Source organism: Accipiter gentilis, chromosome 1 (assembly GCF_929443795.1).
Source record: "Accipiter gentilis chromosome 1, bAccGen1.1, whole genome shotgun sequence".
Taxonomy (NCBI): domain Eukaryota; kingdom Metazoa; phylum Chordata; class Aves; order Accipitriformes; family Accipitridae; genus Astur; species Astur gentilis.
Window position 1 is genome coordinate 33,592,776 of NC_064880.1, and position 288,358 is coordinate 33,881,133.

At 37.6% G+C, this 288,358-nt stretch overlaps 2 protein-coding genes and 1 long non-coding RNA gene across 7 annotated transcripts; 1 reads left to right on the plus strand and 2 right to left on the minus strand.

The window, feature by feature from the left end:
• Nucleotides 1-1,864: 1,864 nt before the first annotated feature.
• B3GALT1 (beta-1,3-galactosyltransferase 1) lies at nt 1,865-222,323 on the minus strand. 5 transcript variants are annotated; one of them, XM_049797949.1, is made up of 6 exons: nt 222,159-222,323; nt 174,858-174,921; nt 122,972-123,111; nt 65,244-65,348; nt 7,308-7,346; nt 1,865-6,729 (listed from the first exon to the last, which is right to left on the minus strand). In XM_049797949.1, the coding sequence occupies exon 6, from the start codon at nt 6,498-6,500 to the stop codon at nt 5,520-5,522; it is 981 nt and encodes a 326-aa protein (XP_049653906.1). In that variant the 5' UTR covers nt 6,501-6,729; nt 7,308-7,346; nt 65,244-65,348; nt 122,972-123,111; nt 174,858-174,921; nt 222,159-222,323; the 3' UTR covers nt 1,865-5,519. The 5 variants fall into 5 exon arrangements, with proteins under 5 accessions (XP_049653906.1, XP_049653888.1, XP_049653897.1 ...); XM_049797931.1 differs by lacking the exon at nt 174,858-174,921; XM_049797940.1 differs by lacking the exons at nt 122,972-123,111; nt 174,858-174,921.
• Nucleotides 89,912-91,433, plus strand: LOC126037577 (uncharacterized). Its single transcript, XR_007505756.1, has 2 exons — nt 89,912-90,171; nt 90,255-91,433. It is a non-coding gene; the product is annotated as an uncharacterized LOC126037577 (long non-coding RNA).
• Nucleotides 222,324-237,549: 15,226 nt separating the features above from the next.
• XIRP2 (xin actin binding repeat containing 2) lies at nt 237,550-267,415 on the minus strand. Its single transcript, XM_049803604.1, has 9 exons — nt 267,215-267,415; nt 263,179-263,332; nt 257,285-257,442; nt 254,361-254,492; nt 248,013-248,120; nt 247,613-247,685; nt 246,807-246,940; nt 239,641-239,774; nt 237,550-238,648 (listed from the first exon to the last, which is right to left on the minus strand). The coding sequence occupies exons 1-9, from the start codon at nt 267,413-267,415 to the stop codon at nt 237,730-237,732; spliced, it is 2,013 nt and encodes a 670-aa protein (XP_049659561.1). The 3' UTR covers nt 237,550-237,729.
• Between the last annotated feature and the right edge of the window lie 20,943 nt (nt 267,416-288,358).

Below are 288,358 nucleotides of genomic sequence, written 5' to 3' on the forward strand. Positions count from 1 at the left end.
AGCTTGATATGTAAGACTGCCTTTGCAGAATAAATGCTCAAAGATAAATCTTGCATGACGAATAAATCGCCTCTTGCTCTCCTTAGCTCTTTGAGGTGAGGCAGAGATATAATGTGGAGTCAGCTAACTTGCAGACCTAGCAGAAAAATGGATCTTTTTTCCTGTGTTAGGCATGTCATCAGAGGAGATACTTGAGACAACTCTATTACAGGTGCAGTTGAATCAATAAGGTATATTCTCTTTTTTTTTTTTTTTTCCCAGATGACTCCTTCCATTTCATAAGTTCCTATTTTTAACAAGAGAAAAGTAAGCAGGTATTATTCAGTACAATGTTTCATGTCATATGGATCTCCTTTTCTGGCACATTGCTGCTTGAATAGGCCTGCTTCAGCAGTTTTAAGAAGGTTTTTTTTACATATTGTTTTCACTTAGGGCAGTGCAAATTTCTTTGGAAATCTATGACAATCAATTAAGTAAATGAGAAAATAGAATGCTTGTAATTAAGATAATCAAGCTACATGAAATCCACCCTACTACTGCTAATATCTGTATATCTCCAAGCTGTATATTAATTAAACACCATGTAAGTGTTGCAATTAGACTCAGGCTGCTATGGTGAAAACAAGAGAAAAATGAAAATGAGTGGAGGGGTTTTTACTATGTGTGAAACTCTTAATTGTTTTAAAGCATCTTGTTACGATTTGTAAGGTTGCTGCATCGCTGCAGATGCTCCTGGGATTCCTGAGGACTCTGCAGCAGGCTTCAGCTGCTTCTGAAATAGGTGACACAAAGAAAATACACTTCGGTTTGCAAAAGCTATGCTTCTTCTCAGGAGTGTGTGTTATTTCCCCCTGAATTTCATGAATGAGTTTGGGTTACTGAGCTCTGAAACCAGTAGTCAAAGAGATTAGATGTTTCATTCTACATAGGAAACTGCAAAGGGGAGAATGGAGAGAGAGGAATTACTCTGGCTAGTTCTTACAATAAAAGGGACTTTGTCCTGCTTTTATGTTCTTTTGTTTTGTGGTGGGTTTTTTTTGATGTGAAGACCCTAAGGTCACCAAGGCCTTCCTACCGGACAAAACATCATCTTAATATATTTGTACTGGGAGACAAACACTACATGAGACTAACCGGATAATCTGGATGTATTCAGATTGTGCTGCTTCATTTATTTCCCGGTGCTTTTTGGTAGGCTTGGGGAAGCAAAAGCTCTGTCAGAGTCAGCATGTGTCTCTAAGAGGCCAGGAGAGGACCCCTTCCCTCTATATGGGTGCCCTCCCAGCGGTCACATAGCAACTTCAGGGTGAGTTTATTGTGGTTTTATGAGATATGGGTTTTGGGACATTAGTGCTTTCTCTTTTTTCCCCTGTGTGTACCTTTTGATGGCTGCAACCATACTCATCAAGGTACCATGGAGGTAGCGGAAGAGTCATGTTGCAGGCCAAGGGAGTCAAAGAGCTTCACCACCTTAGAACTGCCAGACTTCGGTCTTGTGAGCTGGGGATGCCAGAGCAGCGGAATAGGGCAAAGCAGCTGATGAACCCATCTGCCAATTTGCCAGATATTGCTATGGCTGTTTTAAGATTAAGTCTTTGGTGTCAAATGTAGTAGTACACCTGATCAGTGTGGACAGAAGCTTGATGAAGTTGTTGCACAAATATTAAATAAAAGTAATATTTTTGTTGTGTTTATTTTTTCCAATTATTTTTTTTTAAATCTGCTTTTACAGCACAATATTCTTCCTTATGAGAAATGAGCCTATTCACTGGTATTGTGTTTTCAGGTAATACCATTTACATTTCTAGAAAGAAGTGAAGAAGAGAACTTACAGGACACCTTCAATTTTTCATATGATTTTGTTCTTAATTTTTTTTATTATTTGACATTGATACAAAAAAATAGTATCTTGGTTAGCAGCTTTGCTGGCAATCCCACAAAACTGTAAATAATACTTTAATCTAAAAGAATGCACTCCTACAGACACTATAGATAAAACAATATATACAATTTAGACAAATAAATACATAAGTACAGCCAGTCATATATAATGATACACCTAAAGTTCGGTTACTGTTGACAAGTTTTTCTAGTTAATTACACTCTTCATTTACAAATTGCCATTGCCATCTACATTATAAAGACAAAAAAAATAATCCAATAAAGAGTCAAAATTGATACTTAACATTATTATTAGGAAAGATGGAAAATGAACCTTGAGACTTCTGTTTAAATACTCTCACAGTTTTAGCAACAAAAAAACTTTTGTGAAAAATTCCTCCTAAAGAGAGGCATTTCCCCCCTAGCTTCTTCCCTCAATGTGCTGTGTTCATGTACATATCGGAATCAAAATGTGACTATAGTCACACTTTTGAAGCGACTAGAAGCCAGCACGTCTTAACCAAGTTGTCATTTGTCCCATGCCCAGTGAAACAAAATGACCTGCAAGTAACAGAAGTATTTCTTTTGATTAAAGGAAGCTTAATGCAAACACTTTTTTGTTAACAGTACCCCATGTGGCACAAACACTACTGAGTGGAAGGGACAGTGAGCTGTCCCTATGAGTAGACATATTGCTCCCTTTCTGTCTCCAGGGTGCAATATGACAATTACTGAGCAAAGAGAAAATAATAAATCTGTTACCTAGGTGTAACAAGCTAGTGAAGTCTAGTATCAGAAAACTAATAGAAGTAGAAAACTAGGCTTTTGTTGTGTTCTTTTAAATGCGCTTGACAGTAAAAGAAAAAAAAATCTTGTACATTCAAAAGTTAGGGCACACATGCTTAAGGCTCTTGAAACACTGAACAAATATAATGCCTAACTCAGCTCCATGCATAACAGAATACTACATAGCAAGCAGACTACACATATATACAGCTGAATACAGAAGAAAATGCCTTAGAAATATGTACATCAGTTTCAAGATGAACATTTACATTTCTGTTGAAGATCTATCTCTTTATAAATGGCACGAAATATATTTTTTTCAGATACTATTTTCAAGGTGTACCTTCCAATCATTAATGCAGTCTACTTGTACTAGGGGAAATTCAAGGCTGCCGTGCTACTTAAGCCCTGAGGTATCTGGACTGGGAGCCCTGCTGTTCTCTTGGTTACTAACCAAAGGCCCCAGAAGCATCAGGAGGAGAAGTAAGGCCACCAAATCCATTAGGCTGTGGATTCAGAAACCCCAAATTACTGCACAGTGTAGAGGGATAGTAGAGGTGATTGCAGCCTGTGGGTTGAAATTACTACAAAGTGTGTTCCCAGTAGGATGGCATCCATGCTGCCTGATTTACCTAAGGGCTGGGGATGAACTTCACCCTTGTTTCCCTTCCTAAACAAGCATATTCTGGGGCTTGGGTAAGGAAAGCTGAACTTGTCCCAGTCGGTGTGTTCATCTTATATATTCGTCTATGCAATTAGTTGGACCTTGTTTAGCTAGAGTTCTGAGTTTGGTAGGAAGCAAAAGTAATTTAACAAGGACTAGGTCAACTAGGGAAGGATAAATCTTGATTATGCTGCAAGAGATTCTGTATTTTTATATAAAATTAGTGTTTTTCATTTATGAAGGGTGCACAAGCTTCTGTTGATTAGCAGTAACTCCTGGGCTATCTGTTGTGTAGCTTCACCTTTAGATCTGAAGTAGATTTGTTTCCGACAGCTACTGCTTGTGGCTTGAAGGCCAGGTACGCTTTACCTTACAAGTAGCTCCTTTCGAAACAGTAGTGCTACATCTGTGAATAAGACTAAAAATTTGTCATGAAACTACAAACCTTTTGGGGTAGCATCTTCATTCCTCTGTTAGCATCTTCATTACTTTATGTAAAGTGCTATGTACACCTATGGCAAAATCAGGTCAGAGTTTTCCTTTAAATTCTTATTCAGTAAATTTCTGATAACTTTAGACAACCTGAATAATGTACAGACTGAACAGTTTTTCATATGTTACACGTAACGCTGACTGAAATGAATGAGACTTTTGTGTGTGCTGTGGATGGTGTGAGTAATCTACGACCAATAATATATTTGGTGAGATTTGTGTCTTTGTAACTTGTCTGTGAATTCTTCGTTCCAAGTTATTTTCTGAGCAACGTCATATTTTAGCGCTTTTTTAGAAGGTGGTGCTGAATAGACATGGCTTGAATTTATCAAAGAATTTTCCAGGAAATAATTCTCTTGATATTTCATTAACTTTCATATTCAAAACACATAAGCACATTATGAAACTTGAATAAAATCTTGTGTATTTGATTTCTGTCACGTGCTCTGGGGATCTCTTGAGTGGGACCTTGGTGAGTGTTGGCTCTGTGATGAGTAACCTGGGAGCTGCAGATCTGTAAAAAAGGCTAGAATTTGTTTTTCTGTAATAAGTGATTCTTAAAAGCCCTCTATTTTGCTGTGAAAGTTGTACGTAACTGTTATGCACTCTGTTGCCCAATCAACAGAAAATTGATTGCATTCTTTTATTGGACAAAATTCTACTTTTCTACACCATTAAAAATCTGCTAGACTCTCATTCATATATGTACCATAGCAAAAACTAGAGCTTACCCTTAAAAAGCTGCTTCTGTGTTACTTTTTTGTAGGTAAATAGTGCACTGATTGATGTTGAAGAAATATACTGCTTATTGACACTTTTATTATTCAATATAATTATATATTGCTATGCAAGATGCTTAATGGAGAGATGCACTGATACTAATGAGAAACATTGCACTTGCTTTGAAATTAAAAGATATTAATACTTTTCTCATGTATTTTTAAGACAGTTTTTCATACATCTTCCCTGTCTTATTTCACCTACACATTCTACTTAATTATAAAATTGTGTTACATCTTTTAGGGGCTACTTTAGGCAGTGGAAAGAAATGGGGTATCTTCTGAAATAATTTAAAGGAATACCGTTTGATAAATAAAGATATACTTCAGCGTGTTGGTTTGTTTCCTAAGGCCTGTGAGACTTTAATGTTCTTACCTGTCTAAATTCTGATATTATACCATCAGTAAGCTGTTTGGGAATAGCACACATTGTACCATAAAATATACATGTCAAGATAGGTGTAACGTCAGTGCAAACGTATACCGCTCCATTTATTAACAAAGCTCTAAATAGAGATGGTTGTAGGGTGTCAAAAAAAGGAATAAAAGTATGTTTGTAATTCTTCATTCTAGGGCCCGAGTCTTATCTCAGAGGCTGGGGAATGAACTGTTAAGCAGCTCAAAATAGTTTATTACTGTCCTTTTACATACAGATGCAGGAGCTGATATGTGTGATAGAGGATAATATACAAAATCTGAGATTTGACTCTAGATCCTTTCGGTCGGTGTAATGTCCTTATGAAAAGAGCCTGAAGTCTGTAAACCAGTAGTCAAAATGAGAATGAAAAATCAGTCATTAAAAATCCTTTCACAGTTAATATCTCATAGTTTAACCTGTAAATCAGCAGATCGCTTTGTCAAAAAAGAACCAGACTAAACCAAAATTACTAAAAAAGGTATTTACATCTGTAAAAATCTTAACATCTAAGATGTTTCTTGCTGGACATGTCATTCCAAATTCTGTGCATTTCTTCTGGTGTTATCTGGTGCACTGTGATGACCCTGCGGTACCTGCACAAGCTGTAGGCCATTTTCCAGTGATTGAAGCCACTGTTTTGGAAGGGGTGAATGCCCAGCTTCCGAAGACAGAGTCCAACATACACGTCTTCAAGATGAAGAAGTCTGGTATGAAGGGAGGTTTTGTAAATCAGTTCCGCTACATCAGCTGAAAAAATGTAGCCGGTGCCCGAACAGAAGGGTGGGTAATTGCTGTCGGGATACAAATCTCTTGGCATGTACCACTTACTGCGAACATCTCTTATTGGTCCTCCGTTTATAACGTAACCAGTGAAGTACCTTCTCCTTGGCTTGGTGTTAGGTTTGAGCAGCTTATAAATAAGATTATCCATATTTACAAAAATATCACTGTCTGTCTTCATAACATACTTTGCTTTTGAACAAAACGTTGCTACCCACCTCATCCCCATCAACGTTTTCAGAGTGAGGTTATGATAAGAGTCAATAAAATCTTCCACAATAATGTCGTGAAAAATTTGGCTTTCTTGCTCTACCATTTGATTTAACACAGGATCTGCATTTTTTCCGAGAAGAAATAGTGTGGTGATTTTAATTCCTTTAAAGTTGTTTTCGTCTCCCCACGTTTCTCGAATGGCTTGCCTTGCATCAAACTCTTTGTGAGTTGTGCTGATAAGAATGACCAAAAAAGGGACGCTCTTCTCACATTTGTTGGGTTCATTGATAAGAAAGTCAAAGGAATGTGGATTTATAGGTCGAGTTCTTATGTTGCCAAAGGAAACATTTTTTCTGGCTATGGATATGCTACTGAGCTGTCTGTGGCCAGTGTAGGAAGAAGTAGGGCGAGTTATACTTAAGTACCAAAGAGCGCTTGCCCAACAAACTACTGTCAAAATGTATAAGCATGAGACCTTTGAAGCCATTGTTCCTCTAGCTCTTCTATTCCATGTGATGAATAAATAGCCTTTGTACCATGAGCGCACCTATGTCCCAAAGAGGCAGCATATTATTAATGAAAAGTGAAAGTTCGATATATAAAAGTAACTCTGTAATCATTCATGGATCTCACATAGGAGCTATTAACCCTGATGATACTCAGCTTTTCTTCTTTTACTAGCAGTGGCTTCCATTTCTTGGAATTTTCTGTTATTTCTGAAAAATATGAAGAAAAATTTTCCATTGCTCGATCATAAAAGCCTAGGGCAATAAAAACAAGCTTAAATATGACTGGCCTTTAATAAGCTAAGTGTCTTAATGCATTTCTCGGATATCCTTTTTTTTCTCATGAGATACCACAATGCAAGATAGTGTACGAGAATATCGCAGTATAACTGAAGTAATGCTTTTATGATTGATAATTTCTCATAGATGATAATATATAAAAAAAGTTAAGCATGCATAGCATGTTGGCTACTTAGGTAATTTTAAAGGTATATGAAAATAATTTTCTTGTTTCTAGCATTTTCTTGCTTCCTAGCATTTTTTTTTTCTGGACAATCTTTCAAAATATGCTATGGAGCATTTTAAAATTATTTAAAGAATGAAAAATAATTTATCTTAGGATGAATAGCATTGGTGGCAGCTATGTACATGAATACCTACAAATCTCATTTGATCTAAATGTCGTTAATATCTGTCCTGCTACCAAGAGCATTCTTTGGTGGAAATCAGACAGAATGGCACTGATTGGTAAAGGTACAGGAGAGAGAGAGATACGTATGCTGTCTTACCCATGTAAAGATCAGCGCCTGAGTAGACTCCATAAAAGTCTAGAAACAAATTAACACAGTTCAGTTATTTTTGTTGGCTTCCTTCTCTTCTCCCCCCAACCAGTATTTACTTTTCATGAGCAAACATCATTTGTATACTGTGTAAGATAAATCACGATGGCAGCCTATTAACGGTGTCACTTTGCCGGCCGGCATGCAGAACGCTTGCCTACCCGGCTGCGGTTCCTGCACCGGCAGCCCTTCCCTGCTGTTGTGCCAGTCCTGCCTCTGGCACTGGGGAGCTTTGAGGCTTCCCTCGATCCGGGGAATGTGCCAGCCCTGAAGCTGCCTTTGCTTTTAGCATGTTTCCTGGGAATGAGTTCTGTTTATCATCATTTCATGGAAATGAGCCAAGCCGCATTAAGCCTGCCGGATCAGTGCTGACTGCTCCGAGGCACACCAGTAGGTGAGGAGTGCCTGCAGGCTCCGCGTTCCTGGGTTTTGTCATTGCGTTGCTTCAGAGCTAAAGGATAGTAGAAGCATGCAACAAATGAGCTTTACGCAAGAGTCCTTGAAATAGTGAATATTTACTTTGGGTAGAAAAAACCATATATGGATTCAGATAACAAGATAGAAGCCCCGTCTTAGAAATGTCCTTTCTGTTTCCACACTACTTAATGCGTTGCTTGGATTACATCAAAATCCTTTTTAAGGAGCCCATGCCTCTCCTGTGTTGGATTTGTATCGTCTCCTTTTCCTTTCTCCAAAAGCAGATGAGAGTGTGGCCCTGGAGGTGGCCCCATGGCAGGGTCTCCTGACAGATGATCTGTCGCTTAGGGTTTGTGCGGACAGAGTCCCCCTCTAGGCAGGCTATCAGAGTTAAAGGACTGTTATCCTGTGTCACTACTTCACACTGAGGTGTAAAAACAGCAGAGAAACAATCTGAACGTTTGCTAAATATGTACAGATCATAATCTCCGTGTACGTTCTTAGGTAGTGCTGTCCTGCTTGTCTTCATTACGTGCACTTTTAGTTATTTAATGACCAGAACCCACATACCCCTCTCCCCTTCCACGAAACAGGAGAATGTGAATCTGTGACCTGTTTCAGAGCATCATCAGTTTCAATCGATTTTGTCCTATAGCCGGGGCAAGTTAATGAGGTAGAGGTTGACTCTGATGTCCTTCACTACTTATCACAAGGTTTGGGGGTTGTGATCTTTTACCACCAAACAGTAGCAGTAAATGCTTGGGAGCATTATATTTAAGTCAGGCCTTTAATTGCCCCATAGGGCTGCAGAACACAATGATCTTGGCGCGCACACATACATCCTTGTAAATTAATACATTTGTGATAAATCTATACGCAAATGTTACTGTAATGTCTGAAGAGGGGATCTGGCCTGCTGTAACAACCCACTGGGGTCACTGGGACACAGTTCTGAGAAAGGCGAAACACATCCCTGATCTGGTAGGTTGGTTTTCTTTCTGGCTTTGTTGTGAATCTCTAATAACCGCCCCCACTGGAAATCCCAGCGGGGAAAAACACCAGGTGTGAAATGCCGTAACATAATGAAAACATAAGAGCGTAAAGTCTAGAAGACTGTGTTAATAAAGAAATACAGCAGTCATGGACTGGAGATGTAGAGTAAGAGCTATGTAGGTCAGTGTATTTAATGGACTCCAGCATAAAGGTCTCACAAATACATCTAATATTCTGCATATGATGAATTATTTTTAGGAAACTATATATTGCATTCTCTAAACATGTATATTCTTCTACATCTTTTGTTTAATAAAGGCAGGTGCATTAGTTCCCATGAATACTGTGCAGATATCGGAGGGAAAGGAAAATTGTAACCAGTGCTTCTTACAAACTGCAAACTTACATGAAATAGCTTTTCAGTCCAGCAATCTCACAGCTGTGATGTCCAATCTTGTGTGCTGTGAAAGGATTAGGAGCAACAAAAGCCTTACACCATTTTGAAGAAAGATTCTAAGCAATGTTAGGGATTTTTTTGCTCAGTTATGAAATCTACAGATAACTGTCCAGGATGAATATTTCTTATATTGGCCCTTGGACTGCTGTCTCTTCAAATAAGTTTATCTTTTTCCTGTTTTGTGTTTGGTTTTTTTAGTTTGTTTGTTTTGCCCTTTTTAAAAGAAAAATAAGAGTTTAGATGGTGTTCTTTGGTTTGGAGTCTCTTACACCATCCCTGTGGTAATTTTTTAGCAAAGTGGAAGTGGTTAAGAGTGAACTGGCTGGAGTTTTCTTGACAAATGAAATTTTAGATTTAATTATTTTTTAGGAAAATTGAGGGGAAAAACAAAAAGAGAGCTCCCTGCTTTCCTGTGATGGGGTCTCTGCTATTCCTAGTCTGCTGTGAGGTGAAGGTGTGAAGATTAAAGTTCATGTTCCTGTTTTACCTGAGCGTTTTGCTATATATGGGAAACAGATTTGAAATAAAATAGCACAAACAACATTGGCAAATAGTGCAAATACAAAACAAAATTTGCTGAGGAGTCTTGGTCTGCTGATGATATTGTCACTTTCAGGACTGATCTCTCATTCTTTGTAGGATCGCAGAAGGGGTTAGATAAGTAGCTATGTCGTGTATTTTTTTGGCCATAGAGCAAATGCTCCTACAAGAAATAATTTTTTTCTTGTAACATTGTTCCTTCACAGTAATTCCAATAATGTTTAGCTTGCACAAGCAAGATAATACATAGCTTGATTAGGCAGGGAAACACGAACTAAGCAGTGAAATACATATTTTGTGATGATTTAGCAGTCAGGTATTTCAGAGGTTGCCAAATTCTGTTATAAAAGATGATGCTAATTCATCAAGGACCTAAACAAGTGCCTAGCTCAGGCTTTCCTAGACTTACTCCTGTGTTGAAGGTATCTTGCAAAATGATTCACAGTATCAAAGTCTGTGACAACAAACCTTTTCCTTGTCATGTGTTGTGACCTGAAACTAAACTCTGCAGCCATGCAGTATTTGGGAATTGTATATCAAAGATGTGAATTACAAGGAAGGAAATCAGAGTGTAAAATGAACATGCTCAAATTATAGTGCGTTAAAACTTCTGTGTTAGTTACTCATTTGGAAAAGGGGAGGAATGAAGTGTGTGAACTAAGGTCACTACTTTCATCTAAAGGACAACTGAAAGCACTTCAATGCCCACATATTATTGTGGTTCCTTTAGCAGTTTGCCCAGAACTTCTTCAGAACATTTTTAACTTGGTCAATAACACATATATCAAAAGCTGCCTTAAATAGTAAAATGTTTGGCAAAATCATTACTTTATTGTGTTTCTAGTCCTGACACTGGATTCACTATATTGTCACTATAAGGATGACTTTTTTTTTTTTTTTTCTTTTTAGTTTTGCCATGATGTTCTTGAATTTGGTGTTGAAATTTGAAGACCTTCTAACAGCAGGATATGGGTTGTCACAGGGAGAGCGGAAAGCTTTTATCAGCTTTAGATTTTGTCTGTTGGGATAGGGTATGTCGCATTGGGGGACATTGGCACAGGCAAAGGGAAGTGTCACCTCCTTTCCTTTGTTCTGTGGGGCGAAAGAAAGCTTTTTAGCAGGGCAGCAGCAACGTTAAGCACTTGGGTCCTTGACTTCAAACATGTTTTAATTCAATCTGTCCCTTACCCCAACCTGGCTGGCATACTGTAAGTAATCAAAGGCTCAAGCTTTGCTAGGGTAGACGATGGTAAAAAAGCAAATATTTAGCACCGTGTTTCCATATTGTGACTCAAAGTTGTGCACGAAATTGTGCTATTCACAGCTCACGCTGTGCGAGCCAGAGAAGCCACCCAGTTGGAGCACGGAAAGCGGTACTGTGTAACTTAAGTAATTGACCCGAAGGAGACTGTATTTGCAGCAAACACTTTACAAGCTGACTGCACATCAAGAATAATCCTCCAGATAATGAGCACATTTGAGAATCTTGCTAACTGTTCATGGGCAATTTTCAGGCAGACGTCAAATGAGTTCAGCAAATGTTACTTGCAAACTGCAATATTTTGCTAATATTTTGGAACGCTGCTGTCTCTGCTGAGAGGTTGTTGGTCTTTTTCTTTCAAGAAAGCCCATCCTATGTCAGTGCAGTTGCATTAACATAACTAGATCACAGTGGATGCACATGATAGAAACCACAGCTTTTGAAGACTGGCATGTTGCCATAATTGTAATCCATACCATGTCGCTACCTACTGCTGAGGCATAACGTAGGTGCTGAGTGGAGGCAGTCAGGATGCTGAGCCCTGGGGATGGCCCTGAGTGAGAAGCTGAGGGAGACCGCAGCTGCTCATCCTGACACCCAGGAGCCTGTTAGGCAGAGCACCACCGAATCAAATTAACACTGTGCATCTCTGCCAAAATGTACCTTTTCCTTTCCCTGAAAAAAAAAGAGGGAATGCAGCTGCTCAATTATTTAGTAAATGTAGCAAACTCTTCTCATTTCCCTGAAGAGAGATTTTTGTAAGAGTTTTCTATGATCGTGGCTTTCATCTGCATATAGACCAAGACACTGAAATGTCTTCATCATTTACGAAGTCCTTAAATTACCTAAGGAAAAGTCTGTGATTATTACCAAATCTTGTTGAGAAGATAATTATCCTGAACATTAAGAACACATCTACAAAGAAATTTGGAGATGATGTTGTGTTCTTGGCGGTATGTTTTCATAGTAATTTCTTGAGGAAATTCTGGACAGATGGCATCGGTGATTTAACAGGAGATTGCAAGCTCCTCTCTGGCAACTTCATTTGAAGGTTTCTTAAATATTCCAAATGCTTTTGCTGTGCTTGGGTGTAATGGACCTGAAACCAAATCAGTGCTTCAAAGGAAGACCTTCCCCTCTAGAATATAAGTGGTAAGGGACTGTAACAGATGTAGGAGCCACAGTCTTGGGTTGAGGGGAGGAAACTACAAGCGTTCATTTCAGGTCTGTGTTTTTTAGAAAAGTCAGTTCTTGCACTTTGGGGTGTCCCAGCTGTCATATGTTAACAGAGGCTGGCTTCCCTTCTCTTCCTTCAAAAGCAACAAGAACAAATATTTTCTGAAAATCAGGCTATGTTTTAAGATATGCTGTCTGTACATGGAGAGTCATTCCTTGTTCACAGAAATATTGATGATGGGCTTTACCCTAGACAGTAACAGAATGTGAAAGCAAGTATTTGCACAAGTGATTCTTTCATACTAACTCTTCTCTTTTTATGAATGGTGATTTGCAGACGGTTTATGCTGTATTTTATCACTGAATTGAAGAATTGAACTCTGGAAATAAATTTGGGATTTATAAATTATTTTTCAATATTTACTACCTGCTCTCCATGTGAACAAAAGGTAAGAATGACTGTTCATTAGGGAATTTTATGAAAAGCTTTTAAGTCTTATATAGGGAAAATGCAAGTTTTAGAATTTCTTGTAAATGTGCCCATGTTGGCAAAACTTCCCTAAGCTTTAAAGAGCTACTGTGTAGTCTTGTAAGAGTTAATAGTTAACTCTACATGAAAGCAAATCTGCACATGAGTGACTTTTCTGTATTTTCCACTTCATATTTTTTCAGTGAATGTACCTCTGTAAAAAAGGATTTTCTGTCCTTTTTCAAGAAGTGCCGAGACAGCCTACATAAAACAATTAAACTGCGTTTTCATTGCTTTCTTTCTCATGCTTAAGAATGAATTCTGCACCTATTTTTTTCTCAACAAAATAATTTGGAAGTTAAAAAGTAAACAGTTTCTACCGTGCCTAAGCTGTGAAGTGCGATTTTCAATTGCAGAAGATCAAACAGTTGAAAGAAATATTTAGGAATATTTTGACCAACTAACATCAGATTTACCATGACTGAGGGGAGTGGGATAAATTACTGGTTAGGAAACGTGAGCTTGGCATGAAGGACCATTCCTTGGCGGGCAACATATGGAGGTGGGATCTCAGTGTTGGTTTTAGCAGCTTTTCTCTCTGGCTTGGTTTGTACATCAGGAGCTTTGTAGCTGTAAATTCCCATCCAAGTTTTGCAGCTCAGGAAGTCTTTTCTATGCAGAAATTAGTTCCCTGCTTTCTCTGAGCAGAGGCTTGAGAGCTGCTAGGTTGGCCACGCACTGTTCAGTGTTTTTCATACACACAGAGCACTCCTCAGGGAGTCAGGTGATAGCCATCAGCTTCAGAATGACTGGGGAGAAGCTGCTTTCTCTGGTGGCGACTCTAGGAGCCTGGTCTGCACTAGATGTGGCTGCATGGGGCTTCTGTAGCTGTATTTTCTTCATGGTAAGAAGAAAATTCTGCCTTTGAATAAAACTGGCCTTGGAGAACCCCCTGCAATGGTGCTGGAAGACAACATGGTGATAGATCAAGATTCAAGCTTGTCCAAACTAGACACGGTGCCTGTCTGGGTTTGGGTATTTCATAAAAGCAGAACATGCACAGTTGGTTTGCTAACCAGAAAAAAAGTACGATTTAATAAAATCTGGTATTTGTAGGAAATGGGATTTTTTTTTTTTTTTTTTTCTCCCATCTGGCATATCTCTACATTTTCAGTAGCCCATTTAGTGTTTTGGTTGTTTTTTAAAAATGAGCCTCTTTGTCATAGTCATTGCATGTTTGTGACAACCTAGTCTTCTCCAAAGTCTCCAACAGTGGTATCACACAGCTGACTCCATGTGGAAAGAGATGATAGGAGAGACCAGACCCTGAGGACCGTCTGTGCAATGGACGGGTTTCTAAAGGTTTAGCAAACCAGCTGTGCTTGGTCAGATATTAATCTAGAATGGTTAATAGCTAGATTTTACTCAGCTCAAAATAATGTTAGAACCTGGGACATGCCAATCAGCAGTTCTGTCTTGCTATATTGCTGATTGCAAGTGATTTACCTGGAGCCAGTGTGTGCTGCTGTTAATGGGAGTTTTGCTGCTGACTTTAGTAGCAGGCATTTTAGGTGTACAGCCTTTGCACTAACTAAAGGGGAGAGAAAAGAAATGAAGAACAAAATGAAAGAGCGGAATAATTTTAAGCAGAAATATTTTTCTTTTCATTTTCTTTTTTTTTTTTTTCCCCCCTTTTAAAGTTGCCCAGGAGATGTCAAGTGTCAGATCTGTGCATTTTTTCCCATGGATGCTTTTCAGAAACAATTTTAAAAAACACTTTGTGACTTCATGTTGTGATAGGTCATTTGTGATTACATCAATCATGTCCTGTTATAGCAGCAACGTGTAAATTGCATCTCAGTATGGTTATAAACAGATGCAAATAACATATTTCACTTTGGGTTACCATAGCCACAACCATTATTTTCTTTAGCTATTGTGCTGCACTCTATTGTGAAATCTCACAGCAAGGTTCCTTAGCTCATGTCACCACCAAATTGGTTACAATATTTTGCATCTAATGAAAGTTTAGGACAAAAAAAAGAGGCTTTGAGTTCTTAAAAAAAAAAAAAAAAAAAAAAAATCAAGGGGAAAACCTTTAGAACTGCTTTAACAAAATCTTTATTACTCATAAAACAATTTTACATAATTTATTACCAGAGCCAAAAAGGTTAAATTACCTTCAAGTAATAGTGTTTGAAATCAAATATACTGCTGTTCTTGCCTTAACCTTCTTAAATTTCACTATTTCATTTCCTTTGTATTCACAGCGATGCCTGTGAAACGGTGGTCTGGGTTATGACACCAAGAATAGATGACAGTGGCCTTGATTCTGTAGATGCCTACCTTAGCGGCACTGCTGTTCTCAATTAATCTTTGTCACAAAAAGGATGAGTAACAATTATGTGAAGACTGGAACACCTGAAATCACACTTACAGTCTCTGTGGTGATGATAACTCATTGAACTGGATAATGAATCTACTTCCCATAATTTACATGCTATCAGGGGCATTGGAGGAAAAGTACAAACAATTAAAACTTTTGGATTTACTGGGAAAATTTCTAAAATAATTTTGAACCTGCCCATTAAGGTGTCAGTCATGATGCTTGGGGAACTTTGCTTGTAACCGCATCAAAACTGGGGGCACTTCAGGCCAGAAACATTGATTATTGCTATGTATAAATACATTTTTACAACCTCGGAGCACAGCTTTTATAGGCAGTTACTGGAGGGATTCTTCCATATCTCAGGTATATCTGTATGATACCTATATTTATTGTAATCGTTATATTTCTTTTACCTGTGAATGATGGAGAGATATATTTTTTAAAGGCTGAAGAATGCCTAGAATTCACATTATTTTCTCATTTCTTCCACAGCAAGGAGGCTGGAAAATTTTGTAAACAGTCAGTTTAGGTGACCATGTAATAGCATAGCTCCAACATTTTGTGATTAAGAAAAAACATTAGATATTATTAGATGTCCAAGGAAATTGTTGGATGTTGTGACGCTGTGGCTACATGGGCTTTTTTTTTCTTTCTTTTTCCTGGCAATAATCCCTATGTTGAAGAGGTCCCAGAGACTTGCTCTGTCCATCCAGGAATAGGTTGCAGTTCGGTTTCTTTCACGTTTGCATTACAGTAATTAATGTGAAGCTGTGTTGTGAAGCATTTGTCACCGTGAGCTATTTATATGTCAAGCTTCAAGTTTCTAATTCCCTTTGTGGAGTAGTTGTGATATGTTTAATGCAAGCTGTTGCTTTCAAAATTGCACCTGTCTCTCGCAGAACTGTAACATAAAAAAAAAAACCCCTACCGAACAAATTACTTTTGTCTTCAACTTGGAAAATATGGCCCGTACTTCAGCCAGATGACTTATTCTCAAATACATGGAAAACATTTCCTAGACATAATTTTTTTTTTTTTCTTTTTTTTCTTTTTTTCCGGCAATTGGTTAGTCACGATTGAGGTTCCCCAGTTTGCAGGAGCCTTTCTGGGCATGGTTTTCTGATAGCATGACCTTAAATGTGGCAGAGACAAATAGCTGCAGCTCTAACACAGCCAGGTGGTGGCTGCCTGCAGCCGGCCGTGCCCCCTCCCCTCCAGCTGGGAGGTGTTCCTGGGATGCTCCCCCAGCACCGCTCCGGCTGCAGCACCGAGTGCCTGCAGTGCCGGCCGGGCTTTCCAAACACGTTACTTTGCAGAGAAGGGGTAGTCCTCTTGGAAAAGTGGGATCTGCCTCCCCTTTGCACTGAAAGGAGCTGGAAAGACATTTTATCGGCTTGGCCGTTAGCCTTAAAGTAGATGGAGTGGTGCTTTCTTGCTTCGGAGCTGGCGTAAGCATCAGCTGGTGTATGGGCTCACAGGCCCACTGACCTCACGGCAGCTTAGTCCAGCTGAGGACCAGCACTTCTGGCTGTCAGCTCTTTATGATTGCCTTTGCAATGAAGACTGGAAACATGTTTCTTTTTACTTTATCATAACTAAATGGTAGATGGGGTTTTGCTCGAGCTTAAGTGAAAACCTACTTTTACTGGGGATTGAACACGAAAAATTTCAGCTGCAGAAGAGGGCATTTTCCGCAAAGCTATTAACATTTGAGAGCAAGGTAGTGTCAGGCTCCTTCAAATAGCACGTATGGAGCATTTCACAGACATGACCCCAGGCAATTTGTCAGCATTTAGTTTTCTGAAGCTTGTGGTTGAAAGGACCGTTGCACATACGCATTCATAGAACACGCACTCAACACGAGAGGCTGCATCTCTTGTGGCAAGGATTTAAAAATGGGCTCAGAGTAACTGGAGTTTTCTGGATGAATCCAATAAAGGAGTGCATGCTGTAGTATATTGGTAAATATATATCCTTGTGAATCCACAGGAGTAAATTTGTCCTCGTTCTTCTACGATCTTTCAAAAGTGCAGCAAATTGTGTCCTCAGCTGGGACACAAGTTTGAAAAATACAGTTTGGGATCGTAAATGGTTGCTGCCTCCTTAGCTAAACTGTAAATCCATTCTGGGTTATCAGCTATGCTGACGTAGTCCACCCTCTTTCCCAAAAGAATGTTTCTTTATTTTTCCACTTTATTCCCTTTACAAAAATTGTGAACATTGTCTATTAGTCTCAGTGAAAGAAACCTGGGTGTCTCTGGAGAAAGCAGCCAGTTAACAGCTTTTCCATTTGTGCTCAGATTAGAGTTTAACTTGAGCCCTATGAGAGTTGTTGTAGGCAAAAACTGAGGAAGTTTTCTCCCAAACGGTTATTGATGAACAATTCGTGAGAATTTCTCAGTTAATAACTCTTATCTCCCAGGTGGGCAGAATATGGCTGATAATCTTGGGTATCTAATAAAGCTGCAGGAAGAACTGCATTCTGGTAAAGAGTAAATCTGAATTCCTGTTTCAACTCACTTTTATCACTTATGTCGTTAGAGATGTCCTTCATGTGTACTTTTAAAGTTTTCACTAGGGAGCATAAATTTCAAATCCTGAAGAACTGTGTGAGGAGTCAGGAATACTAACTCTGATTTCTCACATATTTTGTCTGTGAGCCTTCCTAATTAGGGGTATTTGCAGTGACTGGTAAGTAGAAAAATAGCTAAGCAAACTTTTTCCTAACGTGCGTGCATGTGTGTTTGAGGTTCTTTCCCTAAACATAACAGGGCCCATTTCTGTGGACTCATTATGCTGCCAGCACATTTTGCTTTCTCTTTTTCCTATTGTGACTAGGGAAGCGTAACCATTGCAATTGCAACTTCTCAGAATAATTGGAAACTCTCCAGCTGGCTTCTCCACCTGTAATTGTGTTGTCCCTAGTGGGTTGATGTAGGTGTAAATGTAGGCTCATTGTCTATACTGAAGGATTTCTCAAAACATAGGCAAAGTAGTGTTATGTAAAGGATGGCTTCAAGCATATTCAGAGTTGAAAAGCAACGAAAGCAGTCTTTCTCCTCCTCCCAGCTTGACTTTTACTGAGACTCTACTGTGGCATGGGTAAAGCATGCCATTACAGTGCTGCTCCAGAGAAGATTATGCACCAACTTGTACGCAGTGTTGCTCAGTGCTTTCTGTTGCTCTGCTTTGGTGCGTTGTGCCATTAGCCGTCTTCGGTGTCAGTGATGCTGTAGCTCGACAGACAAAATTCTCTTTTTACCACCCACTTTTCTTTGGGATGTGTTGGCTTCTGCTTGGGTAGGAATATAATGCAATACTGATAGAAATCGTCTTTGTGAAGCAATAAACAGTAGATGTGTTCTGTCACTGTGCCCAAGGGGAATCATATCATACCTTAGTTATCCATGTATTCAAGGCCAAGCCTTAAGGAGAAAGAGGGTACATGAATCTACAGTGTAAAAATATAGATTGTGTCTCTTAGCTCTCCATCTGGGAACCTTCAAGAGCTTTATAAACACAAGCTCACTGAGCAGCTGCATACCCCAAGGAAGCAGGTAATATGGTAATAAAATAGGCCAAGCAAGTTAAGGGTCCAAATCTTAATACATACTTCGGGGTTGTAAGAATTAAAGCGGTTTCCCAGAGAGACGTTCTTCTGGGAGACTCTTTTTCTTATAGAAGCAACATAAGATCAACCCCCCTTTTTGATCATTTTCCAAACTCTGGGGGTGCTTGGTCTTTGCATAGAATCAGAAGAGATTGCTATATAAATAACATGAACTTAGACCTTCTCTGGAGGAAGGTGTTCGGCTCAGCGTGGCTGGAAACAACAGGGATTCTCCTGAGCACGTTTAAACTCTGTGCAGGTCTCCCTCAACATCCTAAACCCTTCTCTCGCTTTCGGCGGCCTCCTTTCAGCATTATTTTAATCTGAGAGATCTCTTGAACAAAAGAGATTTCAAAGCAGTCTGCAATCTGTGGTTCCGTTTATTTCCCAGCTATTCTGATATCAAAGGCAGCGCGAAGCAAAAGCGGTATGAAATGCGGTAAAGCAGCTGCCGGGCCAACTGTTGTGGGATCACAGAGGCCACGGGAGGAACGCTGCTTTGCTGTGTGACCGAATGCCTGACGCGGGAGTCCCTTAGATGACACAGCCAGTGTCTCCTCTGGCGCTTTCTATCTAGTCAGGAAGAATGTGTACTCTGACTCACCCTCCTCATATGAAAAAAAGCCAGAAAACATGAAGGTGGTGCAAACATCAGTAATGCTTTGTCCTGCAGCTCGGGAGAAAAGAATTGATTTCCTGGCACTCTCATGCAAAGCAAGGGCAAGAGCTGCTGGAGAGGCGGGGGGTCTGGCTAAACCCTGCCGGTGCACAAAGGAGGACAGGCAGTCCTGCCTAGGGCGTGTGGAGTGAAGCCTCCCCATGCCGTGTGGTTCAAGGTGAGGGGAAGACAATCTAAATGCAGAAAATTTCAGATTATTCTCTAAAAGTCTTTCTTGCTCCTGATACGATGAAGGGTAATGCCCCAAAGGAAAGGGATGTAAATAATTTCTTGAGGGTTTCTTTTGGCTACATTGTAACAACATAACCAAGAGTGGCCCCGGTACTTTTAAAGAGAACTTCAACATCTTATTATTCTTTCTGGTGCAAAGAAAAGCTCTCTCTTTCTCTGTCTTTTTCTTTGAACAAATTAATTTGCCAGTCTGTATAGCTCAGAGTGCACATGCTTTGCAAAGATGCTGCCATCTGCCATTTAGTTTCCTTTCTAAGCTGTGATCTTAGACATATATTTGAGGGAAAAGGAAGGCAAGTGGTTGAGTTTATTTTCCCTTTGTGTGAACAACAATGGGAATAATTCCAGAGCCAGGCAGTAAGGCTGCCTGAAATGCCAACTGCAAATCACCTTTTCAGCGAGGCATTAATTCATTCTGTGAAAAATATGCACAAACTGGGTAAAAGAGCTCCATTTCAATTCCTCCCCCTATCTGCTAGCGGGATCAACTAAACTCCAAATAGCAAGTTTTTGAGATGATTTATGTCAAATTATTTTTTTTTTACTTTTCCTAACCCTTATTCCTGATCGTCTTCCCTCCCTCTCAACTGCTTGCTACGCGTGCCTCCTGCAGAAGATGGGGGAGCAGTGGAGGGTGCTGCTGGGGGCATGGCAGGGCCAAGGCCGCCTGTCCACAGCCCTCCCAGCAGTCAGGAACCCCTTAATGGCTGAGGGAGATTAACAGTCCCTGCCCGAGGAGGAGAAAGGGGGTCTCTTTGCCCCTCCTCGGCTGTTTGTGCCTTGTCTTTCGAGACTGGAGCTTCAGGAGCTGAGAAATACTATGCGAGATCAAGACGGAAAATGTTTCTTTGCATCTGCACCTGGGAAATTAGAGCCACTGTGTGTGCGTGTGTGTGTGTGTGTAAGCCAGCTCTGCCACAAAAAATATCCATGTGTTCATTAATACTTCATGATTATTTTTAGCCAGATCAGTTCCCTAATCAGATCTGCCTCATGGTCACACAAAAGCCTGGATCAGAACAGCTAAGGGGCATCATCAGCCTGAAGTGAGAGGACAGGGCAAAATGGGGCAAACCTGTTTTCATGGCCCCACTCCTGCCTTAAATGATCATGAGAGAGCTGAGGGCTCCCCTTTTTCCTCTGAGGACTGTAGCAGTAGCCCCAAGGTTTCCTTGTACGAGAATAAGACCAAGCAAACAGCTCCTTTCTTCCTCTTGCGTTGATTGCAAACAAGTAATAAACCAAAAAGCCTTTGCTTGCCTATTAAATATTTAGCTTTAAATTTCAGTGACGACTGGAATGTTTGGAAATCAATTCAAGCACTTCTTGAGAATGAAAAAAATAACTCCCTTTTTTTCATTTTTTTCCCATTTGTTTTCACAATACCTAATGATTCTTTGTATCTTTTGACTCTCCTGAGATCACTCTGAACTTAAACTAGAAACCTAATTGGATTTTAACAGGAAACTTGTTCGTGCATATAGCAGCTTAAAGGGCATGAATAGTATAGTGTTTGAGAAGATTGATGTGATTTTCTGATTTTGACGTAAAATGAAAACATAGTGAGGGGCTGTCACAAGCCTCTGAATCAGCCAGATTCTTTTTAGAAGCCAAAGACAGCTCTTGGCTCAGGTAGGCTATTCTCCCACACATGCCTTTGCCAAAACAGAGTGTGTGTGTCAGGGTTTTTTTGCTGTTGTTTTTTTCTCCAGATGGTGTAACGAGGGATATACTGCTCATTGCTTGCCAAGGGTTGTATAATATTGTAGCAAAATGCAATCCCAAGCTGCAGTTTTGAAGATAGCGTATCAATCTCTTACTCATCAGGTTCCTACACTTCTTGCGTGTAGGGTCAAACCTCTGTCATCAGGCCAAACCTATTAACAACTTTCATCCAAATGTTTTGAGAGTGATGAAATTTGGTATGTTTTTACTCCAAATATTGGTTAAAGTGTCCACCGTTAGGATGGTAAGAGCCAATATGCAGCTGATCTTTTTTTTTCTTCTGTACCTCCAACTTAAGTCACTAAATCCCACAGGTCAGCTAAAAATAATGCTGCTTTGGGTTTGTCTGTGATTTTTCTGTATAGTTTATCTAAAATAAAAGCAAGAAGTATTTGCTGTCACAAATTACTTACTTCCATGATTGTGATTAAGTCATTTATTAGCTTTTGAAACACACTTCGAGTTTGGGATTTCCCAGGAAACTTTAAAAAATAACTTCTTGCATCTAAATGAAATTATAACTATAGATAAAAATGAGATAGAATAGTTTTCCAACTAAAGGGTGCGTAGTTTTTCACTGGATTGATATCTGAGTCTTCCTCCTGTTGACACTCATCTTCAAAATAAACCTGATAGGAATTGCACCTTCACTAGGTAACAAAATGGCAGAATGATCCACCTTCTGGCTCTCGGGTGTTTGGGAGAGATTAAACATATCTAGGAAAAAAGTCACCTCCTGAGAGTGGCATGTACACATAATTTAGTCACTGTAATCTAGAAAGCTTCCGATATAGAGAGGTTTAGAGACAAAAACAGTTGGGGGAAGTCAATCATATCTGTCATCTTTCAGCTTTAACTTCTTTATTTGTCATAAACACTTTGTGTTATAGGGACTGTGTTCGTTCAATCTCACAGCAATCCAAGATAGCCAAAGTGGTGGTGACTTAAAATTAGTGCACTGACATTTATGGTAATAAAAGCAATTTTAAGATGGTGATACACTGCCTTTTTAATAAACTACTGCAAATAGGCTCTGCCATGGAGCAGGAGAGAGCAGGATATTTTTTTAATACTTCAGTATGACAGCTTGTATGAAAAACACATGTAACAAGATTGCTTTGCCATGAGCTATAAAACATACGAAAAATCCTCCAAAAACGAAGAACTGTTTTTAAGAGTGATCTGACAAGCTAAATAAGAGTAGGCTTGCTAATTTAGGCTGTCTGGAAGGAGTGTAGATGAGATTGTCAACATCTTAGTGATACGACAACAGACAAAATCTACAAACATTCTTTAGCTGCCCCATACGCTGTATTTGGACGACCAGAAGGATTTTCTGCCTCAAGTGATACCAGATTATTATCCTGGCTGGCAGGAAACAACCTGTAAATTATAGCTATATCTGGCACATATGGAAGAAAAGCCATCAGACAGTATCATACATGAAAGATGGTTTCTCAGTTGCCTTGGTCAAGTAACTACAAGATTAGATGTACCATCTTTTAATTTGAGGAATGATGAAACCAGCAGTGACAAGAACAAAACTGCAAGTTTCTAAAAGTAGATATATTGAATTGAGAGGTAGGTCATTTGTCAGCCACCCCTGTAGATAAAATAAAATGGAAGACAAAAAAGTTTGCTTTGTATCACAAAGCCAGAGACTGCAGCACAAGATTATGTATTCTAAGGCATCTACCTCTCTCTGTGTACACCTCTAGAGACACTGAAGAGGGTCTTAAATTTCAACATGTTCCAGCATCTCAAGTTCTGGAGGGAGAGAGAGACTGCGGAGAGTTGTCTTTATACAGCCGACATCTGTAGCCTCGAATGCCATCCAGAAATTAGGCACCTATCAAATAACAGTGCCCCTAGGCATCTGCCGTTTAAAAACTGCCCTTCAGAGGGAATGTGCAATCTTCTGTAGAGTGGATTATGCATTTTACAGTCCTCATAAGAAACCAGTCTGAAAAATAGGTACCAAAACAATTAAATCATCTCTGTTGGCGGATCTCCTTTAAGTCTCTGAAAACCTGCCGAGAGAAGTGAAGTTATTTTTGCAGTACTTTTTAGACGTTGTTTAGCTGTAACTTTACCTGATACATGCAGAAAAGGAATATAGCAGGGCATTTCAATTCTGCCTTTCTTCTCCATTTGGCAGTTGATCTTGAGTGCCCACATAGCCTATTAAAGTCATTTCGCTATAGCGTTACTATTGACATTTGAGATTAAATGCCAGGGAATGAAAGAAATTTTTTTAAGGACTATGACTTTTCGTTTCAATACAACTTTGTCAGGACCACAAGACCATAGCAGCCTGCTGTAGTGTGTTATTTCAATCATTTCTTTCTACCTAGGAAAAATACCTCTGATTAGCAAAGCTACTATTCCTTTGTTGCAACGTTTATACAGAATTTGGCAGTGTTAATACAACTGAACTTAATGGGGAGCTGTGAATGCTTGGCAGTATCTTGTTCCTGTTTGCAGTGCTCGCTTATCTCCTTTCATCCGATAAGCTACAAAGCAGGAAAATTCCTTTACGAAAGCAGTAGTGGATCTTGGCACTACAGCACTACAGTAAAGGAATTTTTCAGTACTAAACCGATGCTTTATACGTGGCATTCTCACCCACCCTATCCTCATTCAGTCTCAGAAAGATGGAGGCCAGAGAGCTGGGATGCCTTAGAGGCTGGCATGAGAGCAGCCACCTGGACTGCCCTCCGCGTGGCCAGCAGTGGTGGGGAGCACAAACCCCTTGTGTGGGGAGGTCTGCTTCAGAGCCAGTGCCTAGGGGTTTTGCCTCTCGTGTTGGCTTTGGGGCAGCATCCCAGCAGATCTGTGTTAAGGCCTGGGAACTTAGTTCTGTAACTTTCGACCAAAAATGCAGGAGAGTCCGTGGAAAGCTCATACTGGATTTGGTAGCTATTTGCAAACTAGAGATGTCCCACACAGATCACTATTTTTCAATATTTTCAGCTGGCAGAAATGTAAAACCCTGTAAACTATTTTTAAGTCTCTGTAGGCAGATTATTCTGATCCAGTGCATCCCAGAATTGCCTTTAAACACTTGGTACTTTCTCTGAAATTATGATAGTAAAGGACAGAGCTGAAGTAATTTACAGATATTATGGATTAAGTGAAGACTACAGAGCGATTTGCATGCCTAGTGTTATTCTAACTAATTTAGAGCTCATTTCATCTAGACGAAAGAATTTTCATCAGAACTATTCTGGAGAAGACAAGAATCACTTAATTTTGATCACTTAAAACTGCTGCTGCGTGATCAGATGCTTTTGCAGACTTAATCAAACAAAGCATTTACAGAAAACAGCTTCTTTCTATCATCCTCAGCACTATCACATTTCTAATTGGACTTGAACGATTCTTACTCCAGAATAAACTACACCTTTTAGTGTTACCTGCTACATAATAGACCACTGCAGCTTGCATCAGTTTCACAGAATATGTCAGTCCGCTTTGTTAGACTGAAGATATCAGAGAACCACACACATGGCACTATTTGTTTCAGGTGTGTCACTGCAATTCTTTCCTCCTTGCTCTTTTTTTACCGTAACTTCTCCATTACTTCCAGACTGGTCCTGTGAAACTATTCTGGATTGGTATCTTTAAAGGTCCCCGTGAATGGCCATGTGCTTGATCTCAGTGGTGGATGAAGTGTTTAAATAATGATGGAAGCAGTTGTAGCACAGTAATTGTGCTAAGATTTCAGAAGTCAATAATGATTTTAGTTGCTGCAAGTTTAGGGTAGCATGAATGCGAATACAGATAGCGTTACGTTTTGGTGTGCTTCATGAAATAAAATCTTCCAGTTCTGTGTCTCACTTTCAGAAGTGCTAGGGCACACATATGTGTAAGTTAAACTTTTTCAGTATTTTTTCATGGTCTGAAACAATCCCAAACTTTCAAGGGCAATGAGCAGTAGAAGAGGTGCTCGTGAGGTGTTTATATTAATTGTGATTGCGTGCAGCCTAATAATACACTTTCTGCTCTCCTGCTTGATGGAAACTTTTCCTTGATGTCCACTGGATATTAAGCAATTTAATGACTTGATGAGCAAGAGCAAGGTGATTGCAGAAGTACTCTCAGCCAGCTAAAACTGAGCATGCAGCTCATTTTGCTGCTCCGCATTCTGTCTAAATGGGGCATTCAATTATAGGCATCACGTTTGGGAGGAGTTCTTTGGTTTATAGTGGATGCCTGATAATGTCATCTGCAGTTTTCTTCTTCCGCCCTGAACTGATGCATCTTGTATTGAATGTTATAGCAAAGACTTTGCCTGAGGGTTTGCCTGAACAATGTAGTTGGTTGTATCCCACTGCATAAGAAAAGACCTTCAGGGAGCAAAGCTAGCCCAGGGATCTATTGCTGAAGTCAGCTAGAAGGACCCACAACCTGCACGCAACTTGGGAGTGCGGTGCTTTCTCAGTGGCTAATGAAAGGGATTTTGGCCAAGGCTGTGGCTGTCTTTCCTCTTGCTTTTGTGAGGGTTATTACAGTCTGCCTGGGCCTCCCAGTGTAAATAGCATTTACACAACCAGTATAGTCAGAGGTTACTTGAGGAGAGATTCTTCCTTTCTGCTGCTCATACTTCTCTCCGCTCCAAGATGACGTGCACATGCGGATACAGTTTCCAGTTACAATTTTGACATTTAAATTTTATAAATGAGTCTTAAGCTGCTTCTTGTGCTACTGTCGTTGCTGTCATCTCTCTTTCTTCTCTACTGAGTTGGGTCTTGCAATGTTTGCAGGCTTTTTGCTGCTTAGTCCCTTCTTGAAGGGGACCCAAAATCATACGAAATACTTCTGAAATGGCTCCAGAGTATGTTTCTAGTGTGTTTTCAGGCCTGTTGTGATTTGGTTTTTTTAAAGTATTTTGAATAGAGCCTAGACTGGTACATTAGATACAGTTCTAAGAAGTAGAGCTCTTTACTATGACCCCTGTGTTGCCTCATGGAAGGCTAGTTAACTCCTGAACATCTGCAGCTTCCTACCAGGGATGTATAGCAGCATCCGATCAGCAGCAACTGCACTGCTGTAGACTCCAAACATGAGATACCTAGTATGTCTTCTGAGGAAAGGCTAATGTACCAAGGTCATCTGAAAGTCCTGCTGACACCTGGTTTTCTGTCTCCTGTGCCTGTGATTGGTCTGGGCAATGCATGCCTGTTTATATCTCACAACATACAATGCTTGTTTTCTCTGCTAAAGGTTATGCTGTTTAACTGATTAATTGTTCAATGCTGACAGACTAGATTTAGCAGGGGCATCTCTTGGAGTTTAAGAAAATGGAGCACATTGACTTTGTAAATGTAACATCTGGCTTTTCCTATTTTAACATGTGATAACATTTAAAGAGCCAGTCAGGCTTCTGGGATTTTAAATACCAGATGGGAATTTTATATTCCCTGTATACCGTATCATGTCTAGTAAATACTGCAAGAAGCAGTGGCTAACTCAAAGACCTGCACTTTTCAACTCACAACTGATTGTGCATTCATTTCTGTTGCTACTTTTAGAATTCTTGTTATCACCTCTGTCCTGTCACCACCCTAAGCCTCGTCCATGTCCAGCATGTCTGCTTATCTATCATGCTTTTTTTACGAGCAAGATGCTTCATTCTTCTTTTGTTGGCACTATCATAGGTGCTAAGCTTAACAACAAATGGCAGTAAGGAACTGGGCTGTGCCCAGATCAAGATATTCGTGGCTCAAGCATTTTAATATAAACACCATTATTTTCAAAATAAATAAGGCCTTTGGAGTCTTTACTCTGCATTAGATAAACAATATAAAAACCAAGCAGACTACAAGCCAAACAAAATTTTTTAAAATCCTGATGATGGACTTCTGATGCTCTCGCATACAAGTCCACTCTGTTTTGTGTTCTGTTATCTGTTATGCTTTACAGACAGAACAGAAATGAACCTAAAGTAGTCAAGATAAAGTAACTCTCATATTCTCCTAAATGACAACGAAGCTGCAGCAGCCACTGCACATAGAGCTCCTATGTGTCAACTGCTATATCTAGCCTGCAGTGGGAAGAGAAATAATCTGTTTCTGATGAAACAACTCTTTAAGATGGATGGTGTCAGTAGCAGAGATGCTGAGACATGCGTAAAAGTAAACATGTACAGTCCAATGTAGCAGTGCATTAGATACTTGCAATAGTTGTTGATCAGTGCAACTTTCATATTTTCAGGCTTTAGCTAAAGATCTGCATCTCCTTTAATGAGGATATTGCTTAAAGTGGTGGGAAAATTAATGATAAGAATATTGATATGGATGGAACCCCAAAAGTCATACTAATTTAGATTTGAACAGGGTTAGATGTGAAAATATTGTTTTATTTTTTAAAATCAAGCATTTTAAAAGCTTTGAAATACTGAAATATATCTTATTTTTGATTTCTTATCATGATTAGAAATGTAAACACTGAATGGCTGGAGAAAGATTGCCTGTTCACTTGAGATTTGCAGCTCACTATTGCAGTCTCAGAAATTAAGATGCTCATCTGAGCTCCAAACCTTTAAATATTTGCTTTTGTCTTCTAATGTATAAGGACATTCCTTTGAAAATACCAGATCACATAAACTGCATAATTAGCATTGGATTCTCTGTATAAAGAACAGTAATCTAGAATTGGCAGACTATAATCCCTGTTCCTCATGATAAATCTGCTGCATAGCCGTTAAGTTATTATAGTTTCATACAGTTAAGTGATTAAAATAAAAATGAAACTCGTGTTATCTGACATTTTCACATTGTGGTTTTGATGGACAATATGAAAACAGGAATAGTGAAATAAAAGTTTTATGTTCCTCCCATATCACTGACCTTCATCCTTATTTCTAGCTTTTCCACTCAAATATCAAAAGATCTAGTGTAATAAAGGATGACAGGAAGTACATCTGACAAAACTATCTCTTAAGTCTTGTTGAATAAAACATTTGGTGGAAATGCTTCTTAGCACCAGCAGGTTAGCATTAAAAGTGTAATGGTTTTAAAGGAAGCCTAAACACCCCTCTGACAAACGACAGCTCCAGGTTTTAAAATTAAGATTTGAGATAAAGATGCTGCTGAAGTTATCAAAAGAAACATACCCAGCAGTTGCCTAATGCACATGCTTATGATAATACTATTTGTCTGTTAGAAAATTGCCCGCATCGGTGATCTAACACTGGTGATGCTGGCACACATTGTGTAAAGTGGAAGCCTTGATCATATTGTCAGTCACACAGCCAGGGTTCTTGGCCTTCTCTTTTATACAAAAAGTTCCCCTTTCAAATTTCTCTAGCATAGTTGGAGGGACCAGTTTTCTAAGCTCTGAATTAACAGTTATTTCTATTTGGTTGAAAAATAAATCAGAAAAAACCAGCCTACAATAGCTGTTTTATTTTGCTTATTTGTTTTCAGTAATAACCATGCTAAATACTAAAAATACTGAAAGCTTATATTTTAGCTGAGCTATTCTGTACAAAATTCTCAAAACTACACATACGTGCTGAAGCCTGAACTAAGAGTGTGAATTCCAGGCAATTATTTAGACATATCTGCACATGCTTCCCACACGGGGTTTTTGCATACCAGGTTTGAAAAACCACAGACAACGTACAAGCTGAACTTGACTTTTGCTGTGAACTAGTCAGTGTGTTTGCACAACTTTTCTAGCATTCTCCAGCATCCCCAAAGCCACACCACCAGGGAACATTGTCTCCTTCAACCTCTGATGCCATCAGAAGACCTTGTTCTTTATGGGCAATTATGAATGCCGAATCCTTTTCCTGTGTTTTATTTAATATGTTCAATTACTTTGGATTGGTATTAGTGTTTTTTTCCAAACTGAAATGAGGAATACAAACACTTTTGCGCTATATCTAGATACTTAAAATGCAAGACTACTAATATGGGCTCCTCGCCATTATTTATTGCTCAGGCAGCATTCAAGGAGGGTCAGGGTCACCGGAATGAGAATGAAGTTCTTATCACTTCACTCATTTTACATTTCTCTTGGAAAAGGTATCTTTCTGGGAATCATTTTTCCTCCACTTTTCAGAAAGGGATATCCATAAAACTTGGAAATTTGAATGTAGAATTCAAAGATCTATGTTTAAAAACGTGAAATCAAGTTCAGTCATCAGGCAATGCTGACCAAAAGTGTCTTTGTTTGGTTTCTTGATAAGAAAGCTTCAAGATAAAATAAACGGAACATTGGTTAAGTTGATAGATACAGTTTTAGATTTAGAATTCTTTTAAGACTTCAGAAGAAAATGCTTCATTTTACTCTTAAAAGCTCTGGTATCAGGTAATTATCTAAAAGTTGGGCTATTTCTTATTCAAAGACATTTCTGGTCTCATTATCGTTATGCAGACACAACTCCCATTGGGATCATCCTGAACTTTGCTTCTGTGACTAGTATGGGTTTGAATGAGACACTGAGATTTCCAGGAGGCTCACTGTTACACTTTTTATGCTTTGCTGTATCTTCCATTCCACTCCTCCTTTATTGTGGCAAAACTACTGCCTAGTTTTCTTTTGATCCAAAAATCTATTCATTCTTTTTTAAGAGGACAAAAATAGAGGTGGGAAAAAAAAATATCTCTGTATCAAAGGAAATGAGTATTTGTGTCACAGGAAATACTTCCTTTTAAAAGTTCTGTGAAAAACCGCAATAAAATAAAACCTGAGATATTATATTCTGGGTGGACTGCAGTGTATAAATATCTGTATTTTGGCCCAATCTGTTTTAAGCAAGTCCATTAACAAGAATGTAATTCGTTTGACTTTTACATTGGTATAAAACAGCAGGCAAATTAACTAGATGCTGAGTATATTTAAATTATAATTTCTCCTGGCAGTAGATCATACAGTGAAATAATTTTTCCAGAGATCCCTCTCCCTGCCTTCTAACAACCTGCTGTTTCTTGCTACTGTTGTCATCAGAAAGTTCTTACAGACTAAAATATACTAAATTAAGCAGACATTAGCCAAGAAATAGATGCAAAAGGCGCTACAATAAATGCTCCCTATCATGGAATGGCCCATACATATAGGATTTCCAAGGTTCAACAGACTTCATCCAGTGCATCGGGCGTCCCTGGGAAAACTCTTTAGAGAAAATGAAACAACCCCTATGCACTGAGTGAATTCATTCAAATATGTGAGAACAGACAAAAGTGTATAGTTGGGAGAATACAGCTTCATCTCTAATGTCATCCTTGCACAGAAGATGAGCTTGGAAAAGAAATTTCTTAAGACTCTCATGTACAAATCGTGTATTCAAAAGATATTGTTTTTTATGGCACATTGCAGTTTTCTGTGTAAGACACCCTTGGTGTTCCAAGGACAATAATTAATGGGTTATCTGTCGAGCTTATCCCCCAGGACCTAATCACCTCCCTTTTGCTAACATTCACTTCTTCTCTAAAGGTGTTTTTTCTTTCAAATTTTATAAATGATTACCATAATTAATTTAAACATGGAGATTTGTTTGCAAGCTGCCCTTAGGCTGAAGTCTGTGGTTTCTTTTTCAGGCCTTGCTGGTGTTGCATACTTAAAATCATGTCTGTTCTTTTGTCTGCTATATAATATTGTCTCACAAAAAGTGCTACCTCTCCCTACAAACTGAGTCTTACTTAGAAAATTCATTAATTAGTTCCCATTGTCCTTCCTATGTTGCATATTTTCCTCTCTAATTATAGTTTTATGTAATTTGCTTTGCTTGGCTTTGGGTTTTTTTATTAGACTGTGAGCTTTTAAGTTCAGGGATATAGCTTAATTTAATAGGATCTCATTTGATAAGATGCTGGCAGGTAGTACAGGACATAAATAGTAGAAGTAATTGTCCATAAATGCTTATTAATGCAAATAGAGCTCCAGTACTTATTTAGAGCATTTTATTTCAAATTTTGTTTTGATCTAAAAGTTCTCTTTGTATTAGACTCCTGCTCATCTGGCCTGTGACGTTAAGCCCTGAAAGTTCTGCTGCTGCCAGGGGGTCAAGGGGAGATGTGTCACCAGCTAGAAGTCAAGCTGAGTGGTTTCAGTTGCTACGAGCTACTAATTTGATGAACCTCCGTATAGGACAGGTGTAATACAATGTTTGTTTAATGTTCCCTAGCTTCCAGATGTCCTTGCCATTTCTGATAGAACACTGACACTTCTGTCATCAAGTTTTAGTTTAGAATCTCAAACTTGAGGTAGTTTGAAAGAAATTATTTTGTGAACTTTCTGACAATGATTAAAGAGAAAAGAAGTTCTACCCTCTCCAGAACAATAATGAGCGACCAGATAACACATCTTCCATACAAGAAATAAGATCAAGCACTTTGAAAGCCAAAGCATTTCAACAGAAGCTTTTCAGAGCAGACTATCCAATCACCTCACATAGCAAGAAAATCATAGAAGCATAGAATGGTGTGGGTTGGAAAGGACCTTAAAGATCATCTAGTTCCAACCCCCTGCCATGGGCAGGGACACCTTCCACTAGACCAGGTTGCTCAAAGCCCCATCCAACCTGGCCTTGAACAATTCCAGGGACGGGACATCCACCACCTCTCTGGGCAACCTGTTCCAGTGCCGCACCACCCTCACAGTAAAGAACTGCTTCCTTATATCTAATCTAAATCTACCCTCTTTCAGTTTAAAGCCATTCATTACCCCTTGTCCTATCACTACACGCCCTTGTAAAAGTCCCTCTCCAGCTTTCCTGTAGGGCCCCTTCAGGTACTGGAAGGCTGCTATAGGGTGTCCCCGGAGCCTTCTCTTCTCCAGGGTGAATAACCCCAACTCTTTCAGCCTGTCTTCATAGGAGAGGTGCTCCAGCACTTGCTATAGAAATGACCCTATTAGGGACAGTTGTACAAGTGACAAATCTGCACATAGATTGCCAAATAAAGAAGTACAAATTCTGTGCAGTAGCTGTGCTTTTTAAACCTTTCAATTTTGTGAAATACACTTCTCTAATGAGAAGTGTTGTTATTCCAATAATAGATTACATCCAATCACTTCAGGATTTTAAAGCTAGTCTGGAAAAACACCAGAAAATTTAATTTATCATGCGGTTGTACTCAGCTGTTGTGAGTTGACAGACATTTCCTCCTACAATCTTCGGGATCACGTTTACCATTTGGTCATGAATTTGGGAAGAAAGATGCCAGTCCATTCTATACTCTTCCCACAGCTGTGCTGGCAATGTTTGCTATCTCTGTCAAAATGGGATAGAACAAGATTCATTTTCTCAATAATCAAAATTGGAGTCCTACTTTATCAAACTGCAACCTGTTTTCACACCTCAAGCCCATCAGAACTGTGCTGGAGCAAAATTCAGTGAGTAACTCTTACCAAGTGTTCTTTCCAAGCCACTAAGCCACAGGGTACCTGTTTCTTTTAAAATTTCTGATAAGTAATGACATTTCAGCATACAACATTATTTAAAGTCTAGGCTCGAGATGTAACTTTTCGTATTTTTAAAGTTTTCATATTTTTAAAATCTTTGTCTTCCTCTTCAGGGCCAGGCGATTCTGCAGGATGGAGAGAAAGGAGGGTATGGCGATGTAGTTAATTGTTTTTACTTTCTAACTTGCTAGTAAGAAAGTGTCATCACTTTTCAGAATATAAAACTACGCTTGTTTTTTGGTGAAGGCTGCAAAGTTGGAGACTTGCGGAAGCTGTGGAGTATGTTTATTTAGTGTTTCTCAGACAGACCTGGACTTCCTCTGTTTCCTTGTCGTGCCCAGCCACGACCCTGTGGCGGCAACACAGAGGGTGGGCAGGGAAAGCTTAACATCTGCCAGCAAAATGATCTTTTGCCCTAACCAGTTGATGTCGTGTCTGCCAGTTGTCTTGCATTTACTGTGACCTGCTTTATTCCTCTGATTTTGTCTGAGAAAAATGGGTCTAAATTCTGCACTTATAATCTAAAGCACTTTGAATGTTTGTTTCATGTTATCACTGGAGCCTTTCTTATCAGCTGTTTTTAATCCTCTGCAAACATGGTTTAATAGAAAGCATAGGGAAGAGAACGAAGTAATCTAAATGTCCATGTGGATTTGCATCGGTGATGTAGTATAGGCAAAGGACAAATCCCCCAAAGCTGTGGATTCCCAGTTACAGGACTTGCCTTGTGCATGCTGGAGCAGTAGGAGCTGTCAAGTCTGCAGCTGTCCTCTGCACTGCTGCCATTGGCTCACACAGCAGAAATTACTTTTGCTTTGAGCCCTTCCTAACGTTTGGTTCCCAAAGGGGTTTTCACCCTGCAGTGACTGAGAAGCATGGTGGGTGGAACAGCTCGTTCCTTGCTTCTCCTCACTCTCGGGCTGTGCTCTCCTGTGCCATTGTTGGAAAGCACCAGCTGAGTAGATGTCTGCATGGGGAAGGGAGAGGGATGTTCCCTGTGAGTGGGTTTTTTCAGATTTCCCATCACTGAAGCCTGACAGAGACTCCATTATTTATAATTACTGTAATTTTGTGTTGCCAAGTTGTAATGCAAAATGCCTATGCAGATATTTTTATACGTTTACAGTATTGTCTGGCAGTCGGGGACTTTGTAAAGATGGAACTTGTGAATTCTGGGTGATCTTATGAAACTGTTGTATCATGAATGCTTTGATATGGATGCAATCCATGATATGCTGTTAAGGCAGTGTCGTGCCTCTCTCAGAACAGGACTGAGGGCTGGGTAAGAAGGAGGTGAAATGGCTGCTGGGCATGCCCTTTAAAACATGGGTGCAGGGATGTGAAAATTCAACCTCTAAAGATTGCCTGAAGAGCTTGAAGCAGTTATATCCTTTCACTGGAGTTGCAGCAAGCCTAAATTTCACTCAATATTTAGTCTTCTAACATTTGCTTTGAAACGCTGCTTTATTGGTTAATTATATAGCATGCCTTTATACGTTCTCTCTCTCTAGAAAGTGTTTCCAAAAAAAGTTGTAAGATTTCCTCTTACATTACCTGATTTAAATTAAAGAGCAGAACAATAATATATTGTAGCCATCTTTTAACCTAAAGCACAGCACTATGGTAGCATAATATTATTATTTTTCATTAACTTGATAATTTGGTAAGTACCAAATGGAAATGTTAACAAATTAAATACACTAAAGTAGAACTCAGTTACATGCAATATATTATTCCTGCTCCTTTGACCAAATTTATCTTTATGCTCTAATGTAATAGGATCAGCCTTGACCTCTCACTTCAAAAGGTTGTCATTGTATCATAAATAGCAAATATAGTGTTCTATATACATACTATAATTGCAGCTAAGACTTGACTTTGTCTCATGCTGCCTTGTTTCACTGAAGTCAATGAGGTTACATAGCTAAGCGAGAGCAAAATGTACTCCTTCCATTTAGACTAAAATGGCACATTACAGCTCTGAGTGCTTCTGGGAACATAGTGAAAGTCACAATAAAATTAAATTCTAATTTATGCATTGATCTGAAATAGGAAGCTTTGAGCATTCAGGAATTTTACAGAAAATTGCAGCTACTAGTATTGAAATTTTGGGCTTGTTTCTCCATTGCATCTTCATCACCTCATTACAGCTTACTACAGAACTTGAGATCTGGTACTGCTTCTCACACAAAGGGAAAGCAGTTTTTGTCTAATGACCAAAGTAAAAGAGTGTCGGACTCATTTTTATCAGAGAGAATTAAAAAAAAATAGTTGAAAGGAGCAAAATTATTTTTGTAAGATTGTTTCTTTTTGAACATTTTGTAATAAAATGCCAGAACAGTGACATTATCACCACCATCATCACCATCATTTTAACTCAGAGTGAAGAGGGTTGTGATTTACACAAGTCAGTGCATATTCATCTGCATTAGATGATCACACAAAACTTGGTTTTTCCCCATCTCAGCTTTTTCTGTTCATACTATGGTACTCTCTGATGTCACACATTGAAAAAAATGAAAGATTGTATCCTCAGATTCTAACACCCTATCCAAGTGTGAAAAATCACCCACATGTACATATTAAAGACCAGCTTCTAGGGTATTTACTAGCTTTTTTCCCCAGAAGTACAGAACACCAGTAGCAGTTGTGATTTATCAGGCACTCCAAAGAAGGGACTAGTTTCTTAAACCCACTAGACCTGTCTGTCCTGGGTCAGAGCTGGATCTGGGCTATTGCTGAAGTTTTAATTTAGTGTGGTAGATGCTGCATCCTGCACTGCGGCAGTGAAGACTACGTTCTTATGATAAAGTGAAGAAGGCTTAGACAGCTTCTACGAGGTGGTGCTTGGCAGTAGTATGGAGTTGGCAGCCTCCAAGGGACAGATAATGCTCTGGGGCATGCGTGAGGTATAGCAAGTGAGGGAAGTGGTGAGACAAGGATTTTGTGCAGATCTCAGAAACTCAGAGAATTTGGTCTAAGGTATAACTTACAGTAAAATAAACTGAGATATGAAGATGGATTGGTGGCGTGCCAAAAGTTACTGGCATAAATGTTGATTCTTAATAGAAAGGCATGATTATCTCTTCTTCTTCATGAGTTTATTTTTATGTAGGAAAAAAAATTCTACTTTTAAATATCAGTGTAATATTTCTGCAGAAATGTAAATATTATGCATAGAAAAAAACTTGGGCAGATCATCCGCACTGACTCACCCCTCCATAAGCAACTACTACTAATACCACACTGTGGGACCTTTTAAGTGAGCGGGTGGGTGTGTGGCATTGCCCCAGGTTTGGCATATACAAAAAGCAGAACATGGCGCCCTTTGGCTCCAATCATTTTCTCCTGCACTCTCAGAAGCTGCGTGGGCCTTTCTGAATGTGTGCTAGAAAAATACAGTTTTATGCTGGCAACTTATTTTCTTTCAGAGACTCATAGAGCAAATAAATGCCCCCAGCTACGGCTCTGCTTTTCACCTCACGGAGAGCAAATGTAGGCTGGTTAAATGGATCAAAGGAAAAAAGTAGCTTGGCCACAAGAAAAATAAGTTCTATAATTGATTGGGTCAAGAGGAGTGCAGGGACACCTGCTTGGATGAAAATGGAATGGCATTTACAGCAGAGACAGGAAATCTGATCTAACACGGCTAAAACAACTCGGGAGCCTCAGAGATGCAAGTTGAAACTAAAGCGAGAGGCAAATGTGAATAGCTTAAGCTGTGGAGGGCCAACCTTTGTATGCTTGGGGGCCATGTTCATTCCCAGGCAGGTAGACAGGCCAAACCACTATAGTTACATTTCCCATGAATAGCAGCTTTCCTAGGAAACCCTGCTCAATGCAACCAAATTCTCTGTTTCTCTGGCTGGCTTTCTTATCTGACCCCTCCACCCAGTAGCCAAATCTGGCAGGCTTATACGTCAGATCAGGCTCCTGGACTGATGTGTTGGCCATCATTAGTTGAAATGAATGTGAATTTGTGAGGACATGTGAAGCAACAACAGTAAAACCAGCCACATCCTCCTATACATTAGAAATGCAGAAAATCATGCGTTAAAGTTGCAGTTTTCAGGGAAAGCTCTTAATTCTTTTGGCTGCATTCTGCAAAGGTAACTGAACAATATATTCTTTACACACTAAAAGCAGCCCAGAGCACTGTTGAAAATATAAGGAAAAAAATCTAAACTCACTTACTATGCCCGTAATACCAAGTATGTCCTTCATGTCCCTCCTCCCCAAACTAATGTTTATATCTTTTCCTACAAGTGGTCAGATTCAAGTCCCCGGTAGGATTCGCCTGGCAGGCAGAAGTCAACGCAGCTGCCTCTTGCAGTTGCTAGTAAACAAGTTGTTTTGGTCATGGTACACCAGCAGGTGAGCAGGGTGGTTATGTGTGTCCCTATTTCTGACCTTGTGGGAGGACCACAGCCACCTGGAACAAATTAGAGCAAATGGCTTTAATGGGTCAGAAAATGGGGGCCCACCCAACACTGATGTAGATAAACAGTAGTGATGCCAGCCGCCTCAAATTCCATCTAACAGGTAGCGGCTTTGCACAGCAATAAATTAGTAATGTAAGGGAGGGAAGCTATGCCGACCCCAGCTTGTAAGTTGCACAAGTATAAAAGACAGTAAAGGATTAGCCCATGCATGTTAATTACCTACATGTATGTGTGGGAGGACAACATGAGTCACTAAACCTATAGATAATTACTTGTATAACGTATTTTGAGTGTGAATGTGTATCTATGTACCTATATAGAGAACTCTGTACGTAAGTATATAAATATATATGGTTAGCTATGGCTCAATGTTACACTTTATTTTCAACTTTGATTTTTTTTTTTTTTTCCTAACTAGGATTTTAATGAGTCCGCAGAAAATTCTCACTTTTCAGAAAGTCTATGATTATTAAAACAGTTTTCTCTGAATTAATCTGCAGAAACTGATCTTGACCTCATTTTCTAGACCTTGGACAAAATGAAACTGAAGCAGTTGATAGCTACATATTAAATGACAACTTTGCACCATAATTTGTTAGTTAATTTTGCCTACTTGGTGGCGGTTGTCCTTGCACCTTAGGGTTATTTGTTTTTCTGTTATCTGCATTTTCCATATAATTGTTATAAACATGCTAATAGTGTTCTATACACTGCTCTAGTCATATAAAATTTAGACTTCATTTTATTTTTGTGAAGCTGTTAATTATTTTTCTATCCAGGTTTTTAGTGGGCCTGCAGGAAAGAATGGTTCTGATTTTGATTTATTTTGAAGTAAGATTCCTGAGGGCTGGATTCAATAATACAATCCATTTGTCTTAAGCACTGCAAAGGCTCGTGGTAAAGCCTTGAAAATCAATTTTTTGAGAGACAGAAGTTGTGTAGCTTTACTCAGGTTTTAGCAGTCCAGAACAGTGAGGATTTTTTTTCCTTCAACCAGTCTTTAAATGATTATAGATTTGTTTGTTTTAATAGCATGATAATCAAGTATTTAAGGCTCTAAATGTAGACCCTGTAGGTAGAAAAAAGTGGAAGATGTTCATAAGACCAAATAAGAATATACTTCTGAATTAAAAATAAAATCCCATCAAAGCAGATTGATTAGAATTTAAGGTCTCTCCGACAGAGCTGGAAATAAAACCAGAACTAGACTGTGACATTAACTAGAAATCATTTAATGCTGTGCTTCTCTGCTGACTAAATGCAAAATATGAGTGGCAGTGCTGCCAAAAAGTGAATTTGGAACTGAATTGAAGGATAATTTGAAAGGCTGATAGCACAGCACACACGCAAAGATGGGAGAGAGAAGGAAAAAGAAGATATTTGAGTCTTGATGGCATTGCCTTGAATTCAGGCAGCTCCCCAGTGGCGAGCTGCTCTCTGGAAAAGCTCCGCTAATGTCCCTCCACAGGGTCCCCGACAGGCGCGACCCTGCCAGCCAATCTGGTGGGAGCTTGGCCTCTACCCGCCAGCTGAAGAGCCAGTCGGAGCGCACCACTCGCCTCCCCGGAGGTCTGCATCAGGCCATTGGCCCGTGAGGAGGAAGGCGTGCCCTGAAGGGTGCTAGTGGCGGCAGCCATCTTGGGAGCCCAGCAAAGCGCTGATGCCTTGTGGTGTTGGGGCCGGGGCAGCCCTTGGTGCACAAGTGGCCTCGCTCGGTCCGAGTCCCATCTCAACAGGTTTAATCAAATTACAAAGGTTTATAAAATTACTCGTGTGTGAAATCGTTTCCAGATTTGTAATGCAAGTTTAGGAATGAAAATGAGGCTTGCGATCCTTTGAGTTATTCAGCCCTTTCCATCGCCAGGGAAATTGGTGTCCTGTGAGACACGTTGATTCTAGATTTGAGTGAGGCCTGACTGTAATAATATGAAAAGTAAACAGGGAAAGTGTTACGGATAATATTATGCAAAACACAATGAAGGCACTAAAGTATGTTTCTGATTTGCAATACAATGGGGAATATATCAAAGGATCCTGTTTCATTTTGCTTCTGTGAAACAAAGTCTGGGTGTTCAGTATGTGTGCTGTTTATATTCTAAATAAGTCCTTAAAATGTTAACATTGAAGTGGATTTGTTTGAACAGAATGGAGATACATTCAGTTCATTGGAAGATTTCACAATATTCAGTGACAACAAAGCTGAAAAATAATTTAAGTAGACTTCTATTAAACACGAGAGAACTAATCTGTGTTTTAAAATATATTAGTATGGGTTTGAGGGAACTTCTGTGATTGAAAGAATGTGAAAAAGAGGCTTAAAAGTAAAGAATTATAAGCAGTGAGACTTTAAAGAGACACTAGGAATTTAATCTTGTAGGAGTTACAGGGCAGGACTTCAGCTGATAAAAAGTTTTTGTTTCCCTATTGAAGTCATTCTCCTGTATTTACAGTGGAGGTCTGAAGACATGTATTTTCAAATTGCATTCCTATACAAAAAAAATCATCTCTGAATGGAAGTCTGTGATCAGGGCCTCGCATAAATGTAGGTTATATGACACTGCTGCCACCCCCTACCCACCCAGTTCTTTGGTGTATCACCCAGTGCCGAGGACGGGTGCTGTACAGAGCCAGTACTCGGGAGCAGGTGAGGTGATAGACCACAGTGCCATTTTAAGGCAAAGAAAACTTAGACTGCTCAGAAGAAATGGTGCAACACTTTCAAACCATAAATTTACATGCAGGAAAGCATGCTTCCCTATTTTCATCCCCCTGCTCAGCTTGTCAGCCCCGGCACAGCGAATCTGTTGCTGGACACGTGAGATGGAGGGAGAGATGTGAGCTGTGCCACCCTGCACATGGCTGTGTGCAGGGAGATCTGCCTGGCAGGTGTAGAAAGCCTTTTGTTGCCCACCCCCCACCCCCAAAAATGATATATTGGGCTTCCTATATACGTGTGTGTGGTATGCGCTTGCCTAAGGCCTCTTAAAGCCTATGACAACCCTTCGGCTTGTTGAAAAGTTAGCATTGCTGTGGCCTGTTTTTTCAAATGGATCTCTGTAACTGCCTTTCTTTTGTGAACCTGCTGACTGATATATATGAAACAACTTAAATGAACATTTAAGATCAAAAGTAAACCTATTTATGTACAGACTCTCTTGCTTCAAGGACTTTGTAACTAAGGTGAGAGACTTCTTTTGCTTCCATGACACTTTTTTTAAGTGAGGTGGATAACATGTAAAAGTTGACATTTAGCAATATATTATTTGCTAAATTATTAGTTGGTTTTCTCCCTGTTCTCTTAATTTTGGGGTGCTAAATGCTAACAAATTCTCCTTTTTTAGTAGTGGTGAGTGTACTTCTAATGTTATAAAGAGATGCGAGTTGTAGCGTTACATGGAATTACACATAAATACTAAAACCTGACATTTTAGCTTGCCTAAAAAGTAGGCAAATTTAAAAAGTAAAATTCATCAATATATATCATCCTAGTTGTGCCTATAGCTTGTAGAAGGAATAATTTATATGATTAATGTAGTCTTTTTCTGATTGTGCAATATCAATAATTAGATCATGATTTCTTAACAGTGTTCATGTTTATTTGGCAAAATGTCTTCTGAGCTTTTATCTCAAAGAAGGACTGTGAAGTTTAAAAAATTATGCTGTGCTACTTGGTTGTTCCTGATTAGATAAGAAAAACAGTAGAGCTTTACTTTCTTTATTCATTGGATAAGTTTGCAAGTGTTTCTAGAACAGGTTTGTGTGTGAATTTACCATTTCATTTCTATGAATTCTCATACATTCAGTTTTGAAATATGTTTTCTGCTTATGCCAACAAAACTCAAGTACCTGAATATTCTAAAAAGAAAATGCTAACAAATCTGGAGAAAATCAAGTAGGTCATTTAGAATCTAAAACAAAGAACTGGTACTTTTTTGTGAAATTATGTCCAAAAAAAAGGGGGGGGGGGGGGGCAATAAACATAATACTGGAGACTGAGCATTTATTTAGTCATCTCATAATTAGTATTAAAAGTAAAGACATTCTGGAGACCTAATACATAAAATGTGAATTGAAAAAAGAATTAATTACTGTAACCCTTACAAATTTGACAGTGTACTGAATGCATTTTATAAATTGATTATAAATTCTCTGTTGGGTACAAGGGTGATTCTCCTGCTCTTTCTGCCTTGTCTGGGGATTTTTCTTCTTTTTAGGAGAGGATGGTTTTGTTGTCTTCTTGTGTAATTTAGCAGTTGGGTGTCTGACACAACCCTGATAAACTTGAAGAACTTCACAATATGCTACCAATAATAATATATTTAACAGTTGCAGAAATAGAATGAGGTTGGTGTTTGGTTTCATTGTTGTTGTTGTTTGTTTTTTCTTAGTTTTGTTGTTGTTGTTTGGTTTTTGTTTGTTTGTTTTTAATTAGGAATCCTTAACTAAATTAGAGATTAAAAGAAAAAAAAGTCTATTACAACCTAGGCCCTGCAATACCTGTTATTACAGATAACAAGGTTAGGGTTTTTTTGCAGAGGGTCCACATTACAGTGGATCTTGCAGTGATGCTTGACAACAACTTAAAAATGGATCTGCTGGGACATTTTTGTACTGGAACTGTGCTGACTTATGGGTAGACCTACAGGTGGCTCTGCTTGTGGGATTTTACCCTGTGGTTTTAAGCCAAAACTCTTCTATCCATTTTAGAAATTTCTGATGCTTCTTGCATAAATATGTCATTAAAAATTTATTTGCCATGCAAAAATTCAAAGAATTTAACATTTTATTTTTCATTATCCACTCAGGTGTAATATGGATCAGCAATCCTGCATGTCTCGCATGGTGTCATGAGACACAATGATCATTGACCTCCTACTTTTCCTGTGAATGTCACCTAAAGGACATAGTGAAGGACACTTCACAGACTGGATGCCTTTAATTTCCTCAGGCCCTGCTTCATATGGGAAAATCTTAAGTATCAGGTGAGTCTGACTATTATACTATCAGAGATCTATATCACAATTAGGAAGCCCAGAACAAACGCAACTGTTCCCTGGTCAATGAAGCATGAGATTAAAGGCTGATGTCCAAATGTGCAAATCCAATTAGCAAGTGACTTATGTCTATGCTACAAAAGTAAAATACTGCTATTTATGTTGTATAATCTACCACAGCATGGTTCCTATCCATGTACAATATGGAAGAATTTATTATGAGTAATTAAATATGTATATGGAATAACAATATATGGTGTCATAAAGAAATGGCATATGAGAGATGCAGTATAGAAGTGGTGCTTTTTCTTCCGCTTCATTTTGTTTTCCACACGGAACAATATACACCAAGGCCTTTAGTGGTGTAAGTTACTATGGATACTGACTGCAGTTTCGTAACTTCTGATAAGTTTGGGGGATAAGCTGACTCAGTAGTTACACAATGAAAAAAGACAGACAATAGAAAAGTCAATTTATGTAAAGAATATAGGGTAGGAGAAGTATGTTCTTGAGAAGATGTTTGCAGTATCAGACTGCTGCATTTTGCAATTGTGACCAAGTCTCCACAGTCTAATGGTGCTTTGGACATTCCTGTGATATATTTTCTAGAACTAAGGCAAATAAAAGGGACATTGTACTGTTTCTTTGTGATATGTTCCTTGAGGAATAAACCTATGAAGCTTAAAGGTTGCTTTATAAGTGAGACGTGGTCCTGTTAAACACTGAAGAGATTTTGGTGGGGGAAAGACTTGAAGGTTATGGACTAATTTAGATTGAGGTTTATTTCACAGGTCATTTATTTGGATGACTGGGATTTTATAAGATGAGTCAGGGAAATGCATTAATTTCATTAAAGTGACTAAATGTGTATGGTTTTACGATTGTTCTCACTTTATTGGGTAATGCACCTTTCTGATTTCCTCTTGATGACTTCCCAGAATGTGTTTATAACTCATTAGGATCATGCCTAAGCTATACAGGTCAGTATCTGAACATGTGTGTCCATTGCCTGCATGTAATAATAAATGATAATGGAAGAAGAGGACTGTGCTGTTAGTTGTAGGGACTAGAGACCCCTTTTTGGCTGACCATGAAGAAATACAGCTGATGAAAAATAGTTGGATTCACTCATCTATCCATCGTAATAGAAACATGTGGCATACATTATGAGATGCACTTATGTGTAAAGAGGGGAAAATTGAGGGCCTATGCTGGCCTTTCAAATAATGTAGAGAAGGTGCATTTATATATACTTATCTTTAGGTCTACAAAGTTGACCTAGACACCAAAAAAAAAAATAAAAATAAAAAATCAACCAGGTGTGATCCAGAAGTCCTGCATGCCTAGTAAACCCTGCTGAATAATTGCTCTTATTATTTTGAACACAACGCCTTGCTAAATGTGATTACAGAGATCTTAAATCCACGTTGGTTCAGGGTAATGTGAAAAGAGGTCTGTCTAAAATGAGCAAGTAAAAATATCCTATGTTAGTAGAATCTACATCATCTAAGCTTGGTGTTGTAATTCCTTTTATCATGGTTGCCTTCATCTTAGAATCATATAATTAAAATGTTCCTAATTACTAGCTTATTAGAAGGGCCTTTGAATGAAGCTGTTGAGAAATTTGGAAGAGGAAAGAGTATAATTCTATGGTTTCATTGTTCTTTGTTCTTAGCAATGCTTGCTTCATCCTCACAATCTATCACTGTGTGCGGTCACTTCCCTTTGTTGCAAGACATTGTTCTCCTCTTGTCATGACATCTGCTCACAGTCTGTGTTATGGATGTCACTGCAGTGTCATTCTTCCAGACGCTGCCAAAGGCTATTATTCTGGGGGAAAAGTATCTTTTTAAAAATTAAATTCAGAAGGTGTAAATACGAAAGTGAGAGTTAGTGATCATAGTCTTTTTTTGTGAGTTCTGCTTTGCTAGACTCCCTGGTTTTATAGCATGAATCTGTTACTGTTGGTTACTGTTGACCTCTCCTCATTTGCTGTTTTCTAATATTGCTGCAAAATTTTACAGTGAATGAGAACTTCCTGAAAGTATTCACAGTGTCAGTACCAGTTGCCACAGTACTGTTGGCTCTATAAAACTGGCAGAGACCAAGTTCCATTTCTTTCTCTTCTGTTCCTTTCCTGCTGCAATTGCATTTCTTGCAATTAAAAAGACAAAATGTTCTAGGGAAAATTTAAGATTTCATGATAAGTTTTACACTACTTCCACTTTTCCTCTCATAACTTAGGAAAATATACTCAAGGGAAGAGATTGAGAAAGTGATTCAGATAAGGTGTTGGATGGGAATGAAATAAAAAAATTTTGGCTCCGAAGCCATCCACAGAGGAGAATGTCAACCTTTATAGATGGTCCCTTTTATATTGCTGGTACTACTTGTACTGTTCACTATGGCTTATGAAAAAGCGTAATACAGAGAATGACCTGATTTTTTTTTTAACCCTGTCTGTCTTTCACTTCTTTATCCCTGGTACTTCATGTTTTCAAAACCCTCCTGCTTAAACTTCAACTTCAGCTTTTAAAATTCCCTGTAGATATTTTTTTCTGCCAATTAATGCACCGAAAGCAGGTTTGTTTATGTCTTTGGATACAAGTTACATGGATACATGTCTATACAGAAAATTTCAGAAACTTCTTAAGATAAATAATAAAAAAAAAAAGACTGGGAAGGGAGTACAAAACCATAGGGGACACAGAGGACAGACTTTCTTGAGTTAACCACCCAAAGTGTAGAAGTCTTTGCAATATAGATATATTTTTTTTTCCCCCGAGATTCAGTTTGTTGTTCCAAAATGCCTAGTGTTGTAATATCTATGGTGGAGTCCATTTTCTTAATTTCCTAAGATTGCTGCTATTTCTTGAGATGCAGAAAAAAAAGGGTGCATTTTAAAATTTATATTCTCTTTTTATTGAATAAATCATCCTGACAGGAGAGGAAATGGCTGTCTTCCTGCTGTGGATATAAAAGATATACTCATCTTTGTGCTGAACCTCTAGATCTCATGCATGTTATTGTAATAGACTTTGTTACAACTGAGACATTGAATAAAGCTTTCAGCAAAGGTTTATTTTAAATGCACTGGTTTTTGAAGCCTAAAGTGAGTGTTAAAGTAATGAAGTGTTTTATATTCAGCTTTAACACTGGGCAATAATAACATAAAGGAATTATTGCTACATTCAACCAGGTATTTCGTATTTAGTAGTATTTATGCTAGGCAGGGAGAACAAGAGATACAAAGGTAGCTTAGAGATAGCTATGATTTTTAGAATTTTGCTTTTTTGGGTTGTTTATAGAAGCTAATGTGATTTTAAGATTATTTTTTTTTCAATATTGCAAACTGTCATTGTTCTGTAAAATATAAATTGTGAAGGTTCAACTCATTCCAGCTTCATTGTAACTTAGGGCCAGATTCCAAGCTCTGCATAAAGTGAACATCCTTCTATCAGACCAGACCATATCAGCCTTGAAAAGTCCTTAACATAAAAGTAGCTTCTATAAATAGTAGCATAAGTACTTTGAACTGACAGAAAATGTCTGCTATTCCCTGGAAGTTCACAGTAATTTCTTTCATTTATTGAGATGTTTTACCACTTCTCTGTCCTCTAGGAAAAGTGTGCCTCTGTTCAGTCCACTTGACATCTAAAGGGTGTGATATTGGACAGTTATAAATGAACCTTTGGCTTAAGGGGAGACATTAGGAAGACTGAGAAGGTCAGTCCCATTGAACCATCTGCTACATAAAAACAGAGCTGGATTAATGTAGATTTGAGTAGCTGGACTTGTGGAAAGCATGATTTATGAAAACTAAAATATGAACATTTCATTTTATGGGGTTTTTACCCCTGGAAGTATGCAGAATACCAGGAAATGACAGTGCCCAGAGGGACTGGTACCCAGTAAGGGTTGGAGATTCAATGCATCTATCACTTGTGTAACTTAGATTTTATTAAAATCAACAGCCATTTTACCACTCATATCCACTACACTGATATCCACTGTGCTGTAAAAGTACTCAGACAAGTACAGAGCACTTGCAAATCTCACCATAAATTGCACGTTTCTGTGAGCTTGTTGGGGTACGCAGTTTCTTCAAAATTTCAGTCATTCATAGCAAACCAAAGCATGTTATCAAGCTTGTTGTCAAATGAGTATGCAGTGATGCACAAAGTATGTATTTTAGATCCTGGATTGTTAGGAGATTATGTAGGCTTACATGGACTAATATGAAAGTAAGCTCTTTCGCATCTGTTCAAAAACTAATGTAATTTTAAAGTGACACTTCAGTATTCTTTTATGTTTTTTGCCTAAGAACATGATAGCAGAGCCTTTCCTACTCTGGCAGGTATTTATAATGCATTGTTTAGATGACTGCAGCCACTAACTACTGGAAAATCTGAAAAGAGATGTGTAAAAGAAATTAGGGTGTTCAGCTACAGTATAAAAGCAGCACAGGTTAGAATATTCTAAGTGTTAAATAAAAGGAAATAGAAGTTTAAAATTTCACGTGCCATTTTCCCCGAAAATGTCGCACTATAGACATAAATTGAAAAGACATAAAAAGATCAGAAGTCCAGCAACAAAGCCAAGAAAGAAGAGTCCTAAATGTTTAGATCCTGTAAGAGGAAAGTTGATTTTTATGTTGCAGACTATGTCAAAATATATTTTAAAATTCCTTGATAAATTCTCCTTTTGTAAGAAGCTCAAGGGCTTCTTCAGACTTAGCTTTAGCTGCAGTCCTAACGTTGACAAACAAGTAGATTCAGTAAAGGAATTTAGGCAGCTACAAATAAAGAATGTCTCAGTCTATTGCTGTGTGGTCTGGCACCCCAAATCACCATCACCCCAGGCACATGCACTGAATTCAGTGCTTCCCAGTGGTGGTCAGGGGCCTGTCTCAAACTGGTCAAGCAGGAGACACTCACAACAGGAAAGCTGCAGATCTCATATCTGTTCTATGCTTGAGCCCTTCCAACTTAAGTTACTCATCTGATCCTTGCTATGCTGAATACAAAAGAAAGAAATGGTCCTGAAAGTAAAATTTAGAGCTCCCCATTCTTAGATGAGAGAGCTATTAGGCTGCAAAACTCCTCCTTGCCTTTTTCCAGATCCATAAATCTCTCTGGAGAGTGCAAGTGCTTTAACTGTCCAGATGGAGCTTAGTGCACCATGACCATGGGATATTGGGTACGGGTCTGGGTTTAGGGTCCCTCCAACACATTTCACTATGGAAAATCACACTTCTGGACTTAATTCCCAGGCTGGTGGGCTGGAGAGAGCCATGGGGCCAGGGCAGTACACGGATCAGGGAGGTCAGGAGGGCAGGCGCAGCAGCATGTGTGCCTGACAGATGCTGGCCGCTCTGTGCCGGTGTGCGTACCCCTCTTCTGGCTTCTCTCAGGCACAGCACCTGGCCTTTCTCTCCTCTGAGGAGCGTGATCCTCACACTGCTAGTTAAGGTGAAAGACCTTAAGGCTGCGTTTGTGATGTGATGAGCAGTGAAGGTGCGGGAGTAGGAAGAGAAGAGATGAAGTTGTGAGTCCCATTAAAGGTGAGCTGTCTGCCAGCCTGGTACCAGGTTCTTGGGCTCTGGCCTCAGCATCTGAAATGCCATCCATGGCCTGTTGTTACTAGCTATTGAAGATTTTCTCTTAGTGGTTGAACCAGAACCCTGCTCGTTAGCACACACCTGTACTGTGCTTTCTCGGGGCAGACACAGCGTTATTTACAGTCCAGGTAGGTATTGCTCCAGCTAGTCTCATCAAAGCTCTTATTAAATAGTAAAATGAACCCTTGGTAACCAGAGTTGCCAATGTCTGTCAGAAATAAGGTTCACTTAAATTATTTAGAAAAAGGGAGGTAGTTGCTGCTTTAACAAATATTTTCCCCTGGTGAAACATTTCCTAGAAGTTAAAACAGGACTATATTTTAGGAGATATTAATTGTGCTGTAAGGTTTCCTGCTGATTTGGTCTACGATCTCTGCTGTTTAGCTGTTCTCTATCTACAAAACTTAGGTGGTCCTATATCATTCAATGTTTCAGTGATGCTTATGTTATTAATAATTCTCAGATGCTCTTCTGCAAAGTTGCGCAGTAGGATAAATCTTGAATGTATTACTGTACAGTTTGTCAATAGATAAAGAATTTAGGGTTTTAAAAAAAGTATTTCTCTATTAAAATGAAATTTAATCCATGCTGTGTCAGGAACACTGATTTTATGATGATGGATGCTGAATGAAAGTTTTAGAATAGGTAAAGAAGAATGTAAGTTATGGGTTATTATCAGTTTTCACTTGAGGTTTTTTTCCTCATAATTTCTGGATGGGTCTCTTTCTTTGGCAGGCTCCCAGAACAGCAAGTAACCATACTAGGCTGTCGGACATATGCTACTAAAACTGATTGTCCGTGTCCGTGTTCAGACAATTTATATATTCCCTAAAACTTATTTTAAAAGGTCTTTTTTGTTCACCTTCTATCTTGAAAGCCAGTTTCAACAAGCAGTACTGAGAGATTTTGATTTACTGTTATGAGTGATGGTTTTAAATGTGTTGGCACTTTCAAAGGAGGATGAAAAATATACTTGTGTTACCTTTTTTTTTGACCCTGCCTGGGATTTCAGGTACATAAGGCATATTGTGCTTTTGCTGTTCAAAGGCTTCTCTGACATTCCCAATGACATTTAGATATGGATTAATATTTTGTTGATTATTTTTGGGCTAAGCATTACTAAATACAAAGTTTGCGTATGTTGCAAATCTCTTAATAACAATGAATAATTCTCTGAACATCTGTAAAAAAATCTGTCATTCCATGATTTTATTACAATCAAGTAATCAGCAGTTATATACCTGACTGAGAGTATAAAATACTAAGAACCTATGAATGCTACGGCTTTGTTAGGAATAGGATTACTAAGATTTTGAGGATCCTGTCCATCAATTGTCCTACAGAAAACAGAAGAGGTGACAAATTTGGGGAATGATGAATCAGTGCTGAAATATTAGCACTAGGAAAATGCCAAACTAAGTGTACAAATATCCTGTATTCATTAAGACTAAGGATATGTGGGTATATATTAATACTAGGTATATAGAAAGATAATACCATTAACCAGTCACCATGCAATACCACCTCTCCATCCTTTTATTCAGGAAGGACCATTGTATATGTCTCCCACAGATTTAATCACTTTTATCTTGCTGAAAATACTACAATCTGAAACAGCTTTTTTTTCTTCTGAATAAATATTTCATTAAGAAGTTCTGTTTTATTTATGTATGGAACATGTATTTTTCTTAGAATGATTTGGCTTTGATTTAAAATTCTTCATATGTGATATTCTGGCTCCCAGGTTCAAAGTTGGTTCTTTTTGGTAAAAAATGAGCTTTTTATTGATCTTTAAAATTCAGTCCTCAGCATGAAAAGAGTAAATGCTCAAACTAAATATGTGGAATAACTTGAATTTTGACTTTTTTGTTAGTAGAAATATGCTAGGTTGAATTTTACTTAGGACAAGATTTTCAATTTCTCAAAAATAAACAACAGTTTCCTACACAGCTCTGTGCAAGTTCTATTTTACACTGAGCTGCTCCCAGCCATTCATAACCATTAGTGACATAGGCTTCTAGAAAATTAGAGTCTGACTTTTGGATGGCCTAATTTTGTGGTCACTATTATGAAAAACTTTAGAACAGCTTAATTGCAGAGTACCATGATTATTACTATCTTCAGTTGAGTGAATGGTGCTCCAGGCATCTAAAAATTAGAACCTCAGTTTTGCTTTTTACTATCATCAGTGGTATTCTAAAATCTGAGTTTAATCATGCAATGAGAACTCTAGTTGCTCTAAGACTGGGATGTCACAGAGGACATCTTTTTCTGGTTCAGTGATCCCAACAGATGTCCTTTACCTTTTTTTTTTCTACAAGTTGAAGTGAACTGAAAGATGCATTTGCTTTATTTCAAGCCTTAGCACTGCTTATGTTTAAGGAGTAGCATTGGTTACAGAAATATCTGCTTGTCAAATTTTACTTTGTGTATAGTTTGACTGACATGAGCTGTCTTTTCTTTCCACCCTACTACATATATATGGTTATGTCACGTGACAGAATTTCCCAGTTCCTTTTTAACTATATAGTAATTGTTTCAGATTACTGTCATAGGTGTGCTTGTGAGGTTTTTGGTGCTCTAGGGTGGGGAGTTCTCTGCAGGAAGTAAAAAATCTATTTCCATACCTTTTACCAGAGTCTTTCTATCTTTCTTGCAATTAGATGATTATTAGCTTTTGAATGCTATGGTTAGAGACAAACAGCTCTATATTTACATGAACTATCAGGCAACCATTAACTTGGAACTACTCTAATATCTAACAGACCTTTCTACTTATCGAAGATTTTCTGAGGTACTCATAATCTTCTACAAAATTGGACAGTTGGGCTACATTATGGTGATGTCCAGAAAACTCCATGTTTATCAGTTTCCGCATAGATATTTATATAAACATCTAAGACATCTCTTATCTTGGCATGCATAATTCTTCATGGTACACTCTTCAGACCAGTTTCTCATAGATGGAAAAGCACAATTCTAATGAAGCCATTTTATTCTTTGTGTTGTTAGAAACTTCCTGATGTTTTATTCTGTGAAGATTGAAGTCTGTATATAGGTATTTGCAAGGATCTGAGAAATGTTTAGCCATACATTTTGAGCAGGAGAGAATAGATGAGTAGTGTTTGGGTTTTTTATTTTTAAATTCCAGGTAAATAAACAATTGTGTTTGTAACTATAGCAACAGTAGCACTCCAGTATCTTAAGAGTGATGTCATAAAGACCATTTAAATGCTTGGACTTAATTAAGTAAATGGCTTTAAGTAAAAACCAAGAAGAGAAACAATAAAGGTAAATCAACATCTTACAGTGGATTGTAAAATGCTACAAAATTCCAGAAAGAATGTGGCCCAAACTGAAATAATTGAAGTCAGTAGAAATCTTCTGCAATCTAGTGTGGTTTGGCAGTAGGAGGAAAAAAGGAGGAAGCTGGGATACTTCTCGCTGTATATACACTGACTATGTATGCTGTCACAGAAATCAGAATTTAGAAGAATACTTTGCTCTGTTGCTTGAGGTCTCTCAATGCTTCCTTGAAAAAGCAACATGCATCCTGGATGGTCACCTACTATGGGTATGAAAGCCACACATGAAGAAAAGAAAGTGTGATGATAGTTTCATATTTCTTCTTGTACCCCAGAGTGTCCCAATATGCATTTTTGTTATGTTTATGGAGTGTCTTTTGGCTATGCAGTGTTAAAAATTGTCCATAGCCTTTTACTCCTCCTTCCTTTCTCATTTATGCACTATAAATCAGCTATGCCATTCATTCCTCTTGACAGTCTCAATTTATAGTTGATCTGGAGTTTCCCAGATGCAGCTAGTCATGGTTCTCAACTACAGCATGTGCGAGGCCAAATTGTACTTTTCATGGACTTCTTAAGGAGGTTAGACGCACCATTACTTTGTATTATGATCCATCCTGTTACATGGAGTTAAGACTGTCTTGACCAGCTACTGTGCAACCTCACTTTGCCTTTGCCATGTCTGCTAAGTCAACTAAAAGTCTCTTTCAAATACCTTCTGCATTCTTTGACAATGAAGCAAATGTTCTTGTGGTGCATTAGAGCAGATTTTTGTGTAATGAAATTTATAATCTGTGTGCATTTAAACAATCTTTATGACCTATAAGAGTAGAAAATACTATAAAATAAAAGCACATTGAATAGCCTAAACATCCAGGCACTTGCATGTGGGTACCTCTTATCGTATTGTATAATACTTTTGAACACTATGATCCTCCTGAAATATACACAGAACTCTGAAGTTCTGTGGTTTGCATTTTAATAGAATAGATGTATAATGACTGGTTCTTAGCACCTTGATTGACATAATCCTGACATGTAATGGGTGAAGTTTGATCCTTGGAACCATCTATCTGATTTGCACGACCTACTTATGCACAAATATGCAGCTAGAGGTATAATAAATGGGCTTTGTGTGACAATATAATACAGAGCTCCAGGTGGCCTCTTTAGACAAACAGAGCTTTCATATTAATACCTTGATGTTACATATGGAATGAAAAGAAAGACCTTTTCTCTAATAACATGTACAAAGACTTTCATGGATATTTTGTTATTCTAAATTGCACATGTGTGAAGTAAAATTGAAACCTAATATTGACATAGCTCTGAAGTAAATGAAAAGATGATTATTATCACCAGAAGTATTGGCTAGTGTGTGTTTAAGTAACTTGCAGATTACACTGCTCTGAACATATAATTCTAGTTGGTTTAAGTTCCTTTAGATTTACAAAGAATTTTCCCTCATCTCTTTTCCTAGTCTGTTTGTAAAAATCTAAATATATCTAAATATAAAAATTATAGCTTTGCCAATAAGCATGACTAAGCATATGTCAGAAGTTACTTGCCCTGAGGTAGAGCATATAAATTATGGTTAACCACATCAAGCTATTTTTAATCAATACTTTCATTCTGAGTCATTTTTCCATTAGTGACTTGTGTAATACTAACCCAACTTCTTGGGTTAAGGAGCTTGTGCAGACCTTAAAGTTCCAAATACCTTTCTGAACAATTAATAATCTGTGCAAAACAGGAATAGTGGCTCTTTGGAGACACTCTTTGGAGTGTCTTCTATGGAGACATGAAGTACCATTGCAAGTTTAAAATTACTAGAAAATACCTAACAAAAAAAAGAAATTATAACAAGGTAATCAGGCAGACCTTGGTGAATCCTTGTTAAAGTAGAGAATTAAAATACCTTTTGGTTTTTGTTGTTTTTTTTTTTTTTTCTTTTTTCTTTTCATTCTTGTTCCACTTGCTTTTTCTGTCTGAAACATACTGGGCAAGGTATACCGCTGGAATGCCAAGTGGAAATGAATTACAGCAGAACATGGAGGGGATAAAAAGAAAAAATCTTCCTAACAGAAATATGGTACCTTATATATGTGCAGTGTATGCTTTCTTGCGGTGACTGGCTGTTACTGGGGAAGAAAGATGAGAGATGTGTAATGCTTCCCATACCTAATCTCCCTCACAAAGGTCAGTGTCTCAGCAGCACCCTCAGCATGCTCAGTCACTATAGTGGGAAATGTTTCCCTTCCTTGCCTGTCCTGCCCTGATGGAATTTTAATTCTACAGTTGTAGCCTGTCCCTTTAAACCTAATATGTCAGATTCTGTTTTCTTCTTCAGAAATATTCAGAACTGGGATATGAGCTTAAACCATTTCCATATTTTGGCAAGAAGGGCTCATATGGTCCAACATATCTGCTTGGTAGCTTCAGTGCTTTGAATAGTGATTGCAACAACATAACTCTCATAGCAAACTGGGAATAGGCAAGGTTTGTGCTTTGAATGTTACTTAATCATTAATTAAAGGTAGCTTGAAACTGAGGGTATAATCGGTGAATGGTAGTACCCATCCTCGGCCACTGTATATATCAACTTCTTGCCTGGGTGGGAGTTTGAAGCAGGATTATGCTTTGGCTGTTCAGTGAGTTTGTCATTGTTCTGCCCTTTGGTTAGTTCATCCAGAGATGCTATATATAGGTTGTGCATTCAGAACGACACCAGATGCACAGAGCAGAAAAACAGAACTACTAAACACTTTTCTTTTACAAGACACTTTTCATTTCCCAGAGCGTTTGATGATATTCTGGGGGAGGGGATATCTTTTGGTGGTATTTCACAGAGTTTGTTGTGTAATTGGGCAGGTATTAATCCAAACTCAGTTTATTTTTATGTTTCAGGATCACTGTCTTGCACTGTCCAAAAAACTTAGGGTTCAGACTTCAGCTTTGAACTTAGATAGTAGGAGACATTCAGAACACTGTGATTAAGGTTCATTCCATACCTTTCACTAGAATTCATAAGCAATGGTTTCACCCATTTACAATGCATAGAAAATTATAGAATAAACCAGAACATACTAGTGATAGTTTAAACTGTTTTTGTGCTAGCTTTGCAGGAATAAAAATAACCATCTGCATAGAATTAAAAATATTAAATTGCACTCTTGTCTATAAAACTGAAAAGCTTGAAGGGCATGCACTTATTACTGCATTTAAAATGTGCCTTTGTTTGTCAATGTTGAATTGGTTTAAATTTCCACTCTTTTTTTTTTCTAGAATTTTTCTGTAAATAGGATTTTTGTCATGTATGGTAGGAAATAGTTGTTTTTTATGCAAAGTCCCTGTGTTTGGATTTGAGACTATTTAATGGCGGTGGTAGAAATGCTCATGCTTTGCTGAAAATTAATAGCAGAAGTAGTCCTATGCAATTTATTTCACCATAGTACTTTGTCCAAGATAAAGCTAAAGAAAAATTAGTCACGTGTCCAACTTTTCCTTCAATTACTTTTCTTCAGAGGCTTTTATCAGCTATTTCTGATGTATATTCTTCTAAGTGAAAACATTTAATAGTTCAACATATCTCAGTCTGAAAATATTCTACACGGAATGACAGATACACAAGACACCTGCAAGGAATGTCAGCTATTTTATATCTGAGCTGATGCATAGCTGATTTTAATTTTGGACCAGAATCTTTCTTTTGTGTCACTTTACTCTGGCCAAAATCACTTCTGTATGGAAATTGTTTTGCAGCTTGTGTGGAATGAGGTTGTGGTTTTCATTTGTTTCCTAATAGGATGGTCTAGCATAGTGACTGTGAAAACTGACTTTACTGGATGCCTTTTATGGTCCTTTTGTGAAGGTTAAAGAAATAAGAACAGCAAATCCTCAGGCAACTAAACATATGGTGGTTTCTAGATTGCCTGTGAGAAAGAAAGTGGGTAAGTTTGATCCTCATGATGTAGTGTCTGTTCTGTGAGCAAATACAAAACCCTCATTCACAGATGTTTGTTTGGACACTTTCCCCAAAAGCTGTTTTCATATATGAAAACCCCCAAAGTCTGAATGTATTTTGTAGCTTGGCAACCAGAAAACATGCAGACACTGTCAGAGAAATGCTGATCCCACATTTCATTAACCTGTGTGTCCTCTTTAATGTAGAGGACACAGTTATGCTATGTAGTATCTTTTATAGAGATATAAGGGTGCCCGTTATTACAATGTAGAAAGAAGAAATGGAAGATTCAGCAGGACAGGAACATTTCTATATTATAGCCAAAACAATAAAATCTGGCTTACAATTACTGCTTTCCAGCAGTGGTAATTCCAGCAAAGACATAAAAGTACTGTTGAGCAGCTTCTACATGAATAGAAAGGAATAATCACTGGTTGATATGTTACTAGGATTTTTTTTTTATTATTTCATCTGCTTCCTTAAGTTTGGTCTAAATGTGGAACTTTTTGAAAGCCACATATAAATGGTGTATACACTAATCCTTTTATTCATTAATAGGATTAATGAGTGTACCTCCTGTATAGAGCTTTGAAAACGTACCCTCTAGGTCCCAACCTTCCGCCTTTTTTTTTCTTTTTTTTTTTTTTTTTGGTGAATTGATTGTCAAGATAATCCACACATATGCAAGAACTTTCTAACATACAAATTATATATCTCTTCGTGGGTCTGAATTTTGGTCTGTGTTTATCACTAGTAAGCATTGTTACTAAACCTAGGGGCATTCTAGCAAAACAGTGAAAGTGAGTAATATGTTATACTGATGCTTTTAATGGTTATCAGTTCTGTTTAGGCAAGACATCTTAGATGAAAGAATTAAAGTTATTAAAAAAAAATATCATAAATTCATTCATCTGTAATTTCAAAAACAAATAGACAAATTAATGCATTATAAAGTTCAAAGAAACTGAAATACTTGTGCATTATTAAAGATGCAAGCAACTTTTGTAGCTCATGATGCCCTGGCTGCTGTTTTTTCCTAAGCTGAGTAGACACTGATCTGAAAGACAGACATCATGGGTCTCAGTTTAAAGATCCAAAGTTGTCTTGTAGGCAGGTACGTTTTCAGAAATATTACTGGTGTTCCTATAGAACTGAAGTTTTACAAAGGCAGGTTTTTCTGTCTATTTGAACACAAAAATCTGCTAGAATTGCTTCTTAACAAAACTCAAGAGCTCTCTTATCAATTAAAAAGAAACAAGACACTTCCTAGTATTATCATATGCTTTTCTTGTTGATATGTATTTGAAGCCACTTCATCATCTTCAGAGGCAAGGTGCTTATGTCTGCCATTCTGTGACTGAAAGCAGTTTTCAAGCTGGGATGTAGCTTAATTGGTGAGTTTGAGTTGTTTTGTTGTTTTTTTTTTAATTTCTTTTTCCCCAGAATGACTTTTGAGTCTTATCCATATCCCTTTGCTATGATCAGTGAACAAAAAAAAAAGAGAAAGACAGTAAATGAAGTTCTTAGCTGATATGTGGTCTAGTAAGAAATTGTAATAGCAGTATTATATATAGTGAGACCAAAAGCATACTGCTTTTGAACTCAGGAGCACCTTTTTTTTCTTTGGTACAAGAGATTCTGTTTTCGAATCTGATATCCTATCTATTGATCAGACATTACAACCTTAATTTGGCACAACTGAACCCCTTCTTAAATGTCTTTTATAAAAAAATTCTGAAGAGGAAGGACCTAAAGATGATTCAAGCCTCATCATGAGATAACTTTGGTTCATCCCTATTTTGTAAAAAAAACCCACTTGACTGATTTTTGTCATTCTAAAAGCAATTATAAGCAAAACTTCTGCTAAATACCCGTTGGAGAATGAATTTAATGATTCTTTCTCATCCATATGCTGGAGGAAAGGGTTTTGTTTCAAATATTTTTGTTACACAATTTTTGATTTTGTAAACAGACTTTTTTCCTACACAGAATTTAGTAAATTCAAATTCATCTGCATGATCATGTTAGAATTGTATTCAAGGTGGAAATGGAAATTTAAACTGCCTAAATATTGTTCTTCCCAAGATTTCCTTCAGGCTTTTCCACCCTTGGGTACTAAAATGTGTAGACATCTAGCTTGTTTTATATTGCTTAAAGCTGGAGCTGCTGCAAACTTTTTTCATCAAGAGCACAATGCTATAAGCTCTTCTTTATGAAAACTCATCAAATTCCTTGGGCTCTGGGTATACAAACATGTACAATGCTTAGTCCTGGCCCTTTGTTCAGACTAGTGTTAGAAAGACGGTTAGAAGTTGTATCCCACAAAAGACTTTTCTTGTTTTGTTTTGTGTCTTCTAGCTGTGACAAGTATATTTGTATGCTTTAGCTTTCTATTTCTAAAACAAAAACCAGTGTAATCAATGCTCTTCAACAGAGTTATCCAGATGGAGAAGGTAGGAAACCAGATGTTTTTGAAGATACGAGATGGAATTTGGGGTGCTGTGTTTTAGTCCGTAGACTCTGGAATATATGCTTAAATATGACTAAGGGTAAGATTCCAAAACAATCTATTTTTGGGCGACAAGTGTAATGCTATACTAGCCCTGTCTTGCAGCGCCCTGGGTAACTTGTCTGGGTACAAGTCAAAAATACTTCTTACAGAAGTCTCTGATGAAGAAGCTAGAGTTTTCAAGTGGAGATCTAAAGCCTGGAAGCTTACCAACTTTTGCCTTGTTAAGAAGAATATATTAATTAATTACAAGATTAGTCCCATTAAAATCAGTGACAAAACTCATTCTGCTCACTGTGATATTCAGCACAATATGGAAATTAAAGGTTAAAATTTGTTATTGGCTGCTACTTTTTAAAGTACGTGGTGGAAAAATGAGTTATTCGCCTATGACTACAAGTTCTTGGTTAAGATAATGATTATTCAGTAGCTGAAAATTTTTAGAATTTACTACTAATTGGGAAGTTAGATAATGACAAGATGACTAGAGGTTAAGCAACAGGATTTGGAAAGATTTATGGGCATATAAAAAATGGAGTTTAGAATGTCATGTTAAGGCAAATGGTGAGGATATGAGACTATCAGTGTGTGTGTATTAGTAGCAGAAAAATCATGGCAGTGAGAGAAACATCACTGGTATGTTGAATCTCCAGCATTAAAAATGTTCATACTTGTTTTGGTGTTTATGAATGGTCAAACTGTTACCATGTGATGAGGGAAGGCAGCACTTTTTGTGTACAATGATGCCTCATAATATCATTGCTACCCAAATTAAATTAATGTTATAGGAACCCCTGCAGTGCTTTCAGTGCAGAAGAACAACTAAGAGCCTGCTGAAGCAGAGAGTATGTTTTCATATCTCTCTGATGACCAGCCCTCTGGTCTCAGGTAAGAGGAGGTTGAGAGAATGGTTTTTTGGTCCATAATAATATCTGAGTAGCAGTGTCCATGTAGCTTTTAAATCAGCTATGATTACTAACTAAAAAAAAGTTATATGCAGGCTGTGTGCTCTTTATAGGTAGCAGAAAGATGCATTTCCCAAATTGTTTTTGAAGGAGGGGCAAATGTTATTTTTGGTTGATAAATGGGATTAGTGTTCTTTGAGAGACAGTGGTATCAGGTAAAATCTACATCTGCTTTGCTGTAATAGTAATATAATTTCAAAATGTAACTTTCCTTTCTCTTACTTCTTTCCCCCGATATTCTATACTGATATTGTGCCAGATGTGTTATCCAGTCAGCTTGTCTGCTTTGCCTCTCAAGAAGTCATGGGTATATAATATTTTACATAGGGGAGATTGTTTTTACTAGCATATTTTACTCTTCAAAGATTTAAATTCCTTTTGTGAAGAGCTTTTTACTCCTGGAGGAGAATAAATTGACAGAAGCATAAAACATTTGCTACCTCTTTCTCAACCTCTTTTTGCTTCAGTATTTTAATCATTCATCAAATGATTCTTCTCTGCAAAATTATGTCATTATAGAAGACAGTCAGGCCATCTGCAAGTTACATTCCGGAGTTCTTATATTGACTTAATGAAAATTCCAGTACTAGACATATCTGTTACCTTTTTTTTAATTTTGCAATCAATAATCTATTATTGATCTTTCCCTGAGCTTAACTCTTGGTGTATGAGCAAAGTCTAAGATTACATCTCTAATGCATTTCTAACAGAAAAATGGTTTTCAGTCTACCTGAAATATTTGTTATTCACTAATATGGCAGTTATTGCTAACTGAATAAGTTCAAGAACAGAATATATTTGTTTTTGCATGTATTTTCCTGATGTACTAGAACAGGCTTTTAGACAGAAAATTAGTATGACCTTATGTTAATAAAGTTAGTGAATCAAAAAAAATTTTGCAAAATACTTTATTTCACAGATGTGTATTTTCAGAGAGAAGGCAAGTACAAAACCCCCACAACTTCATATGGAAGTCAGTGAGAGTTCTGACCTACTTAGGCTTATGCAATTTTAACCATTGTATTTCTGTGTCAAACAATGTAATTTTTTTTTTTTTATTTGGGTTTGGTCTGCTTACGAAACACTGTTCAAGAGGATTTTTATCGTATATGTGAATCTAAACCAATCTTGTTTTATCAGTGCAGTGGATTAACTTACGTCTCTTAGGACAGGATTTAAAGTAAGAGTCATCTGCTTCTGTGCATGTCTTTTGTTAGTAACAGCTAAAATAAGCACGACTAATACTCCTGGCTACAGAACTGAATTTCAAACCTTTAAAACAAAGACTAATTAGATGACATGGTCTGTAGGAATCAAATAGAAGCAGAAGTGTAAATGAAATACTGATAAAAGTAGACAATGCACTCTAGACCTCTTCCATTCATGGTACTTTTTCTCTACACAAACTTGCCAGTTAAACACAAGTATTTTGTGACCTTGTAAAAGCCTGACATTTGTATTCTTTTTGTTCTAGCTCTTAGTAAATGCATTCAGTTTTCTGTTAATAACTGAAGAAAAAGAGGTGCAAAGAGGACAATAGAGGGATACATTGCTATTTTGCTACTAATTAAAATAACTGGGTATTTTGTGTGCATTGTGGGTTAACCCCAGTAGGCTGCTATTCATCCATTTCCAGAAAAGTAGGGCATCATTGTGCGTAACAGTTACTTGGGAAGACAAATGCCATAACTCTGAACATCCCCCCCTTCTTTTTTCTTTCCCCCCAGCTTTGTGGCTGAGCATGACGTAATATGGTATGGGATATCCCTCTGGTCATTTGGGGTCAGCTGTCTTGGCTGTGTCCCCTCCCAACTTCTCGTGCACCACCAGCCTCCTTGCTGGTGGAGCAGCATGAGAAACAGAGAATGCCTTGATGCTGAGCAAGCACTGTTCAGCAATAGCTCAAACATTGGTGTGTTATCAACACTGTTCTGGTCACAAGTCCAAACATGGCACCATACGAACTGCTATGAAGAAAACTAGCTCTATCCCAGCCAAAACCTGTACAGTGTCTGAAAGGAAGTGATACAGTGAACAGGCAAAGGATTAATGTGAGAAATAGAAAATAGGTGGAGGCAATAGCCTGACCAGAAGAGATCAAAAGTTCCTGTGTGAGCTACCAAGCAGTTGTGACCTGCCTATAAATGCTTTGGCACTTGCTTTATCAAGTAATAGACTGGCCACTAGCATGGTGTGTTTTGGCATACCTTCAGTGGTTATCATGGACAAATATGCAACCTTGATGTTATTGAGGACTGGGCCTATGTATAGTTCTGTGTCACATTTCTTCTGCAGTTCTCCTGTAGTGCATAAAAGAACTACACTCGGTGCCCCTTCTTGTATGTATGTATGTCAGTGTCCTTAAACTTGTATAAATAAAACAAGCAAATGCTATTTTTTTCTATGAGATATGATGCTTGATTCACCTCTTTGCTTTGCAACATAGATACCACCATTATGTTGAGCTGAACATCAGTGCAGTTTGTTCTTGTCTGCCTATCAAGATGACGAGCAATTTCATGCCAAGCCTGGGGTCCTCTACAGAGGACTAAACGCAGCATTATACATACATAATTAACTGTAATTTTAGTATAGCTTATCAGGTCACCATCATGACAACTCTTTTGGGATTATTCTTTAATACATTGAATATTGTAGATTATTCAGTAGCAGAGAGAACCAGGCACAACTTTTGCCATGCTCATGGCGTCAGGACTGCTGTTCATAACTTTATTTGACAAGGTAAGAAATGTTGCACTGGTAATGCTAAACTTCATGATGCAGCACGTGGGAGGGTAGAAAAGAAAAAGGCATACCCCTCCAACAGTTGATAAATCCTATTTAATATTTCCAATTTATTTCCCCCTTTCAAAAGGCTGTGTGAACACATTGTCAAAATTTTCCTTTTTTTCTTTAAATGAATGCAGATAGTTATTTTGTTGTATCTTTTGCCTTGAGGATTGTCTGCCTTTTTTTTTTTTTTCTTTTTTTTGCCAGGTTCGTCCAGTTACCATTCGCACAACTTGCTTTATGTCATCTGTGCTCTTTCTCACCTCCAAGATCCTATTCAGTTTGAGTTTGTGCAGGGAATTTTGCTTTCAGTAATACAAGCTAAGGTTGTTCCAGTGTGTTTCCTTCTTCCGCCCCCTTTCTCCCCCTCCAAAGTTTGTATGTTTTTGAAGTCAGCCTTCTGGAAGGACATGAAACACTACAGGCAATCATAATTTTGTGATGAAGTTATTTGTCAGTGAATTAAAATTCAGAAGTGAACTTTTCAGTTAATTAAATATGAAAAATTACCAAAAAGTGCAACAGGCCCTGTTAGTTTGATATTAAATCCCATTTATTTGAGACTGCACTTTCAGCTTTCAGTATTATGCAGATTTTCTGCATTAACAATAAAGTCTAAAAGCCGAGAATGAATGAAAGGCATGTTCTGATCAGTTAACCATGGAAAGCTAAAATCCTGTAGTTTAGCACTTGTCTACAAACCAGAAGTCATTGACTAAATTTTCAGGTTATGGTCTCGTGGTCTCAAGTAGCTGGAAATGGAATAATTGCTGCTGTAAGTATTTAAATGCATTCCCTGTGATCTAATTGCTTTTGCTTTAAATGATTATGCCCATTCCTCATTTAGCATGCCCATTGCATCCACTTAGACTTACATGATTCATTTTGTCCTCACTTTAGCATAGATTAAAATGTTGTTGCATTCTGAAACAGGAAGTTAGGACTAAGAATGTGTAATTTATTTGAAACTCAAGTAAATGCTGTTTAGGTTAATGTCCAGCTGATTTGAAACAACTCTCTGAAGGCACAGACTAGGACTGGTCTAAGCTACAAGTGCTGCCTCCTGCTGCTGTTGTGCGTTCCTTACATTTGTGCAAATATTCTGCACTTCAGGGTAGCAGTATATAGCAAATAGAGAGCATGTGCACTGGGCTGTGTATTTCACCCTAGACTGTGCTTTTTTGCACACTGATACATATCCAGTTGCTTTGGTTTATTTTCTTCACAGAAAATGTGTACACCACGACTGAAAGGATACAGAATAGTCCCTTTTAAGGTGAAAGGTGAGGGAAAGGAATAATGCTTAATGGCTGCTACTGGCTGGCAAAATGTTGTATGTAAATTAATGCATTTTGACTTTTTGTGTAGACAGATGGTAGGTTAAGGCAAACCTAAAGATATTTCCTCCCATGATGATTTTGTAAAGAGGCATAGCAGATTGCCAGTTTGTACACTGTTCTAATGGGACAATTTTTTTGACTGCTGGGTTGTTGCGTGGTGCTAGAACTATGTGAATTTTGGCTCAGTGCTGTATCCTGGTGAATCAATGTTTGCAAGTATCTGCAATCATACAGATAGGATTCCTGAGTGACTCTGCCTGTGAAGGATAATAATTTCTGGCATCTTAATCTCCCTTCTCTTAGTGCAAATGTCTAAAAATAAAGGCCATGGTTGTATTTAATTTTGTGAAATCCAGCATGCAACTTTTAACTTGACTGAGGTCTGAGGCTCCATCCAGCCACCTCCTCCCCCCAGCTCCCAAGGAAGATGACTTTCCCCACTTGGTTCTATTTCAGTCCCTCTAATGGTGCCCTCTGAGTGGCTGAAGTGCCTTCTGTTTTGTCCTTTGCCAGCCTCCTTTTGCCAATATATAAACAGGTTGCTATTTTGTCTAAAAAACAGCTTGATATGCAGTTCTGCAGTGAGTCTGGGAAATAGTACTGTCCAAAGACAGCAGGTGAGGTACTCTTTCAAACTGAGAAGCCCTAACACCCACCTTGACAAGACTGACTCAGCATATTAATTTGAATTTCAACCTCACTGCTGACCCACATGTTGTGCCAGCTTTTGGGTTTGGAATTTAGCCTTGGATCATGCTTGTTTCTGAGGTTATATTTATAATCAGAGCAGGAGAATAAAGTTTTTTTTTTTTTTAAAAAACTTATATCAAATTTCTGGGAAGGAATGGATTATTTTACTAAGCACTCACCAAGCCTCTGGTTTTTGATTATGAGTAAGAAAGCAATATGAACAGCAGCTGACCTGCTGATCTCTGCCTTCACTTAAAAGTCAGAGCTGAGCCATTCAGAGGACTGATAGAGCCTGTACAGTTCTTCTCACATTCACAGTTAATATTGATACTCTGTAGGCCAGAAAATATTACTAGAGAAAGAATGCATCAAGGCTGATTCTGCTTTGAATGGAGTTAGTGGAAGTTAAACCATTGCTTGTAAAAGGAGGAAGACTAGACTGAAAAAAATTTATAATTCAAGTGTGTTTAATGGTTGTGTATCCGTATGATAAAGATTTACTCACACTATTTTGAGTACATTTAAAACAGACAGTCTCTTTTATTTTCTAGGGCATTGTCTTGTTTTTAGTCTCTCCATAATTAGTTTCTATTTATAGAGCAGATCAAGAGAAGTAGCTTGCAGATGTCAAGAAGATGCATGTTTTCTCACATATAAGTGTTTTCTTGCTTTAACTTTATGCAAATACTTTGTTATTAATGCTTTTTAAAAGACCAGAGGAAGTATATAGACCTTAAATTTTTTTCTGTATGATTAATACCAGCAATTTGTTTTTTGTTGTCATTTGTAAGTACTTCAAACTCTGCCATAGAAAGGAAAAATTGTCTATATGTATTTAAATGTACACATAAAGATAAAAAGAATTGTAATCCTCTTTTTTTTTTTTTTTAGTCACCTACATCACTGTAATGGATCTCTAACATGAACGTTCTATTTTACAAAGTGTTATTACCAGCACTGGTTTCCATTTTTCATCTTGGAAAAACATGTAATTTCCAACTTAAGTTCTCACTACATATTTTTAAATACCCTTATATTATAAACACTCCTTTTATTTCTCAAGACGTCAGGTAATTTACAGCTTTTGACTCAGTAAAATTCTTACAGGCAGTTATGCTACTGAAATTTTGGTAAAATAACATGTGGGATAAAAAAAAAAAAGAAATGGTGAGTAGAGTTACTATCACCCTATTCACAGTTGTGTGTTTAAATGCATGTTCCTGTGAACTGCATGCTGGTATTCTTGTATGTTGTATTCTGTATAAATTCAATATCGGTCAAAGCCCTTTGTAGCTGCAAATAAGATGTAACTATTCCCTTTTAATATAATGTTAATAATGAAGTAGTAAATGCATAAAATAAAGTATTTAGGGCATGTAGGTATTCTAGATACTGTGTTAGTATAGAAAAGTAAGACACCATGAGTACTGAGAAACTTACATTTAAAGCGTGAGCCCTTATATAGAGCAACAGCAACTCCCTCCTTCTTGACCTTCAAATGACCTCCCTTATCACACTGCCTTAAAGATGAGATAATAATGGAAGTATCCTTTGTTTATAGTATCCCATAGAACAAATGTTTTCAGTAGTGGCTTTTGCACTGTGCAAAATTTCTAAAAATCTAATTTCAGCCTTTATATTGTATCTTCCATTTTGGATTATAAAGCGGGGAGGGCTTTCATAGGTTTTTTTTCCCTGTTAAACACATTGAGCATCAAGAGTCAAATCAAAATCTTTAATGGTTAACAGGCCAAAGAACTGTTAAAGAATAAAAAAAGTCAGTCAACACAGTTCAATAAAAGCTATACTATCCAATAAAATAATATAATATTGTGCATTTATACTGTTGTATTAGCTATAAAAATCTAAGCCAGTTTATAATATCATACAGTTATGTAGGTACTTACCACTTTAAAAGCAGCATCAAGTGGAATTGGTGGAAAGTCCCCAAAGGATAATCGGTAATTGATTAAAATGAGGAGCCTTTATGGTATTATTTTGAAGTGCACAATCTGAAATTAGAGGAAATTTACTGACAGTTGTATATTTTGTTGAAAGAAGGATTGCTCAGACATATTAACAACAAAATCAATGTCTGTTGCCTTCTACAGAGTACAAGGAGAGTGATTTATTTTGAAAATATCTTTCAGCTGGGTAACTAGGTAACTTACACTGTGCTACACGAAAGAGTTTGGATTCCATTTTGTGAAGCAGGATTCCAGTGCAATGAGTGAAGGAAACAGATGGAGTAAGAGGAGGACAGATGGGTACCAAAAAATTACAGCCACCGTTTTCAGTACCTGTGTGTTAACTGCCATAAATCAATATATGTTCATTTAATGAAACAGGAAAATCATAGATTATGAAGCCAAAGCATTACAGGGCCCAAAACCACTCCATGTTGAAAGCATATATTTGTAGTGGTTAATGAGAGTTCTAATGGGCTATATCTGGGAGTAAAATTTTCTGCGGGCAAGAACCTCGCCCCCAGTCATTCTGTTAGGGAGAATTAAATATATCTCCTATACGGTGGGGGGGAAGGTTAATTGGTTATCCTGCCATAATGGACAGCTGTAAAGCTTTCCTTGTAGACCAGAGTGGGGCAGTGATGCAGTGAGTGCTAGGGGGCTGCTCCACCAAGAAGGCTTCAAGCAGCCTGGGAAGGAGCGGAACCTGGAGAGCCCAAAATAAAGGCTGAGAGTACAGGAGGGCACTTTCTCTCCTGCAGTATCCTTGAATTGCAAGACGTGAATGGTGGATTAGAAAATTAAAACACATTTACTACATATATACCAGCAATCCTTATCTACTGCATGGCACAGCTGCTCTGTCACATACTTGACCTTGACTTAATTTGATCATTGCTGTGGTTAAATCAGAAGTTCAGCTGTGAGCCAAATAATTTCTTAACACTCCTCACCCCACCAGTAACTGCCAGCTTGTTGCTGATACTGTTGAATTTTTATATGAACACCTGTCCATTAGAAACTGGATGGCGCCCATCCAGACAAATTACATTTATTTTAGAATGTCTTGCAGTTAGTGGATTTTCAAAATTATAGAATACAAATAGAAATCACCCTTGTATTAAAATATTTGAGAAATGAAGCAATATAGGTCAGAATATGTAAGTGCTCTTATTGTTGAATTTATATCAGGAAGTTTTCTTGCGTAGAGGCACTGCATGAATAGCCACTATATTTTGGTGCAGCAAAGGCAAAAGTATGAAAAAGTCTGTAACTCAAGTATCTTGGAATTGGCTTTCTGTCAGATTTTATCCCAGTTCCTTTTAAATTTTCCTATGAATAGTTTGAATTAAAAATTCACGATTTTATTGAATTTTTCAAAGTAATTTTCTAATTAAAAATATTCATTTTAGTGGTTAGGCTCACTACTTTTGTAATAAAGCATAAATCAAATAAGGTGTTTTGTCTTCATATGAAGAAAGATTGGTTAGACTTTTTACCTCAATCTATTAAATGCAATTTAGAGCTCAGTGTGCCAAAATCTGAATTTTTTAACTTTGTTAGCTGATTGTAGATTACCTTCCCTATGTTATCTCATTCAAGGTAAGCATTGCAGTACTGGCTATCATGAGTGCTAGAGGCTGGGTCACAGTCTTCAGCCATAAACAAGTTCCGTTCAAAACTCATGATCTTCTCCCACCTTTAAACAAACCTCTGTTGGATTGGGATATAGCCTATGAATCAGGCAAATAGTTCAGAAGGGGTGTGGTGGGATAAATAGGAAGGAAGATGGTTTGGCTTGGTTTCATAACTGAAGTGGAAAAGAAATCATTGTTGAGTTTCCTTCAATTAGAAAGCATAAGCGATTTGAATCTGGTTTCAGAATGGGTCTATTTATGCAGATGCAAATATACTACTTTTTTTTTTTTAAATAAAATTTTTAAGTTGCAGAAACCATTAATACAATTGCCATTATTTTTTCTTCACTGGGCCTTCTTACAAAATTCGATATCTTCATAGTCATTGAGCTTCTTCCCCTCCCCCACTAATTTTTCTTTTTCTAGTCTGAGTTTGGAATAAAATAGACAAGAAATAATATTTTCTTTAAGCAGGTAGGAGATAAACTATGCTGCTTTCTTAAGCCATCTATCTGAAAGAGTTTAAAATCTTAACCAGGGTCAAAACAATGAGGAACTCCATCAAATTTTGTAGTTTAAAGATGGAAAGGAATTATAACTTAATCATTTTGAAAGCATAGAATTGCTGTGGAAATTAAAATTAGACTGGAATTTACTATTTACTACTACAATTCTTTTGAAAACAAAGCTTGCAACACACAAAGTAGGCTCTCTTAAATCCTTATTAAAAGTAATCACCCCTAATTAGTCTGCCCTAAGAGATAACCCTTCAGCCCATTGAAATCTGGCAGCATGTAGTGTCGGGAACATCTTGATACTAGTATTAAAAAGCAGTATAATTATTCTGATCTATCTAAGGTAGATTTGAAGAGAAGATGGTCCAAGGAAAGAGAAAAGGCCATGCTGCTGTCAATAGTTACTAGCAGTAAGTCTAAGTGATGTGCAACTTTGTATATTTGATTTGTATTCAGCCCAGACTGAGATTGCCCTTTCTCAAATTGCTTGATCACTTTTAATTCCCTAGAGGAGTGCTTTTAGGAAAGAGAGCAATGTTGTACAAGGCTCTTGCTGATCACTAAATTTGGGGCTTCTTGCCCCAATGTGGAGAGAGAAAGAACATGTGTGCACTGCAGAGAAGAGGGCTCTTTGTTAAACATCTCCTGGCAGTCCTCAGCTATTACACACTGAAGACTGTTACCCAAGTGCTAAGGCTAATCTTAAATTGCAGCAAAGAGGTAATCTCTCCAAAGTGGTCAAAACTCAAGTGCTTGGTCTTGTTTCTACCCACTGCAAAAGATGGTATACTAGTTTAAATGCTTCCTTGAACTATCTTCCCTGTGGTTTTGGTTGACTGTTCTGCCTGGGGAAAGAGTCCCTACATGTTCGCTTATTAAGGTAATATAAGATGACTGTGAAACAGCTGTGGGGCATACATGTCAAAAGAAAGGTCACAATCTTCTGTACAGGAACAAATAGGAATAAATGCCCAGCATATTTGCTGCTTTTGGAGCCTCTGTTGAGAGTTGAGTATCCAGCAAGATTCCCATATAGGAGATTACTCTTACCAAGGAATTGTTTCTGTATTTTTGTCAGCCAATCATTTGCAAATGACTTGAGCTTCACTATCTAAGCTGCAAGCTGAAACAAGTGTATTCTGTTCTCCATGTATATGCAATATGTATGAATTAGTCTAACAGATTAGTTCAGTTACTAAGATCAACCAAACAGCAGATTCCATTCTGTATATGAAATTAGAATCTTAAATTTAAGCTGTAGGTTTCATTATTTCAGGCAATGAAAAACTTTTCAATTAGTTACTTCAGTCTAGTTTCACTTCAACATTGTAGATTACTACAAATGAGAGAGTGGACTATGAAGACAATAGTATAACCTGTATAACTGGTAAAAGAATATGCCAGGAAGAGTTTGGGTGGCTTGGAAGTTCAGAATCCCCACTTCAACTTTATGTGCCTCAATCCAGGTGTGTCTGGCTACAGGGAGAGCACTGTGTGTGTTTCAGCCGTACTCCCCACCAGAACCATGTTAGCCAGCAGTCAGAAAGCCCTAAAACTTTTACTGGTGAAAGTAATTACAGAATACTAGGTATTGTAGTACAAAAAAAATGTTGTTATTTTTCTTTCCAGCACTGATGAATTGAATGGTCTGTAAATAACGCTTTCTTTTCACCTCACGTGTGTCCTTGCACAAAAACGCTGCCACTGAATTGTTCTGAGTATGTCTTTGCTTAATTTCAAACCTCAAATTGTGATTAGTAAGAACCCTGGTCTCTGCTTTGCTTTTTCACTGTTAAGTAGTAGATTAAAAAATGAAACTTACAGCTCTGTGTAACTGGTAGTGGTTAACAACATTTCTGCTTGTATCTTTGGAGTTTCTCACCTACTATTCTTAGTTACTTATTCCAAAATCTTTTAAAAAAATAAAAAAGGCCCTGGGCAATCACTTTTTCTACTGACACTGATTGTTCACATTGAAATTGCAATGTCTTCTTTGTGATGGGGAAGAAGGAAGTATAAAGGCTTGAGGCAGGTTTTAAAATTTTTAAGCCATGACTAAAGCCAGTTTAGATGAGTTGGCAAGGGCTTGAGCAAATGTAAGGACAAACTGAGAGGAGGTGGTTAGGACCATACAAAGAAAAATAAACAGACAAACAAGAAAAATATAGCAAGGAATATGATGAATAAAAGAGTGAATGAAGGTATGAAGGAACTTAAAGATTGAAGAAATAAAACTTCTAGGATAGCAAAAAACCAGAGGCGCACATAGCGAGAAAACAGAGAAAGTGCAAGTGTAAAAGGATTAGGACTAAGAAAGAGAAAGGTTTTCTGAAGATAACACATATCAGTTAATCTGTCTGACTTCTTTTGTTCCAGATTGATTCCATGATCCCCCCCACACCTCATATATCCTGTTGACTTGTAGGCTTCTTTTCCCAAGCAAACCAGCTAGATGCCTTCAGGAGAAATTGTGGTAAAATCAATAAGATTACACGTTTTAAATTGCTATATGAGATGCAGAGAGTTTTGATCCATATATCTGTGCAGTAAGAACATGGCAAATCTATTCCTGCTAGGTCTGAGCACTGTGGGTATGAGCTGCTTGCTCACTAACTGCCATAGGTATCCACACTGTTTTTTTCCATAGATCCTGAAACCAGTATTTATGTGGCTTTAGTTCTTCTAGTAGAGAGTTTATGTTACTGCATGTGTAACAAACTATGTATAGATGTCTGTAAAATGTTTAGATATGAACACGAATCTCATCTTCTATAAAGAAAATGGATGTTTTCAATATACTCGAAGGTCCTTATTTGCCCTTAATATTTAACTGTTCTTTCCACACTGGTAAATAAGCCTTTTTTTTTTTTTTTTTTTTTTTTTTTTTTTTTAACTAAAGTCGCATGAAAAATTGCTGTGATTAATCAGGAAACTTTCAGTAAAGTATGCCATGTCAAGCTTTTTAGGGGGAGAGGGGAAAGTGGGGGCAGCATCCAAAATGATTTCTAGAACACTGAAGAAGAAATAAGGATGGGGAGTCTGGAGACATTTTTTAGAATATTTAGCTCTAACAGTTGAGTATTAATACATTCAGGTGATAGAAACAGGAATCAAAGCATGATAATACTTTCTTCTGACTCTTGACAGCCATTTTAACACTATAATAATGTTGGTTTTCCTTGGATACTTTTAAAATTTTTGCATATAAAACTTCCTCAGACAGGTACAAATACAAAATACAGGGTACATTCACAAATAAGAAGGTGTTAAGCAGGCAAGCTTGTGTAAGGAACCTGATTTTGTGATGATGAATGTTCTGCACAATGGCTATCATTATATATTTTCCTACTTAGCAATAGGAGGGGGATGTGTAACTAAACTCACTAAAATGATGAAGTTGATGTTTAAGGCATGTTCATTTTCTTAGCACTCTTTTTTATCCCAGACATCTAGCTCGCTAAAGAATTTATCACTGCAAAGGGTGATGTCTGGTGACTTCTTTCATGCCAGCTGTCTTTCACAGGCATTTGTGCTACCTTATTCCTCTGACTTGATCTGAAAGGAAAGGTGTAGGGATCATATGTCATTGTATGCCCGTGCGTGGGAAAACAGGCATTCCAATGCTTGACTTTTGCCATACCATCAAGCCAGAGTAGTTCAGTAAGCTTCACTACTAATATTTTTAAGCAAACAGAAAACAATTATGACCCCTATCATGCTTGCTGTACTTTAAGCTAAATACTGGTGAATTGTTGGTGAAGAACTAGAAACCCTTGGCTATACTCAAAACTTTCAATTTTTAGAATAAAATGTTTTCTCATTCCTATTTTCTATAGCTGCTTTTGTAAACCTAGAATTGAGTCTTAAGAGTTGATTTGTTCTGATGGTATTTCCATTTGGAAATGTCAGATATTTCAGGAGAAATTTTATTCATGGAAGATCTTGAATTGCAGCTCTATTATGCAAATTTTATCCTTGCAAAGCTGAATGGAATTTACCCAATTGTAAACCTTAAACCTTTTGTGAAATGCCTCTATTAAAATATGGCCTCAGAGTTAGGGAAAAAAAATACCTGAAGCTAATCTAAACTAATCTAATAAAGAGTATTGAGTGTGTCTGTATACGACAATGTAAAGATGATAAATTCAATTATAATTATCCATTTCTTTTGTAATGACTGCTATATATTGTAAGTAGGGCATCTGTATGCTGCCTGAGACTAAGTGGTTGCTTCTTTAGTTAGTAGCAGCAGCAGCATTTTGACCTCATTGTTAAATAGCTGTTCATTGCAAAGGTCGTGCTACCCTGACAAAACTGAAGCTCTACTGTGTTTAGATTAAATAGTGACCAAGGTCCAGTACTGCAGCCTACAATTATTTGAGTTATTTTTTCTTAGTGCTGAAGTCAGCAGCACTTCTCATCGCAGGCCAGGTGCTCAGAACTGGCTCCTTGTGTTTGTTGGGCACCATAATTCCACGCCAGTTTGACTTCTAATTATGTTCCCTGACATCTTGCTAAGTTTTTATCTGCTTTATACTGTAGTGACAAAGTGCCGAGTTTATTTTAAACACAGGCTTATCATAATATTTTACAGTCTCATTAAAACTTCCGGCCAGTCCAGTCTAGAATTTCATCTTTTTTTAATGCATTTCCATTTTCTCTATATTGCTTACACATACTGAATTTAGTGGAGACTTTACTTCATAAAGCATCTGCTTTGGTTACAGTCATTTTACTTATTTCATCATTATTGCATGAGATTTGTATCGAGTATATAACTTAGCTTGCTGCTTGCTCTGTGTTTAACCAAAACATGAATACACTGCCATAGCACTTTCATTAAAAGAAAAAAAGAAAGCACTTAACCATAAGAAGAAAGGTAAAAATAATGCCTTGTCCTTTAGGAAAATGCTTTTTATTCTTTCTCTCAGCTGAAACAGTTCCTATTAGAAATAGTCTCAAGTTGTGGGTTTTCCAGCAAGTTCTTATTCTCTCATGCATCCAAGCTAAAACAACATTTTGCTGCTTTATGAAATTGAATCAAAAATTTTCAAAATTCAAAATAATTTAGCATTGTAAATAACACTCATCCTCCTATCAAGTACTGAGTAATAAACCATTACTGTTTCATAGTGCTGGAAATAAAAATAAGTACTGCTACGTGTTACAAAAAAGAAAGTTCTTAAGTCTCAATTATAAAAAATTTAGAAAAGTAATTAAAAACAGTTTGGGGAGTTTTTGAAGAGTTAGTGTTTGCTGTCTATCTTTATACATCTCAAATATATGAAAACAAATCACTGTTGCTGCTTCTGCAGTACCAGAAATTAAACTCGGAAGTTTACATGACTGATAGTTCATTCATTTCATATTAAAGGTAGAAACACAGTATTTTTATCTGTAATGAACTGAGAAGGTTCGTTAACTTCAAAGCATTGCTACAGTGACTTACCTCATATGAATGGAGTTTATACATACAATACAATACATACAATACAATACATGTATCCATTACCCTTATACAAGCCTTTTGCTCTTTTTACAGAAAAACAAAGTAAACAAGTAATGGTGCTATAATTAACTTTACAGAAAACTAATCAGATTCCTTCTGTTGCTTCAAACTTCACAGAACTCACTTTCTCCAAAGAAGATCATAGGTGGTGGCAGCCCAAATGGCCCTTGCTGGTGGGTAATAATAACGATTACAATGCACTCATTTTTGGGTCTGAATGTGAGAAACTGGTGCTAGCTAAGCATTATTCTAGATTTAGCTCTCAATCAGCCCCTTCAATTGCTCTTGAATCTTCGAATCCTCCCATTCACTTCCCTTTTAGAATTCAGGTATTAATGAAGTAAATAAAGTAATGCATCAATCAGAACAATTAGGTGTGTACAAATATGAAAGATGTATTCTGAGACTATATTTATGGACTCTGATACCTTTATTGTGTATTTTGGGAGCAGAAGTTAACTGGCGCTTCTTCTGGACTTCACAAGCAGTTCTGTTTGTGTTGTATCTTTTCTGCAGTTTGTAGAAAAGGTTGGTCTTTGAGGGGTTATTCAGGAATTATTCAGGGAATAATTTCTGCTTAGGATATCAGACCTCTTCTTTGGATATGTCTGTGTGTGGTGCTTTTGTTATTATGTATTTTGTAGTCTTACACCTTTTTTTTACCAAAGGCTTACCTGCTTATCAATAGTTCCTGTCTGAGCACCCTACATTCTACAAGGACACCCTAGGCCTCATTAGCAAGATAGTTACTATTTCTTCAGAATAATTCATTGCATATTTATTGCAATGACCAGAGGATAAAGTAGTTCCTATTCCCCAATAATTTAGTTCATTCTAACATTCTCTTCATACCAGTTCTGATTTCACATCTCTACTTCTTGAGCTATCTGCATCAATTTAATTTTGGTATGACAAAGCACTATATGCATCTGTGCAGGTCTATAAATAAAAAGCAATAAACTGACATCTTTCACCTGTATCAAATGTATTTCATACCCTTTCTTCTGGTATACTTGCTATTAAACTTCTGTCTCTTTATGTCTATTGCCTGTCTGTATTCCCATGTCCCTCTTCCCCTTTTCTGGCAATTGACACGAGTTTTCAGCCGCACATGAACTGTAATACACCATTACTCTTTTCACTATGTCTATCTCTGTACTGATGGGTTCACACAGGCATTGCAGATACTTTTTCTACTGTGGCATATAAAAAAACTGTCTACAGCCCTGTACATTTGCTTTCGCACATATGAAGTACTGCTTATTTCCAGCTATATATCTACCTATAAGGAGAAAGTTGTGGATCTCATTAAAATCTGTCTCTGAAATGAAGGCAAGGCTGAAAAACAGAAAGCAGCAATGGGCTGAGATTATTGGCAACTCAAAGCTCTCAGTGGTCTAATCAGGCCACTTATGACATACTGTCTGTAGCAGTATCTAATATATTTTAAGTGTTCATGTTATACCTGTGCATGGAAATTGTTCTATGTTTATAAAATTCAGCTAGAAATCTCTGTTGTCTTTTTTTCAAGACTCAACTGTAGCCAGCCACCTGGCTGTAACTGGTCTACCAGGATTGAAGACTGGTCTCTTAGCCTGACCCATAGCTGCCTAACCATCTGGCATGGGAGCGAATTGCACTAATTGCTCTAGGACGCTCAGCAGGTTGCTTTTGTTTTTACTCATGCTGCATATTACTGTACCTCATCCTCATCTTGTGGCTTGCTCATCAGCCCTGCTCTTATTCCTGCTCTTATTCCTAGATCTCCCACCTGCAGTATAATCCCCCTCTGGGTTTTGTTTACTTAGCTTCCTTACTGGCAATACTGGCATTTCTCAAGCTCTTGCATTCCGTGATTTCTCCAGTTCTTGACTTAGGATCATCTTAACTAGATCTTTCACCTATTAAACAAAATGGGAAGTTGAGCAGAGACTTTGATGACAACTTCAATGTGAGGCTAGACTTAACACTTAGGTTACTGCTGCCAAGTGGTCTGTCAATCTCTGATGCTTCCTGTTAATGTTGTTTATTCATGCAGGGGTTTTTTTGTAATTTTAGGTATTTGAGGCTTAAAAAAAATATAATCTTTAAGCCCTGTAACACCTAAAAGTACAGTCTTAATTGACAACAAAAAGAAAATAAGACTTCATTGTAAACACTTTTGATTGAAGGACCTGAAAACCTAAGAAAAATACGTCATAAAATATTGTGAGATTTTTAACAGAATCACAAATTATGGTGACAATACAGTCTGTTACACCAAACAAACTACATGATTTATAAACCCAAGTAAAGAGTTATGGAGAAGTCAGGGAAAGGAATAGACAGATACCTTGGGTGTCAGCAGAAATAGTTGATACATTTCAGTTTGAATTTTGTTCACATTTAGCAAGATGTACAAGTAAACCTGGGTCTATGGATTATTTTAAAATGTAAATGCACCAACATTAAAAATAGATGGTGTCATATGAGAGGATGGAGAAAAAGCCAACAAACAAATCCCCATCAGGAAGGTAAATCAGCATGTCCTTAAGTGGTGACAATCAGATCTTTAAGGGCACTAGATCACTTCTTGTGTATTCATCCTTTATAATTTCCTTTTCTGGAATATTAGGCAAAATGCTATGGAATTTTGTCTTACAACAGTATCACTGATATATCTTGTAGTTATGATCTGTTCACAGAACCAATGAAATGATGCAGGGCTTTTAATTGAACTGCAGTGCTCACTGATTTTCTGGTTGTAAATTAATAAAATAGTCAATGGATAACTAAATTAAAACCCAAAATTCTGACTGAGAAGCCCTGAAGAGGAAGATGTCCTATGTAAAGAACAACTCAGTCTAATCTCATATTCAGTTCTAACACACAGGAGCGTACTCCTGTCAGCAAAGAGAGTTATTTAGATAGATGAAAATAAAAGGCCTTTGTGTACATAGGCTACGTCAAGATTTTCGTATCACTGAGTTGTGCTGAGATTTTTGTGCTAGAGTTGCATGTGAAGAGGTTAGCTTTTGGTGTTTAAGTCCATAAGCTGAACTAATTTTCCACCTTTGTTTAATCTTCCTACCTGTCACTATAAATCCTTTTCACATTGTTCCATACATGCAGCAGTAACCTTAGTCCCATTAAAAAGCTGAAACCTGTCTGGAACATATAATTTCACATATATTTTACTCCAGAACATGGTTTAGTGGGCATGGATGATGGTTGGACTTGATGATCTTGAAGGTCTTTTCCAACCTACATGATTCTATGATTTCAGTATAAGGCTTTCATACTCATGTGCATTTGTCACTTACCTTTTTACACTCGCTTTTGAAACTACACCAGGTTTAGCAGCTGATGCTTTTAGAACTAGGAAGTGCTGGTCAACAGAAGGACCCTTGCCAATGTGTTTATTTCTGTGCATGACGATTGTTTATAATACACTTTAATAAGTTAATATAACATCCTTCCCTACCAAACTGTTCCTTCCCATTTGGCATCCTGTACCTCTGTCTCACTCTATCACAATTGTTTCTGTTGCTTACAGAACTGATCCCATAGTTTTTCCTCAAATTCCTTCACAATGATTATGCACAACGGCAGAATTCAGCCTTCAGTTTTTATCTACCCTTTCCAAGAAATGAGTCTTACCCAGTCACGTCACCTATCTCTTTTTAACTTTTAATTGCATGCTTAAAAAATATTTAACCATGGTTTTTGGCTAGTAAATTCAGGCAAACTTGAAAGAATGATATGTTTCCTAAAGCTCCCCTGCACACTTTGTGAAAATCATCAGCATGAATAGAGGAGAGAGACCAAAATTACTTTCCCTGCTAAGAGAATGAGAAGAACAACTCCGTGTCAGTTTGATAGCAGCTAGCTGGTAAATTTTAATATACATACTGAACACTGCAGTGGCATAGATGGGGAGAGTCTCTTGGGGCAGTGGGACAGCTAAGGATGTTGCTTTTGAAGATATTTCTGTGATATTCCTGTGGGGTGCAGGAGCACTACCTATTATATCGGTGTATCTCTGGGAATGTTGGCCTTTCTTTTTAGTTATCTTTACTACAATGTGGTTCAAGTTATTATTTCAGTTAACAAACTATATTTTAAAGGAAATTTAGCTTAAAGCAGAATTTTAAATGAGAAGAAATCGAGCAGGTTTTACTATGCATTATTCATACTTTTTTTTTTTTTTTTTTCCTTTTACTGGTCCCTGTGTTGTCAAAACAAACTATTTGGAGGAACTGGGGAGAGATTTTTGAAATCTGGAAAAATATATGTTTGTTAAGTTGGAGGTAGGAATAACTCAACTGCAGTATTGCTTTTTAATTGCAAACATCACTGTCCCTGTCTTTAATACCAATTGAATCCATGGTATTCTTCAATTTTACAAATGGAGGCAATAACACTGTAGTATCACAAAGCCTGACAACGTACAGTATAGTGTATAGCAGTATATCGCGTACAGCATCAGTATGGATGCAGTGCTCAGGTTTATCCTTAGGATATATATCCAAAGGTTCTGATTCTTTCTATTTATTTGTGATATTAGGGTCTCCACCTAATTAGGGCACCACCACACAAGTTTGTAATCTATATGACTGAAATGTAAGATTGGAACCTAAACAAAGAGAAAACACAAAATACCACGGGAGAAAGAAGATAAAACCTTAGTTTAGGGCCTTCTTTTGCTTTAATACTTCGATAATGATTTGGTGATTAATTTTTTTTTTTTTTTTTGCATGTGATCTAGGATTTATTGTATGCTTGTTTTGTGTAACAGGATGCTGTATTGCTGTTTGTTTTTCATATTAGGTTTTTCACTTCCTATTTTTTGGAAGCTGTTTGAATCCAAAATAGTAGCAGTCATCAGTCAGATAATAGATAGGAATCTGGGATTATAATTAAATGTAGCTACAGCGCATGTACTTAAATACTAATTAAATGGTACTAACTCTTGAGATCATAATGTGAGTGATTATAACTAGACTCAATCCATGAACAGATCCTGTCCAAATAAGATTTTGTTGCATTCCTAATTCTTGTCTTGCATAAAAATAGCTAAGAAACTCACTCCTTCCAAAGATAATTTCTGTCTTAAAGTTCTTAAAACAAAACCTTTTGAAAGATTTGATCTTCCAGCATTGGAATGCTATTCCAAATTGTTCTTGTGTTAGTTTGCCAAGTGTTTCATTAGTTTCATGAGGACTTTGCTAATAAGTGTATGTTAGATGTGACACAGGAAACAGGACTATATTTAAGCTTCCCAGAACTTCTCATTATAACAGGTTGCATTCAGTTGCTAGGATCTCAGCCAAACTTCTAAAGTATTTGGGCTGAAATGTGGGTTCGCATTATGATACAGCCTTTAATTACATGAGAGCATACTATTCTCCAACTCATTCCCTGACTGCCTCATTCAGGTCACAAGATGGATAGTACTTATTTAACGGGCAGTATTCCAATACGTCATTTTAAAATGTGCTTCATTCAGTTTGCGGCCCCCTTGTCTGCTGCAACATTCAAATCTTTCTTTGAATACAACACTATTGATTTCCTCATAAGAGTGATGGGCTCCATTGAAACTACAATATCTCAGAGTTCACAAACGTTAGTGTTTCCATTTTATAATACTCTTGTGAAATGAGTGGTTATTATTATCTCCATTTTACAATGTGGTACTATGGCACACTAATATACTCTCAAAGCATAGACTAGTTTGGGTGTCTAATGTGAAATGATTGTTACTTTATTTCTCAAAGTACATATTTTTTAATATTTGTCCACAGCTGGAGTTTTTAAAACTAGCAAGTCAATTTATTTCACTTGTAGCTATGAATTCTTAAAACTTCTGCAAGCCTAATCCTTTGTGTGTCAGGCTGAGTGCTCAGAATACACAGCAGCTGCTTGTGAAAGTTTTGACTGAAGCAATTTGCCTGGGATCATGCAGGAATCAGTGGCAGAACCAAGAAGAAAATTCAGTTCTCCACTCTACTTTCTTTAGCATAAGACCTGGGCCTCCTTTCAATTTCTGTAACAAAGGAAAGTGGGTTTACAAACATCAAGGTCATTCTCTACACAGCTGTCTCATCCTCTGAATGTCATCTTTCCTGCGCACTGCAGTGACAAGATTTTCTTTTTAAATTAAAAACAATGCTGATGCTTAATATTTCACAGATAAGTAGGAGTTAGCAAGACATATGTTAAATTATGTTTCATTTTCCCTCTTGTGCCCAAAAAAGAAGTCATCTTATTTAAGTAATATTTAAATCTCTCTCACAATCTTTGTTCTTGAGCTTAGCTTAAAACCCCCATTGGCATTTTTACTCCTGTCACTTGCAAAATGCACATGTTTGGGATCTACATGATGCAGCCCATGTCATTGTTTATTTTAAAATTATATCAGTATTTCAGGTTCACAGTGAGATACACTGGATTGACCTAATGACACATTTCAGAATTCTTCTCTGGTGATATCTTCAACACATCTTTTCTGAAAAAGTGGTTTGATAGTAGAACCTGGGGATTCCTGAGTAAATTGACCTTTTTTGTGCTATTCTTTTAAGGCCAGATTTTCAAATGCACATCTTCTTTAATGTCATTATATTAGAAGTTGTTTTCAGAGATAACAACCTACAGAGATTGCTGGGAAGAGGGTGGAGATTGTAAATAGATCTGTTGTGGAAAAAAAAAAAAAATGAAAAAAAAAATGAGAGAAGCCCACTTTTGAAAATTTGGAAATACAGAGCCAAGAGCTTCTCTTGCAAGGTAGACAAGCCTGCTCTGGGAGCTGAAAGTCAGGACAAAGGTGGCTTGGGTGCTGTGGCTAGTTTAACCACCCCTAACCATGTGGTCTTGCCCTCATGTGGTGAAAGATAGCTCTCTCAGCTGTATTGGTTGAAGAATATATTATTATGGCATAGGCATACTAACTTGGGGAAAGTCTTTCCTGGAGAGTTATTTTTAACCCATACCAGTTCATGGCATTTAAAGCAGAATTTCACAAGAAGTAATGGTGCTAGAAAGGAAAGTAAGGAACTTCTTAAGCCTACTTTTCACTGAAGTCCATTGATTGTGGAATTGTGAGTTAAAGCATTGCAGTATGACACCTAATTAACATCCTAAATCCTGTCTATCTGTGTGGTTAGTGATAAATGCTGTCAGCTCAGGTCAGGATTAACACTTTGTCCACTTTGTCTTATCCAAATCCACTTAGATGGAATCTGTGTTTATGGCAGAAAACCCGAGCTATCTTGCTCAACTTTTATGTATAGAATGGAAGAAGATGGAGATCAGGCATTGAATAAATTCACAGGCAGTATGCTGCTGTTAGTGGTTTTTTTTCCAGCTGAGCAGTGTTTTAGGTTAAGGACATGTACATTTAGGGACATAAAACCATATACCCAAGATATTACATTAACCTAAACTAAGCTCCAGAAGAATGAGTGTGAAGAACAGAATGAAGAATTTTTTATATACTGTCATTGAGACCATATGTAGATGTGGTCAGCTGTGATCAAACTGAAGAGAAATCTTATCTAGGAGATAGAAGTGAGCAAACTAGTTTGTGCATGCTTTGTTTTTTTAGAAATCTCCATAATGTACATCTAATTCATCTTTGAAAGTGCCCCACAAGAGTCAGGAAGATAAGGCTGCATCCTACACTTGCTTCATTATGAACTGCAATACCACAGGGAGGCATGACCATGGTCATGAACAGATTGTTCATTCAGTACTCTGGATAAATTGAGCCATATCTTCTTAGAACCTGACATTTCATTATTAATAGGTGGGCACAGTGGATGGATGGAAACACTTCAGAGTTACCTTTTTTTTAAGAAAAAAAAATCAATTATTTTGGGAAATCTCAGCAGGTAATTTGTTTTGTTCATTTGTACCTCATATGGCCTTTGCCATCTTCTAGGCCTGATTGATTCACCTCTAGGTTACTGGGGGAAGGGAGCTCATGAAATAAATACAAAGAATGTTCTGAACACTAAATATCAGTAGGAAGCAATGATTGGAGAAACCTCAACTGTTAGGCAGAATTAACAGTTTTCCCTTATTCTTTAAATAGCAGAATTATAATTTGTGGTTTATTACAGCTAAATGGAGACAGTGCTATAGAAAATAAATCAGAAAATCATATCAAACTGCACCCTCAAGCAACTATTTTACTAACATTGTCTTTCAGTCCATCATTCAAAATTTCTACTATTTTTCAATTTTATGCAACTCCTTAGTTTTGTAAAATTTTGCCTTTTTGTTTTGTATTCATCCTTAGTTAGCTTTTACATGAATATAACCACAGTCTCAATAAACATATATGTAAATTTTAAAAAAATTAAAAGGAAACCTACTTGCACATTTAGATATACCCATAACTGAAGGTGAAAAAGAGGAAGAACTCTAATGACTTTCTCAGTAACAACCTTCATGAGAGTGCCTCAAGAGTCTAATCAAATGAAGAGATTTTGTCCTGCTGAGCAGCTGTCAGAAAGAGTGTTCTAAATTAATATTAAATACCTTTCAGCAAATGTTGTCTACATCTGAATAAGAAATTTTATTTTCTGTATGATATTTTAATAAGAAATATTTGTGTAGAAGTAATCCTTCATCAGCAGTGTTTGGAATTATTCAGTAGATTGCTGAAAGGAAAAAGAAATCATTTAGACAATGTACTGTTGCAAGGTGACATGCAATTACAGACCTGCAGCAATGTCAGCTAGTTAGATATTATTAAATTTTGTTAAGTTCATGGAAGCTTGTTTTAATGTTGAGGAAAGAAGACTGCAAAATTGAAAACATATAACCGGCAAAATTATTCTGTATTTTGATAACCCAAGGAAAAATAACTCTGGCAAGATTAAAATCCCAAATTGTCTTTGAGATTCTTAATAAATAAAATATAATTCTTCTTTCTTCCAGTGAAGCATGCACATGCATTCTGTGTGTATTCTTCACCAGCAATTAGAAGTAAGCTCAGCAGAATTTTCTTTCTATAATCAGTGTCACTTATCTACGTCTCTATGGCAGTGTTATTGCAGGCTTGTTAAATGGTTTTTGAAGGTCTAGTGACAGATTTAGATTGTCTTGATGAACCTATCCTCGCAACACAAAGAAAAATGCACCTCAAGGAGGTTCAATTCACAGGACCTCTAGAATTTATTTTGAAGATATTAGTGTCAGTTTTCACACTAAATCCTATATTTCTAAAGGGAACCATAAATGGAAACAAAGGAAAGAATCCCAGAGTATGTATTTAGTTTTCAGTATGCTTTTATCTCCAGTGCCTGATGACATGAAGTGGCCAGCAAATGCACCTGAAGAAATCTGGGGTAGCAGGCCATCAGGTACACATAGTGTATAATTTATTTGGGAAGGAGATGCAAATCCTGACATCTTGTGACCGAACAACTATATTTACCCTAGAAGTCTGGTTTTGTTTTTTTTTTTTTACTTTTACTTTAAAGGGTAACCACACTAGAGTACTTTAAGAAAAATTTTCTTGACCTTACACAGGAACTCACTAAACCTTTTTCTTGCTTAAATAATGAAACAGTGATATGCCTCTTCAAAGCATTTCAGAAATTTCTTACAGAATTCATTAGCATTCAATGTCTTAAAAAAATATGGTACGAACACTAAAACCGATGGTAGAATCTAGAGCTCATTTGCTGTGGTCAGTTCTAGCTGTGGTACCTTGCGATGACTTGGGAGCTAACATTAAAGCTGAGGTAAACACACTCATGTTAGACAAGCAAGCTTCCTTGATGGGGCTGTAAAAATTTTGAGTTTTCAGAAAATGCAGCAACTAATGCCTGGAATGGTTTATAATGTAGCTGGTAGCATATAGTTCAACTGTGGCTGGTCCTGAGACCTGACATGTATTACACTTCCCTATAGGGAGTGCTGTATGTGGTATTGTCTGTGGAGTCATCCACACCAAGACACTTCGTAATAAAGGGAAAATCTCAGCTCCTAACCTGGAAGGAGAAAGACCCACAATTGTCTACATGCAGTATACCTCCGAAGAGATAATCGGCAATGTAAACAGTGAAAAGATTTCCAGCTGGACAAAGGCATTAACCTTTAGGAGACTGGTGAGGAGCGATGATCCTAGAATAATTATCCATATTATTGGGGGCAATAAATTGGAGAGATAATAGCTAAAGAATATGTAAAATTTCTAAAAAGAATATAAAAAGATCTTAAAATTGAGGTTTTGACAAGTCAAGAAAAAAAATCCAACCCTTCCCTCCTGATATTTTTTCTGATTAAAATACATCCTAATTACTGTATTATTCCACTATTCTGGATCAGTCTTGTCCTCCAAATTCTTTCCCATTCTAAAGCACTCTTCCCATTGCACCACACCCATTTTGTAAACAAAAGCAGCATCAGCACAAAGATCAAAGCACACTGGTAAGAGAATGTAAGTAGCAATTCCATGAGTAAAATGCGAGATCTTTCTTTGAAAGAAAGATATGCCTGAATTGTCTTAATACCACTAGTGGAAATGGAGCAGAATTTTAAAATTTGTTTTGCAGTTGTACCATTTTCTAGAGTTGTTTCCCAAAGAGTCAAATTCTAAATGATTTAATTAGAATCCAGTGGAACTATTCATTCTAGCAATCACTGAATGTTGAATCAAATCGTTGCTAGTATTAATATTACTAATGCCTCTGAGTTCAGATGAAATTAATAACTATTGATGGGTAAGTTAGTGTAAAATTCATCCCTCTGCAGAAAGGCCTTTGTGAATTTGTGTCTCATTTAAATCTTATTTCAGTTCTAATTCTTAACGCTACCGCGTTGAGCAGTAGTTTGATATGTGTTACTGAGTAGCTGTGTGAAGTTGGGCAAGTATTTTACCTCTCTAAAATGTGTAAAGGCACTCTGCAATGCTAGTGCATTTCAACAATGCCAGGTCTCTCAGATTTATTACGTATCTTACAATAGTTGGTGTTTTCCTTAAAGTCCCAGCTGCTAAATCAGTCTCAAAAAACTGTTTGGGTCCTAATGGTTACTGAAAGAAGTCTGAAAACATGAGCAAGTGTATGCCAAGTCTCAAAAATCTGAAATCAAATAAAACCAGAAAAACAAAGCAAAACAAGCTTTAAGTTCTTGGTATGTGACGGGGATCTCTACAAACACTTGGAGGTCAGTTATGTGAATTTTTGAGGGCTATAGGAGAGGTGTGTGCACTTTCATTTTGTGTATTTCCCTTTTACTCTTCTCCTCCCCGGTAAAACCCTAGCAGTTTTAGAGTCGCCCTGCAATGATGTAGCACTTAGATCATTACTATATTGCTTTGGAATACTTGAAAAAACTAGGTACAAGAAACGTGCAAACAAAAAGGGATCTACTTTTGATGCTAAAATGTTCCTTGTTTTCATTATGAGGAGAAGAATGGGATATTCATGTTTGGTCATTTGAGTAACAGCTCAATAACTGAGATTGTACTATCTTTTATTGGTAGACTTAGTTGGTCCTGAAGAAAAAATGTTCCCCAATATTTGTACAGATTTTAAAATTCAATTGTTTCATGGTGTTTGCTTTTTATGAACATCCTGGCAAATAAACTTTACAGAAGGAGTGTTCACAGAAGAATAGAATTTAAGTTTATACTGGAGGAGAGGGTTTTTGGAAAACACATACTGGTTATAAGAACAATGTTCAGGCAAACACTGAACTAAATCTAATATATGGCTTAGATAATTAGTTTCACAGACTAAATTTTGAATAATAAACATTCACAATGGGAGTGAGCTACAAAAGAGGAACTGTTTGCAGAAATTTTTCAGCAAATAGTTGTAATGAATAATAAATATGAGAAAATTGTGATCCACTCATAGGCATTTCATTAGTAAGTAAAAAAGGCAAAAATTGTCAACTAAATTATGAATGGCAAGTAAATTATTAATAATTTCCACTGCTGAGAGATCATGTGCTGACTTTGAAAAGACTCAGAGTAGGTATGTGATTTCTTCTCACTGGTTTTGTGTTATTTTAACATGACAGGTTCTGAGTTCAAAATACAGATACCGCTCACAAGAGTAATAAACCCTAGTAAATCATAAATCCTAAACACCATATTGCTCTACTAAAGGCAACTATATGTAAAGGCATTTATCTAATATAAATGAATGGGCATGTTTGCCTTCAAGTCTATAAAAGTGCTGGTTAACTGTGCTGGACTATTTATGTATCTGAAGGTAAGCATATCACCATGTGTTTGCTGGATCCTAGGTTAGACCATAGATATGTAGTTGGGACAGGCTGGCTAGTCACAGCTAGTGAATGGGAAAAGCATGCCCTGGGTTCTTATTTTTGAAGTACCACATAGCATGATATATTAATTTCTGGTAATAATAGTCTGTGTAGCTGCATATTTCAGTGTGCTTTAACAACATGGGCTTACAGCTCCCATTTTCACAAAATCACAGAATGGTTGAGATTGGAAGGGACCTCTGGAGGTCATCTGGTCCAACTTCCTTTCTCAAGCAGGGCCACCTAGAGATGCTTGCCCAGGACCATGTCCAGATGTATCTCCAAAGATGGAGATTCTACTTCAAAAGCAGTTGGGCTTTCATGCTAGAGGGATAAATGCTGCTGCAGGATCACCATGCTGATAATAGGGATCCTTGGTGGATCCCTAACCATCCTAGGTGGTTATATCCTATTTACATGCTACAGACTAAATATGGTGATATTTATTGGTTGAAGGTCATGGGCAATCAGAACTCTTGTGTTATAAGGAAATTGCTTTAGGCCTTCTGGGCTTTTACTTAGATATCTGTAAACGCAGTGAGTACGTATCTGTTTTGTAATGATTTCTCGTTGTTTATAAAGTTTTTGTAAGAAATCATTCTGGAAATTAGGAAGATATGTATTAGTATTTATTACACAAAACCACACTTTTAAGCAGACATTATTTGAGTCACACATAATGAATGTAAGCTTACTGAGGCAGAAATCCCATCTACCTGATTGCAATTTTTCCAGTATCTTACATAGCATCCTGATTAGGGTACCAGATCCAAGTTAGGGTTTGAAAACCACTGCACATACATAACTAAAAATAATATTTTTTCCATTACCATGTTTATTAGTAGAAAATTTTTGCAAAATGTCTTATTGGAATAAAGTATCCAGGAATTGGAGCTTTAAAAAAATGAGTAAATAGTAAAATAACGTACTTTTGGAAAATTACAGAATATTTAGTTTGTACAAGAGTGCATAAATTTGTCCATGCTTATCAACAACTGGCAGATTTTAGGGGTTTTCTCACAGTCTTATATCCAATAAAGCAAAAATGCAGTTTTGAGAGGATATTCCTTCCCGCATATCACAAGAACATATGCTGTTTTTACAAATTACTATATTACTTTCAGACCTTAGTTCATACACTATTGAGAGTAAAATGTGAGCATCATTAACGGTACATCTGTATCACACATTTAGAGAGAGTGATAAAGGATAGTTTACCACATGTCCTTGAGAACTATTTTTTTCTCAACTTCCAGAAGCATTTATTATATTTCAGTCCCCAAAAGGCTTTTTGGAAAGGTTTCCTTTCTTATGCTTTTTATTTTTATATCTTCCCATTTTTAAGATACAAATACTTTTGCTTCCTAGATGAATGTGTTCCATGTCTAATGCTTTAGGTTTCATGTCTCTACACTGTTTAAGAAGGAAATAGCAGTGTTCCTTGAGATCTTACTGTACATTCTTCCTGTGGTTATGCCAGGGAGCGTTAGATTAGGGCTGGTTGAATTTGGTGTTTAATAGGAAGGATACACGTTATTATTAGCAAGCTAAAATTCTATCCCTGAAAAACTGTTCAATTATTTTTCACCTGTTGCAACAGACTGTGATCAAAATTCCTTTCTTCTAATGGAAAAGCTTGTGCATGAAAACATAGTACATGTAATTTTCATTACAAGAACAGGTTCTGCAATATACATAGAATAGATGAACGGGCAACTCTAAACTCTTTGCTTTTAAATATGCATGGCCAGGAAAAAAAGGGCTCCAAGTTAATGTATTTTTAACTAATTCCTGGAGCCACTGCAAAGTTAGTGAACAGGAGAAGCAACCACCTCTTTGACTGCAACACAGAATGAGATAAAACTTTGCAGCTCTGTGTAACAGCAACTGATGTCTGGAGTACCTGGCAAGTTTTCACTTCTTATCTGATAATTCCTAAATGCTGATCTTTTCATTGTTGAACCATAACATTCCTACACTGAACAGAGAGAAGGCAGTTGAACTTTGCACCTTTTTTGCCTCAGTCACCAAACAAACAATAGATGTAAAGTTAAATACATATCTGTTGGTGGTTTGTCAGAAAATCTTGAGACAACATCTTACATTTCTGGTACTGATCTTGGCAGTTAGAGAACTGTTTCAATTCCTGCTTTGAGATAGTCATCTTTGCTTTTGATTAAATTAAACAGTTTACCCACCTTTGCAGATAATAGTAAACATCATTTTAGACCAGGAGTAACACAATTTCCAATATGGAAGCTCAAAATTCCAATTTACATTGAACTGTAAAGTTATAGAAAACTATATGATCTCTTCATTCTGGATATTGGTAATTACCTAGTTTCCATTATTACGTCTCTGTACATAAGGCCCAGCTACCTAATTAGCAGTTACTTGCCAAGTGATGCCACCTCCAATGTTACCACTGACATTTAGCCGTTGTACCCAATGAAACTGTAAGAACGTATGATGATTTTAATTTTGGAAATGGGTTTCCAGTAGCCTAACTCAACTTAAATCTAGCCTGATGGACAATGTGAGAAATCTGAAGAACTTCCTTCATTTTGGAAATATTATACTTGGGGCGTTTTTAATTGCAATACTGCGAGAATTAAGTTATTTGGGCTTATGCTTGATAAACTGTGTGACGAGATGGTAAATGTAACAACTGCATGTTTCAGACTGTGCTAGTTTCTACATTTTAGCCTTCAGCAAGTTGCTGGCTAAGTAGATAAATGTGCTGACAGACAACCAGGCAGACTTCCTTTTGAGAGGCTGGTTTTCTTAGCTTCCACTGGAGATCTGCTTTTGAAAGCATTCAGTTCTCTACATAATGGTTTGATTTTGACAAATTGGCAAATTCTCATGAAAAAAATTATTAAAATTCTTTTCAGTGGTCTTTCTCTTTGCTTTCTTTGATGCACTTTTATGGGACAGCATGGTTGTGGCATTCTGCAATTGTGCATCCCATTGCCTCTACTGTATGCAGGAGTAAATATACAGGTGGTACTTGTTTTCATCAGTGCACAACTGACAAGACCTTTTTTTTAAAAAACAAAAATTATCAGAAATGGGGTAAGAATATTTCCAGGTTTACAGTTTCTGTCTGAAAAGTATAAAATCATCAGCCAGCCAAGGTGTCAATTGGATGAATAAGATATGGGGATATAATTGACACGTTTTCAAGATTCCATTAAGAGGAAAATGCTGTGACTTGACTTCATAGGATGTGGTATTTAATGTTATAGCTATGTCCTTATATATTTAATCTAATAATTTAATAACATATCTAATGGAAGTCCTCATGAATGTTTTTCTATTCTAACATAATCACTTTCCAGTCTAGCTCTTCATGTTCATAAATGACTGAATTACATTCCTGCCGTTCAGACTATGAGAACAGCCAGAAAAGGGATTGTCTCAATATCTAGCCTTTAATTCTGAATGCTGTACACAGGACGAGACTGGAGGATGAGGGTTTACTTATCCTTTGTGAATAGTTTTGCAATGCAGACATGATCTCAAAAAGTTAGTGTTATGAGATCTCACTGTTGCATCTCTCTGTTTTAATTTAAGGCATTTCCACTGGGAATGCAGCAGTCAGCTTTTCTCTTTTGATATTTACTTTATTTCCTCTGTGATTTAAACCTGCTAATATGTCATTTTCCTCACCTTTTTAGAAACTTCAGTGATGGCTTTTCCCCTTCCACTAAAACTTCTTGTTTCTAGGATTTTTTATTTTTTTTTTGTATAAGTTGGCATGTTTCTAGTGAACTTCTTGGAAGATTCATTGCTTCTTTACTCATTAAAATCTCCTCAAAATTTAAGTGCAAGACTGACTTGTCACAGTTCTTGTGTGCTGAAAGAATCATCAATGCTGGAACGACATTCACTCTCAACTCCCAGATTTCTTTGTTAATACATATCTCGAGAATGTTAGATGAATGAGAGACATTATTGTTGCAGTACATCATATACAGCAGCAGCAAAATAACTTAAAATGACATATATCCCTCTTCTGTACAGGAAGCTCAGGCTACAATATTATCCTTTCAGCTTGCTGTAAGAGACATTGTGAGCTATTCTAAGCTTCCTATAAAACGGTTAAAATAATAATGTTGTTAATGAAAAGGTGTATTTTGAATACTTTACTGTCTTAAACAGAGCTACATGCACTGGTTGTGGTTTTAAATGAGTTTTGCTGTTGCCTTCAGGGTTGGTGCATTGCAGTTGCTGACAGTTACTCAATGTCTAAGAGATGGCTTATGATACTTTTTTTTTCTTGCTTTGCTTAAGTTGTCTAATTTGCATTCTTTTCAAACTGACATCTCTCCATTTTGCTGTTTCAAACGGCACAAAAAATTTCCAGTTGATAAAGAAGTGCTGAAAGAAGTGTAGGTGACCAAACTGCTGAGTTCTGGATGCTTTTGCCTTCTAGCCTTTACATTTATCAATGCACCTAAGTGATTTTTAAGACCTTAGGTTGATTACACACTGGTTGGTATTGAGAAGGAAAATAGGTTAAAAAGTACTGCCATGGCTAGTGGAGCTTAATATAAGTACTAGTTTTGTTTTGCTGCTGCTGTTATGCTCTTCAACTGGCAGCATGTGATAATTTCACATCCGATTTTTATATTTCCTTCCTCTCCCATTATGGGTATGTTTCATACATGGGATTTGGGCAGATCTGTGTTCTGACTTTCGCAACCTTCTGGACTGGACATTTTCTCTCTGAAATGGTGTTATGAAGTTAGAACCTCTGCACTCAGAGAGAAGGGCATGCAGGAAAACCATTCTGGACATGCACAACTGCCCAAGAGATCACTTGGGCTGTGAAGTCACTTTGCTGACCAAAATGTACCGTCACCAATGCTTCAACTAGTAGGCTGCTGATCAAGTTCAACAGGTTAATTATTATCAGTGGAAGAGACAGGTTACTGGTAAGCCTTATCAGTAACCAAACTTGGAAGGAGTTTGGGGATATGATGTTGTAACATGACTGTTGATAACATTTTACTTTTAGGCAATGCAAGTACCTTTTTATTGTGAATAGCATCAAGGTGAGTGTCCCTCTTCTACCTTAGCCCTGTGTGATTTGACAGGATGCAGCCCATTCCCCTCCTGTCACAGCTGAAGTGAAAGCTCCAAGGCTGTGGAGATGAGGCTTTCTTCTCTGCTTCTTGCCGAAGGATAAGCCATAACAAGCATCAGGGGTTTTTTAGGGGCGAGGGTTTGGTTTTGGTTTGGTTTTTTGTTGTTGTTTTTTGGTGGTTTTTTTTTTGTTGTTGTTAATCTCAACAACTGCATATCCATCAAAACAGTTTTATGTATTAAGATGGTCACAAAAATAATTCATGCCAATTCTCTGTGGGCTTCTGCCCCTCCTGTAGTTTTTGCCTCCCCCACATCTAGGTCCTTGCCTTATTTATTATTGCCTAAGTAATTAAAACTACCTTTACTTCAGTTGTACATCAATACTTCATTGTTGCAAACTGCTACGTCATAGTGATGGATTGGCAAACAAATGTTTTCAATCATGTAGCAATAATTTTAAAAAATAAAAATGGGCATTAAATGAATAGCTAGCAAAGTTAAAGGATCGTACAGTCAAAGGTCAGAATAATTGTGGTGCTGTTGAGTACTTCTCAAAAGGTTAACTCATCCATTTTAACTTCAGTGGCATTTTGGTGGCCTTTTAGAGAAGCAAGCAAGTCATACTGGTGCAACATTAAAATACACTTGACTTGGATTTTAGAATCCTTTGGAAGAAGGTGATGAAGGAGTTTGTATATTCAGACTTCCATGTAATTTAACAGCAGTGTCTCTACATATTTCTGAAATTCATTGGACTTTTTTTGGCAAGCTTTTTGTAGAAAAGGGAGAAATTATCATTTTCATGATTGCAACTTGAGATTTATTTTTCAGTCAGGGTCCGGCCTTATGTTCTTTGGGAAACAGGTTTTGGTCCAGCAGATACTAAATCCTTTAAAACTATGAAAAATCATTAACTGGTTACACAACCAGGCCCCAAAATCCTTAAGAAAACTACTGATATTTATTTTTTAAAATAAAGTCACATGCATAACTGTAGGTCATTTCAAGCTGGATCATTGTAAGTGATTGTAGATGCTTCTGTTTTGGGCTTTTCAGAAGAAAAGCATCAATTAAATTATAAGCAAATGATCCTATTAAAAAATCTATTCATCCTAAGGGATCTTAAAAAGTGTACATGCATAACTGTTTATAAAGAACAAATGAAGCAACAGGACCAAACAAGGTCAAAAAGTCCTTTAAAAATATTTATGTTCTCCTTTCCTTGAGAACAATTGAATTAGGCTTTTACAGTCACACAAGTCCTGGTCTGGACTGTAGGCAGAAATAAAGAATCTTTACTGTTAAGATTTAAAGAATTATAGCAGTTGTGTTGACACATATTTCCCCATATTGACATTTTGTTAAAAGGAACATACACTGCACCAAGCTGCAGAGATCTCAATTAGGCCTGAAGGAGAACAAGACAGAAAAGAAGTAAGACTGACAGTTTTCTGAGGTCACAGAATTTCTTGTAATCTTACTGTTGTCTTGAATGATATTTAGAGGACCTTTCTAAACTCTTTTTCTGAGCTGTCCTCATTATTTGTGTAATTCCAGTTGTGGTCTGCCTTAAATGTTGCTGATATTGCAAGGCTTGGAATGGATTAGCACTGATTACACATTAAATCCTGTATGCATGTCATAATACCAGTGGCAAACAAATTTCAATGCTTGCTGAGACATTTTAATTAGAATTTTGTGTATCATTAAGACCATCTTTGCTTTTGCTCCTTTTTTTTCCTAGCTGATATTATCTCTGCCTTACATGTCACTAAGGACCCAAAATTTGAATCATTTTCCTGGATAAATGTTGCACGTATATATATATATTTTTTTATGGCACTTTTTGAAAGGCTGTTGATTCTAATTTCTTGGATGAATGCTGTAGCTACACTCACTGCATGGCAGAAAAAGGCAGTGAGTACCTGCAGCCTGTATAAATCTGCAGTATTAGGTGCTCTCTGATCTTATTGGGCACCCTTCCCAGCCTGATGATGGGTGCGGTTACAGACCACTGTGAAGCTGAGAATGATATAAGCTCTTCTATGTGTTTGATGGCCTCCCCCCATATTTAGCTAGGGTTTCAGGGAGTTGAGTTTGCTTGGGGTAGAAGCACGAGTGCAGCATATGGAGGCACAGAAGCCTGCGTGCAACCTCAGCAAACAGAAAAAAGTAAATTTTCCTGCTAAACTAACAGATAAATGAAAAGCCTGTATAAGCACCAGGGAAAAGAAGTGGGAGAAGCCTCTTGACTTAGGGTGTCTTGGTCTTCCTAGCTGGGGGGGATCTCTTCTATCTAAGTAGCTGTAGTTTACCAAGTTCATTCCCATGAGAGTATGCTGATGGTGTCCAAATCAGCAAATGGAGAGGCAACTCTGTTTATCCTGCGCAGGAACAAACTGCAAGAAATCTGATTCTTGAATTTCATATGGTAATGGGGAACTCTCTCTATACTTGTCAGCAAGCAAAGTCTAGTTTGAAAGTGAAGCTTATTTGCTGTCTTTTCTGTCTTGTACTTCATATTCAATTAGTGTGTTCCTGAGTTTAACCTAATGTTGAACTCAGATAATCCATTAAAATGCATGTCCAAATAGACATGGCTACCTATAGCATAATTCAGCTTTCCTGTGAATTGCAGTTATGGTAGCAGAACAAGAGATGACTTGTTGAAGGACACCAGTTGACTGAGAAACGGGATTTGAGAGGGGGGACTATCAGAAGTGACTAGGATTACAAGAACAGTTGCTTCAGTAAATGAAAGATATTGATTGCATAGTGTGCAGTAGGTTCTATTTGTGTGGTGTACAGTGCAAAGCATCCGCACAACCCTGGCAGGATATCATGTCCAGCTCAGCTTTAGAAAACACTGCCTCATCCCACATGAGATTGACATCTTAGTTACAATGTTGCAATGAAGAGTGATAACATTGGGCTCCCCAACACTTCATCATTCATCCCTCACTTAGGTTCAGTATCCAGTTATTTTCCCTGCACGTTTTTCCTCGATGTCCTACCATCATCACAAAACCAGTATATTGCAAAGCAAACTTCATTTTCCCTTCCTCATGCTTCACTGCCAGTTCTTATTTCCAGGTCTGCTGCTGGCTGTCCTGTCCTTTCTTCTGACCCGTCATGACAGGGCAGTTTCCATAATGTTTACTTTTTTTTTCTCCTATTACTGAAACTTCCTTTTCTTATTGTTCTCACTTATGTCCTCTCTGACTTCTTGAAGACCAAGCTCTATTCTAACTCCTTCCTGTCACCACACCATACCTGCGTTGAACAGTTTTATTTGCCTTTAGTTTTCCTCTCCTGACCTTCTCACTGCTTGTCAGTCCTCCCTCCTTCCTCCTTCCTTGATTTTTCTATTTTCTTTCATTTTGGACTAGACTAGACTAGACTATTTCAGTTGGAAGGGACCTACAACAATCATCTAGTCCAACCGCCTGACCAATTCAGGGCTGACCAAAAGTTAAAGCATGTTATGAAGGGCATTGTTCAAATGCCTCTTAAACACTGACAGGCTTGGGGCATCGACCACCTCTCTAGGAAGCCTATTCCACTGTTTGACCACCCTCTCGGTAAAGAAATGCTTCCTAATGTCCAGTCTAAACCTCCCCTGGCACAGCTGTGAACCATTCCCACGTGTCCTATCACTGGATACCAGGGAGAAGAGAACAGCATCTCCCTCTCCACTTCCCCTCCTCAGGAAGCTGTAGAGAGCAATGAGGTCACCCCTCAGCTTCCTTTTCTCCAAACCAGACAAATTATGTCTTCATTAATTCTTCTCCTTACAACTTGTCAGAATTAAATTTCCTGTCTACTAACTACACATACTTATCTCTTGTGCCCCTTTTTTCTTTCTATCCTAAAATAATATTCTGTGAGTTCTTCCTCTGTTCCCCTCTCAATATTTTCTTTTTTTGCCTTGTTCTTTTTCTATGTCATTAGACTGTGAGATATTGTGTCTCTTACATTTTTTTAAAGTCTTTGTTACTCAACACCAGAATATACAAAATACTTTTGCTATTACAATTAAATAAAAATGCTTTGTAGTAGTTAGTATCAACACAGAAATGCAACATTTTGGTGATAAAGCTGTATTTCTCATGTATGTAGCTACTGTTTATTTAGAAAACACTTGCAAAAAAGTTGCTGGATAATAGATTATTTTTTTTCTTCTCCAAGAGTAGAATTTTGGAACCCTCAATATTATCATAAAAGCATATTTATATAAAATATTTTAGATTTTGTTTATCCTGCATCATTTTAGAATCTAAATGTAGAATTTATATACTACACCTTTAAATACTATTAAAATGTCTTCCCATCAGCTAAAATAAATCATGTTTTAAAAGTGTCGCCGAAAGAAGACAACATATGTATTCCTCTTTACATATCTGGGGGAAATTTAGATATCGCTGTGTGCTGTTTGCACTCCATTTGTATATGCATCGTAAAGTACTGTATAGCAAGTCCTAACATAACCCACAGAGGCCTGTAATTAATATTTTAGTCAGGACAGTAAAATTTGCCTCTCGTGAGGTACAACAATGAATTATAACACCTCAGTCCAGTGCAACAAAAAACAATAAAATACCAAGAAAAGACGGTGGAGCTGGTGGGATGCAGTGCCTTGCACAACCTGTTGCAGTGTAGCTTGGACTAAGCCTTATGGTAGCATGGCTAATTTACCCTGTTACTCTTGCATTTGCTCAGAAAAGGCTGGCTCATGGAACAGCCACAACTTTCAAAGTGTTCCTCAATATAGGGCAAAAAAAATTTCCATGCATTCAAATGACTTTTCAGTCTCTTAAAACAGACGTTCCTGGATCACGGGGGGAGTGGAACTAGTCGATGCTAATCTAAAGGGCCTGTGCTCAAGCTAATAGCAAGGTGTGGTAAGAGCAGAGTGTTGCCTAAGCAAGGTAGACTTACATCCAGCTAGCTTAGAGCACAGGCAGAATGAGCCCAAGGCTGCCTGTGGGAGACCCAGCCATCTGATTCTGTGTATTACCTTCACTTCATAACATGCTCAGGTCATGACTCTACCTCAGGTCAGATGGGCCTCAGCAGGAGGGAGAAAAGGGAAAAGCAAGTTTCTTAATTAGTGTCTTGGATGCATGGCCACACTGATACAACTGTAATGCTTCTGGTCTCTGAGGCAGCGGCAATTACTTTGCATCTTTCTGCAACAGCACTATGCTATATTAACACACCTGCATTCCACACAGCATTCAGCCTGATTTGGTACTTGGCGCTCTAGGTACTGCTAGCTCAAGGTAGTGACCAGCTGTGACACATCTATTTTGTATCTTGTTAGGGGTCATGGGCTATCATATTGGAACATAATTTCACCTCACAGTGCAAATTAGTCTGTGATAGAAGTAGTAGTGTCATTGCCCTTCCTCAAATGGCAGTTATGAACATTTTCTATGTCATTCAAGTACGAGTCACTTTTTACATTAGCGGTCTCAGCTACCTCACAGTAGTACTTTTCTATTTGATAATTTTTCATTTTTTTTTCAAAGAGATAATGGAAAGGGTGGTTCTGTGACAATGTGATTCTTGACACGCTTTGAAGGGAGGAATGGAAATGCTAATGTTTAGTGTAGATGAAGATGTGCCTGAGTCTTAGTCTCAGTGCAAGACAAAGAGTTTTGTGTTTGCCACAGAATACTTGAATATAGCATGCCCTGGCAATTGCTTCATTGAAAGATCATCTCTAAAGAAACTGATATAAAACAAAGAATGGGTCAGGTTCTTTACCTGATAAACTTATGCCTCATTCTGTGTATTTGAAATGCAGAGGACAAATGGATACACCCTTTCTTGTTGTGAGCTAAAAAAACCGCACCCAGTGAAACATCTGAAAAATAAAGCTATGTGAAAAATTAATTTTTCACAGCTGTAAGTGGAGATCTGAAGGAGAGAACAACTTGGTTTAGATTAAATGCTTTTATTCCCAACAAAATAGAAAGCAAAACTTTTGATACAAAACTGGTATTTATTAGAAAATTGTAGACATGACAGACTGCATTTTAATGATACTTGCAATAAGATTTTGGAAGGGACAGAGCAGCAGAGATCATTTCAACCCCTCTTTTACATTTTACTTTGTTTGAAATACTTGCACAGTCACAGAGGGCAGGAGACAGAGGATGACTGCCAAGCCTGGGAACTGGAATAGGGAGTGGGCATGAAATTACCCTTTCAAAGTGAAATGAGTATTAACAGACAAAAAAGAGGGATACTGCTTTAAAATAGCCAGTAGCATGGTGGCTAAGGTGATGTCTTGGAGGGAAAGAGAAGAAGTAAAATTAAGGTAGTGGAGAGAACGGAACATTTTTTTTCTGTAGTTTGGCTGACATCTAATGAGTTGGCTAGTTCAAAGACATACAGGTGTTTCTTCGGGGGAGGTTGGGCCAGCGGGTTGACAATCATGAAGCTGACATGTCAGTAGTTCTGTTTTCCTTGCAGAAACAATGAGATGATTTTTAGGTTGCAATTCAGATGTGGTCAGAGAATCTAGAATGAAGTTTCTAATTTGTCTGAAACTTCTTAGCCAGCTTTACTGAGGATCACGGAATATGTATCACGTCAGTGTTTTTTATAGTTTGTCTGTATAGATCCTTTCAAAATTTTCCTCTTCACCTTGATGTGGTTTTTTGACTTTTTTAATGAACTAATCCATCAGATATATGCCATGTTTTTCCTTTCTGAATGTAAATATTTTTCCCCCATATTAATAATGTGTTTCAGCCTTGGCTCCTTGGTTAAATCTGTTTGTTGAAAAAGCACTAGCATTAAATCTTATTAGAGCATATCATTAAACTGGAGCTTAGTGAAATTAGACGGTGTTTTGAATGTGTTACATCTTTTCAGAAATCCTTTCTAGTTGGCCTAACAGCATATGTTATGCTACTGATTAATTATAGTCATGGAACTGATGCTACAGTTATCATTGAGAAGGTATTTTGTGTTAAAAGATCATCTCCTTTCAGGCACTTAAAATCTTTCTCTCTCTAAAATGTCACTCTGAAATTTTTAATTTTACCTCTTTCAGCACACAAGCAGGGTTCTTTATGTTTTTGGGTGGCTTAAGGCTTCTGAACTCCATCTCTTCCCCTCAGATAGCACAGGAATAGCCCAAATCCATTTCTCCTCATTCTGTTCACTACATACACTTCCAGATATTTTAATTGGTATTCAGATAAAAGAAAACAGATTTTACAGAAGAACAAGGGTTTTTTATGAGTCTGAAGAAATGTATTTTAGAATAAAACCTGCAAAATTCAGCATGGCACTTGGAGAGGTAGGTTAGGCCAATTATTCAATGGATAGACAGTCATAGTGACAGAATGGGCTTTCTGTAATCACGTGGCTCTGTTAAATTGAATGTTTGGAATATAGCTTCACATAAGTATGTACCTGCTACAGGCTGATTTAGGAGATGTAAAAAGTCATACATCTTGAGCTTAATGCAGGTTTCCAGGAAATGAGCAAATGGAGATGATTTATAGAGACAAATTATTTCTCCAGCTCCCAACTCCTAACTGTCCAGTTAGAAAAGCCAAGATACTGCTACGGCTGCATCCTGAAAAAGGTTTATTCTTGAGATACTCTGCAGGGCCAGCCTGTTCAGTCTTTCCTCTGGAGGACGCTTGAGTGCAAAGGAATCCTAAGATAGTTATTTTTAGTCAGTACAAGGTCTTACTTACACTGCTGGAGCACATAAAGGAGGCCAACATGTCATTAGCTACTGACTTATTTATGATCTACAAAGTAGCTTCTATAGGTGTACTGCTACATTTCTCTAAAGTCTTATTGATTTAGTTCTTGGTCAAGTTCTACCAGGATCTTCCAGCTGACTGAGTTGTTGGATTTTTAGGAGTTGGAGTTGTTAATTCTATCTTTGTAGAGACAAAAATTTAATCCTTTTCTAAAGTATAGAACTGCTCTATGATTACCATTTTCATACTGAAGTAGTTAGCCTGCATCTCTTGCCTCCCTTCTTCCCAGATCCAGCTAATCAGTCCCATATAACTTACAGTTCACCGGTCCTTCCATTCCTCTACCCATTAAGCACAAGAAACTCTTGTAAAGATGAAGAGTCCTTGTGCTTCATTTGCACAAATTACCTGCAGTGATGTTAAATGGACAATGTGGGCATTTAGGAGCTCAGCGGAGTCAGTCCCTCTGGGCTGAAGGATGTACATGCCTGTTGAGAGACCCTCTCATCACATGAGAGGCTGCTGGGAGGGATATGATTCACCCTCAGAAGTGGTGGCAGTTTTTGAGGTTAATTGTGTTTAATTGAATCTGACTCTGCATTTTCAGATAAACCATGTAGTATGCTCATTTGAATTTGCTATCAAACTTATAATTCTTGGTTTTAAAAAGCCAGAGAAATTGCATGAGAGAAAGTCCTGCATTGTAATTACTGCTGGCATTAAAATAGAGTAAGGAAATTAAAATCCTATTTCAAAGATAAGGGGTTTTTTTTAACAGAAACTTGGCCATAATGTAAATATATAAATTTAACCCATAGCAGAAATAGAAGAGCTTCAAGATATTATTACTAGTGTGGTTTTAGACATAAAAGAAAGCTTATGGGAAACATCAAGACACAATACTAAAATATATCATAAGAATGTAAGAACATAAAATTAGACAAAGGACAGAGCTGAGGGTTTTTTTCCAAGTACCTTGACTTTGAAAAAAAGGAATGTACTGAGCTATAATATCTGTATGCATATGTATAAGCATTCATGCAGTCATACTTATGAATTACTTCTGCCTTCCCCAGTAAATGCATTTTTATGAACTGCTACCATGGAAGCTAGGGGTAAAATTCCCATCAATTTTAATGGCAGTGGAATCAGACCTTAGCTGTACTTTGCCATAAATACTTTCCAACTTCAGGCATTAAGATCAGGGATGTATGTTTATAGTGAATTATTTCTGCATTGTCATAGCCTCAGAACTCTGTTTAGCTTTATCTTGAAGCATTTGATAATTATTATCACTGTTGCTTCATTTGAAGCTTTAAGGAACATGTTTTCAAAGGATAGTCTGTGTGACTCCAAACACTTGCAGCTGCCTGCCTGTTCCACACCAACAGGTCCTCCTGCATGTGACAAATAACTGTTTGCTTGCACAGCTGAAGGCTATTGAAAAGGAATCACTTGCACTTTCCTTTGTATATGAAAAGAAAACACTTATCAATGGAAACAGTAAGCCTATGGCAAGTTCTACTGATGTAGGAAGGGAGATGGTAAACCTACAGGAAAGGGCTACAGAAAGTTGTACTGCAGTACTTTCGGGAGTGTGTCTTACTCTCTAGGAAATAAAGCTACTCAAAGGAAATTACCAATTAAAATAAAGGCTCGAAATGTATACCCTTTCTATTATTCTAGTTGCTATATACTAGTCTAGCCATTTAAAGTCCATTTCCTTGTATTCTTCACATCACCCTCACAGAGGGAAGTCTCATACTATGTTCATCATCTAGGATTAGAGTAGTTCAATGGGGGCAAAGTGGGTTTGTTTTCTGTAAGCACCTGACAGCACTTAGTGTCCCTTGTTTCCTAATTTTCCTGTATGGTGAATAAAATCTAATTTTCTTTGTGTTAAACAAGAGAGAGAACTTTAATTAAAATTTTTAAATATAAAATCATAAAATTTTAAAAGGGAGGGACTTGAGCAGGGGACTAGTATTTGCAGGAACTGTTTTTCTTGTGGAATACTCTCTCTTAACCCTCCCAGTAGATGTATGTTGCCTCAATACAGGCAAAAATTAATATTTATGCATGTTACCATGGCATCATCATTACTTGAAAATGTTTGTAGTAGTTGTGTTTTATCTGTGATAATCCAACAAGGCAAGGTTGTGGGAAGAGAGAGTGTATTTTGCTAAAACCAGCTGATATTGGCTGGGTAAAATAGATGTGCTTTTTTTGGAACAGAAAATTTTCTAGGTTTGTTGATTTTTTTTTTTTTTTTTTTTTTTCCCCCAGCTATGTCAGTTGGTGCAATAAAATAAATTCTCTCTGCCTACAAACTTTGCCTTACTTGTAACAATTATGTCACTCGCAACTCAGTGTTTGATAAGGGGAAGTCCCAGCGGTATACATTAATTTATAGCAAAGGGTAGTGTTTTGACTCTCTGAGCTTGCCTTATGTCGTGTTATTAGATTGATAATAATAGGGATATATTAAAAGGTACTGTGCTAGATATCAAGAGGAAAATTTTCTAGGGATTAGAATTTAAATGAAAGCTGACAAGCTGCCATAGACTTTGTAAGAAGCAAAATCAGACCCATAATGTCCATTAAAGTAATTCAGCTACAATGAGGAGAAAATGGACTTACTTCAAGTTATTTATCAGTAATTAGGTTTTAGTGAACAGAAGAGTAATGCAAGGCTACTCAAAATAATTACAATTATTTTCTTATCAAGACCTGTAATTTTACTTTACAATATGCACGCCAGAATTATGGGGGTTTTTTTGAGGTTTTATGGCACCCACCTTAAAGGTTACCATTCTTCAGCTCCAGCACAAACTACAAAAAAATTTACATTTGCAGTTTGGTACATGGTAGAGATGGAATTTCTTTTTTATCCACAGGAAATCATCATCCCCTTCAAAAATTGCATTGTTGATGGTGACATATTGAGAAAGTTTTATTACTATCTCCCAGTCATGTTCATGGTTAAAGCAATTCATCAACACTGTGTTTATTCGCTCTTTCAAATTAAAAAATCTGTTACATTAATTTCCATGCAGAACAGGAAAAATAACAGATTTTATTTTCTGGATTTGCAAATGATTCTATACTGCTGGTGTAAAAAACACTTATGATCACAGTGGAAGAATAGCTTTTCGAAAGAAAGCAGAATTTAACAAAATGTTGCATCTGGAGAGTTCTGTTATAATTCTGGAATACAATTCATGAACCAGTTTGGACATGTAGAAGCTAAAATAGAAATCAGAGCTATATTTGCAAAACATAAAAATTGTAGGGAAATTTCCCAGGGGCTTATGTAAAGGTAGAATCAAATCTTGAATTCTCATCTTAATTGAATACTTGCTCAATATGCATTCAAAAATGAAAATATTTTTCTGCCCTTGTTCAAAGACCACAGCAACAACAGCCCACAAACTGAAGCCCTTCGATGTGAGCACTGGTATTTCTCAAAAAAGGTTGCTGTTATCTGGCAGAGACTCAAATATGCTATGCCAAGGCTCCAAACTATTTCTACTTATTTTCTGAATTGAAATGATAAAAAACTTATCTTTTCAGGGTGGAGATTCTGTTGCACCTCTAGATGCATAAACAAGAAGTAGCTAATCCTTATGCCCTATGTAACAGGAGAAAGGTTGGTGATGTAAAGCGGTGTATACATGATTTTTTTATCATCTCTAACTTCTAGTGTAATTACTGAAGGAGCAATAGTGCACAAGAGAAAAAAAAAAAGCAACAAACCGAAACCCCAAACCAACTGGTTTTCATTTGTAGCTGATGCAGTTCTAAGAATAGTTTTCTAATGTGCACATATGGTTAGAAAACCTGAGGCCCTTCAGCAATGGAGAAAAGCAGTCTGCTGTCTTGGAATGGCAAAGGTCAGTTTTGCAACACTGCAAGTCAGTCAGTGAGGAGAGAGGGGAAGGCTTGGAAGGGACGCAAAGATTTGGGGAATTGGCTAGGAGAGGTCAGTGCGTGTCAGGACAAGTGAAAGGGAGCTCATCGGTATGGCTTCCCCTTCTCCCTTTCTCTATACAGAGACTGCAGCCTGTCCAGTTTCTGAGAACCTCTTCTTCCTTCATCCCAGGCAGGCTGGATCTCATCCTGCAGCAGTTAGCATGAGTCAGGCTTAGTTACTACAGCTGTTAGCATGAGCCCAAGAACTTTAATCAGCTTTCTGTTGTAGCAGAAGATGATGAAATGCCACGATGAAATCCATTGCTATGGACTCCATTTTCTGTGTCCAGGCTGCCCCTATGGGGTGCAGGGATGAAAGGACCACAGAGCATGGTGAGAAGGCCCCAGGAAGCTGGGCTTTCTGCTTCTGCCACCAACCCCAAAAGGAGAGGGAGGTAGGGACAGTACCTGTGTGCCACCACCACAGGTGACTCTGGCTCCTCCTTGCTGAAAGGACACGAGGGCCCAGAATGTCATCAGAGGAGGGTTGTGGAAGTAGGGAGCAAGTGTTCAAAGTCAGCATCCATTTCACCCAGTACATGCAAAGGCAACAGGCTTTCCAGCGAGCAGCTGGCTGCTCTGTGCCAACAGCTAGCCCTGTCCCTGTGGCTTTTTTACACTGGGAAAGTTTGTAAATCTATTCATCCTGCCATTAAATGCTCACAAGTGTTAGCTATGTATTTGGTTTCTAAAGAAATTAGAGCTGTGTCAAAGAAATTTTGGTGGCATTTAGCTTCAGTACTCTATGTGCAGTAAAATCTGACTCTTCCTATAAACATAAATTTATCCCAAAGAAATGGAAAAGAGAAAAATGGGCTTGAGGTTTGGAATATTTATCTTTCTTCTTTCTTGTCCTTAGAACTACCACAATTAAGAAGCAGACCTTAGCTTAATTGTTTTGGTCCTGTCTCGTGTGTCCCATCCCCCCCCCCCCCCCCCCAGTTTTTATTTGGTTAGTGTGTTTTGCTGGCTATGGTTTTATCTACTCCTGCCACAAATGTAAACACTTTGGCTTCTCTGCATTAGGTGTGAATGCTTCATGGAGATACTACATGAAAAGGTGCATGAAATCTGATACTCGCATGAAGTCCTTGCCAGGGGCATCTTCAGTGAAAGCACTGTGTTTTCTGTAATGCATATTTTCAGAGGATTTTGTACAGTGCTTATTCCTGCACAGGCATTTTCTAAAAAAACAAAACAAAACCAACAAACTTTTTATAACTTTGTACCAAAAATAACTATGATTTTCAAATAAGGATGAAGGTCATGGCTCAATGATTCATTCATTTACCCATCCTGCACAGCAGTTTGTGGCATGCCCCAAAATTGGAGCAGCTGGATTAACTTTTGCCAATAACACGAAAGCACACACTGTTCTCTCCACCCACAAATGTGTAAAAACGTTATTTTCATAGTACGGAGTAGTTAAAATTTAGCTGCTTTTTTGTTATCCTTTGAAAAGATTGACAAGATTAAGCTTTTAATTTTGCTGTTTGTTATTTGATTTTCCTATGCTTTATGTTGTCACAACATCACAGAAAAACTGCAAAATAGCCATTGCTGGGCAGAATAGAGCCACAGAAAAAAACATTTCCACCATGAGCATGAACCTGAATTAGTTTACCTAGTCTTAATCAAGCAGGATGCAATCCTTTAGTCCTTGTGACTTTCACAGAGGTTTTACCTGCAGCAAACAGCCTGCTCTTCAATGCTTGGATATTTGATTTGAAACACCTGTCCTACCTAAACAATAGACCAGATGTGCCCTGTCACCATAGAATTCTATTTCATAATGGAGTAAAATAAATTGCTGTCAGTACTCGGACTCTTTTTGAAAGCCAAGCCATTTACTGTAGTGTGTGACTCCATAGTTATCTGAAAACATGAAAATTATGGTCTTAAATACATCTGACTTAATGTACTTGTAACTTTTACAGATAGAAATTAGTTGAAATGGTTTGAGCATTGTTTTACACCACCACACAGTGCAACTTGCTGCAAAAATCCTCAAGATAACTACAGAGCCAGCTGATCCACTCATATATTGTTGCTTGGTGCTGCATGGAGATTCAGCTCAAATCCTGAAGCCAGTTGCCTATCAGCAAGGCTAGTTATTTCAGATGCAGACCAAGCTATACATCTTCTGGTTTTGGAGCCAGATGAGCAGCTAGCTGAGACTTCTTTGCTTATAATCTATGACAAGGGGTGTGTATGCTTGTTGTCCTGGAAAGAATTTTGAGCTGGTCCTAAAGGTTGTCACTCAGTTCTGCCTTGAGGAAGACAACACTAGGTTTACTCCAGTGGCTTATTTAATGGTGTCATTAAAAGTTTTGTTTAACAGCAGTTTTTTAATAAAAATTTGAAGTTATTTAAATCGGTGAATTCATATTCACAAATGTGAAACACTTTAAAGAAATGAGAGATATCCACATGTAAATACTTTGTTATTTTGCACCCTAGATCGTTCTTATTTTAGTCCAACAATACTATTGCAATTGCAAAAAGAATTATGCCAGCATGGTTAATTCCTCTTTCTGTAGTCAAAGGCATCAGGTAATTGTAAGACGAACAGTTATATATTTTGCTGCATCCTATTTAATTTACGTGGGCAGTTAGACATATCAGCATGTGAGAAAGCTGCCTTCTTTTAGAATAGTTTCTTAAAAGGGAACACTGTTGCATAAATTGTCAGCAGTTGAGGCAGCCATGGGTGAAATGGCCTTTCTTATTAAATGTCACAAGATTTAATGTCACAGTATAATTGGGATGGAAGGATAATTGAGCTAAGCTCAACATGTCTTTTTCTGCTAACACATTATTAATCTACAGGAGCGTTAAAATACGTTTTATAAAGGCCCTATTCACTTGAAAATTGTTGGCTCATACAACCCCCCCCCTATTTTATTGTAGAGCTCATGAACAACAATTTTGGATTTCCTTCACAGAGAATTTAACTTGTAAGTACAGTATACAGCAGAATGGAGCACAACAAGTAATTTCTGAAACACAGCTTTAAAATTTGGGTTGTTTTTTGTTTTTTTTTTTTTTTTTTTTTTTAAATCAGCAAAACCCTACATATATAGCACCCAAACAGCATAACACTGGTAGTAACTGAGAACTAATTCCTGTTTGAAGGCCCAGCATTTAGCCCACATTTGAAAATTTTCTTTCAGTAATTTGACTTGATTTAATTTAACAATTAATTTATTGATATAATAATTTCATATAGAGTTACTAAATACAACTAACCAAGTCGTTGAAGAAGGCCTGTCTTAGTAAAAGACCAGTGTAGGACATTAAATATACTGTTGTATCTTGAATTTTTAGATTTTTTCCATTACATTTCAAGTAAAATACAATAGCAGTAGAGAAGCCTTTTGCAGATATCATTACATTTCTGACAGTTTCTTTTTGAAATATGAAAGCATTTTTTTATGGCAAAGGTTATATCGTAGAATCATAGAATCATTTAGGTTGGAAAAGTTGAGTCCAACTGTAAACTGAACACTGCCAAGTCCACCACTAAACCATGTCCTGAAGTGCCACATCTGCACGTTTTTTGAACACCTCCAGGGATGGTGACTCTACCGCTTCCCTGGGCAGCCCGTTTCAATGCTTGACAACCCTTTCAGTAAAGAAATTTTTCCTAATATCCAATCTAAACCTCCCCTGGTGCAACTGAGGCCATTTCCTCTTGTCCTATCACTCGTTACATGGGAGAAGAGACCAACACCCACCTGGCTACAACCCCCTTTCAGGTAGTTGCAGAGAGCGATAAGGTCTCCCCTCAGTCTCCTTTTCTCCAGACTAAACAGCCCCAGCTCCCTCAGCTGCTCCTCATCAGACTTGTGCTCCAGGCCCCTCACCAACTTGGTTGCCCTTCTCTGGACACGCTCCAGCACCTCAATGTCTTTCCTGTAGTGAGGGGCCCAAAACTGAACACAGGACTCGAGGTGCAGCCTCACCAGTGCCGAGTACAGGGGGACAATCACCTCCCTGCTCCTGCTGCCCATGAATCTCATACAATTAGCCTTGGCCCATTGATCCAGCCTGTCCAGATCCTTCTGCAGAGCCTTCCTACCCCCAAGCAGATCAACACTCCTGCCCAGCTTGGGGTCATCTGCAATATATTCATGTCATTTTTGGTAAGGAGGGGATTCACATGAGAAGGGTGACCAGAAGCCTGAATTAGTGTTCCAAATGTATCTATTTTGAAGTTATATTTTTCATTGGTTTTTTTCCAAATATTTTTAACTGGTTTTCCAATTGGAAGATGTAAAATGAGTAAGTAAGGCTATAATACACACACACAAAATATACTGTAAGCATTCAGCTCCACCTTGACATTTTCTGTGGAAGCATTCTGTCTTTCATCACACAGGTTGTCTACCGGCTTTTGCCAGTAAGAATCAATTACAAAGAAAGGTGAAAAAAATATACCCATAGCTCTTCGTTACTGTTTCTCTTTTGAAAAAAATGTTGGGAAACAGTTAAAACACATTTTTCTTGTACTTTATGTCAGCTTACTTATTTCCAAATGGAAAACAATTACTGTATTTGTCATCTTTTAAAGTGATGGTGTCTTTTTGCTCAGGAAGCCTTCTTACCAAAGAATGATTTCCAACACAAATGCTACAGCTTCTACACTTAAAAAGTCAGAAATGTTTCTAACCAGAAGTATTTTCTAATGAAATTATACTCTCAAAACAAAAAACCCTACTTTCACTGAAAATTTAAGATGAGTGCCACCTTGCTGTGATTCACAGGGTTACAAAGTCTGCATAAGTTGGGCCCCAGAGTTGTGACTGTTTTCTTCATCAGTATGAATATATGAAGTTTTTTACAGCAAATAACTTGAAGTATTTAGGAAGATAAATCTTTATAAATGTTCTAGAAAATGAAGTCTTACAATTTAAGAGTACTGACTCTAAATGTAAGATAAGGTTATCCAAGCAATATATGCTTTGTCTTCTTCCCTCTCAAAGAAACAAAATAAACAAAAGGCGCTTATCTAATTAATCAAAATAACAATAGACAGTGGAAATGTTTAGAATGTGGTGCAAAATCACTCAGTTTCCAGATCTTTTTGCCCATTTAACCATTTCTTCATCAATTGTGTTCTGCATAATTTATCACATTACCTTAATCTATATTCAAGCTCTGAGTTTACAAAATGTCTTAGTAGTGCAGAATGGCTGAAATAAATTGCAAAGAACTTCAGAATACTGCCCCTTCTAAAGCTGCCACAGTAGAAATATATGAAAAAATATGTCTATCTGATAGTATTTGCAGGAGAGGTTTTGCATGAAGAAATTCATCTTTCAAAGTAAAAATTTAGTATTAAGGTTAAAGGGTTTCTTTTCTGACTCTTGCTTCCAAGAAGAGGTAATCAAAGACAATCAGCCAGTTTGACAGCACTTAATTCTACGCTTTTTTTATACAGTATCAGTTCAAATGTGTTCAGGCCCCCAAGGAAGTGGGATGCCACTCTGAGCAGGTAGTTAGGAGAACTGTACAACAAAAAAGCTAAGTGTTATTCTGTTGAACTGTAGTGCAGCCTCCCCATCTGTCAGCATTGTAAGCTCAGCTCAGTTGTTTATAGGCTGAAAGAACTGAATGCAGCCAACCTTATTCTCAAATTACTAATTTAAGGGTGGTGATTCTGAGAAATACATATTTAAGAGGAATTCTCTCTTTCTTGTTGAGCTGCCAGACCATAGCCCAAAGTTTACACATACTTTGTCTAGGATGCTCAGTGCTACTTAAATGAGCTGAGGGGAAATCTCAGATAGCACTGTAATGTAAATTGATGTAGTTCACTCTGAAATGTTGCATAGCTGAAACTCAGAACTGTAACTGTCTACAGAAGAACCATATGGCAAACTCAGGTCTTTCCAGGCAGTGATAAATTACTATGTAGTTCTCCTCCTGGTACTTGCAACCTAGCATTAGAGAAGATAAAGAGCTTTGCTTCAAAGAAATGGAAAAATATTAGAAGTCAGCTCCTTTACTACAGCTGGCTAAAAAATTCCTTTAAAATTTCAGAACTTGTCTATTTCCCTCAAACATATTCCTCTTCTTAATTGGAAAAAAAAAAAAAAAAAAAAAAAAAGGTCCTTTGATTCCTCCCCACCCATCTTTGAGGGTTGCTGTTTGCTTGCTTTTATACGGGAAGTAAGTTTTGGGCCAGCTTGTATCCTTGTGAATTCAAGAGGAAGAGCTCTCATCAAAGTCAAATCCAAATGAATTATAGACAAGGGATTTTGGTTTGGTTTTTTTGTGTGTTTTTTTGTTTGTTTGTTTTTTTTTAACCTCAGAACGATATAAATACTTCATACAAATTATTTGTACTGAAAAAGAGAGGAGGAAGAGGTCAAGGTGCATTTGTCCTATAGGAAGGAAAAAGATGGCAAAATATCTCAGCAATAGCTCTTCTATGAAATAAGGGAGACGAAGTGAGACTTGCTCTCAGAATTAAATTAATGCTAATTAAGCTCCCTATCTAGCATGAGAAAAAAAGCCTTTTATTCTGCTGGTTTTTATCATTACTGAGAGTCATACAAATCATAAGATAAAGCCCACTCTCTAGTAGAAACAATTTGTAACTGACATAGGCATATCAGGTAAACTTACCAAAGCGGACAAAAAACTGGCAAAAATTATTTCTTGAAACTCACACTAGTTCTGTATCTGAAAAAGCATCTGGGACTTCTTTTGTTTGGGGTTTGGTTTTTTTTTTTTTGTGTTTGGGTTTTTTTTGGGGGGGGTTGTATGCTGGCATAACTGCAGTTGCCTGCAGTATTATAAAGGCTTTAAGTGGCCATCATCAGTTTTGGAAATTTAAAGTACCTCTTAAGGGTCATTCTCTAAGTTACTTTGGGAACCAGATATGAAAAGAGAAGAAAATATGCCTTAAAAAGCTTATTAAAAGAGGATTTCCATTTTACAAGAATTGATCCCAGTTTTTCCCAGAACATCATATTTGCTCAGAACTAAAAAAATCCAAAACATTTCTGGATCTTTTGGGACAACTTGTCAGGAGTCCAGATAAGGGGATCCTATGAATCTGATTTCCATTCAGCGATGATTCATAAAATCCAAAATGCTGCAAGAAAATACTTCTGATTTATGAAAACAGATCTTCTTGAGAAAACTGTTTCACTGGAATATTTCCAAACAGTTCTGTTAATCATGTTTTCCAAGATATCTGGGCATAATTTACACAATGCATATAGGGATCAGCAATATTTCTAGTAAAAATGGGCAAACTACAATTGTTCTCTTCAGTGCATGCACTTAAATACTAGCTATCCAATTAACTCTGGGCAAAAGATGACAATGCACTCCTTAACTTCCCAGGATGAATGAATTCAAGTGTTACATTCCTAGCACTGACAGTGGTCCAAGGCTGGTTAGTTGTCTCTTGCCAAGACTGTTAGTTTCCGGCAAATGTAAGCAAAATTCAGATAGAATGAATATTTCTTGAATTACTAAATCATTTAGTTACAGTGGTATGTACAGCCTCTTGCAGGAGTGGATAAAAACAGTCTTTCATTGAGAGGAAAGGGTGTCCTTGCCAGTGGTAGGTGCAAAGAAGTAGTTCTGGCCATTGGAGCGATCAATGGACATCAAGCCAAGTGCCACCTGGAATAAAAGTCAGGCCTGCAACATCCTGTCCTGTGTGCCAAGGAACTGCTTTGACTAGTGTTCAGAAAAACTTTTAAGTGTATGTGTTTTGAGTCTATGTTCTCCTAGGCTAAAACCACAAAATTTAATTTCACTCCTCAGGAGACTGAACTGCAAGTGCACAAAGTAATTAACCATTAGCAACTGATGTATGTTATAGTGTTGGAGAGGAAACTGCAGAGAGTATAGAACAATTATCTCCTGCTAGTAAAGCTCAGAGGAGCTTTTGCCTGCTTATTAAACATAAGTTATAGAAGGTAAGAAGGACAAGTCAGAGAAGGCAAATGCCTGAAATCCATGCACCTGATAAGCATAACAATGACACAAATATAGAAGCTGATATAGACCTCTGTAGGAAACTTCTTAGTATAATTGTGTGGTCTTTCCTGATGTGAAATTATAGCAAGTACTGATAAGCCTCCTATTGAAAATTGTAGCCAAATTCTTCTTTGAGTTTATTTTTTTGTGTATAAGGCAGGAGTAGAAGAGAGAGAATTTTTAACAAAGGCAGTGTAGACTAAAACAATTCTGCTTCTCCTGAAGTTCAGGAATGAAGTCACAAAGTGCAAGACTAAACATAGCAGTAGTAAAATGTTAAGTTTTTTATTTCCTCTATTAATCAGATTAAAGTCTCCAGCACTACAGTCATAACATACACATATAGTTAGTAAATAAGCAGAAAATTCCCAAACTCTGAAAAGCCATAGCTTTTAGAGTAAAGGTAAAAGATGATCTTCATCTCTGATGTTAAAAATAGTCTTCCTGGCCACAGTACAGCATGTTGGGGGAGATTATTCCCACATAACTCTGTAATAATACAAGTAGTTTTCTGGACAGAGATACTGGAATACATAACATCCCCTGAAAAGATGGAGTAGCTAATGCTTTAGTGAGAGCTTGTCCAGCAGAAGTTTTGGCTGAGTTTAGAAAACATACTCAGACAACCTCAGTTTCATTCTAACAAAAGAGTATTTGTGTGGCCTATTCCTCCTTTCTGCTTATAGATTATGATCTGCTTGGCTTTGCTGTTCTCAATACTTGCAGGTGCTACTCATAGGAAAGAGAAGAAACAATTCTTCAAAGCAATAAACAGCTGGGTTTCGGCTTCTAAATTTTTGCATGTGTGTTCTGATGAGTTTTATGCTATTGAATGTATGCATATTTTAATTATCTGATGAACCATGGCACACTAAAACTGCTGGGTACTTGAGAACTAGAAAGGCATGCAGAAGCTGGAATCTGCACCCAGAAGACAGATAATGAGGCTCTGACATTCCCTGTTCTGCCAGATGTACTGGCTTTCCCATTCCCTTGGAGTTTTCTTACAGGAAATGTCTGGTTCCCCTAAGTGTTTTGTAAAATACTGTATTTTGAAAACAGTAACTGAATTACCAATGTGGATTTTGCAGCACACTGTTAAAAACCATTTGTACCTAAGACATATGAACTAATTAAGAAAGTGTTCCTATGCATCATCATTCAGAAATTCTAAGTCTTTGAAATGGCTCTGTATCCAACATTTGAGGCTCTATGAGAAAAGGATGACAATGAAAAAGTAACTTCTGCTCACAACAATTTTAAGACTATCAGAAGGTGAGGATGGAGTATTTCAAAAGACTCCTGTCCAACAACAGAATCATTTAACAATAATTTAAAACTTTGATGACTCACTAACATAGGTTTTCCAATATTTCCCCCTGCACCCCAAACACATACATTAAATACCATAATTGCAGCCAGGAGAAAAATTCCAAATTTAATATGGAAGATGAAATATAATCCCAGTTTCACATCACACCACCACATGAACAACCTTACTATGGTTAACAGCTAGACAGAATACAAAGTCTGAACTTCAGTCCATATATACCGATTTTAAATGAGCACGCAAAACTGAATTTTCAAGGTGAAACTTTCACTAGTAATGAAAAGTACCCTTCTAATGCACCAAGTTGTAGTAATAACATCTCTTTTAAAGAGACGCCTTTAAAGTCACACAACTATAAAGGTGTCGTCCATGCCACTGAATAGCCATTAACATACTGTCTCAGACACTGAAAGCAAACTGACATTGTCATTTGGAAACCAAGGTGTGCTCAGGTGGAGATCACAGCTCTGAAGCAGTATTAAGGAAGAAGATCCGCAGTTATATGTTTCCAGAAAACTCTGGATAAACTTCTTTACCAGTTGCATTTAACTGCAAATGATTGCAATGAATGTAGTTGAAATAACACTGCACAAAACTGCGATACTAAACTCTAGTAAAATTATTATTGCAGGTTTATCATGTGTAAGAGTAGGGGGTTGGTAAGGAATCCTCAACTGAAATAGCCTGCATTTCTTAAGGAAGAACATTTTTAGGACCATGGCAGAAGTTCCGGCCTCATTTATGTCAATGGCAAAATTTCAGTTGACTTCAAGGCACTGGATTTTACTCAGGATACTTATTTCAAGTCCCTCTTTACTGTGTGGGTTCATTATCAGATGCACTGAATGGCTGGAAGAAGCATAAAATAAGAGGAAGTACCATTTAATAAAATCACCTGGATTTCTATCCAGTGGCCAGGAGATTATAGTCTGTGTGATATGGAAGTATGCATGTGTGTGCTGGGAGGCCAGCTTCCTCACTGGAACAACTCAGGGAGGTGGTGTATGGCCCAAACCATTCCTTAAGCATGGCTTCATATCCATCCTTTTGACATGGGATGGGTAGAAGGACCGGAGACCTGGAGGTATGATGGCATGCAGTCATATAGCACGCCTAGCTATCCTGCAGCAATTGCTTAAGTTTATCTAGTGGCACTACTCATTGTCCATCACTGTAAAAGAGAAGGAATGCACCTTTCATTTGTGGTGGGGCAGTTACCAGGGAGGAGAGGTTCCCTCTGGTCCTTGTTTGGGTCCCTGTCCTACATAGCGCACTGCTGTGGCACCAAAGCAGAGCACTCTGCATGTCCACTGCATTTCTCTTTCTGCGCAGGTGGCCATGAGGATGTAGGAAGCAGCAAGAACAAGACTACCAGCATCAGGATTGTGGAAATTGTGAATGAATCACTTCCTCCACAAAACAATATGCTGCCCCTTGCTGATTGCAGAGCATAAATTTTACAGTCTACTTTCATCTATTAAGGAAGAACACTGTAATGAAAGGTTATTCATGTTGCTCTTTTTTGGGCCAAACACAAGTTTAGTCAGAGCCCTGAAGTGGCTATGGCCGGTGTGTGCGTCGCATAAGAAATGTCCCTTTGTTTATCACTCAGAATTGACTGAGTTAAGAAACATGCTTGTATAACCTGAAGCAAATAGAATATAAGCTTTCTCCCATTAGAGAAACTCAAGGTTGACATTTTTGTTCTTGGAGCTCTTTCTTGCTATACATTTTTTGAGGGTCACCATTCAGAAGTGACTGGATTTATTAAGAAGCTTATAAATACTTCATACACACATAATGGTAATCCTATGCTGAGAAAATGAGGATACAGCCATTTCTTAGGATCTTAACTTATATTTAACTGACCTTGAGATCTTTGGCTGGAGAATCTTGGCAATATCTAGTCTTCTCAGGTGCCGAGTAACCACTGCCCTTACTGAATTCAAGTAACATTACCTTTACATACATAAAGAAAGAGAATCCTATTCTTGACTTTATGGTTTATTGCTCAATTGTCCTGTACTGTAGCTGAACAGAATTAAAAACAGAGTGAAAGTGAAAAGGTCTCTCTTCCAGGGAAGGCTGAATATCATTGTGGCTTCAAGACACTGAGCAGCATAATGTATTTTACCATTGCTGTTAAAAAATTACTAAGAATGTCACAGAAGGAATGAGAAGTATATATTTTTGGGAAAAGGAATAAAAGTTCAATGTTTAAGCATTCAGAAAATAAAGAAGAAAAATTTTCATTTTTCTTTTGCAAAATAAATTCTTCAATCATAAAATAAGTAACCCCCAATCGATGAATTCAGTGCTGGATATGGAACATACATTGTGGGACTCTTTTTGTTGGTATCACCAAACCTGAGAGTTACTGAGGAGTGAAAAGGATTTGTCTGAATAAGAGATTAGAATTGGATCTACAGGCATTGCAATGCCTGAATTTGTGTTCGACAATAGAAGGATTAAAGGTTTATTAGATTAGATCAAAGAATAGAACTGAATTGCATTTTTGAACTCTGTTGTCCTTTTGTATCAGATTCCTGACACACATACTGTATACTTTGTTCTCTTTAATCATGATGTTTTACATCATAATTGTGAATTTATTCAATGGCTTTTTTTGGGTGGTGTTTGGTGGGGTTTTTTTAATTTTCCAAATAAACATTGGGAATTGAAAAGAAATTATAAGAAAAATAATTGTTAAAAAATAACACCTAACCCAGTTTTAGTCAAAATTTACTTTGGGAATTGCAAAGCTAGTTATTTTTTGTACTTAGTCCCATTTTATTCTGCATGTAGTTTTACCATGGTCTATACAGCACCTGCCACAGTAGAACAAATACTAATTAAGGCCATTAGGTGCTAATATACAACAAATAACTAACAGCAGTATCGTGAAACTGCAAGAAAAAAATATTTCTGAACAGATGGTCTGAAGGACAGGATTAAAATAAATCAAAAAGGTTTACATATCTCTGTATAATCATCCCAACTTCCGCATTATGATTTTTCCAATGAAATGAACAAGTACATCTTTTGAGGTTCCCCTATCACCAGCAGTAATTTTCTGCTTTTGCAAACTTGCACAAACTAATCAAATGATAATAAGAAAGGTCCTGGTCCTGTTCTCATTGACTTCAACCAGAGTTTGGCATTAACTTGGAAATTATCATTACTGGGTGGAGAATTATTATATTAAATAGAATGTGCAATGGGCTGCAGTTTTCACTTCGAATTTCATTAGAATGATCAGTCATTTTTATTGTTGACTTTTTCCTTAACCTAGTTTTCTAAAATAATTCAGTACTTCACAGGACAGATTCTCATCTTACCTTGTTTTACACTAGGATAACTTCATTGTCTGGAAGGATATTACAATATCATTAGATAATTTGTGTAAGTAAGATTAAATTAGAACAATAATCAAAATTATCAGTAAATTTTAAGAGCATATTAAAATAAAAGACAAAGCATAAGAAGCATTTATTTAGAGTAGTCTCATAGAAATTGTATTCTCTGCATCAAAAAACTGAAGTCAAGGAGAGTCCCAGGCAAAAGCACTTATGCAAGTGAAATCAGCATGTGTCTTGCTAATTAAGAAGTTAACTTTATAAAGCTTTCTTCATGTTGTTCCCTTTTCCACTTTGTTGAACTTTATTAAATGTTCTATGACTCAGATCCTGATAATATAGATGTCAATGTTAGAAATGCACTGAATTCCCGAGAGCCAGAATTTTTATTAGTATACTTACATTTTCAAGATTTATCTTACAAGCATGTTAAACTTCAGAGCCTGCTGGTTTCTTAGTTAAGAAACTTAAAAATTTGCTCCAAGTTTAATGCTGTCACAGAAAAGAACTATACCCTTTCCAGTCTCTCACATCAAACTATGCACTGTTTTGTCCTGATTCAGATGATGTTTTCAATCAGCTTCTTTCCTGTGGTTTTTTGTTAGTTTGTTTGTTTATTTTTTTTCCTTCTGACTGCAGGAGATTATTTACTGGAGAAAAGGCTAAAGGTGAGGATGCTTCTCAGTGACTCTTCAAAATCAGTATCTTTCCCTTTATTGAATATTTCCACTCATCTCTTCCTACAGTTCTGGAAATGATCAGATGAGACAGTTACTGCCTTATATCTACAGCCCAGCCAACTGTAGGCAGGAGACTTGCAACTGGGTGGCTGTGCCACATGCCATACCAGCTGTGCTTGATGCTGAGGAACTTACACTTTTTTTGCATCCCTTAACCATTGCATCTTCCCTATCAAATACTGGGACAAAACCTATGTAACTGACATTCAAAATCAGCTTTACTGATAAAGACCAAAACACTTTATACCTTTAAAGAAACAGTAAAATGCAATTGATTATTTTTAATACGACACCTATAAAAATTGCAATTCTCCAGATAAACATACGTGTAATGAGAATGATTACCATACAACAATAAACCATCTCTGCTATTATAAAACCATAAACTGTTATTCAATATACTATATAATTCAAAATCTAATTGAAAGTGCTAGTTTATCATAATTCCCACAAGCCATCATTCTTTAATATTGTGAAATGAATGGGGGTTTTGTGGAGCTATTAATTGTTACTGACAAGCAATAACCACTGGAATGAAACTCCAATTATCCACAGCCATTAATCACATTTACTGTCATCTGTGATGTCAAAAAAAAATTCAATAATATTCTAAACAGCAAAAAGGAATTTATACCTCTTATGTTTTAACCCACTTCATAGAAATCAGATGGTCCTTTGGTGGGGTAACCAAGGAATTACAAAAGGCTATTTTCATTCTAAGCACAATGTTCAGTCTTGTATTTTCCAGCTTTTAAAAGGCTCTCCCACTTTATTCAGTTTTGATGGAGACTTATATACCTTGCAGTTTTATTTCTATACAGTTACATACACTTCATAACATAATTTGTTGCTAGTATGATGTTATTGCAGTCATATGGCTTTAAAAATAAGAAATTATAGAGATCGTCTGAGCATGTAGTTCACTAGTCAGTTCCAGGAAAGCACTTAATGTTACTTTTAGGATGCAGGCTTTAGCAGGAGATTAAGTGTTCTTGGAGATGAGGGTGTAAATAAGGGTGGCAGAGCTTTTATTGTGGTACCTGAGCATTCAAATAAAATGAACTCACTCGCAACATGTTGTTCTATACTTTTAATCTTGTTAATTTTTCAGATTCTGTTGTTCACTTCAAATAATTAGTTTGGGTTTTTTGAACCTACACAGTATATCAAAAACATACATGTACATCTCTGGGAACAAGAGGATAGGAAACTGTTCAGTACTTTACTAGTGACTGACTGGATTGGCCAAACGTGCCATGAGGGCATCACAGTTAAAAAGCCATGCTTGCAAAATGTGATCTGCTTACTATACCCCTGAAAATTCCTGATATTACAAATAACGTTGTTGGACTATTACAGACTGTGGTGGGTTGATCCTGGCTGGGCGCCCGGTGCCCACCAAAGCCACTCTATCACTCGCCCTTGTCAGCTGGACAGGGGGGAGAAAATGTAACAAAAAGCTCGTCGGTCGAGATAAGGACAGTTTAACAAAGTGAAAGCAAAGAAAAAATAAATGATGTTATTCTCTACTTCCCATCAGCAGGCGATGTCTAGCCACTTGCTGGGAAGCAGGGCTTCAGTACACCTAGCGGTTGCTCTGGAAGATGAAAATGCCCCCCTTCCGTCTCCCTTTACTTAGCTTTTATATCTGAGCTGACATCATATGGTATGGAATATCTGTTTGGCTAGCTTAGGTCAGCTGTCCTGGTTATGTCCGCTCCCAAGATCTTGCCCAGCCCCAGCCTGCCGCTGAGGGGGGCAAAAATGTTGGAGAGACAGCCTCCATGCTGTGCCAGCGCTGCTCAGCAGTAGCCAAAACACTGGTGTGTTATCAACACCTTTCTGGCTACTGATGCAGAGCATAGCACTACGAGGGCTGCTATGGGGAGAATTAACTCCATCTCAGCCAGACCCAATACACGGACATGTTGTGGTCCTTACTCTCAAATGATGTTGATGTTTCTTCTGGACTACAGCAAATACAGATCATGCTGGGTGATCAGGATGTGAGACTTTGCCATTCATTTACCTTGAGAGTCTGTCAGCTTTTGATGGCATAACAAGACTTAGATTTAGAACGGTGTGGAAGCACTGGTCTATAATCTGCTGTGAATAAATTCATTTAGAAAAAGCAGTGAAATCCTAAATATTTTGTTTACTATACTGTGTTGTTCACTTATGGCTTCATCCACTCTTCATAATCCATCAAAGATACAAGCCCTCTAACGTGAATCAGCAGAGCAGGAATAACATCTGTTCTTAATATACTCCAAATATCCAGCAGAGTATCTTTTTGGAAGAAGCATATGAGAATTGACAGTTGAATACATACCAAAAGAAGCCTTAAAATAGATACAGAAATTGTATTTAGCTAAGTCTCAGGCACCTCCAAAGCACAGGGCAGTTGCTTGTTTTTCAAGTTTTCAAGTAGAGGTGTATTTATAAAATTGAATATATTAGTGCCTCTGGAAGTGAAATTCAGAGGTTGACCATACTAACAATTTTATTTTTCCAGTTTATATAACCAGTGCTTCAGATTTTAAAATACTGCATTTTGACTAAAATCGGGGTGCGTATGGTTTTATATTGCACAATGTACTACTTAAATAGATCATGTCTTTAAGATTCTGTCCCCTCTGAAATTCTCTTAAGATATTGTCACCGTTCACCTCTTGGTTACTTAAAAACTGCGTTTAGACAAAAAAACTTTACTTGTGATTTTCCTGCAAAATGTAATTGAACGTTCTTCCTCTGAAGCACAGAAAATTTTTAGCCTATCTGCTTTTTCTTAAACTAATTGAAGACTTTAAAGTGTACACATCTAATATAGTCAATATTATGCTATAATGCTGTCATGATCAATTAATCAAAAAAATTAACTGCCTAAATGAATTGAACTAGCAGAAAAAACTTTGTCTGTCATGAGAAAACTTTGGAACATGATTCTTTCCTGGAGTTCAATTCCTAAACTCTTCTGTGTGTTATTTTCTTGGTGTTTTCCTGAGTTGTTCAATGTGAAACTTGAATAGTTTGTAAATTTATTAAAAAATAATAGTAGTAATAATTACCATGTTATGATAAGATTTTAGGTTGAAAAATTCATACTGACACTCCATTTCTGAGATTTAATTAAACATTTTTATCTTTTCAGAAGAAAGTACTAAATATTTTAAAAAAGCTAATTTCCATTACCCATTTAAAACTGCTGCACTGAAAATTTATCATGAAATAATGCATTTATTCTTGTTGTCAAGGTAACAGAGTTTATCAGAATAACAGAAATCAAAGTATTTAAAATTGTCCTGGTTTCAGCTGGGATAGAGTTCATTTTCTTCCTAATATAGCTGGTATAGTGTTATGTTTTGGATTCGGTTGTTGATAACACACTGATGTTTTCAGTTGTTGCTAAGTAGTGTAAGTCAAGGGGTTTTCAGCTTCTCATCCCCAGCCAGCAAGAAGGCTGGAGGGGCACAAGAAGTTGGGAGGGGACACAGCCGGGACAGCTGAGCCAAACTGGCTAAAGGGATATTCCATACCATGTGACGTCATGCCCAGTATATAAACTGGGGGGAGTTGGGCAGGAAGGGATCCCTGCTCGGGAACTAACTGGGCATTGGTCGCCGAGTGGTGAGCAATTGCATTGTACATCACTTGTTTTGTATATTCCAATCCTTTTTATTATTATTGTCATTTTATTATTGTTATTATTATCTTTATTAGTTTCTTCTTTTCTGTTCTATTAAACAGTTCTTATCTCAACCCACGAATTTTGCTTTTTTTTCCTGATTCTCTCCCCCATCCTACTGGGTGGCAGGGGGGAGTGAGCGAGTGGCTGCATGGTGCTTAGTGGCCAGCTGGGGTTAAACTGTGACAAAAACGTAGTTGTAAATTCTCAATTTATTAGGGTAAGGTAAACACTAATTCTGTCAAACACTAGTTATCTTTCATTAGTATGGAATTGAATACATTCTTAGAAGGAAAAAATAATCAAATATTACTCTCTTGTAATAATACATAGCTTTCCTTTGAAGAAGATAATAATAGACAAATATTTGTTAATTCAGCAAGTATGTTTACAACATGGAGTCTTTAAACTTGAGCTGTCAGTTAACACATACTCAAGATTCCCGCTAACTTTAAAGGGAAGAACACCATTGAGTACAACAGCGAGAACTGGCTTTTTCCCTCCCTTCCTGCCCGTTCTTATGTCTCACTGAATAATAACCCTCATTTAGTTACATCAGTCATTTTTGCATCAGCCTTTTTTTATGGCTGGAACAGAAGATTACTTGTGGAATAAGCATGAGCGGCATTTAGACGGAAATGTGTGAAAACTTCATAGATTTTGATAATACAGTAGAAAACTTGTCATGAGTTGGTGTTAACATTAGCTGAGAAATGGAAAAAGATGCAGTAATTTGCACAGCAATTGCAGTTAAGCCCCTCCTGCCATCACTGGGCTGCAAGTATTTACAAATGCAAACCAGTGCAGTGTCAAAACTTGAGACTGGTAAACTGTACCCAGTGGGTTTTGGTAGTGAGTGCAAGGAGAGCAAAGCTTACAAGGGCCGTACAACCATGATCCTCTACTCATTTTACTGTGAGGATCTGTTATCTTTAATTGGTATTGAGTCACTTGGATGACTTACAAAAAAAAATAAAAAATTATCTTCCTAATAGCTGGTAAAAACTAACAGGAAAGCAAAATGCATAACCCATAATAGGAAATATTGAGAGTTACTAGAATTTCTCTGATTTATTCCTGGTACAGATCTGGCTAAAGGGAACTTTTTGGCTGCTCAAACTGAACACTTGAATAGATGATAGTTTTGAAGATGTCATCTGAAGTATTGCACAATTAGCATGAATGATTTTAAAATATTCTGTTCCTGTAACAGATCTTGAAATGCTTCATCTAATGGACTATGGTGTTTAGAGCCAAACTATTCCAAAAACTAGCAAGCCTGTACATTTCCATTATTTAGTATCACAAAATTTGTCATTTAAAATTTAAGTGGTGACTGAATAATAGCTCCCAAAGAATGATCTAACCTTGGTTGGATTTTGCTTCAGAGTCAGACTACACCTCCAAAGATGACACTGCAGGATAGGAGGGGTGAAGCTCAATTTACTGGCATGAGAAGAATTTCATTTGCAGGCAGAAACTGCCACATGAAATATAAAGTATTTTTTCATTGCACCTACTTTCCCAAAATCTTGGCTAACTTTCAGCCACATTAATAGCAATCTACTTGTCAATTCTGATACATTGTAAAAGGGAAGGCTTTTTAAATTTGGAGATGTTGATTTGTTGTTGATTAATTTAGGATTCTTTAATTGCTTTCAGCAAATAATCCCCCCCCCCCCCCGCTTTATTGTTTTAATCATTCATTTGATGATTTTATTATAGCTGTGCATAGGGACTCTCATTTTTAGAGACTACTGGTTTAATATTTTCTCCAGACTGCCCCATGTAAAACTCTATTTTTGATGTAAAACCATATTATGGTAATGTGTGTAGTATTGCACATAGCATTTGCTGAGTTTTGAGTCAACCTGCCTTGAGGTTGTCTGTAGGCTTTTGCATATGGTGGCTGGCAATTTCTTCCAGTTTAAATATTCCTGATAGGAGTTTATTACTTTTCAGTAGCTGGAGAGTAGTATACCAGACATTCGACTCTCATATTTAGTTCCATCTCCATTTCAGTTATAGATCTTATTGCTATAATTAAGAACGATATAATTTGTGCTTATTATTCTATATACCTTGAGTGTGTTCTATTCTCCTTTCGCTTTTAGCACACTCCCCAAAGTAATACAAAATAATAACATGCCATATGGCAAATGGAATCAGCTGTAACACCACACAGCATCTTTTATCACATAGCTTTTACAATATGACATTCCCAAGTTTGTAACTGATGAATATTGCATGTCCTAGAGAAACTCTAGCTGTATTATGCTGCTTCTCCCATTAGAGGCATCCTTGCTGATAATTGTGAGCCTTTTTTTAACATAAATGCAGCAGCTGTCATTTTACAAGAATCAACAATGTACAAAGGAACAGGCAGAATGTCTCAATGTGTGGTAATCTTACCAAGTTGCAAAAAGTTAGCATGAATTGCATGCATAATATTGCATTATCACAAATTGTGCAACATATAATTGATATGATGTATCAGTAATAATGAGTTTTACGTAGTTTAGGAGGCTTGACTGGGGATTTTGGTTTGTTTTTAATGTCTGCAGAGCTCCTGGGAATTCACAGAATGTGCTTTTTCAATAGTGAATTTCCATAGGTTTGTAGTCAGTCATCTGAAACATGCTGTCTGCAAGACTTAGAGGCCATTCTATGAAAGTTAAATATAAGCATAACATAGGCATTTTGTTGAAGGATTAAAGCACTTCTACAAGGCCAAACTCTAAGGGGAATTCTATTTTGTGGATATATTAAATGGATGCAATAAGCTGATGAAGTTACTCAGGAATGCAAAACCCTGTAAGTAACCATTTCTTAATAGTTGATGTGTGTTGGTATACCAGCATCTCACGTTAGCTTTAGTTTTGTGAGTGGAAGGGAGAGGTAAGGATTAAGCAGGTAGATAAGCAAATGATGGATATGTAAAGTTGAGTTATGAGTATTTCTTTGCATCTTCTGCTTGTGGCAAAAATGTAATTCCAATTTATTCTAAAAGTAAGTATATCTAAGAAATTAAAAGAATGTTTCTGTCACAAACAATTGCATCATGTAACATGCAGTTAGCTTAGCTTCCCAGCTTGTTTTAGGCTGTAGAGAGAGTACAGTCTCCACCACATTTATTGCTCCCACTGTGATAACTACGAGTAGCACAGCAACTTTTCTCCAAAGAAGGCAGCCAGAGGAGCAAAGGATGAATTGTTGCTCACTGTTCCTCCAGCTTTGCTCTCTGGTAAATATATATTTACTCCTCTCTAGTCAGGTTTAGGAAATAGAAGTGTGCTCAAGCTCTAAATGAACTTCCCACCTGTCACCAGTGTAAGAAGGGAGAGGTAGGTCATAACATGTTGCTTTTCTGCAGCGCACAAGTAATGCCCCGAGAGATCAGTACTAGGATAGGATAATGTAAGGTTTGAGAACTTTGAATTGATTTGTTGAGAAAGAACAGTAACACACATAGCACAACTCTTGTTTGCTCCTTTGTAAAAATATTAATATTTTGGCTTTCTGTAGGAAATAGTACAATGTTTTATTTAAACAAAATGAAATGCAGAAAATTGATTTCGTTAAAAGAAATGTCAAATACCAGTATAGTAAATATTTGCACTGAGGGTAATGGCAATTTTGCTCAAAAAGGAAACTCGTTGTGTGAGTGGGTGTAAGTAGGGTGTATGTGTGTGTGTGGGTACATATGTCCATAGACACGTATAGCAGTAATTCTCAGAAATACTAGGAAGGGCAAGATAAGCACAAACTATTTTATATGATTCCTTGTACAATTTACACTTTATACAGAATCACCTGAATTCCTTACCTGAGTTTTTAGAAACTGCACTGTCTTTTTGTCCTTAATTTTTCGTTCCTGCTTATCTGCATCGTATCTACTGCCGTTCTCCACTGTTTGCTTGCTTCCTTGTCACATATGAAACGAGAGTGGACTGTATATTGATAAACCTGCATTGACAAATATTCATGAGTTACATATGGTAAATGAAAGACTTTTTTTTTATTACTCTTTTTTTCTGTCTTTCATGAAAACAGAGATAGAATGGTGAGAGACTTGAGGTCAAGTTCTGATCTAGTAAGGTTGCACATGTGAATACTGCCATATTTTTATATTGCTAACAACTTAAATCCATGGACAAAACCTATTTATATATTTTTTTCTGAAAAAAAAAAAAGTGGCAATACAAACACATAGAAATAATATAAGTGTCTTACAGCACGAAACGTGTGGACATATGAGAAACAGAATCTACTAGTGTTTGGCAAGTTGCCCTTTGGGAGCCTAAGCAACACCTTCAGAGTGACCATCACATTTCGAAGTGCCACAGACAAGTTTAGTTGCACCATTCTTCTGTTTTCTTTCAGGCCTTGAAGTTCACAAGAAGGTGCCTATCCGAGACACCTCTGCAGAGTTCAGTGATTTTCACAGAATTCTGATCAGGCTTGCAAGAATTATCCTTATATTGTAAACAGCAACTTTCTAAATTGCAATTCAAAGGAGGTTTGTCTGTTTCCTTTTCTGTTTTATCACTCTCTGGTGTTGTGGTTTTTTTTGCCAGAACTTATTTCCTGGCTTTCCCCCAATTCCTAACAACCCCTCCTCCATCTCTTCTGCCTCTTTTCCCCACCTTTGCTTTTGAGCAGTGATGCCTTTAGGCAAGAGTTTGTAAATTAAAATTGTATTGTCCTGTTTTATGAACTTAGCTATTCCCAGCATTCTCATTTCTAATCTTCTGACTTCCTTAATTAAGTGCAAGATAGTTATAAATGCCTGTGTGGGGAATTTGATCATGATTATTTGAAATGACATATTTTTGTCATACAAGCAGGTATGAAAAATAATTAAAGTTTGGGAACACATAATGGTGTAAAGGAATTTTAATTGAATTAAACTGTAGACTCTTGGGACATCTTTTCTAAAATAAAAAGCGTATCCTTAAAATATTTTCTATATTCATGGGGAACTTATTTTCTTGAGGACAACAGCCATATTTGTTGGCCCTTTTCCAGTAGGATTTATGTCAGAATGAAGACAAAAAGCATAGAAATACTTTAAATGGCTTCTTTTAAATGACAAAAATGGTTCAACCCTTTAATGCATGGAGTCCTTGCGTGTTCAGTCTCAAGGACTGCACAAGCCTCTGCATAAGCCTGCCTGTCACTGAGCCTAGACTGGCAGCCTTCTGTGGCTCACAGACACACAACTACAATACGGTGGACAGAGCCCTGAATCAAAGATGAACTTAGCCTAAAAAGAGCAGAATTTGGCTCCATGTGTCCCCTTTTCTCACTGCCAAAAAGCTTTACATATAATAAACACAGTCGTCAAAATTCACTTATGACAAGTAACAGTTAGCTTGCGCATCATTTATTGCAGAGTTTTGATACTTCAACATAAAATACGTGTATCCTTAGAGCATGCCACATTTTATTAAGGTGTCCAGCTTTTCACAGGGAGGATATTAAATGAAAAGCATTCTTATTTGCCTGGAAATTCATGCCATACACCAAATACCATGTTTTCTGTGATTAGTTAGCAGGAACCATCTGTCATGTCCCCACCCCCACAGTGCTGAGGAAGGCAGAGACTGAAGGTGAGAAGTGTATTTACTTTTGACAACAAAACCAGCTGTTGCCATTACTTTTAGCTGTAAGGCAAACATGCTGGAAAAGGTGACTATCTATTGTGATTCTAGTGCACTGGGACCAACTACGACTGTTGATGACAGCTAACCTCTTAAAATCTGGATGAAAATTGCTTTATGGCTTATGTTAGGAGGGCATGTACAAACACAGCTCCAGCTGAGAGCTGGAACCAAGAAGCAGAAACTTCAGGCTAGAAAAGTATCAGGATGAGTACAAGTAAGAATCTCCCGCTTCTCACACCCTTCTTTTGGTAGAAAATTATATTGGAAAAGAGAACTATTTTTCTCTAATGATAACACAAGATCTGGATTAAGCACAGCAGGTAGAAACATCCGGCACAGATTTAAAAAGGTATTGCATATTCATATGCTGAAATGTTTTCCAGTGCTGACAGCTAACTATTCCAAGTGGAAAAGGTACACACTCTGCTGTTGTTCATTCTCTGCCAATTTCCCTTCTTAAAACTCTGGCACCGTATTTTGGTGACTGTGTACTCTAATCCCTGTTATTCTTACCATCATCCATCAGACTAAGAAGGATATTTTGAAAGCCAAATCCTTTTTACTTTGAATATGATTGCAGCAAATAGGTATACTTTTAAAAATTTTGAGAAAGGGAAAAGGGGTATTATTTCTTCACTAAGAACACTTTATTCCCTTGTTACCTTCTTTCATATTGTACAGGGAGAGCACTGTGCTATGGTGTGAACGTACCTAGAGCATATTTCAGGAGCAAAACATAAACATTGGCAGCAAAGGGCACTTTATGCAAATGCATTTCCTGAGTGATGGCTCTTCCTCCCTGATGATTCTGGCAAGACATAATAATTTGGGAAAATAAGTGGAGTTCCCTGCCCTTCAGCTCTTTTCTCCAGAGCACGTATATCCCCTTGCAAATACGATTATGACAAAATAAAAGGTTCATTTGGGTGGGAGCTTCTTTTAAAATATGTTCAATATATCACTGTAGAAAATAGTAGAGATAAAGCAGAACTATAAAAGACACACTTTTAGGAAGAGAAAACAGACCATCATGCCTAACTCTATATTGCACTCATTTCCTTTTACAGCCCACCTGTCAGTCCTGTTATCCTCGTCTAGAAAAAAATTTACAGTAAGTCTCTGCTTCAATCAGTTTCCATGGTAACTTGGTTCTGTTTTAAAACCTTTATATAAAAATGGCTTGGTTAAAATGATAATGAGCTGGAGTGCTTGCCCATACCTGAACTACACTCTTCCCATTGCTCAAAAATAATCAGAGAGGGGCGTCACTCAGGGGTGTCACTCCATCTGCTCTAGTCCCTTTAGCTTCTACAACACTGTCTCACTAACCAAGTCAGATCAGTTTCTTTGCCATCTGGAAATCTCATTTTTCAGAGACATATAGGGTTCAGGGTACTGACTAGTGTTTACATATTACGTGCTATGGAGTAAAGCATGTTAGGGTCTGGAGTCTTGAGTTCACTGGGGAAGGATCCTTCTGTGTGTACAGTACCTACAGTGGGGCTGAAAACTCCCAGGACATTAGCATATTTTAAAAAATGAATCAGAAGAGGCAGACTGTCTCCCTTCTAGAAAACCCTTTTCACAAAGGTAGGAAAAAAATTTCCTTTCAGGCCAGATCGAGGGGAAATAAAAGTTGAGAAAAAAACAAATGCAAGTTTTAATTGATTCTAAGGATCTTGTGATACTGTCCCATCACAGTGTATATGTATGTTTTATCCAACCTTTAGTTACCGCTTATGCTAGTTTCAAGATCATCTCTTGCACTCCTAATTTCTGATTCTCTGGCCGAGTTTGACTTTGTCTTTGACAGTCTTTTTCATAATTCTGATTAATTCTTTATACCGTCTCAAATCTCTTCTAGGAAAAAAATCAATATTCTTTTTTATGTAACTTAAATACTTCAGTGATAACACAAGTTTCAGTTACAGGGAAATCTTAAAAGAACTTTTAATGTAGATCTGATAGAGCTCTTCATCAATTACTCTGAAAACTTGCTGCATTTTATAGAAGATGACACCTTCCCTGTGATATCAAAAACTCTTAAAATTCTGTACTGGATCTGCTCTTCTTAGTTGTATTAGGTAGGTTAATACTTGTATAGGAAGTTTTTTGTTCCATAGAAGGCACTGATAGAATTTATGAAAAATAATTTTACAGTGCTAAATCTTCCAAAAAGCTGCTGAATGTAGATATATACCAGTTAATTTACAAATATGTTTGTCCAAACAAAGACTTGGTAAAGATCTCATGTTTCGGCATGGGAGAAAGCAATATTATTTTCCCATGATAAGTGGTTGCCCAGCTGGTCTCTATTACGTGTCTAAAATATCAGAAACAAGTCCATGTTCGTATTGTGTTTCATAGTTTGGATACTATGAGATACTTAGCAATAGAAAGAAGGGCACTGCTCAGGGATTTTTCACACCACCTCATTTCTGAATGGCACTAATATGTAAGGTATATGCATGCTATATCCTTTATATGGATTTACTTTTGTGTAGGCTAAACTTTTGTCATCTACTGACTAATCTAGATAACATGTTCACCTTGAAATTCAGTTGCAATTTAAAAGGAAAGAATCAGCATCCTTGTCCCAAACCAAATAATATGGGTGAACCAGAAGTTCAGTTTAGACCCACATAATTCCTTCCAAAACCACATGAAAAAACAAGCTTTCAAATGCATTTTTTTCCACCTCTTATTTTTAACTAGCAGTTTCATTTACCCCCTATGTCCTAACACTGTCCTATAGACATTAATTTCTGAGGACAGGGCGTTGTCAAATCAGGGTATCATAAATCTACTGAATTCCTTTCATCAGTCATGGCAATAACATCTTCACAGTACTCCTGCGTGTCAGTAAAGTATGACCTTCTCTGACTGATCTGTGCAAACTACGCTTAATTGAACTATGCTTTTCCACTGGGCATTTTAACTTTCACACAATGATTTTTTCAATAGCTGACGTCCAACCAACTGGTCTCGAATTTCCAGATGAAAGAATAAATAACATCTGATGCTTTGTCAATTGAAAAAAGGTAGTTATTTATTTTTAATCCTTTTAACCTCTTTTAACCAAATTGAACAATTAAATATCCTTACACTTTCCATGGTTTTTTATTCCTTTCATAATACTTTATATAAAAAGGAGGACTGATTCTGTGCCTCTTTTTACCATTGTAGCATTATTGATTCCATCCTGATGCTAATCTGCTCTCCAGAAATCTGTGCTCCAGTAGTTTGATGTGAAAACTTATCATACCAGTTGTCCGCTTGAGATGGGAAATTTCTTGTTAGGTATGGTCTTTAATACAGTTCTTATTGTATTTAATTAATCTGCTAATTACAGTGTAGTGCCAACAGACTATTGTTCATATGTACGGCAGATCAACTGTTAGCTGCAAAACTCTCTCAAATGTATCATTTGATATTTCTGCCTCTTTTAAAGTAGATTAAAAATTACTGCTAAATTAAGAGGGTCTTATTTCTTAATTTTTAGCTCATTATGCTAACTTACACTTTTTTAAACAGTACTTTCTTGATTCCTTTTTATTTTGAAATGTCTTTTATCATCTTATATTAATTATTATCAAGTATTTGAGAAACACCAGTATCTATTACTAATTTAGTTGCTTCCTGGTAGGAATTCCAAATAGTTGATTTCTGTGCCTTAAATAATTATGTGGGGTTTTTTCCCTTTATAACTATGACTACCCTCATGTGCTGCTCTAGATGAATTTTTTTTCATTTTGCATACAATTAATAATATTTTATTTAGTACCTATTTTACTCCCTCACTGTGCTTTCTAAAGACATATATCATATTTTGAAAGCTAGTTATATTGCGATTAAAGTAGAACAAACCTGTTTGGATAAAATAATAAAAGCTCCAATATTCATGCATCCGTGAACCCTCACATTGCAAAACTCAGACACCTCTGCTGATGAAGGCTGAACGGGCAATGTATAAACAAGTATGTAAAATGAGAATCAGTAGTTTGTAAGAAGTTAACTGTGCCTGCATTACCAGTTTGTTGCCATCTGTGGTATACGTTTTTAAGTTGGATGAACTTTGCAATGGTAACCTGAACCTCAATCTCCCTCTTTCCTGGTCCCCCTGGTCCTGGTATCTCCTACATGATGCATCCTCCAAATTTCCACATTATGTCCTAAACTTACTTTCAAGATATCTCTCTCTCTATGCGAAGTATTCCCTCACCCTGATTACATGCAATAAACCATGTTTCGAAGTGTGCTACACAGAAAGAGATCAACAGAAGGGATACCATTGTGGAAGTTACAGGAGAGGAACTGAAGCTGCAAACAGAGAGAGTCTGGAAAGTGGGAAGGAAGGAAAGAGCAGTGCTTTGTTTCTTCTCTCTGCCTGCTCCTCCTGTGAGTAGCACAGCCACGATAGGAGTTTGAAAGCAAGTTTATCAGGATCATTAATTTGCCTGCTGACCAAATTAACAAGGTAGAAAAGCTCAGAAAACTGAATCAGACATTTTTTCTCTGGTGTATGTGGTTTGTTTGAGTCAGAACCACAGCACGTGAATAGTCTTACACTCTTTCACTTCTGCTGTTCTTTTGCCTCCAGCCCTCCTCCTGACAGGGGCACTGGCCTATCTGGCAGTAAAACTTGTCGCACTAAACATTCCCGATCTTTATTGTGGTGAGTAGTAAATGAGAATTATTTTATAATGGTGCAGGATAGGAAAGAGCAAAGAGATGCAATGGGTAGCAGAGTTAAGAGCTCAAACCAAGCCTTCAGGCACGCTTCAGAGACCACCAAACTCTGTTCTGTTATGGAAGGCCAAAAGGTTGTGAAGCAGTTAATTTCAAACTAAGATCATAGCCACTCAATTTAATTAAGAGATTATTTTCTCTAGAAACTCTTGTGATCACAATTGACACATGGGACTAATCTGATCAATAAAGTTTTTTTAGCAGAACTGTTTAAAAACACACACATTCAGGTCACGCTGAAATGAATTTTAAAAGTTCCACCTTACTGGGAAGATAACCAGTGTCAGTGAAAATAATGAGCAGAAACAATGTTTTCATGTCACCTAGTAGCACTGAATAAGTAGGTATGTGTATTTTCAAAATGAGTTTGCTGTTTCAAAGTGACAAAGACATGGTTAGCCATTAGGGCTGAATTATAACAGAATTGGGCTAGTGAGTAGGACTCAAGGAAATTCAGGTTCCTTGCATGGCTTCTGGGCCATGGAGACCAGGAGACTTACTTAATTTGTGCAATATTAAGAAATACATTCCAGGCTCTGTGATTTCCAACTATTATAAGGAAGAATGAGAGAGTTGCAATGTATGTAAGTACCTAAACAGAAAACAGAAAATAAATCATGTCTATTTTCTGGTTAACTGTCATAATTTTACCTTGATTTACTCAAAGATTTGCATCTTCCAATGTGAAGGTTTTCAATGACATTATATAAATTAATCTAGCTCAATGTATCATTCTTAGAAAATTTATATCAGTTCCCTGATCACTCCATTTCTAGAAAGAAATGCAAGCTTCCTGTATGACTTTTAGAAGTATTGTATAAACAATTCATCTTTATCTGTGTGCTTAGAATCTGGGGTTTGAGGGTTTATTCATAAAATCCAAACTAGCTTGTTTGATTTTCCACCTTACTTCTTTAAAAAAAGTACAATTTGAAGGAAGCACAAAATCGGATGGAAGAACTCAATTTGGGCTCTTGAGAATATATGGCAATTACATTTCCTTTTACAAAGGGAAAAGAGTTAATGTTTTCTAAATTACAGGTGTAAAAAGAATCAGCTATGGAGGTGTATGTCTTAAATAAGCTTTATATATACATCTGCATTTGATTTCTAAAGATAATGCAAGGAATAGGGTACTTATAACAACAAAAAGTAGGGTCAATCAACAAGGTAACATCATCAGTCTGGGCCTGGCATTTGTTCTAGAAAATGGGGCAAATATTAATCTAACATAGACAATATTGTGAATTCCAAGATTACGCATGCCACAGATACATGGCTGATTCACCAGCTTTGAAGTCCAGAATGCCTTATATATTAATGTGTTTTTAAACTACAACTAAAGCTGAATGGGAAATGGGTTGGTTAATTTTTGCTAAGATGTCAGTTTAGTCAGTCAGAACATCTCTTAGAAAAACAGTATTAGGATGAAACACAAAGATTTTCACAAATCTTCCAAGAAAAACTTGCAAGCTTCCCTAGCCACCTGTATTTCCTCCCGCCACCCCAAACACACAAGTATAAAATCAAGACATATTTAAGACTGTGTAACCTGTAACATTTAAAGCTGTCCAGCTTTAAAAAGTAGAAAAAGAAAAAAATTAAATAAATGCCTGTGTGGAAGTTACGGTAAGGCTCTCCAGAAAAGCAGAATACAAAACACAGGCTGAGGAGGCTGATCTGATCTAAGTTTAGGAAAAACACTAAAAAAAGGGAAAAAACCTCTAAAGCAAGTAACAGTCATTTGTATAGGTGATGTTCTCATCTTCGTGATGTTCAGATGTTTTCCTATCAGAATTTTTCAACCCTCCCCCTCCCCGCCCCAAATCTCGAACACTGCCTTTAGTATGTATAATAGTATCTTTCTAGCATCTCTTTTATACTGTTAAGCTGCCCAGTCCTTTATTCTCCATATTCATTAGCTTCAACAGCTAAGTGACTTCTTTATGTGTGATTTTCATTACGAAGACACTCTAGTTAGTAGATCAAAAGCCCTCTGAATTTCTACCCCAACTTAATCGATGGAGCAATTTAAGTCTGTGGATTTATTTTTTTAATTTTTTTTTGCAAATTTCTTTCAATATTGGCATAGTAGTGGGACTCTTTGTTCAATTATGATTCCATTTTTTGTCATTTTTGTTGAGCTTGATTTTGAGGAACAGAAGTTGCAAGACATATTTTGGCTCAAGGAGCTTAGTCACTCATGTGAATTCAGTACATTCTTTACTACTATAAAATTTATAAACCCAGTCATTTTTGAAGCCATGAAAATTAAGCAAAATCAGCCATGCTGGACTTACAAGCAACTAAAATAATATTTTTTTAATAAATAGGCTCTTTTTCCTTTCCAAATGAAGGACGTCACATTCTCTGCAATGCAAAAGTTAAATTTTTGAAAGTAAAGAGTGCTGGGGAGGGGGAGTTGAGAGAGAACATTCACCCATCCTACAAATGTAATGCAAAGGCTCTGTATTTTTAAGGTCACTTCTCATTGTTATGAATATCCCTGATGGCTGCCTAATATCAATTAGATTTAATGTAGTCTATTATTCCTCACTAAACTTCAGCTCCTCAGTCCTACAGTACTACATTTTATTAACAATTGTGAGAGGAAAAACTGAGGTTTGGAATTTTTAAAATCTAGAAGCAAAAAGAAAAAACATGAAAACAAACGCTGCTATTCTAGACACATGGTCATGGGTTGAATTACGGGGTTTTTTTCTTCTTAGGTTTGCTTTCATGTCTATGAATATTACATTGGGAAATAATTTTGTAGCTCTTTTTTTGTGTCAGATGCCCAGATGGTATAAATTAGCTACATTGTAGTATGGATTTATATCCCCATGGAATGGAGAGCATATATACGTAACATAGCATAACATAAAAGCTTTCTCATTTAGCAAAGGTTGTCTATCTGCATAAGAATTTCAAAATGCTTCGTATCTTGGACCAAGGACTCAGAATTTGGTGGCACTTTTCCACTGCCTTCTCTGGAGCTAATGGGGAATATTCACACTAACCAGTTTTAGGCTACTAGCTCAGATCAGATGATTACACAGAAATTTAGAAAAGGTAAAGTTGATTTCTTTATGGTCCAAATCCTTATTTAACAGAAAAGAAAGAACTATGTTCTGTTAAGCTCTTTTTTGAAATTCAAATTGTGTTTATACCTTAGGGAAAAGACTAACTGAGGCTAACATGGCTTGCATGAGCTTCAGATGATTAACCTACTTTCTATTGCTCTCACCACACTGCATTGCTTAATCATTATTTTTTAGCAGTGTCTTTAACAATTAGATAAAACAACATTTATCTCTTTTCTATATTTAGAAGACCTTACACAAACTAATCTTATTCTTTCTTTATTTTCCATTATACTTGCCATATGGAAAGTGTATAGTAGAATTAACGTAAGAAAAAATTCAATCTCTATCCTTGACTAGATTCAGATGAGTTAATTCTTTCTTATCTTTATTCTCCCTCTAGGCTCAGTGTCCATTACTGTTGATGAGCTACTATGGGTTTCTCACTGGCAATGAACAGACTTCAACATTCAGTCAGGCGTTTTCCCACTCAGAATCTGTTTTCCTGAAGCATTAGACAACTGATTGGGAAGTCCAGTAAAGAGAAGACACTCTTGAATATTCTGTCCAGAATGAAACAGTCAGTTATTATGGTAGTTTTGTGAGACAATCCTGAGTATGTATGTATGATGATTACATGGTGTGTTTCAGCTCGTAGAACTATTATACTAAGGTGGGAGAACTATTGGTTCATCGGTTATTATACATTGGCTTTCTAATGGTGGATATTTTGGGGGAAAAAAATAGGAGTGTTTCAGGTTCATTTCCAGACCTACAAGCTGCAACCCTGCAGCCACAGCACAATTAGAAATATTTAATCTATCTACTCTTCCTTTCATGTATTTCAGGGACATAAACTTTAGTCTTCAGCTTTTCAAGATAATATTTCAGAGATGTTTTTACTAACTGGTGTTAGAATGATTTTTCAAATGACATGGGAATTTGCAATGGCCGGTTCTGCTATATGGACAATATATCTGCAATTAACAGAGTAATCTCACAGAGGGACTTTTAGTGTTTCCCTATAAGGTTTTCTTTCATATCCTCAAATTGTCTTATAAAGCTTCTAGTATTTTTCTAAGAAAAATACACTAGCTGACTCTCACAACACAGTGCACACTCAAACTGCAATGTCATAAGTGCTATTTTTCTTTTTCTATTTTATAAGTTGCTAAACTAAGAGAGAATTTAAAAGTCTGTTCTTCAATACTTATGCAAAAAAGCTATATGCAAGACAGGAACATACAGCTGTGCTTATTAGTATGTCTCACTGTACCAAGTTTTTCTGGTAGAAACCTAAGTTGACTTATTATTAAGTAAAAAATATTATTAAGTGGAAATACATTTAGACATCCCTGAGAAAACATTTTGGAGCAAAATAAATATAAGCAACTTATAAAGCTGTTTATATATAACTCAAAAATTGCAAAGAAGTTTTCTTCTCAAGGAATGCCATCACAATACCAGTCCATGTCATTTCCTTTGAGAGAAGGTACTTATCTATGCACAATATTGGGGCAGAGTCAGCCTTTAGTGCCTCAGATTAAGGAACCAATAATAACTGAATACAGAAAATGGAATAGCAAAGAAAAAAATTAGGTTTAGGCCCATGTACAATGCTAGTTCAAACAGTAGATCTGACTTCCATTCAACTGTGTGGTGAATTCTACAAGAATACCTAACTATTGTAATTCATGGGACCATCAGGGTAAAGAAAATAATTTTCCCTGGACTTCAGGCAATTACCTTATGACATCGTCAAGAGTAATCCACAGGAATAGTTGCTCTTTGTTTAGCATCTTCCTGTACACCATTACACAATTTTTTCTCTCTCTCCCTGGAGAGACTTAGTTACTCACAAACTTAAATACTTACTGAAAACACACAAATCCTTGAAAACTGTTATGTGGCACAGGAAGAGAGCAAAAGGCATCATGTGACATCAACATGTCCTACATCTAGAATAGAAGGAAGGTTACCTGGTAGAAGTGCTCAAGTGACTAAGAGACTGTACCACATGCTATATAAGGAGGGACATGAAAATCAAGAGCTCCTGCCTGTCTGATTCTGTGGCAACAACAACTTCACTTAACTGATTATTGATTAACTTTGAGCATGTAACCACGATGCTCTCATTGCAGGCCATAAGGTGCCTCTTAACCACTCCAAGCATCACTGCACTGCACTCAGCTTCCTGCCTGTGCATTTCAGCCCTGCACATAGCCCTATCAGACCTATCTGTGCTTGAATATCTGCTTAACTTACACTGCCTCTAGATGTCCAGTGCTAGAAGTAGAAATGTCAACTGAGTAACTAAGACAAGGGTATATCTGTGATGGCAAAGACTGGCTAGTTTTGGAGAGCTTTTTGCTTATGAGAATCCCACCACATCTAAGAAATGAATTATATCTTGGGAGCATTGAGGAAAAAAAGAAAAAAATCCCACATGCAGAATTCATGTGTAATATTCTTTTTTAATACTGCTTCTCCTAATTCAAAGAATTCAGTGCCACCTTTTTAACATTTCCCAAGGCCATACGTTTCAGAAACTTTGTATTTAAATATCTCTTTCCCAGAACTGTAATAATAGAGGATTTCATTAGCAACATTTAGGAGTTTTAAATTACTGCTGCAGAAACAGATATATTATCGTGCACAAAGGAAAAGTGAGAATAGTTTTCCCCACAGCAGATTCTCAGTGTATATTATATGATTCATAGGGAGAACGGTCATGTAAATGCACTGTGTTTTTCTGTTTGAAAAGATTTAAAGCTAGATTTATTTCCAAATTAAGAAAGTTATCAAAGAAAAAATTCTCACCAGCAAAACCCCTACATGAATACTAAGCACATACTGTATATTATACATGTAAGCAACTTGCATTTGAAAAGGTAAAAACGTGGGGTTTTTTCGAAAGAAATTGTGAGGAGTTGCTGTAAATTCTTGAAGAGAAAAGAATGTGACATAATAAATACCTAATGATCCTATGGTTTTATTATTTCTACACAAACTATGTACTAAGAAAAACTATCTATCAACTTGCTTTTTAATCCATCCATTCTACTTCATTTTACTTTGATTCAATTTCACATGCCTGCTAGGTCTCATTCATTTAGTACAGACTCACTCTTCCACCTCCCACCCAGTTTCATGCTCTTTGGCCATGGTGGTAGCATGTCATGTATTTGCTGGGCAGCTCCTCTCCTGATCCTGGACCACACGTGGTGGAGGTAGCACATCAGCAGATGTGTCAACTAGTTTTGCCTGCAGTGTATCCTCCTGGAACAGGAGAGAGGCACCAACATTGCATTTCAATGGGAAAACTGTTGCTAGCTGTGGAGAGGTTGGTTTGTGCCACCTCCCATCTAGCTGTGGATCTTCTCCATGCAGAGGGATGTTATTCCCCTGCCGTCACTAACTTCATTGGTCAGATTTGTGAAACAAAGGAGATCGCTGTGCTGGATTTGAGTCTAGGCTTTTGAGCTGTGCCAATATTACTTTAAAATTACAAGCTTACTATTTAACAGTGAAAATAATGTAAAGCAATCTACTCATTAGCTACTCCATTTTTATCCTGCTCATGATCTCTCATGTCCTCCTGTCTACTGTGATTGCAGTTGGAGTAACTTTGTTTGACAACTCAAACACTGACTGTGCATCTGCTGCAGAAAAGAACTTTATGTGGGATGCACAGTCGATGTGGGAGCCCATAATGCAGGTGGTCAGCTCACACTGAACTCTGTGTGACCTTGCCTAAACTACTGCCTATGCCTTGGCAAACTGATGCTTTGCTCGGGTATGTTTATGCAAGCTGCAAGCCTACTTTTAACCACCTGGTAGACATGGCCTCAATAGTAAACCTTTCATAACAAAACAACTCAAAATTTCAAAATCTGAATAGTAATGTTTCTCTTGTGCCTCAAATGCTACCATGACTTTATCCTATAGGGATAAAAAGTACATTCACTGGTAAAGTAGTTTTCAGCTGTAAAATGTGGTAGTAATGCCTTTTGGAAGAAACTACATTTCAGGTCAGTACTAGTCCACAGAATCCTGCGTATTTTTTTTGTCTTTATATACAGTGTGTAATGTAGCTCGCTCTCTCAGTACTTTTGATGTATTTATCATATGTGATTGATGACTAGAAAAGTTTCCAGCTCAGTTCTCAGGTGGAAGAGACAACCCAAACAAGCATACTCTAAAGCTGGAAGTGGCCACAGTATAAATCTCTATTGGCAAAAGTGAGGTATATTTAGCTAGCTAAGATGGTGTACTGACGTTGCAACTATGTTTGTTTTAATCCTCCTTGTCGAAGAACAGTCAGAAATTCCCTCTTCTGTTGAGAAGCATCTAGTTTCTGTGTCCCACTGCCAGGCGTCTGTTGATCAGATCCAGTGGAAAGTACATGTTGACTTTTTGATATTTCATTCCTTTCTATGAAACAAAGATACCATTTTACAAAGGTAAGAGATTTTAGCAGTGAATCCAGAGTATGCTGTATGGGTTCTGTAGGCATTATGTGTAAAAAGCCAAAGGTTAGTAAATGCTCGTTGTAATTGTCAGTTAATGTAGTATGTGACCCAAGACTCTAGGCGTGATCTGTTGAGTGTAACCAGTCCTTCAAGCCAAAGAAGTTAAAAAAAAAAGTTAATATCACATTTGGGATAGCTCTGGAGACCTAACTCTTGGCGTGGCCATACCCTCATACTCTCTAATCATACAGCAGTTTTCCCACCATTTCAAGCCAAAAGACAAGTTCTATAGGGAATTTTCAACCTCTTAATATTTTTCTTTTGAATTTTATGACAATATAATATCATCATGGTGAAATTGAGCTATGACATTCCCCAGAATGGCCTGAGTCTATCAAACCTTGCCCTCCCTGAACTTGTCTGTACTGAGAATGAGACACAAGGTATATATTGCCAGAATCTGAGAACTGCTTGTATGGCATCTGCTTCCACCTGATATAATTTCATCTCTTGCAAGTATTTGGGTATCACCATGCTACAATCGCGGAATTTAAGCTTACATAGTCTGGGAAGGCTTCTGCATGCTCTTTTTCCCCTAACTTCCCTGGCATAGTTCTCTGCTGGTGTGTATCTTTATGTTCTCCCAAGTGCAAGTTTATTAGTGAACTTCAAGATTTCACATCCTGTCCATAAAATTATTGCAGCAGCAAACTAACAACAGTGTATACAGCTTGCCAGCTCTTTGTTACTACAAACGTTTAATTGGCTTGATATAAATATATTTTTAAAACAAATAGAAAAAGCAAACCAAGAATTTGACTTAAAACATAAACTTATTATTGGACTGATTCTGACATGGTTTATTATTGAGAAAGAAATGTCAACAGACATATTTACTCTGTATTACTAAATATTCAAATAGAGAACATGCTGTAGCATCATTCTTAATGTACTGCATAATGAGTGGAAGGAGTAATTGGCACTGGCTGTGACTTCAGTTCATTCCTAGCCTCAGCCGTTACTGTCCGAAGTTGCATTTTAGGCTGAACGGTGAGTCTTCTGTCTGTGGAGAAACTTTCTGTTCATTCTAATTAAACTGGATAATGCAATTCATGAACTGTTTCTGGATCAGTGCTCTTCTTACTTTAATGGAAATCAATGAAAAATAAGTAGGCTTCCACAGGAGGAAATAAAAGTACAAACTCAATCTCAGAAAAACAGCCCATGAAGATTTGTCAAAAGTAGAGCATGCTGGTGACCTGCAGCCTTTCCTGGGACTAATGCACAATACTTGCCTTGGAAATGCTAATGGCCAGATGGTACTATTTCACGCTTCTCTGAAATGAGTTACCAAATCCTGCTGCTAGTACACAGCCAAATAAGCCAGAGTTTTAAAATAAGTTATCAAATCTTGGCACCAGCGCACCGCCAAACAACCAGAGGTTTTACGATAGAGCACTGTGGAGTGACCAAAACAAATCTCAGTAGAAAGGGAAACCAGAACAGTTCGTGACTGCAATTACAACAAAAAAGGCTGCAGCTTGCCCACTGCAACAAATTCACTGTCTCTAGCAACCTCTTTTCCGACATGTTTTGCTATTTAGACTTCCCTTGCAAACTGGAAGATAAAAAAAGTGCCTACTGAGACACAGAAATGCAGCACCAACTTACAGTTCTCCTAGCCCTTCTCCAGTGTCTGCCTTTACCTGTGCAGAGGGACCTTTAAATGATTTGTGTTTCTTCTGTGGCCTAAAGCATTCTTCCTTTAACACTGTGAATAGCTCCCTGTATTAATCTGCAGAAGCATCACGTGTGTAGTAGTGCATGATGTGTTGCTGCTAGAGGAAACCAAGTGGGATTTTGGACCATAAAGCAGAAATTGGGTTGCTTTCCTAGTTTTCATTATGTTCCTGTTTAGACATAAGGCCATTTCTTATTTGGTGGCAGAGGATCTGTACATTTTTTTTTTAACTATTGTCACATGATGCACTAAAGGTGGTTTCCACTTTCCAACATGTGATGTAATTTAGAGTAAAATATTAATAGGTTTTATTTGAATTAACATTTCCACAATCCTGTAGTTGCTATGATAAGACACTTTTGTTGTCTGGAAAGCTGGTAGAGCCCAAACTTTGTGACTGAGTTCCAAACCTGTACTGAAAAAACTCCGCCCAAATTCTAGTCTTAAAATTCTGCAAGAATCTTTCATAAACAGACTCTGAGTATTTCTATCTCTGTGACTCATTTAATGTGTGCACTTCATAACTCTCTAGAATGTTTAATGATAATGCTTAGGTTTATATGGAGACCAGCAAATTGTAGACGAGCAGCAAAATCCTTTCAGTCCTGCAGGGGCAGCAAGGTGGATAATGACAACAGTCGCGTCAACTGCACAAGAACTATATGCATCATTGTGAGAGGCTGGCAGGGAAGAAGGGCAGGCCCCTATCTTTAGCTGCAAAGCCCAAGCAGAAGACATCTTTAAAAAACTACTAATCACCAGGTCTCAGATTCTCAAGTCAAACTCTCTATCCCTCGCTGCCTTTGTCAGTTCCAACTATTTTCCCCAAACTATTTCTCCTCTGTGCACTTCTTCCTGCCTCCAAAGTCTCAGTGAAATTAAAATGTTTCAAGACATTAATTGCAAAGGCATAATTGGTCTTCCATGATGTGAAATTAATTCTACCAAAACATGAAATGTTTAGAGGACAAATAAAACAGTCAAAATTACCTGTTAAGACTTTAAAACCAGTAAGTTGATCTTAATATTTTATGACACATGCTTCCTCAATAGTTTTGAAATTTTCATTTCTTAATAACTGAGATTTCATCAGCTTGAGTTAGCTCATATCTCTTCTGATGGTAGTATTATTTATTGCCGTCTCAGACACCCCCTGACAAGAGGAAGGAACTACTGTTTACTGTTGAATAATGGGGAATTAATAGTGGGGAATTCAGAAATTCCCATGAAAAGCTTTTTTAATTATGATGACAGCATACAGGTGAAACAATGACAAAAGAATTTCTTTTATGAGGATAAGACTTGCCTTGCATGAAGAACTGCATTGGAGTATGCCCGAAATAGATGTCTATGATTCTGTATCTGCCTGAAGTTACCAGCAGTTCACCTGAAATAAGAGGCTTCCTGGCATTTCTTTTAGCACGTATCTAACAATTTAGTCAGTCTCCACTTTAGTTGTGTCACCTACAAATGATCCTTTAAATATTTATAACGTAAAACGTTTTAACATGACAAATGCAAGCAAAATCCTGTGAAATTTTTTTTTTTAAAAAAAGATGTTAGAGCTAGACTACAGATTCCTTAACCATGTGTTACTGATTTTCCCAAGATGAAGTGTGGGAGTACTTAGTATACCTAAACATCAGACTTGAGATAAAGTTTCCTTTAGTTATTCACCTTTGAGTGGAAAAAAAAATAGCATTTGAATTCTGAAGTAGCTGCTCCTTAAAAATTTGGCTTTATTCCACTGCAATAAATTCCAGAAGTCATGCAGAATAGAGATCCCTGAACTCTTACTTATCTCTGTCCTTATATTTGTCATCTTCCTACCAGAAATAATGACAGCCATCTCAAATTCTGCATCTTAATCTAAATAATTTGCCTGTAGGTTTTACCTCCCAGAATTCTGTTTATGATCTTCAAAGCTATTTCAGCTTGTCTTAAGAAATCCTGTATCTTTGACCATATTGTTTCAAAATATATCCTATTGTAGCAGTAAAAGGAAAATAACATTTAGAGGACACATTCAGGTAATTCAGAATCCTAAAACAATATAAGCATAATTACTTGGAGAAATACAGATCAAAACAGGGAGCCAGTCCTCTTGTTTCTCTGTCAAGGGAAGATGTGCAAAGGCAAGAGCCCTTTGTGACATTTCACTTGTATCAATTAACCATGTGGTGTCATCTTTCTGTGCCGCCACACAGAGACTGTAGATTTTGGAGAATCAGAGAGAAATCAAGGACACTCTTGCAGAGATTCTAAGCTCAAGTTTCAGAAGTTCCTAAGTTTCTAAATTCAAGTCCCAGAATATCTTGAGTTTGGTCTAGAAGTCATCCTGCCAAAGGCTATTTCTTCTTTGTGCAATATCTGTAGCTGATTCCTCTGGTACCTTCTAACATTAAAAATATGAGACACTTCTGAAATATATTCAAACTTGATGCCTAAGTGATTTATGCAATTATTCTGATATAAGCAAGTACTAAAAAAATCTCTGGTTTGCAATGTTGATTCTTGGGAATGCTAAAAAGTTCCATCTCTTTCTAAACTCAGTTAATCAAAATTATACTATCTATATATACATTTAGATAGGAGTGAAAGGAATGGGAGGAATACCTGTTCTCTTCATTCCTTTACTGCTGGACAGTATGAGTTCTACAGTTCTACACTGATGCTAGCAAAGGCAAAGAGACTTGAAGTACTCTTCTGCAAATCAAATTTATTTCTCCCTACCTTAACATTTGATCCAGTACATTTTTATCTCAACTATTCATTTTGTTTCTATGATACACTGAAAACAAAGACTCAATTTTAACCAGTAACAAAGTTTTTGTGTGAACTAAAACCAAATGCTACAAATATTTTTACAAAATCAGGTGATAGGAAAGGACGTCAACATGTAGACAGGAGTAGTGGAAGGTCTTTCTGATAAGATTCTAAATTGAAATGACTCCCAATGGAATGACTATTCATAGATAAATAATGAGTATCCACATAGTTCTTTGTAGGATTTCAAAAATATTTCATGCCTTTTGGTGAGTAAATAATAATTCAAAGAAAACAAACAGTCAGATAGCTTGGTTTTTATGCATACTTTTTGGATAAGGAATTCTAAGGATACTACTTTTTAAAATACTATATGCATGTGCCAAAGAATCCATTTGACAGCACTGCTCCTAGTGATTTTACACCTCCAGTAAGACAGCAATTTAAACTCTCTCACTCTGTCAAATATGCCAGTTGTCTCAGAGATTACACAGCACTGCCTTTTAAGCCTGTTAGTACTAAGTATCTTTCAGCAGTTTGGGGATGGTATTTAGCACTTTCCCTTTTACCATGAATGAAAACCAATGGGGATTCTTTCATCACCAGCAAACCTCCACCACTCACTCAAAAGGGAATCACTTTGTTACAGACAATTCATAATAGGTCCACATACCTTAATTTAAAAATATAGTAATTTGCAGCACAGAATAATCAGTACCATCAAATATTTCCTGGAAGGATAACTATGATGTTTGACTTAAGATTGTATATTTGCTAACAACTCAACAAACTTATATTTGGAAGTCAAGATTAATTAGAAGAAGCTATCCTTTTATCATGGTTCAATGAGAGGAATAAGAAATTTCCTTTAATGTACAATAAGAAATGAAAATCAAACGTGAAAGTGCAACTGTGAAGTCTGCAAACAAGCACTGCTAGAAAGGTGTTTCTAGAGATTTCCAGCAACTCACCTCATCTCCTTTCCCAAACTTGGCAATGAATCACTTTGATAGACATTCTTTTTTAATTTTTTCTTTGTCAAAGACTCCCAAAATCTACTTTGAATTTTCTCTTAAAATGAAAGAAAAAAACCCACACTTCTTTTTCCTGATACAAACAGTACAAAAAAAAGTATACTTTACAAATATTATAAGTTCTAGACTTAGAATTTCTTCAGCTTTGTCACTTGACAGTGAATCCTACCCTTAGAAGCAGCTGCTGAGCAGAACACAGTTGCATGCGAAAGGAGTAGAGTCTGAGAAATGAAAGTGCCTCCCAAAAAACTGGCTAAGAGTTGTCCATCTCGGCACATATACTAGTGTTGTACAGATACTCACCGAGTATTTATTAACAGACAAAAGCTAATTTATTGCAGTCTTTTGAATAGGGTCCTAGGTGACCATTCCAGCCTACCCATATGTTTCCGTCAATTATCTTAAACTGTGTACAAACCATCTCCTAATAGCTTAAATACATGCAAAACACTGTCTTATGTTACCATTCCTGCAGCTGCAGGAAAACGATGCAGAAATTGTTTTGGGGACTCCTTCGGACTGACAGAACCTCTATCCAGGGTGTTAATTAGCAAATTTAAGCATTAATACAGTGTCTATCAAGTGCCTTATGCACAGCAGAGGCTGCTTTTGGTAGTCTCCAGGACAGTCTGAAATTCCCACCTGTAGGCCTCCTGCAACAAGTAGTCAAATGTTTTGCTGTGAAGCCAGTCAGATGTCCAGTCAATTACCTTGTCTTTCGCTGGGCTCATCTCTACAGAGACTAGCTGGGAAGTTCCTGGACCAATGCTGGAATTCGGTGACTGTGTGCCAAGTTGTCATGCAGGCATGGCCCTGATACACAGCTACACAACTATAACCACAGTACAATTTCACTCTTGTATCACAATTATAACTTAAATTCCATATATCTTGCACTACAAGACAGTATGCAAAAAACTTTTGGAAAAAAGTTTTGGCAAATAAATGCAGTGAGAAAAACATACAATAGATACTCCATCAAACAGTCAGAATTCTAATTCAGGTGTCTGACCTGGACATACTTACTGAAAATTAGGGATGATAGGGTTGCATGTACACTAGGATTTTGGTAATATAAATCAAGTACAAGGCTTAAAAAGGGCCATAATGTTTGCTGCCCCTATAGGGAAGAAAGGCAAACAGAGAACTGATGTTTTCTACTGAGAGGCTGCCATGAAACTGGCCCAAGAATTTGAGTCCGTGGTAGTCATTTCAGGTATCTAAGTCATCTTGCTGTGGCTTTCCTGATTCCTGTGGTAGCAGTTTAATACCCTTTGAAAGCCTTACCTCTGTATTCTGTCTTGGGAGCACACAGTACAGTCTGCAGCTAATGCTGATAAGGATTCTATTAGAGGAGTCCGCAAGTTCACAAAACTAATAATATAGCAAGGAAGACAATGAACTTTCTTTTCCCCCCCAGCACATTTGGTAGCTTATACTCCACAGAACACACACAGAGAATATTTTTATTCCCCATCTCATGTTGGTAAATGTAGGAGAAAACTTAAGAGCTTGATCCAGTATCAGATGAAATTGAGGGTGTCCTTCGCGGTCTTCCTTTTTATTTTACTCTGTATTCTCAAGTAGGCAAAATGCTTGCAACCAAAAATCAAATTGGAACTGTGAAATGTAGCTTTATAGTGAATCATATTAGAAAGATAAAGGTTATGAACAGGTCATTGTAATCTTGTTATCCAGGCACTTATTTCCTTACTCTTTGGTCCCAAGTATTTGATGTAGCTATCTTGTCTACTTTTTTCATAGTTTTTCCTTTTGTCTGTTTACCTGCAATAGTGAGAATAATCATTGTCTTTTGTTCAGAATGCATTTTTGGTGAGGTAATTCTGTTTAGTCTTGCTAGATATGAGTTGTTTTTCTTCATGCTTTTGATGGGCAAATATGTTTCTGTTTGACATTCTTATTAATTCAACACTGTCTTCTCGAGATGAAATGATGCCTATCAACAGTAGCTTGCCTGCTCGTCCTGTACTGCAGTTTACCCTTCAGGCATATTAGCAGCCTAGTACATGCTAGGTTCTCTTATGTGCTTTCCTTACCAGTTTGCTCCTCTGCTACATTGGTACATTAACTTATGAGTATGTGTTAGTCTTTAGTTGTCTCTACCTATTGTTTTTTAATGCATACTACTGCTTTAACGGCTGCAGGTCTGTTAGAATACTAACTTGAGCCCCTGTCAAACTGAAATGGGCCAAAAATTTCTCTAAAATATCTTCCTGTTGGTGCAAGTTAAAGGCATTATCTTTTAAACCTAGCAAGGAAAACTGGCTCTTTCTGGGAACAAACCATAGCTTTATATAATGCACTGACTGAATCCATTTTCACAGGCCTTAGCAGAGCATTATCTTTTCTAAGATTTCTTGCATCTCAGCATGTTTTTCTATTAAGAAAAAACCCATCACTAAAGCAACTAAATTCCAAATACTAACATTTTAGCTAAGAGGTTTTTTATTGCTCTGAGTTCCAATTGTGTTGTATTCTATTTATATTGGACAGGAAGGAGAATGACTAGATGATAATTACATCCTTTTCTTTTGACACACCATCCCTATTGTTTTCGAAATTTGTGGGCAAGTTAAATAGCAGAGAAGTGGACATATCTTATGGAAGAAAAAAATTAAAAGGTTGAAGGGAAAAAAACCCATCCCCAAATTAAAAAAGGAGTGAAAGAATAAAGAAAATCAAGTACAGGAAAATAGCAGGTACTGCTCTTTTCTTGAGACTTTTATATGAAATCTCACAGACAGAGCATGAGCATCTCCCCTTCCCATATCACACCTTCTGCAGTGAGTTACGAATACCATACATTTGTAGCACAGCTTGAGTCCTGCATCAGGAGCCCATATGCCTGAGCCAGCAGTTTCATCTGTGATCTGTCAACCACACCAGCTTCCAGGTTGAAAGAGCCAGTGCAACTCTGCAGCCACGGATACTCCCCCAAACCTGCCCTGCTGAAAGGCACACTCCTAATGATGCTAGCACTTCTTCCTCACATGAGAAGGCAGATTCACAGTACTTCTGATTCACATGATCGAATGCCTGCATCCAACATGTGGTGAAAGCTAACAGATAACCCACTCTGTTGTGAGAGCCAGTGTTGAAGGTCAATGCATTAAAGAAAGCTGAGAATTTCTTTTTGTAAGGTCACAAAATCCCCAAGTAGGGATTATGCCTCACTGCATGTTTGGGGCAGGAGTTTCACAGGCACTATTGGTTCAATGTCATTACCATATGGGGTCAGCCTCCTACTGCTTTCATTTGCAGCAGAACATGTCTGATATAGAACATTTTAGGAATCTGACTGGAAAAGATGTCCTCATATTCATTCTAATATATGAAATTAAATGCAGGCCGCATTGCATGCTTCTAAAGATGACTGTGCTGGCTGAAATGCAGAGCATTTCACCTCCTGGTAATTAGACTTTCAGTGCATTGAGAAGAGAAGAATAGCTAGGCAGCTAATAGTACTTTTTTTCACTGTGTTGCTTATCTTTGCCACATTCCTAGCTGGGCAAGGACTTCAGTATTCAGGGAAACTGAACTACCCTTATTTGCATTAGAACCGATTCCTCCAGCTCAAGATTTTAGGCATGCTGGTAGAGTGTGAGGGTGCATTCAGTGTATAAACAGCATAATGCTATCAGATTAGTGCCTTCTCAAGAACATAAAATTCACTAGGGAGAAAAAGAAAACATAGATGTTTTTAAGTTTCCACAGACACTCAGCTCATAATTCCCATAGATTTGGGGGACTTTTAAAATTACAAAATACAGTAATTTCTATGTTCTACAAATGGCCATGGGAGACATGTTATGGAATGCTTGAAACTTCTTCAAACGATACGAACAAATTCTGAGGCTTTGCTTCTGTAGTGACGTCAAACCTGTTTGTATATTCCAGTGTTTTGAATCTTTCTGCAGATTCTTTGCATAATTTGTTTTCCGCCATTATACTGGTGTGATACTTAGCTCTCTGTTCACTTTCATTTCTTCAGTTGTACATGTAGCTCAGTGTGCTGCCTCTCTTTTCTTTGGTCTTTCGTATTTATTTTCTGTCTTGTGATTTATGTTGCACAGTATTCTGGTAGAGATATGAATTTCCATTTGTTCTGTCATGTGAAGACTGACTGTACTACCTTTCTTTGTTCAGTCCTCCTACTGATTCATCCCCAAATTGCAGAAACAGTGGGTTTGATATGTATTCAGATATCTTCTTGTCTAAAGTATCAATACAAATGCATTATATTTAGCTGATAAAGACAGCAATTAATTCTAGTTTGAACTGCAACTTAACTACATTTAACACTGAGCTAAATTTTAAATAAAGAGCAACCAGATTTTCTATTTCATTAGAAATCCTCCTACTTCAGTTTTTCAAGTCCAAAATGGAAAACAAAGCATTCTGAAATTTTTGATGGAATGAATCCTTATCCCTACCAAAATCAGTTGGGTTTAATCAAAGCATTTTCTATCAGTAAAGTCAAAAGGATTTTTGACTCTCTTTATGACTTATTTAATTTACAAATTTCATTCTAAAAAGAATTTGTTTGTCCTTTTTTAAAATGTCAAACTAGGACATATTCCTAGCTGAAGTAGTTCAATCCTAAACTGAAATTTCAAGAAGCATCAGGGTTTTTTTATAAACAATATTTTGCAAGTATTTATTGTTTGAGATTTTGATAATGATGAGCATATAATTTCTTCCTGAAAGAACATTTTGACAAAAAGCTTTAATCAGCTCTGTTGAGAGCCGAAATGATTAAGATGTTGCTTAACACACAGCTAAGCTAGACGAGCACTCACAGGTTCATAGTCTGTATCAAGAGGACAGAAAACATCCTTACTGAGACAAGGACAATTTCTTTAGCATTCTTATTTATTTTTTCTCTAGCATTCAGGCTATGCAAGTAACTGTGCCAAAAAGAAACTTCAGAGATATTTTTTGGAATTACACTGTAGAAGAGGTGATAGTCACACTGTGCCACGACCTTCTAACCAGGTTGCCTTTCTGGCTGCTCACATCAGGCTGTCAGCTGACAGAGCTGTTTTTCTCCTGTTGCCTCCAGGAAACAAAAATTGGAACAGTTTTTTTTTCTTTCCTAATAATTTTACAAAAAATGAAGGCTCTTGAATCCCATGCAGATATATATATATAAAAATTTTTTAAGTTATTACTTGGTAGTTTTCCTTTTATGATGTTTTTCAATTTTATACTGTAAATAATACCACCTCTCTCTATGATGATTAAGTAAATTATAGTGTTCAGGTACTTTTGGAACAAGTTATAAATTGTGTAAGGGCTGTGTACACTGTTGATGCTTATTTCAAGTACTGAATTGGCAGAAGGGTTGTGTTTTACCATTGGGCTTATATTTTCAGGAGACGCTACCATAGCAAGAAATGTCACCATAGTCTTAATGTTATGGTACTCTTACTTACTTAGTAGTATTGTGAACTCTGTAAAGGAATTGAATATGTATGTGACTTTACAATGCTGGGTCATGGCTTCACCAAGACAATGCAGTATTGAACTGTATTCCCAGCTACCTCTCCAAAATTTGACATTTCCTTCAACAGAGTATAGCTCAGCTAAGGGGAAAAGCAGCTCATCTGTAGTATATCAGGAAGCTTAGACACAATCATAATGATGCCAGCAGAGATATCTGTATCTGCCCAGACATTTTCTGTCCTTACAGTCATAGTTTAAATCTAGTTTGAATCAAACGAAAACAGCACACTACTGTGACTAGTGCCTTGAAATTATTTTGATATGAAGACAGAATAAGCCACCTATTAGAATTTACTCTTCCTTAAAAAAGTAGGAAGTATTTTCATGTTGGACTGCTTGGCAAGCGAGGACCCATGTTTCAGTGAATGGCTGCACCCTCTACAGCCTCTCATCACAGAATCATAAAAAAATGATGACAATTGTGTTCCAAGTTATGAGCTCACAGTATTTTAAACTCTGCACAGCATGTTTTAAAGTTTTTCTCTTTCATCCAGTCCTCCAGGTTTTGATATATTATTTATTGAGAAAATTCTCATTTCAGTAATGTTGGAATTCAGAGTGTGTTTTCTACCCGGTTCTTGCACCTGCAGCATCATAATAAAAGAGGGACTCAAGCTTTTAAGGAAGTTGAACTGAAATTGTAGAGTTAATAGACATAAGTTCTGCACAAGCAGCAAATAGTCTCCCATAAATAACAGGATTCTGCTACTGCTTCAGATTTTGTCTCTCACCTCCAAGTGGTCAGGTTATGGAAAAAATGGAATTTTGTATGTCACAGCCAAGATTTGCAACTTTTCTAAATATTAATAGCCTTACTCTCCTCTTTTGGTCGTGTTATTCATCTACCAATCTTGCAAATGTTGTCTCCATTTGTGGAGAGGTTAAGAAATGTCACCCTAGGATTTATCTGTAATATGGGTAAGGGCCAACAGCAGGAGTTCTGCAAAGGCATACTGGATCACAGGTGTGAAGAAGAGCACCAGGGTTAGGAGTTGGCTAAAAAAGGAACAAAACCAGAAGGCTTATTGGTGTCTCACTTCTGCTCATCTCTACTGGAGTACTCTATCAAGTTACATAGGCTGTGTTCACAAGCCCCTGTACCTTACAAAAGATAAATGTTACCAAAACAATGACAAAAGCTCAGCACTTCTGCAAATCATGTTGGATATATGCTGTACATATGAAATCAATTACTTATAATTACACTGAAACACTCATATTACAAAACAGTCATAGAATCATAGAATGGGTTGAGTCGGAAGGGACCTTAAAGATCATCTAGGTCTAACCCCCCTGCCATGGGCAGGGGCACCTTCCACTAGACCAGGTTGCTCAAAGCCCCATGAACCTGGCCTCGAACACTTCCAGGGACGGGGCATCCACAGCTTCTCTGGGCAACCTGTTCCAGTGCCTCACCACACTCACAGTGAAGAACTTCTTCCTTACATCTTATCTAAATCTACCCATTTTTCAGTTTAAAGCCATTACCCCTTGTGATATCATATTTATGTATTATCTAACTTTAAAATATCATTTACTCTACCATTTTTCTAATACTCTGAATATTTTTAAGGCCTTTTGAAATAGTTAATAGATAACAGAAATAGATGAAACAATCGTGGTGGATTTAAATCACAGATGCTTGCAGAATGTAATAAGTTATTAGTTTAAAAAAATAAATTGACAAAGATTCGTATCTTTGTCTCAGTGGCTGCCACAGTAATATTTTTAATGTGCCCTATTTGTTCTTTAGCTTTTAGTAGTGGCATTATACTCTATAACTTACACTAGTAATTTACAACAGAGATTAACCCACAACAATATGGATTTACTTTGGGACTATTCCCCATGTGATTACTTTAATGCTCTTTTGCCCATGCCTGATTGTACTTTTTTTTCTCAGTTTGTTGTTCTTTTCCACCATCCCTTTTGATTTCTGTATTCCTTTTGATGCTTTTTTTGTGCACTTAAAAAGTTCATAGAGAGACAGATTATAAGAACTCTATCACCTGCAGTTTACTAGAAAGCCTGACCTGAAATACTGAGTATCTGTTAGCTGAGTACTTGCTCTGCCTAGAGGATACATTAGGACCTCTGCATGAATAAAAATGTTTTCATCTGATCCATATACTGCATACTCATTTGGAAGTTATTTATAGACATGCTGTGCTGTTTCCATTTTCTACCCCTTTAAATATATTTCCCTCTCTCTCAATATTGCTTTCTGACTCTTTCTGAATGTGAGCATTTCTGTCATCGTAATCCTTTGTTCTACCTCCTTCATTTAACAAAAGTCATTAATTAAACTTCATACATTTGGGCAAAAGGGAAAAACATGACACAAATGGATTCAGTTGCTGTCACATCAGAAACAGGACAGATAGCGTGTTACAGTTCTACCCAGGCCAGTAAGAAGTTGAATTCAATTGCACACATCCCATGTGTTTGGTGAAAATATGGGATAGCTTTCAGGGTCAGTTAACAGCAGATCATCACATCCTCCCTTCTTCCTTTTCTTTGTCAAGGCAAGATGCTGTAATTCAGCTGTAGCTGTACAATCACCTTTATATCATTTGAGGGCAGCCCCTCACTGGAGGTGTGCTTCCCATTGCTCCTTCTACTCACGGCCAACCCTGCATCACCAGGCTAGCACTTGCACAGCCAGGCAATGAATTGGATCATGGGCTAATCTGGCTAAAAACTAATCTAGCAAAAAAAAAAAAAAAGATTAGTTTTCAGTTGGCTCAGTCAGACTTACTGCACTGCCATGCAAATTGGGGAAGAGAAGGTGCAATCACCCTTTCCGCAGCTGCCCGTACAAATCTTGCATTAAAGCAGCCATGGAGTTGTAGTGTCAATCAGGCAGTAGCCCTGCTCAACCTGGAAGCCAATGGGAGGAAAAAAACACCTGCTGAGTGTTTGAACTAGAGGATCAGGGCCCCCCCTTTTCTCTAGTTGAGGTGTCTCCATGTTAACTCAGGATGGCATCAAGAAACATGCGACTTGCATGAAAGAGTTATTTGGATTACACTCATCAAAAAACAATTTCCAACACAACACTGCGAAGATCCCAATTTTTTTTCACTTAGGGAAAAGTCATCAGCACCCCTTACTCAGGTCAACAGAGAAATGAATACCAGCATAAGATAAAAGAAAATCTGTCCCAAAGGATTTAATAAGAGAAAGGGGAGAGACATACTACTAAGTTCATCTTAGTTTACAATAACACAAATGGTTTCAGCAGTACTACATGGGGGAAGGAATTTGGTTCCGAGTTCTTGAAACAGTGGGAGGGGAAATGAGCTGCTGGAGGTTGAAACAAATTGGTTTCTGGAGCTCTCAAGATGTCATGCCAGCCCTGTGAGCAGTATGCTGTGCATTGCTTTTGATACTAGATAGTCTGTTTTTAAAGTGAATAAAACACCCACTGACTGCATCTACTCATTTCCTTCCTAACAATAAATAATCCTTGCTAGACCCCAAATTTTCCATAGGGCTTGGAAGTGATGACAATATGCAGTGCATTAGTTTAATCAAATAATAATAAATAAAACATTTTATGATTTGCAGCTGTATGCTTTCAAAAAAAGCTGTACACAACTTTTCCAATACTCTGTTTTCAGAAATAAAAAGAAACTCACTTGAACTTGGCCAGTTCAAAAGTACTGTTGGCAATGGAAACTTTGAAAGATGCAGCATATTTGGCATCATTTGTATCTGTTGGCTTATGGAATGTTTATGTAGGTATAACATAAGCATTTCAAACAAAGACAGTATGTTTTCTTAGCTCTCTTGGAATGTTGATGTTAAATCATCCATACTACAAGGATCCTTGTCTAAGGATTGCACAGCCTATTATGCACTTCTTTTGGAGAAAGAACAAAGATAACACTAAATCTCGTGGTAAAACAGTGTAAGTTAGGAGCAGCAGCACCAGACTAATTCTCTTCTTTGGAACCAAAAAGCAATTGGTAGTCAGAACAAAAGATTAATATCTAGGTAACTAGAAGGGAAAAAGGACCTGGAGAAATAAGGAATATTAAGGAATGGTAATGCATTATTACCCTTTGGGGAATGATTTCAGAATGGGGTCCTATGGAATATTTCTGGATATCAATCTGATTAGCAGGAATAGAAACATGCGAATTTTTAACCTTGTGAAATATTTGAGCATTTTAGTTAATTATTTACATTTTATAGTATTATTTTCTAGTTATTTATATAAGCCAAGCCCATATCATGAATCTTAAAAACTATGATTAATAATGTTTTTATTTGATTAATAGTATTTTTTAAATTCTTCTGTGCATTGAAATGCTTCATTAATTACACTAATGTTCACAGAAGCACAAGTGCCAGATTTTGCTATCAGTCATGCTGGAATCGTGCAGTTCACTTGATTGAGTTATTCCAATTGCAACAGGGTTGCTAAAAGTAAAGCTACATCATGCTTTCTTACCATATTAAAAATTAATTCAAATATTACATAGACAGTGTGGATTCTTTTTCACCACAACAAAGATTAAGATTTCATATAAGTACTTAGGTTCCAGGGCAGAAAAACATTCAAAATCATGTAAAATTTTCACCAAGGAGAAAAATTACATAAACATTCCCTACCATAAATAACTTCCCCCCCCCCCCCCCCCACTATTTATACATTATAACTTAGCCATGCTAGAACTCTACAATTAAAGAAATTTCAGGATTTGCTCACACATGTTTTGAAATTAATTAGTAATTCTATTCTTTTTAGCACATGTTGTCAAAATTATTTACAGAAACTGCATTAACAAGAACTATGTATTAAAATTCACAGGATTGACTAAAGGATTTCCCATGCTAGTGTCTTAAATATCATATTACCACGTTATTTATAAATAAGAATGATTTTTTCTTTAATACTGGAATATATGCAGTTTGTATCAATTAGAGGGCTGATTCAGTCCCAAATTACTGACTATTCTGAAGCACAGAAAAATTAACTGTTGTAGCCCTTTTCATGATGTTGCATTCTTCAGCTTGGATTCCTAAGACGTCCTACAAGGATTTCTTAATGGATTTCCTGTCCCAATGAACGTTAATAGGTGTTGTCATTTTAGGGGGAGAAGAGGGGAAAAAAGCATTGATAGCATAGAAATTGTAGGAAGATTTATAGTAGAAAATTTAAGACTCTATCATCTACCCCATTGAAAAGAGGAAGAGACAAATGCAGACAATGACAACCAGTAGAAACCCACACTGATGTTCTAAGCTGCTGTATACTAATAAGCTTTTTACACGAGCAGATGTAGACATGCCAGCTAGACACAGATGGCAGGCTATCTTAATTTGCATAATATCTAGCTAAAATATATAGATACAGAGGAAGGAAGACAGGCTAAAGCTGAACCATAACAAGGTCAGGACAGTGAGAATAACAGACTTAGAAGGAAACAAAAATTCACAATATCTTAATTAGCGAATGCAGTGGTGTGGGGCTTAGGTGAATTTTGTAGCCTTGAAACTGTCTATGATTCTTCACACTCAAACCTAAAACCAGGTTATGAAATGTGCTCAGCTGCAGCTGCCCAGAAGAATGTATGACATCATATGAGACGTAGACCTACATTTATCCAGACAGACTTGGGTAATTCCCCTTGCAACAGAAATGGAATAAAGCAATCTGGAAAAAAAAAGGCTATCACAAAATGTAGCATCATTTAAAAACACTGAAGGATTTGTGCAAGATACAGGCATTTGAAAAAAGTCTCACCTCTGTTCTTGGTGTGATTTACTTAGATTGAAATGTCAGGTTAAAACTTCACAAAAAAAAACCCCAAGCAACGGCTATATAAGCAGGAAGAGGCAGGGCCTGCTTCACACCTCTAGCTAGCAGCCTCATTCTCAAGATAAATGGGGAGAAAGTAACCTAAAGCTAACACTTCCACAGGAATCTCCTACATTTTTTGCTCTACATGCTTTTGCACAGGTTTTCATACTCAGAAATGCAAATTTCTGTTCAGAATATGTTTAAGCACCTTTAATGATGGTACTTTTGGTTTTGATGCATGCAAGGTTTCCATTATTGAAATAATTTGAAATGGTTTTCAAATTACAAGCTTGTAGTGTTATATATTTCTTAACAACATAACTGGAAGATTATAGAAATGTAGAGGGCTCTTTCCAGTGTGACAGAATATGGGTGCACTTCTTCAGTTAATGTTTACAAGACTCCCTTGTTTCCTAATATATTTATGCATATATTTATATTTTTAAAATTATTACTGTATTTTGTTTTGACATAATGAATAATTTTCTCTATAAACACATTACTTAGGATGAAACAGTGCATCCAACTCATTTTTGCTCTTTGTCTTTTTTCAGTATTTTGGTAACATGTCTAGGATTGTTCTCACAGTTTTCCTAGAAGTATTGCATTCTGTTCATTTTAATAATGATTTAAGAGGAGCCTTCAGTGAAATCCATAGAGTAAGAATGTTTTGAGAGTAGGCAATATTCTGTCTTCCTGTGTGAAGAGCTTTGGGATTCCTTGTCTTACCATTTATCTCCCAAACCTAAAATATTAGTTTTCATGGGCTAAGACTTGTTGTTTCCTCAGCTTTGTCAATAATATCCTGTGAAAAAAACAATTTTACTTCTAACTGTTGCTTTACATTCACCAAAGAAAAAAATATTCCCTACCTTTATACAGTGGCACAACAATTACAGTAATTTCCAGTAGCTTGCATAGTAACAAGATTGTCCATAAATGGCACAAAACCACATTTCTGTAATATCTGGAAAATTGGAATAGTGGTAGACTTTATCCCTAAGTTTACTTCCTCCGGTGTTTTTGCGTTTGCTCTGTAAAGCTGATTTACTGATCTGTCTTCTGCTGCTGATGCTAATGTTTCAAGATGTCTAGCAAAAGGAGCAAAAAGAGAAAACTTAGAAAGACAGAGAATCTACAACCAAACCTCAATAAATCCACTACTCTGACCCTAAATATAAGGGGGTTTACACATTGAGCCTACCTAGAAAAGTTAAATTGTGTCAGCACCTTGATTTTGTAAGTCATCCTGTGTTGTGTCTGTGCACTTGCATTTAAATTTGAGAATCTTTGCATAACTTACTGCAATAACTTGCTGCCTATTAAAAAAAAAAAAGCTCCATCTATAAATGTTTTCTAAGTAACACTACCCTTCCCAGCCTCTCTATGTATGGAACTGGCATAAACTTTTCCAGAAAGAAAGTAGTCATAACATGAAAAATTAACATTTGTCTTAAAAAAAATCCTATTGGAATGTCTGTTCACTTAAAATGTTCCTCTGTGAGTTCATCCTGTGAGTTCATCCTCCTCCTTTTCCTTTTTCTTCTTTTCTCTAAAATCTCCCTATTGAAACTGAAAGCAGTGCATTTATCATTTTGAAAGATCAGTAGCACGAATGAGTTTTCAAAAAGATATTTTTTCATACACCTTATACCTGTAAACTTTCCTATAACTTTGAACAGACCGGCATAATCTGGGATTACTGTTGTCCAGAAAACATCCTTGTGCCTTTCCATTTTAGTTTTGCCTGGAGTGGCCTTGACCACAGATTTGATCAGACTTAACATACAATTTGCTTCACACTAACACGCTGCCTTTACAGTCACAGAAATATTGTAACTGTAGTTTTAATCTCCTTCCACTTGAAGTTAATTTTAAAAAAGAAAATATAAATAATTCAATGTACAATGGAGTTAGTAATTTCCTAAGAGAGCTTAATGTTGTCATTTTTTTCTGAAAGTGGCACCTCATTTGTTCATAGACATCTATATGAAAACAAATGTTTCAGTACTAAATATGGGCTTAGACACACTTTGCATATTAAAAGAATTTTTTTCCAAAGTGTGGATATTATTCTTCTCTATTTTTTATCTGTATTTTAATATTACGCTATCATGCAAACATCATCAGATCTATCATTGCACCACCCTTCAGAGGATATTTGCTGCATCAGGTCTTTGCTATTCAGGATGTCTCTGGCAAAGCAAATAAAATCTGAAATCTATTCAGTTTTTCTCTATACTTGGGTTCCCTCAGTAATAACTGGTCAAATACAGAATGAAGTTTGCAGGTGCATCATTGCCTTCTCCTAATGGTAAATGAATAGATGCTGTGTTTGCCTTAGCTATTGTAGATGATTTCTAGTATCCCATTTCCCTCTTGAAAATATGTTGCCTCATGCTCCACCTTTTTTATCATCATTTACATTACAAAAGCTATAGTAGTTGAAGATCTTGCTGCCAATACAGGACCTTTGTCCCTCATCTGAGCAAGCATGGAGATACCTGAACAGCAGTTCAGGCACCCAAAAGTACTCTGTGCCAGTTTCTGTTTCCATGTAAAGATATAGAAGCCTGGAAAGCTAAAATCTTCTGGTTTTCCCTTACTGTCTACATCCTAATGAATGGGGGGAGCAGATTCTAGAATTCATTCTAAACATAACATCTCAAAGAACAATTACTGTTGGGAGGAAGTATCTTTTATCTCCTCTTTTCCCATGTGCTACTGAATCCTCCTGCAAGTAACTGACGAGCAGAGAACTTACTTCCTCGTCAGAGAGTGTGTTCTGGCTGTATGTGTCAAACTGTGATTATAGGACTGCTCCAAAACGTGTCATCAAAATTGACTTTGGAGTCCAAGGCATCTTTGTGTACAAAAATTGTTCTCCTTCTGGATTCCTCACATATTCTGATGAAACCTTCTGCTTTTACTGGGTCTTGCAGTGTCACCTGGTAGAAAAGACTACACAAAGTCACCCCAAAGCTTACGAGGCCTCTTCTAACAGAGTGTACTCTAGATATCACATCTGCTAGACAGCTGACATTTAAATGACTGCAGTATTACCGTAGAATCTTAGGGGAGTAAAGTTATCTTTTCAGTTGCTAATAATTCAATATTCGTGCTATTTTTTACTTCTTTTGGAATGTCAGGTGCTTGAAGCAACACAACAGGCCTCCAGTGCTAATATAGGATACGAGGCTGCTCCCTCCTTCAGAGGTTCTGCTGTGCGTGCGTCCTGCCTCCTGAAGCAAGGGAGGACCCAAATGTTTTTTCTCTGGAGACTTGCTGTTAGCTCCTTCCTTTCAAGAATTATCTGGAATTATGTTTGGAGATGTGTCTATATTCTGTGTAGTTCTTTTTCTTAGTATTGATCTTCAGGATCAAGCTTGTCAGTGCTGGGGTCAGTGGGAGGTGGCTGCTGCTGCCTTTTTCCATCATCTTTTCACTCTTGGGTTCTGGCTGTGCATGTTTACCTGATAAAACTTTGTTCAAATGTCATCACATAGAGCGATGGCACAGTACAATTTGAGAGATCTCTGGACATAGGATTGAGAAAAAATTGAGCATCTATATGAAAGGAGTCTATTCCCCAACCTGAATAAGTAACAAAAATAACTGTTTGTTTACAAGATAGGCATAGATCAAATCTAAACTGTTCAGCATTACTTGCAGCAGTCAGAGCAAATTAACTGCTTTATAGTATTTCAAGTCTTCTGTTAGTGCAAGCCATTTTATAACTAGTATTACTGCATAAGTTTTAATTGTCAGCAAGATTAGACACGCATTCAGTGGAGTTGTGGGTTACATATTAGAATCATAGAATCATTTAGGTTGGAAAAGACCTTCAAGTTCATCAAGTCCAACCATCAACCATGCCCACTAAACCATGTTCAGGAGTGCCTTGTCTATGTGCTTTTTTAATACCTCCAGGATGGTGACTCAACCACTTCCCTGGGCAGCCTGTTCCAATACCTGACAACCCTTTCAGTAAAGAAATTTTTCCTAATATCCAATCTAAACCTCCCCTGCCGCAACTTGCGGCCACTTCCTCTCATCCTATCGCTAGCTACTTGACAGAAGAGACCAGCACCCACCTGGCTACAACCCCCTTTCAGGTAGTTGCAGAGATCGATAAGGTCTCCCCTCAGCCTCCTCTTCTCCAGACTAAACAGCCCCAACTCCCTCAGCCGCTCCTCATCAGACTTGTGCTCCAGGCCCCTCACCAACTTGGTTGCCCTTCTCTGGACACGCTCCAGCATCTCAATGTTTTTCCTGTAGTGAGGGGCCCAAAACTGAACACAGGACTCGAGATGCAGCCTCACCAGTGAGGAGTACAGGGGAACAATCCCTTCCCTGCTCCTGCTGGCCACACTATTTCTGATACAGGCCAAGATGCCACTGGCCTTCTTGGCCACCTGGGCACACTGCTGGCTCATATTCAGCTGGCTCTCAACCAGCACCGCCAGGCCTTTCTCTGCCGGGCAGCTTTCCAGCCACTCTTGCCCAAGCCTGTAGCGCTGCATGGGGTTGCAGGACCCGGCACTTGGCCTTGTTGAACCTCATACGATCGGCCTCGGCCCATCGATCCAGCCTGTCCAGATCTCTCTGTAGAGCCTTCCCACCCTCGAGCAGATCAACCCTCCCTCCCAACTTGGTGTCATCCGCAAACTTACTGAGGGTGATCTCAATCCCCTCATCCAGATCATTGATAAAGATATATATTACTGGGTTCCATCAAACTACATTTGGTGGTAGACAATTTACTTAAAATATTGTGACCTTGTATTCATGAAAACCACTAACATCATCATCACCAGACTGATGCATGACCTTGGAGCTAATTTTATTTGGTATTAGATGTGCCCTGAATGTCCAAAAAATGTGTATTTACAAATATCTCAGCTCTTGTATTTCTGGCATTTGTAACTGCTAAACCCTGTTCTGATTCTAGTCAATCAACCACAATAATCTCTGATTTTATCCTCAACTAGCACCTCAGATGAGCAGCCGTATAGGAAAAATATGCTTCCAGAGATCGTAGATCCTTGGTATATCATATGACTAGTTTATATTCTATTTCTCTATCCCAGAAATGATTCCTTCAGCCACAAAAAAAAAAAAATAAAATACGTCCATACATCTGTCATATTTGATTCTCAGTTTTGAGCTGCATTGATCTGATAACTCAGTTTTGTGCAACTGATGTTTTCATATTTCTTACTGGCAAGTTTCAAATACACACTTTGAATCTGATATATAGCAGCTGTAAACCTTTTTCATATTTTATTTCATTGTTTTAGCACTCTAGTAATTTTCAGGTTTAGAAATCACCCCTGCCAAAGTTATGCCATATTGCCGTATTTGGCACAGGTCAAAACTACAGTTTGTGTCACTTCTGAAGATTTCTTCCCCACACCCAAAGCTATCCTATTAAGTGGGCAAGAAAATAGTAAGGATTAAGGTGAAGACTTAACAGAAGACTGTAAATCTTAAACCACCCGCCTTTCTTTAATTCCCATCCTCTGTTGCCCTGACATTACTGATATGCTCTGTGGAACACTGCCCTCTTCCTGGGTCTTCCGATGAGCCACAGCATTGCAGTGGGAATGTGAATGTCCCTTAGTGGGAGCAGCAAATGGAAATGGATGGTGGAGCTTAAGCCTCTTCCCACCAAAATCCTTGTACCTACACACTATCCCCTGCCTATGTGAGAGTATAGGAAACCATATGTGCGTGCCTATTACCTTGGATAAACAAAGCCATTTGTTTACCATCCTGATGTACACCAGGAATTGTGGAACAGCTGACCCCTACCTTGTTCTCTCTAAAGCCAACTTTGCCCAATCCAGCAGTCGATAAGTAACAAACTGATTTAGTGTGTAGGAGCATGTAAACTTAAAGCTATGCCATTGCCAGTGACTATCAGGCTCCTTTTGTTTGACAGCTTTCTTGATCAAGGTTCCAGGCATTTTGAAGAAGGCTAGGCCTCATTATATTAAATACTGTGCTAATGTACTTAAATTTGCATTAATAATCTGAAGCTAATGGTATGCTGGGCCAGCAACTTAAGTCTACAAGATAAAGACTTCACTATTCTAAAACACTGAAGTCACTCACTGGATACGGAACTAATCTAATTCTCTTAGATCAGAATTTACATGATATTAAATATATTCTGACAGCACAGTGATAAAGAAGATTAAGGGAAAAGAGCAGACAGAACTGTACAGGTTGCATCCATCTTCACACTACTTCAGGAGGGTTTTTTCTTTCCCCACTGAAGCCTTGAGTTTAAAGACCCTCCCACAAAATGCAAGTGGAGGACAGGGGTTCAAATCTAATAGCTGATGTTTGTTACTATTAAGAAGGCCCTGATGTCATCAGTCATAACAAATGGGTTGGATCTGTTAATGCATCATCAGTTAAGAATGTGGGCAGATTATATCAAAGAAACAGCTGCTAAATTAGTAGCTGGAATGATATTAACCATGATATGGTTTTAAGTTTTTTTGGTACGGTAGATCTCCATACAGCATAATTTTGGCTCATTAATATGAATAAAATACCTGCTGTGATCCCAAAACTGTACAGCAAGTTTAGCCAAGTGCCCTTATGAACAGCAGAGATGTCAAATGCTAGTGTAAATAGCACTGCCCAATCCCTGGGTTTCTTGTATCTTTGGTTTTTGACTGTGCGCTGTTATTGCACAGGCCAAGGACAGATAGGTGTGATTTGTGCTTCTTCACAGCTACCCACAGCTTCCTGGACTGGAAAACTGCTGACTGGATGGCATCCAGCAGCTGCCCAGGGCAGTGTTAGAATGGCCAGAAACTGGACAAGGTAATCATTAATCTGTGCCTGTGCTGCTTGGGCAGCTATCAGACTCGCTCATGACCTGCCTAGGGCATTGAAGAAGCAGGATTTCTGACAGAGAGGCTCAGTGTTGCTCCCTCACAGATTTGGATGTGCTGGCACGGCTTATGCCAAGCACTCAACCATCAGTAAGGGGCATGGTAAGGAAACCTGAATAGAAGTGAATATATGAACACAAGAAAAGGAGTCATTGTTTAGGCCTGATAGGTTTGTTTCTCTGCCCCAGCTTCTGATGTACAATACTTTCTTTTAACCCGTAGCATGCTTTTGAATGCTTTTACTGTGTATATTGTCAGTGTTACAAAGGTTCCTTTTATGTATTGCTGTCCCTGTTGTTCCTGTTCCAGCCTACTACAGGGAACACTGAGATTTCTTCCTAAAGTCTTTGGGCTAGAGAAGGCTGCAGATGCCTCAAATGCAGTGTCCTCAGCCCTCCTAGTAAGTACACTCTTGTGCTTCTCTGTAGCAGCCAGGTAAGAGCAGATCAAGGGATTTAGGACAAGTGAAAAGGCACAGCAAGCTGAAATTCAAAGATGTCTTTTGAGGCTGAACCACTGCCACCTCATCAACTTGTACTGATGCTTGTATTATACCTTGAAACATGTACGAGCATGCACTAGTATGCTGCATCTGACCAACTGATTAAATGGATTCCAAAGAGAAAATCTGGAGATTCAGGTGCTCTGTGCTTGAAGCAATCTTATGTGTACAGCAAGAATTGTAATTCCTTTTCTTGGGTCAAAGTTTTGAAAATAACTTTCCACAAAATGGAGCATACAAAGGGGAACTCAGGATTTTTGTTTCTTTTTTTTTCTTGAATGTATTAAATTTTTTTTAAAAAGCAGCTGTAGTAATAAAGGATCTCCGGAGACATTCACTGTCTCTAAATCTTTGTCTTTAGGAAACTGTTCAGCTGATCTTTTAAAACATTAATGATTACTTGTGATCATTGATCACTATTTTTTAATAAAGCAGCTCAACCCTTCTTTCCTCTCTCCCCCACTCCCCCACCCTTGGAATTGTTTTTTTAGTTCACCTTCTCTTCTAGTAATATATTCTTTATATAAATAATTTACATTGTCCAAGTTCATGGAGTTTTGTCATCCAGTTTGACTTTCCCAGGAAATTACATTCCATATTAAATATGGAATAAACTCGGTTCATTCAACAATCTCAATATGGCAGAATATGTAAAAGTGCAGCCAGGCTAAAGTCTTCCTGGTATTATCTCTCCAAGTAAAGTTGTACTTTACAACTGAGTTGCAGTGTTTGATTCTCAACACATGGGTCCTTGCCTGCACACAGACCCTCACAGTAAGGACTAAGCTTTCCCTGGAAAACTTGGGTTAATATAAAACCTATAAAACCTATGTGTTTGACCAGGAGATAAACGTGAGTTCAAACTCAAGTAAAATTTTTTTTCACAATCCTCTAATAAACAATTTAAATTGATTTAAATCAAATTTAATTAGATTAATTTTTTAACTGTAAATTCTGATTCCTGTTCCTTGACTTTTCCCCTTGCAAAAAGGTATACACATGAACAAATCTGGCAGATTTTTTCCGTTCTATCAATTCAGAAATTAGGTTTTACTTTCAAGATTTATACACTGAGCATTACTAGCAATAAGATACAGTTCCTTATTTATACAAAAAAATTACTGCAAAAAAATTGCTTTTTAAAAATTTTATTTTAGCTTTCCTAGTGTAGTTAATTGTGAGTAAATTTATCTTTAAAAGTATCATTTGAGCTGATACTGTTATACTCATACTGTGTAACAGCAGTGTTTAGACAATTGTATGATATAAAGCAGTATAATAAAGTAAACCCCGTAGGGTAGATTATTCTATTGGAAGTACTCAGAACCCTGAGTTCAACATGCATGAAAAGATGAATGCCTCCATTTTTAAAAATTATCTTATTGCTTCAGAACAAGTATTGCATTAAGTCACAGTTAAGGCTTCTGAGGCAAGACCCATGAAAAATAATGTTTAAAAACAAACACAGCCCCAAACTTACAAGCATCAGTAAATCTATGTTAAAAAAAAAACCACTTATATACACTATCCTGACAATGGCATGGGGTACTTTCAGAATCCTTTAACACATGAAGACCAGTAAGCGGAAAATTTAATCATATGATTACGTGTATTTAATCACTTCATGCAGCAAAATGACAGAACTTTACTGAACTATTATTACAGCTTTTAATTTTAAATTGCTTATTGAACGGTCTAATTTTGACCTTTAGCCAAAGATAAAATTATCCATAAAAGCAAAGGGATAAGATCTTCAGGTACTGCAATTTGTGATAGCTACTACAAGGTCAGCAGAGCTTTCAAAGTTTATCACTCCTGTCTACTCAAATTAATTCAAGACATCTGTTTGGATTCTAGATGCTCCAAGAGACATAGTGTAAATGAAGTAATAATTTTACAGAGTTAATAATTTTTATCATTTTTCTAAACACTGAAGTTAATCCTGAGTTTTCTGTTACAAATACATTATCTGCTATTCTTAAATTTTGTCTATACAGTAAACCAATTATAGCTAAAATTTTTAATTTATTATATTTTGCATATATCACTTCACTAGAAACAATGTACAGAGAACTGCAAAATATTCTTACTTTATCATTTTAAAATATCCTGCCAGAATGGCCAATAGGCCATTTTGTTTCTGGTTTTTTTGTTTTAGAAAAGCTATCTCAGGACTCACTTTTGTGGGGGTTCAGTGTCATTCAGTAAATGCAGTTAATAAAGGTAATAGTACTATGAAACTATAGATATTATTAGCCATAACAAGTCAGTTATGTTGGTGATAGTGTCCTTTAGATGTGCATATTAATCCTTTGAGATTTACAGCTGAGACTTAGTACAGAAGAGGACCAGTTCTTTGTTAATCAGCAAATTTAAGAGCATGTAACACACAAACATGAGAAGCGTACTCTGTCTCTTCTCAGTGGAGGTGCACCCAATTTGATTTATGCTTGCTACCCAAGAGAATGACTTAACATAACATTTCTCTTCATGCTTTAATTTTGTAGTGACTTTGTGATGATACCAGGTACTTGTGATGGCTATTTTTCTCAATTTATTCACACAATAAACACAAAATAGCCACAGCACAGCAGTTTTCACTAACTGATCTAAACTCCATGCCTAATCTCTAGGATTAAAACCTGTTCCATTCCCTGTAATTTCCAAACTCTGCTGTTGAGGCTGAAACTCCCAATGATGGTCCCAGTCTGTGCAAATCCAGATAATTTTCCTGAAGGACTGCCCAGCTGATGATTACATATTCCTGCCTTCTATAGTTTACAAGAAACTATTAGATAAACCCATAGATGCCATTTTCTTTACAATTTTTCATATAGTGAAGAACAGCCTGCATGGTTCTGTCCATTTGTTCTTCAGAATTATGGTTCTTTAATCATATCTGTGCTTCTAATGAAGCACGTTTCATTACAAAGACGAAAAAATGTGTTCCATGTATGGAATAACACAATTAATTTCATTTTTACAATTTCTACTTAATAGTTATTTTGTATACAGAAAAACTTGACAAAATGCCTATCTATAAATGCTTAGTTAGGCAGGTGATACCTGCTTATAAAACAGTATTACTTGTGCATAATATCTCTATATTTAGTCCTATGAAGTCTTTCATCAATGCTAACCTAATCAGTTTAAAAATGAATAGCTGTGTCTCACTGCAGACCATAATGAATTTCATATCTAAGCACCATTTCTGTCTTTCAAAGAAAGGTCAAAAATACATAGGTATTCTTAACTATAACAAACTCTCATCTATATATAATGAGTCTCAAAAAGTTACATCTTTACGTTCATTATGCTGTCATTCCAATCTGTGTATTCTTCCTCTAGCTCCCAACACCTATACATTCTCCTGAGGCAGTCAGTATTCATTTGTTAGTTAGAAAATAATTTAAATTCCTCCCGTGTTTAACAAATAATACAACCCACAGGGGTTAAAAACCCACTGTCTTTTGCCTCTCAGTTACATTTGTCTGTAGTATACAGGCAGTATGCACAGGTACTCTGTTCCTAGTAGAGGAAAACATTCCTAGATTTAGAAACCATCAAGATGAAATTCTGAGATGAGGATGTACCTTTGTGCTCCTATTCATTTATCACCTTTGTCACCTAAATAATATTCAAAGGCAAATTCAGATTTATTTCTAGTTCTAACCATAACTTCTGTCGTAGTTCAGAGACAAGCTGCACTTGTGATCTCTTTACCTTTCAAGTTTCCCTCTCCATTAAAATTTACACTCTCTGATCCAGCTGAAATTCATAATTTGTGAGGCATCCTATCCTCGCTGTACTGTTGTGCTGACAGAGACTTCTTATTGCAATCTAGTTGGAGTGCATATAATTCTTGTAATAGTACTTCTGCCTTCCCTCTATATGCCAAGATAGACTGTATTGACCAGCCTACGTACCTGAGCTAGATCTTCTGTGTTACCTAGCTCTCACAAGAGACAGATCTTGTAGCTTGCTCTAGGACATTTGTTTTCCCTGTGTTTATGTGAATCCCACATTACCATGCAACCTCTGTACAATTAGGATAGCTCTTTTCACATGCACTATTTTTTGCCCTGCCAACTCAAGTATCTGCATGCTGGCTAGTCAGGCTGTAAGTAGATGTTCACTAAAATTAATGTTTATTTCCAATTCTTGATATTTCCTTCTACCTGCCCAGTCATTATTGTCTTAATATCACAAAGTCACAAAACATTTTCCTGCCTCCCAACCACTGATTTGTTTCCAGATTACTTTTCCTAACACCCTCTTTTTTAATTTAGCTCTGCATAGTCAAACAGAGTAATGTCAACCAAATAAATCAATGTAAATATGCTTTAGTTACATCTTATACTACATTGTATAGCTGTATCTTTGCGGGTAAAATGAATAAAAACTGTATTTTGAGGAAAATAATATATTCACAGACAATTGTGAGCAAAGAGATTAAAAGCTATTAAATTATTCACTTTTGTGAAGTATTTGCTCAGCTGTGCTAAATGTCTACAAGAAATATTTCTAGTCTTGTACTTAGCAATTTCATATAACAGATATTAGAAGGTGACGAACAGACACCAGGAAAATCTGGCAAGCAAAATATCCTTTGAAAAATGCAGAGAAATTAAATATAGACTTTTTTTGGTATTACTAAAACATAGACTAAATTGCAGGGAGCACATATTCATTAGTTCCGTGATCCCTAGTGGAAATCACAGTCCTGAAATAGGTACCAAATTTTTTCTGTGGTATCCACAGAGATTGCAAGATATGCTTACTTGCTACAGTAACCAGTCTGTAGGCAGTCACTTGCATTAACAGGATAGAAATGGAGGCCTAAGCCCATCCTGTCTTAGACATGTTGATACTTAATTCTGGGCTGGAGAAAGGTGCTCAATTTCACGGAGGATTCAGTATTGAGCATTCACCCCAAGCTGGGTCTAAGCCAGATATTGTACGCTCTCATAAAACCCCTGAGAAGCTTCATATCGATTAATCCAATGATCGGAACCATTAAAGAGTTAGAAAAAAATAAGTCCAAATTTAGGATTTAGCTCCCTGTCTAATCTCAAGGAGGCTTGAAATGTGTATTTTTTATCTGCCAGAATATCAGATTGTTACCAGGGTACTGCAGCATTAGTATTCTGAAACAGACCTGTGGAAGCTGGTGGACTTTGTGTTAGTAATGAAATATCAACTGAAGCCAGAGTTAGAACTTGGTTGTTTCCATGTGAATCCCCCAAACTTCAGGGTATTTAGTATTCTCATCTTCCCTCTGAAAAATACTCAAGCACTTAAGGATTTTATTAGTAGACAGTAGGGCAGAGAAACATTTTAAATGTCAGCCTAGCAGGGACACTAGTGAATCCAACACCTCTCTGAGTCTAATGCTGAGGCTGTGATATGTACCCTCAACTGCAGACTTCAGTACTATTCGGAACTGTCATTTGCTTTCGAATAGCCTCCTCTGCCATCGAAAAGCCACCTTGTATCAAACTGCCTTGGTGATGCATATTCAAGCAATGTACAAGTGTGGATGATTTTGGTACTTAAACAAACCTGACACACAATTTACATCCACGGACTCCATCATGAAATTGTAGCCTAAATCGGTACCATTTTTGGTGTCTCTCGTAACGCGTCTCTAAACATGAAAATCCACTGAACTTTGATTATCTTACAAGAACATCAAAATTTGGGTTTAGAATTGGGACTGGTGCAATGGCTAAAGTAACAGTTAAAACTCAGGGTGGAAGCAATGAAGACTTTGGATAATTTCTCTTGAGAGGTAAAAGTACAATAACGGCTAGTAAAAAGAAACAGAAGGCGGCATGTAGTTATAAAGACAGAGCTTAACAGGTAGATGTTTGAGGATTTTGGTCTTGTTTTTCAGCTAGCACCACGGAGTATTTCCATATGGGAAATACACTGCAGTCTATTTTTTGGATGGAAGATGTTAAAAGTAGACTAGTAGCAAAGCTGCCAGTATTACTTCTGCAGGTGAATCTTGAGGTTGCAGGCTTTCTAAAGTGACATTTGCTCATTCTTTTTCATTCCACAGACAAAGCATCCCTGTGCTAAATGAAATAAGGTATAATTACATGAAAAATTAAAATGTATCAGGACACTCTGACATACACATGCTACAAAATGTGGGTATCATCAGAAAATTACCACTCACCTAAAGAAAACCTTTATGGATTATGTGCATGAGTTCTTATTTTACTGGCAAAGATTCTTTTGGCATTCTCACTACTTTTAAATCTAATGCTTATTACAAAATATGTAGTCACCAGGTTAATATAAGGGATTACAGTAATCAGTTATATTTAACTAGCATGTTAGTGTTCTAAGTAGCAGTTTATCATGAATTACTTTTAGAAAATGTGATTTAAATAAGTAATCTCTCTCTTTTATGTCAAAAAGGAATTCAGACTGATTCCATTTTTGCCTTTTATATTCTTCGGATAACTAATTTTGTGAAGAAAACCTCAGCCCCCTACAACCCAGTTATCAAAAGCCAGCATTTATTGTTTAGATCTTCATGTACATTGTCTAATACTTGAGCATTAGCAAAATATCTAAAAATAGTAGATTTTATGTCCTATATCTCTCCCAAGATGAATAAAACAGGCAAATATTTCAGACTTTAGACTGGCCAGTAAGAAGTTACTTGCAACTATTACTAACTCTTCTGCCTGAGGTTAATCTTCCCTCTATGGCCTTATTGAACTGTTCTGTTCCAAAATGCTCCAGCTTATTTCCCAATAATACTCTTGTTAGGCATTTATTGAATGAAATCATGACACACTGATGCCTGCAACAGTTTTGCTAGATGAGCCAAGTTTAAATCAAGACATCTGGGCAACTACCATGATTTTTTCTTCACTGCTGTCTTGAAATCCATGTATCAGAGTTCTCAAACCAGTTTTCATTTTTCAAGCAACTAAATTCATACCACATTACGTAGCTTATCACCTAGCTTTCTTGCTGCCGAACGAGCAGTTCTCCAGAGTTAGCAACAATCTTGTACCTCGCTGGCATATATGGTGCTGTATTATGTCTGGCCAGCCAATGCTGTCTCAGTTGAGAAACAGGAAAAGTCTTCATAGCTTCTATACTCCATCACTTTTTCCAGTGACTTCAAATTATTCTCTTTTAATTAAGTAAATTCCCATCCTGATATGAATGTGTATCATTATCTCATGTTCAGTGCTACATGCATCACTACTTTTTATACAACCTTTGACAAAATCACTGCCAAGTGTATCATAGGGTTCCTCTTCCTCTAACCAACCTGCCAGCCAATTCTAACCTTCCATTGTCACCCTCAACAGCTTTATGTGCTAGTGCAATGAAAATGAAAGAAACTGTTCACCATCAGAGTCCTGATGATTCTCTACATAGGTAGGAACCTTTCATTTTTAGGCTATGTTTTAGAATAAATGAATGACGCAAAAGTAATTGTCAATAGCGTAAAGGCAGACCCCAAAACAATCCACAGGAAGGCCTCTGAAGAGAGACAGTTCGGGTCATATACAACGTTAGACAAGACAGAGGGGAGATATTTGGATTCCACGAATCATGCTCACATGAAAACAACATAATTACAGAGCCCAATTTCCCAATAGGCCAAGCTCAGCTAGATCTAGAAATTCTAAAGAGTAGATGCAAAGATTACTAAGGCATTTTTGGAGTCTGAGAAGTATTACAAGCTCTAGTGGCAGACGTAGCCATTGGACAGCACTGCAAACTTCCAAAAGTAAGCAGAGAAAGCCAGAATTACCTTTCCTTCTGGTAGAGGCTGATGAATGTCAGCTTGAGGCTTCTGTATTAAGCCACTTTGTCTAATGCTGTTTGTTTTCTAAAAATAACTTTTTTCTAAAAACAACTTATTTTAGACTGGTGGATATAAATATGATATAAAAAATTGCTTTACTTCTTGTCTCCTGGTATTGTATAATGCAGTAGCATTTGCCACATGCTAGAAGAAAATGTGAAACCTGAATCAATACCTTTTGTTGTTAGCAATTCTCCAGTATTTTGGTTGCTTACTGTGAGACCCAGGAGGAGTATGAAAAATTAAATCTTGCTTTTAATTAAGTGATATTTGATGCTAAATGCTTTCATATTGTTGCAGTATCAGTCATAGGAATATTTTAATATTTGATTAACTAAATTAGGTAAATGAGGAACGTAATTAAAACGCTATTCTCAAACTCTAAAATAATTTAAGAAATTAGACGAGTGATGGATCGGTTCACATACTTTACAGGAAACATTGAAAAAAATAATGTTCCTACCTTCCACTTGAATAGTAAGTCAGCTGATTTCAACATGATTTAACCCTTTATAGTTGTTGTGAGTACAACACTTCTTTCTTGGGGGGGGCATTGTAGGTTAATGTTTAGTGTCTTTAAACCAAGCTAAAACAAGACAGTGTTTCAATCAGTTCAAATGACATACAGCTGAAGTTCTCAACTTTGTCTCTATTGAGACCTCCTTTTTCAGGTTGAGAGAACTTGTCTCAGCAGTCAAGCAAAGAACTCCACTCTCCTTTGAAATATGAAAAGTATAAAACCACCCTAATGCCCTGACACTCATTTACCACTCCATCGAGCATTATGACTCTTGGGACTAAAAGCCTTTGAGACATGATGGGGTTTTTTTGTTGTTTCCAGTTAGCCAATTAGCCTCTAGTGTAGATTAAAACACAGTTGAGTGCACACCCAACAACTAGAGTGAGCTCAACTCTTTCAAATACCTCTTCTTTCAGCCTGACTTACAGCCGTTCAAGAATTCAGTTTTGCTGATTATTAGGTGGAGTCATAAAATCCACGGTAAACAGAATTGTTACACTTAGTGCCAAACAGAGGACATAGAAGTGTAAGTTATTTTTTCATTTCCCTGCTAATTTACCTTAAGAAATAATTCTGATAACCAGGAGTTGGCAGTGTTACACTCAGTAGCCACTCTCAGAGCTATATACTACCTTGGAAATGTATGTAGAAAAGTGATTTACCCACCATAGCGCTCCACTCTCCGTTATAAAATAAAGTAACATGTAATAGACTTTTTCTTTTAAATTGACATTATTTTGTTAGTTTGCAGAAATCGCGGTCTCTTTCAAGATTGTAGACTTTTTCTTTTAAATTGACATTATTTTGTTAGTTTGCAGAAATCGCGGTCTCTTTCAAGATTGTAAAATATATCACCTCTGTAGTATTTGAAATTGCTATTATGAGAACATATGAATCATAAAGAACATAACATAAATAACAATCACATTAAATATATACTAATGTATTATAACATAAAATAGTATATAATTAGTATGTCAATTCCAGCAATATGTTTTAGACTTTTATTTGCATTGTTTTCAGAATAACATTTACAAAGTACAAACTTTTATTTAGCTCTATGTTACCCTAAAACTGCCAGCATGCATACATACATAGCAGTTGCTACCTGTTATTTGTTATCTAGACTTTGTCTTAAAAAATAGGCCCTGAAACAGGGCAATAGTCCCAGGCAACAATGCAGCATTCTAAAACGGTGCAAGTTAATAAAAGTGAGAATATTGGTGGTTTTTATACATATATGCATATACCCATTACATATATAAATTATATACAAGTATACGTATATATGCAAGTCTTATGAAGAGTGGCTGAGGGAACTGGGGTTGTTTAGCCTGGAGAAAAGGAGGCTGAGGGGAGACCTTATCGCTCTTTACCTGAAAGGAGGTTGTAGCAAGGTGGGTGCTGGTCTCTTCTCCCAAGTAAGAAGCAATAGGACAAGAGGAAACGGCCTCAAGTTGTGGCAGGGGAGGTTTAGATTGGATATTAGGAAAAATTTCTTCACCGAAAGGGTTATCAAGCACTGGAACAGGCTGCCCGGGGAAGTGGTGGAGTCACCTTCCCTGGGGGTATTGAAAAGACGTGTAGATGTGGTGCTTCAGGACATGGTTTAGTGGTGGACTTGGCAGTGCCAGGTTTGCGGCTGGACTTGATTATCTTAAAGGTCTTTTCCAACCGAAATGATTCTATGATTCCATACACATATACATATAGTATATGTGTGTGTATATATATATGCATACATATATGTAATATATAAAAAATTACAAAAAATACACTATTTAAATATTCTCTTTAATGGAAAACTTAGCTACTTCCTGCAAAAACTTCTCTATCCTACTCACAGGGAAGGTAGAGCAGCATAGGATGTGACCTATATGAATAGACAGGAATAAAAGGATAACCTCTATAGCAGGTATCTACATTTCATTGAAAATTGAGAATGTCAGTCATTACCACCTTGTTACCTCACTATTTCTTCTTGAGTCTTCCCACTGACCATGCTTTACTTGAGAGCTCCTTATTGCTTCCCCTCATTCTCCTTCCTCCTTTTTTCCCCCTTTGAACTTTTCTGCCTGCTTCTTCTCTTTGACTTCAGTTTTCCTTACGGGGTTCAGAACAGTAGCAGTGAACTTTTAACCACTGACATTCAAATAGGATCAGAATGATGTCAAAGGACTTCACACCTCCCTACCAGTACGTGTTTGTAGAAAATGACTTGACTTCTGGCTTCTCAAAATGTAAATGCTTGCTACAGAGGGAGAAATATGTCATAAAAAGGAGATACTAAAGAAAACAAGCAGCTTTACCCCCTACACCCCCCCCCCCCCCCCCCGCCTTACTTCTCATGCAGTTCACAGAAGGTGCCACATTTCATTACACTCTAAAACCTGCTCAGACTTTGGTTCAAAAAGATCTGGAATATAAAATCTGGTGTGTCCTGTCCTCTTTGGGTCATTCAGGAGTGATGTGGGATTTTCACAGATGTTATCTGTGGAATAACTAAGGAACACTGAGCACGGTATATTAAATGAGTATTAGTGTAAAAATAAGAAAAAAGAAAAAACAAAATAAAAACCCACCAGATTCCCTCCTTACCCAATTGTTCTATCAAGTAAAAAGCAATGATTGCCTGCTTGGTAATGCATCTTATGTCATTCATTATCAGTTGTCAGACCTTTCCAAATGAATTAAATAGGACCTTGAGAAGCAAAACATAAAAACTGTGTACATATGTAACCTAACCTTACTATTCATACAATTGCCTTAAGGAACAAAAGAGAAAAAAAATCACATTTCTCTGTGCAAAATGATGATGAAGTTATCCAACACAAGAAAGTTCCTAAAGAGTCAAAGGGCGTACATAATTTGGCTTCCTTCTGACATTTTAATAGGTGACGTTTCTGTCATCAACCAATTCCAAGGCATCTGAGCTCCTCATATACTACCGTAGGCTGTTGGGGTGTGGATTTAAGATAGCATTGCTGTCACCATTGTATTCAGGTACCATTAACAACCACATTTTCAGGCAACTGTGAGATTTTTAAAGAAACGCTAATAAAAAGATAAATAAAAACTCTCCTTCTTGTCAGGATGTGAGAATGATCAAATTTCATTTCATTCACCCTCTCAGAGGTTTTGATTGCCTTTTCTACAGCTTGACCTCACCTTGCTCTTTTCCTCACAAATATATTTTCTCACATAGACACTATAAAACATAGCCATATTGGTAACATTACCCCAAATTTATAGTTAATTTGCATGTAACAGAATATCTGTGAATATTCAGTCAGACCACTTATTTCACTAATTAATGAATTATTTATCCATTCACAAACATGATGTTGCATTAATCATGGCTGGACCTATTTTTGCAGTGTATGAGTGATTTTTTTTCAACTCTTACATGTTTCTTAAATTAAAATATATTTAATTGTTATAATTCAATTAAGGTAGTTACAACTTATAAACACAGAACTCGAGATCTACTTCAATAATTATGGAATAGCAGGTAGACCGCTTCTGATCTTTTTATGATATGTGTCATGTGCTCATCATTCAGCCAAAACTATTCAAATGAGGGATATTTTTCTGTTGTTGACCTGAACAGATTTAAAGCATTTTCTAGTAAGACCTTAAAGGATGAAAACAAAGAATAAAAAAGACTAAAACAAAAAGAAGGAGCCAAAATGACAAATGTTCTTGTCTACTGACATGATGCCCACGAACTGGACTCTTAGGAGATGATAACTAGTAAAGAACAATGAGTAGAAATACAATGAATAATAAACACAGGAGACTGGGGTACACAGATGTGAAGAACTTCCCAACCAAGCACTCTAAGTAACTTTCTTGTAAATCACAATTTAAAAGTTCCAAATAGTTGCCAGCACTTTCTGCCTTTGTGTATGTAGCAGACACTTGTGGAAACAACACTGTTCTAATTCAACACAGAAAAAAAATCATCTATTTGCTCAGTTGACACCCCTGGCATAACACAGAGTTAACTGATTACATATGCCATCCTTCCCCTAGATTCATAGTGGGAAACTACAAGAGAAGTAACAATCTCTTTGACATGCACAGTTTTTGAGTGTGCTCTGTGTATGAATCATAATGCAAGTCTGAACAATACTGCCAGCTGGTGCAAATGTATGGACAACGGCAGGTAGCAGTAAATTGTTCAGGTTTAAAATTTAGAAGAAAGATTGATGATGCTGCTTTCATATTCTCTTACTCTCATTTTTCAGAGATTTCACAGAATTATGTTCATGCCTTTACAAAACTAATTCTCAGAAGTTCAGGAATTTCATTAATGATTTATTTTGGCATCTTAAAATGAGCGCGAATGTTGACAATATATTGAATATTAAAATTTCTCAAGCATTTCTTTATTTGTATTATTTCATTAGCTGTTTTACAGGTTCTACATTATATTCTGATCCTTCTATCCTTTGGAAGACAGCATGTTTTCTTAAGTTTATTCAGCATGTCAACTATTTAAAAATTGATTAATTTAATCCACTCTTCATTAATTTGTATAAATATTTTCTCCTTGTATTTCTTTCCCCCTGCAATCCATTTACAAGAGCTTTTATTCCCATACTGCCAACTAGGAAAACCTTTAATGAGTTGAAAGCTGTAGTAAGAGGTTTCCTATTTCGTATCAATATCTGCTAGAATGTTCTTTGATGAGTACAAGGACAGACCTAAAGAACAGCGACCTAAGTCTGTGGCACTAAACTTCCAGGTTTTACAACTGGTTTCTACAAAATCCAGTACCACCTACTAGCCTTGAATGATGCTGCAGCTTTCTCTCTGAGAAATACAGAGTTGATACATAGGATTTTAGATAATAAAGATCAGACACATATTCTCCAAATATTTGTAAGAAAGACACTGTAACTCAGTAACCTTCAAGAGCTACCACTGGATTTCCAGATGCTACTGGTCTCTGGTCTAGAGTCCAGCCCAGTACTACAGCACCACAAAATCAAATTGAAGGAAGAATTTATTTGAGAGAACTAGCCTGCATAAGGGAATTCAGCACTCCTTCTTAGTAAGTCTAACAATTCGTTCTACCTGACCTTTGCCTTTTGTTGCTTAGTTTCTCTTTCACGTGCCTTCCCCCATCACCAAGTCTTCTGCAACCTGAAATAACAAACAGCTTAAATTAATCTAGACTTGAAAAAGTTATATGAAACAGAAATTACCTAAGGAGGGCATTTCTTTTCACTTTATAAATTCCCATAGTTTTCTAGTAGCAGAAAAATCTTTATTTTCTAGTAGTGTCTACTTCTCCATGGAGGAATTTGATAGCTCAAACTCCAGCAGAGTCAAACCATCTCTGCTCTGATGGTACCAGTTTTACACCTGAATTCTTATCAATCATCCTAAGAGCCATCCTGCAATTATCTCATAAAGATTAAATTACTAACTCTAATGAAAGACTAATTAAAATCACTTCTGTTACACTTGAAGACAGAGAAAAAAACCCTGTGGATGGCAAAGAAAATGCCAGCTGGTCAATGAAGTCTTGTAAACCCTATTTTAAATATTATCCCACCAGAGGAAAATCAATCTAACACTGGTTACATATTACAAATGAGGGTTGGGTTTTTTTAAACATAATTTTTGTGTTTACCATGAACAGTGATTATGATCACAAAGCTGCTACATACAGTTCATTTGCACTGAAATCTTCATAGCATAATGGTCAAATAATGATGAACTTTTATTATTTCTTTTATAGAAAAATAAGTTTGTTGAACAATTTTTGCAAGGTACGTGCAATAGTAGGAGAAGTTATGGCTAGATACACCATACAAACTCTTCAGGACTGAAATGAAAATTAAAACTGATAGGAAACTAACATTTTGAAAAAATATCTTGTTCCTTCTCTTTTTGGAGCATTGGCTATTCAAAGACAGAAAAAGGCCATTTTCAGTACTGAAACTAGAAATATATTGACCTACTCTTTGTACTAAAAAAATCAGTAATATTGAGAAGCAACATAAATCTCATTATTGATTTTTAAATAATTTTATTAATGGCTCTATAAAATGCATAGTGAAACTTTCCTTTAAATCACACAGTTTAGTCAGAGGACTCACTTTTATCTTTACCTGAAACACAGGACCAGTATTTCATTTATACTACAGTAGTTTTAAATAGAGGCAAACAGGAATGATGAAATATTTAACCTGAATGTTATTAAAATGAATTATTACTAGTGAATGATAACAGTTATGTTCTTTCTAGAGATATGAGGCTGAAACTTTCATGCCTGACCTAATTTAGTAGTATTTCATGAAATGAATTTAAAAAAAGAAACCATTTTTGTAAATTCACTGCTCATGTTAGAAATCTCAGGAGTTCTCATTAACAGAAAATTACATTCATGCGATCAAGAAAGCTTTTGTCATCCCGCAAATGAAATAAGTCAGTGTGGAGTCATGAACTAATTTGAAACTGTTTGAAAAAGCAGCTAAAACAAAAAGGGGCTTTCTTCTGATGAGTTCTTACTTAAAAAAAGGAATATCACTAAGGAAACTGATTATTCACGTGAACAGATAGTTTCTGTGAAAAAACTGCAGCTATCAAAAAGTTCCAGACTTGTCACTCAATGCGGTTCACAGGTGCCTGAAGCAGAACTAGTCCCCTTGCAGCATGGTATTCATTTGACACACTTGCAACTAGCTCTCATAGCAGTCACCTGAATGCTTCCAGATGCAGTGAAGTCCTCTTAATTTGTACACCTCAGTGGAAATCTGCATTTTTTTTCTATTATTAAAAGCAGGTTGTAATATCGTGAGGTGCTGTACAGTCAAGTTGATTTCCTAAACTGCTTAAAAGTTAACTACTATTAGTAATATATACAAATGTATATAATTGTTCATATATTTTTTGTTTATGTATATACCTTTGGAAATATATACTTTTTATATACACACATTGTTTATGTATCTATAAAAAATAGACAAGACAGACTTCTGCATACACAGCCATAACTGTATCTACTCGTTGATCAAGGTCGTTCAGAAAGTGGTTAAGACTGTAAACTGCTGGTGAAGTCCGTTACACACTTGTTATTTCAAGTTAAAAGAAGGGCAGGGAGAGGGAGAGGAGATGTTTTTGTGGCTGATTGGTTTTAATTTTGTGATGTTTCTAAAAAGTAAATCCTTCCAACTGTATCACAAGCTACTACTTGTCAGCAAAAAATAGTTTTAAATCATACATCAAACCCCAAACTGCTATCTTCTCAAACAAGTAATAGTTTTATATAATAAAGATATATCAATCAATTCACTTCCCATCACCTTATTTGCACAAAGAATAGATTAGTCATTGTCTCCCTTATGGACACTTGCTGCAAAAATATGTCCAGTACATCCTAAATCAGTGGTATTACTGCTACCTTCCCAGCAGGCTTTGCGCAAATTTATTCTACCATAATCTGTTAAATGTTAAGCATTCCTTCAGCATGTGTATTTTACTGATACTGTTAAATCTGCTTGTTACGGAAAGCTGCATACTGGCATCAGCCATTTAATTCTTTTTCAGATCGTTCTGTTCATCTATTCTTCCAAGATATTAAAGACAAATCCTGTTGTAACTTTTAAGGAAAAACATCTATAGTCTTTATTCAGTTAAGAACTGCAGAGTCAAACCTCGTATTTGATTAACTGGAAGCACTTTGGCATGCCCACTCTGCTGAACATCCCTGTCCAAATTATACATCTGTAAATATTTCATTATTGCTTACCGTTATGTCTAATGTCCCTCCTACAGTTGATGCCAGTTGATTTCAAGAACAACAAAATGCCCCAGGGTTGCAGGGAGTAATAGTGGTGGTTCAGGAGGTGGTACTCCTCACTGGCTCCGTGCTCAGCTAAGGTCTTTGCTCAGCAGGGGACACTGGGTTCTTACAGGTGCATGCTCCTAAATACAAAATTAGTGTCCTATCTACTTCACACAAAATATGCAGCTGCTGTAACAGATGGTGACCTAGTAAAAAGGTTAGAAGAAAAAATCCAAAATAATTATGCTGGTTGCAAAATACACTACTCAAGTCAGGAGAAGGTGGACCTGCCTTGCAAGGGCAGTTCTGAGCTTCTGAGTAACTACTGATAATCAGAAATACCAGCAGAACTCGAGGCAAATGACTAATGTTTCTAAGTACAGCCAAATTAAAATCTGTGTATTTATGAAGTTTATTTTTAGAAAACATTGGTGCTAGTCTAGCCTAATCTAGATTGTGATGTAGCCAGTTTACATCCATCTAACAAGGATGTCATTAAGAAAACAAATTTTCCTCCCCTTTCTTTTTTCTCCAGTACATGGTATCTGCTGATTCATTACAGGTAGATGAGGCGCCCATCGCTGCAGTGACTGGAGGCAGCAGACGTGCCCAATAAATAGATGTAAACCAAGAATATGCTCTCTCTGACAGAAAACAAAGCAGTTCTGCAACCTGCAAATCTTATATTTGCCCTACTATATTCTGGGTTTTCATTTATAGTATCTCTCCCTTGCATGGACTCCCTGGCAATATAGTTAAATTCATACTGCATCTTTTCAGCCAGTGGTGATCCTTTACCAAAATGCTTCTTTCCCTGAAATTTGAGGTCTGTTGTCATGTAGTCATGTGTTGTGCTTCTCTCATCCTACCTTTAGGTTTAGCTGAAATTGAAGGGATCAAAAGGCAAGGTCAACTGAAGACAAATTCTCCTTTTACTACCACAATTTTTAATGACATAGCAATTAACAATACTCTTATGTACAAAAAGACAGGCAATATTATCTATGTGTGCCTTGTGACGCCAGCAAATGATAAAGCTAACAAAAACAGAATTAAGAGTTGACTTAAGAAATTTTTGGTTCTATCTATATGTTTAGTTTTTGTAAAGTTTTCTTTTTCACATGCCTCATTGAAAACAGCTGGAGAAAAGTATTATGCCTTACTTCCTAGGCCTGTTCTGCTTGTCACTTAAGACTAATACATTGGCACAAAGGAGCTAAACCTTTGAGACAAGATTCCAGCTACTCTGACATGCAATGGTTGCCCAGTGGTTATTCTCAGGTGTTGCTTCCTGGCATAATTCCCTTTTCTGTTTATGCAGAACAGGACTTTTTTCTTTTTGCAAGTTCTGAAGCTTACTTCAATGATAAATGAATAAGCTCTTCCTTATTTCAGAGGAACTAAATACTTGAGACAATACTCCTGAAGTCCCTTCCTAAAAATTTCTGTAAGTAAGAAAGAATTGTGCATGCATGGTGTGCAGCCTGGTTTTGTACGTAAGTGCCTGGGTTATGGGTACCATGAGCAGAGAAAAAAAAAAAAAAGGATATAGACCAGACCAGCTCAGGTCCTGCAAGGTGATACCAGCTCTGGAGTGCTGCCAGAATGTGGCTTCTGGAGAAGCCAAACAGGACATAACTTGTCTGGCAATGTGCTGAAGTGAAGCCAGTTTGAGCATGCCTGCCATGCCCTGCCAGCACTTCTGGTTCAGAAGTGTCTTACAGGGTCAGGTGGACCCAGATGCAGCACCTGATCTGGCTCCATGTGTTTGCGCAGTGTGTGCATGGAGCAGTTCTGGGGAAGTCGGTCACAGGTGGCACACCAAGGTTCAGAAGCAGTGGAATTAAATTCTTCCTCAGTCTGGGAAAGTGAGCTTCTTCCAGTCTGTTTTCAATGCAGATAACGGAGCGTTGACTTGATTTTAATTCTTCAGAAAATCTTTTCCCCCCTTACTGGAAACACTATAAATGATATTATATTGTACAGTGTTTGGCATTCTTGGATTTACAAACCCTGCCAGTTCCAAAATGAGAATAGCTAGCACACAATGAACATCAAGGACTCTTCCAAAAGTTTCCACAACAGGCAATTTAATAATGTAGACATCCGTGACTTTCTTTGAGAAATAGGTTCATCTTCCAAAATGATACTGTACTACTTAATGTCTGTCTCTGTGCAACTGAGAAGCACTTTAGACAAATGTTCTCTTCTATTCTTTCTTTAGATTGACATGGGCTTTACAGGAACAACGTTTGTTTTGTAAGACTGATGTGAAACTCTGAAAGGTCTCCTGAATTGCCTGTACTACATTTAACCTCATAGTGAATACTCATGGTTTTACCTTTTAACATTTTCTTTCCCTCACCTGCATTAAAAATACTTGTTATTTGTATTAGGTATAAAAAATACTTGGCTACATCACCTTCACACCTGTGTTTCTTAAAAGACAAAAGACTTGCAGTCTCTTTCTACATTTTGTTGTGTTTATTTTGAGAGACAACATGATTTATCTTTAAATGGGGGTTGACTCCAGGTTACTGAAAGCTCTGTATGGGCACTATGGAAAAGATGCGTCCCTCATGTTTAGAAAAAAACCACATATTCCATATGCATAGTTTACATTCTTACTCAGCTGCTCCTCTTCACCGTCATTCATTCTTCCTGTGTTAAAGATCTGATGATCTCATTACTTAGTCTTCCAACTCGTCTTTTAAAATAATCTTTTATTAACTTTAGCATCAGTGACAGACATGTATTTCTTGTCTTGTGCACTTACTTGAATTTATTCAGCTTTTTACCTACTTATTCATGTTTTTCTCTTCAGAAAATGCCATCGATTATCCAAAAAATGAAATTACATGAATTACACATTCTGTTTCTAGAAATGTGTAGGTATCACAGAGTAATTAACATGTAGCTATTCTAGCCTGTAAAACTTTTTCATACTATAAAAAGTCCAGGTGCTACAGAAATCAATGGGGAAACTCACATTAACAAGCTAGGATTTCACTGTTACCTTGTTCTAAAAGAGAAATGCCAGTTTAGCAGTTCACTGATGATGGGCTACTGTACGGTGCAGTGACCAAAGATCAATATGCCAAGCTACTAGAAGAAAAAGTCATTGTAAATCTATGTAGTGCATTGCTGAGATAATGGTTTTTATAGAACAAACAAGTTTTCCCACACTTTCTCTCAAAAGTTAATTCAGTGTTTATGAAGAATGAATTGTAGTGGTTCAAAATGTCTGCAGGCTGTCCTGATCAGCCTTGTTAAGTTCAGACTTCCAGATTTCATCAGTCTTTATTGCTACAAATTTTGCCCAGACATTGAAACACTTCATATTGAGTACATCTCTCCTGTACGACATAAAGACATATCAAACTTTTCTGTTAGAAAAAATACAATCAAATGGAGTCAGTGCATTGGTCCAGCTAAATTGAGTGTTCATTTAAAACTCCAAAGAGTCACATTTTCTCAAGATTTTATTAAAAGCATGTCCCTGAAAGTCTTTCCCCCCCATAGTTTTTATTTTCACCCAAAGCACAGTGAGTTACAGCTTTATAGATCTCCTCTAATGCACTCTGGTCTATGCCCGAGTAGTAATATCCTTCTATACTACCACTGTGGGTGGTCTTTTAACAAGTAGGCAGAACAAAGTATAATAAAGAATGTTTCATACAAAAGAAGATAGAGTCATTTATTTGTAAATTTTTATAAAACCTTAATTAGACTAGCTAATTAATGCTTCTAGAGCATGTCACTTCTGCATTTCTCAAGCAGAAGAAATCAGAGATCCTCTAGGTCACTTTGAAAATCTTGGCCATTACTCAAATTACTTTAATTCCAATGAGATTTCAGCTTGAAATCACACAGATTCCCCCCACCCCCGCCCACAAATCCTGCAGTGAGGCCCATAAGGTAGGTACACAGAATAATACGAAAGCATTTAAACAAACTAGCTTTGATTTTTCAGTGCTCAGAACCCAGAAAGTCACGGTTAAATGGAGATGCAGATATTGTACAGTTCTCAGTATCAAGCTATTTCACTGTGGCACCAGAGCTGACCAGTTTTGAAATATTATCTAGCATTCTTGCATTTGCAAGAAATGGGGGTGGGTGGGGGGGGGGGGGGTGGGGGTGCGTGTTTTTCTTTGAGCATTTATTTTCTATATAGGTTTGCTAATCTACAGAAAAACACATGTACATTAGTCTTCACTACAGCTAGTAAAACAAATAAAACTTCTGGACACAGGTTATGGAACATGCAAATAAACAGTTCTGAGGTTTCTGCAATTGTGTGTTTATATAGTGAGTAGAAAAGGAAGTAGTAAACAAGGAAGCTTGTTTCCAGTAGGGGCTGTATGACCAATTCTATACAATTCTAGCATTTTAAAGGCAACTGCAATATAGAAAAATGAACAAATGTGGAAGGAGTTTACCTGTTTCATCTGTTGAGTGCCATTTCAAAAAGGCAGGTTTCTACCTTTCTTTCAGTAGGTGGGAAGAGTGTTTTCATGCCAACAGTAGACTTGCAAGTTTCAGTGCCAAAAAACTTTAGTAAAATATCAGCCTTTGCTACAAACAATATGCAAGCAAAATACACTTTCCATTTGTAGATTAAATTGCCCATCAAATACAAAGGAAAACCAAAACAACCTAGTCTTGTAACAGATGCAAAAGGCTGCTAGGTAGACTTCATACAATTTTTACAAGCATGAAGAATGAATGGCTATCCACATATAACCAAGTATTTGCAAAAAAAACTTCCTGAAATAAAGCCTTTACTAAAAAATAAAAATATTGTACAAATCAGCTGTGAAGAAATTCAGAAGGGGGTTCTGTGGATGAAAGCATAATGGTTTATTTTCAGACTATCATCTTCCATAAATTTAAGTGCTCAATATTGTACCAGCCAGGTGTCAGAAATGAATAGTGAACCTGCCAGGAGAGATGTTTTCCATTTCTTAACCACCATCCTGGTCCATGACAGAATTGATTGGCTTTTTCACATATACTGCTACTACTGGCAGAGATAAAATATGATCTCTCTTTAAATAACTATCTTTACACCGAATTTGTTCAATTCAAGCGAGTTTAGTATGATATTTTGATTTTGAAAAAGATAAATGAAATAATCTAAATCCACAGTACTATTAAATTCTTATTGTTTGAGAATACTAGAATACACTTTTGACAAAGGGCGTGCTTTATAATTTAAGCAAAATTTAAGCGCAATATGCAGTAGATTTTTCTCTTGTCTCAGTGGTGCTTGACCTTTACTTCATTGAATGGGTATCTTAATCTACTAGGTACTCTATGCTGTTTCCTATGATAAGAATTTGAGTTCTCAGTCTGGCGTGATTGCCTTAAACTATGGTTTAAGGTGTGAGCAGACTCAACAAGATTGTTCCGCTGTCAAAACACTGATATAAAAAGAACTCATCAGTGACTGGTCATTCTTTAGTAGTCTGCTGTATAGTGTAGCATTTCCTATGATCTGTGAATTATGAGATCAATTTGCATCAGAAAAGTATAACAGAGTTACAGGAAAGTATTGTTACCAAAACTGATTTTTTGCATCCCCTTCTTAAAACTTTAAATACCATTCAACTATTGCAAAGGAAGGCAAAAGTTTTGCTTTTAATCACATTCCAGTTATTTTTTTCTTTTGTTGTGTTTCTCCCTGCTGGCCAGCCCATGCTGATCCCAGAATGAGACTCTCATACAAAGGTCAGAATTGCAAGGTGAGGGATCTGCCATTAGGCAGATGAAGACTTAATTGAACACTCATCCAGGTCTTTTTTCATCATTTTAATAGATCTTAGGTAAGGTTCTTAATTGGGAATAGGTTGCCTCGAGTTCTCAGAAGTGAGACAAACTTCTCAAATCTCCTTTGTCATATGTTCTGGTTTTTAATTAATTCATTTCGAATGTGTCTGCATAATTTGGTTATATGTTGGCACTGAGAGGTTGTGATTTTCCTCCTGCTCTATCACTACAATAATAATATACAAAAAGTGTATCACTGATCCAAAGTCATCCATCTCTGTGTCTTTAGCCTTGCAATGAGTAGGCAATTTTGCAGCTTCCATTGCAAAAAGCCACATTTTGATAAAGAAGCCTTTGGAAATCCTTCCGAACTCAAGTTCATAAAATGCATGTTCTTAACACTGCATGTTGCATTTGAACCAAAGATAGCTCAGTGAATAATAGAGGAAAACACTGCTACTATGATACCCAAGTTTGCTATGGTTGTGTTTCCTTCTTTCATGACCTCACTGTTCTTTTAAGGTCATAATTGTACATGAACATGAAAGAAGTGTTATCCTGATTGTAATAAAATTAAAATGACAAGTTACAAGAGGATTTTTCTATATGTCTTGACAGACATTTTAAAACAATAGCAGAGGGCTACCAATGATTTTTCTGGATAAAAAGACTTCCATCACCCTTAAAACATTTTCTCATCTTCCATTATGATGCTTTCCACAGTAAGCTGGCAAGATGAAGGTATAATTATGCAAATTTCTCAGAGAAGGGGAAGAGCGTCTTCAGTCATAGGCTTGCCAAGCTGGTGAAGAGGGCTTTAAATTAAAGTTGCCAGGGGGAGGGGAACCTCAATCCATCCCACTCCTAACAGTTTGATGCCAGTGCCAGCAATAGATGCCCACAGCCTGGAGAGAGATCACACGTCAGCAGGAAAGCACCTGAAGAGCAGCACAGAAGAATTCCAGCCACTCCAGCCAGAAAGTCAGCTTCACTGGGGGCCCAACTTAAATGCCTCTATGCAAACACATGTAGCATGGGGAATAAACAAGAAGAGTTAGAGACGTGTGCACGCCTGCAGGGCTGTGATCTTACTGGCATCACGGAGACATGGTGGGATGGCTCCTATGACTGCAGTGTTGGAATGGAAGGATACAGGCTCTTTAGGAAGGACAGGCAGGGGAAACAAGGAGGGGGTGTTGCTCTCTATGTCGATGACCAGCTGGAGGGCATGGAGCTCCATCTGGGGATGGATGAGAAGCTGACAGAGAGCTTATGGGTCAGGAGTAAAGGGAGAGCAGGGGCAGGTGACATTACACTGGGGGTCTGCTACAGGCCACCTGACCAGGAAGAGCAAGCAGATGAGGCCTTCTATAGACAGATGGGAGCAGCCTCTTGTTCACAAACCCTCATCCTCATGGGGGACTTCAACCACCCTGTTATCTGTTGGAGGGACAACACAGCAGGGAATAAGCAATCCAGGAGGTTCCTGGAATGCATCCTTGTCCAAGTGATGGAGGAGCCAACGAAGAGAGGTGCTATGCTGGACCTTGTCCTCATCAACAAGGAGGGGCTGGTGGGGAGTGTGAAGCTTAAGGGCAGCCTTGGCTGCAGGGACCATGAAATGGTGGAGTTCAAGATCCTTAAGGCAGCAAGGAGGGCACACAGCAAGCTCACTACCCTGGACTTCAGGAGAGCAGACTTTGGCCTCTTCAGGGATCTGCCTGGTAGAGTATCATGGGATAAAGCTGTGGAGGGAAGAGGGGCCCAAGAAAGCTGGTTAATATTCAGGGATCACCTCCTCCAAGCTCAGGAGCGATGCATCCCATCAAAGAAGAAGTCAGGCAAAAATGCCAGGAGGCCTGCATGGATGAACAAGGAGCTCCTGGAAAAACTCAAACGCAAACCAGAAGCCTATGGAGGGTGGAAGCAAGGACAGGTAGCCTGAGAGGAATATGTCCAAGCAGCCAGGAATCAGGTTAGGAAAGCCAAAGTCCTGATAGAATAAAATCTGCCCAGGGACGTCAAGGGCAACAAGAAAAGCTTCTGTAGGTACGTTGGTGATAAAAGGAAGACTAGGGAAAATGTGGGCCCTTTCTGGAAGGAAATGAGAGACCTGGTTACCTGGGATATGGGGAAGGCTGAGGTACTCAATGACTTTTCTGCCTCAGTCTTCACCAGCAAGTGCTCCAGCCACACTGCCCATGTCGCAGAAAGCAAAGGCAGGGACTGGGAGAATGAAGAACCGCCCACTGTAGAAGATCAGGTTCAAGACCATCTAAGGAACCTGAAGGTGCATGAGTCCATAGAACCTGATGAGATGCATCCATGGGTCCTGAGGGAACTGGCAGATGAAGTGGCTAAGTCACTATCCATCATATTTGAGAAGTCGTGGCAGTCTGGGGAAGTTCCTACCGACTGGAAAAGGGGAAACATAACCCCCATTTTTAAAAAGGGAAAAAGGAAGACCCAGGGTACTACAGGCCAGTCAGTCTCACCTCTGTGCCCAGCAAGATCATGGAGTGGATCCTCCTGGAAACTATGCTAGGGCACACAGAAAATAAGGAGGCGATTGGTGACAGCCAACACAGCTTATGTATTGGTTTTGTGTGGCAAGGTTTTGGTAGCAGGTGGCGGTTACAGGGGTGGCTTCTGTAAGAAGCTGCTGGAAGCTTCCCCTGTGTTTGAGAGAGAGCGAGCCCATACCAGCCGGCTGTAAGACAGACCCGCCACTGGCCAAGGCCGAGCCCATCAGTGATAGTGGTAACGCCTCTGTGATAACATTTTTAAGAAGGGAAAAAAAAGGTTGGGACAGAAAGAAACAGCCGCCGGAGTGAGAAGTGAGAACATGTAAGAGAAACAAGCCTATGGACACCAAGGTCAGCAAAGAAGGAGGGGGAGGAGATGCTCCAGGAGCCGGAGTGAAGATTCCCCTGCAGCCCGTGGTGAAGACCCTGGTGAGGCAGGCTGTCCCCCTGCAGTCCAGGGAGGTCCACGGTGGAGCAGATATCCACCTGCAGCCCGTGGAGGACCCCACGCCGGAGCAGGTGGGTTCCCGAAGGAGGCTGTGACCCTGTGGGAACCCCGCGCTAGAGCAGGTTCCTGGCAGGACCTGCGGATCTGTGGAGAGAGGAGCCCACGGAGCAGGTTTTCTGGCAGGACTTGTGACCCTGGGGGGGACTCACGCTGGAGCAGTGTGGTCCTGAAGGACTGCACACCGTGGAAAGGACCCATGCTGGAGCAGTTTGTGAAGAACTGCAGCCCATGGGAATGGCCCACGTTGGAGGAGTTCGTGGAGGACTGTCTCCCGTGGGTGGGACCCCACGCTGGAGCAGGGGAAGAGTGTGATGAGCCCTCGCCCTGAGGAGGTGAAGCGGCAGAAAATAACGTGTGATGACCATAAACCCCATCCCTGTCCCCCTGTGCCGCTGGGGGAGCTTGGTGGTAAAATCCGGGAGTGAAGTTGTGCCCAGGAAGAAGGGAGGGGTGGTGGGAAGGTGTTCTGAGATTTTGTTTTATTTCTCATTACCTTGCTCTGGTTGATTTGTAATAAATTGAGTTAATTTTCCCCAAATTGAGTCTGGTTTGCCCGTGACGGTAATTAGTGAATGATCTCTCCTGTCCTTATCTCGACCCGCAAGCTTTTTGTTATATTTTTTTCTCTCCCCTGTCCAGCTGAGGATGGGGGAGTGCTAGAACAGCTTTGGTGGGTACCTGGCGTTCAGCCAGGGTCAACCCATCTCAGCTTACTAAAGGCAAATTGTGCCTGACAAATTTGGTGGCCTTCTACAACGGGGTTACAGCATTAGTGTGTAAGGGAAGAGCAACAGACATCATCTACCTGGACTTATGCAAAGCATTTGACACTGTCCTGCACAACATCCTTGTCTCCAAATTGGAGACACGTGGATTTGATGGCAGCCTTCCAGTACCTAAAGGGGGCCTACAGGAAAGCTGGAGAGGGACTTTTTACAAGGGCATGTAGTGATAGGACATGGGGTAATGGCTTTAAACTGAAAGAGGGTAGATTTAGATTAGATGTAAGGAAGAAGTTCTTCACTATGATGGTGGTGAGGTACCGGAACAGGTTGCCCAGGGAGGTTGTGGATGCCCCATCCCTGGAAGTGTTCAAGGCCAGGCTGGATGGGGCTTTGAGCAGCCTGGTCTAGTGGAAGGTGTCCCTGCCCATGGCAGGGGGTTGGAACTAGATGATCTTTAAGGTGCCTTCCAACCCAAAACATTCTATGATTCTATGAAACCTGAGAAACTGTATGGTTCTGTTTAAACAGTACTTATCTTCTTCGTAGCAAAAAGGATTCAAAATCTGATTCCAAAAGCATATCACTCCTGGGGAAAACTGTATTTCCATAATTACTCTCAACAGCTCCTTCTCAGGATTTTCAGCACATAAAATAGTTTATATTTGGAGAATACCTATGAAAAGCCAGCTGCAATTCTACAAATGTTGCATTGTGTCAGATTATATAAATTTAACTCTGTAAGTTCTCCTGACGCATATAGAAATTCATGGGTTCTGTATGCCTTCAAATTCACAGATGAGGATTTAGTGATACACTCATTTGTTTTAATACACTGCTGTGTGATCTTTATATTCTGTACAGCTTCAATTATTTCTATGGGTTTCATACAGTCTTGATGCAAGTAACAGTCCAACCCCAGAATGAGAAGTGAAAGGCACAAATGTGGATGGCACAGAGCCAGCTCAGGTTTGGTGGCAATACAGCAGTGGTAGCACAAGGCAGCCGAGACGGGTGATGACTCAGAGCCCCGCGCTGCACTCCCTGTCACGGGATGCTTTGGGGTCCCATCACTCCCTCTAGCAGTGCACATGCACAGTGTCCTACATCAGCTTGTGCTAAGCTTCTGTATTAATGAATTGCAGTTATTTAGTCTGCCTAAAAAATAATAAATTGTGTTTTCATGTTGCGGTGCAAAGCAAGCCATCAAAAGGGGTGAGTGGCCATTTTCAAATTATTTCTCTGGCAAACGTGCTATAGACTTCATCCTTAGCAGGTTTTACTATACTGTTACTAAAGAAACAAAACCTAAAAAGTACAGAATATGTCGTCAGTGTTTGCATCAGTTCTAGCCAACAAAACTACTATCCCAGAAGCATATGTCTACTATGAATAGTGTTAAGACCATAAAGAGCGATTAATAACAGTATGCAAGTATAAAATGTTTGTATTGTGAAAGCCAAATGAATTGCTTACATGTCTGTTGGATCCACTTGGCTTAGCTGAAATGTTGATTATAAAATAAACCTTTAAAAGTTTGAGTTATTGGTTATATTGATATAACAGGAAAGTTAAAACCTTAATGTCAGGTTCCAAGGAGCTTTAGAAGCATATATTTAGGTAAGTGATAATGCTGACTCAGCTCGCAAATCTGACTTTTGTCCTTTTCAAAAATAACCCACTTTTGTGGGCTATCTGCCTACTTCTGCTTTGTTTCCTCCTTTGTCTCACTCCCATCTTTTCATTGCAGTCGCACAGCTCTCGCCTGTACAGTAGCAGCAGTCTGCTTAGGAAACATCCCAACTCCTCCAAGTTTCATTCTTAACCTCCTTGCCGAGTTATTCTTAATTCTATTTTCTAGAGACTTGTACTCCATCAGTCTTTTAATGAGCTCTTGCCACCCTCTCCTGTTTCATTTCTGTCCTCCCTTCAGAGTATGTGCACACACACACATTTCATTTCCTGGAATTGTCAACCTCCTTTGTACCCTCCTGCCCTCCACTCCTCTGGCTCCCGCCTTCTTTACCACGATCCTCATTTTTATTGCTTTTTACTTATAATTTTGAAGGGAAGATGATATGGTTCTGTACTAAGAATGAAACATGTATTAAAGAAAAGTTGAAAAATAGAAGAATTTAATTTTCCTTTTGTACTTTTATTTCCATGTGTTTTGATTTACATTATGCAAAATTCAGTTGATAATCAGACATAACTCAGAATGAGCTTAGAGGTTCCATTTCCAGCTATGTCAATTTATGTTTAATAATTTTCCCACTCTTTCTAGCAATCTATTCCCTATTTTAAAAGATTAGAAGCCTGAAAGTATGCTGTCCTTTCCACCAAAATTCATCATAGCCTCATGGAAGTCAACTTGATAAGAATAAATAAGTTAAGTAGAAGGAGAAAGAGCACAACAAACAATGAAAACTGAAAATGAATTTATTTTAATTCACTATTATAGCAGGTATGACACAGATGAGGGTTGAGTGCCAGGAGAGTGCACTGGAAAATCACTGCGCTTTCCTTTTGTTTCATAGTGCAATATGTTATATAGTTATTACAATATGATATGCAATTTTTAATATTTTTTTTTATGGATTGATTTCTTCTTTAGTGTCTCCTACTTTCTAGTCAGGCGTTTTATTCAAACTCTACTTGACAAAGGTACAGCAGGGATGCTTTGACAAAAACTCAAAATCCTAGATTAGTGTAGAAACTGAATTGTGTTAAAAGTGCATGGTTAGATTAGTTCCCATAAAATGAATGGATATGAAGTTATTTTTAAAAGAACATATTAAATACATTCTTTTCTTACCCCTATCCCTAAAAACTCTGCTTTCATTGTTATCATTTGAGGAGTATGGTAAGAGCACCTGGATTGAAGCTCATTCTTTCACATATATTATTAATAAGAAAAGGATTCTTCTAGTAGATTAAAGGTACAGTAAGAACCTGCACTGTCTCCCTGCATTCTCTGCATGCTCACTAGTGCTTTTAGAGAGGAAAAAAAAGGTGACACTGAATTAAACCTCTGCCATGCTTCATTCTTCAGAGTATAATTGGAATTAAAACGTGTAAAAATATTTCTTTCACATGAGTATCAGGGGATAGGTTTGGTAAGAGTGGAATAAAAAAGTCACCACTCTGATGTAATTAATATAGAGAGTTGGGTTGTTACATACCCAAAGAGGTTATGACATTTCACTACAGATCTGGAGTGGATCACCTCGAGTGATTTTGGAGAGGGTTCAAACAGCACCATGCTTCTTTAGCTAGCCAATTCAAGGCTGAAAAGGATCATCAAAACTTCACATCTTTGTTAGAAATTAATGCCAAGAAATCCATGAGCCTCTTCCATGCCTCCTCTGAGAGGGATTATCCTTGAGGTGTGCATAACAGAAGCAGTTGTCTTCCCTACTCAATGTAACACAGCCTTTCCCCTGGGGATCAATGACCTTTGGTACATCCGTGCATGTGTAGATGCAGACCACAGAGGGGATGATTCAGGAATAGCACAAAGGTAAAACCAAGAATAAATACTGCAGGGTGAGATACTTATACAAGTCTTTTATATCTTAATGTAGAACCTTCCTTGGCAAAACGGCTATGAATACCATCAAGAATAAGGTATTTACTTACCAGAATATCTTATGGAACAAACTAAGGAACTGGCTCCTTTGTTTAGGTATTTAAATGTTTGTTTAGATAACGGAAGCTCACATTTCTTCCCTTTACCTTCTTTGCCCAGGATGCACATGTGTATAGTTAGCATACAGGTTTCAAGAATAAAAAGGTCAGATTTTTATCAGGGAAAAATAGTAAAGGCAGGTGTGGATGACAAGGTCGATTGCCTAGGGGTGATGTAGCAACATTTTTTGTGGCTGATAATAATTTGGATAGGAAACATCCTCTGTCTGACCTTATCTGCTAACTGCAAGTCATTCCCACTGCAAAGAAGGATTTGCCACGTCAGACTGTCAATGCCATCTCTCTCATCGTTATTACAAATTCCCTGTGTTTTCACATTTGTGCTGGTTTTGGTTGGGACTCTCACACCTCATTGTAAGAAGGTAGCTGAATGGTGGGCTCTGTGTTTCCAATTCTAAATGTCAGCAGGCCTGGGGTGGGGGCTGATGAGGAAGATGATGTAACAGGTGTCCACCCATAAATAATGTTAGGAAGGTTGCTATGGCAATGTTTTCTGTCACACCTGGTTCCAAGCTCAGTAAGTTGAACCTTCCGTCCACACTGGGGTTTTAGGATATCTAAAAAGTATGAGCCTCGTGACAGACTGACTCTCTCTCAGCTGAGTGAGAGGGAAAAAAGAGATCTTGTTAGAAGATGCTGTAGATTTTCTAATGGTAGAAGGGTCCCGATCTTTCTGTTTATTGTTAACATACAAGTAATTCCATTTACATGGGAACTACAATAGAATGAAGCAAATGTGGTATCGGGGAACGCACGTGCAATACCGCTTTCCTCAATTCTCTGCACCAATATTATAATTTGGTGAAGAATGAAGTATGATTATTTTTTAAAAATATATTACAGTATTTACTTTATCATCCAGATGACAAAGCAAAAAAATTAGTTTCACTTTTTCCATAGGCTTTCAAAACAGAAAGCTGTATATGTTTTCCTGGTAGCTTTTCCTTTTTCCAATGTAGGCAAACCATTTTTCAGAAAGCTAAAGAACTAGGGAATCTTTATCCTGAGAAGCTAGCTAGAACCACACAGAGCCTCAGCTTGGTGTCCTGAATCTACCCAAACACACCACAATGTTACATGGTATTATTTCCAGAGGTGCTGGAACGCTATTTGTTCCCAACAGTAAGTTCATTGCCATACAATTAGCTACCGTCAATAAAAGTCAAAGACTTTCAGTGACAAAAATGGCTTTCAAATGAAAACAACTATTTACAGAAAAGATACATTCTGAACACAGACTGGTAATTTGCAGGTGTGTGTGAGGACAGGAGTCACTTCTGCTGCTCTGTAAGGCAGGGACAGTGATTCAGTCATAGACTGCAGGGAGGCCGCATGCTAGCAGGTAAGCAAGCCAAAACCAAGTAAGCTTCAGCTTGAGTGGAAAAAAAGGCCAGTGATGGACTCTCTTAGCACACTGAAACTGGTTTTCTGAGTGGAACCACAAAAAATGCTGTACTTTATTCCCAGTGCCCGTAAAAATCTCACTTAGTAGAGGAAAATAAATCCTACTGCCAGACAAGCAAAAACAACTGGGAAAAAAGTTCTCAGGACTTTCAGGTTCTTCCTTTTATTTCTGTATTTCCCTTAGTGAAAACTATTTTTCATCTGTAGCATAAAGAGAGAGCTGACGCAAAGCAAACACCCAAACAGCCTGTTCCACACACTGGGCAGAATTTTTAGCAGTTATCTCCTTGTTAATGCTACTTAGAAATATAAGCTTCAATATACTTCTAGTTATTGAATAAGATGTTACTAAATATATCAGAATATAATGTCCTTCTTGATGTTCAGCTATAAGATAAGAAAATGTAATTGTCAGAAATACATGAATGTTATACCAATTTTTTTAATTTAGTGAATGGGCTCAATTCTAACACATAGACCTGAGATTACTTCTGGGTCTTATCTGATTATGATTTCTTTGAATTTCATCTTCTCTTGGAGGTATTTTTATATCTCTTTTTTTGATCCAAGTAAATTTAACCATGTGATTTATCTTCAAGATAGGGGGATGATAATTTTTTCCCATTGAAAATGTGCCCCATAACCCTTTAAAGTATTAGGAGTACTAATATTCCAATCCAGAAACCTATGAGCACTCAAGCAGCCCGGTTTAAACAAAACAAAAATGCCCAACAAAAAAAAACCAAATTCAAGCATGTTTTTTAGTTGCATAAACATGAACAAAATACACTCTTTCCTTCCTATATTACATTTTTTTGAGCAAACACATGTGTTAGTGAACATGAGCTCTCCAACATATCAATTTGTTAAAATTCCATATGGATATTTTTCTGGTTTTTGTAATACTTTGATTACATTTGAGATTCATCTCAAAGTGTGGTGGTTCATCTCAGAGGAGGGTTGAAGCAATAGGGTCTGAATAGATACTTCCTCAAAGATGTGCACAGGCTTCTCTGAAGAGGAGGATGGGAACAGAAAGTGATACAATTCACTCTGTACACAGAATACAGAGCAAATGGACAATTAATCATATAGCGTCAATCTATGAAAGGTCCCAGAATCTTTTTAAGGATGTTTACAGTAAAGTTATCAAGACTCCATTGATTCCGTGAAGAGCTAAATGCTTCAGTTTGCACCAAGAGCAAGCTGTAGGAACTTCTTTGAGGTAGAGAGCTCTAGAGGCCACTGGAAAAGATCAGAAAGAAGGGGAATGCATCAAATGATTAATATCCTAAAAGTGAACAGAAAGCAGGCTGACTACTTCAGTAATTTTCAGACCAGAACTGCAATACTGTAGACTATAGATGTCACTGACCAGAAATAGAGTGACACAAAGAATTCCAGGAGGTTTAATTTTATACAGCCATGACACCAGTAAAGTTTATGTAATCTGTTAAAGAATCTTCAGCTTTGATACACTGGATCTTCTTAGATTTCTTAGATGGAAAAGCAAGAGCTTTTCATTAGAAGACTTAGCTCGAACATAACCATTTAAACGAGAGCCCAAAGACATAAAAGTCTTCAAAAGTTTAGGTTGTTCAGAGACCAATTAAATTTTTCTCTGCTATAAGATAGCAGAATTGGGTTTCAATTTGTTCCAGATAAGTATTTGGATAACTAAACTGAGCTTATCAAGAAAATATTTCAGAACAAGAGAAGGTGCTGGAAGGAGGTAGAAAAGACATTCGCGCTGCCTGGCAGCTTACGTGGACTTTAGATTATTTGCACACAGAACCCTTTGCCTCCATGACTGGACTGCTCATATTCCTGCTCTGCCATCTGAACAACACTGCATCAAAGTATTTAAGATGTAAATACTAATGAAGGTTAACTTGGGTTTTCTTAATTCTTGACAGTTTGATACTTCAAACTAAACCACAGCTGGGTACTGACTGACAAAGACAACATTATTAGGTGTATTATGATACACCTTAATGCAGCAAAATCCTATACAATATAGTAACTGGTCTTGTGATGTTTACTTGATGATGAACTGCAGCTTCAGAAAGTGAGAATAAGGTTTTACTATAACTATTCAAAACTCAAAACATGGTTTTAGTTTTTAAGGACTTATATAATGTCTACTAATTTTAGGTGAGTTTACTTGTTAACCCCAATGAAAAAAGTTTAATGTCTATGAAAATTAAAAACAGATTTACAGTTTATAGTCCCATAGTTTCCATAACTTTTAATTTGGTTTTAGTTTTTATCTGTGTTTTTAAGAAATGTGAGGGAAAAAAAGTGCTGTATTTAAAAACTTAATGTTCATAAGAAATGCTTTAGCTGGAAGAGAAGCTTTATTGATTTTTAGGGCTGGGCTTTGGGAGTTGAATTTTTCTGGAGCATAACATTTTATTTACTGGTGGTTGATAAACTGCAGTGTCACCTGTCAGCTGGCTTCAGTTAAAGAAAGCTGATTGATAGGCCAGGACATACAAATGAAGAATAAAATTATAAAAATGGAACAAACTTTTTTTTTCCCCTGGAATTAGTCAGACTAATACCTAGCTTGAACAGGATCATTCTTATTATTTGCTGCCTGCGTTATTCTACCTCCTATAGGTACCAATCATCATTACAGTTTCTGTCTACTAGGCTCTTAACATTCTGTATGAAAAAATGGTTTGGACATACTACACAGTCTCCAGATGCTTATCATCATACAGCATAATTTAGACATTTATCCATGTGTCAACTGCAATTTCATCTCCTCTGTATGAAGATGTCTATGCTAAACAAAGTACTCCAGTGTTCAGGAATAAATAAAAAGAATTACATTAAAATAATTCACATGTTAAATGCAGAGGTAGAAAGCAACAGGTTTTCCAAGGGGTTTTTTGGAGGTTTCCAAAATAATCTAATGACTAGTCCTTCAGCTTTCTATCTAGGACAATTAGTTTAGGTGCAGTTATTAGTAAACAAATAGCAGCCGCATCACTGTTTCTTCATTTCTTCCTTTCTCTGTCTTACTGCTTGTCTTGCCTTAACCTTTTTCTTGCTGGCTATGGTCTGGAGGCAACTGCTTTTCACACCCCTGTTTCTTGACTTGTGGTTTGAAACAGCTTGGTCAAAGGGAGATGCCCTTCTCAAAGGGTCAGAAGCCCAACTGCCCCGCCCGACTCCCCCCAAGTTTTGCACCTCAGTTGATAAAGGATTGGTAGCAAGGCCAAGGAATCCTGTACCATACCATTATTTCATAATCATCTTTTCTGTCGTCAAACGTGTAACAAATACTGTGAATGGAAGAGCAGTAATCCTAATTTTACTTGGTATTAACAGTGATTTAGAATTTAAATTAGAAGTAATTATCTGGAGGACCACTGATTTTGGTGAACAACAATGCAAGATTAAACTGCTGTTATCAGAATGGAGTATCTTTATTAGATACACCTTTTTTTTTTTAATTTTAGGGGGTTCTGAATCCAAACAGATTCATGAAGACTATAGAATATATATTTAGTACAGTTCTTCTGTTATGTTTTGAATGTCTAGAACATACCAGATTTGACCACAGAAACTCCTTGTAACGTTTGGGAAGAATCACCTCCTAAGGCGGCTACTATCTGCTTGTCAGGTGTAGCCAAAAAAAATATTAGGGCATTAAATTCATGCATGTAGATGGTCTACAGGCTGTCCACTAACCAGACACATGGACACAAAGGATATGGTATGGTCAAACGCGTATGCAAGTTTGTTGCTTTAGAGGCTTCTCTTGACTACAAGCTCTCACCATTTTAATCAACATATCATGTCAATCTTCTGTCCTAGGAAAGAGAAGCAGGAACTCTGTCATTTTCCCTTCTGTTTCTCTGATGCAGGCATAGAAGGGATCCCCTATACAGTGCTATTGAAAGATCCTTGTACTGCATCACATTCTATTTAGAAAACAGGTGAACAAATCCCCCTTTCCTATTCATCAAGGTCTTGGAATGATTAATTTTGGTGTTCCATCTTGACCCCGTACCTTATGATACCAAATACAGCAGCAGTAGAGTAGAAAAGTGCAAGTGTCTGTGCTGTTTTGTGGATGCTATCAATCTGACTGGTCCCATACTTCAGAAGAGAAGACAAAGAGCTCTGTCTTAGTTGTTTACCTGCTTCATTTATCATCAAGGAAATGCTGATCACAACTGTCCTTAAAATTAATTGGCAGTTTAAAAAAAAAAAACAAAAACCAAAACCCAAGTCTGCTTTAAACAAGCATAACCCACATGAAGGACGTGACACCTGTTCAGCATCTTCAGAATTTGCAAGAATAACAAATGATGCCATTGCTGACTGGGCGTTCTTACTTTCCTTTTAAAACCAACTGTTAAATTAAGAAGACAGTAATTGTTACTGATTTAGGTACCTTCATGAGTTAAAAAAACCCCACAGCTTCATTCCCACAACGTAGAACATCTACCAAAGGGCACGATCATAACAAAACTAGCTTGCAGTGCACCTCCTGCAACTTTATTTACATTTAAACAGTTGCATTGAAGACAACTTGGCAACATCACTTAATTCATGCCTCACTGACTGTCCTTATAGCTGGTAACTGGAGTCAACCATGGTTCAACACTTGATGCCACAGTGCAGCAAGCTGAAGGAAGCTGCCCATTAGGCAGTCTCTGCTCAAACTTACTATAATTGTCACTGAAAGATTTTCTTACATAGGTCTGTGGCTCTAAAAAGAGTAGCTAATATGTAGGTAGAGAGGAACACGCGGTAACTCCCTGGGTAGACTGATATTAGTCAGCTTTAACACAATTCAGCTTGAATTCCTCTTCATCGACTGGAATGCAGCTACCTGCTTTGGCCGACCTCACCTTGATCGTCACACAGCTGGAGACAACCTGTAGCTCCTACAGCCACGCTCACCAGCTGGCTCTAGTCAGGACAGATTGATAACAAAGATCTTTTGCCAGTCACATGCAAAGTTACTGTGGTCTGTAACAAGTTCATAGGTGATTCCCTGAGAACCCTTGATGGAAAGCAATCTCAGTGTACATCTCAAGGTCCAGTATGTTAACCATTGAATTCCTAGTATTTGAAAGTTAGAAGGATACCACGTTAAATACATCACATTTTAGACATACTACAATAGAAGCATTTTTTACATTATGTTCAGCTATGCCAAACATTTTATTCTAAGTAATATTCCCCATTCTGTTATACAGTTGATCTTGGCTAAGCTGAATGATCCAGAAAAATATCTCTGCTAATGTAATATGAAACCATCCACAAACATAAAAGAGATGTCTAGTGACAATAGCACTTGGTCTTTCTTGCACAATCCAACTGTTTGCTAGGATTATCTAACTTAAATGAACTACACTGTAGAAGCACCTTTTCTGTCAGAAAATAGAGCTCTGAGAGGGACCAAGGGATTTTAATGAGTCAAAACTAATGTTTGAAATTTAACATTTGCTTGTGGAGCAATAGTGGGGGTCTTTACTAGGAGCAGGACTGTTGGACCTTGGCTGTGATCCACTGGAATTTCTATTTTGTCTCACTCCTATAGATCCTTTTCTTTGTCTTACAACTTGCATAACCAATTTATAGCTGTCCCAAAGTTGGGTTGAAATGCTGGGGTAAACACTGCAGTGAAAATTAAGGGTGGAATGGCAGAATAAGATGATTCACTACTGTTAAGAATCTCTGGATCACTTTGCACAGCAAGGCCAAACTGCTTAATATATATCTAAACACACATACTACATAAACTACAGTGTAAAGGTACACTGCCTTAGGCTACATCCTCACGTAGCTACAGTGCTGCCTGCTTGAAACAGCTTCTAGCCCTAGCCCATGGCTGCAACACAGCAGAGGAGAATCCTCCCTCCCCCAGCCCATGTCCCCGAGCAGACCATAGCTCATTCAGCCTTTTGCAAACATACAGGTGTTATCTGGGTTTAGTGCACCCCAAACTATTCCAAGCAGGAGAGAGAACAAATGCATGATTGGGAAGGAGAAAGCTTGTTTGCAGATTAAACTCTAATTACATCACAGTTCTTCCAATGAACACTGATTATACCACTTTCGCTAATATGGGTTCTGTCTGCATAAACTAAACTCATAAATGGACAATACATGTTTTCAAATGAGTCTTCCCTGTTACAAATTTTTTTTAATATAATATTTATCTTTCAAAGGGACTAAAGCTAGCCATCCACTATGGCTACAAAAATCCCTTTGAGGGCTAAGACTTGAAATACAGAAGTCAGTGATCTTGCAATATGACCAAAGATACAAATAGGCATTTTATGATCATATTTCAGGAAAAGGCACTTCAACAGAGGTTGTGAGAGACTTAGCACAAATTTTTCATTCCCGCTAATTGTGCCTTTATTTCTGTTTCTTTAAATCCCAGAAATCCATTTCTTGTTCTTTTACTGTCCTTAGAAGTGACTCTGAAAAAAAAACCCACCAACCAATCAAAAAAACCAACCAACACAAAACTATTTTATTCTGAAAAACTTCTTCTTAATAACTGGCATTATCAGAATTCTTCATATCCTGCTTCAGTTGCAATACTTAAGTTTTGATACTTCAAATACTTAAAATCATACAGAAATTATGAGGACTTTATCATCTAACAAAAACATTTTAAACGTACTGAGATAAGAAAAACATCTTTAGTAAAATACTGACAAAGCAAGTAAATTTGTATGTGTGGCTAGCCCATGAGAAAAGAGATTACATCCTGCTTATGAGCATATTACAAAACTAAAATGATCACTTGAAGATCTATTTTGTTTTCATCAATTTGATGCCCAGGGTGAATGATGAAACGTACTGTCAGCTTGAAAGCCAGTGCTTCTAAAAAGTTAGCCTTATCCCACCAGCACACACAGACAAAACCAAACTTGTGCAATTTTTTATTTTTTTAATTTTTTTAAAATATTTTAAATACTGCCCAGCTGTACACTCATACAAACTTGTGTGATTTTGTTTGCAGTTTGGCTGCTATCTGCACCAAGAATATACTTTGACTGCAAACTTTGTAGGATTATCAGGAAGAGTGTAGCATTAAGAACATAGAATATAAGGCATTAAAGACAAGAAGTCAGAATTTAACCTTGAAGTTACAGCTTTGAATTACTCCACTAGTCACAAAATTGCTCTCTCTGGACATTTAAGAATTGTATGTTATGTGGTATAAACCAACCAAATTAACTGAACACTAGCCCTTGCTTAGACACATGAGTTAAACACCAGTGGCATAATCACACTATAGGAACTCTTGACTGTTATTCCCTACAGGACTGTAACTGTTGATCCAAGTTTTATCAGCCCAACATTGTTCAATTTACCCTTGCAGCCAAACAAGCTACATATTTGTATTTGTAGATATTTATGACGATGAAGAGAGCAGAAGCAGTATTCCAGTATTGTTGCCCAGGCCACACCTCAAATTCCTGAACATTTCCCTGAGAGGGCTCAGGATTTGCATGAGTGCCTACACTTTGGGTGACTGCTGCTCTGGAAGTAGAGATTCACAGATGTTCATTTTGCCTCCTGTAAATATCTGAGTTTTAACAGCTCACCAAAGCCTACTTCATTTTGTTGGAAAGAAAAGTGCAGTGAATGATAAAATTAAAATGCACTACTATTACCATGGACTTTTCCTCTGTAGGGCCTCAAAAATGTAATTCTTTTTAAAAAAACCCAACTTCCTCCCCCCCCACCCCCGACTTACACAAGCAGGCTTGATAAAAAGATGAGGCTTTTCGCACTCCACAAAATATAAATACATTTCACTAGCACATACAAATATCAATTTAATAGGTAGCTACTGTATAAAACAGGTTACTGCTATGTGCTTATTTGTTACATCCTTTTCCCACTAGTAATGTTTTAGAATATTTCTTCTCAATCAACTTGAAGTTGTATTTAAGAATAAAAAATACTGGAAGCACAAAGACTATTTGCAGATGCTTTGCAAGACATCACTAATCATGCTGAGTTTACAAATTTTGTACCTGTGATGAAAACTTGGATTCTCGGTTGACCTAAGAGATCTTTCAAGGTAAGAGAAATCAGTGATTGTGAACAAGCCCATCATATATGAAGCTAAGGTCTGTAAAAATACAGCTTACTAGAAGATATTTCCTTTCCTTTAAACATGTTTTTTCTTGACAGCAAAAATTACAAATTCAGAGATACCCTATAATTCATATATCTAATGAGGATTGAATCATTTAACAGCAAACTTCAAGAGCTTCGGAGAAGGGGCTGTTGTCCTATTTTACGTTTACACTGCCTCACGCAAAGGCATCCAAGTTACATACATGCAAGGAAGAATACTACAATAGTAACAACCCAATATGTAACACTGTTATATATAATACTACATAGAATAATAGAGTGACTCTAAAATGAAATGTGACTCACTAAAAGATGTTCCATTTTGAAATGTTATATGGCTATCTCCGAAATTAAACTATGTTGCTGTAACAGACTTCTGTGAATATAACTACCAGGACTACCTTCAGCAGAGTATCAATTGACTGCGATCTGCTACAAATGCCCCTTATGAAGAGATATTTACCTAAAAATCACATCTTCCTTCACAGACATGAAAGAAAATTTATATTTTTCAGTTTATATATATAGTATATATTTCATTATAAACGACTGAGTATCATCTCTGGGAATATCTGACAACTCACCTGACATTTCCAGATTGAAATGTTTGGGGTTTTTTTTAAACAACATATAACAATTTTTTCTAGTTTCACAAAAAGATGCTAAGAAATTAGAGCTGAATTTCAGCAAAAAATAGCCATTTAAATGACTAAAAGATCCAGATGGGATGTGCTTTGCCTACTCTAAATACCAACACCATTTAAACATTCATAATCCAGTTCTAGATTTATTTTCCAAGTTTTGCCCCTTCTTCCCCTAAGATGTTGGATATTTGGACCCAGTACTTTGCACCAAATCTTCTGCTTCAGGTTTGTAAAAACAAATTGTAACTGTTTCCACAGAGTTAGGGTAGTTGGAGAGCACACTAAATCTAACACAAAAAGGTTGCAGCAGAAACACAAAACTTCTCTTTCTATCTGTTATTTTAAACAAAACAGGCATTATCCAGGGCAGGAAAGAAGATTTGAAAATGCCAAACTACAAAATCAACTACCATTAATGGTTTTCTTACTGCTCCAGCAGTTCTAACACTTAAGAAAGAATGCATAATAAGCTTTCAGTCCTAGCTAGCTTTTATACAGACTTTTCAAGGATTTTAAGTAACAGTTTATATGAGTATTAGGATCATTACTGGTAATAAAACAACAATCATGTTGTAAGTACAAACCATTTCAACTGAAAGAAATTACCTTAGGAAGATCTGCAACAGTAGATATTTTAAAAAACATACAGAGATTTTCACTGTACCAAGGAAAGCAAAAGTATTTAACTCTGCCTTGGTGTTTCCCATACTCATTATACAGGTCTGAACAGTTAAATTGACTGGGAGGAAAGGAGGAACAGAAATAATGTACTTCATATTTTAAGAGACAGACCAAAAAAGAGTTTCCAGATGTTAGATTGTTTTTTAATAAAACATTCTTCTTTGTATTAATACAGGGAATGTTATTATGCTATTTCAGAAGTAAAGCAGAATGAATGTGGGACATTAGAGAACTATATACAACAGCAACTACAGCGTCTAGTCCTTTTTTCTTTTGAATAATTAGTTTTACATGTGTCATTCATAGAAGCAAACCCAAACACCTAAATGAAAAACATGTAAATGTATACAACAATAATTAAAACTTATAAGCCACATAAAAATCAATTATGTAAAAATATAAAAAGTTAGAGAAGAAGGCTTCTGCATTTTATTTAATATGGATCATTTCTGAAACCAGCTGTTTCCCAGTACAATGTGTGTGGAACAAATCTATTCAAAAGAAGGGATGACACAAGTTTGAACAGTGCACAGAGCCTTTGGAATCAATTTGAGATGTTGCTTCAATACCAGAAGATCTCTTTGGGAAAAAAATGTTGGACCTTTATGAAAAAATCATGGAAGTATAACTGTTGGAAGAAGGCTAAAAGGAAGAGTCAAATACCTGAAGGTTGATTAGAGAAGAAAAAAAGACCTTTAACATTTAGAAAAGTTTGGAGAAGTGTGTAATCTGCAAAAGCAGGTTATGAAGGTGGGGGGGGGGGGGGGGGGCGGAATCTTTGGCTATTATACACAGTCTTAACTTCATTAGCTTCAGATGTATTTTGATAGTATGTATTAGCCAACAATCTGCTTACAAAGTTTTGTGAAGGCCAAGTCCAGTGGGCTTCAAATTGCTGTTAGGAATAACATCATGTTTTCAGACAGTAAGATTGCCTATTGAAAGCATCCTTCAAGGTGAGGCAGCTGAGCCTGGAAAGATCAAGTTGGTTGAGAACTATAAACGTATGCCATACAACTTCAAGGGGCTGCAAACACTTTTGTGGCAGTTTAACTGCACAGCACAACTAGTGTCCTGTCTGAATTCTAGCATGGCCTAAAAATGCTAAGAAATACCTTTCATTTTCATCTGAACATCACACTGCTTGCTGAGTTCTTTAATCATCTAATTAAAGAGAGTTCCTAACATTTTTGATTTTCTAATTCACTTTGAACAAATGCAGTAATTGCTGAGGAAAACACACTCGATCTCCGTGTACAGTATGTGAGAAAAACTTGCACCAGTGCTCAAAGGAGTGAAGCAATTAATTTAAGCTTCAAGGCAGTATCACTGTATTGATTCAATAAGAATAAAGTATTTGTGAAATTTTAAATACGATATTAAAATGGAAACCTTAAGCAATATTTGGATAATTTTTGGAAATGCTTAATGTTACAAAAATAAGAAATTAGTGTTATGGTTGTATAATTTATTACATTTACATTTTTAATAATAGCAAACTGTTACAGCTGTGTTTTCAACAAAAATAATTCCAGTCTGACAGATTATGAAAGAAAATAATGAAGTTCTATAACCAAGTAATTATAAAGGTTTCTATTAAAGATGTTGACATGTCATAGCTAAGCAACTCTTTTTCCAAATGCAGTGGCAACTTCACTTTGGAGCGGGGTTAGTCAGATCCCCCTACAATTCACCCATACTCATTTTGTTAAGCAACATTACTGGCAACACAGACTCCCAGTCAATGAGCTTGTCTTAAAAAGAGTACATGTCCTGGGATTCCCAGGACCTTGTTCATTCCCAGATCTGTCAAATATATCAAAATACAGGTTTTCCTTCTTCTCATGCGGTCTGTTCTTTCCTCCCATCTAGCCAATGTATTAATTTTCTGCTCACCTAATGATAGCCCCAGATATGAATCATGTAGCAATGACATGCTCTTGACAGCCTACTGACACATGTACTGTACCTTGTATACCACAGTGGCTCTGTCGCCTAACATTACTAACAGCATCCATCTCATCTTATTTTGTACAAGGAGACGTGGTCTGTGAACGTAATATTCAGCTCTAACCACTTTGAGAAAAATTATCAGCATAGTGCATTTCACACATGACTCCCATTATATCCCACAGATACAGTATAAGCCGCTCCCTAGCAACTGCAGCAGAAATGTACCCATACAGGTATTTTTCCTAGCTAAAGAAACCAACTTGCTATTTTATGAACTTCATATATAAAACAATCTTGGCTACTGTCAGCTCAAATTATTCTGACTAATGGTCCTTAAGATGCATTTTTAGCCCTTTGCCTGGTTTGGGTTCTGATACTGAAGTTTCTCTCTTGCAAACCTCCCACCTCAATAATTTTAGCACCAAGAAAAAAAAATATTTTTCCAAACCAAGAAATAGCTTCCCAATAAAAACTAACCATTTATACAAGAATTATAATCATGTCATGAGCTAGAAATCCATTTTATATGGGAAATGAAACTCCTAGCATGCTGGCAAGAGTGGAGACACTGGATTTATTTTATGGAAAGCCAGAAGAAGTCTTTTGATTGGACTTCATTCACATACTGAATAGGATTGCAAGTATTTTCAAAGAACTATAAGCTTGTAACTAGACCATTGTTTCCTATGTTACCCCAAATCTATTTAAATGAACTTAGTTAATATCTGGGGAAAGCCAGAAATTACTATGCCTTGTTTAAAAACACTAGCCTCATGCTTACATCACACCTAGTGAATAAGATCTGGCTGTTTTGAGATTGGTATTCATTTAACACCCCATAAAATATTTTAAAGGAAATAACTGAATAATAACAGCTAATTAATACTTCACACATGAACAGAACGTTCCACCAAACAGCATCAAACTTTAGGAATTTCCCCTCTCTGCCAGGGGAAAGGGTGCGACAGCAGACAGTAACTTCCCCACATAAATAAAGTCAAGCCTTCAAGTCTGATGTTATCCAGGTTGGTTAGATTAGCACATTTAGGCAATGGCTAGTTTGGTATTGTTGTTGTACTGCTCTGTAGGGCTCTACTGGTGAACCAAAACCATTACCAAAAAAATGAGGAGGGAATTGCTAAAAAGGGGAAGACTGGAGCAGACGATGAATTGTTGATACCTGCTGGTACCAATTTGTTTGAACCTGGACCATTTATTTGGCGTCACATAAAATGTCACGCTAACTTTAATAACTTTAAGTCTAGCTCTACGGTTGATTAGATTAGGTTCCACGACTAGAAGAGACTGTTGTACTTAACATGGTAATAGTCACTGCAGATAAGGATAGCCAGAGTACAACACAGTACTAATTTTACATTATGCAAAGCATATTTCCTCATGATTGAATCCCTCGGCATCTCCAAACCCAAGGACCTGTGATGACAAGACAGGCTCTGTACAACAGTTTTGTAAACTCACTGTCTTTTCTCTGGCCTTCCAGCATGGCTAAATGGTGAAACTGTACGAGTTCTCTTACTGATAACTCACCAGTGATAACTATACTACCAGAGTTTAGCATCTGCAATGATTAGATTTTGGCGTCTGTCTTGAGTCATGCCTAAAGTTCAGCTTTTTTAACAAGGTAATAATAATATTGTAAGATATATACATATATGTAAAATACACATTATAGTTTTAGACAACCTCTTGAGCTTTAAAGGAAAGTTCTATCGCTGCCAAACAGAATTATATCGAGTTCCTGCTACAGTGGTACATACAAAATCTATTAAATTCTATGTGTTCAAGGAGTAACTTCTACAGAACCATTGTACATTTGTATATAACCGCACTGGTTTCCAACTTTTAAATAAAAGATGCTTGTAGAATGAAGAAAGAAATCCCTGGCTAAAAGATGGTATACACGTAAAGTGCTGCATAACATCAACTGCCAAGAGGTGGTAGTTTTTTTGAAACAGAGTACAGGGTTCACAACATGAGAAGAGCGAGTGAATACATCACTGATTCTTTTGTGCAGCTGAAATGACATTAGTGAACATTAGAACAAATAACTTAATCTGGACAGTAAAAAACTGAAACCAACCAACAAAAAAAAAAATCCCCCCCCAAACCCTACCAAATCACAATATCCTCTTTAATGATGTATAAGGTGAATTTCTGACTTTTCCAAAAAGATAAGAGAATGGTCCAAAACTAACTTCTGTCTTCTTTATTAGATTACAGCTCCATTCTCTCTAATTTTTTCTTCTGAACAGCAAATATTTTAAGGAACATTAGAGAAACTTCTGTTCCAAATAACATTCATTTATGCATTTTCTCTATTGCTGTCTTTATATAATACTGGTATACAAGAAAGCAATGGACACCGAAGAAATCCAATTAAGATTTTACAGGCAGTCCTGCTACCAGAACTGTTCTTTTCTACTTCAACATAAAAATTACAAGATCCTTAAACGTCTTATGATTGACTCTGGGTTCAGTGAAGAGGTAGTCAACTCAATTTAGGTGTTATACTATTCTTACACAGTTGTATTTTCTCAACTGAGTTAATTAACATATAAGGAGCTTCATGCTATTGTGATTATATTGCTTCTAGTACAGGAGTCATTTGGGTATCTTTGTCCAGCACACAGAGAGACAGTAGAGTTTCAGCATAGTTGTGTTCATTTAGAGTAGTTTTATATTTTGTCCACATCATAAATAAAAGCACTGCTACTGCCACACTTGTTCGCAATTAAAAATCAACCCTGAAAAACCTTTAAGGCCATAACTAAGCAAAAAATAAAGCGTGTATAAATTTGCTCACTGGGCATTGATACTAAATTGTAAAAGACAAATAAAAAACATTGGCACAGAGAAGATTAATTTAAGTTGCTGCTGCTTGTGTTGTCTTTGTTTTGTGGATAGAGAGATGAGCTTATGTTTTACAGATGTCAACACTTGTCACCACTACCAAATTCAACTGAAAAACCCCTACTGCACACTTTCAAAGACACCTCTTCTGCAACTTTATTTTCCAAAAGGCACACCGCCCTTAAGCTTCCAAAATCGCTAACCATGCCTAACCAGTTCTCCTGCACCCTTTCTATCATGCTGTGAAACATATGTGCTTCAGTTGCAAATGGTCTAAAAATAAGTATATGCATGCAGTTTTATCAATTCAGAAGAGAAATCCTATCAAGGATTAAGAATTTAGGATCTACATCAGCTTCCACTGGCAGGCAGCCTTGTGGAAGGTCAGAGACAGCAATTCCAGGACAGAAGAGAAAACAGCACCTGTTAGCTAGCCACAGACAACAGCAATTCAAACAGCAAATAGCAAAAGCAGAGCAGACTTATCCTTTCCCTTTAGGAAATTCTCTCTCTCCCCAACTATTACAGAGCTCTCGAGGGAATGAAATCTGTCTTTTCAGTATAACAGGAAAAGATAATAAACACCTGTTGACTGATACCTGTCTCATAAAAAGCAGAGCATGTGTTGCATGTGGCTACACTTTAAGCATCTTCCCTGATACCCTTTAGTGAAACTGACCCTAGAAAAAAAAAGTGCAAATGAAATTCACATACAAGTTTATGCCAAGTTTTGAACTGACCCTAGAACAGCACGCTGGAGACCATATGACTTTGTGAAGCAGACATGGACTTTCTAAGAAGTCATATGTCACTGCCACCAGAAGTCAAACACTATACAGAAATTGACATATTTAACAAAATGCCATTGAAATGAATCCTAGCTAGAACACTGCTAAATGACACACTCAATTCCTGAACCAAATAATCATGTTCAGTGTCACTGCGTAACTAGCTGGCACAAAAAAATGGCATTTCCATTAGAGCCATGTAGTCATCGCTTGTATATTGGGTAAACATTGGAGTTCAAACTGCATTTCAATAAGAGTTCAATATGGTGTAGCTGCTATGGTATTATGAATTTAAGCTTGATGCAAAGTTTTAGTAGTAGCAGTACAGTCTTTAGTTCAGTGAGATTCTCATTTCATGAGCAAACATCCTATTGACTTTTCTGTCAGCTTTACGTACTTCAGGTCTGCAAGGTCAGGTCTTCTATCTGTTAATCAAAAGAACAATTTTTATATGAATACACAAGGTATAATACAGCAAGAAGAGAGGGAAAGCCATTTCCCTTTTAAGCTAACAACAGGCACAAAAATTTCTAGGTAACACCATCAGGATTTCCTCATAACAAGAAATAACTGAGTTATATTTACTCCCCAAATGATGAAAGAGTTGTATATTTGAAAGGAACAAAGCATCATATGCATATGGCATATCTTCCTATGTATGAAAGTCCAGTTGCATCAGAAGCGGAAAAACTGAAAACTAGTTTTTCATAGTTTACAGAGAAAAACAAAAAATAATACACAAGCTTTCTAGGAATGCTCAAACCACCCTTGTAAAACAGAGCATATATATTTTTTATTCGACTTTCTTTTTTTAACTGCAAATTTGTTTACCTTTTGTTAAAGAAAACATAGTAAAATAAATAAACAAAAGAAAAGCAGCCTGGAAAGAGAGGTTTAACTGGTTCACAAAGCCAAGTGCAGTATACAAGTCACTGTGCAAAAGAGAAAAAAGATCTTTGAAGATTTAAAGATGAAGATACCAGAGTCAGAGTTTTACTGCTTATATAAAGCCAGAAAAATTTTCACATCGGTTGAGAAAAATATTATTCATCTTATCTTTGCCATAATTTTTACTTTCTTGAATATCAAATTGTGCTGTCTCTTGGATATACATTCAAAACTCTCATTAATACCAATTAAAATTAAATATCTGAAACACTAAATGGAGAAGAGACTACTGTTGTTTTGCTTAGAAGGCACCGTTTTCAGAAAAAAACCTGACTGAATGAGCTAAATAACAAAGTTCCCTTTCCTCTGAGAATTCAAAACTCCTCTAAAACCTTAAAATGCATGTCAGCTTTAATACTAACTATACTGCCAACTTAAGTTTCTAGCCCAAACTTACACAGTTTTCACAGTTTTATCTATTTCCAGAATACATACAGTACAAAAATTGAGCAAGGTGTTCCTGACACTAAACAAGTACTACGAAAGCAAAGTTCTCCTAAGCCCTGATAAAACAAATATTATGAAATAGTACAGATACTATCCTGATGAACCCACAGGCTGCAGTTTTTGGGGAAAAGGAAACTATGAATCTTTGCAACACTCTGTTGCATGCGAGAAAGCTGCTAAATGCACTGAAGGTACATGAACTACCTAAATCCTGAAAACTGGATACACTGAAATTCAGGGAAGCCCTGGCTTTTCATTCTCATGAGAGAGGGGAAAGGACTCAAGGTTGACTGAAATTAACTGAGGTCTCAGAGATCACTTTTAATTAGTCCAGTGGGCTTTGGATAAGGACATTAATGTGAGACTCAGTTTGCAATCAACTATTTTTACTTTTTTAAAAAATATTTTATTTCTATCTACGTACTTGTATTATTAGCCCGCCTTCTATGCATTTGTTAACATTGAATATGGTAATTTCATTCTTATGGTTCTGTTTATTGTAACTGTTCTTTCCATAAAAATTATTTGTGCAGAATAATAATACTGTTTGAAGAATAACTCTAGAGAGCTAAAGTTGAGGTTCTTCTCTAGAGGTGCGCAAGGTTATTACAATATTTCATTACCACAAAACAATACATCTTCAGATAGAGGCAGTATTAGCTTGTAATATTCCTTGCTACCATGGTACCAACTTTTCCTTGTAAAGCAATTTAATCACTTCCATATTGGTTATACATGAAATATTAGTGCTATGCTTCACAGGAAGCACCTCCTGAATTTTCATTACAATATATTGTTATATTACTTATACAGTTAGAAAATCTATTTGTCGTTAAGCATGTCACTGCATCTCATTGAAAAATGTCTAGCCTAACTTTTACTAGTAAAAAAAAAAAAAAAAAAAAAAAGAAGTGTTTTTCCAGTTTTAAGTCCTCAATTCAACTAGCCTGGGCTTCATTACAGATTTTCTAAACCCCACATCATCTCCATGGTTCTTTAATTATTTTTCATAATACCACCAATCACAACTGTTAAAAGACTATAAATCTTTGTCTTTTGAGACAGAGAAGATCACGTAAACTTTAATATCCCATGAGATAACCTGGTACTGTAACTGTATTCTTATCTAGCTACTTTATAGAAAAAGAAACTAAGACTACAACAATTTCTATTGTTTTACATATGAAAGACATGGTCATCACTTTCAAAAGCTTAACATGATTTTATTTTTCAACAATGAAAATATATGAAAGGTAAACAAATTATTTTCTTTTTCTCCATGGAAATAGTCAATCAGATAACAAAGTAGAACTACCTTTATTAATACTATGCCCTTCTTGGCCCATCAGGCAAAAAAGTCATCCAGTGAGTTATGAAATCCTGGCACATAAGAAAAACATGTACAAAACCGAAGCAATTACAGAATTTACAGGTAGTGCACAAGACAACATAATAGATTAACAAGTTAGGCACGCATAAATAAATATGTACATACTGCATATTTAGAAGGCTTTTGAATTGAGAAAGGATGAAACTAAAGTTCTGATCAGCATTTTTATCATCACTGTGGAAATGCTAGGCCAGGCCAGGCCCTCAAGTGCATGAAGTTTCCACTCTGCAAAAGAAGCAAGCTGCCACAAAACCAGTTAACAGCTACTTGATTCTGTAGTGTCCTCAGCACCAACACAGATTTGGTTTATGTCACCTAGCTAAGGCTCCTAGGGGACCAAACTGCAGTATCCTTGAGCTTCACCGCATGTACATCCGTGTGTCTGAGAGCACTTTCAGACCCAGCAGGTCTAATCTGGCTCTCCCGGGTGCTCTACAGCAGTCAGGACCAATTAGTTACAGCATGCGGTGGCCAGAATGTGACTTGGAAACTGATCCACCACATCCAGCCAGGACTGCTGCTCTTGATCGGCTCTGGCCTAAGCAAATCTGCTCTGGTGTTCAGAGCAACGGGGAATCAGGGAGCCAAAGCTGACAGAATGTCTCTGTTGCACTGTGTAGAAACTTCTTGGCTTGTTCTACAGATAATTCAGTCTCAAAGACTGTAAAGAAACAAGAACTACTAAAAGCATTTGTAATGCAACTAATACTAAAACTGATTTCTGGTATTAATCACTGTACTTTTTATTCAGAGGATGTTTTAACATACAGGATAGCAGACGCTTCAATTCTGTCTGCGCGCACATGCTTTGTCTTAAAGAGAGTTACAAAACACCTTTTAAAATGTAAAAACATGTAATATTTTTAATACAACTGCTTGAAGCCACGTTGTTAAAACTATGATTAAAAATTACTTTCAAACGAGTCCATGTTGTATAAGTGTAACCTTGCTTATAAGTCATATTAGCCCAATAACATAAAAATGGATAGAGTTTGGAAGACGGGCGGAACATTTTTTTTTAAAAGTTTGGGTAGATCTATAAAAATTGGAAAAACCATGCAGAACCCTTATTGGTATTTTGCTAGAAAAAATGCATTAACAATAATTCTGGATAGTACAGACTCTAGGTTAGTTCCCAAATATGAGGTAAAACGCAGTCAAAGTCAAAACCACCTGAGCCCAAAAGGTCTTACAGAGAAATTACAGCAGGTCTGAGCCTTCATTTCACTGACAACTGTACAAAGCGCATAGGACTTGCTCAGACGTAACTGACCTGTTTGCTCACATCAGAAGTCTCACTACAGGGCAATCACCTCAAAGAAGTTATCTAACAGTGAAATGAAAGCGCATAGTAACTTGGCTGAGTGACCACACAGAAAATAGGGACATACTTTACAAAAAACTAAGTTCCATTAGCGCTTGTATGTTGCTTACTTTTACTGGGTTATAAAGAAATTTTCCTTTCTCAAAGTTTTCAAATTACAAAGGAGATTATTTCCAGGTAACCTCAGCTATGACACATTAACCAATACATGGCTTCCACAGACTTCGTGGTTAATAGTGCATTACGTTTGTGTGGTGGGGTTTTGGCAGGAGAGGAGGGGGCTGCAGGGGTGGCTCCTGTAAGAAGCTGCTAGAAGCATACCCGGCTCCAAGTCAGACCCCCCCTCTGGCCAAGGTAGTGCCTCTGGGATAACATATTTCAGAAGGGAAAACCTGCAGCGGTGAGGGGAGCGGGATGTGAGGGAAACCCCTCTGCAGACAGCGAGGTCAGTGAGGAGGAGGAGCAGGGGAGGAAGGGATGGCCCTGCAGGCCCTGGTGAGATGGCAGGCTGTCCCCCTGCAGCCCGTGGAGGGGAGCGGGGGAGCAGATGCCCACCTACAGCCTGGGAGGAGCCCATGCTGGAGTAGGTGGATGCCCAAAGGAGGCTGTGACCCTGTGGGAAGCCATGCTGGAGCAGGCTCCTGGCAGGACCTGCAGATCTGTGGAGAGCAGTCTGTGAAGAACTGCAGCCAACGGAAAGGGCCCATGCTGGAGCAGTTCACAAAAGACTGTCTCCCATGGGAGGGACCCCACACTGGAGCAGGGGAAGAGTGAGGAGTCCTCCCCTGAGGAGTAAGGAGCAGCAGAGACAGCGTGTGATGAACTGACCACAACCCCCATTCCCTCTCCCCCTGTGCTACTGTGGGGGAGGAGGTAGAGAAAATCAGTAGTGGAGTTGAGCCGGGAGGGGTGGTGGGAAGGTGTTTTAAGATTTGGTCTTACTTCTCATTATTCTGTTTTGATTTGATTGGTAACAAATTTAATTGGTTTTGGTTTTTTCCCCCCAAGTTGAGTCTGGTTTTTGCCCATGACCATAACTGGTGAGTAATCCCTCCCTGTCCTTGTCTCAACCCACAAGCTTTTCGTTATATTTTCTCCTCCTCATCTCACTGAGGGGGAGGAGCAAGCAGAGTGGCCTCGTGGTGGTTTGTTGCCAGCTGGGCTTAAACCACGACATATAGTAATATATAGTTTAAAATTATACAAAATGGGTTTGGTCTGGCCCAGGCTCAAACTCCTATGCTTTGGTGCTTACCTCTAAGTGGACCTGCGATCCCATGACAGCCAGCCAGAGCGATCTACAATAACCCAACCAGCAACAGTCAGCTGCCTCAGTCAAAAGCCAGTGATGAAATGCAGCAACAGGCAGAGGCTCGGGGAAGTTGTCTACCTCCAGGTGGGGTGTCTTTGTTCCAGGAAGTCCTTGCAGGGCAAACAAAACCTAGCAGAAACCTACTGTGTCGATCTCCCTGTTACATGATCCACCGCTTCTGCTGCATCATCCACGTTCATTCACATATTTTACTATGACTCGATGCATAGTTTGATACCTAGTACAAGTGTAACATCTTCAGAAGAAAACTTATTACTTACGAGACAGTTATTTTCTGTGCAATTTTTATTGAGCCATTTTGCAGGGTGTCGTTTTATATTTTACTTTCTAAAAATAATTAATTTTGTTTCAGAAAACTGAAATGACAAAATGTCTGAAAGTGGACAGCTGATGCTATGGCATGACTTTCCTCTCCAAAAACCTGCAGGTGAGCTTTTTGCTTTTACTAGCAAAGTCTCTTGCCAGTTACTTTTGACGCAGTTAGTGCTGTAATCTCAGGAATGGTCATGACCATTTTAAGAGCAATTTTACAATGTGAGGTGCAGTAATAAATTCACTTTGCAGAAGACTTCAGGGGATATCAATACCAAATCTTAAAGAGGAATAATTACTGTTTCTTCTCTACAAATGAGAAACAATTAACAGCAAACATTTTAGTTTGCAACTTTTCAACAGAGTTGTCCATGTTTAGAATTTGTGCCAGTAACAATAGCATTTCATTTCCCTTTTAAGTAAGGATATTACTGAATAAACAGTATAGAACTTCTAGAAGTTAGTTCTTGGTTTAACTAGTTTGTTTTATGTCTCTATGCAACTTCTTCTGTTCATACCTATACCTATCAAGATTTTGTATTTCTGCAGAGAAATATTCAGATTAAGATATCCATAAATACAGTATTTCAATATCTCCTTCTCACTTGTAACTAGGACATATATGTTGAATTCTACTCCCCTTGAGTTCTAATTGCATAAACTAGACAGAATATATGGTTAAAACAATTTTATCTTAGTAGCAGTATATTTTCCACGTGAAACGTTTAATGTGATCCAACTTGCAACATCAGTAGCAGAACGGATGCTCAGATTCTATTCCAGACTTTTATAGTCTATTTCGACCACTGATTTATCAATGGAAATGTTTACCTTCATACAGTAATCTGAAATGTGCACATAAAAATTTCCAGCAAGTAGGCTAGCCTCTTCAGAGTTCGCAAAACATTTTTTCACCTGAGCTGCAACAGCAAAATATTTGTGTACAGGCCAGAAGTAGTAATGTGCTCTCTAACAAACTGATAGGGTACAGGTGAATCCCAACCAAGTATATGCAGACTTGAGACATCAGACTCAACCTGACCTAGCTGCCACCAACTTGGTGAGAAACTTTCATCTGAAGCTTAATTCATGTGATAAAAACCTGCAGTATGATCAGCTCTGCTCATACTTTTGAGTCTTTCACCCAACTTTTAGCAAAGCTGTTAATTCCTAGCTTCTTTTAAGCAAATATAGTAGCAAACTACATATAGCAGAATTCAGTTTATGATTACATTTGAGATAAGATGCATTTTTAACAAACACCTAGCATACTCAAAACCTTGGCAAAAAGAAAGACTAGTGGGTTTACTACAAAGTCTGGAATCCAAGCAAAATGTATTATTTTTCTACATGGAAAAATCTTGCAAATTCTAAAAGCTTTAAGTAAACTCTTATAAATTTTTACAGTACAATGCCATGAATGTACTAATGCCACTCTTCCTAGCTGCCTAACAGACCAAATGATTTCTTGAGATTTAAAGTGTTGTCTTAGAAAATGTACATAGAAGAAATTAATTGGTTTAGAGTATTTTGTGGATGCCCACAGCAGTGTGGCTTCCTTTACATGTACCATCCTACCTACATGAAAGTATTTTTTCCAGGGAAGAATATAGCAAAATTTGGCTGATGATTCTGAAGTATCTTATAAAAATGTTAGATGAATGATTGCATACATCTTAACACAAAAAGATATTGTCAAAATTAAACAATGGAAGACAAATTCCACTTTTTATGATGATAGTCTGTTTAAGGCAGATAAGCAGTGGAAGTGGCACTGCTCTATCAGTATGCTGCTAAATGTATTCAGCACAGATTCATCAATTACCACTACCATGGCCTATAATTACTGGAGGGAAAAAAAGACAGTGCGGACTACATACTAACTGTGTTCATGTCCTTGCAGGCTACCATGAACTCACTGTTCTATATTAAACTAATCTTGACTGCATCAGCCAACAAGAAAGCTGACCATGACTTTGCATGTGTGTCATGAAGTAGCACTGGGCAAGTTTCAAGCATACCATGCAAAAGGGATGCATCAAATCCTTTTCCTGTCACAAAAAAAACCTGCCTTGTCTTGGCTGCTACAGATTCTAGCAAACAGCACCAATTAAACAGATCAGGAAGCTGACTTTAAACTGCCCATTACTGAATTCAAATAGTAGAAACATTATGTTTGTTACATACTTGAATCCATGCTAATTTGAAAAACTTGTTTTGGTGAACTGTGTTATGGTGCAAAACAAAACAAAAGAAGAATCCTATTGCTGCAAATAACTACAGTTGGTATCACAGTCTTTTAGACAGCCAGATTTACACAGCAGATGACCTCATCAAAGGATAGTGGAACAGCTGGGGCCTTCCTTAAAAGGATGTAAAATATAATTCTTTAAGCTAAACATTTAAATTAACAAAGCAATAGGTTGACTACTAAAATAGTCCTGTACTTCTACCAAGTACTTTAATAACAATAGATCAAGAAACAGAACAGCACTTCAGGCTAGCGTTTGACAAGCACATAAGGCAATTTAACTGCTGCCTGTCAACCATCTTGCTCTCCTCTTGTCTTTACCTTCATAGTTCTAAGTCCTCCCTTGCATCAGCCTTCATAAGGTCCTCTGTGAAGCAGATTCAACCTGGCAGAAAATGGTTTTCCATTTTGTTTTGTTGTGGGTTTTTTTTAAACCAGTGGGGAGGAGTTGTCTTCTGCCAGACTAATGTGCTGAAGTGGTTCTGCAAAGGCTTAGGAAAGATGGAGTCATTGTGACTGGGAGAAGGGAAGACAGGATCATCACAGACATGCTGCTGGAGTCACTTACGCTGCTGTGAAACCACATTTATTACTAAGTAACACCAAGTAATAATGCAGCACACTGATAATACATTTCTAATGTTTCTTTAAACCTCACTCTCAATGTTGTTTATAATGCAGTAGCTCTTTTAAGCAACACGCTCTGAATATCAAATGACTAGCCTGTTTTTGAACAAGGAACATGAAGAGATCCTTTCTATATGGTGGGCTTCCAGCCTAACCTCTAATAAAACTGGGAGGGAGGAGGGGAGAAGCTTTGCTTATTTTCATGTTACTATGAAATGTAGTTCACAAGTGGAAGGTGATTAATTAGATGGTATTGGAATTAAGACTGTTGTGTAGTGAATCTGTAGAGAGGCTAGGAAAGCATTAAAGTTATTTGAGTAAACATCACTTTGCACTCCAATACTTTTAAAAGCTTCTTTGGTTTTAATTAAGCATAATTTTAACAGCAATCAATGTGCATCGAATACCATATACTACCATTCTCATTTCCCCATTCAGTGCAGTTGGATTAAGTGCTATGAATGGCACCTTTCACAGTTTTCTTCCTTTTTTTATCTGGTCTGGGCTTCTGGACACAGCCTTAACCTGTTATTCTTCTGAGTTCACTTTTACTGAGGTTCAAAGAAAAAAAAAACAAACAAAACAACAAAAAGCAAAGCCTGTGTTATGTACAAGCCATTTTTAAGGTCTATGAACACCTTGACTGATTTGCCACAACTCTTTTATCCCTCTCAGACATCAGATGTACACACGAAAAAACTCGTAAGGAATGATACTGTTGGCAAAATTTGGACAGACACAAAGCTGCCTTCAAGCACAGAACTCAATGCCATGCTGATGACAAAGAACTCCAGAAGCACCTCAGAGTGGACAAGAAAATGACAAATGAGCTTCAGTATAGATACATGGAAGCCAATACATCTAATGAAAAATAATCTAAATCACATACACACCATGCTGACAAATGACTTGGAGAAGAAATCTAGGAGTCATTATTGACAGATCCTTGGAATTAACAGTTTTATGTTCAATGGCAACCAAAAAACCTAGCAAAACACTGGATGTCATGAGGAAAGGGTTTGAGAACAAGACAGAGCACACTTATACAACCTTAGTCCACCCACATCTCAAGTAGTGTGTACAGTTCTGGTCTCCACATCTCAAGGAAAGACTGTAGTCAGAGAAGGGCAAACAAAACATCACAGGGATGCCTTAGAAAAAGATACTAAAGAGGCTCTTCAGTTGGAGGGAAGTCTGAAGCAAGATATGATCGAACCAACCACGAAGGTGGTAAATAAACTAACGTAAAACTTCTGCTTGCTAAATCCTCCAGTAATAGAACTAAGGGACATTTAATGAAGCTAGTAAGACATTATGCAAACTAAGTATACGGGGAGAGTACAAGAGAACCAATAAAGTGGCTAGGTACAGCCCCTAAACAGCATCCCTTAACATCACTGTTGGAGACCGAACCCTGAATATGAAGGCCCACTGGTCTGACCCAATACAGCTTTCCTGGTACTCTTAACTTCAATATCCTCTAAAATCTTCTATTAAGCTCTGAAAAAACACACACAAAAAAAGATTACACTCCTGCTTCTTATCCACTATGAAAGATACAGGTCATATTTGAATAACAGCAGACCTTCAGTATAAATTCTAACATATAATATCCTATGTTAAGCAATAACTTAGCACTATATATTTAAACAAAAATAAGGGTCAGACCCAAGAGGAAATATTTGAATTACTCCAGCCAATGTGACCCCCACAAAGCCACAGATGTTGTTCCACAGCAGGATCAGCTATTTCAGTGAAAATGTAGCCACCTGCTGAGGGACAAAAGAAACAAACATCAGCCCCTCAAACAGCAGAGCTGCAGAACAGCTCAAAGAGAAGCAAGGTTGGGCACGTAAGTCATTCACATTTTTACTACAGCAAGTCTCAAAAGATAGTGAGAGTTAAAGCTTACTGGTACTCAGACAGCAGTCTTAAAAAACTGAGTGCAAAAGCCAGTATCTATAGGGTATTTTCTGCCCTTTTCTACAGAAGGTATTTATAGATGAAATAGGCATATTATAACTGAAATATTTTGAGGCTACTGATAATACAGAACACCTTCTGCAAAGGGAGAGAGTATGCTGGCAACACTCCATAGAAATGAATAAATATAGCTCCACAGAATTCTCACTTGGTTTCAGTTCTATAGCGTATTCTTCATTCAATTCACTCTTAACCCTTAGCTCTCTTGCCAGTATTTGGTAACTTGTTATTCAGAAGGAAAGAATGTATAGTTATGTATTTCATAAATCTACATAGTGACACACTATGTTATACATTGAATTATGCATTTAATTATGCATTAAATAATAGGTTTCAATTCTTAAGGGAATAATAAAGTACAGTTTTGATGAGTAACTCTTGCAGATATTTAGATTACTCCCATTAGTTTGGGAGGTTAAATTGAGAACTACAAAAATCAGAATGCATAAGGGTTAAAAAAAGAGTGTCCGCCACCCACTACATCCGCAGAATACCTCGCAATTTTACATTTTAGGTAGAGATACAAGAAGAGGGTTATGCTTGTAAATGAGATCTGTAATTCATTATCACACCTTGATTCATCTCTGTATTAATACTACTCACAAGCAGGCCCAAGGCTCAAAGAGACTCTTGTACACCTTTCTTTCTCCTGGATGGACTCTAGAAAGCTAATCTCGGGCACCAATACATCTGCAGTCTGCACAGCTCTGCCAAAATTTACGCCTGCCTGCTTACCAGTCAAAGAACAACTTGCCCATCTTCACATCTCTCCCTCTGTTACTCTGTTTAAAAGCTGTGTCCTCAGCATCAGGAGCTGAATTCCCGTGTCCTGTTTAAGACTATCTTTTGTTAACTTCCTTGGAAAGCATTCACAGGAGATACAGGAGCTGAAGAGCAGTTTTGGTCATTCACATACACCTATGGCAGTGTTAGGCAGCAGCAGGTACTATCACCATTTGGAAACATCTAAAGCCTGGAAGTGACCAAAGGAGCACTTGGATGTGGAGGCATTTTATACTACTGTTTATCTGGAATTATGCAGAGCTTCCATACATCGGTGTTTACAGTCACTGTGTGTGCTGGCGACAGTGCCAACAGCCACAAGCCAGTATTTTAACTGCAGTTCAAAACCAGCATTAGCTCTTCCAAAAAGATCAGTGTGCCGTTTGTATGATCTAATACAACTAGGAGATAGATCATTAATTCATCTTTTCTATCATCTTCTGCAACTCTTCAGTACTTCAACTAAATGTACATATGTACTTATTTCTAAAAGAGCATGCCACTTGTTTTCCTTAGCTGTATCAAAAGAAATAATTTTCCTACTACTCATAGCAAATTACATCAAGAATATTTTAGTATCCATCTTTATCTAAGCAACTAAATAGGCAGCAGGTTGGAGAATGTGACATGATTGACTGCTTTAGTTCCAAATTTCTTATTATACTGCATATAGCAATACTTCCCTTTAAAAATTACTCGTACAAAAGCAGCTTAGGAAAATAAATTATTTTTTTTGTTATTTTAATGTGTGTCCTTTTAGTTGGGAGGCATACAGATGGACTCATTTTCTTTTATATGGAAGAAATTATGAAAAGCAAGTTAAAAATCTCTGAAACTTCCGCATTCTCCTCTAGCTTTAACTAGGTATAAGCATTATATAATAACAATGATAATTATGAATATTAGTAAGTATACGGTTGATGAGTATTTTTTAACAAGTAAATAGTTAACACATTTGTATTCACTTTAGTGGTGGGACGATCTCTGCTCCATAAAAGTTCATTACTTATTAACAGACAAGAGAAATCAACAATGAATTGAGTACTCTTCTGAAGATATAAAACTGAAATATTTTGATCTTTTAGAAAAGGTTTCCTAAGAACTCTTGAGGAAAAATAGCAGTTAAGACAAAGATAGGCTATGTAGGAAATAGTGGCATACATTCTCCTGCATGCATGTCCTCCTCATAACAATCCCAGTGAAATGAGTATGACGAATAAAGACTACTCGTGCTGAAGGTTGTACAGTTTACCCATACATAAACTAGATTTTTAGATTAAAATTTGGTGTCAGTCGCAAGGGAAAAAAGGGCTTGGTGTTTTCAGCCTGCAAGCTTTGCAAAAAATTCTACTGGTCTCTGCCACAAAACCACCACAAAAATTTGGGGTTGTCTTTCCTAAGAAAGCACATAAGGAAAACACAGGCGAGGTATGAGACAGACTGCACAACGGAGCGCATCTCAGACATTGCATCATGGCAATGTGCAACGTATTTCATCAGGGTTGCTCTCCAAATTAACCTAAAGTACTCTGAAGACATTGATTCAAGTTAACGAAACGAGGTTTCTGAAAAACTGGTTTGCCAATATGACATTTGCTGGATCTACCTGGATCTATCCAGAATCAGTGATGTACAAGAAACTGAAATTTCATTAGCAATTTATGTTCTGTCAAAAACATTATTTAGTGGATAAGTATGCAGGGAGGGAACAATATTAACCTGTATCAGTAATAAATTCCACACGTCCAATCTTTTACACTTACTAGTGCCTTCCCTTCAGCTGTAAAACTGGGCTTCAGCTCTCTGAAACAGAGCATGTATTTGTAACAACGGTGCTTACACCGGTTATTCATCCTTGCCATCTATCACATGATTTTAAAAAATTCTGAAAGCTTGTTATGCATCATGTGATTGAACGTGTCCTTCTAACTGAATTAATTTATCAGAATACTCTGTGTCAAGAAAGAGAGAACCAAATCAATACACTCCTATAAAGTAGGGAAGGAAGCTTACAGCTACAAAAGAACGAAGACCCAAATCAAATGCTCTTTATGTTTTCTGCAGAAAATGTTTCTTAACTTTTAAAATGCCCAACCTATCACATGCAAAATAATCAAGAGATAACAGAAACTGTTTTCTCTTCAACTGTTAATTGTGAATGCTATCTTGCTTCCTACTGAATCAGTGTCAAAACTCTTTTATTTCCACAACGGAAGGATCACGTCCATCATCGCAAAGTCTGGCAGCATCCTAACGATTCCTTAAAACGTTATACAATCAAGAATCTGAATGTTTACATTAACGTTTATAAAGAGCATCTAAAGGCCGGTTTTTTCTGAATTAACAAGACTCGACACTACTTCAAAGCCTTCCAATGCTATCTTCTGTCCCTAAAAGTACAGCAGGCTGAAGAACAATGAGGAAGAGCGCACACGGATAAAGGGGATTTAATCTTTGGAATTCCTCGGTCTCCAGAGCCAGCGGTCGGTCATACATCAACCCTCACCCTTACTTTAAAATAACTTTTCTTTGAGCTACCTGTTTTAATAACTTCAAGACGCCGTCCGTCTGCGGCCACAACGAGACCACCCCCCTTCGTTAGTGCCCCCCGCCCGCGTGAATCGCCCAGCTGAGCCTCCGGCACCGCGGCCGACTAAAACCCTTCCTCGGAAGGGACGTTCAAGCCGCCGCCCCAGACGAGCCCCGCCGAGCCGCCCACCCCCACCGCCACCGCCGCCGGGCCGGGGCCGGGGCCGCGCGCACGCCCGCGCTGGCCGTCGCCGCGCTCCCCACCCGCGCGCGAGCTCCCCGCGCAGGGCAGCAGCCGCCCGCCCCGCGCGAGCCGGGCCGCCGGGCAGTCTCGCCCGCACACCACCTCCCTCCCCCCCCGCCCCCCCAGCTCCCTCTGCGGAAAGCGGGACCCGCAGCACCCCGCCCGATGGGTGCGGGGACGCGGCGCGGTCCGCCTTTCCCAGCCACCATCCCCACCTCCCCGGCAGCCCCTCACCCGCAGCGCAGGGGCCACCGGCCGCACCGTTCGGCGGCACCGTTCGGCGTCCCCCCTCGCCCCCCCTCGCCCTCCTGAGGCGACGGAGGAGCGACGGGGCCAGCACCGCAGCCCCTCCGCCAGACCCGACTAGCGGGCTAGTGTCGCCCCCCGCCGCGGCACTCGCGGGCACCGCCGGCCGCCGCCTATCGGGCGGCGGCACCGAAGTTCCCGCCGCGCCGCCGGTCCCGCCCGGGGACTGGGACGGGGCACGGCCGGGACCGCCGCGCCGAAGGGCACGGCAAGGGACGGCGGGGGACCGCGCCCGCCCGCGACCCCTGCCCGCCGCGGCCCACCGCCGCCCAGCGCTGCCGCTCGCCCCAGGCATCCCGCCCGCCCGCCCGCGCCGGCACCGCTGCCCGGCGCTGCCGCCGGCCCCTTCGGCTCGAGGACGCGCACGGAGACAGGCATCCGCCTTCCCCGCGGCCAGTCCTTACCGGCCGCGCTCGCCGCCCTCGCCCGCCTGGGCGCACGCCGCTCCGTGCCGGGCTCCCGCTGCCATACGCCGCCCCGCAGCCGGCATCACTGCTCCGCCCGCAGCCGCACCAGCCGCCGCGGTGCCCGGCAGCAGCGCCCGCCTCACGAGAGCGCAGCCCGGGCACCGGCGGGGCTCGCCCCCTCCGACTGACAACGGCCAGTAGCCAATCACCGCCCGCGCTGCGCCGGGGAGGCGGGAAGGTGTGACGGAAAAGGACCAATGGGAGCTCGCCCCTGCGGCAGCCGTGTTTCCGGGAGGGGGGAGCGGCGCCAGGCAGCGGGGGTCGCCGCGGGTGTGGGGCGGCGGGGCCGTGCCGATCACTGTGCCGAGTCGGGCCGGGCCCGAGCGGGGCTGAGGCAGGGCCTCGGCTTCGCCGGGACTCGCCGCATCCCGGCGGTGGCTGCCGGCAGCGGTAACGCTGCGCGGCGGGGTCGGTCTCGCCCTTCCCCAGTCGCTCTAGGCACGGGAGCGGGGTTGAGGGCCGGCCTTTCAGGTGGGAAACGTGCGTCGCCCTTCCCCCGCCTGCGCAGGAGCACCAAACTTCACGCCGAGGCGCTTTGGTTGTTTTTTTTTTTAAAAAAAAAGGGGGGGGGGGGAGGATGCATCTTTTTCGGCGGAATCCCGCCAGGCTGAATGAAACCGTGTCCGCCGGCACCATCCCCGCGGCGGGCGGCTGCCGCCGACCTTGGCGTCGGGGACGGCGTCCCGCAGGGCTGCCGCGCTGGGTGCGCCGTGCCGTGCCGTGCCGTGCCGCCCGGCGCAGGACCCTCGAATACCCTCTGTGGCCGTGGCTGACCATGAGGTTCGTACCGAGTTTGCAAGGCCTCAGAACCGAGGCTTGTCCCACCGGCTGCACCTGACCTGCCTGCACCTGTGTTTCGCTTGGTTCAGCTGTAGCAGCGGTTTTGCCGATGGACCAGGTGTCTCTGGTTAACTTTTGTTTATGGGGTACAACCACAGTTTTGCATCGCTGTTATTCTATGTGGAATGAGGTCTTTTGTGCCCTAACCGCAGTGATGTAGCATAGAGGTATACCGGCCCGGTAGGGTCACAGAGGCCCTGGAGAAGTGAGGGCCCAGGATGCACCATAGAGGGGTATTGGCATAGGATGATAAGGGAAGGGGCACAGGCTTGGTACTGGAGACCTTAACAGCCATAAACGGCTTATCCATGGTCAGTTAAAGAAGTGCAGGCCTGGAGCTGGACGAAACTGGTTTTGAGGTTCACGAAGAAATAGTATCTGACATATCTCAAGAGTAACGTACATAGTAAATTGGAGCTGCAGATCAGTGAAGAAAGAGAAAAGTAGAAAAAAATGTTATCAAAGGCAAAAATGACCTCAAGTGGATCCTAGAGGAGGAAGAAGAAGACATCATAAACGTGAACAGTCCTGGCCAAGGACTCCAGATGCTCACAAATCACGGTGTTCACCCCCTTACGCTCCTAACCTAGAATGAAACTGATCAGGGGATCCAGAGGAGCAGTGGCTGTAACAGCAGGAGAGGGGTACAACTGTAACTGCATTATTATCATACTTTTTCTGTAACTAATAATTACTAGACTCTCTGAAGTTTGCAGTTATACTTACAATAAATGTCTCTTCCCTCTTTTCCAATCTCTTTCTCTAAAAAGCCAGGTGAATAATACTTGAAAACACTTCAGAAAGATGGTTCACTGCTTGATTCTTTTCGGTGGTGTTGGTCTTTATCCACTGTTTTGGCGTTTGCTTGTCAAGAAAGGCCCCTTACCCAGTTTTGTACTTTATCAGCTGGTTCAAAAGGGCGTGGAGATTTATTTAATTCGTAATGGCTTACCATCATATTTCATGCTTTTTTAGAAATGTTTCTAAAATGAAATAACCTCTCAAGTTAATCTGGTCATAAGCAAATGTTTGCTAGGTCTTAATGAAGGAATTTATTGTTAATACTAATATTGGATACTATTTATGGGCAGAATTCCTTTCGGTTGGTTCGGTTGTACCAGATGCAGGTACCCTTATTTGTGCTGAGTTCAGAACTGCTACTATTGTTAAGCAACCTGAAGGTCATGCCCTTTCCTTTCATAGCAACCTTTTAATGCAAATTTTATTCTGGTGAGACTGATCCACTGCAGTGGTAAATTTCTTCTCCTCCCACTCTTCAACTGTTTACCTTTTTTTTTTTTTTGGTGGCAATGATACATTTGAGTTTACTGTGTCCAGTGTGAACACTGAATACGCCCGCTTCTGTTTGGAAGGAAGTAGAAATGTTTTAAATATTTACTGGTTTAGACACTGTGCAATAGCTCAGAGATGTTTTTCTTCTAGCAAATTGCTTTTATTAGTTCAGGAGCCACCTCAAGCCTTGAGAAAGTACAATGTTAATAATAGTATTTTATACTCACCAAAAAGTTTTATATTTGTTACTCTTTGTTAAAGCAGGAGGTGGGTTTTTTGACATTTAATGTCAGCTATATCTTTATCTTGGAAAAAAACCCCAACAACAAACATTATTTACTGTTGAGTTTTACAGATATTGCAGAACTAAAGCATTGCACAAAGGAGGAGTAATATGAAAAATAATCCTTATAAGTGAAGCTCTTTCATAAAAACTAGAACATAAATGCCATTATTTTAAACTTAATCTAAAAATGTAAACAGAAATTCAGATATCCTGTTTGAATATTATTTTCATGTTAAAAGAGTAGCCTTTAAGGTTCAACATCAGCTTTTTGCAAGCATACACACAGCTCGGTGTGTAAAGTAACTAAATCATTACTTGCCAGCATAAACCTGCAGTTTAGCTACAAAAAAGAGAGTAATATATCTTAAAACAATTTTTCAAAAGTGATTAAGATCTCTAAGCAGAATTTGTTCCAAATAGAAAGAGGATATACTACATAACAGCTAAATATCCTGTTTGAGACAAAACTTCTCAGAGGGAAGGTGGTTGTTACAGGCATAGGAGCACCAAATAATTAAAAGTGGAAAACATGTGAGAAAGAGAAAGCAGCACACCTGATATACAGGCCTGTTCATTAATGTACTTACAGTACATGTAACATTTTCTAAAATTTAGCAGAGCTCTTAGTACCTTGGTAAACTGTTGTGGGGGGGGGGTTTATCCCAGTAAAATAGCATAGATTAGTTTAGCCCACAAAACTGTTAATTTAGCCTTCAGTCCCATAAGGCAGAAGAGTTTGACAGTTCTTTCTGAAAAACAATATAGTACTCTTGAAAAGCACTAACAGGGCGTACAGGAGCTGAACTACTCTTACTCACAGCAGAAACAGTGTAAGAAATACAATCCCCATATAGCTTTGTCAGCAGGAGTCGGTTCTGTCCTGGATCAACAGACTTGTAGGGGTGATGGAGGAAGTCAGGAATCACACCTACTTAATCACTGGTTCAGCTGTTAAGACTGCCAACAAGGTGCAAACTGTGGTCTAAGTGCTGGTATTGGGGACCTTGGCAGACAGTAGGAACTGTGCTGAAATTCAACTCCAAAAAAAGAAACACAGTTGCTGTAATCATTTGGTCTTTAACCTCAGGTTTTAGGAGAGGTTCTGCTTTTTACTAACAATGTGTATGCTTTGAAAAATTACTCCATCTCCATGCAGAAAATCTTTGTGGCCGCAGGTGGCTCCCCAATTAAAGAAAGTGGTTTAGGCTCCCAGTTACAAGATGTTTCCACCTGTTCTGTTCATCACTTCATGCAGGCATTTTACTTTTTGTCTCTCTGCTATTTTTTTTTTTACGTAAGAAATTCATTGGTTTTGGAGAGAATCACCTCACAGGGAGTTAATATTTTGCTAATGTAGGTAGCAGTAAGTGTAGGCCTAGCATTATGTTTTTATATTAACTGTGCATCCAGCTGGAGACTGATTATACTAAACATCAAATCTTTAGATTTTCCATGCTTCATCTGGTCTTTTCTCCACTGATTGATCTGATGTCTTTGTCTCTCGGTGCCCTGCCCCCCTTTTATCGGATGAAAGCTCTACCTATAGACATACATAAATTGCATCATTACCTGCTACTGTTTTCTGATATGAGTCATATTTTTTATTACTAGGAAATAACTGTATGGGCACTAAATAGGTGAGTCTAACCCAGACCACCTTTCAAAGAGGAATAACTGCAGTATGGGTTTGATGTCCAGGAGGAGGACCAGAAAACACAAAACCATTTCCAGGATGGTGATAGGCTGACAAAACTTCCAAATTGTAAAATAGCGTGGATATTTCCTGCTGTGGTGGGTTGGCCTTGGCCAGCTGCCAGCTGCCCACCCAGTTGCTCTCTACCCTGCCTCCTCAACAGGACGGGCAGAAAATAAGATGGACAAGCTTGAGGTTTGAGATAAAGGCAATTGAATAAAGCAAAGCCTATGCACATAAGCAAAGTAAAAGAGGGAAATGATTCACTACTTCCCATCAGCAGGCGATGTCCAGCCACTTCCTGGGAAGCAGGACCTCAGTACATGCAGTGATTGTTTCAGTAGACAAACTTTGTAACCACCAATGTCAGCCTGCTGCTCCTTTTACCTAGCTTTTATTGCTGAGCACGATGTCATGTGGCGTGGAATATCCCTTTGGTCTGGTGGGGTCATCAGTCCTGGCTGTGTATTGGCAGTTAGTGTTAGAAAGCAAACTGTATTAGTTGAGCCCTTCTGTGAGGCACAGTTATCAGCAGATCTTTTACATCAAACTGTAAAATAACCTTTTAGAGATAAACATTATTTCACTCCTCCCTTTTGGTAGGGTTTGAATATTTAACTGATGCATAGATGCAGCATTGCCTTTACAGATCTGTGGGAGGAATATTTGATTATTTATTTTTAAATGCATTACAATTTGGTAGTGTTATTCAGCCTCATTTGGTAACCCATTTGTTAATATTATGTAGATGAGTGTTGTGAGATGCAAATCACAGTTCTGCGCTAGGTGCTACATAGACAAGTAAGGAAACACAGCTCTTGCCCCACAGAGTTTGCTCACATGATCTCTTCTGGAAGTGCATTGTGATCTTATTTCACACTGCATGAAGAAGTATTTCCTTTCGTTATTTTATCAACCATATATTATGTCAGTTGGAGAGAGCTAATCTCCCCATGAACAAAGCAAGGCAACTTCCTTTGTGTGCTGGGTGAGTCCTTCAAGATGTTTGTTTATCTGAAGCGATCAGTTGCAAGCACAGCTTCCATTTATATAGTGTCCTTCATAGCAATGTCACTATGAACATAATGAGTATACTTAGAAGTATTTAAAGACTCCATAAATATATATTTCTTTGTGATTGCCTTGAACACTGATATAAGATAGGCCTTTTGTGTTGAGGAAAAGGGTGGTGGAGCATTTTTTCAGATGCAAGCAATTCTGCTTTGCATGAGTGACCAGGACGTAGAAAGAACGTGGGGGTTTTTTCTCCATTGGTCCAATCAATTTAGGGGTTCTTATCTTTGTTTTCAATATATTAGAGATTTTATTGTTCCCCACCCCATATTTAATTTTGTGGTGGATCATCTGTTTTGATAAACATTTGCACTATTACCTACGAAATTAATTACAAAAAAATTAATCCAGCTCTCAACTGGGTTAACCAAGAGAGAAGAGCTTTCACATCACAGTCAGTGGCTGAATCCAGCTGGCAAAAATCAATGTGGTTCTGTTTAATCATGATTAATGTTTTCACTTATTTTATGATTTTGCATGCAATTTGCTTTTTAAGGCTCTTGCAGGATGATTTGGCAGTTGCTATTCATAAATCAGAGAGCTTGGTTCTGTGTCATCTGATAAAGATGTCATCTGATTTTCTTACCAGCAAGGGGATATGACCAGTAGAGGGATGTGACTTGACATTCAATTCCATTTTCTCAAAGGACACATCTACCAGAATGTAGGATTCACATCCCCTGGTACTAGCACTTCAAAGGTTGGAATTGTCATCACTGGTACTATTTTATGACTGACAAGCCAGCCTGGTTCTGTCACCCTTATTTTCATGGAAGAGCATCTTAAGAAAAATTACACATTTCTGTAGTGGCATCCATGTAGATGGGGATGTCTGCCTGGAAAGGGGCTTGAGGACATTGCTGCCAAAATGTATTCAAAGTAAAGACAGAAGACCTACATTAGGAATATTTGGCCATGTGCTTTTGCTTATCATCTGGAAGAAAAAGTTGCCCATAGTCTCAGCCCCCAAAAGCTTATAATGCAAGTAGAGGAATGATAAAATTAAAAATGGCGTATAAGGATAGAAAGAATGAGGGGGGAAAAAAGTGAAGCCACCACATTATGAAGCAATTTAGTGGCACTGGGCTTGCTAATTCTATATATACACAGCTGGTGTTACAGTAATTTGCTGATTGCATGTGGTTCTACTTATGTATACATGAGTATCTATCTATTTATATACATACAGACACGTGATATTCATATATTACATTAAAAGAACATTAAGTTTGAAAGTGAGAATGCCTGAACTCAAAAGCTGTCATATAGTCTTTAATTTTGTGATCGCATGGTGTTTTTCTTAGGACTCTTACCTTATTCAGAGCATAAAAAGGATGAATCCTGCTACTTGCACAATTATTTAATATTTTGATTTAGTGAATTATTAAAAATATGACCTCAGGCCTTATTGATTACAATCTCCTATGTATCTTCTAGCTGCTGCAGCAAATCAGAAGGAAGTCCTAATAAAAACATTCTCCTGGCTATATATCACCAGGACATCATCTATACCATAAAAAAAAATAACGTGAGATGTTGAAATTGAAAACTATATTGCAAATATAGTCAAAATAGAACCATATTAAAATTGAGGGACCAGATTGATTTAAGTTTATTCAGCTGAAAGATATTTTTTTAGCATGGGCAAAATTCTGTGTTCTTACCAGATGTTTTTCCTGGAAATGGAGGAAGCCTTTTTGGTAAAGCTTTAAAAAGAAATCAGTCTGTCTGTCATTTCATGCTTCAACTGAAATAGGTAGCATTAGACAAAATGATAAGCAATTGAAAACAGCATTTTTTAAATGGCAAGTATGCAAAATTATTACTAGAATGGTATTACCTTTTCCTACAATTAAGACACATACATGTATGTGTGGGATAGAATAAAACATAGATTTTATCATCACAGCTTAGCAGGATGATATTACTCAAGTAGGAGTGTATCATTTACAGAAGTCATCCCAGACAGGTATTGGTGTATTTTTTTCTGCTCCACCAAAACATTTAATGGGTGTTAAAGAAGAATCATTCTAGAAAATTCTTGAAAAATCTAGAGGTTTTTTTTATCATTCCAAGACTTGAATTGGGGAGGAATTATGCCTAGTATTATAAAACTTAAAAGTCCAGCAGTCCACAAAGCATGATATTTTGGTGCTGGGCTTTAACAGTTTTCAGAACTTTCAAGTGGATCCAGATTTTGAATTTCCAGAACTCAGCCATTGTAATTGGCACATATGTATGTATCTCTTCGGCAAATACATTAAAGGAACATTAAAGTTTCAAAATCGGGCACTCAAATGTTAGTAAATGGTAAAATTAAGGTTGTCCATTTGACCTTATTTCATGACCCTATAAATGATGATTAATTTTTAAAAGTTATGGTCACATAATAATAAATAATGTAGTAGATCTTAGTAAATATAGTAACACATGCACATACAAGTGGAACAAACTCAGTAAAGGTACAGGAGGTGCAGAGTTTCATCCACCTTTTCTGTTTAAAGAAGTCTTCATTTGAAAAAAAGCATTCCTAGGAAGTTCTCAATGAATGTTAATTTGAAACTACTAAAGAGGATCATGGTAATTCCACTCTGGCACCGAGTGCAGGTTTCTTCCATTCACATACAGGTTGTTTTATCAGTTCAGAAGGCCTTTTCTAGACAGGACACAGTACTCTTAGTGTTAACAAAGAAATTCTCCATGGTTAATTATATTTTCTGCCTTCCTGTTTCTGAGTTTCTAGATGGAACATATTCTAGACTGACACTGGTTAGTGTCTTAACAGGGGCAATGTGAGCACCTGAACTTCAGCTACAAACAAATGCATACAAGGCTCCATGTTACTGAATGTCCCTTTGTCCAGATACAGGACTAGTTCGATGACATTGAACATCCCTAGTGAGACAGCAGTTCCTTAGTATGATACAAGAAGTTTACTGGACAGATGTGAAGTTAGCACCGGAAATTTTCCCTAAGAAGGCAAAAACTAACTGAGGTTAGTCTTTACAGTGGTTACTATAGAAATTAAAAAAATATGTTTTGATCAGGGTGGCCGTATGCGCTTAAGGAATTTGGTTTGATTAATGTATTATTTATCTTAGGTATTTGGGAGATGGCGTTGATAAAGTCCTTCACTTTGGATAACTTGGTGCAGAACTTAAGAGTGACCGTGTAAAGAAGTGTATGTTTCTCCTCGGTTTGGGGGCTGGCAGAGGACTGGCAAATACTGATTGTCCTCATGGCTCCTTTCACCTTCCCTCTACAACATTTGACCATAATAATCTACTTTATCAAATGGAAATAGCCAGAGCACAGAAGCATAATGCTCTTTATTCCTATGTCATCTCTGTCTCTCAGAGGTGGTGTTGAAATTTGTAGCTGGTTAAAGAAAATGGTTTGTTTTCTGGAGTGCTGCAGTAGTGTTGAAATGTCATCACAGAACATAAATGTCTGGAGACCTAATCCCAGCCTCACCGAATTTGTTGGAAGGTATTCGGAAGAATTTTATAAAGCTGAGTTTTCTTACACAGGCTTTCTCAAATAAGGTATATTATCCCTATTCATTTTTTTCCTCATTTTCCTGTCTTATTGTCTATAGTGCACGTACACTTTCATTAACAAAAAAAAATTAAGATACTGGAGCGCTCTGCAGTATGTTAGTTTATAGCATTAGTATGTTCAAACATAGTTTGCCGTATATTATTAGCCAGGTGTTCATATCATGATGCCTCCAGGAACATATAAAGGTATTCTTGGTTGTTGTCATAATACTTTGTTTTGAAGAAAACGATTTAGGCTTCACATTCTGGCCCAAGAAGCTGAGTCCATGCTGTTTCTGTTTTATGGCATGCTGTCAGCATGGATAACTGCCAGAGCCTGTTAAAGCAACTTTTCATTACCTTGTCTCCAGGCTCATAAAAACCACTGCCCACTTTGGCAAAATAGTTTCCCCAGTCAAAGCCACCAACTCAATCTGTAGCCCTCAACACAAGAGTACCATCCCAACAAATTAGAACAGCAGCTTATAGGAGACAATAAAGAAAAAGGAATTCTAAACAGCATCCGGCACTGTGTACGTGCTATTTCCACTCTAATATTGCTTTATGAAAAGCTGTACAAAACCTCTTAAGGTTGAAGCTCCAAAATTAGTTTTTGTGTCCAGCTATAGATGCTGAATTCATAGCTTTTTATTTCTTCCTTTTTATCTAATATCCTGTAGAGCTCTTAACGGTGATCACAGAATCTGGAACCATATTCTAAGTGGTAAGAGACTATTATAGATTAGTTATTATTTTGTTATAATATGTGCACCAGTATTACAATTAAGATGACATAATCTAATGTACCAAACAGTATACTGAAGTACTTTCTTTACCGTTCCATTCCCTCATGGTACAGCTATACCTCCATTCACCTGTAAGTTTTTAACTATTTCACCTTTTGTACTGAAAAGTCATTTTCCTTATTTGTTGAGAGGTGACTTTCTTTATCATGAAATGAAGTATTTGGTCTATTTTTTTCTACAGTAAGGGTGACTGGAAGAACAGCCGCCTTTTCAGTTTGGAATATGCAGTTTCTGTGAGGAAGGAATGGCTCTTTCATAGGTACCTGTTGTGATAGAACATTACTTCTTGTCCGCATCATTACTTCAATCTAAAAGTAATTTTAAATGGATACTGATAATGATGGTTACAGGGTTAAGAGCCAAATGTTAAAGTGGGTTTGAAATTGGCTGTTGTCATGTAGATGTCCCTTTGAGGTTCTTCTAGGAGGTGGGGTTTTATTATTTAACCAGATTATGAGATTTTGAAAATCACCTGCTGCAAATGTGTAGTAGATTTTTCTTGCCTGTTTTCAATAAAATTGTAATGTGCTCAGTTAATGAAAAACACATTCATAATACATGTGAATACTTTATTCTTTCTTACTCTCTCCCACACCCTACCCTATGAGAGGGGAGGAGGGTATAGGAAATAGGTCCACGAAGAGGTAAGACTTTGAATTTTTCACTTCTTTTCCTGAAGCGGTACACAGCTGCCTTATTTTTTGCTTAAGGACTATACTGAAAATTCAGATCTTTCATGGTTAAATTGTCATTTAATGTTTTAAAAAGCCCAAAAGTAAGGTCAGTCCGATTATGTTCCTAAGCCCATTTTAACACAGTTCCTCTCTTTAAAACATTTAAAAATGCTTTTCATGTCAAAATCATCAAATGTAACCCATATACAAGGTGAAATGCTGCTTGTGAAAGTCAGTAAAGTTCACCCAAAGGATTTAACTTAGGTGCCTCTTAATGGATGAAAGCATAAAAAGAGACAAAGGTTTTAATCTGTCTCTTTATGACTTCATGTTTTCCTGTTTTTGTGAGTGTACCCAGGGTAGCTAATGTTTTTGCAATTATACCTAACAGTTGGAGGTGTACTTGACTGAAGTGACCCAAATCTTATATAAGTAATTCTGATAATTATCCTGCACTTTGAAAATAAGGCCTGAACTATAATTTTTTATTGGAGGGGTATTGCAAGAAATGTTCTGCGTTAGAATAAGGCAGATCCTTGGCATGGTTTTAATGTCCATGGTAGGCACTGTCTTTTAACATACTACTGTAGGTATGCCTATTAACATGTATGAAGGAGATAAATGCTTAACAAACGACAGACAAGATAAGTATACTTTTTGCAGTAATCAAGCATTTGCTTTCAGCAAGCCCTTCACCTAGGAGAAGTCCACTTCAGCAGTATAGTAAAAGTGTTATTTAGGTCCCTTTATAGTTTTGAGGATGCCCATGACTCTATAAAGACTCCAAAGGGATCAGTTGATCTGCTGCATCTATAAAAACAATTTAAGTAGCTCTAAGTAAGTCTTGGTGCCAATTATGTTAATGAAGCTGCAAAGGGACTGCAAATTTAGAAGTCCTCTAAAGTCCAGTGCTGGCCCAGCAATTCAAAAGCTCCTTTAACAAGACATTAAATCAGGCTCTTTAATCTCTCTAATTGGTGCTTTTGAGTATAGAAGAATACATGAACCCTGCTGTGTTTTAAAAGCAGTAGAACATCTTCACTAGCCAGTAATACCTAGTGAAAATAGACTTCTCAGACTGCAAGTCTCCTGTACTAAATAATGGTGCGGAGAAGTTTCATTTCATTGCTACCTGTCAGTGCAGTTTTGCCGTTGAACAGTGCTTGGCTGCAGCTGTGCTGGAAATGGATCAGCTCTGCCCTCCATGACTGTAAGATCCCATCCTAGGCACTGCTAAATATCCTGTCCATGAGCTAAGGGGTGAAACCTAGGGGTACCCAGAGGAAGTTCTGCTGAGAGAATGGGCCTTTCGGTACCATGATTCCTCTCAGAAGCCATCAAGCCTCTCCTCACAGAATTGGGACTTCTACAAAATGGTGACCAGTTATTTAAACTTGGGTACTAAAACTTAGAAAGCCTAGAGGTTAACTTAAAGATACTTAAACTCAGAATAACAGCGTTCTCTCACAAAAGTACAGCTCTAATGAATGTTAGTTCTTCTAAAACCATAAAGACCAGCTCCTTGGCTGCAGTAAATCCATATGGTTTTGCCAAAATGCATGAGGCTTTTTGGCAGCTAAGGAGTTACTATTCATCTAGCATTTAATTTAAAGAAAATCTGTAAGGTTGCTACTTTCTAGCTGCAGCTTTTATCCCAATCTCACTTTCAGCTGCTATATGAATTCTGTCCAGAGTGTGACTTCTGTGGTTGTATGTATAGATTAGGGTGACTCAGGGATACACCATCTCCCATCTCTTTTGCCTTCTATGGAAAAGGAAGTAAGACAAACACATAATCTTGGTGAGTTCCAGCCTTATCTTGTCTCTGATTACTCCTGCTCTAAGTTTTTGGCTGAAGTTCTGAAGAACTCTTCTACTTCTTTTTTTTTTTTTTTTTTTTTTTTTTTTCCCCCAGAAAATTTACATTCTATTACACATGGCTGTTAGCTTTCTAGAACAGGTTTACAGGGTGTCATCCTTATAATTTATATAAGAACTCCAAGACAGTATGATGGGACACCTGGCTTGTGTTTCAAAGAAATAATTATGCAATATCATAATATCATTTAATTTTTCCTTAACATTCATCCTCATGACTGGAGGAAGAAAAAAGGCCACCCATTGACAGAAGAGAATGCAAAGCTAATGAATCCACTAGAGGAAGGCTCTGCAATTCTGTCTGTCCCATGCTAAGCAGAATCCTGATGATGGAATATCCAAGGAGATTTGCCCCATACAGTATGTCATTTATGTATGTTGACTTTATATATTATTCCCTCTGGGAATAAAAATTTCCCCGTAGTCCTGCTTTTTTTCTACTATTTCATCAAAGCCTTTATTTCCATCATCTCTAGCTGGCCAAAGGGAACACGCTTTTTCTGTGACTCATTTTTGGTGGTGTTTTTATTTTGTTTAGGGGAAGCAAAAAGGTCTGTATTTTGTAAGGATATTTTCAGAGGCATTAATTTCTTGGTGTAAACGAGTTTTTATTATCATAACTGATATCTGTCACTCCTCTAAATTGTAGGATACATATTTAAATTCATCAGAATATGCAGGAGAATGAAAATTGGCACAGGACTGTACTTTGGGTACAAATGTTGCAACCATATTAGCTTTTCACTTGAATTTTAACTTGCATATGATCACACCTATGTATGTGCACATAAACAAACACCCATGATTTCACCCTCAAGATCATTCCTCTTTCCTAGCTAATACAGTCGAAACTGATCTTATACCTAGTAAGAAATTTTGGGGAATGGGGGAGATTTAAAAGTTTAGTCCATGTAGAGCTCTAAATATTTTAGACAAATTCCATTTATTTTCTTCAGGCTTGCATTTTCTGAGATTTTTTTTGTTGTCTCAGCAGGAATTTTGTTGATGTTATTTTTAGTTGTGTTATCTACTCAAGTGAGCAAAGTCATTTAGATCTATTTACTAATCTTTTGGGGGTTTAAAAATAATTTATCATAGTTACAGCCAAATGGGGAGAGGGAGAGGAATAAGAGAGAGAGATCTTGTCAAAATAATTTTAAAAGGTTCACAATTGTCTATAGGCTAATGCTTTTTAACAAAGTTATCAAATACAGTGGTATCTGAGTGCCTTGTATAAAGGCTAATTATTCTCCTGAGAACATTCATTTTAAGGGGTCTTTTCAATATTTCTGCATTTCATGAGAATACTTCAGAGGAGTGAAGCATGATGCATAAAGAGGAGACTTCACTCTCTTGAAGTATTCTTGTGGAAGAAATATTATGTATAACTTTTCTCGTGTGTGTATACTTTATAGTTGTTTCTGTGTCGGTGTAGAAGAAGAGTCACATGTGAATATCCCACTTACCCACAATCCCATTGCTTTGGGCAATGAGTTGTAGTGCAGCAGATATTTTGTTCTAGGACTATGCATGATAATTTCTGAAATGTTTTAACATCAACCTGTCTTTCCTGTAAATTAGTCCAAACACCTGTCTCTGTCAGATACTTCAGAAATTATTTTGAAAACTGTATTTTGATTATACTTCCCTTTCACTCTGACAAACACTTTAGATTAAAGTAATTATCGCATGAAGAATTTCACAAACTGTTTAAGGAAAATCATATGTATAAATTCCTATTAAAAAAACTTCGCAAAATACTTTTTTGTAAAGTGCTTTTTTATTATGCATTGTCAACAGTTAAACGGTATGTTGCTGTTTCATGCAAACTGGTATAGTGTTAAGAGAGCAAATGTTAATCCATAAACATGTTAAGGAAAAAAGTGCTAAATCTGCATAAGTTTGTACAGGTTTAAATATGAAACTGGAGAGCTGCTTCAGTTAAAATAACTTTGAATTAGTTACTGAAACAACCACTAGTCTTAATTGGCCAGTGTTCCTAAACTTTGTTCCTGTTCTGCCTAGGATATTTGTTTTTATCCTGTGTTAAAATTTACACACTTTTTTTTTTTTTCCCTGTCATACAATATAATGCCATAGTAGCAGCTCTAGGAATATAGCAAAACAGTACTATTCACCAACCAGTTGTGGTTACTATTCAGTAATGAGTCCTTTTCAGACTAACTACTGCATGATATTGCACCCCCCAAAAAAACCCCCAAAACCAAAAAAACAAAACAAAACAAAACCAAAAACCCCAACTTCCCTAAAACCCAACCAAAACCCAAATCTTCTAGTATGAGCTAACACAACAAATGTACATAATATGTCATGGAGCAACAGCTCAGTTACCCTAATAATAATAATGATACATAAGAAAAAACCTATGGGAATATTTTTTCTTGTTTTGTGTACCCCAGGTGTTTCACATCTGGATTTGTTACAAATGCTAAATTGTAAAAGTGAATTATTATGTTTTTGCAGGACAGTTATGTGGTAAAATATTTCTTGCAATGTTCAGGAACATAGTGAAGCTGTTTTAATTACAGACTGAAAAAAATTCTATTTTATGCATCTTCATTGCCTTAAATATAAACTAAGTAAATAAAGTCTGAGTAGATGACAGTATATAATACAAATTTTCATATCTAATCTCTAGATATTAAATTCTTCAAGAAGGACTAAAATAACTGGACTGAAGAAATACCTGTTTATGACATACTTTATAATGAGTGACAGATGTAGCTGGTCATTTAGCTGTTTTATTCATTTTCATCATAGAATCTATTTCTTTTAATTTGTTCTTCTACAGTGAGCTGTTTGAACTTGACTTTCTTGCCTTGGAATGATGGAACAGCTTTATATCTTGAGCTCAGTAAATCTAAGCTTGTGTTTATGTCATTCTTTGACACGTTGATTATTTCACTTCCTTGACAGGCATTAATACCATTCAGTTCTGTATCATAATTCCCATGTTCTTTTGAATATGGGCTGCTGGAATTTTTAGTTATATCTACACAGTCTATTAGACCACAGTTTAAAACCAGGTTGCCTTTTTTAAGACAAGATGTTTTCAGAGTGTCAGATAAAATAGTATTTAAGTTTTTTGTCGTGTTTTGATTCTTCTCCAATGCATACCAACTCAGTATCAACGGGGAATGTTGTATTAGTTGCCTCCTTTAAAACTAATGTGCTATTAGTACAAGACTTCTGACAAGTGGCATCATTATTAAATTGAGCAAGACTATTAGAGGTAACAGCATCTTCATCTTTTGAGTTCTGTTCATCCCATGAAACAGTTACACAAATATCATGAGAACTATTCTAGTGATACTGTATCTCAAATATTTCTTCATTTCCAGACCAATTTTCCAGCTTTGCAAAGGCATGCTGCGATACAGTGCAAATTGCATGACTTAATGCTGTCATTGGGTTAGACGTAGCTGAGAGAGTGTCTCCTGCCTACAAATGTTTAGATGTGAAAAAGTGGCATTATTGTTATTGTTATTCAAGCAGAATTCTTTGTGATTCTTTTGTACTGTTACATCGTCAATGTTAGTAACCTGTACAACTTCTGAATCATCGGTTTCATTAATTTTTTTCTTTTGCTCCTTCCCAGCACTATGCGCAATTACATTATCACCTTCATTAGTATCCTTTCCACTTTCCTCCCTTTTCTGTGATCCTCCTGTTTTATTCAGCTTATCTTGCACGTTCCCAGCTTCCTCATCTGTTCCCTTATTTCCTTCTTCATTTTTCTTTGCTTTACAGATATTTGTAGCTTCTTTTTCAGACAGAGAGCTAAAGGATGAGTGTTGATTTTGTGTATTTGCAGTGTTATTTTTATTTTGCTCTCTCTCAGCATTTTTTTCCTGAGGATCCTTTTTATTGCCCAGAGATTTATTTGTATGTAAAGTAGAACCTTCTTGAGCAAAACCTTCTGGGGGCCACTTTGGCTTATTTACTTTAGCCACTTCTTCAATAGAAAATGTTTTCTTAGGTGTTGTGTTGTCTGTTGAAGGAGGCCATGTCATCTTTAATTTACCTCTTTCTGTGGATTTTTTCAGATTATTATCCAAAATATCAGGATGAGTACCTTCAGTACCTGAGTACAAGTCTTGATCAATTTCTGTAATTGGTTTAGGATCAACAGGTAAACTATTAATGGGATTTGTTTCTTCAGCATTAATATTACCAACTGAGCTACATTGATCTTTCATTTTCCATAATTCTTTATGCTGCTTGTGTCCAAAACCTTCATCATAATTTCCTTTTGATTTGAAAAGTTGTTTAAAATGGGGTTTACAATATATTTTTCCATGGAGAGATGCATAATTTCCCAAGCTGCCGAATGGAAGAAAATTTGTTTTATACTTTTACATATCATAAACCTACTGTGAATTTTACACTTGACTTGGTATGTCAAGTACCCTTACATGACAGTATATATAAAGAAAGGAAGAGCAAAAAGAGAGCAAATTCAATGTATTGGCCAATTCTGACAACCCCCCCCCCCCAAAAAAAAAAAAAATTATCTAAAATCTTTAATTGCAAATTCCCATACAATTTCAAAGTGAAAATGAAGGAGAAGAGTCATGCTTTGCAATTTAAGAAAGAACGTAAACTTATTCAGTTGTTGCAGAGCATAGGCTTCAGACAGGAATGTTCTACAGCACTTCAGGGTTGTTGGTACCTTTTTCTTCATCATAGTAAAGACCCAATCCTCTATTTTTCTACAAAATAGGTGGAGAAAATGCAGTGCCAATTTTCTTTGGCCTTTTTGCAAATTACAGAAATTTGCGTTTATGTTTGGATTCTGCTCCTAAATGAAGTAAAGGAGATGTGTGTAACTAACCTCAAAGGTGTTAAGATCAGAACTGTTAGCCTTTGCAGTCTGATAGAGCAATAAATACTTCATTTCATATAAAGGTTGCAAGAGTGGTTTGCTAATGCAAAGAACCATCATCATTCATTTTATGGATGAGGAAAAGTGAGAGAAAATTTGATCTGCATTCAGATGTCTTAAATTCCACCAAAGTTTCTGTATCTACTGCTTGTGGTTCATGAGCTCTACTGAAGGTCTGGAGCAATGAGTAGGAAGTAATATGCAGGAGAATGTGGAAGGTAGTGCGATGAAGCAGTTCTTTAGAGAATTTAAAGGACTTGTTCCACGTCATGGTAGAGATGTCAGTAGCAGAGAAGAAATGGGAAAGCCAGGTTACCTCCCTGTCAACCAAACATCCTACAGGCTGAATAGCCAGGTTGAAAATAATTTCACCAGCTGTATTTATATTCAGTTGCAGAGTTCTATGAGTGAACATGCAGTTACTTCTTACCTTAATTGACTGCCACAGTGGTGACATCGGAAGCACGATTTATGAAAATTTTGCTGGTCGGCAACCAGGCATTCCATTGGGTAAACCCTCTGTTGACAGAGTCTGCACGTTTCATTTTCCTGAATCTGCAGTTTCTAGAACCACATATTAAAAAGTTACAAGTTAGTTTAAGCCACATATTATGATTTATTTTTAACCATCCATATGTTTTGTTAAAACTGTAGTTTTCTTTATTCATTAACTGGTATCTCAGCTGTCAATTTTAGGGCTTCATTTTTGTTCAACTAACAGTAATGCTTTGAAAGTGAAAAACTACTCGCCTTTCCCTTTTCAGAAATCTATATATTTGAAAGGACTACCCACTTCACTGCACCAGGTACAATATTTCCCATTTATTTGTAATAACTATTTATTTTGTGAAATGAGATAGCATAGTAAAAGGTTTACTGGTATAAGTGGAATTTAGTATAATGTATGTATAATCTTTGAGTATACGATGTGATTTAGAGATCAGTAAACAAGGGCAGATGTTTGAAATTCGAATGAGGAAGTTTTGCTTAATCATGCCAGAAGCACATCAGGGAGTTCCACTTTTGTGGTGACCTGCAGACTGTACACTCATATGGTCCAGATATGCTATGGACATAATTATCTGTGATTTTTACAATTTTCATTTTCAGACCTGATACTTTCTTCAGTTAATTTTTAAGACTGAGTTAGCTACAATTATATTAGTGAACTATATCAAATCCTTTCTTTTATGAAGTATAATTAATTATAAAGGAAACTAGTTCCCTGCAAAGTACAAAGCATGAATAGAAGGTTTATTTTGTACCAGTAAGGGGCAGAAGGAAATAATGGACAATCTGCTGGGCTTGGAAAAATGCATGCTCCTCTTCTGTCTTGATTTCTGAATTGCTATGAACACCATACCAGCAGACAAAGACAAATAGGGTGGACCAAATAATTGATTGTATAATATCTCCATTGACGATAGTAATGGCCCTTGACATCAGCAGAAAATTTGGCCCCTTTCAGCATTCTGTCTGTTTCCGATTTGCCTGCTGGTATTGACTTTATAGCAATTCACAAATCAAGACAGAAAGTGATGTAGATTTTATAACTACAGCTTTAGTTGCCACATATCTCTAGTGCCCATAATGACAGCTGTGAAGAATGCTGAAAATTAAATATCTTCAAAATAACGTAGAACTTGCAAAAAGAATAAACCACCAGCAAAAACAAACAAGCAAAAAAATCCCCCAAAGAACTGTTGGTCATGAATAGAAAGCATCACATGTAGCCTCAGCTTAGTCTCCGGACAGGCTGACAAAGAGAGAGGCTGGGCAGGTGTGGAGTGCCCTGTTGCGGACATGCCTCCCGCCTCACTAGGCACGGACTGCTTGGGCTTGGCGGTGTGAGCCAAACATAAGGAATCAGCGTAATATTCTTAGGTACGCAAGTATTCTGGATGCAGAGAGGGAGGAAAGGAAAGGCATGAGCTTTGTGATACAGAAAGGGATAAGGTAATTGGGAGGGGAAAAAAAGGTGACGTCTCCTGGAAAACTGTCTCACTGGATGCCTAGACTTCATTTAGTTGGATAGTTGATAGTGTGCCTCAGAAGGCAACAGTCAAGGGAGAAGAAAAACAAAGAGAAAGAGGGAATTTAAGGGAAGTTTATCCCAAAGTAACTTCCAGGACTGAATAGTGGAGCCAGTATTCATCTTCATGAAAATTAATGATGTATTGGGTGTCAGTGGCAAAGTTCTGGCAGCTGGGGGGCTGCAGAGGCAGCCTATGTGAGGAGAGGCCGGGGCTGCCCTGTGCTGGACGCGCCCGGTTCCAGCTGGCTCCAGCGCACCCCCCCCAGGGCACAGCTGAGCCCCTCAGCCATGCTGGTGGTGCCTCCGGGAAAAGGTATTCAGGAAGGGACAAAATGGTGCATGTGCAGTGAGGACTGAGAGGAAGAAGTGTGACAACAACCCCGTGAACACCAAGGTCAGAGAAGATGGAGGGGAGGAGGCACCACAGCAAAGATTCCCCTGAAGCCTGCTGAGGAGATGAGCGGAGCAGGTATTTCCCTGCAGCCTGTGGAGAGGACCACGCTGGAGCAGATATCCACACTGCAGCCTGTGGAGGACACCGCACTGGAGCAGGTGGGTATTCCCAGAAGGAACTACAGCCTGTGGAGGGCCACACTGGAGCAGGGGAAAAGCATGAGGAGGAATGAGCAGCAGAGAGGAACTGGTCTGGACTGAACCCAGCCCCACCATTCACCATTCCCCATCCCCTCTGTGCTGCTGGGGGCAGGGGGAGGAGGTAGAAGAATCAGGAGTGAAGGGGTAAAGTTGAGTCTGGGAAACAGGGGGCAGGAGGGGAGGTGTTTTAGTGTTTGTTTCTTGCCATCTAAATTTATTTTAATTGGTAATAAATTAAATTAATTTTACCCAAGTCAAGTCTATTTTGCCTGTGAAAGTAATTGGTAAGTGATCTCCCTGTCTTTATTTTGTCCCATGAGCTTTTTCATCCTATCTTCTCTCCCTGCCTTGTTGAGGAGGGCAAATGAGAGTGGCTGGGTGGGGGTCTGGCAGGTCAACCCACCACACATGAACAGTCCTACAAAATCAGTGAGAGAAAGACTGGCTTACTATTTGAAATCATAAATATTTACCAGACAGAAGAGATCCAAAATGAAATCCAGAGGCGTGACCATATAGAGAATTCAGTATTCTACTGGTACTGGTAACATGCTTAAGTATACCAAGACCGTCTAGGATGTTTTTTTCTTCACAGCAGCTCATATGGTGCTACGTTTTGGTTTTGTGGCTGAAGTGTTGATAACACACCAATGTTTTAGCTATTGCTGAACAGCACTTGCACAGTGTCAAGGCCTTTTCTCCCTCCCACTCTGACCCCACTTCCCGCCCCAAGCGGCAAGAAGCCGAGAAAGGACACAACCAAGACAGCTGATCCCAACTGACCAGAGGGATATTCCATACCATGTGACATCACACTCATCAATAAAAGCTGAGGGAAAGGAGGAGGAAGAGGGGACGTTCAGAGCTATGGTATCTGTCTTCCTAAGTAACAGTTGTGCACGTTGAGGCCTTGCTTTCCAGGAAGTGGTTAAACATCTGCCTGCTGATGGGCAGTAGTGAATCAATTCCTTACTTTGCTTTGCTTGCGCCCCAGCTTTGCTTCACCTGTTAAACTGTCTCTACCTCTGCCCACAGGTTTTCTTGCTTTTTGCTCTTCTGATTCTTCCTCCCATCCCACTGTGGGGGAGTGAGTGAGCGAGCAAGCGACTGACTGGGTGTGGACTGAGATGGCAGCCAGCCCACCACATGAAGTATTTTGTTGGACTACCACCAGACTGTGCCTCATTTTACAGGCTCACAAGACACTCATGTTTAATTCTGCTTCTAGCATGAACAGAGGTAGCACCCTTCTCTTCTTAGTGCACAGAGTTGGGAAAACAAAAGCAGAGCTTTCTGTTTAGGAGTTATGCAGGTACAGGAGCGTTCAGCTTTGTTCTGCCATTTTCATTGCCATTCAAGCATCACCATTCTGTTCATGTATTTCAAATGGCTAAAGCTATGGTAACAGCTGGTTTTCCTACAGGATCCCATCCATATTCAGTGCCCAAAATAGATGTGTTGTGGTTTAACCCCAGCCAGCAACTAAGCACCATGCAGCCGCTCACTCACTCCCCCCCATCCAGTGGAATGGGGGAGAAAATCGGGGAAAAAAGAAGTAAAACTGCTGAGTTAAGAACCGTTTAATAGAACAAAAAAGAAGAAACTAATAATGATAATTATAACACTAATAAAATGACAACAGTAGTAATAAAAGGATTGGAATGTACAAATGATGCGCAGGGCAATTGCTCACCACCCGCCGACCGACACCCCGCCAGTCCCCGAGTGGCGATTCCCCGCCCCCCCCTTCCCAGTTCCTATACTAGATGTGATGTCCCATGGTATGGAATACACCATTGGCCATTTTGGGTCAGGTGCCCTGGTTGTGTCCTGTGCCAACTTCTTGTGCCCTGGCTGGGCATGAGAAGCTGAAAATCCTTGACTATAGTCTAAACACTACTGAACAACAACTGAAAACATCAGTGTTATCAACATTCTTTGCATACTGAACTCAAAACATGGCACTGTACCAGCTACTAGGAAGACAGTTAACTCCATCCCAGCCAAAAACAGGACAAGATGCACAAAAGGAGAACATTGATGTCCATCATGCAATAGCATATGTAATATTTTCTAAGTTTCAAATGCATAACTGTGCAATCTAAATACTAATTTAATATATTTTTTAAGTAACACATACACCATGAGAAGGAAGGCATGTTTTATTTTCAATGTTTACTTCATATTTATATATAAATAATCATATATATATTTACATACTTCATATATTTAAAAAGTTTACTTCAATGTGAAACAAATAACAGGCTTAGCTTTTTGAGGGACACTGAGTAGCTCTACTCCTTAGTGATGTGAAACCTGGACACTGACATCAGGTAAATGGGTTTGCTGCCTTAATTCAGACTAGGTCTGTATCAACTATTAAAATCACCCAGCAGGAAATAGCAGAAAAAAATTTAAAATTGCATGTTAATTTGTAAACTGTCTTAGTAATTTTACTCAAACAGGAAATCCTTCAAAATGTAGTTCACTTTGTCTTAAGTCATATCTTGTGCTTTAATAAACAAAAACCAGATGAGCACAAAACATGACCATTATTTTATCTCTAGAACTATTTTATATGGGCAACATTTTACCTCAGTTAAGAGGATGTTGCATTAATTTTAAGCATGAGAAGTCAGGTGTATTCTGTGCACATTTTCTAGCATGTTAATATTTCTCAAATACAGCAGTAATGCTATTTTAATTTTAATATCTATTTTTAGTATCTTTTTATTTTGCTCTATATAATTCTTCAGGATAGCTCTTGTAGCGTTAATGCTCATAATGGTGGAAGAGATAGTAGCTAGAGGCTTTCACAACCATTCCTGTGTCTTCAGCTTCTCAGCCTTCTGGACATCTATTTAAATTCCTACATAGTATTTTTGTACTACATGTGTATCATTGCCATCAAATTTGGAATTGGAAAGTGTGCTTTGCTGTGGTGTTACAGGGGCTGCTGCATCTTGTGCAGGACCTTGATCTTGCTGGTTTGATTTTTGTGATGATGTTTCAGCTGGACTTAGTTCCCCTGACTCCTCTGTGTGCCAAGGCTGTGTTTCAACTGTTTTGCCTTGTGCACAGCACTGCTTGTGTTTTCCTCCACTGAGATTCCATGTACCACTTTAATTTCCACCAGGTCATTGCTGGTCACAGGTTTCAAATGCAGCTGCTATTCTGCCATGCCTCTTTTCAGCATCTTCTCTATGGACAGCTTCATTCTCCAGTCTTTGACCAAAGTTGTCTCTGGTAACAGACAATGGCTGAGGTTCAAAATATTTTATGCTTCTCTTCATGTTTTCTTTAAGCTCTTTCAGCTCAGACCTCAGCTGCAACAAGTTGAGGGCATCCACTGAGTTGAGCTGCCCAAGTTTATCCAGGTTCTGTGCTTCCAGCATGTGCCTCAGAGTCTTTACAGCACCACTAGAACCTTCTCGGATGTAAGTTTCATCTGATATTTGTTCCTCATTTTGATAATTTTTATTTGTAGAGTCTAGTGTCTGCATGTCAAACATCCATGTGACTGCGCAAATACCTCCTCTAACTAATGCAAAAGCCTTGTCCATAGTTCCTGCGGAGAATGGAGCACGTGCACAAAGTGCACCAAGAGGCTGGGTCTGAAACAGCCCGGCTATGTATTTAACATTTCCAGCTCCAGTGGTTTCCTGGTCTGCAATGCTTCTAGCTTTGTCTGGGTCTGGAGGGTCATCTTTAATCGGAACGAAAGGCTGGTTCTCAAAGACCCATCTTGTAGAGAGGACCTCTCCTCTCCAGATTTCATGCCACTCTAAGCATTGTTTTTCTGGTCTTGTGAACACCTGAATAATGAAGGCAAAGCCATATCTAGCCTGCTGCACATCTGACATCATGCTCTGTGTTTCAGATTCACCAGATAAAATATTAGAAGTTTCATTCAGATAATGTTTCTCTAAGCGTTTTCTTAATTGTGAGTGGAAACATGTGCATAAACATCTTGGTTCACATAAATTGCTTTGCTTTGAGTACAGATCTGGGGAGACAGTGGGCTTTGTTGGAGAGCTGGACAATTCAGTGGACTGGGAAGTTGCTGTCAAGGAAAACTTTTCTGTGCTTCCATATTCATAGAATCTGGAGCAAACCATTGCAGATGTAGCAGTTCCTTCCTGTTTTTCCCTTGGTGTAGAAGTTTCCTGTAGTCTGATTTCTGAAGTAGTAGCAGTAGAAGATGAACTAACTGTTGAAGGCAATGTAATTTCCTGGTATGTATTTTCCATCTTTAGGGAAAAAAAGGGTTTGTTTTTTGTTTTTTTTTTTAAAGTAGAGTAACATAAAACAATTTTTCTATTCTTCACAAAAGCTAGTTCTGCAAGGATCCAAGCAATAGGATTATAATATGATCTGGAAAGACACAATCCATCAGCTATTGCTCAGAATGCATAAACCCAATCTTTTGAACTAAGAGCTGTGCTATTTGCACCATAGAATATATGTGAAAAGAAATGCAGAATTCATACAAAATGCAAAATGATGATTGAGCAGTCTTGTAGGTTTTGCTGCAACAAATGCAGACCTTGCATTATAAGCATAATGTGAAGTTATGCAGTAGCTTATGCTCATTTTCATTTCTTCTGAAAGCGACATTTTCTATGCTTCTGAGAATCTGTGGTGACAGAAATTATACATATTTACAGATTCACAACAGGGAAAAAGGAGACTATTCAGCAGAGGAGGACAGGAATGCAAAAATTTTTATAAAGGTCTACTTTTAATTGTGTTTGTCACTTACTGTAAGTACTTGTTGAGCCTTCTAATGTACTTCATATTATGTTATGTGCACTTAATTCCTAAAGTCCATATATTCCCACCACTTTCGTAGGTTACATTTTTAATCACAGTCAAACCAGAAATTCAGACTGCATGATGGACCAATGTCTTAACTTCATCACTTCTAATTTGCATAAAGAAAGATCCCTCATATTAAAAACACAGACCTTTACTTCTTTTGCAGGTATTGCAGTCTCTCTGTCAGAGTGAACAGCCTTTTCCTGAGCTGTCCTTTCAATCTGCTGTTTTAAAATCTGTGTTACAGTCTTTGGGAGCTCTTCATTCTGAGCTGCATTGATTACTGCAATGGGAAGAAGAGTAACAAAGATCATTTTTCTTCCACCCAGCATTTTATGAAATTTGCTTTATCAGTGAATTATAAAATATTATTACATTAGAAAAATTGTAGTTAGCCTTGCAGAAGTTTAGAGACTCACTCGATCGTGAACAGAAATCCATGGAGAGAATGACATAATAGTTGTTGAGGGACACATTATCACCTACTGTTTTGCCATACCTGAGTGGTGTGGCAGGGCTAAAGGTTGACTGGGGTCTGTGGGAGAATATAATGCATGAATTCTACTACCAGTACTAAACTGCAGCAGCATCAGTGTCTTAGCACTGTGGTCATATTCTGCAAGGCTGTGCAGTTCAGCTATAAATTAAACCTTTCTCATCCACAATTTTGTATATAGATGGGCTAGTGTTTGCCTGTTTTCAGACAATTCTTCAGGTCCCCAGTTCTTTCAAGCAACTGAGTGCATATTTTAAACGACCTCCTTTTGCAAAAGCCATCTCTCCATACTGAATTCTAAACTTGTTTCTTAAGTCCCATTGAATTCAATGAATGTGCTTTGCTGAGAATTCAGTGATGTGCATTTTCAGGTTCGTATGCTAAGAGTGGTACATTTGTGTGAGTAAAGACATCTGCCATTGCTCCTTTGTGAGCCTTTATTCTCATGCCACTTCTTACCTGTTTCATCAGTGTGCTGAGTGAACGTAGAAGGCATTTTTATCTCATGAGTAACTTGCTCGTGATGAGAAACCTGTGCACAAAACCTTCACTTTACTACAGGATTTAGTGCAATACTTCAGGAATTTCCCATACTTCTGCAAGTGTATTTAAAATGTTACATCAAAGAAAAATATGAATGGAAACTTAATTAATTACCATGTTAAAACAATAATAAATTAAAAACATTTAATAAAACACCTATAAAAAATTGTTATGCACTGCCTAATGAGGGAGGCTATCAGCAGAACATCCAAATCTTGGTGTACCAAGTGGTAAAGGAGGAAGAAGCAAAGCAGATAGGTATGTATCAGCATCAGTATAATTGTCCAATGACATGATTATTAGTTGATACAGTTACCTCTTGTGTTTGAGAGGTTTCTGTCTGACTTTCTTTGGAGGTCATTTTATTGCACTCAGCTTCCCTGATGCTGCTTGATACCGCATGCTGACTGCCACTTGATGTTTCCTAAAGACAAATAAAAATAATTGCACATTGACAGCTAATAGTAAATTGGATTTTTCTTTTTTTTTTTCCCTGTGAAGGGCTTTCACAAATAAATTCTAATGTAAGTGGTGTAACTAGAACAGTCATTTTGCAGCAGAGTACTGTTATTATTATGATTGATATTTGTTGCCATAAAAATAGGAACAGGCTTTTTTATAACACAGAAGATGTCAAGTCATTTCTGTTACTGCAGCCAGACTTTGACCAGCAGATATGGAAAGCTGCATGAATAGGTACAATGTATAATTAGACTGGAAGGGGACAAAGGTGACTAGAAAGACTGGTTCTGGCTTTACGTGCTATGCCATCAACTTGTTACCTATCAGTGGGCATGAGGCTAATGCAACTTTGTGAAAGGAAGTATCATAATATGTCTACATAAGAGATGCTGACTTCCTGCATATGCTTTATACAGCTTTTCCAATGCAAAAATCATGCTGAATTGCAGTTCTGAAAAATATGACCTATGGGCTATAGGTCATATTTTATAGAAAATCCTATAAAATATACAGGCTAGCATTGTATCTCCAAGTCTGACAACTGCAGTGTAATGAACAGGGCATATTGTTGAGAGTTTAAAGCACTGTCCAAGATACTTGTGTAAACTAATTTCTGAAGTTATCTATGTTTAGTTTGACTCCAGATTCTGGTGGTGATTTGTTCTCTTATTTAAAGCCTGTCACAGAACCCATGTTACATCACATTACCTGTGTCCATGGAGTACTTTGAGATTTAGTGATTAGAAGAAATAAATCCTAAGGATTGATATTATTAAGATAGCAGTTCTGTGCTTCCTCTGTCTTGCACACTAGTATGCACACAGAGACATCTAACAAATAATTTCACTCATGTCAAATTAAATTTTCCTCTTCCTTTATGAGAAGGAAGTTTGCCTATTAGTTTCTCCTGATAATAAGCTTTAAAACGGAAGGATCTTCTGGTGCCTCCAGCAAGAGCTTCCCAAGTGTTCAACGTAATGTGAATGGAGGCAGCACTGTGTTTCTGAGATTGCTACTATACATATAGTGCAACAGAGAGCTGTAAGCTTCCTGCATCTCAAATCCTGGCACCTCCTTGAAATCCAGCTATTGTGGAGCAAGAAATTAGGTCTCTCCCTTAGTCATCCCATGACAAAGCATATATTTATGGGATTTATTCCACCTTCAAACTAAGGATGTGTAAATTGCTTGCATCACCACTAACGTTTCTGCTGCATGGGGAACATTGACTGCCTGGCCTATAATTTCTACCATATAGTAGGCAGCGAGGGCTCAGGTTCTATGGCAGAGAAACAATAAGAATCCTCTTGGTGGGCTTTAGGAATTCTCTTCCACCTCTGTGCTGCCATATCATCTGTTTCAACTATAAGATGAATTAAAATCATAAGAACAAAAGGTAGAATAAATTTTCTGGTTACTGGCCCAGTAAACAATTCAGTGTGTTACCAGTGTCAAAATTAATCCTATCTACTGCAAAGTTTGAACTGTCAAAGTGAGGTGAGGCTTGAGGAGAGCAAGTCAGAGCATGGTTTACACTTGCAAGTTCTGTACATGTAACAGCTGTGAGGGAGCTGCACAATATGAGGTGACGTAGAGCTAACCCCATACCAAGTTGAAAAGAGGCAGTTCAAAGAAAATGAAGTGCAAATTTTTCCCATCTATTCTCTGTTTAATGACTGTGTAGGTGTATGTATAATATGCCTTTTCATTTTATATGGATATACTTTTCAATATATTTATGCATATATATGCTTTTTTCATTTAAGATATGCTTTTCTGTTCTAATGTGCATGTTTTAGATATGTAAGTCAAGCTCTCATTACTGGAAAAGCTCATTCATGAGACACAAAATATGTTCATGATAGTCATTATGTGTCCTTTGAATGGTGTGGGGCATTAAAAAGGAATATAATTAGGTTTAATGTAGTCATGAAGCACATCTAATCTGAATGTCACTACTGCTTTATTGCTGTAACTTTGGTACTGCTTATGAAGTAGTTGCCATATTGCAAAAGATTATAATTGTTTAATGCAACAGCTATGGCTGTCTAAAATGCAGCTTAAATGTTATGGGCCAGATTTTGACAATATAATTACATGGCCTTGCTCTGGGCGTGCAGGGAGGAAAAGAGACTTGGAGGTTCTCATTATTTTGTGTGTCTGTCAAGATGGCTAATGGAAATTCCAGTGACAGAGGGTAAAATGCTGCTTGTTTATTATTCCAAACAAATGTACAGCAGGAAGACCTGTGGTTTCATCCCTCTGTAATAACCAACTGTTGCATATAGAATAGGATGTCCTGTAGGTAGGTTTAATTTAGTCTACCCCATTAGAGTTTGTGGCATGTTTTGTAGACCCCATAGGTTTTGGAGAATATTCTGCAGAATTATTTGATGGTCTGCATGGGATAAGGTTGCTCTTATGTTATTAAGCAAGGTAAGTCATGCCTCTAATGCGGGACTGCAGCTGAAGATCATGATCTAGATTTACTAGTAGTGAAGAGTTATGCTTGTGGGAATTTGATGCCTTTATTTGTTTCTGTGGAATACACAATTCCTGCCATACTGTACGTTATTAAATCAAGCAAGGTTATTTGATCAACCAGTTCCCACATTGTGGTGTCATGAAGAAACAGCTCCCCTCCAGCTGTGCAGGGCAGGACAGACAGAGAACTCAAAGTCATTTTTGGCGGCAGGAGTGCAAAGACAACTATTATGGTTGCTTTTCCCATGGCCCAAGAATCACCCTTCAATTACTTTTTGTTTATTCTATTCTATTCTATCATGAGTGAACTTCAGAAAACAGTCAGCTGGATGATTGTTGGCATGCTGCCATCTCACAAACAGTTTCTTACTGTCATTTTATTTCAGACTTTCATCACCTTCCATTCTCTTCCATTTGTTTCAAGTCACCCTTTATGGAGGCTGCTGGCCTTCCCATGCATATCTGTATGGTAGTTAATACAGAGGGTGTAGTGTCCTGTTGTGTCTCTGGATAATAAGTCATTTTAATCTAAAACAATACTATTTAAAAAATAAAGATGTAGATCTGAGAGTAAGTCTGTATATGTTTTGTTAGAGGAGTGCATTTTTATGTAGGCATTCAGATTCTGTTACTGAATAACTGTAACTGCTACATGCATTTTATATGTTAGTGGCCCATACATCAATTTTAGTGCCTCTGCGCTGCAATAATTTAGATAGAATTCTTGTTGCAAAATGTGCCAAGATTTGAATTTTCAGTAACTGGTTCTGTGTATTTTAGACCAAGTTTTGCTTTTTTGTGTTGACATTTTTGCAGTTTCCTTCTGTTCTGACAACAGACAAAACATAATTTCCCTTTCAAAAATAAAATTGCTTTGAGGCTCAGAATATATATGCTATGTTATATGCATATGTACGTAAATTATGTATACCATTCTATGTATGTATATATTGTTCAAGGGGATCAAATAGGCCAAAAGCTTGTCCAAGCACAAGAAAGCGTTTTACTCGCCCACACTTGAAGAATATTGCTTTTAGTTGTTGGTACATTATGGTCATCATATAAACTCTGCGGGAAGTTGGCTAATATAATATCATTTATGTATTGGCAGATTTAGAACTTACTGTTCTAAATGATCAGTATGTAGAAACTTGCAGTTCCCTCTAGGCAGCAGTGGAAGTAGATTGTGAGCCTAAATTTTCAGTTACTAAATTAGTAGCAATAGAATGACTGATGATTTACTTGGTGTGGATCTTAATTTCTTCTTCAAAGCTATGCTTTTTTACCTATTTATGTTCTTATCATGGTATCATCTGTGCATCAGTACCGTGAGAGTCTTCCAGAAATTTCTTCTAAGAACTTCACTTATCTGCACTTCATCTCTATGATTCGTCAGCCCTGCTTAGTTGTATGTATATACTTAGGGTGTTTTGGGCAGTATACGGAAGGTTTTCATAAAAAGATAAGTTTTTAATCATTCACTAACATTGTCACATTATTCAATCTTATTCTCTGTGATTGCTAGAAAATTGGTAATTGCTACACTAGCAATCATAGAAAATTTGTCTGGAATGACCCTCAATGAAGGAGGTGTAGCTATACCTGTGTCATTCCTGACACACAATACTATATGGTTGAGTGAATATCGGATACTTTCAATATATTCCACTCATCCTTCCTATGCAGAAGGTTCAGCTCACTCACCAGAAGTGGCTTGTTTCTGACACTGGGTAGTGAGACTTTGAGCAGCTAGCTAGCTGAGCTGGTGTAGCAAACCACTCCAGGCCGGCATTTGCAGAATGATAACACTGAAGCTCATGACCTCTTCTCGGTTTGGTGGCTGACGACAGAAGGTGCTCATGATGCCAGTGGTCAAATTAAAGACCAGGTCTCTAAACAAACTCTGGTTGAGTTTTGTGAGCACGTGGCAATTCTGTGATCAGTTGTCATTGCTGGTTACCATTCTGGACAAGAGTTTAGTGCACCCTACTGGTAGTATGGCACCTTTCACAAGGAACCACTCTCCCTTACTATGAAGAAAGCTATGAGTGATGGCTGCTGCCTGAGAAAAACAGAAAGATAAATAGTTATTATTTGCATATTTGATGTCAGTATTTTGAATGAAAAGCCATGCACTCCTTATGCAAAAATTGAATATGTGGTAAAGTGTTCAGCTATTTAGATTACTGTTTAAAAAAAAAATTGCTTCTTTATTTTAGCTTGGATTAATAGTTTGCATTTATCCAGATCTGGATATCTGTCTTCAAACTACATGATTTCTCTGGTTTGCCCCAGGATTGATTCAGTGACCTTGAATAATCTTTCAACTACCTAAGTGTATAATCCCATTTTCCATGAGAGTGCAGTTATGTTAGATAGAAATGGGATTTTATGGTCTTGCAGTAACTTATTTAACCTAAATTTAAAGATTGTTCCATATAGTCTGAGTGATTCTATTTCTTGTGAACGTGACTTATTTCTGCTGATGATTTGAGAGAGCCTCCTCAACTAGCCACAGAGGGCAAACACATGGACAAGTATGCTTAGAGGTTGCATCTTTGTTGAAGAAATGGAACCATCATAGTGGCTTTGTGGAGAACTAGACATCACTGTTAGGACAGGGAAAATGCATCTTCACATCACAGAAATAAAATTATTTGGTTCTGAGTAAGAGAAAGTCACATAATTTCTGTACACAGTTTTGCATTTCTTCATCCAGATAAATGGCAGGTAAGTTGGACCATATAATCAGAAAAGTACGTGCATAACACTTCCTATTACCAAGGATTATGCTCCACTATGATTACATCCAACTCTGGGATTTTTCTGCTTAGTTAGAAATGCTTAAATACATCTGCAGCAAACTGTGTCTTCTCCCCTACAAACTGGAGTTTTGCTTGTTGTCTCTGCAAATTGTTGATATTGGTATTAATGTGTAAGAAATGAGAGATGACTAGTAGATATGATGACACTTATTTAACATGAAAATGAAAATGAACATGAAAATGAACCTATGGCAGAATGTTGATGTGTCCTGTTCTACAAAGTTGGAGAGCAATATTGCTTAAAAATCTCTCCAAGAAGTGCAGGATGGTAAAGCAATTTACTGTGCCATTACTGGTTTTCAGAATGCACAGGACAGATTGTGCAATGTGTTTTATTATAGGGGATTTCGCATAGTCCAAAATCATTATCTCCTACAACAATTTTTCATGGTATATGCTAATGAAGTAATAAAATGTAAAGACCTTTTATCTAAAATAACACTTAGCTGCTGCTTTGTTCTACTTTTATGTAGCATCTGGGTTCTTCTGTGCAATTTTTTATCTTAGGGGAGTGTATTAGATTTAATTCAATGGAAGCAGGAAACTACTTTTGAAAGAGAATGGCTTAACATCATGTCAAGTGCAATAAATGCAAAATATCACCATGATACCTGATAATGAATTACAGTCTTGTAGACAAGGTTCAGTATAAAATACTGCTAGTAATCTGCAGTAGTAATCTGCTTTACTCATCGATTTGCTTTAAGTCTACTATTGCCTATATTGAGTGTTCATCTGCATAAAAAAGTGTATGAATCCTGTAGTATATCTCAAAAATCTATGAGTATGTTGTCTTAGTCATAATGAAAAGTCTTCAGTACAGCAATCAATCATATTTTTTCCTCAAGCTATCTAGTGGGGCATACCTCATTTGTTAGTATTAAAAATGTTACCTGTACAGATTTGTGCTGGTGCTGGTACTGAGCAAAGGTCTTTTGTGAAGAGGTCATCTGCACTTTCTCAAATTGTTTCCTCACTGCTGCCAGGCCACCAGGCACAGTACAGAACTTGGTTTTCTCTGAAGTCTAGAGTGATAAAATAAGGCCAGTTGTTTTCCATTTGCACTAAGAACGTACTTCCACAAGTTGATTTTTTTAAAAGTAGTTAATAACAGTATGCTATAATGCTTATAAATTTCAGATGGAAAATCTGGAAACACTTGGTTATGTCTGTAGCCTCTTATAGGCAACTTCCACTGACATCATCTGAAAATCCTACTTATTTTAACAGTACACATGAATTAATATTAGCATACAGAATAGATACAGTAATAAGACAGTTATTTTTCAGGTGTTGTCACCAAAATACAAAACATATACATACTGTTAACATTAACTGTTTAATCTCATTGGCCCATTTTAGGACTCTTGCTTGTCAACCAAAAATTAGGACCTGCAAATTATGAAGTTCTTTTGGAATTTTGCAGTCTAGAATTTATTTAACACTAGCTGCTAAATGCTCCTTTGTGAAATAGATCCTGCTGGTGTAGCTGCATGTTCATCTCTGCCTAAACTAGTGTCTGAGGACTCAGTGGTTTCCTCTGTAGTTTCAGGGATCAGCCATGTATTTTCAGCCACGTAATACTCTGTCTTTGCCGGAATGACCCGGACAATTATAAATACTGTTTCTGGCAAGTTCATAGACCACTGCACAGGAGCCATACATTGTGATTTGGAGACCTAAAGGCCAATGTGTATTTGAAAAATGTGCATGTTTGGCCTGAATCTTTAGCACCAAAAGGAGTAGGTTCCATCTACTTGATTGTCAGTAGCAATTGCTTTCCAGAACAATCCTTCTCTGCTCTTCCTCTTCTACTTGTCTGAGTTTTGTTGCATTCAGAGTTGCCACCTGGCCCTCTCTGTATTTTTTCAATAGGTATTGTTGAAAAAACATACAGAGAGCTTCAAGCAGTCCTTTGTGAGATGATCTTTCTTCACTAACAACAGTGCCAAAGGTCACAAGAGTGCCCTTACACCTTCAGGCTCCCTGTTCTAGTTCTGTTCCTTATGTGTTACCTCTTAGATGGTACTAGAGCAAAGCTTTCAGCATTTGAGCTTTTTAAACAGTATGCACAAAATAAACCAGCTAATAATTAGAAATAGCCTTGTAATGAAAGTTACTAAGTAAACTTAGGTTTAGTGCTTACACCTGATGAGTAAGCAAGCAGATCATAAAAAACAGATTTATTGGTTTTTTATCCCTGTGATGAAGGTGTCACGATTCTATATGTACGTGGATGTGTGAATGTGAAAAGTAATTATTTTAGTGTATGAACATTTCAGGCACACCGTGCCAGCCATTTGGAGATATTTAGAGGGGGTAGATGCTGTTACGGGTCCTTTAAGGAAACATATTAATTCTCTTTAAAGGAAATGGATGTACAATTCCTTTTTCAGGCAACCATCCATTTCAGCAAGAAATTGCGCAGACTTCCAAAGTGTAAATGAAGTACTCAACACAGTTAGGTTGGGTTAGGCTTCACGCAGTTCTTTATGAGAGAGAGCAATAACTTCAGCAATGTTTCCAATTGCAGGAGTCCAATTGCAGGTTCCAGTTGGAACGTTCTCAGCCAAGTGAACTGCAGGAATCTGCTCCAAATACACACAGGCAATTAGGAAAGAAGGAAGTCAGCAGGCAGGAATTTGGTGGTTGGAAAACACTTGGACTCTGGTGAGTATGGCTGGTGGCTGTTTTCACTACATGGGTTCTGGGCTATCCAAGCACCCAGAAGGTCCCTTCAGCTGCTGCAGACCACTTCTCCCAAGACCAAAGTGCACTTAAGACTGGGAATCCTACAGCTCTTCTTGCATATATGGACAAAGATGCTGGTTGGTGAGAGCTGAATTATAGTCCTTCTTTTGCCAGATACACTCTCTGATTTACAGAAATTACTGTGGCCTAGTTTACAGCAAGAAAAAGGTGTTCTTCTCATGTGCTGAAAGTTTAGCATGAACAAAGACCATTGTCATTCTAACATTGTAGCAAGCCAGCATAACGCCTCCGTTTCCTGATACAAGGGGGTTGAATTACAACTTCTTAAAAATACACTTTTTACCCCTTAGTATTTCTGCAGAACTGGGGCAGATTTTCCTGGCTGAGATCTGAAGACCCTATTTTCAGGTATTGCTGACTGATAATTAAATGTGTGGTGATGTGGTCTTGCTCTATTTTAATAGATTATAAATTCTGTTAGCCAAATGCGCTACTTGGTATTAATATTAAACTTTGCTGTAAAATACCTAATCCCTATTGATAGACATGTAGAGACATGAGTAAGTAAATATTTTGTAAATATTTTTTCATATAATGCCCATTTTTTAATAATTTCACTATAAAAGAATACTTTTTCATACACCTTGTCTCATAGAGCTGCTCTTTTAAAATGCAGCAATTTCAAATTCTTTAGTTTGAACAGCAAGAGGTCTAAACTTAATGTGCTTTTGAATATGATTTTATTATTTGGTAATATTTTTAGCAATGCAGAAACAGCTGGGTTTTGTCATTATGAGCTGAAGGAATAACTGTGTTGCTAATCTGTCTCAAGCCTATGGTCCTAATAAATGCAGTGCATGCAACAGTGGAATAAAAAGAACAGTCCTTCCAATCAATTAAAGGGAATTGTCCAAATGACCAAAGGTATATAGCATTAAAATTCTCATTCAGTAGAGACAGAGACTGATGCATCAATATGTTTGCTAAGTTGATTTGGTAATTTAGGTTTCAGATTTTGATCCCCATAGTGGTCCATCAGTCAGCTTAAGTAAATAAACAAATAAGAGCACAGAGCTAAGAGGATAAGGAACCATTGATATCTTACACGAGCAAAGGAGTTGCTGCTGTCTCTCTCGGACACAGCAGCCTTGTACATAGCCATTCTTTCTTTCAAAGAGACAGTCTCCTGGAAATCCAGCGGTATGTTATCAGCCCTGGGAGTGTTCTCTTTAGGTAGTCCTCTTACAGGTTTGCGAGAACCCACTGTAAGTACAAACAGACATCATTTTCTAAGAAGGAAACAGGTACCTTTTTTTCCAAATCTTGAAAGAAAAGCAGTAGTAGAAAGGAGCAGTATTATAAACTTTTTAGCAACTGTATCTTATTTTCAATTTAGAACTTACTGAGTACAGAAAAAATTAATTCAATGAAGTTTTTGAAACTGGTGGAAATTCCTTGGGGAAATAACAAAAAGCTTTTTTTAAAAAAACCCCAAACTTACAATTTTAACAGCAAGCATAGTATATTTTTCTTGATAGTGTTACATTTGCATTATTTTATACTGTAAAAAGTAATTTTAAGTACTACAAATAACCTATTATAATTAGATATGTTCTAATTAGCTTTATACATTATAGTATTCATTTGCTTAACAGAGTATGTTCCGGATTGATTGTAGATTTCATTTGTTTACTGATATTGCATTAGAGTATGTTTTAGTTGGTTTAGTACTACTAAAACCTTATTGAAAATTATCTAAATTACTAACAACATTTAAAACTTATTCCAAGGTGTGAAGGTTATAGACTTATCTATAAGCATCTGCAATTCAGCCACAGTGAATCTGGAGACAACAGTCCAGAGTACTCCTGAAAGAGCAGTACTGAGTTACTAGCACTAGGAATTTTTTTTGCTGCTGCTTTCTACATTCATGTGACTGTATTAGAAGAATTCCATATACCCAGAAAAATGCCTTACATTTAGCCTAAAGCTATTCTTCCTTCTTGTTTCATACAAAGGGGAAAAAAGTATGTTCTGAGCATCTTTCTTGTCTGCGATCAGAGGCAGAAGAGATTTCATATAATCCCACAGGCTGGAAGTTCCTCTTGTCCTGCCAAGGTTTTTCTACAGTGCATGGAAAATTGGGTTGAATGACATTGGACTTCTGTAACCATTACACCCCCTTCCTTTTTGGGAGGAGAGGGAATTTTAAGACTTCAATAAGATATATTTTTAGTAAAGCCACCAGAATCTAATTTTTTAATCCTTGTGCTTGTGCTGCACATATCAGAGCACCCTGATTTTCCCTAAATCCATCTGTATTTCTCCTTGTCCTTGCATAATAGGACAAAATAAATTTGTTGCAACCTGCATTGCTCTTTTTTAAACAATTTTATTTTCTGAAAGTACAGAAACAGACTGTAGCTGAACAAAATTATCTCAAAAAACCCCACCAAAACCTACCCTCTCCCCCCGACCCAAGCATGATATATCTTGGCATTTCTTAAAGTTGTGGAAATTACTGACTTAAAAAAGGAGAGAAGGGGGCAGGAAGAAACAGTATAGATACATCCTCCTGTTCTATGTATTTAATTCAAGCCAGTAGGTACCCAAACTAAAACCTTAAAATCCATTTCCAAAAAAGAAAGGAAAGTCAAAAAAGAAGCTTCATATGTGTGCTTTCTGCCAGCCATTGGAAATTTACTTGTATTCTTATATATTCTGGCACTGCTGACAGCTTGTCTTCCTCAGCTTGTCTGAGTGTGCTTTGTCACTTTTTTGCAGCACAGGGCTGGGCTGTTTTTTTTTTAAATAACATATTTATGTTTACTGTCTACAATTCATTTATGCTTTTTTCATCTTGCTCGTGATTTGAAGACTTATTAAATTAAGCAAATCAACTCGCTTGACATAATTTTGCTAAGAAATGAGTAACTTCTCTTAGTACAGTGTTGGCTGTCTCATAATGTGCGTATAAAACACCAAGGACATAGTAGAGTGCACTTGCCTTTTCTACTAAACAGTGCAAACCAACACCATTTATGGAATTAGATTTCCTTTAGAAAGAAAAGAAAATCTTCAAAATCCTCTCCTAGGCATTTTTTTGTTGTTGTTGATTTTTAAGACAAAATTCCCAGTGTCCTGAAATGCACCACTCAGTGAAGACCAGCTCCACCGAATCCCTTCCTGGAGCAAGTAGAGGGTCACAACTGATTTTGGTTTATCGCCATGCATATAGGATGGAACTTGGTGGCTTGTTTTAGGGCCTGAGGCCTGTACAGCATTTGTGAGAGTCAACTCCTTGTTCTGGAAGCCTAACTGTAATACATACTGTTATAGATAGTGAGGGGAGACCTTATCCCTCTCTACAACTACCTGAAAAGAGGTTGTAGTGAGGTGGGTACTGGTCTATTCTATCAAGTAACTAGTCATAGGATGAGAGGAAATGGCCTCAAGTTGCGCCAGGGGAGGTTTAGATTGGATATTAGAAAAAAAATTCTTTACCGAAAGGGTTGTCAGGTGTTGGAACAGGCTGCCCAGGGAAGTGGTTGAGTCACAGTCCCTGGAGGTGTTCAAAAAACACGCAGATGTGGCACTTCAGGACATGGTTTAGTGGGCACAGTGGTGTTGGTTTGACGGATGGACTTGATGATCTTAGAGGGCTTTTCCAAACTAAATGATTCTATGATTCTATATCCATTACAAAAACATGTGCCAGGTCAATCACATTTATTCATACCTAAGTTGGTTCACTTTTGATTATTGTATTGTTTTACTAAGGCAGTGGCTGAGAACAGAACAGATACAAATAAAAAATTTCCCCATTTTCTTTTGAAGTACCTGCTCTTTCCCTTTTAACACTGTGAAATGCAGCAACAAAAGAGACTTCCGAAAAGCTATCTGTTCACCTCCACAGAACAGAGTGCCAGGGAAGGGGTATCCAACCAAACAGGAAGAATTCCAAGGCACATCTGGCCTTTCTGCCTGTTCACTGTAAAACTGTTTGGCTGGCATAGGTGTTCAAGGTCCAGATATAGCAAACAAATATAACAAACAACTCTGATCTTCAGTAAACATCAGACATAGATGCAGACATGCGTAGAAGAATGGTCTCAGTGTAAACATACTCAGTTTCTTAGTATTTGTACCTGACCCTACTCATAACTTACACGAGGATAATTTTCTTTTTTATTAGGCTTATCCCATGCAGTATATTTGCATATTGCATACAATCGTGATAGGCAAAAGAATTGCTACAGCTCAAGAAAGAATAATAGCAGTAAGAATCAGTGAAAGTCATCTGGAAGGAAAAAAAAAAGGTTTTCAGAGAAAGCAGAAATCAGAAGAGAGAGAAAATTGCTGTTTTTCAAGTAAGAAGTCTGTACATTAAACCAAATCTAACCAAAACAAGGGAAAGGTTGAAAGTATGCTTTGGCAACACAGAGGGATAGTCCACCGTAGCCAACCAGTGTCAGTTTGTTTTTAAAGGCAGGTTGAATTATGTAAAAGACTACTACCAGCATGATATTTATAAGCCATTGCTTTAATTCTCAAGTGTGTTTAGGAGTTTAAAGACTTTATTGGTATTGTTCTGATTCAACAAGGAATTCGTGGATTCTACCTAATCGTAAGCATGTGAATAGTTTCATTAAATTCAATGGGAATACTCATGTGCTAAAAGTTAGACATGTGATTTAATTCCTTGCTGATTTGGGGCCAATGAATTTAATGGGCTGTTTTAAAAAACATTTTAATAGATACATATTATTAGCCACCTAGGGAGTGAAGGTAATAGCAACTATTCTCTTAGCTTTAAAACAGGAAATGCCCTCTCTTTAGAAGCTAGTTGTTTTAATAGTGTCATGTGAAACTCTTTGTGATAGTATGAGAGATTATGTGATCTAGGCTTTTGCTCATTCAGGAGAACTTAAAGGTGTAATATCTTCTGAGTCTTTCAGGGATAAATGTGTGCTTGTGATGAAATAGTTTGTAAGAAGAGCCTTATGTTTACGAAGGTGAGGTATGCCAACAAAAAGCTGTTTGCCTTTGTCATATGGGACTCATACAATAGTATCTATTTCAGAGAATTTAATTCTTTTATTAATGATGTTACATCAATTCTTTAAAGTAAAGAGCTTCACAAATCTTCTGTGCATAATAGGACTGGAGAATTCTGGCTTTCTGCCATTTTTTCCAGTGATATGACTACATTAGCTATCCGTTATGGGCTTCTCCATTTTTTCACAATAGGTTGAACAGCAGTATGAGCATTGCCTTCATTGTTTCTCAGTGGATACAACAGAAGTTGTTGTTACCCAGTCACAGAGCTAGATGTAAATGTTGCTCAATACCTCTTCTAGGAAAATAAGATTTTGGCATAACTGAAACATTTAGCAAAAAGTTCCATAGCACTTTAGTGGTTTGAGGATATTGTTCTTGCTGAAAAATTGAAGCAAGTTGACATATATTGTCATTGGTTATAGAAAACTCAAATCTCATGGTGATGGGAGAAATAATCTATGGATCAGCATTATCTTATATTTTTCAGGACTGGAATATTTATTCAAGTGCAGAGTTGCAGATTTCAGTGCCTAACTTCAGCTATTAGAAGTTTAAGAGTTTTCACCAGTGCTTTCAAACACTCAAATGAGTCTGTAGGGAATTTACTTCTCATAAGACTCTCTGAATGCAAAATGGGGTATTATGGCTCTCACAGGAGCATAGAAAAACATTATCCCCTAGGGGTCTGTCACATTTTTAGAAAAAGCTTCATTTGTAAGAGGCATGAATTGTTGACTGTGCATTTTTACATAGTTCATATTCTTTGTTATTCCTGGTGGACCTAAAAATGCTTCTGAAACATACTGTGCCCAATTTAGACTCAGAGGCAAAGCGGGTATGGAATGCAGGATTACATTCTCTTGTTAGAGAAGAAAAAGAAAGGCTTTGAACTAGAAGACTCTAAAAGGAGAAGGGGGGGCGGGGGGGGGGGGGGGGGGGGAGGTCCTTACAACCATATTATAAAAAAGATACCTAAAAAACTTGAGAAGATGTAGAGAAAAGCCACCAAAAAAAAATACTCCCACATGGAGAACTGCAGCTGTATCTAGTTGATGGAGGAGAAGGATATGGGGTGATATGGTCATAATGTATAATCATCCTTCCAAGAAGAAATGAGCAGGTGTTAAAAATCTCTTTAATTTGGTAGGAAAAAAAAGGAAAAAAGGATAACCAATGGCTGAAAGTTAAACCTGATAAAAGACCAGGTATTTAGTTTGAACAATAAGCATAATAAACTTAGCAACATTAGCTAGAAAAGGTCTTGTGCACTGAAATTTCCTTCTCCCTTTGATCTGCTAGAGTCTGGAATTGCTAAACATGCAGGCTAAACATTTTCTGATCAAAAAAAGAGCAGAGTCAGTAATTGGTTGATACTGTGTAGATGGCTTATTAATTTTATTGGCAGAGTGGACAAGTCTTTTTGTGCTATTTAGTTGGGTAGTCTGTTGTTTCACATAAAGTGAAGTGCTAGACACTCAGAAGTCAATATGTGATTTTCTGTCAGAAAATTTTATCATCCATGTTCTTTCTCTGTTAAAACAAACCATAACACAGATACATACACTCTTTGATACCATTAAGCAGCAGTCTCCAAAGGGGGATGTGCGCACCCTGGGGCCTGTGCAAGACAGTCCATTGGGGTGCAGGAAAAAAATATTTTTTGTAAATAAACACTTTTTAAAGGAAAGTGTTTTTGTGTTTTGTTTTTTTTATTTCATCCATCATCCTTCTTTAATACCTATTTGTGTGAATGTTGCCTAACATACATAATGTATTAGTAGAGCAGTACAAGTATACAATTTGTAAATAAATACATCTATCAACATTGGGAGTGCATGCTCAAAAATGTTTTAGTGATAGGGGTGCACCATTAAAAAGGTTTGGAGACCACTGCCTTAAGAGTAAAGCAAGACATCAGATCAACATGGTAATGCTAACCTTCAGAGCTGTTGCTGTGGCCATTTTCTGATGACATCTTTTCAAAGATTGCTCTCCCTCTTTTCACGCTAGACTCTTTTGGAGAAATGACAGAATGGCCTCCAGGCTGAGTCTTTGCTGTTGATGAAAGTGAACTTCTCTCACTTTCTGTTTCCTGTTAGAAGACATCAAGAGGATGTGTGTTAAAAGCTATTGGTAGGAAACAGATGTTGGCTTTGGGGGGAGGAGAGCATATGAAGAGGCAGCAGATTAGAAGAGGCTGGTATGTAGGGGCAGATGTTCTCCAGAATACCATAGGGTGAATTTCTGTAGCACTGCAGGCTGTGGATTCGTGTGTGCTGCCCAGTTTATGCTTCAACAGACAGTGATGCTTGGAAGTTTTCTTTTGCCATTTCTTGCATGTGGTTTCTTCCACAAGAGAAGAGTGGTGGTGGTGGTAAGGATCACAATAAAGACATCAGTTGCTCGTTTAAACACTATTTGTACATAGAAAAGTTGACAGAGGGTATTTTATTAATTTCATTTACTGATATGTAAGAATATGTAAAACCAACAAATGATGGCTTGAAGATCAGATGTACATGGGCATTTGTATTTCAGAGATTTGATTTTCAATTCTGCTGTGACCTATCAACTGAATTTAGCTTATCAAAATAGTGGGCCAATGTTCTATGCAGATAGTTTACACAATATCATTAGTATCTCACCATCACACTGTGGCCTCAGCCTTTTGAGGCAAAATAAGTGAATTATAGCTAAGCAAGACTTTAATGTGTCAAAGCTGGTATTCTGGGGTGCTTCTCCTTCCTTCCATGCAATATGCTACTCAGTATGGAGTTGGACACAACGGCTATAAAACCTCAACTACAGCTCTTATATTAAGTAAATAACTGAAACAGCTGGAGTAGCAAAAATATGCTTTTTTTTTTTGCAAGGGAATAACATGAAAGGTTCACTGCGTGTCCACTTCTGCTGTCCCTATAAAAGAGGTGGTGATATCCAAAAAGAAAGTGGATAGGTGGTTGGTCTGGTGACTGCATAAATCCCTTCAGTGAGATTTTGCAGCACTTATTTGCCAGAGCCCTAAATTGCTTAAATGGCATACATTTTCAAAATATGCTGCCTTCATTAGACTACTTCCTTTTTATTGTTTGTAGACAGCTTTATTACTGTATACCAATTTAATGCCACCCTTGTATGTGATCTCACTGAAGTCACTCCTAACTGGTTTTAGATTTAGATATTATGCATGGTGTGAAAGAATCAGCAAAATTTGACCCCTGAATTGATTATCCTAGATTGGAGAGTATTTTCCAGTAACTATTTCAAAAAAGAAAAAGAAAAAAAAATTAATGCAATGCAACTTGGTGAATACTCAAATAGAACTCTTACAAAGAAAATAATATAAAATAAATTGTAAAAGCCATTTTCACAGGAACATATAATCAATTACTACATTCACCTTGAATTTTATGAAACTAACAGTGAACAAGCATTGGAAATATACTTTTAAAATGAGTACATCATTAGCACTCAAGGACAATTGTGCTTCACCCATCTTTAATAAATCTACACTTCTCTCATAGCTGCTGATAGCTTTTATCTTAAATATGTGTTGTACTTCATTTCTTGACCTGTAGTCATTCTTTGCAAGAATATTCCTTCCAGTACATGTACAATAGGTTATGTCTTGTGGAAACTCATAATTTTATAACAATCTGTCTACTTCTGTGACTTACAGTAGCTTTTACTTGAGATTAGCTGAAAGATTTTTGCATGATGTGTCAGTATTGAAACAAATGACTGATTAGACCATAGAGGCTAAAGATGTTTTATTACCATGAGTACTGTAAGCCCCTTTTTTTCAGACAAAATGCCTATGCTATCACCAATCATCAGTTATCTTGTCACATCAGGATCTCCGCACCCCCGCATCCCCCAAAAGAGCACTGCTGCTACTGCTTATATGGAATTGAACTTGAAAGGTAATCCAGATAGGCCAGGAGGTACAATCAACACAGTGGAAAACCTAAACGTGGTTAGATTTAAAGGTGGTATAGGGGTTCCTAACCTATGCTGTGGGGTTTGTTGCCTTTTATTCACCAGGCTTACGTAAAATAATTGGTTTAAAACTAATTTGACTTATTCTCTAATTGCTTTTACAGTTAGCAACATATTTTCCTTGGCTATTAAGGAAAGTATTTTTGGAGGGTAATAGGAAGAGAAAGATTTCTGGAGTGCAGAAGGTAGCTGTCTTTCTGCTCCATGACACTTCCTTGTACCCTTCCTCACCAGTCTGTCGGATACTTTCAGGTTGTACGTCCCACTCAGAAATGACGGGCACAGTGCCAGTAAGAGAAACTGTGTCCAGGCTGAGTTACAGTGCAGGCATGACAGTGCAGGTGGGAAGTTGCAGCACAGGTAGGATAGAGAGCTTGGCCAGGACGTAGGTATGCTGGGAGCAATGGGATACTTATGTGTCAAGGGTATCAGGAGACAGCAGGTGGCTGAAATGAATAGGGTATTTTGTGCGGGAAGGGCTATGGCTTCAAACTGCTATTCATTTTGTACCCTTTTTCAGAGTTGGTTATCAGTTACAATTATAACCCAGTATTAATTATGGTATTTTGGTTTAAAACAGCTGAAGAGCTGACCATTATGTGTGAAATCCCGTATGGACAATCTGTGATGCAGAAATGGCTATGCAGGGGAGAAACGGAGGATGGGGGAAGGAGAGGAGAAATAAAAAAAATGCAGCTGCGCATGTTGTTAGATCAGCCTGAACATGTCTGCCTCCTACTTCTCCAGTTCTGCAACCAGCCAGTACCTGGCATAAATGAGAACAGCCTCAGGATCATATTGCCACAGCATTGTGTGTGCTTTCAGTAGTCAACAGCAGAGAATCACTTTAATGTTGTACTAACTTCCACAGTATTAGAACAAAATAGAAAACTCAAAATATACTGCATTTTCAACTACCGTTGGCATCTTTGAGAACAAACTCATCTAGATTATTTTTTTTTATTCCTACTACATTTTTCTGTAGTTACCAGTAACAGCTAAAAAACTTCAGAATTTACTGTTTCTTATTCTTATTCTTGCAAGCTAGGGACAAATATAAATTTGATTTGTATTTTTCTTAGCTCTATTATTTTTATTAAGTTGTAGCTTATTTCTATAACGTTTTTTCAAATTTTCATCTCTGCAGTAGCAATTCCATTACCTACAAAATTTATATAAGTTAGGATTTTTGACATTTATTTTAATAGGAATTTTTTTTAAAAATAATGTATCTTTTTTTACCATTTTTAATATCAATTACAGGAATATTGGCCCTACTTAAGAGATTTTCATGTAAATTCTTTTATGGACAGATTTCTGAGATGTCGGCCACTCTGGCAGAAAGTATTTTCATACAGCTTATTTTCCTGTGTTCAGAAAAGCATGTGTCAAATAAAACTGGAAATCTGGGACAGCACTTACAAATTGCTTAGATAAAAAATATTACCATTTGTCTTTAGCGTTCGATTTTTCCACCTGCAGATTTGTCTAAATCTCAGGTTTTCTTTTGTAGTAAGCATTATTCCCATAATGACGGCAGTGTGCTTTTTATTTGGTATTATTGTAATTTGGAGGTTTCAGTAAACAGTGTCAATTACCAATTCTATGAATTCTCTTTTCAGCTTTATGCCATGATATTAATTTGTCATCCTAGTCCCGTAAAGCATTTTGTTATAGGCGACTGAATGCAATTTACCGTTGCTTCATATTAAGTAGTTTGAGACTGATGTTTATTGTTCCAAATCTTTGTTAATTTGTCTTTTGATTTCTATGTACTGCTGCCTGTAATAATGTACCCCAAAAAGAATAACTATATTTTCCTCTATAATTACACTTACATTTTGGGGGACTGCTAATATATTTATCCACAAAATATACTTACACTGTAGTGGATCTTAATTTTAAATACATTAAATCTCTTTTAGCTGTTTCTAATTAAGTTCTCCTTATTTTCAAAGCTAGTTTTAGCTTTTACCATAACGTTCCACAGCAATCCATATTCCTTAAATCCCTGATATGGTGATTCCCTATACAGGTGAATGGTCCATTTAATGGTGTCTGTGAGGATGGTGCTCTTCTGATATATAGTGATGATGGTCTGGGGCAGAAGAACTGCATGCTTAGCACTGTGCAGAACTTTTTGCTCTAAACAAACCAATTCTATGACCACGTGCATTCTCTTCTGTTCCTTCCTTTCATTGTCACAGTCCCCCTTGCATGACAGTCTCCAACTGCCCTAGCCCCATTTTGCAGACAGCATCCCTGCCTTAGTGGGGCTTCTGAATGATGATTTTCTAGCACTATTGCTCCAGCTGAGGTACTAAAGCTCAGATTTCTTCTCAGAAAACGGTATTTCCTATTGTGAAAAAGTTATTGGAAGGTGTTATGATTACCATAAACTCCTTTTAATCGGGTTAAATTTAATTTGCATACTGTTTTATTGGGGTATCTACCCAGATAACCTAATGACAGTGAATGGCAAAGACATCTGCTTAATAAGGATAGAATTAACATAAATGCCACTTATCGAAAAAGCACTGAGGTAGTGCCAAGAAGTGCTTAATTAGAGGCTAATGTATGCAACTCTTGCAAAAGTTGCCAAATGAAAACTAAAAGAAGAAGAATGTTCTTTTTCTTTCTGATTAATGCAGGGTTCAATTCATGTCAAGCTTTTGTAACTATATGTGTGTTGGTGGGAGCAGGTATTCAGCTGGGACATAGAATGTTGTGTGGAGCACCCTGTTTAACAGCATTTATTCCATTTTTTTGTTGGAGATAATTTGTTGAAACCTGTCTATATTTAAGTAACTTCTATGTGATAACTTCAGTTTTATGTACTGGCTCTGATACTCTGTTTTTGAATGGGCTTCTGAGAAAAAGGTGACACAAGAAGCTATTTTTATGTTCTGATCTCATACTGTAGACATGATGAAAAGAATAAAGCACTGGAGTGCCAAATTTAAAGGAATATGCATGCAGTCATTACATTTAGAAATGCCAGTGATAAAGATTCCAATTTCAGTGGCCTGCTGAGTGAGTATGCTTCATTTAGATAGTGGATTTTCCACTTGCTATCCAGTCCTGCACTAATCTAAAAGTCAGTAAGCCAGAACACATAAAGTTTTAAATAGAGGAAAACTATTTACCAAATTACTACTACCTTTTCTACATACATTGAACTACCTTGGATGGAAGAGGAATTTACAGTCAGTATATTAAATAGATTGCCAAAAGCTACTATTAATGTTCAAAGTATTTAATCTTTTTTTTAAAGGACATCTTTAAGTGTATTCAAAAAATGCACTCATCCCTATCCCATCATGTCTTGACTACTTTTGTTACATGTGCTACCTAAAGGAAAGCTAGCTACCACCTAACTTTCATGTTATATATGGTCTCCACTAAAAGAATGCATGTGTAAGAAGTGACGGAGGGGTAGAAGGAATAGGCCCAAAGAGAAAGGGTAAAAGCGTAAGTTGAAAGGAAGATAATACATCCATAAATGGATGATGAGGTAGGAAACAAGTGGAGCAGTAGGATAAGTGTTTAGAAATCAAATCTGTGGCTTTAAAAATTGTCACATAAAATCTTGATCCATCAATGCATTTTATTGTGATTGTAACTTTAAATACTTGAGGGTTGCTGTTCAAATAATTGTTCTCAGTAGCAATTCAAGTTATACTTAATGTCTAAGCGCTTTGCTGGACTGGCTCCTAACATTTACTATTGCCTACAAAAAAGCTGGCATCTCAAATTCCAATTCAAAACAAGAGACTGCTTCACAAAGAGTAGACAGGAATGATTTGAGGTTAATTCTAATGCTGAACAAGCTGATAATCTCTCCTGTAAATCACTCAATCTCAGTGAAATATAAAAACATAAAAGATGAAGCAACATACTCCTGGCCTGTCTGGAAAAAGCCTTTGGAAATGCTAGCATGAGACAAATCTGTTTCTGATATATTTCTCATTTGTAATTAAAAATATGACGGAAATCCATTCTGGTGCAATTTAGAAGCAGGGAGTGCATGGAATCATGTCCACCATCTGCTGGAATGCTGATGGCATTATTAAGATTGATGACAAACCCCCTAAAGTGACTATTACAGAGGAGTGCTAATAACACCTGCTGAATAAACTCTATGAAGCCAGTAAGCAAACTGTTGAGACAAAGCCACGATTCTCAGTCGATTCTCTGCAATGCACCACTTCACTAAGACAGAATTTCTCAAGAGGCTTTAAAAACCCCCTATGGCTGCCTGGAACCTGCTCATTCATTTTATTCCCAGACCAGCTCCAGAGATGCTTATCCTTTTCAGCTGTTACAGACAGTTTTAAAATAAGAAAGTATTTTCATTTGGAAGAAGGGTATAAAATAACTCTGCTGTATACATGGAACAGAGGCCCTGAAAAGAGTTGGTTGTCAACCTGAGGAAAAAGATCTATTTGCAGAATTGCCATTTATGCTGGTTTTGGCTGGGATAGAGTTAATTTTCTTCATAGTAGCTGGCATGAGGCTATGTTTTGGATTTGTGCTGGAAACTGTTGATAATGCCAAGATGTTGTCATTATTGCTGAGCAGTGCTTACCCAGACTCAAGGCCCTTTCTGCTCCTCACCCCAGCCCACCAGCGAGCAGGCTGGGGGGGCACAAGGAGTTGGGAGGGGACCCAGCTGGGACAGCTGACCCCAACTGACCAGAGGGATATTCCAGACCGTATGACGTCATGCTCAGCATGTAAAGCTGGGGGAAGAAGGATGGGGGTGACATTTGGAGTGATGGCGTTTGTCTTTTCAAGTAACCATTACGGGTGATGGAGTTTGTCTTCCCAAGTCACCTTTAGGTGTGACGGAGCCCTGCTTTCCTGGAGATGGCTGAACACCTGCCTGCCCATGGGAAGTGGTGAATGAATTCCTTGGTTTGCTTTGCTTGTGTGTGTGGCCTTTGCTTTACCTATTAAACTGTCTTTATCTCAACCCATGAGTTTTCTCACTTTTACTGTTCCGGTTCTCTCCCCCATCCCACAGGGGGGGAGTGAGCGAGCAGCTGTGTAGCGCTTAGCTGCCGGCTGGGGTTAAACCATAACGCCATCTGAGAACGGGTCTCTACACTAAGAAAAAAGATTGAGGGGCTAAATTCTGCCTTGAAATGCCTATATATTTCACTCTTAATTACCAAAACTCCCACTGATTTGCCGTTTATCACCATAGCAAAATTGATACAGGGTCCCTGGTCTTACTACTTAAAAAGCAATGGCCTAGTCCTTTGAGCTAAAAAGGTTTTGGCATACATTAAATTATTGAGCTGTTCAGACTCTGTCCTATGGAAGGAATATCAGTTATATGCAGCTAATTGTATTATGTTGATTTGAAATGTTATAGCAGTTTTCACAGTATGATAATGAATATTTGTGCAAAATTAGCAACGTGACCATGGATTAAATAGACAACTGTAGGACATAGAGTAGCTACAGAAACTTCTCTTCCTAAACGAATATTGTGCAATGGTCCATCTCTACTGGTGTTTTTGGAGGACAAAATAGTTGTGTATTTTAGAAACACGTAAGAAAACTGAAGACACAGTTAAGTAATTTGACAGTGACCAAACATGTTTTAATGAGCTTTTTTCAAGCATGTGATATTATAGTGCTTGAGTAACATTTTTTAAAGTAGGCCAGCTACAGTATCTGTAAAAAACTAAATCAAGATAAAATTTATGAAAACTGCAAAATAAAAAACTTGTTAGAAGTAAATCTTACTACAGCTTTTTAAAGCAAATTGAAATAAAATCAGATACAAATCAAACAGAATTTATACTAAGTTGGTACTGGAAGTCTATATAAATCACTGTTAATACATTACCAGCAAACCATGTGGAGTAAGAAGTTCAGATCTGACAGCTGTGTATAATATAAAATATATTAGAAAGAACAGCAACAAACGACTGGAGAGGATATAGGCAGCATAGCTTTGTAACCAGCGTTAACAGGCTACAATTTGGTTCAAGTCATGGAAACTGTTTTCTAAACCAGTGTGATTAGTAAGCAGGAATAATGTCAGAGTTCTTCCAAAATCATGACCTGTGGCAGCATAAAATGCTATCACACCACACAGGAGGTACAAATTAAGATTTGAAACAGAGCAAAAATTAAATACAGTAGCTTTCCTCTTTTATGTCCTCTTGCTTTTTTTCATTTTTTTATTTATATACATGTATGAAACATTTCAAACATGATAGTCTTTCTATTTATATAATAATTCCAAAGAAAATGGAAAAGTTTTACCACAACATTAAAAAAAACCCCAAACCACTTTTGTAAATAATCCTACTCTGTTTTAGCACTATAAAGTTTTATTTAAAGCTTTCACAATAAACTTAGTACATTCTTTGCACTGCAATTGTAAAAGGAACGCTGCTGTATACTAAATTTCCATGTCAGCTCTAAGTTTATACATTTGTTCTTATCTTTTTTTTTTCACTTACAATGTATATTTAGGGATGTAATTTTATAACTCTCAGTGTTTTCACCCTTACAGTGGAAATTCAAGAACCATTATTTTATCAGTGCTACTGTTAATTGCAGATATGGGACGGGAAAAAAAATGTTATTTATTTGGGGTTTCATGAGAGCAAGTGTGGGCTTGGTTTTTTTGTTTGTTTGTTTGTTTGTTTCTTGTAAATTCACTGACAATATATACTTTTCTTTGCATGCTCTCTTGCTGAAATTTACTCAGATTCCGAGGCGTATCAATTTAGACCTCTTAACGTTCTCAAAGTATCTCAGTGTGTGTCTCTGCCTTTAAGCAAAACAAAATAATGACTTTGAAAGTGGTGTTTTCTAACATGATCATTTTGTGTCTAGTATTGCTGCAGACATTTGCATTCCTTCTGTTGTGATTTTCCACAGTCATTTGCTATTTCGTAATTTTTATTATTTTAAATAGCTAGAAATTATTAGAAGTATATTGTGGTGTGAAACAGAAAACAAAAATAACAAAGCAGAAACAAAAGCACTAGCAGAGTGGGGAAGCAAATGATTTTAGAAAATGACTAATGTTTCTAGTTCTTCGTAGGCACTCTATTTTAGCTGCACGTTTGCACATACACCAATTTTCTCCCTTGACCCTCTGCTTTGTTTCCTTCCAAAATATTGCCTGGCTTCTAAGATTTGATAATTTTCCAGTAATACTGAGCATCCCAGTTCCACCAATACCGCTTTTAGAAGCAGGACAGAAGAAGCATTTTCCTTCAGTTTTTCAAGCAACTGAGGCAGATCCCTCTGTTGTAAGCAAGAGCAAAAAGAAAAATGCATGGGCTTAGTCTAACAAAAGACAATTTCTCCCTTAGTAAAAGCTCCAACTAGTTGATGCATTTTAAAGTCTTAAATGTGTTTATTTCCATTAAACATATACTACTTTTAAAAACTTAAACATATGATGTACTCTCTGATATTGCTTCCAAAACTACAGTAAGCAATATGTGTTCAAGTGCCCATAATTTTTCATTTATTCAGTAATAATGCAGGGCACATCAACTGAACCTTCTAAGTCATTTGCTCTGCACATCACCAAGGAGATACATGCTGGGAAGTTTTGGTGAAGTCTACAGCACTCCTGAATTAAAAATTCCTTGTAAACTTTTCTCAGTGTGCTAAATTAAGATTCCCTCCACTGCTTTTGGTTTGGTTTCTTTTTCGTTGTTTTGTTTTTAATACAATGTTAATATGGCCTTGACTAATTATCTTAAGCAAAGGCTTTTGTATCTAATAGTCATTACATGTTTTAAATTAGTTTTTTCCCCACAATATTACTATCTATAAAAGCTAGTAAAATTATGTATTATCAGCATTCCACATATTTTTAAGAAATAGCCTTTTCTTCGGTCAGATACTGGAAATGAGTAATATGAGAAAATGAAACAGATATTCTACAATGGAAGATTAACAATGAGCCTATAAAGAGGGTATTATGTAAGAGATGTAGCTACAGAGAATTCAAGATGAGCTATAAATTAAGGTAAATGATGGTGACTCTGAGACAGTGGGCGTAACTAGGGAGATTCTCGAAACTAGCATTACTAGACCATTTTCATACCCATACTCCAGCAATGATATTTATTATCTGTGACAGAACTTCATATAAACACCTTCAGAGAAAGGCAATGCATAGCTTGAACACTCCTGGGTATACAAAGTTCATGACCTGCTTAAGCCTGAGTAACATCTACATCCACATACCATCACACCATGACACAGAAGAGAAAAACAGTGTTAAAGTACAGCAATGGTATTTTATTTTCCTTTTTCTTTCCCACTTGCTAAATGCCTAGAGATTGCTCAGCTTTAAGATAACATGCCATGTAACTGTAAATCTAGGCAGCAAACATCTAAAAAAGGGTCCCATCTTTACAGAACTTTTTTTGAAAGAGGCAACAGAGCAAAACAAAGAGCTGACAAAAGGGAGAAGATGCAGAGCTAAAGGAACAGAAACAGAAGCACAGGTAAGAGAGTTTGTCTGTGAAAAGGATCCCTGAAGGATCTCTTCTATTAAGACAGCTGATGTGGTAAAGTGTATTTAGCAGGTCATTTGTACCTTCTGTGCTGTAATGACCCATGTTGGCATCTACCCATATAGTGGTACTACCGGAAAGTATTCTATGCTGTACTTCTTTTTGAAAACCCAGGAACTGTTCTGCTTTCATGGAGATTCAGAACAGTAGCACGAAACTCCTGAGTATGGTTATTTTGGACCCATTTACTTCAACCTCATGACAACAACTTCAGAAAACATGGTGAGTCCATTTCTCTTTCTACTGGATACTGTCAGAGAATAATGGACTTGTTAACAGTTTTTTTCTCAGAAATGTTATACAGGATGGAGGAAAGATAACAGGAATAGACATATTAGGGATTTTATTTTAAATATTTAATAGCCTATTGAAATAGTCAATAATTGTGAGTATGTTTTGGTGCAGGTTCTTATTTGATTGTTAAGCTGAAATTGTTCTTTGACATATTACACATTGTACTCTGCAACAGCAAATAATGTCTTTTTTACTCCTGTTTAATGTATGGATCTGCTCTCCCCTGCATATTACCACCTGTGGATTTCTCAGACTTTGTCACAAGCTTATTTCCTACTAATTCACTTAACTCAGACGTTATGTTTCCCTCCAAGTGCTATTTCCCAAGACACGCTAGTAATGGACGTATTTACCTCCCATCTTTCCACATCACTTTCATGCTTCAAGAACTGATTAAGATACCCCAGGCTGGTAAATTGTTCCAAGTACCAGCAGACAGAATGACAGTGAAAATGTTTTGAGATTTGTTGCTTTCTGCCACAAGTGACAAATACTTAAGAAGTTACTTAGGATAAGAAGTATTGTCTATAAAATATTGCAAACTAAAATTAAACTAAATGTGGAGATGAAGTTAAAAAACATTATAAATGAAACATACTTTTCCAAATGTCATTTTCTGGCCACTGACCGTGGAAAGGAGCTGTGCCTTTCCAGGTGCTTTATGGTCAGTTTCCCACAGAGGTTATCAAGCTCTGATGCCGCTGGCTAATAGGTTGGAAACCATACAACAAAAATAGACTTGGATAAAGTGAGGTATTTACTGGCTTATGTGTCTGGAAAGAGAAGAGGTAATTTTTTTGATGACCCAGAAAGCACAATTCTTCACCCTCAAGACCAAACTGTACAAAACTCAATGGACATCACATACAACTTCTCTCTAAGTTAAAAGGTTTTAACTTTATTGATCTCTGCAGATTTTAAAATGTTAAAGATTATTTCTACAACATGCAATTTCTGGGTCATTTCTAAGTGATCATATCTTTAAAGAAGAACCCTTTCATGACTTTTTTTTTGGTGTGTGTGTGCGTGTGTGCCTTTCCTAAGAAGCCCAAAGGGTCATTTTCCTCATTTCTCCATTCTCTTGGTGTGCTTGCTTAATAGCACACAGTCAGATTAGAGATAGCACCCACATATGGAAGGCAGAGCTTCTCTGCTTTTCTCTGCCTTCTGGAGACTTGAACCAAAGACTAGTCAGTCTGCTATAATCCTGAACTTAAAAAAAGGTAATTTCTGCTAAATCAGGCCCTAAAGAAATATTAAAAATATCAAATCTCCTATCTGTTCAGAAAAATTAACAGCTTAAAAAAATGAAGTTAGCCAGGTTCTTTCAAAATCTAATTTCTTCTTGTAACCACTGCAGCTTACAGTGTACCATGAAGAGCAAAATAAGACATTTTATTTCTTTCCATACACCTCAGTGTTCTTTCATCAGTGCCGTTTTCATAGAAACATACCTAGACACTTCTACTCTAGTACTATGAATAGCCTTATATTACACTATTAGCACTTTGAAAGAAAAACCCAAGCTGATGCTGTTAGTTCTTTTGGTTTTCCTGAAGCAAATGAGAGTCTCCTCTGTTTATTCCATTTCCAAATTACAGGCTCAGCTGCAGAATTTTATTTAGCGCAAAAAAAAATTTATTTCTCTTCAGCTTCACTGGTCTTTACTGAAAGAACTAAAGGCAAAACAATGTTGTATCTGCAGTGATACAGGTAGAAGTCCTGAAAATACCTCAGAAACTGTCAGAACCCCACTATTACTAAAAAGTCTTTTTGGCTAAGCACTTTTCTCACTTTCTTGATTTTTACAATACCTGTTAAACTGCTGTCTATATATGCAACTTTTTAGGGATATCTGTTACTGTGTAATGATGGAAGTATGATTGTATTCAACAGCATAAGAAAAAATTTGGACTTAATCTTGTAGAGAAAATGTGCTTTGTGTTTTTTTAAATGCTTCTATTTAAATGCTTCCCTGTTCCAGAAAGAACTTTAAGATTCTTAGACTGCCTTTCTAGGAAAGTCAGTCATCCTAGGAAGTAGTGTTTGATGCACTGTCAAAATTGTTTTTTCGATTAGATTAGCTGGCTGTACTCCACAAAAACTCAACTCATCATAACAGATGAAAAGTGCCTCTTTAAATCAAAAATATGACAGCCAAAAAACCAGGCAAGAAGTCTTTTTAACAGTGGGACAGAAAGAACGTAGGGAATAGAGCCAGACAATAATCAGACAAAAATGAGACCCACACCTGAAATCATTGCAATTTGTTGAGGATAAGTGATCCCAAAAATAAGCCACCCTTATTTGCAGCACATGATACATGATGAATCTTCGTGGATTCTGAATAAGCAGTAAGCAACAAGAACATTGAGAAGCAACAAACTATCTATTAAATCTTGGCACAAATGAGACTTCCTTTGGAAAGTTTAGTTGAGGGCATATGACCGTAGTCCATCCCATCCTGTTCCTTATAAAAATGCAGCCTACTCAACAGTACTTTATATGTAAATGAGATTAAACCCAGATTTAATTTCTCATAAGGAACTGGTAACACACAAGTTTCAATTTTCCGACTGATCTGTCCTACTTTTTTTCTAGCAAGCTTCCTTGTCGCTGCACTTCAAATGCATCTCTCACTGTGAGGAAAAGTGGATGATTCTACCCTTTTAAGGTGAGATCCTATTACAGATTGTTTCCTTTGCTGTACACACCCCCAAATAAAGCACAAAAAAAGGTAAAGCTGAATTGAGGGCAGAAGAATAAAAGAGTTCTCAAGGGTCTGTTAAAGGAAAATATTATAACTCGTTATTTGGAAAACATTCATGTATTTGGCCTAAGCATGGATACTTAATAATTACGCAACTAGCAAAACTAGTGGCACAGGCCACTAGAGAAACTAGTTAACAAGGGCATGGTGAAGAATGTCTGAAATTATCACAAGTGTGAATCATTTGTGCTGATTTCAAATCCAGTTTTGTGTAACACCTTGAGGAAGGCAGGTACAGTCTCCAGAAAATAGTTACTTCTGGGTGTATATACAATAAAAGTATAATGGTGTAAATAACACAGAGAAAATGGCTCAGAAGAACTGAAGAACTGCAGGTGGTACACTGGGATGGAATGTGAATCACTGCCAATTCACTCATTAAACAGGAAGGAACAGCAGTAATTTAAAGAAGACCTTTATATATATATATATGTGTGTGTGTGTGTGTGTGTGTACGTGTGTACGTGTGTACGTGTGTGTGTGTGTATACACACACCCCACGTACTGCAATAATTTGTGGGACTGCTTGCGAACAAAGGAACTTTGTAAAGTTCCATTCCCACCATTGGAAAAGCTGCTTTCCCTGGCGTAAAACATTGTAGAGATCAGTGAGAACTCTGTCAATGTGCAGTTTCTAGAAAGGCAAAAAATTCAATACATCTTCCAAACTGTGAAAAGCCAGTCCAGTTCAGAGGTGAGTTAAATAAGAATAACCAAAGTGGAAGGAGGATTTTTTTCTTCAGATGATTTGTAAGGTACCTGTAAAGAGTTGATATGTTTACTGAGAAAGTAAAAGCACAGAAAAAAAGTTTTCCTTTAAGGAAAAAAAGAATGTGAATTTTTACCAAAACCTGTTCTTACAATCTACAATTCAAGTCCCATAGGCAATATGGCCTTTCCTTGTTGTGGAATATTCTGGCCTTAGAAAAAAGTTCATGAAAACAAAGGGGAGGAATGCATTGTGTCACAAAAAGAATGAGCCAAGAAAGAGATGAAGCCAAAATCCAGAAGGCTGACCGTATAGCACTCCCTTCAGTATCAAGCTTTTCAGCAAGGGTAATCATTTGGCCATCCCATGCACTCCTCACTATTCGCTTTCAAGCATCCATAATAAAAATACAAATGATGCAAGTGCTAACAGGGTACAAAACTGACCTATAGTTGCTGTGGGCTTTCTGTTCTTTTCTTCATTACATGGCTTTGCTAAATTAATATAAACGTTTCATAGAGTGTTAAGGGAACAAAAGATGCTGCTTGTTTAAACAATTTTAGTGAAGGTCTAACCTTTTACATTAAACATCTGTTCCCTTCATTTACTTTCTGGCAGCAGTTCATGCGTTTTCTGCAAAGGACACAGTTTAATGAACATATACCAGATTATTTAAATGAATGGTTTTAATGAGATCTTTGAATAGGTTTCTCTAAAAAGTAAGCATGAAATTACTTTTTCAGTTGGGATGCTTTAACATATTTTAAGAAAAACATACATAATCACTTTCCAGCAAACAGGCCTTGGTTGCTTTAACATTCCAATGCCTTTGAGTGCTAATAAACTAAAGTACTTGTTTCATGGGAGTGATAAGTCAGTACAGTAAATTGATGTTTTAATACATTTTTACTTCCTAAGAAAAAGGTTTTTTCCTGTAGGAAAGGGGAAAATACTTTTCATTTTATCAGAATGGGACATCAGTTTATTTCTATGTAATGGAAAGGTATGGACAGGCCTGATACTATAGGCTTTCATTAAAAGGCTCCAGCAACAGACTTAATTAATTATTAATTTATTAATACTCCTAAGAAGGATATACATCCAAGTTCTACTTGGATAAACTCAGGCAAAAGTAATTTGACTTCACCAAGTGATTGAGCTTCAAAATTATTAAACCTAGTCCCCGTCTCTTTTTATTCTTTTTTGTATTCTCCTATTGCAATATAAAGTGTTAATTCCATTCAAATAATTAGGATTGGGCATAGTTCACCATATAGCCACCAGGAAGAAAAATGCCAAAAGTCTAAATATCTTTGCAGCTGCCTATAATAATGTCTTTCACTTTTGAACCAGCAGAGGGTTCTTTATATAATTGATATAATTGTTTAGAAGTCACTTCATGGTTTAACATTATTTAATTGCCCTGATTTTTCTCTATTGATTTTGTACATATACAAATAACAGCACTGCAATGGAAATGGAACCTGAATGACAGGTTTTAGAAATTTTAATCAGCAGGATTTTGCTGCCTTAGAATAAAATCTATTTTTCCTATTGATAATGTAATAAGATGGGCCCGGGTGTTGAAAGTCTGATTAGTGAAGAGATAGTCCATTTAAGCAGGGTTACAACAGTTGGCAGTCTTTTTCTGAGCATAAGGCTAATGAGCATGTTCACTTATGCATAAGGTAACTGTAATATAGTTAGCTGGCACTGAGCCTTAAAAGACATTTTGTTTAAATTTTAAAAATTCCACTGTGATTTCTATGGCTTCGACTTAGTTTTACATACAGCCATTTCTAACTTTGTTCTAATGTCCTCTATCACTTCTGGGTGAAACCACTACAACAATTCAAGGAAAATGCATCAGTTCATTCCCCATCTTTCACTCCTCCTGCCCATGGAAATGTACTATGGCTGAAAGAGATTGAATCTTAAGCAATTAGTTTGCTAAAACCTTTGCAAAGCCTTGCATTATCTTGCAATATAAGTATTTTCTTGTATCACTGAGGACTTGATAGAACTATAGTCAAAAGGTATCTTCTGAAGGCATACTAAATTGCTATTGTTTTTCATTACAAGTATCTTATCTCATGGTATAATATTTAACTACTAAAATACTTAACATTAATATTAATATTAATAAATGCCTTTGTCACCTCTAACATCTAGGGTCCTTATCATTAGCCAGATACACATCAAATGCTTAACATGCACCTTTAAAAACCTTCAGTATATTAATTTAAAATATGATACAAAGTCCAGGCTTTATACATGCAGAGCCTGAGATTGCTGTGGATCATAGTTATGTCACATGATTTTATTTTTTCATGCTTATTCACTGTTACCAGTGGAGGAATCAGTAATTTCTACACATTTTTTGTGCCATTAGATCTTGGACATAGGTGGCGTTGCCGTTGTTAGCACCAGCATCAGTTTAGCTCCAACTTTTCATATTACTGAAATAATCTAACCTGTCACAGAACTCCTATGCCTGTAGAGTTCACACTTTTTTTTTTTAAAACCCTGTCAGTCTTGCTTTGGGTCTGTGTTGCCCAGATTTATAAGTGCATGACCCAAGTTTAAGCATCCATACTTCTTCAGCATCAGAAACCCTTGGTATGAATGCCTATATTTTTTGTAGGCTCACTTTCAAATTTTTCTTTTTAAGTAAAAATATTGATGCAATGCTTACACTGTGAAAATCTTCTATGATGCAGATTCCATTTTTCTACATTTCACATTGATTGTATCTTGGAAACCTCAAGATGTTTTACAATGCTGGGGAAATAAATCCTCAGAGGTTTATAAATCTTATTGCCTAAGACAGCTACCTGAACAGGATAACAGAATTCAAGCTTTTCCACTTGAATTCTGAAAAAAGGTCCTGTTCCTCACTATTTTCCACCCCTTGTCACTTCCCAGTTTATAAGCACCATCTGCTTTTCAATGTTCTTTGCAAGACACTGATCTTAACAGTTGCAATTCCTCCATGAGTTTCAGTAACATAGCAAGAAGGCATGCTCTGTAGAGAGTACACCTCTTCTTTCACTTCTGTGTGGCCAGAGAATAAAATTGATTTTAACTAGAGCTCTACTCAAATACATTTCATATGCAGCGTTCTTGGCAAACAAATTGTAAGAAAGAGGAAAGTAACACTTCCGTGACCCTTTCCCCCCTACCTCCTACACTTTTTACTGAGCCTTTGCTCCTCTTTTGTATCAGAAATGATACATTTTCACTTGGAGGAACACCTAGCAGAGAGATATACTTGGAAATAATTGTTATAAAGTATATCAGTGAAATAATAATACTAATGGTCAGATTCTAAGCTGCACATGAATTCAAAGCATTTGCAGATGGAGCAGTAGCAAATTTTGCAAAGAAACCCTAACAAAGTAATATTTAATTGGTGTAACATTTCTGAGACTGGGAGTGAGGTGTTCTTTTACTTTCTTGGTAATTATTGTTTAAAGAAAGGTCTGCAATCCTGTCAAGTGAAAAATGCTGCTTAAGTCCAAAAAATTATTCTTTCTCATTCAATAAGGAGCTCTTTGTATCAATAAGATTAAAAAAGAACCAATTTGCTCTGACAAGAATGGTCATGTCTGCAATACTGAATGCACTGCTTCATAGGAAAAAAATTTATTTTGGTATTATTAAAAAATGACTCAGTTAGATCAACCAAAAAGGTCTCCACCTTAAAATCATTTGAGTATGCCACTTTGCAGCAGTCTATGACTATTTTATGTGGTCTTTAAAGTGCTCAATAATCCCATAAAGTTTTAACCTTTATTTTATTGGTATCTGCTACTTTTTGTGTTATGTGTCTAAAGCCAATGAAAAGATTTTTCATGAATCACATGAATTTTTATTTTACTGTTCACATAAAAAAGCTTTCTAATATCTTTTAATAGCAGGATTTTGTGTATGAATTACATCACAGTCAGCATGCATTATTCTGAACTCTAGTTTCTGGACCAGAAAACCATGTTTAAATCACTCTGGGCATTAAAATTAAATGGGTAAATGACTGAGTACATGGCCTGGCAGGGTTATCCTGCAGTAGCTAGAAGGTGGTAGAACACAGTAACATCAAGTTTTAGTATATCTCTGAGAAATGGGGTAAAAAGGGGAGGTTTTATTTATTTATGGTTTTTTTTCTTTTAACCTGGTAACTGAACAAGAAGTGAGAATTTACAATGTGAAAGGTATAAAATATTCCATCAGCAACCAAAACCTGCAGGGACATTTTAGTTTTCATGCAGAAGAGGTAAAGCATGGTGAAAGACTTTTTAGCCACAAAAACAAATGAAGTTGCCCTAATTAAGTTCACTAATAACCTTTTCAGTATCCGATACTTCTCTGAAGCATTTTTTAAGCTTCAAAAAAGCCTAGCTTCTGTCCAGATAGTTCAAAGAAATCACAGACATGTCTCAGACAAAAATCTGATGACAAATAAAGGTTGCAATTTGTCCCAGCCTGTCATGTTATGCCAGTGAAAACCAATGGGTGAAGTGACAGCAGGTTTCTCAGTTGAAAGGGAGTCAATACTGTTCTACAAATAAGAAGCAATTGCTTCAGAAAGTTTTAGAGTGTTTGTAAATAGTTTCATTGGGGAATTCTGCTCTCAGGCCATAATACCTTGTTTTTCTCCCCCCGCTAAAAAGCTCTGGCCAAGCACAATTGCGCACCAACTTACCTGACAGGTTGGCAGATAGCGCCAGTCAGCAACCATTAAAATGATCCAGACCAATAACATTATGGAATAAGGAAAGCTAGAGAACACTTAGTATTAACACGCTGGTCCAAATTGTCCACAGGACATCCATGGGAGCTGTGGGCGGCGCTGCCCATCCCCGGCAGGGCACAGGAGAAGGGGCTGTGTGAGGCTGGGGAATCCGCCCTGGGGCCCATTTCCATTCCCTCGCGGTGTCCGCCCATCCCAGGCACCTACCTTCTTGCCACCCAGGGCCTCGAAGTGGCTCCGCAGCTCCTCCACGGTGATGGGGAAGTGCTCGGTCTGCTGAGGGCCGCCTGAGGTCTCCTCCTTGAACATGTCCGCCCTCCTGCTGTCTGCTGGTACTTTCTCCATGGTGCTGCTGCAGCTGATCTTAGCCGGCACCGGGGACCGTGGGGCTGGAGAGCACCGGAGCGTCGGGCCAGGTCTTGTAGCATCGGTGGACTCCCATCTCCGCTTGAGGAGCTCCACGGAGCCCTTCTGCAGGGGCAAGTCTGCCAGCTCCAGCGTGCCCTGCCAACGCAACAGGTACCTGGGGTCAGAGGCAGGCGGCACCGTGCCAGCGAAGGCCGCGGCAGGGCGGCTACAGAGCCCTCGCGGGTTGTGGGACAGGCCGGGGTGCAGACCGGCGGCTGGGACAGAAGCCACTTCCCGGTGGAAAGTGAGATCCGGTAAGAGTCAGTGAAAGGTTCTCTGTGTTTATACAGCAGCAATATGCTAATTAAAAGTGAATTAAGAGTGGCGTTCAGATATTTTATTCTTAAGCTTGCCAGCAGAATTGCTGTCTATCGTGAATGGAGAAGCAGCAACCACACAATTAAGGAGACTTTCAAACAAAGTGGGGCTAATGAATGAGTGCCTGGTAATCAGCGTGTGCTGCACTGAAAGGTGTTGTGACAGGTGACTGCTGGTATCTTTTAGATTTGATACAGCTGTCAGTATTGTAGAGTGAAACACAGCATTTTAATGCAGCCAGGAGACAGAAGGGCTACTACATTAGCTGTGAGAGTACTTGGGTAGTCTGGAAATACATCCTGGTACAGTGGTCCTAATTGTACTGTAACTCTTCTGACAGGTAAATTACTAAGTGTTGGTATTGAATCTTTCTGATCAGTTGACTGTGTTCTCACAAAGGCTTATTTCATCTTACTTACAATATGCTTGGGAAGGAAAATTGCCATTCTATCATTTTGTGCCAGTTGCTGAAATCTGTTACCCATTTCCTGAAATCAGCTCCCAAGAGGTTTGAGTTGAGGTTTTTCTGCCCTGCAGCAAATACTCAAATGTAAGTTTTCATCTCTCATTCAAAATGAGTTTGAGTAGAAAGAACATGCATTTAAAACAGTAAAGAGAAATGTTAACAAGTACTGAGACCCAACTACTAGCTAAAATCAATTCATTAGCCACTCCCTTCCTGGCAAGAGAATTTGTTATATGTTTGACTGTCCTTTAACATGCTTACATTTGATTGAATTTAAATCTGCATTGTTGGGAGTTGGGCCTGGGGGTTTTTTTTAGTCAATTTTCAACCAGAATTAGTGTGGTCTGTAGTATTTTGCTTAGGAGTTAAAACACAGGTGAGACACGGGGTATTTGATGCACTCCAAGAATATTTTTCAAAGGGAACTCAAGGTCCACCTTCCTTGAACAAAACAGGAAAGAGTTTCTTGGCTCACAGCTTTCACCTTCTTTCCAACCAGAAATTGGCCCCAAGACATGTCTCTCCTTTAGCTTTTTGGCAGTACTAGGTTGTGACTATGGCTAACATCCTGCTAGTTCCCCTTGACTGATGCAAGCTGCCTCCCATGCTCTCCTTTTCCTGCAAGCAAAAGAGTAAAACCCTTCCTTCCCCTACCACATGTACCTGTTGTTCCAAGCTGTCTGATTTCATCAAAGATCCTCAATGGGTCTGACTTTTAACTCGAAATGAAGAACAGATGTTAAACTCGCCAGTCGCAAGAATGTTCCACCTAACTCATAGCTGAGTTATACTCCTGATTTACACTACATCTAAGGATTGACTTTAGACTGTGAAGCAGGCTTCTTCATTGCTAGTGGGTCCTTTTGTTGGTTTCAGTGGTTTTCAGGGTAGGTGTTATGCCATCATTCAAAAGTAGTCTGGAGTTCACCTCCTTGTCCCTCGCAGCTCTCAAAATAGATTTAAGTAAGAGTGGTAGCTTCTTTTACCCTTGTCTAGTGTGGGACCTGTGGCTGCTAGATGACAGATAAAACAAACGCATTTGCTTTGTTTGCATGCATGAATTGGCTTGTATGAGGTGAAATTGTGTGGAGATTCAACGGTTTATAAAGTTGGTGATTTGCTGTACTTCCTGCCCTGCCCCCTAAAAAGAGAGATTTCATTGTAAAATCTGCATTTGTGTCAGGAATAAATTTGAATGTAGGCCTAAACCTGACTTTAAGCCACTTCCTGGAGATGTATTTTAATGAAAGTGTCTCTCTGAAACTTGGAGGGGAAAAAAAACAAAACCAAAAACCCCAAACCAGAATCTGGTGTGTCCTAGAGGTCATTTGAGGTTTTCACATTTTATTTCTGCTGTCTCTGAAACTGGTCTCTGATCTTCTAATTTCCTTCCTTACCTGCTCATGGTAGTTTAAATCACTGAGGAATACTAATGGGAATTTATTTCAAGTAAAATATTTGATGAATAGTGAATATGTAAAATTGTCAGTTATTTTAATTGTTTCCTGGGCTTTGTAGAGCCTTAGCCTTCATGAAAATGTAGGAAGAAAATAGAGGAAATAAGAAAAGCACAGATTTGTACTTTGACCTAAATCACTATTATAATTTCATACTGGCTCTGCCAACTGTAGTTTTCAACTTTTACTGGCCATTTGTAAAATGATCTTATTTAAGTGAAGGGGAGAAGAGATATTGTTGCTTTTATCAAGTATCTTTTTTTTTTTTTCTTTCTTCTGTGACCGCTATTTTTAATTCTCAGCAATATGGCTGTATTTGTCCTCTGACCTATTCACTTCCCCCCCCCCCCCCCAACTTATCTTGATTTATTCTCTCACAGAGACAATAAACTTATTACACTATCCAATTTGTTGAAATTGGCAGGCAAATTCACATCTGTGGGTCTATGACTATCCTTTTCCCAAGAGCTGCAGAATAGAAGCACGCCCATGTATGGGACTTGGGGCAAGACAAAACTTAATCTGTTACATTCATTTTTTCAGTCCCATTGCACTAAACCCCTGCTCATAATGGTCAAATAACAGCCCAAAAATTTAAAAAATAAAAAAATAAAAAAAAAATCAATGTGATAGGGTAAAGGTTTCAGCCAGGTTAAAACTCTGCAGGGAGCATTGCCCTCTCATTTTCCTTGGTTTGGGAGACTCAAGGGTGTTGCTGTGGCCAAAAAAAAGGATGTATTGGAGAGAGGAAGATTGCAGTACCAAACAAATTAAGTTAGCTAGTGAGCAGTCATTCTGGCAGAAATTGACGGTGGAATTTTTGTGAAGGAACTACCTAAAATGCTATATATCCTTCAAAAGTAGGTCTTTGTGAATGCTACCTATAAAGCTTTTGCATAAATGTGTTTGTTTTATGAAACCAGTGATAGTACAGCATTCAAACACTGCAATCAAACTGTAGGGTTTACTTTTTTTGTGCTGCTTCTCTGGATCTTTTGGATCTCTCCCACCGATTTTATGAGGCCTACGGTAAATCTTCATTGCATGTAATAAATCTGATAAATGTATATTTTTCCTGAGCAAAAAGCTATAGGAAGGCCTGTAGATTTTGTAGACTCAGGAATTGCAGATATCCAGTAAATTTCAGGGTTTTTTTTTTTAAACCTGAAGTTGTTGATAAATCTGTCTTCACAGTAGGATCACTGAAATAGTATTTTTCTTCTTGCACTATAAATGAGATAAACCCTCTTCTACTGTTTGCAGAGTATTTATTCAATTGGTAGGTGAATGTATTCATGCAGGTAATTAAAAGAGCTGTTGAGAACAACTGTATCAGTACTGCTGTGTATTCCTTTGCCAAAATGGCTACCTGCATTTTCATCAAATTCTTGCTACCTTAAATGTTTCTTACATGTAACCTTTTTCATTTGTTCACTAGCAAACAAGTAAATAGAAATTTTAAAAATAGTAAAGCGATACAGTTTATTGGTAGAACTATTTGTGAATACTGTTGCTATGTTCATTTAGCTGTATCACTGTGGGATGATATAATCATGCATATTGTACTGGTGAGTTCTCTCCTGATAGTAGAAAACAGTCTGTTGTCAAACAGCTGCCATTTACCACTGCATATTGAGTTGGATTTCCTTCTCAATTTAAAAAAAACAAACCAAAACCCAAACCAAACCAAAACCCAAACCAAACCAAAACCCAAACCAAAACTCTTTTGAGGACAAGATTTGAGAAGTCCTTTCAATGATCTCCCGTACTACTTCATCTAGCTTTTGCTTCTGACAGCCCACCCTAGACATCTGGTTCCACGTAATCTGCACTGTCAGGAACCCCTGGCATGAGGATCCATAGGCCATCTTGGGATAAATTATGAGAGAAGAACCAACACATTGCAAATGAAGACTGTATTTCATTCAACCCAATGCATTTTCCAAACCACTGAAGAACAACCCACAGGATCCAGAGGAGGCTACAGAACAAAAAGCAGCTGACCCTTTTAGTTTATGGCAATGCTGGGAAGGGAGGCAGGGGGATGAAAGAGAGGACCAGTAGCTGCCTAAGTTCTCCCCTAAATCTAGTCAATAATAGAATAAAATACTTCAGTTGGAAGGGAACTACAACAATCATCTAGTCCAACTGCAATATTCACTGGCCACTTTACTAAATAATCTCTTCTTCCGTAAGGACTCTTTAAATGTGCACATGATAGCTAGGCACACACTTCTGTTGCTTGAAAAGCTTGCAGTTTCTCCTGCAGGTAAGCAGAGTCTCAAGTATCTGTAACATTTCTTCATTTACATTTCAGACACTTCTTAACAAAAGCAGCTCAGGCAAGTTTATGAAAAGAGCTAAAATAGTTCTTGATCATTACAAAATGTAAAGCATTTCCAAATTGCTAGTCAAATTTTGAGAAAATAGATTAAATTGGGCTCTTATTTGACATGCCAACCTTTATCCTGATACAAATATGCGTACCTAAATAATACCACTTTAAGAAATGTTGTTTCAACTCTAAATTATGGCAGACCCCTATTCTAGCAAATGTAACAAGGTTCCAGTATTTTGAGGTAAATCACACTGGAACACTAATTCTCATATCTTACCAGCAAAATCCACTTTTTCTCATCTAATAAGAGAGGAAAGTGCATTATTCATATTCATGGGACTTGAGGAAAGACATGCTTATTTTTTTTTTCGTTTTATCCCCTTATTTATTACCTGAGCAGTATCAGGCCCCACACTAGACAGCCTATTTAAAAAAAAAAGAAGCATTAAATTGTGTATTTGTACTGAGCTTATCTTACCGCTGTGTTCTTCTCAGTCAAGTTTTCCTGTTGTGACTCTGCTGCACTTATTGTGTGCCTGTTTAAAGGAAGACAAATTTAAACGTTCTCTAATTCATTGGTCTCATTTGACTAACGAACATGAAGCTTGATAGACACACATCTGATAGTAGTTACAAGACACCAAATCTCTTATGTGCTTGGCTTGCCAATGTATTATTTAGTGAGGCATGGAAGTAAAGTATGCTTTCCGCCATACCTCTGGCTGTGCTGGGTGTGCTCACCTTACACTGCTTAGCAGTGGCAAAGGCTGGAGGCAACAGCTTTTGTTTCAGTGCTCTTTGGCAGGAAACAAAGCACCTTCCAGCAAGGAATAGTTGGTTCTTAAGTACTTAGGAAAGGTTTGGAGAAAAAGTACAATTGAGAAGTCATAAGTCAAATGTATAAGAAAGAACTATGTACACTCAGTATCATTCAGACCACGTAATGATACCACACTCCAATGCAACTGGTTTTCTAAATAATAAACATAATTGCTTTTCAAGGGTTTCATTGTGGACCAAAAGTGCATATTATGTGTAAATC

Excerpts from the sequence above, each read along its gene's own strand:
- B3GALT1 (XM_049797964.1), bottom strand. The coding sequence starts at position 6,500 with ATGGCTTCAAAGGTCTCATGCTTATACATTTTGACAGTAGTTTGTTGG.
- XIRP2 (XM_049803604.1), bottom strand. The coding sequence starts at position 267,415 with ATGCACGTGGTCATAGAATTGGTTTGTTTAGAGCAAAAAGTTCTGCAC. Across the intron at positions 257,443-263,178 it reads CCACAGCAACAGCTCTGAAG|TGGGTTCTCGCAAACCTGTA; the intron begins GTTAGCATTACC and ends TTGTACTTACAG. Across the intron at positions 247,686-248,012 it reads AAACCTCTCAAACACAAGAG|GTTTCTCATCACGAGCAAGT; the intron begins GTAACTGTATCA and ends TTTTGTGCACAG.